We start from the raw sequence: 206473 nt of genomic DNA on the forward strand, positions 1-206473 counted from the left end.
GCGAGTGGAAGTCTCCTCTGTTTCTTGTAAATAACAAACTTTTTGTAGAGGTCAGGAACTTGTTTGCAGCTACACCCTGGCTGCTCTGGGACCCTCCCATGCCGAGTATGGGAATACCAGGCTCAGCCAAAGGGAAACAGCTGGCTGCAATTACTGGCTAGCAGGTGCAGAGGAGCACTCCAAACAGGCCGAAAGCTAAGGTTTCAGGTGATTTTCAAGGTGAGGGACTAAAGTACTTGGTGGTTTTAGCCTCCTTAAAGATTTTGAGTCACTAGTTTAATTACTGGAGGGGTTTTTGATATTTCATGTGCTTTTTGAAGGAGCTGGCCGTAGTTTGGTGGAGGCTAAGTTTGGCACATTTTGTGGAAATAAACAGATATGCTCTCATCATCGTGAGGACACCAGATGTGTTGTTACAAGCTTCATCTCATTTTACCTCTACATGCTGCAAGCACTCTGTGGAATGGTCTGTCTTACTACGAGTTTTATGATGACTCATGCAGCTGGACCCTGCTTGAACCACTTCCCCACTGCTACCATGGTAGAATAATAATGAAGAATGATCACATTCTTTCTAGAGACTTAAAAGTGCTGATTACAGTGAGCTCTGTGGCTGCTAGGCATGTGTGAAGTCCATGTCTTCAATAAGCACAAGCGTGTGTTTAAATTAATCTAAACTCAAATTACTTTGAAGATTTCTCAAATAGAAGTAGAGAGGCTATATTTAGTAGGATTTCAGATCTAGTCTGTATCAACAGGAGAATGCTTGTTTTGATGCATTATGAATATGAATAACACTATATTTCCTAAGAATGAGTACTCTGAGGTTACAATGCCACAAGCAGTGACCTCCACATAAACCAACAGACCTGCAAGAGGATGTTCTTCCAGGTGTTTCTCATGGGAGACCTTGTAATCAGAGTATGTGCATGAGTGCTCAGTGGTATTGAACCTACATGAACACGCTGAAACAAGGGATGGAGGTAAATGTCAAATAATGAAGGATGGGCACTACAGGGAGTCCAAATGCTTTGTAGGAGGAAAAAAACTTGAGTCTGTCAACAATCACCTTCTTGTTTTCCATGTGCCTTAGCATAGTATCCAGAAGGACCTGCTCTATGATCTTGCTGGGCACAGAAGTGAGATTGACTGGCCTCTAGTTCACCAGGTCTTCTTTTTTTCCCTTTTAAAAAACGCCTTTTAAAAAATAGGCATTATATTTCCTCTTTTCCAGTCAGCAGGAACTTCACTGGACTGTCACAACTGCTCAAATACAATGGATAGTGACTAAAAGATCATGGAGTGTTTCAGGGTTACTCTAATGAAATTTTGGATACAGGACCCCATTTCAAACAAATGCATTCTCTGTACTTTTCCCAAGTTTCAGTGCATGCACATTACAACAAAAAAAAAAATACAGAATGTGTGTTTTTCCTTAAACAAATCCTTTTCTTCATTTTAGATGTGTTTTTCTTAGTACCGTAGTTATTAAAAATATCAAGAAGAATGGTGTTAGAATGGTTAAAGCTCTCATGAACTACACTTGTGGCTTTGCATGTCCCCAGAGCAAATACAACCGGCGATACAGGAGCTCAATTCCAGCACCCAGAGCACCGCATATGGGTTACAGCATCGTGTTTCTGAGGGGATGCTGTACCAGCTTCCTAAAGAGGAAGCCTTGAGGAAAGCCTAGCCTAATTCTCTGCTTTAGAGCGAGCACTAATCCTCCAACTTGTGGCAACAGCAACACCTAGCGCTCCCAGTCCGCCCTGCATGTGGAGCTGGTTTGGGGAGGGAGCAGCCAGCAGCCTACATCCCCCAGCGAGCCGCGCAGCGCTGAGGGGCGGTGCGGCCGCCATGCCTGCGCGGGGCCGGGCGGCGCCGTGACCTCCAGCGGACAGAAACAAAATGGCGGCGGCGGGGCTGGCGCTGAAGGTGATGGCGCGGGGAGGGCGGGCAGGGAGGGAAGGGGGGAGGCGGTGAGGGGCTGTGAGGGGCTGTGAAGCCACCGCTGTGCTGTCCCGTCCCGCAGGTGCGGCAGCTGAGCACGTCGGCGGTCAGGCCGGTGTCCAAGCTGGTTAAGGTGAGTGGGGAGGGGGTGGGAGCCGGCGGGTCCCCCCGTCCTGGGGCTCCCCGTGCTGGGGCTGCCCCTGAGCCGCGCTGTCGCCCTTAGCCCCCCGTGCAGGTGTACGGGCTGGAGGGCCGCTATGCCACCGCGCTGTACTCGGCCGCCACCAAGCAGAAGAAGCTGGAGCAGGTGGAGAAGGAGCTGCTCCGCGTGTGGGTGAGCAGCCCGGCAGCAGCCGTCTACCTGGGGCGTGGGGTGCCCCTGCCTGGGGGGGGAGGTGGGACTGCGGGTCCAAGCTGTGCGAGGGGAGCACCACCCCTAAAACACCCCTAAAACAAAGATACCTCCTGTAAGTGAGCTGTACCTGGGGCAGCCATCATCCTGCTAGCTTCTCATCTCTTCAGGCTTGCTCAAGGAGCGACCTTGTTGCCCACTTGGATGGTTTGTTCAGGCCTGGAGGACTTGTGGTGTGTTTGTTTTATTGTTATAATGTTGTGTGTGTGTCCTCTTAGACTCTTTTGAAGGACCCCAAACTGTCCAGTGTTGTTATGAACCCTCATACCAAGAGCACAGTTAAACAAAAAGCTGTGAATGACGCTCTAGCAAAAGAGAAGATGTCCCCTATTACTGTCAACCTGATGAGTGAGTAATCATTTTGATTCCGAGAAACATCCAAGGCTGGTGGTTGTTACTGGTAGCAAACCAAATCTGCTTCCAGTGGGTGCTTTCAACCCTTTTGACACATCTACTTCTTCCATCCAGACTTGCTTGCTGAGAACGGTCGCTTGCGCTACACTCCAGGCATTGTGTCTGCCTTTGGGAAGATCATGAGCGCGTACCGAGGAGAGGTGCTGTGCACGGTCACCACCGCACAGGTAGGTTGGGAACTTCTAGGTTCACCTGAACAGATACAGGCATAAAAGGCAAAATTACTTAGCTTTATTTTGGTTTCTATAATACAAGCATCTTGCTGTGTGAGTAGTGAGGAAAAATCTCACCTCTCCTAGGGTGAAAGTGTCTCTCCGAATAGTGTTTTGATATCCAAAAATTGTTGGTAAACAATTAAATGTGTTCCTCCTGTTTCAACTTAACAGGTGACATCTTTCTTTCCTATGTGTGAACCCAGTGGCTGATAAGTCAGCCTTGTCTGCCTCCGCTCTTATTTCTGTCACTGAAATGGTACTGATCAGGTGTTAGAGCAAAGCAGAAGGCTGAGGACTAAGAATGCCTATGGCATTCTTAGAATGCAAGAAGCTGCAAGAAGCAGCTACATAATTCACTGTGTGCAGTAATTGGGGAAGTGGCTAATTCTGGAACTGCAGGAGGAATTTTTCAAAGGCAGATGATTCTTGCTGATTCTTACAAAGGTGAGAAGGAAGATGTATCTGTAAGCTGTGAGGATGGAGATGTGGGGATTCTGGCACTTGATTAATTTCTTTGGTGATAGATCCATGCCCAGGTCTGTTAGAGCAGGAGCTTGCCTGCAATGTACATCAAGTAGTTCTGTAGGCCTTGGTTGGGGCTAAAATGAACTGCCTAGTGGACTAAGTAAAAAGAGTCACCTATCTCAGGGTGACTGGCTCTCTGTAGGCCACAAGCACAGACTGTTAGCCTTCAGGGATGTGTAAACTCACAAGCCTGTGTAAACCTTTTCATGAATTTTCCCAAATAATTCATAAGTAAAGTTACTTTCCTGCTGCCTGTTGTGGGGGTAGCGGTGATGGTTTCTTTTGGCTCTCAACTGTTAGCTATTAAATATAAATTATTGAAATTGCCGGTAATGCAAAAACACTACTTTTCTGTGAAATCTTTAATTTCTGTCACAGTGATATATGAGCAGCTCTTTGGGAATGCAAGGGTAATTTCACAGTGCTTCTCCCACGGGGACGCAAAGTTCCTCCATGGTGATGGGGTGCTCTCTGCCCGTGTCCTGAGTTGCTGTCCTGTGCTTTAAGTCAAATTTTTCTTAGGCAAATAATCTGAACTGTTAGAAACAGCAAAATTTATCTTTTCTTATATAGCCTAAATGATGCTGTGAAGGTCTTCTGTTGAGTGCTTAGTTTGGCAAGTAAATATGCTTGCTTGCTGAAGATGTTACCATGAAGCTTTTGCTAGAAATACATATGCAGAGAACACAACGTTTCATGAAATTAAAGGAGCACAAAGTGACTTCTGTTTCTGTGCTGTCATGTGGTTATTGCTGTCCAAGAAGGTTGCTTACTCTGCCTTGCTGGAAGTGCCTTTAATTTTTCTCTTCAGATTTTTCTAACAAGTGTTCTCATTATATTATTTGAATTTTTAAGTCCTTAATTTTCCTTGTCTTCTGCTCAAATTTTTCAGCCCTTGGATGATGCCAGTCTCACTGACCTAAAAAGTGCTCTGAACGGATTCTTGGCTAAGGGAGAGGTCCTGAAGCTGGAGACCAAGGTACGGATTTCTGATTTGTACATATATTTAATCAAGTTAATTTTCAATTGAGCTTCTCTCTCTCTGATCTTTTTTTCTTTAAAAAGGAACAAACAATAAAAATATGTTGTGTATTCATTGTATTTAACACACTTCTGTGCTTTCTTCTAGACCTGATGATGCTTTAATTACTAAAATCTTAACTTCAGAATGTACTGTTTGCAAAATTCTCTTTTTACAAATGTAAAAATTGTATACTAGGTCAGCAATTTTTTGCTAATGGAATTCCTGTTCAATACTTCTTCTTTAGACGGATCCATCAGTGCTTGGTGGAATGATCGTCAATATTGGGGAGAAGTATGTAGATATGTCGACGAGGACAAAGATCCAGAAACTCACCAAAATCATGAGGGAGACTGTCTAGCAAGCTGTCCTGACCATTCGCAATGAAACTTACAAGGTGGAAACAATAAAGTTATTCTTGAACTGATGGTTTCAAGTATTTTGATTCCAAAACACAGCAGGGGGAGAAAGATGATAAAACTAGTGAGTTTAACAGTCTTCACTGACCCTTTGGTGACACAGCTCACCTGTGTTACAGGTGAATGTTGCTCTGGAGGATACAGAGAATAACTCTGTATTAGCTGATAAATGTGGTCACAGAGTTGCAGTCAGACTCTGGTCACAGAGTTGCAGTCAGTCTCCAGAGAAAACTCCCAAGCAGGAAGCTGTCTGGCAGTTCAATGATCCTGCTGCTGCATGTGCTGCTTCTCTGTATGGGAAGAGAAGACACTGGAACTGCAGCCAGCAGATTCCTTCCTAAAGGTGACAAGGGCTGCTAAGCTGTCTTGTCATCAGTGTGTTCTCAACAGCTACTTCAGGCCTGCTTTACTTCCACACCTATAGAGTTCAGAGTTATGTACGTGCCTTAACCTAAAATTACCCTCTAAAATCTTGCTACTGGGAGTTTAACACAGAACAGCACTTTGACTATGTTACTGTACATTGTGCCAACCCAGCCCTAAAATAGCTGCAAAGAAATACATCCTCAAGGTGCAGGTTTTAGCAAGTGCAGAGCTAGACAAATGGACTCACCTCTTCATAAGATACTGAGGACACTGACCTCAGGGCTGCTGGCCAAATGCACTAATTATTAACAAAAAAATGGGAGAGACCAGAGTGGGACTTCCTATGTTCTCGTACAGCTGAGTCACAGTCACCAGCAAGCTGGATAAACACTGCAGATGACACACCTGGCCCCAGAGCAGGGTCTATATAAAGTAATAATGACACCTGGCATATTAAGCACTCACCTTTTAAGGGTTCTTTTATTTGTTGTTTGCTGTTTTTTCTATCTTGCTATGTATTTGGCCAACTCTCGTTTTTCCAACTGCAAACAATAGTACTGAGATGAAAGGTGGCGGGTGTCACAGGTGTTAAACGCTGCTAACATTCACTGCTGAGTCATCACTTGGCTTATAGCTACGTAGTCCTTTTTTCAAACAGGAATCTAAAGATTTAATGTCTTTGAGCACGCTTCTTCAGTACTTTTCAAGAAAGTAACAATACACAGTGAAGGTTGGAAAAAAAACAGGGTTTATTCTTGCATAATTTCACTTGCACAACTACAGTCTCATCTGTGTCAAACAAATTGCACAGACTAAAATCCGATCTGCAGTTTCAACGTTGGTGAATGCAGTCTGGGATGTGGCAGAATTCCTCAAACAGGTGAATGCAGCTGAAAGACTGGCTTAGTTTTGATACCGCCTGTAAATAGAATCATTTAACCAAGTATGGCAGAGGAAACAACACATTTAGAGCAACCGAAGTACAGTTGAGATTGTCCGATGAGAAACAGTGGTATGTGATTTGTAATTATTCATTATACCTACTACAAATGCTTTAAACAAACAAACAAAAAATTCACAGTATGGATGTATAACTGTAGAATAGTTGCCTATGACGTAAATGAACAAAACAAGTGCATTGTATTTTCTCTGAAAAAAGGAAAAGTAACTTTTTCCTCCTATCTGGCCAGATCTTAAGACATACACGTAACAGTTATTTTATTACGCCTTTGCAATCTTTAGGATCTTATGAATACAACATACAGTAAAACACTTCCTTTTTTAAGAAAAAGAAATTAACTGATACCATTTGTTTGGCAACAAAAAGTGCACTAGAAAGTAACACCACCATCATCAGGGAGGATATTCCCCGATTCTAAGTAATAACATTGAAAAAATACTACGGTTTTCAACAATTTACCAACACTAAGTAAAAAGTACCCATGACAAAGCCTGCAAAGGTTGGTAGAATCTAAACTCTGTTCTGGCAAGTTGAGGACTGAAATAGGGTGTTCTGCAAAAGCTGTTAGCAGTGAATTAGCCTGCTGAAAAGTGCTAACCCTTTACAATTTATAGCCTGGACAGGAGGAAGAGCTTCAACCCAGCGCAGACACTTGGTGAGTGACAAGAGCATCGTGCTCTCCATTTCCATTCCTTCCTCGCAGGCTGAAGCAAAGGCATTGGGTAACGTTCTCGTAAGATATTTTGTGATCAGCCACAGCAGGAGAACATTGGCAAGGCTGCTACTGATCATTCTGCCAAAGCCCATCGGGAAAACCATCCCCATGGGGGAGGCTCTGCATTTTACCCCTGATGAGGCAAGGCAAGAGGAAGAGAGGGCCAAGAGCACGAGTTGCCCAGGCGCCCAGACCAGCACCAGGAGGGCTCTGTGGTCCTGCACCCAACTTTCTCCCTTCCTCCTGGTGAGTGTGGGTTTCACCTCGAGGCCCTGCCCTGTGGAGCAGCTACTACCTGGGAGGGATTTCACTGCCAGGCAAATCTCACTGCCATCACCTGCTAGACAAACCACCCCGTTTTTTTTTGTTTTTTTTTTTTTTGAGGGGAAAAGAGCCTGCTGCTTACCAAGCTCTTATGTTTTCTTTCTGCCTCTATTTCTTCCTTTTTTTCCCCTCTTCTCCTGTCATCTGTGCTCACTGTGGAAGGCAGGAGCTGCTGCCTGAGAGCCTGACAGAAGGGCTCAGAGGAAGCAACAACTCCCTTCACTTGCACAACAGGCTGAGATCCCAGACACAAATCCTAAATCCAGGGTTAGCAACACTTTGCAGTGCTACAAGAAGCACGAGGAATTCACCTGCAGTTGCAGCAGAACCTTTTTCTGACAACTAGATCAAGCAACTAGGCTAGTTTAACATGTTCTTTATTCATTTAAATTAGGTCCTAAATATATCCACATATGTACAGAAAAATAATTTCCCAAGGATGGCCATTATTGTAAAATATTTAAAGGAACAAACAAAACTGTGTGCCTATAAACGTTTTTGTTAGATTTACTCAGTATTTGACAACGACAAAGTAGCTGTGTTTTTATATTATATATACAAATAATCACATATATATATATAAGCATGTATTTAACTCTAGATACATTGATATGCATGTAGGACAGGAGTGTTTGGGCTGAACAAACACCGGGATCCACGTGGAATGTACATACAGAGCAAACCCCTCAAAGCTAAGGTGAGCTCACCTGATTCCCAGCTTTTCTGTTTCAAGGGTTTTGACTGCTCCATTTGAACAAACTGAAGTATCACAGTGGCAAACAGAGCAGCACGAAAGTAGACACCACTGTTGCAGTAAAAGTCTGGATTTGTCACATCTTAGTCTTGAAAATGTATTTAATAATATTACAAAAACTTCATTATCCACAATGTTCCCCCACCCAACCCAACTCACATGTAACAAAAAGTGATTTTCTTTTTCTTTTTTTTTAAGGGTAAAAAAATTCTAAAATGAACGTTTAAAAAGTTCCCTCATACAAACTCATGTTGAGAAAATATATAATAATTAAGTGCATCTAGAAAAGAGTTCTGTAATTTATCAGTCATTTGGCTTAGTGTCAGCTCAGTGACGTGCTATGTCTGCCAAGGTGCCCAAGTCGGACCACCAATTGCATACAACCTCTCAGGGCTTTACAGGCTGCCTTCCTACCAGCATTAATCTTGGAGAGATGCTTGGTATTTCTGAGCCAAGATCAGCTTTATTTTTATTATTATTATTATTTTTACAGTGCTTCCAAATGTGTTGTAATCTGTAGGTATATAAACTCTGATTTGCCCAGTAAATACAAATCTGGAGAGTTTAGTGGCTATATCCCAGTGACCATTCACTTTCAGGAAGATAAGAAAGAAAACAGATCCATCTGCAAAGAATATAAACTACTGCTGATTTTTACCTGAACCTTGATGTTTTGTTTGATGCTCTGGTTATACCTATTGCAACCTTCCAGTCCTTATAGCCTCTGAATCAACTTCATAACATAGACTTTATATTATGGACGCCTTTCAAACTCATCCCTGCACCTCCAGCAAAGCACACAAGCTTCCAGCTAGCTCTCAGCACGCCTTTGTAGTAGCTGGGACACGAATTAGAGGTAAGCATCAGCTGAAGCGCTTCATTGAGCCAGGGCTGCATGAGATGACTGAGCAGCTGCCAGCTGAGCTGTGAGGCAGAAGCCTGGAAAGGAGCCCCCAAAATAGCCCCGTTTCGCACAGCTGAGCTTCGGTGGAGTTTAAGGGGAAGGGAAGGGCAGTGCTTTCCAAAGGATGTCATTAATTACAGGACAGAAGCACTACTGTGCACATGACACACGCAGAAGAAAAACCTAGTGGGACCGCAGAGGAGCAAGGCACGGAGATGACACGAGATGTATTTTCTAGAGTTTGGCTCGGAGGGAGCCAACGGGCTCAGCAGGTGGAAAAAATCATGGCTGGGAGGGGACCTGGGTGATCTCAAATGTGAGCCTCAACCCTGATGGCAAGGGATTGGAGCCTCTGGGATTACAGGGTGGGAAGTTGGTACTCACAGCCTGGCCCTGCTGGGAAAGATAGTGTTGGTGTGTGCTCAGGCAGCAGGTCTGTGAGTGAGGAGAGCTGAACCTGCCCTGGACATAATGACTGCCAGCTGCATCTGACTGAGCACCAAGGAAAATGAGCTCAGGTGGTTGCCCAAGAACTGATTCCTGCCCCCAGGGAGGAAACCTGTCTGCAAGTTCAGGCTGATCCTCATGGCAATCAGAAGGAGCCTTCCCAGTGTCTGCAATGATGGAGAGGTCCTAAATGGGTACAAGGGACACGACAGATGCTGGTGTATGATGACATTGCTGATGAAAACCTCATATAGCTGGGGAAACAGAATCACAGAATCATCTAGGTTGGAAGAGACCTCCAAGATCACCCAGTCCAACCTCTGACCTAACACTAACAGTCCTCCACTAACCCATATCCCTAAGCCCTACATCTAAACGTCTTTTAAAGACCTCCAGGGATGGTGACTCCACCACTTCCCTGGGCAGCAAGTCCTTTGAGACATGGAAAACTGGCACATTGGTGCTGGTGCAGCCGATTCCCTGCATGGAAAGGGCATATATCTCCTGGATGTTCAGGAGAGCTGTCTGGATCACACCATGAAAGCAAGGAGCATGACAGCAATATTTGTAAGCCCATGAAACCCTAGTGAATGCATCTTGAAACAACACAGTGTCCGAGAACCTCAGAGGTACATCTCAGAGGGCAATTCCTGGAAAGGTGAGTAGAGGGGCTGTCAAAAACAATTAAAAGCTCCATTTTTATATATATATATATATATATATATATATATATATATATATATATATATATATATATATATATATTATGTATATATGTATATACAAAAGACAAGCAAATTCCTGCATAAATGCGGATCTGCACTAAATCCAATGTGTCTCTCTCAGAACGAGGATAAATGCACAGCTTGTTATTAATCACTGATACTACTGATACTACTACGTTGTTACTATTTCTCCTACTATTATTATTATGGGTGGTTGGGGCCCTTGATAACTGAAGTTCCACTGTGATGGTGTGGATCTGATTTTAAATTAACAACAACAAATCAGTTTTCTTCAGTACTCCATCCTGCCCGCAGCCACACTAACATCAATATTCTGCCTGTTCCCAGCTACCTCCATCTTTCCAAACTCATCTCAATCAGTTCTAAAAAAGTAGTTGGTCTATTCCAGCTTCTTTTCCATTAAGTCAGTTCGACTGCAAGACATAAAGCCAAGGTAGCACCAGGGAAAAATACCATTCCCCTCGCTAAACTTACTGTAGGTGAAGGAAGAATGCAATTCCCGGAATGACAGCTTGGAAACCAAACTACCAGAGCAACTTCTTCTGTTGCATGTTTTCTCACATTTACAGATTCTGCCATTTCTTCTCTTACTTTTTTTTTTTCCTTTCCCAGTTTATCAAAAGCAAAATATCACTGTTTCAATGAAGGCAGTGAACGCATGAAAAAGTCACAGTATTATTTTTAGAAAGGTTTGAATGCCAGCCAAGGAGTTTGCTGATGAAGTACTACTTCTAAGCAAATGTTCTTCTCCAATAAAGTAGAGCCTGCAAAAAGATGATCGAGATGAGACCCTGTCTTGAGAGCCTGTCTCAGCGGCCCACGTACCAGTTCAATCTCACCAGTGCCTCAGTTCAAGGGCTGGTAATGGGCAGGCTTTGTACACACCCTCTGTGCAAGGATGAATTTTGCCGTAGGAGAATAAAAGCAAATGAAGATAGCCAGTCCAAGGGCTCCACAACAGACAGTACAAGGTTCTGCAAGTTTAGTGGAGATGCTTATCTGAATAAATCTGATGGGTCTTTCACTCCTAAATGTGATCAAGTATTACCTGCGCTTAGATTTTTTCTTGGGTTTGTTTTGCAAAACATTAGGAAAAGTTTGCACACATCTCAAAGAGGCTGCAAAGGGACCCGTACTCTAAGGTGTGCTATCTTACCAATACATTCAGAGAACAATAACCAGAGGTGGTCAACAACGGTAGCAGAGGCCAGCAGTTTGGCCTGACAGCCAGGACATGACACCCTTAAGAGAGGACGGATGGCTTAACATCCACACGTCGTGATGATCCCAGCCACCTTTCTATATACACTAAAAGACATCTAACTTCCTAAGATCGTGTTGTGTGTGGCTGCTCAGGCTGTGCCTGAACAGGAAAAAATAGGCAGGAGTTGATGAATTTCTAAGAACCTTTGGCTAACCCTGAAGCAGATCCACTTGGGAAGCCAACCACGCTGATATGCTATGGAGTATTGAGGGCAAGCAAGGAAGAAAATAGCAACATCCTGATGCACAATAGGCTGGCTCTGAGGGTATATACATTCTGTCCTCGACGCACAGGGATTAGGACAAGCTTCATCTTCAGGATTAGACCGATCACAAGGGATTTGTTAGATATCCGTGAGCTGAAGCCCAGCCTTTCATCATCATCATCATGTTTGCGTAACTTCCATTGGCATTAGCAGGAACTAAACATTCCTGTGCACTGAGGGTAAGATGGAAATCATGAGTGATGGTGGTCAGGAAGGTGCTCGGTTGTGTTACACCTACACAAAAAAAGGTGCAATCCCACACGCTCACGATAAGGGGTCACAATCTGGGAGGTGCCCCTGTAGCTACCTGTCCACCACGTCAAACACCAGCTGAATCTCAGAGGAATATGCAGCTCCTTGAGGCTCCTTTCAAAAACCTGGCCTGGATTTCTGCATTGCATCCATGGTATTTTTTTCCCTAATTGTCTATTTATTTGTTACTGTAATTCATGCTGGTGAAATGGTACCATAAAAATGTGATTCTACTTTCTAAACACTGAAATGAATGTTCACCATATTTACAGCTACTGAGTAAAATTAGGACAGCAATAAAATGTTAGACAATGACATTTAATGTTACTCCATTAATAGATTTTATCACTTTTTTTTTTTAATCCTACCACAACAATGTGTATTTTCATATACATTATATTTAATAAAATGTATAGATATGGAATTAGGAAAACATGGGTTTAGTTCTATTTACATATTTTACTGGAAACAATTTTCTTAACAACATTGAAAAATAGAAACTTAAAGTTCTCTTAATTGTGTTTTCTGCCAGTTAGTGGTAAACAAATGCATGCCTTGGAAGTTAAACTCCCTCTAAAACGTGGTCAGTTGAAAGTTTCTAACTAAAGTGTGTATCTCTGTTTTTGTTTCAAAAAATACATAAGTATGTCTGTCATTTCTGATACAAAATTCTACACTATCTTCAATAAATAAATAATAAAGCGATTCTGAAAAGTATGAAATGTAAACTTTGTTGTCCCTCCAACATACTTTTTTTTTTTTTCCCATTGCTTGAAACATTACAGTGGTATTGTAGGAAATTATAATACACAGACACTTTCCAGCACAGTTTACACTTGTTACCATACTGCATCTACCTATTTGTTATGAAGATATCCTAATTTCCTAATGGAAATCAATAAGACTTGTAGTGCTAGAAAACACCGCCTATACAGGAAAGGTGGAAACCAGTACTGAAAGGACATGCAAGGAACATCAAAACCTAACAACAGGCTCCACAAGAACATTCACATGCTAATGAAACAGGCTGACACCTCCCATTCAGAAATAAAGTCATTACAAAAATACCAGTGTATGCATGATAGGTAATGAACAAAATGAATCCAGGCAGAACAAAGATGAATTTTACTCTTAAAGGGGTCTATCGTATCTCAGGTCCGGGCTTAGTAAAGCACCTATGTGTGTACTTAAGGGAAACACAACATAAGTGCATGCTTAAAGCTGGGTGCTTTGCCAAACAGAGGAATTTTGCTGAATGTTGGCCTATACGTGTGTATTTGTTGAGTAAAACGCATGTAGAAACTTTTGATTCCCCAAGACAACAAGACTTTTACTTTGGGGTTACCCACTCTGTACAATCACGAACTCTCTGCTTCTCTTCACATCTAGTATCGCTGCCACCACACTTGTGACCAACCCGGCTTGCAACAAACCCTGTTGTGAGCTACAGTGTGCTATCACCCTGAATTCAGTAACATGATATCAAATGCAGTTGGGCACCGTACAATTTAATAACGGGTCACCACTGATTGCTTGGCAAACTAGACTCTGCGGGGTAGAAATTAGCTTCCTGAGCCACAGCCATGATTTTTTTTTCTTCCCCACTGCAGGTGACGTATCATCCATCTGCGTTCACAATTAAGCAGCCGTAGTAAAGCAGTATTGAAGTGTTATAGCACAACATTCATCAGGGCTCTATATTCGATCCTTCACTCACTGTTCAAACATTTCTTCCGAAGGTACTGAGTGGGTGTACTCTTCTGGAGTGCAACTCATCTCTGTGCAGAAGGCCTGTATATATATTTATTTTGGGGGCAATGTGAGTCATGAAGTGGTATCTTAATAGAATCTTCTCTGTTTATAGATATAGACTATTTATTTTCTAAGTCTTTTCAGCATCACCGTGAAGATCTTCAAAGATCTTCTTACTGCATAACTGCTTGTTCCATTCACAAAACATTTACACACCACCTTGCTGAGCAATAGGCACAGAATTCCTTAAGGGGGAAAACCCTGCAGAAAGCCTCCAAACATACCAACATTGCCTTCTTCTTGTAAATTATAGAGTAGCTGGAGCAAGCACAGAAACCTATGTGGTTTTCCAGCCTTTCTGACTGGAGCACGACAAACAACTAGGTTATTTCATAAACCCAGGAAACAAACATCAGGTTCCACATAGAGAAATTGAGGGAGATTTCCTCACTAAACTGGGACCCATTTTTCAGTGAGAATTATCAAGGCACAAAGATGCTCCTGTTTGCTTTGATAACCCTCTTGTGTGTGAAGGGCAAGCAGTAGTTTCATACCAAACCAATAAGGATTTAGTGACAGCTTCTGCAGACACCTATTGCAGTGAACTCAGACTGAAAAAAAAAAACAAACAAAACATTGGTCCCTTTCCTTCTAAGGCTCATCAAACAATTGCAGGTCTAGTCGGACGACTATCTCTCCTGTTGGGACTTCATGCAGAAGGAGACACTTTGTAACTGGTCCCTTTGAACCCTGATCCTTCTTAATGTCTGCCACACGGATCTCTGTTCTGCCCAAAAAGTCTGAAATGCAAAAAGACAGCATGCTTAGAAATAGAACAACCATTTTATGTTGCAGTAAAAATGCTAATGTGCAGAAGGAATTAAGCTTCCATCTACACATAACAAAAGAAGAAAACAAGTCTTCAGTCCAATTACATTTTTGCAGTTGAAATAGGCCAAATGCCTCCTATCTGCACAGAAGAGAATTTCATCTGGACTGTGTTAGACAGCAGAAGTATTTAAAAATAAATGGTGCCACAAGCAGAAAAATCCACTGTGTACTTCACAGCTGCCTTGCTTAAGTAGCTTATTTATTTTATGACATGTTAGAGAAAAGGCCGAAGGTCACTGCACAGTTCGAACTGAGCGTGAAGCCTTCAGGAGATGATAGAGCCAAGGAATGCATTGCACTAGTGACAAGGTCACTGGGGCAATCTGCACTGGTCACATGAACGACAGTCCTATCCAAACACTTCCTCAGAGATTATGACTCCAAAATACACTCCTCAATGCTCAATACGCCTACTGCAGATTATGAAATAAGCATGGGGTAGGTTCAATCTTGGGTTCATTTCTGCCACTTTCACTGCTTGTTACAGGAACCTGAAGACATTTCTTTTCTTCCTCCATGAATTTATCCATTAGCAAAGAGCAACCAGAGTTCCACCTAAAGGCTTAGCAGAAATGCAAACCACTCTTCAGTTGCTGCCAAGTTGCACAAGAAGGGAAATCCCCCAGAACAGATCTCCCAGTACTAGCATGACTAGACTGGGGGCTGAGGGTGAGTCAGGCCCCAAACACGCAAAGGGGCTCAATATTTACCTCAGCAAGCATACACCTCTTCAAAATGGGAGACTTGAAAATACCCTTGGAAGGGTGGCTGCCCCCTGCTTACCATCTGGGGAGAACTGGTCCCTCTCAAACACCGTGATGCAGAGTACGTCCTGCTCGAGGTCTTTGATAAAGAACTGGCAGTTGGAGTTCCACTTGGGATTGAGGGTGTCCTGTATCGTCTTGGTAATGTGGCACTGAGAGCCCATCGTCACCTCACAGTATGGGTTACTCTTTCCTGGGAAGAAGGAAACAAACAGAAAAGTGTAAACACAGTTTCAAGAGTGTGCCTGAACATTCTCTTAGTCCGATAGCCAACTGTCTGCGCAAAGATGCTGGCCTCACTGCCATTTCAGTAAACAGGGACACAGTTCTGCAAGGTGTTGAGCACTTTCCACTTTTCATTTCAGGACTTTGTGGCTTATTATGTCTTTGATATGATTTGATTGACATGGTAGAAGCTAAGTTTGCCTGTACCAAATGCTCAAGTGCACGACAACTGCATTGCCACTACTTAACTGCACAGAATCATGTCTATGTATTTCAAGTTCATTAAAACTGCTTTATTAAACAAAACCACATTTTAGACAGAGCCTCCTTCAAAGTTAGTCTGACAAATAGGAATGTCTTCTTCACAGAGCACTTTACGCAGTGCAAGGCACTTACCATGGGACCTGCAAGGTTTTAGTTCAATGCCTTCAACAATATTGACCATCAGTCTCCCAATGCCTGTTGCTCTTTGTGAGCGAACTGTGGTGAAACAGAAGAGGAGAGACAAAACTCATTAATGTATTTTCCTGCCCACAGACTTCCCCACAAAGGATGAGAGCCCCTGCACCGCGTGCTGTACCTAAGTAGGCCTTTTCCCTCTTCTTCTTTTCCGTCTCTATGTAAAGTTCCGAAGCAGCTTTAATTTTCTGAACCCAGGCAGTCCTTCAGAAGGAAAGGAAAAAAAAAAAGTTGCAAAATACCATTTCCATTTTTCCTCCCTGGTGCACTGCAGACAAAAGTAAAGCTGGCCCTCTTTCCCAGCCGCTTGCAGTCTCAGGCCCTGACCCCGCCACAGGCTGAAGCTGTCTCCCTGGCAGAGATCTTATTGCAATTCACAGCACCTGCAGAAATTTAATCATCCCAGCCTAGCAGATCCCGTCACACAATGCAAGCTCCAGAGAACTACGAACAGGAGAGGACATGGTGAGAAACCAAAAGACAGAGGTAGCAGGTTTGCTTTTCCCAAGCCTTTCATTGCTCAGAGGAAACAGCCCCAAGAGGAAGGCATGGTGAGAGACACGTGCCCCGGGAGGCACAGCCTAATGACTCCTGGGCTTTACTAACCTGTGGGGATTATGCTGCCTGAAGAACTGGCTGGGCTCAAAGAGTATTTCGGAAGGGATGTCACTAAGAAGAAGGGCAAGCTTTGTAATTGTAGTTAGGGAAATAATTTCCTACTTAAGAGTCTGTGTGGAAAGCTGGACAGAGAAAAAACATGGAAGAAGGAGTCCTATGAAGTGTTTGAAAGGATATCCTGTGACATACAAGGGAGCCCAAGACCTGAGTCAAGGCAAAATGAAAGAATAGAGCAGGCGTGAATCAATTTCTGATCCCAGAATGAATTGTTGCTGGTCTACAATGCACTGTGCCTACTTACAGTGGCCTGGATTTGGGTTTAAACATGCGCCTGTATTCTCCAGAGGCAACTGTTTAAGAAAACAAAACACTTAAGGACAATTTGTCTTCCAGCTCACCCCTAAATGGTAATTGGCAGCTTCAGAACTGTACCAAGATTTTGATCACATGGGTCTTTTAAGATTAAATGGGCACATAAATCACTCATTGATGTTATCTTTTTTTCTGTTGCTCTTAATTAAAAACAAGTGAATGATAAAAACTTGGAGGTATCTCATCTAAAATGCTGAATTTCTGCTGAACAAGCTGTCTAGGATAAAAGACAGTCAAAGGCTGTACCCCATATAAATAAAAGCATTTTACAGGAGTGCCTAAATTCTGATAGCAATTTCTGTGGTTCTCTCTATAGTGAGTGGAGCGAGCCAGGCACCTCCAGGGGGCGTTCAGCATTTGATTTGTCTGTTTCCACTGATGGGTTAGGGTAGCATCTCCCTTGAGTTCCTCAGGCTAGGTAGGATGAACGTGGATCAGAGTTTAGATGTTTCTGACTACTGCAGTGAGTGCTCTGACCCACAACATACGGTTATTGCTATAGTCCGATTTGCACGACAGATCCTAAGTGGAAAAGGCTGTGTCAATTTTCATCAGCAAGGAGCTAACCCCGATGCTTGTTCATTCTCTGGCATAGAGGGACAGACAGCATCCCAAAGGACAAATGGGATCCATAAAAATACAATTTTTTACAAGAATAAATACGTGTGTGTAACTGATAATGAATAATGCTGGCAGGCAGGCAGGGAACACCAATGTTTTATAATTTTTCATGCATTAGAATTTTTACAGGCAACACATTTGCAAGGTAGCATAATACTGTCAATACTGTGTAAGATTTTTTGCTGGATTTTCAGCCTCCATTTTTTTCTTTCGTTTACCTTATATTGAAAAGGTTTGTCTGCAAAAATGTAAGTCAGCATAAGTCTTTTTAAGCTTGCCAGAGACACAAATCATCAGCAGAGGTTTTGAGGTTGTCATTCTTCTCACTTCTTCATTCTGAACTGAATCAGGTTAAAACTAACTGGGTTTTGTTTCGTGTGTTTTTGCTTCAAGTTTTAATGCAGACTTGTTCCTGAATCTCATTCAACATACAGTCATACAGATGCTTACACTGGCACAAAAACTCCGATGGATAGTAACAGAAGATAGGACTGAATCTCTTAGTTTCCTTATGCTAACATGAGATGTGAAATGTGGCCTATCATATCAGCCCTCCTAGACATTTCATTGTTGGTCTTACTGGAATTCAGGAAGCATCATTATTTCTCAATCCTTTTCATGAGTGTCACCACATTCTCAAGCACAAGGAATTATCCAGTGTTGTGGTATTAGCTGCTTGGAGACTGTTATGCATGTGTACATCAAATACATTTGTATCAGACTTTTCAAATTCAGGACTAACATGGCCTGTGCAGGTACTTACCTTTCATTAATGCTTTCAGCCCGGAGCGTATAGACTCTATCAATGTGGGAGATATGGAAGATGGGCTCATCTCCAGAAGGGTCTGTGGGTAATTTTACTAGTACCTCATTTAGAAAAATGGGCTGTAAAACATTAGGCAAAGCTAGAGTTCTATCGCACAATATCCGAACAGATGCATTCAATAAAGAGCAATTCACAACAGATTTTTTTTGTGCCTACACTATCTTCTCCCCTTCAGCCTGCCTCCCGTCTTTCTTCAGATATGTCATTTTTTGAATTTTCTTTTTATTAAATATATAGGTGCCTCCACAGTCTGGGAACATTTCTCCTGAAGTAATAAAACAGCCTTATGGCGCATAGAAATCTCTCCTTTCCCACAAGAAGCAGCAAACACTACTCTCTTCATCACTCCCTCTTACACAACCTCTGTTGAAGAGGTTGTTTTAGCCAATCTTCAAAAGCATCTTCTCTCATCTAGCTAAGCAAACCACCAGCTTGCTCACCATCAGTCCCTGGAATCCCCAGCATATGCCAAACCTTCAAATCTCTTCTATATAAAGGCTACTGCCCACATGTCCACCTTGCTGGCTGCTGCCTCCTGTACCTCCGTTAGCATAAAACTATCTTAGTCACTGCTTAAGAATGGTACTTACAGTTTTGTACATTTTGTATTGCAGGTTAGACTTGGGGCTGAAGACCTTGTCTGTGCCAGAGGAGCCAAGAGGTTTTATGATCTGAGTCAGGAGGAGGAAATCGTTGAAGAGAAAGCCATACAGTTCCTTGTTACTCTTGGCTTTATAGAGTTTCCCACTGTGCAGAAACTTGCGTGGTCCCAAGCAGTTTGTAACAGAATTAAATACGAGTTGCTGCGAAAAGTAGAAGAAGAAGAACAACGCACTGTATAAAGTAAAACAATCGAGGTTCCCCTGAAAGAGATCAAATATAGTTTTGAGTCCTGATGTTAGTTTTAAGTTGTGTCACAGGGATGATGAGCGATGTCTCTGCCTTGTGCATGATAAGCAGCGCATGTTATAGAAACACTATATGAAAATTAAGGCATCCCATCAGTTGCGCAGGGCATGTCCTGAGCAGTCAGAGAAAAGCCAAAAGCATTTGTGCCTCCTTTTGAGTTTCTCTGCCACACGCATGCATTTCTGTGACTGGAACCGAGCTGATGATGCAGCCATCTCCCTTCAGGCAGTAGTTATAACAAGCTGAACACAACTTTGACCCTGAAATAGTTAGATTTTGTAAGAAGAAAAGTAGTGCTCTCCAGTTCATAAACCAAGCAGCACTTACTATTTTTTCATCTTTTGAACTGAAAGCTCTATGTATATTTTGAAAATCAAGTTGTGATCTGTCTGCCTCTATCTTCACCAATAACAGGGTATAGTAACAGGATCAAAGTATCCTCTGTCCACCACAAATATTTTCATTATAGTTTCAGTAGAGAAGCTTAGCATGTTACCTTAAAAAACTAATGTGCATTAGCAGGCAGTGATTCTCTAGGTAAAGTCTTGAGAGAGACTTGATCAGCATTCTTGAGCTTTCAAAATGTATACAAAGTTTTATCACAGAAAATAGTTTCTGTGATGAGTTTTAAAGAACTCCAGGATGGGCAGGCATAGCTTCAGGATGAGATACAGCAGTACAACTGTCGCTGTATTGTAAAGAGCTATGAAACTGAAAGGTGGTTGAAAATTGCAGCATTTAACCTGGCACTAGTCCAGAGGCAGGAAACAAAAGCAGCATTTATCATATCGAAGGCAATAACAAGAGCAACAAAAAGGATTACATGCACGAGTGAAAGGGAACCAAAGAAGGATGAAAACAAATGAGTAAAGATTATATGATTTGATTACATCGTTTGTCCCTTGATGCAGTGCCATATGTGAGCCATGGGTTCTTCCCAAACAGTGAAGTGTGCCCACATTTGCATTACTCTAGATAGCATGTTGTTTACCTCCGACAGGCCTTCACACTGAACATGAGCCTGGATCCACTCCAGCCTATCTGAATTTTCTTTCTCCCGCACTCCTTCATTTACTTGAGAACACAATTCTTCTGCTTTCTCAAGAGCGTGCTTCAAGTGACTGTGGTCAGGGTGGTTTTCAGGAGTGTTTTCTATTATCTACAGGTAAATAAAATATGTTAGCTTTTTTTATTATCTGCAGTTAAAATGCGTTCATCTTGACAGCCCTGAACTCTTGCTTCTTTTCTTAATTTTCATCAGAGCTAGCCAGCATGTTCCACATTTCTCTTCCTGCTTGACAAACACGAAAAATAAGAGACAAACTCACAGTTGGTATGTGAACAGCTGAAATTAGTGCCTGTCTGCAGAGCCTTTCCATCAGCACGCTGCTCACTCTGCTGACATAAGTATGCAAATTCCAGCCACAGAAACATGGCCATGGCTGATTAAGGAGTCTCTTAAATGCCAACATCCAATTTGTAACTGGATTATTTCCTATGAAGGTCTGGGGTCAGTTTCAATAGTATTATTCAAGATGATAAGTGTTAGGCAACAAATGAAAGTTAGGAAAGGGTTATAAATTATCCAGTAATGTAAGCTGTGCAGTACGGTAACTTGCAACGACTTGGTATTCAGGCTTGCACAATGAATGCCGTTTATGAGACTGTGGGGAGGGAATGACACTGGGAAAAGGCAAGGATGAGCATAAAATAGACCTAGTACTCCCATTTTCTGAATTTTAAACTTTTCATTCAGCTTTTAACGCCTTTTGATTCTTTGTGTGCAAGTTTCACCTCAGTTTCTAGCAGAAATCCAGACTCATTTTTTTTGAAGCCAAATGAGTTTCTGCATTTGCTCTTAGTGTGATCAAATATAGAAGGGCACCCCACTTTCCCTAGTATATCAGATATCTAAGAGGGACAAAGCTCAACACAAAGAGGGAAACTATCCTGTAATTAAGCTGTAAGCAAAGCAGCATCAAAAACATCATCTTTGCAAAAGAACGTACATTTTTAATTATTAGTGGGTATCTTGTTACCCGTTGCATAGGCTTTAGTAGAAAACTTGATAGTGGCATTCCTTTACAGCGAGGATCCATTGCTAACCTCTGAAACATTAGAGAGGTAAAATGGTGTTAGTCAGTTTGCTTAAAACCCAGCAAAAAAAGCTCCTCTGAGAAAGGAAAAGGCAACAAATGAACATAATGCTCCAACTAAATCTGTTAGATCACAAACAATGCAGTAGAATTTATTGTATTTTACGAAATATTCTTCACCTATCTTGCCTGTACAGGAGAAGGGCCTCTTCTTATTATTATTTTTCCAAGTCCCAGCATGTTACTGCAAAACCATTCCTAAACAAACTATTTTATGGCTCTACAGTTTTTTGAAAAAAGGTATTCCTTTAATGAAAAAATGCATGCCTTAAATGAGTGCTTAAGTCTGAAGACTCTTCATTCTAGCCCAAAAGAGGGAGACTATGCATGGGAAATTAGAAAAGCAAAGAGCTAAACTTATGGTGAATAAAATTCATGGTGTTTGCTTCTTCTCTTACTTTAACGAACTCCTTGAACTCAGGAACTTCATCTGTTTTCTGCTGGATGAGGGCTGCCCCATTCAGCTGGCAGCTACAGAACCGAATGTACGGCTGCATGTGTGGCAGCTGGGCTGTCAGTATGTCACCAATCATTTTCACTGGCATCTTCTCCCCAGACATCTTCTTACGCACTCGCAAAGCCCTAAACATGAAAAGGTCATGGGTGTTTTATACACAGGTAGACCACTAAACAAGAATTCCTGATTTATAAAATAAATTATTTGCTTCTTATTCATAACTGAAATGACAAGACCTCTGAATAATAAATAGATCAGCCACAAGACTTACACGTATGGCATATTGTAAGAACATAACAATCAATTTTGCACCCTCAGCCAATATCATTTCCCCCCTGAGGTCACCAAACTATAACTTGGTATTAACTTATCACAAAGCCAGATCAGACACAACATAAAAGGGAACGTAATTTCCCTTTCTATTCATTTAGAGAGGACAGATATGCTCTTGAATGAGGGATAAAAACCGTACCACTTCCTTAAGCCCAAAGCTACCCAGTTTTTAGCCTGGTTTCCTAAGGAAAAGGAGGTTTGTTGTTATCAAGCTGCCTTTGTCCTACCACTGTCATAACTTATCATATTGGTGGCCATTTTCAAACACATTCTACAAAAGAGGAGATATCTCAAAATTTCTAAGTCTCTATAAGTTCAATAAAAAATAGCAGCTCAGTAGGGAAAAAAATGGAAGTTTATTAATCCTCCTGCTTATGAACATGAAGGTTTAACTCAATCCTTACTCATTTTGTCTGGCAATGGCCAGATGAGCAATCAGATGAGCATGCCTCCAAACCAGCCACAGAATTTACTGTGCCTTGCTGAAGCAGTAGGGATGAGTGAGAAAGATGCAGGTAGGAAGACAGGATCCACCAGAGGCCACAGAGAATGAAGGGAGAAATAAGGGTACTTGCACTGTGTGGAGTTTCATGGTAGAGAGTTGGGGCTGCAGTAGTTGGAGACTTTGGAAGGAAGGGTGCAGGGTACACTGGACACAAATCCATAGGAAACCAGGCTTTGTTGGCGACGCTTCTCACAAAACAGCTCATTCAGATGTTATAAGCCTACAATAACTAAAGGAATACATCAGCTAACTCAGAATTAGGGAGGCAGAGACTGTTGTACTTTGCTTTCCAGTCACAGGTAATAGGACTGGAACTGGGTATTGGGCTGTGACAGAGATAATAGGAAGTAAACGTATGGACTGTGGGTAGCCTTGACAAGCACTGCTCTTCAGGAGAAGTTGACCTTGCCTTCTGGAGTATGGGCACACCAAGAGCAAAGTACGTGCAAATACTCTTTTGGTGACTATTTTTGTAAGTGGCAAATATTTTCATGCAGCTAAAAGTAGAACAGGGGGGAGAAGACCATGATTTTTTAGTTGCTAAGTAAGGGGGGGAAAAAAAACTTACTTCAGTAGTTTTATATTGCACATAATCAGCTCCTTCCAATTAACAAAAATCATAGCAACTTCTTTTTCTGTTAGCAGCTCAGATTCCATTAGTGGTTTCTGGAAGATCTATAGATTTAGAAAATTAAGCAATTTAGAAAGCATGTCTTAAGCATAATCAAAGCGACTAAGGCTGATGATGTCTAAGACTTCCTTAGTCTGGAAGCAAGACAACGTTACATCAGAGTAGCACATGATACTCTGTGGAACAGACTTCAAGCACGCACTGTGCCCTAAAGATCCACGGTGCTCCCTGACGATATCTTTGTAAGAAGCATATTTATTTAAAAGAGAATGATCTGAACTGGTGTTGGTGGTGTTCATTATGACCTGGATAACCTGTTTTAAGCTTAGGAATTTTAGTCAGAAGTCTCCTGTAAAATATCCCAGAACTACTTTGATAATACAACTGAAAATACATGTGAATTTGGACTCCTTTATGGAAGTTGTGATTTACCTCATAGCGTCTCAGACTTGCATACCTTGACCTCTTTTTCAAAAAAGAGCCAGGTTTGTATACCTTGATCTCTTTTTCAAAAAAGAGCTTTCACTCTCTATGAAAAGAATTATCCACAGCAAAAGCCTTTTTTTTTCACATGTGAGATGTATTTTGTAACATTTAAAGAGAAGCAGAGTAAATGATAACTGAGTGCCACTGTGAATGTGGAAACTGGTGCATAACGCGCCTCAAGCTTTAGGAGCTTACACGTGAGAAACAAAACTTCAAAATCCAGAGTGAAAAGTGTTTACTGGAAAGAAAATTTAAACATCAGTATTTTGGTGATGGTAACACAAGGGTTTACCACTAGTTACACACACTCCATATATAGTTACACACACTCCCATATAGGCATATATGTATGTATGAAGGTTCAATACAGATCATTCCTAGGAAGTCCAACAGACCAGTGATGTCAAATGACTTTGCACAGTGAAATTATCAATCCATTCAAAAACATGAGTGAATAAAACCTCCTCCTAAAAATGCTGCGCCTTCTTACCTCTGTGACCAACTGCAGATCATTTACATAGTTCTCTTCTGTGACAATGAGCTCATGGATGTACCCCTGCCTTTTCCTTTCAGTAGGTGTCAACATATCCAGAAGATGCAAGTCTGCACACCCTGGAAAACACAAAAGAATCCTAGATTTCACTTATGGTCACTTTCAAATTGATCCAGATTTGTAGTAGGTCAAATAATGCTTAATGAATAGTAACTACTGCCTCTTCATTTAATCATAATTCACATGTAATGGCACAATGCTTACAATACTTGATCCCTTAGTGACTCAAAACATTGTCTCTTACTTTTTTTTTTTTTAATCAAGGCCATTTCTAGGTGATAATTAGTTAATAAGGCAAGTGAATGGAGGTCTGTTAGAATGAAAGCATGCAGTCCAGACACAACTAAAGCAGACTTCCCTGTGGCATTAACAGGATTTCTAAAAATGTCTCTTCTCTGGTGGCAAACCTTAAAGTCCTCCTCACCACTACCTGCCCATTTCCAACCTCTCTCCGAAGTTCACTGTCCCTTTAGGTGTGTCATTCAGCTGGAACCACACTGTAAAATAAATCTCCAAATGGATTACTGTTAATAAAAAGGGGGGCAAAGACTTCACCTGGCTTTACTGCCAAAGAACATACAGCTTTGTTGCTTTGTCCTAAAAAGGAACGGAATTCAGGAAGAGCACTATAGTGACCCTCAGTGCTCTGACGGGAACTTTGGAATTTCAGCCGTCAGCATATTTATACTCTGAATTCAAGTTTAGCCTTAATCAATCTAGTCAAAGTAGGCATCCTCAGCAAGATGGTACTGTAGGGTTTATTTACTTCTTCACATTTCAATTAAAAATTGCTTCAAAATTTTTGAAGAATCTGAGCCAGAACACATGAACGTCAGTGGAGATCACCTCACACATTTCACTAACTTATAGACCAAGCCAAAGGGGTTGATTATTGTTCTCCTCTACCTTTAAAAGCATGAGAAAAACTGGTAATAAAGAATTCATCTTCTACCAGTTTTTTCCTTCTCTTTTTGAAAACCACCACCTGTGTATTTGTCCTCTGTAGATTCTTGAATTTTTATACTACAATAAATTTCAAACTTCACATTCTATTTTCTATTCTGAAATACAACAGAACGTTTAGTTACATTTTTCCCTGTAAGATAGTATTTTTTCAACACAGATCAATTCAATTCTTCTGAAACTGGCAAGCAAAATATTTTCTTCCCATCTTAACACTCTTAACACTATTTTTGTTATGTTTCTGTATTAAAAAATGTATTTCAAAAATAAAAGTTGCTTTGAAGAAGGTTTAAAATGTTTTTCTTTAAGTATTGACTATGACACAATCAAAATTCTTCAGTTTAATTCTTTCCCCAACCCCTCAATAAAGTACTGGCAAATTCAGTATATTCCCCATCAAAACAGTTTTTCCTATTGAAGAAGATCTGACTGAAAACATTCAGTGAGACCTTTGCTTCATGGGGTTTTAAATGGTCAAAGCTTGTTATTTTTCACTGTTCACCAGCATCAATCATGACACCAACACAATGAGATCTAATGGGTGTATTTTTAGATCACACGTTCTCAAATGCTTTCATAAAGCAAACCACTACTGCTCCTAATGGTATCATGCCCTGGACAATTCTTTCAGTTCTTTGCACATAAAGTTAATAAGTAGATGGTATCTCTTGCATTGTTAGCATTTCCTACATTTTTAGCTTCCTGAATGTAATTCAGGAGCTGATTCTGCACAATGCAACCAGCACGGTCCACAAGTATCACCATTAAATTTTTCATGAACTACTTCTGGAACAACTTGCTTTAACTAATCTGGGCTCCAGAAAAGGTTATGAAAAGTTTGATTAAAAAAAAAAAAAAAAAGTAGATACAGACAATCAAGGTAATTTCCTCTATATTAGGATGAGCACAGATGGAAGCGCAGCATACTGATAATGCTCCTTTGGGATTCTGTATATTGCAGTCCTTTAAAAGACACAATTCAAACCTTGCTCAAAATAAAAAGGTTGGTTTTGAGAAATATCAATTATCAACTTAATGTCAAAATAATCAAAATACCAGGCACTTTTCAAAAGCCAAAAGTTTCAATTCTGTTTAATAAATGACTGCTTCAAAGCATTCTCTTAGTTATGTAAATCAGAGGTCTAATGAACAGAATCAGTTCTCCCCAAGCAGTGTCAGCTTCATTAAAAGTGAACAAAGTGCTTAATGATTTTTCTCTAGAGACTGGGGAATTTTAGTGTTCAAAGATGCTGATGACCTTGCATTGAAGTGTTGTTTCCAACCACCAGCCTTTTAGAGGAAGCATTTAACATTTTGAACCACAATATTAAAGTGGCTAGCTTGACAGATAGGCAGCTGGGACTGAAACGGGCTACTTTGAACTCCAACAGATGGCCCGTCTTTGAACACTAAGTATTTGGGAAAATAGCCTACTTCAGTTAGAACAGAATATGCAGGAGGGACTTTTCTCATAAAGGATTTTCTTTATTAGGTACACAAGTACTAAGAATTTTCTCATCTTTGCATCATAAGCACCAAACAAGAGCTGGGTTCCTTTTCAGGTTGAAATGTCAAGGCCATGGGGCTCTAGCTAGTTATTCATGGAAGGCAAAGTACTGTGTAAAGTACTTTTATGAACATCCAAATTCCACATGCAGCTGTAATAATATCATTCATGAATTCATTCCACTAAAAGAAACTCCTTGTAAAGTGTTCTTGATATCAGACATTTCCCCTGACAAATGGGAATGTTCTGCAATGGGTGAAGTCCAGCACCTTACCTTAGCATAGAGCTGGTTGGTATTTAGTTTAAGGCTCACAGTCATTCAGCACAAAGCCATTCAGCTACTTAAAATTAAGCACTGGAATTTGCCTTTTTAGTTATCAGAGTTCCCCATTCTATTGTATTTCCTTTCCAACTCTGCAAAAGTGTTGGATTCCATCTGAAAGGCTGCAGAAGCTGAATTTGATTCTTTAACTACAAAAAAAATCTAGTAAATTCAGAAAATAATGGAGAACTTAGGATAGCTAATTCAGCATGTTCACAGTGCAGTGAATACAAATTTCTGCCCTTCAGTTGAGTAACATCTATGAATCCAAGCAGTGGCACGCATGCATGCTCACCAGACTGATTATTGTGTCTGGACTTACAGAACCAGCCTACGACTGTTGTACCTAGAAACCTGTCCTTTGATTTCTCATCACCATGGGACCTGCAGAACTGAGGGCTTCTAGAAATGTAAACATGATAATTTAAAATATCATTCCAAAAAGTAAGAGTGTTGTTCCCTTTTCCTTGCAAAGACAGCCTCTTCACAACATGGGTCTCAGCTACTTGCTAAGCCACAAAGCAATCCACCATAGATCATGTTTCTTCAGAAACAGGGTCCTGCTGTGGAACTCACTGATCTATATAGATAGGCACAATTTCTGATTTCTTCTAATCTGGGGAAATTTTCTAAACAATATAGCTGGCAGATTTCACCACAAACTTCATACTGGCCCAGTCCGTAACGACAAGATCACAGTAGACAGGAGTCTGTTCTATTATAGGGAACCAGAAGCAGTAACAAATTACATCATGGTTTTCCTCCCAAAGCTTAAGCAAGGAGAAATTGCACACCTGGCACCTCAGTAGCATTCCTTCCCTCAGACAGATTACAGCGTTTGAGCATTCATTCTTCTTATCAACCCACTTCAGATACAACCACCAATTTCCTGCACACATCTCGTGGGATGGGCCTGCTGCTGAGACTATTTCAAGCTTTTGCTGAGGACAGCTGGTGATCCAACAGACATTTCCTTCTCTATCTTTCGTGATGCAAAATTACATTTCACAGCTATTTTCGGTGATTTCAGCATGTTTAGAATATCTTAACAGGACCAGTATGCCCACTTACTGGTACAGCAGAGCATTTCCCCCGAGGACGTACAGAAGTAGGATGAAGAAACAAGCCTGGAAAGTCCCACTTGCAAAATATTAAACACAGCTTTGTTTTCGCTAAGACCAGGCACCAGCAACACATGTACCTCCTCCTCCTGTTCACAGTGATCAGCTATTACCAGGGAGACGGAATGCCACTGCCAACCCACACAGGCCAAAAAATAAACTCAAGGATCTTGTGTAACATTTTTTATTTTTTTTAATTCTAAAACATGCCCTAGTGCTAAATGCTAGTTGTGTAGTATTCAAAAATACACACTTTTGATTCGCTACCAGCATCTTTGTTTTGCAATAGCAAAATCTTTCTGCAGTGTCTTTTTGCATTAGCACCTTATTTTCTATGCAAAAATTTGTTTTAGAATTAAATCAAGGGAAGGTGGGGAAGAAGGGTGAGACAGTTGGGAAGGCAACCTTCTAAATCCTTTCAGAAACTAAGAGAACATGTGTGCCACTCCCCTTCCAGAATCCTCTAAGGGAGAATAAAATCCTGTGTGTCCATCTTAAAATATATAGCAGCAAGGACATGGATACACCTAAAAATATATAGTGGCAGACTTAACCGATTCCTGGACTGGTTTATCACATCAGATAACTCAAAATCTCACCTCTGAATTATGACCCAGGACCTATCTCGAGCCCCTGACCGCTTCCTGTACAGTAACAGCAAATCAGTCAAGAGCATCAGGCACAGGTCCAATCTGAAGGAACTGCATAATCCAGTCTTAAAATGGTGTCCACAAAAATAAAGATGTCATATAGGTACTTCACTTGGGGTCAGAAATGTGGTAAGAAGTAATCTGACGGTTCAAGCGTTTTATTAAAATTTCACTTCCTCATACCAATATCCAGCCATCACCTTTCCTGGCTTCAAGTCTTCTCCTCTAAAAAAAAAGCTTAAATGAAGTAATCAAACCAGATGGATTTTAATGCTCATCTGGATCCAACACATGAAACTATTTAGCAGAGAAAACTGCAGTTGGCAGAGAAGAATGTGATGAAAAAAAAAAAAAAAAAAAAAAAAACACGAAACCAGGTTTCAGCAAGTAGGGCCAGGGCGCAGAAAACCTTTGTCTGTGGCACTGGTGTGAGCCTGGTTCAGAGCAGTGCTTTCCTTGTGCTAGCACCAGTTCACAGCTGTATGCTGGTGGGTGTCAGCAGAGCTGGCAGCATCAGGGGGTACAAACCCAACACACAGGTCAGGAACTGAATGGAGGATAAGCAGACAGCTTTCTTCTTGCTGCTGGTACAGCTAGCTGCTGCTGAGGGGCCTGACTCCATAAAGGTAGGGGAGACATGAAGAAACAAATGAGAAACTTATGCTGGAAAATGGAGCCAAATCCTTTGATCACAGTCTCACAGGGCTACAGGGAATCCAGCATCTTCTAAAAACTCTAAACTCACTTGCTGTAGAAGAGCTATCTTAGGTATAAACATCCTTCCACTTAAACACATGATCAGATACCTTTTCCATGAAATGTTTAATTCAAATAATTCCACAAGATTAAACTTGTTCTAAAATCTGACTTCTAATCTGTGTTCTTCCACAGGCTTAATAGAAGTTACAGAAGAAGAGTTATAGGTGTGATTCAAATTAGTTTCTGGCTCCACACAGACATTGCAATCTGAATTTCTGTGCTGAGGTGAAGCAGTTCTGCTACTTCTGGGTTTTGTTCTCTTTTTTAACAACGTGGAGGGGAATGAAACAGCCATGAAACTTGCTGTAACAAATGGTGGAAATTTGTTGCCTCTATCAGAATTATGTCTACACATACTACTAACATTACTAGGTTAAGCCAGGTAAAGTTAAGGTGACTCTCACAATTTCTCCTCACGTAGACAGTAACTCAAAATGAGTCCTTATTCCAGGCAAAATGTTCCTTTGCAAACTAACAACTAGTATAAAAACCAGTGAGATCTACATCCAGGAAATGAAATCTTCATGAAAATACTTTTTAACTTCATCAAAGACAATCTTCGGCAAATGTTCTTTCAGGGTTTAAAATCAAAAGGTCTTAGCTTTCTCTGTTTAGCTTACCATAAACTGATCAAATAATATTTGAGATATGTTGTAAGGAGTTAAAGAGCCAGAGACAACAATCATGAAGAACTGAACAACTGCTTTAAAAACAGAGAACAAAACCTGAGCATGCAGCTACTTTGCTGCCTTGCAGGAAGGTTAAGGTAATAGACTGTTTTAAAATGTGTTCAGTGAACTCACAGGGACTGAAGGAAATACCACTGAAACTCCAAAGAACTGAGATTTAAATAGAACTGGTTCTGAATGCAAAGCAGACCATTCTTGATAAACCGGCATCACGGCCCCTGAGTTGCCTTGGATAGGTTTGAAGTATTGGAACTGATACTAACAAATCCCTTGAAATGCTTCCTGAGCATCTCAACGCAGAGGAAATTCTTCTCTAGACAAATAGAGAAACTGTGAAGGAAAAAAAAACACCACCAGTTGCAGTAATTCCTAAATCTAGTCTCATCTACATCCCTCAGTTGATAGCTCTTCTTCCTGATTTGATGTAATGGTACCAGGGACTTCACAAATCAAAATTAATATAAAGAATGCATTCAATTGATTAGGCAATAGTGACACTGCTCTTGCTCTTTTTCTTAATGTTGACTTAAGATGACTTAAATCTTCATTAAGATTTCATCAAAATGAAAATCATCTGAATAGTTTCTTATCTTTGACAATGTAGATCTTGTTTCAGCCCTGACTGGGATTAGTGTTTGTTGGCTTTGCAGCCAAAAATTCAAGAACTGAAGAGACAAGACTGTGGGCACATCTCCATCCCAGGAGGCAAGTGTTTTTTCCAACCAGGTTTGCTTGCTGCAGTCCGGATCTGTGGCTTTTGCGAGGGGATTGTGTGGTTTATGAGGTTAAAGGTCTTCTCAGATGAACTAGTGAAGAGCAGAAAGTCAAAACTGGATCGAGACACAACCCTGAAAAACTATTCTTTTTGATGGAAATAATCCATTTTCTTTATTAAAGAATTACTTTCATACTCCCTTTCTCATATATATTAACAAAAATCCAGACAGGTAAAAAAGAGTAAGTGCAATATAATGTCCTCTGCTATTCATGGGAGATAACTGATTGTGAGGAAGATTAAACACTACCATGCTGATCTACCATAGGACGCTTAAGAATTTTAATAATTGAGTAAATAAACATCATAGATATTTCAACAACAAATTTCAATATAAGCCACAATGGTTTGAATATCTTTGTCCGGGACATTCTAAATGTGTTTTGAGGTTTTTGTGAGTTCACTATGCTCAAGAATAGACTGATTTATAAAGCTGTTGCTCTGTTGAGGATTACACAGTACTCTTCTGTATGAGGAATCCTGGCACAACGTATACCAGTGTGTGTGGCTACAGAGGGACAACTTCAGGCTGTCCTATTCAGTTCAGTGGAAAATTGACCCCAGGAAATTTTAGGGCACTGTGATTTTGAAAATCTTTTACGAGACATCACTCTCAGCATTTTTAAGAAGCACGTTAGGAAACGTGTAACCTGCAGATATTGTAATAGTTTTATTTTTTTCTTACTTGACGTAATGATTAAAAAAAAAACAAAAAACAAAAAACAGAAACAAACAAACAAAAAAAAAACAGCATCCGAATCTCCTATATCCAAAGTATTGCCAATATTTCAATATTTAGAGAAAATGTGTTTCTAGCCTGAAGTCATAAAAACCACAATGTCCCTTTGGACAAATGCTTTTAGTCATGTTATAAATCTTTCAACACAATAGCTCGTTACGGGAACATAGAGATACCCTTTCATTAAAATAACATTTTAATGCATGAAATATTGAAATAATGGAGAAGAATCTGGCTACACAGTTCTCAGTAAGCAAAACAACGGGCACTGAAAATTACAGGTATTAAGTTACGTTCAATTTCTGTCAGATACTAGGCAGCATATTTTTCAGCAAGTGGCTATGATGAAGAAATTTTATTTTATTTTTTTTATGGCAGGGTGATAAATGAAAAATTTGTGCATGTTAAATACTATTCTAAAAATACAGAAAATCTGTGCAATTGTGCATGTTTTAAGACTAGAGCTTCTGGCATATAACACAGAGCCTAAGTCAATGTAAACCCATGGTAAAACAATAAAGTATACTTAATATATCTACTAATATAGTGTCAAAAATATCTACTGATTTGTAACATGTAGAAAGCATTGAGAAAAGAAAGAAAGGTGCAAAAGTTTGCAGTTAATTGCGATCAATCTGAGTAATTATATGCAAATAATATTCAAAGAAACAACACAAGTGTCATTCTGAAATTAAACAGGTGGGCTTCAGGCTATGCTGGTGGCAAATTCATTACATGCACTAATGCCACTTGGTGAATTCTGTGTGTACACAGCAACAAGACAACAAACACATTTTAGTCTAGCTTTTATATGAAGAATTTAATTATCTATACATGTAACTAATTTTAAAGGCTGTATTACAGTTGTTAAAGCTGCAGGTTTTTATATATTTATATATTTTACATTCATATTGATGAAATACTGAAGTGCAATTGAATACGGAGCTTCACTTGTTCTTTGCACTGCACGGTGGGTCAGAAGGAGGGAGATGGGGTAGGATTAGAAATTCTACAACACTGCCAGCATGAAATTCAGAAATAAATGAAATACATAAAACAGAACATAACGAAATGGTAAAGTAATTAGTGTAATTGCTAAATTGTGCTTGAGGCATTGGGTAGAGAGGGTTTCTGCACTGACAGCACCAGGCATTTCATCAAGAGCTTGTAACTAATGCTGGAAAGACAAACATGGCTTAGCTACAGCACACCTACTACATAAACTTGACTGTAAGCTCCATTTAATATTAATTTGTATAAATTCCACAGTCTAGTTTAAAAAAAATGTAAACATTGGAAATTAATTGCAGGGAGTATTTCTATACATTCTTTCTTGTCAGGAAAATTACTTGTTCAAAAAGTGTTGTTCCATAGTCATGAGAAAGTAAAAATGAGAAATTAAACTTCATGTAACCAAGATGGAAAAAAAAAAAAAAAAGAAGTTAATTCTCAAATCTCACATGAATGTAGCATTCTATTGATTTCTGATACGAAAATGCCAAAACTGAAACATCTGAGACAAACACAAACTGGGATGTTTTCTAACTGTATGCAGCTACAAGTAATGTGCAAAATAAAATTAACATAACTGGGATAACAACATTATGCAAGGTTAATATCTCTTGCATTGGAAGGAAGTTAATTTCCTCTCTCCACAATGTATTATACACTCAACAAGGAACACCTGATACATACAGTACAAGAACTACAACAAAATACCTTATCTGTAATTGGGCACATTTAAAGTTCCTTAAACTGATTTAACTCCTTCTGTTCTTTTGTAATAATAATTAAAAAAAAAAAAAAGACATATTGACAACACTGGACAAGTGAACAATAAAAAAGAAAGATACATAAAGTCTCAAATTTATGGACATTTGGAACAATTTTAACAGCACATGCAGCATTCCTTGATAGTGGGTCTTTTTGCACAAACAAAATTGCAATGAAGAAATTTAATTTATACTTTTCCTTTAGAAGGCTAAAATATATATTTAAAAATAATCTTAAAACTACAAAAGCACCTGTGCAAAGGTGGAAAAATTAGTTTGGTAACTATGAAAGCCACAAAAGGACCCACTATCCTCTGATTTTTTTTGTGTTTTTTTTTTTCTTTTGTTTGTTTCATTTAATTTTGCGTCTATATCTGTAGGTAATTAACTCAAACATTGCGATTACATGCAACTAATGTAAAATGAGGTAAACTGCTCTGCAGTGTGTTCTTCTACTCAGAAGGCAGTAGATGATCATGCTGGAAGCCACATGATCAAGGCTGCATCTCCCATCATCCCTCTGGGCAGTGATATGGGATAGTGGGTCTCTTTGAGGACTTTCAAGCCTGAGTGGGGGATGGACAACATATGATTCCTAGAAAAAGGAGGAAAACAACACATAAGCAAAACAAAACAATGAGCAAATTCAAGCTAGGAAAATGAGTCAGGCATGTAAACAGCATGGTGCAAAAATGATAAAAGGTAACATGCTACAAAGGGGATGGGAACTAAAAATAAAACAAACATAAAATAAGGTTTGCATTACGGAAGGTCTTCAAAGAGACTTTGACAAGTGCAGCAGTGGTGAAGCTTTGAGTTCTGCAAACCGCAGCAGAATCACAGCAATGCTGCATGTTTCATCTTAAATACTACATAAATAATCACAGCATGACAGCAGAGAGGGTCACTTACATTGCTGGCTTGGGTCCATATCTGTTGTCAGCTTCACATAGTTGGATGGGAAGAGACCCACTTGTCCATTCACCTCCCCTTTCCACCAGTCTGGGTCTTCCTTGTTAAGGACGTTTATAATCTGGCCTTTATTGAATGCTAGCTCATCATCGTTCTGTGCAGTGTAGTCATACATGCCAATTACTTGGCACACTGGAAGATAAAGGAAGAGTTCTATAGTACTGGCAATATTTTGGCAAAACATAAGCTACGTGTAAACCTACTGCAAACACTACAGATGTCACAGGATAGTTCCTGGACACTACGCTGCTCTTCACCGGTACCACTGTGGTCCTGCCCCTCTCTCCTCTGCCCCTATACCGGTGCTTATCTGAGCCCTCACTACATTGGCTCAAGGTTATTTAAAAAATAACAAAGACATTCAGAGCAGCTTTATTCTCTCAGTCAGCTTACTGAGGGGTCAGGATCACAACAGGAAGGGCAGAGCACAGCAGTGGGAACTGAGAACAGTGTCACCTACTGGAACTGCACCCAGGATAATTTTTCATAGGAAGAGCTCGACAGTGGGAGAAGATTGGAAAAAAAAATTAATTTGAACAAAAAGTCAAACAATTCAAAGATGCTAGCTTTCTACTGACACTTCTCTTCAGCTTTATATAAACATTTTTGTCCATAAAAGCACCAAATTTGTAGTACATTTATAAAATCTGCATTTTGCATCCTCACCAACCAGTTCTAAATAAGTATCCCTTCTAGTAGAACTGTTCAATGGACAAAAAAGTCTGGGAAATAGACTGGGAACTTCCACTGTCTGAAGCCTGAGAAAGGTACTCTTTTCTAATTAGCACTGAACATGATTAACAGCTCTATAGAAAGATAACGGTGATACCCTTGTACTGCCCTATAGATATTAGGAACACTAAAACTTTGGAAAGGTGAGAAAAATAAAAAGCTTATGAGATCATTTAAGTCCACTGATGGAGCCAATAGGACTGTTGCCAGCAGCGTACTTCCTGTTTTCTTACTATGAAACTCATCAAACCTGACTGGTTCTCAGGATACAGTTGTTTCTGTTCAATTATAATAGAGTAATTTTCTTAATTATCTAGAGCAGCAGGAGTGTTTATTTAAATATCTAATTTTCTCTATTTCTCTGATGGTTTCTCCATGCCAAGTCACAGGGCTTCTGGTATTTTGCCTTAAGACACAAAACTACTATCTAATTAGCCTTGCTGTCAGGTTGCCTCTGTTATACTCAGTCTAAAATTTTCTTGTATTTTTGTTCTTACACACAGCGAGCAGCTTACTTAAATTTGGCAAATAGTTCCTCCCTCTTTTTAGAATTTATATTCCAGAAATTATTCAACTCCTTTTAGTTAACACTTTGTGCCCGTTCACAATCATAATCAAATACACTTTGCATTTAATGGGATCTCTGGATATATTTCAAAATTTAGCTTTGTTACTTGTAAAAGGGAAAAAATAATACCACTAATAATAAAAAGTAAAAGGATAAAGGGGCATTCATCGTACCTAATATATCAACTAACACATCAACTAACCAGAGCATACATTTCCCTGACATACTGTATATTAATCACCGTTTCTAAAGAAAAATATATTATTATGTACTCCTGCTTTAGGTAGTTTTGTGCTAATATAAGCTTATATGTGTGAACAGCATTGATGATCATATTTCACTTAAAAAACCTGTGAATCTGTTTTACAATATTCTTGTTATATGTTTACAGGTTATTATTAATAATTATGAACAATAAAAAGTTTAAGCTAGACCATATAGTATGTGCATTAAGAATTTTTTAACCCATTCTAGAGTTAACTTTTTCCTAGATTTTTTCATTCAGATTTTTCTCCTCTGCTTCAAAGAATTTTATGAAATTTGGTGTTGTCCAGTAGTATCAACAGTACATTTCTGTGGGATTCAAAAGGGATCCAATGGGAACCCAAGAATAACCTAAAAACCTGAGGAGCTAATTTAATAGAGCTCTTGAAGAACTGGGATTCCTCAGTTGAACTTGAAGAATTCACCTCATCTTAATCTTGTTTACACTTGGTCACAAAGCTTAAAACACACCTCCATCCTATATTGAAAGCTCTTCGAGTAGTCCCAGCAAGAAAGTTCTTCACTTAGTTTAAACACCTAACAGCAACAGCTCCAAAAGTCATTGCCTACTACAGAAGCAGGCTAAAGCCTATCTTCTCTGAGCTCCAGTGCTTTTTAGCCATTTATTTCTGTTTTAGAAATATTGTCTATTGATTAATACTAGTCAACAGCAGAGGGAATCCAGGTTCTCAAGGTACACTGATGGTAAGTACAAGCTATAACGTTGCTTTTCTTTAAACAAGCAGAATGGGTGAAACCCATTTCCCTGCTATTCCTGTACTGTGAACTTTCTTGTGTGTGGTTATCTCCAAGTAGCAGTAACAGCTTTTTTCATTTCTCAGAACCAGGAAGGACATGTTCATGATGCAACTTTAGAAATGAACAGGTACAAAGCAGTTGGAAATTAAGAAAACATCCAAACTATTAAACAAAAGAGTCCATGCAACAGAATTCAAAAAAAAAGGGGAGGGGGAGGTGTTTAAAACCATGCGGTTTGCATCACAGTATGATACATGGAGAGCATATACACCAAAATAAACAAAATGACAAAGGGGAGGCTTTAATATTGGTAGTTTCTGATGGAACCTCTACCTTCAAAATCTAGACAGTCATGGCACACTTAGACACTACACAGGACACCACATTGAGCATTAGTCTACCCTTGTGAATGGCTTTCTTCAGGTTTTCCATGTCCTGTACTACAAGATTCCTCACTAACATACTTCTTCCATGAAGATGCTTCTCAAATGTTAACCTCTTAACTACTTACATTAACCACACAGAAAGTTAGACTACCTATCATAATAGGAAAGCAAGATTGTTCTATTTCTTCCTCTCACTTTCCGAAATAACTGGTTTCCAACAAAGTTGAATTTGATAAGAATGAATGCCGTTAAGATTTTGATATTCTGTAGGCGATGAGAAAAGTGCTAGAAAGTTTATTCAACAAAAGTTTTATTAGCATGTGTAAAAAAGTCCCAGACGGTCAAAATTCAAATAACAAAAACTACCAAAAAAAATCTCTTCACATTGGGGTATTGTGTCTGAGTGCTGAGTTACCGCTCTAACTACAGGACACAAACTCGTAGACAACCACCACAAGTCTTTTGGGTGGCTTGTGGAAAAAAATGCATCTGTTCTACACATTTTTGATTCAACAAGAATCTTCTCCACCTGGTAACACACCAACTAACAAACCTAAAATTGTTAAAGACTGAAACAATCACAAGGAATGAACTTTTTTTCTCAGTCATCTGCCTGGCTTTATACCTTGCAGTAGAATTCACCAGACTGATTACTGCCCATGGTGAAAATGTAATAAATAGATTTTGAAAGTACAAAGGTCTATCAATTTGGTACCCGCTCATAAGCCTTAAAATAAGTTGCTGTCTAGGACAAAAAACTACATCTCCTTGCATTTTTCTCACACGTCAGCTTAGGAAAAATAGAAGGTTCTGAATGAGAAATACATCAGCTGCTAAGCCCATGGACCATCCTGAACCCTTAAAAGCTCCCTCACTACAATTAGAGCAAATAAATAGGACTAATAATTTGAATATTTTACTCTTTAAGGTGTGATGTCATGCAAAAGATTACACCTGAGGTGTAATCTATGCTTTTCTTATTTAAAAGAAAAATAAATAATGAAGGATTTTCCAAAGTGGCTACTATGGCATATATTTAATATCTGTAATTATTTTTAGAAGTCTTACTGTAAATGACATGCATTACAAAAGAAACTTCATTAATGCAAACACATTGCTTACCTGAAGGTAATGCTGTTGATTTAGGTAGCTCAGTTGGTGTAGTTTTACTGGTACCAGGGCTCAAAAGTTTTACATAATTAGCAGGGAACCATCCTATCTGCCGCTTTTTCCCTCGTGCCTAGTGAAAAAAAAATAAAAATCTTTTAAGAGTAATAAGCACATCAATAGATCATTAGACAAGGCAGTTCAGTCAGTATCTTAACTACTTGCAGCCACACTAACAATTTAGAGAAAGAAAAATTAATTTTATAAGGAAACAGTCAGCTATTTTCATGGTGATATTTTTATGTTATGATACTTCCCATTACATGAAGTAAGCTTTTATAACATCTAAACAATTTTTACTACTAATTTGAGTAATTTTTCACTGAACAGTTTTCCTAATTTGTGTGCTTTATACTTAATACTACAGTCCTACTCCTTCTAAAAGATTTCTCAATATTTTTTTTTAAGCCATAACTCTAGAATGTTAGGCTAGCAATGGCAATAATGTGTAGCAACATTAAAATGCTTTTTATGATGGAAAGGACTGCATTTAAATTGATACCTCAATTGTAATAGCTTAAGTAGAGATTAAGATTCTCAATTACTTCTTTTCTTTTAAGGAACAGTTTCTACTTTGTAGTAGTCTCTCCTGCCCAGGCAACAGAAGGAGGAGTACAAACATTTGTCACATTAACCAAGAGTTAGAACTACAGTAAAACATTATGGTCTGAAAAAATGGGTCAAGTTCAGATTCAAATACAAAATCCCCTAGCCGGGATCCAATCAAACAAAAAGTAAGCTCTGGCAAATACAGTTATATACGGGTAGATACTATCCAAATGATCCTAATTAACAGATGCTAGGGTTCTGGAAAGTATACCAGATGTTCTCATGCTCTCTAATCAGATAACATCACTACAAAAATGTGGTGCACACACGTATTAGTGTGCGTGTGGTCTGTGTGTATGCCGAGAGAGAAACAGACTACCACACACCTGACCTAAAAGAGGGCTCTAAGGTTTGTAACGCAGCTGCAATTAGTCACTGTCAGAAAGAGGATACTGGGACAGACAAACGCAGGCCTGATCCGGTGTGACAAAACTTGCGTTACCAAAGCATAATAGAAATTTGACAGAAACTATATCCTGTTATTTCATCAACTGCATTGTTCATTGCAAATAAAATCGGAAAAAAAAAACTTTATTTTTCTCAGGTAAGAGACATTATTCTAAAACTTTGAATCAAATCTCTGCTTCTAAATCTATTAAAACTATGTTAATAATTACTTTAGCTACTTATCCTTTTTTGTAGTTAGAATAAACTTAGAATTTTAAGCATGTAGAGTATTTCCTTAAAAACAAAATAGATATTAATTATAGTGAAAAAAATCATCTAACACATATAAGTATTACATAGCTACTTCCTTCCCTCTTTTCTTCTTTACTGAAAATGACAGCATTTGATCTACAGTGTTTCTAGAACATTCATTTTAAGATATTCTGGAAGACTGCACCCAGCAATGTAATGTAATGTAACACATTTGCCTTACTTTATTTCACCTTTACTATGACCCCTCAGACAAGTACGATCAATATTTACTTTAGGCTGAAACTTAACAGTATATATATTTTAAAAAAAAAACTGCTACTTTGAAATTAAATACATAAAGAAATTAATATCAATGTCCTTCTCCAAATCTAGTCATCTTATTAAAACTGCTTTGTTGTTGTTGCTTCTATCTTTAATCAGTTCCTCAATCTGTTTCACCAATATGGCTCCATTAGCCCTTGTGCTCACATAACAAAGGAGCAAAGACTAGTACTACAATCTTGGAAGAGGAGAGTGAAAAGAATAGGAAGGGGCTTTCTAATGAAAAAAATAGTTGGAAAACTAAACATAAGATAGTAAGGTATCCAAAGTTACAGATAAGTACACAATTAAAAATTAAACTTAAAAAAAACTTCACTCTGTTCATTAGCTGTTAACTGGTAATGGTGTCAGCTCTTGCCAAGTGAAGCTTATTTTGTGACTTTTTTGCACAATTTTAATTTGAGACTCAAAGTTAAAAGTTAACAACAGCATAAAGGTTAGCGAGAATGAAAACCAAATCTCAGAAGACGATTTATCCACAAAAGAAGTAGAAAAAATATCACCAGGAAAAGCAAAAAAGGTGCGTGGTAACATGGAAAAAATATCCAAATTTGAATTAGTTCAAACATGTGCATTACAAACAAATCTATTACATTTTTTCAGATACTGTTCCCTATTAAAAAAAAAAAAAAAAAACAAAAAAAAAAACATTAGGTGGTATAGAGGACAGTTGAAAAAAAGAAAGCTTTTTCACTGAAAGCCTCAGATTTGTTTTCAGTATTTTATTATCTGTTATCTTCTTACACAAAATTAACACTCTCCTCTCCGATGCTTGCAACAGACACCATTATTTTTACTCTTCTACATTAAAATTAAGTCATTGCTGAATTGCTGAGGTGAACCTATTATAATGGTAATCTATACTGTCACATTCATAAGCAATTTGAAAAAGTGGTGGCCATCTCACAACAAGCACTGCTGTAAAATACTTTTCAATTGGTCTTACATTGGTCTTGCCTTACAATGAGACAAGTTTTCCTCCTGCTGTTCTCAAAATTATTTCAATTTCAAGGAACTGGAATGTAAAGGCATTTTACTTGTAATAGCTTAGTTGATGCTGATGCAATCATCATTTTGAACTTATTAGATTACTTTACATGGAATTTCATTTAAAAATAAATAAATAAAAATCAAACAACAACAGTAACTAACTTGGAGCTCTCCTTCCCACCAGCCACCTGGATTCTTCTTTCTGATAAGAATCAACTGACCAGGAGCAAGAGTAAGCTGTTCTGGACCCGTTGCTGTGTAAGAGGCAATAACTTGGGCAATTTCTGTTAAAGCAGAAAAAAAAAAAAAAAGAAAAAAAAAAAAAGAGAAAGAAAAGAAAAAGTTATGAAGTTACGTCAAAGCACAGAAAAAAACAATTAATCTGAGGAAAAAAATAGAACATATTCTATACAATATTAACTCCACTATTATCACTGGCACAGTATTTCTATTTTGCAATTCTTTCTATAAAATTGTAAGGTATTTATGTAGTTTCTTAAAAACAATTGTAATCACAAAACAGATCAGATGTTCCTCCTTAAGTTCACAATACTACAGGAATAAAACAGAGGTGCAGCAACTCTATGGGTACAATACAAATAATACGTGAAATAGAGAATAATAATAATGGCCACCATTAAAGTAATTTGGCTAGCACACAAAATCAATTGTCGTAACACTGTTTTTCAATAAACACCAATTTCCAATAATTTTTTGTATCATCCATTTGGACTATGCTTGCCAAAAAGTGGAAGGAGATGGATGTTGGTGATAATTATAATGAAGAAGTTGTAACAACAAAGGTGCAAACTAATGAAACCTGCAAAAAATTTCTCACTACCAGACTAGACAAAAAAAAAAAAAAAAGAAAAAAGAAAGCTTTTGAAATGCGACAAACAGGATTTATTTTGAAATCTCTGTTTCATGGACACTAATACAAAACTGGTGCCTTACTCAGTCACCTAGCAGCACAAATTTGGCACGGAGTAATGGTAAGCTCACAATTCTCTCTCTGTTAAATTAGCCAAAGTAGCTAAGGCAGTTTACTCCTTGTTACAGTAGTTGTGGAATGATAGGTGATCATTTAATCACCACAAAGCCTGGCAGGGTAACACATTTTTGAACAGATTTGAACTGACAGGAGCTTATAAACAGCTGTGGGCTTTTTTAATGTCCTACTGATAGCTTTTAAAGCCAAGTTTATCATGTCATCAAAACACGGTTAGGGTGATGGAGAATATGTTTAATACCCTGATTATCGGGAACCTTCGCTAAACAAAATATGGTGAATTTGTGTTGTTTTGTGGTTTTGTTTTTTTCCTTTTGGTAAACTAAACCCAATAGTCTATCACATTTAAGTGAGTATACAGAAGTGGTTCCCAGCTTTCACAAGGTTACCCATACTATGAAAGTAGAATAGTGCTGGGCACCATCCTACAGGGCCCTCTCTGTCAACAAGCACCAAACCTCCTCTGGCCATGGGAAACAGTAAAGGCGCTCAGTAACAGCGTATCTGAAAGGAGGGGGCATCTGTTGGTAATGGAGAGAAAGGGAGCAATTATTGAAAATTAAGTTTTTTAAGGAGAGGTAACCTGAAGGTATCTCCTTTGAAATAGAGAGAGGTTTTCTTGCCGGAGAGTAACAACAAAGTGTGTTGAGGACACAAGAAAACAATCAGATACTTTACTTGAAATCTAGAAGAAAAGGATGAGTAAGAAAATGAAAAATGAAGAGAAGAACTGAAGATGCAAATGAACAACATATGGAGGATGAAGAATTAGAGTGGTGACAAGCAGTCTGTGGTTGCTGGAAACAAAGACACACAGAACTATCTATAGCAAAACCTCCCTCATAGAATCACAGAATGGGTTGGGTTGGAAGGGACCTTAAAGACCATCTGGTTCCAACCCCCTGCCATGGCAGGGACACCTCCCACCAGACCAGGCTGCCCAAAGCCCCATCCAGCCTGGCCTTGAAGAGAGGCACGCCAATGTGAGCATGCAAGGAAGGATAGAAAAAAGCAGGTGATGAAAATGCTAGTAGCTGAAAGTTAGAATGATTTTACATGTGGATCTGGAAGTTAAAAAGTAGCATTTCAAGTGTGAAAGCACAAGATGGAAGAAAGAACTGCTAAGTAAAATACAGTAGGTGATAGTAGGAGAACAGAAAGGTTTACACATAGAAAAGCCAGCAGCAGCACAAGCTGTTCAGGATGAAGGCAAAGAAAGCAAACTCTTTGGCAGGAAACACGGCTACTCTGCTAAAAAGTCTACAAGCTTCCTGCAATTACAAATTTTTCACAGAATCACATCAACTCCTCCACCTTAGAGCCATTCAGAACACAAAATGAACACAAGCAAAGACACCAAATGTGGGAGTTCGCAAAAATCATTTTTTTAATTATGAAAAGCCTCTCTCACTACCATGACAATTATAATATTCAGTACATCACACTATGCAATTCTATTGAGAGAGCAAAAATCTTACAGCTTGCATCTCTGAACAAAAACTTTCTCCTTTTTATCTACAAAATTGTGATCTACAAGGCTCCAGGTAGCAGACATCCCCTTTCACCAATAGGCAACATAAAGATTTTTTACTGTGGATTGCATGTTAAACAAGCTGCAGTCTGAATTACAAGTTTAGCATCCAGCTCTTGCATGTCACAGAGAAGCAGAAAGTTGGAGAAAACACTGAACAAAAACTTCTGTTTGTTTTTTATTTGTTTGTTTTGTTTGTTTGTTATGTTTGTTTATTTGTTTTTTTTAAATGAAGGAAATAGCTTTCATTCCAGGAAGGACTTCTTAATTTTGATATATTTAAATACTGAATTAAGTAGAAGAGATCAAATTCAGTCACAGTTTGGGTCAGGAGAACGTGCCTCTCTCTCCCAAAACACATTCATTTAGAAAAAAAGAAATAAATGTCTTCTCACAGATATAATAGTCCTCATATAGTTGCTTAAATTCCAAAAGATACAATTTTATTTTCCCCTGCTCTTCAGCATACACTATTACCAATATCCACATGCTCATTCTGCTGCTTCTAGAATAAACTGGAATATTTCACCTTGTTCATAAGTGCTTCACTTCTGTTGGCTGAGCTGTTGAAGCTCATTTATAGCAAAAACATCCACGAATCTCCTTGCTGAAAAATAGGCAGGATTGTTCTCAAACTGTTCTTAAACTCTTAAACAAGGTTATGTGCTCTCGAAAACGGGAGGCGGGCACAACAGCTCAGAGCCAATGTATGCCATATTGTGCATTGTTCTGGGCAAAATGCTGGAAAACCACAGTGTGGAATGTGTACTTCCAATTAGAGACAGCGGTAAACTTGAGCTTTTTGTAGGCTTCCACTGTTCCGTTTGATGATCTGTCATGAAGCTTACATTCATTTTTGAGCAAACGGATTTTTATTCTCTAGCTATATGCTATTTTGATATAGCGATTGACAGATTACACATTATTTTAATATAGACAACAGTTTTCATCAGTGCAAATTACTAAAGCAGAACAATGTATTTCATAATCTACAAATGAACAAGAGCAACCAATTCATCATTTCTATGGAATTTACATTGTTTCCATTGAAATTTCTCACCGATTAGAAATAAATACTATTCAATAACAGATATAAGGTGCTGTCACTATATATAACTCACCAGGTTTCTTCCCTAAGCTTCCCGTTTTTCCAGCTGCTCCAGAAGCCTTGAAATAGAAAGTAAGATGTAAGTTTAGCACTCATAATTATTTTGTCAGTATATGAAAATTATTTAATACATTTTTCTATAACACACCAATAAAGGATGAGAATAAACATCTCTCAAAGGAAGTCTCTGTTCTTGCAGAAACTCTTAGTATTTGAGATGGCAATTAATATATAGAAATAAATTACAAATGGTGCATGGAAGTGTATAACTATATAAAGACATCTTTCCTGAACTCTTGCCTTTCGTAGACTGCAAATACCAGTGTTATTCCAAATTACAGAGCATTTTCACTGTAAATCTGGATATCTACAAAATGTGAATTCTGCCAAATTGAGTTAAAACACCAATAGTAGTTTTCAACTCTACAAATAAAGATTACAAATATGCTTAAAAGACTAACCCATATAATTATTTCAATAATATCCATAATTTCTAAAATTTCTTACACAGCAGATTAGCATAGTCAGCGCAAAAATCCTTCACTGCATTTCTAAGGTGAGTTATCTGAACTTTGTAGGGGATATGTGTTACACTAGTAAAAACTCCACCACCTTTTTCATGCACAACTGAGAACACAGGACACTGAATAGCTATAGCTGAATAGTACTGAAGTGCTATTTGTTTTGACAAAGGTAGTTATTTCTCTAAATCTAGATGGGGTGAGATGAAGAATGAACATCACCACCATCCAGGCCAAGAGGAATGTGAGAAAAGCCCCTGTGAACACCCATGAGAAATCCAGCAAGCAGTGGAACTAGTTCAGTTATGTGTAGGGAACCAGCTATACTGAAATATAAAACTTAGCATGAAAAGCTTTCATAATTTACAAACTCAAAGTTCTTTTGCTGAAAAAGAAATCTTCCCTTAAGGCCACCAGTTATTTGGAAGGAGGTGTTTGGTTGGTTGGTTGGTTGGTTTTTGTTTTTGTTTTGTTTTGTTTTTTAAATGCACTTGCAGATCTAGTGCTGTTCATGCAATTTGAGTATTCAAAACCATGTGTAATCTGGACTCTACCCCTTGCACACACCCTTCCACAGTTATCTTGCCAACCTTTTTGGTCAACACCCTGTATAGGACAGATTCCCTGATCCCTTAAATAATTACCTCATTTTTTTCCCAGAACATTGCCAGACTTTTCTTCTACAATAAAAAGGTCAGACATGGATAATGGCAACATACCAAACGTAAACTGCACTTTGGTCAGAAATATTGAATATCTGTAAAATCCTTAAAGGAAAACTTCAAGGGAGGCTCACAACACTTCAGTCTCCCCTCAACTTCTTCAGGATCCTCCCCACACATTTGCAGCCTACATGAATGAATGACCCAAGGGGTTTCAGAATCCCAGATTTTCAGAATCCCAGAATTTCAGAATTTCTCTGTGGAAAAGATCGGTTTCATCCTCAATATTCTCCTTAAGCTGACATTTTAAAAAGTTGTGGATTCTGACACAGAAACCAATAAAAGCAATAACTGGAAAACTAGTTAAATAACTGACAGTACAGTGCCATTTTAAAAATGTGCATTGGTTTTGAATGCCTCTATAAAATAGATTATTAGGAAAATACCTGTCTTGAAGATTATGTAGCTGCTCTGTGACAACGTTTTGGACATTTTCCAGAAAAGCTACTGCAGAAGCCTGACCATTCCGGCTAAAGTATAACACTTCACAATGCTGTATTAGTCAGCAGAATTGGCATGGCTTGCCCTATAACCTGTAACTGCTACTGGAAGATGAGAGTGGGGAAATGGGATGGGGAAGGTTTTATTTTGTTTCTTATTTAACATCTGGCACAAAATCATCTTCCATACACACTTCTTCTTTTCAAAACTTTGACGTTTTTCAAGTTAAATTTTGGGAAGGATTGTGGGAAGTGGATACTTTACATTAAACAACACTTGGATACTGCAGTCTCAGTGCAACTTTCTTGTAATTGTAACTGATTATAATTACTTTCTAGAAGGCCAGCAAGTCTTCCTTTCTTCCCTAGGTTCCCTTCTTTCTCTTTTGCCCTCTACCTTTCTCTATGACCACTGTGACCTATATCAACTAACAAAATGAAATAGGAAAGCATCATATAGAGATCGGATACAAAGACTAAGGGCCACAGTCCCGAGTAGGGAAGATTAAAAGTTCTGGAAACAGGGGCGACAACTGACACTGACATGACAACATCGGGAACTGATACAATTTGGTATGCATTTTTGGCAAAGAACCACCACCCATTAAGAAAGAACAAGTACTTGGACCTCCAAAAGAACAAACTCCTTCCAAATATCACTTAACCAACATCCTCTTTGCCAGGTGAGGCAGGTGTGGGCAGATAAAACAGGCTGTGACACTGTCTCTTTGCACTTTACTGGTAAACATATCAAGGGTATTTTGAGAGAGGAATTTCAAAATCACATTGAGCAGACTCAGTCTGATTTCTCTTCAAAGACTCTTTGCACTTTTGGTAAAAAGCAGAAGAAATACATAGAAAACTCCTTCAGTGCTTCAAAAGTATCTAAATTAACAAATAAGGCACTTAAAGATGGACCCGACTGCTGGCTACCTGAAGAGCTGGAGAAATATTTTGTATCCTTTTGCTAAGAGAAACATCATAGAGAGGAAATACCTTATTCTATTTCCCTTTTGTACACTTAAGATGATGACTGCCTATGAGGATATTTTGTGACAAAGGATAAAGTCTCTTGAAACAGCAGAAAATAACTTATTTGCTAATTTAGTAAGACACAGCAGTAGAATTGCCAGTTGTGTTGTACAATGAGTCCCTTACAATGTAGAATAAATACATTCAGACTGCTAAGAGTTTTCAGAACATTTATGCAAAGTCTCATACATCGAGAGGTCTAAATTTTTGTTTTTCCAACTCTACCCTATAATCCCTGTACCCTAACACAGAGGTAATTATTACCAGTCTCAAGGAAAGGCAGGGTAAAATAAAAACCTGTTACAGATCTGTATACATCTACCTCAACTTACTGAAAACTCCGATAACAGACCATCAACCAGGATAGTTGTTTACTTGAAGAATATAAGGGTTTTCACTTTGTTAATGTGTTGAAACTGTAAGGGACAGGAAATTCTTTAATTTAGTAGCTTGAGGCAAAAGGGTAGCACTATTGAAAGATCAGCACTGCCTTTAATTTTTCTTCAGGCCTGAGTCAACAGTGCAGAACACATTAAATTAATTTACTTTTTTAGTAAGATTTTTCACGATCAGCCAGCAGCTGTCCAAGCACAGCAGCACATCTGAAAGTTAAGACAGCCGCTATTGTGAAATCCTTTTTAAAAACTGGCTCTCTGAACAAGCTGAATAGCAAAACCCTGTATGTGTAATGGCAATTATCCACTTGGAACAACAACTATCTCCCGTGGGGCATGTGAATCACTTCATGAAAATAAGCGTCCTGAATACAAAGATCTCCATGAGCTCTGTGCTCCTTCCTCCTTTTCTCATCAAGATTTTATCTGAAGATGTGGTTTTCATCAGCAAAAAGGGCAGTCGGAGCACTTTTTGATAAACTGCACTTAGTTGTTTGAGCCCCAGACAAGCTGAGACCAGCGAAACATCAAACTGAGTTCTCTAATAAAGATAGTTTTCAGAATTAAATGTCTATTTCTGAGTTCTCTACAAAGACTTGCCAATATGTCTGCCTGTCCCTCAGCAGACAGGACAAGCATCTGGTATGTCCAATCCTTCAGGGCACACAAAAGGCAACTCACCATATCTGAATATAAATTCGCAGGTCTTGTGACTGAACTGTGTTAAGGATATCTCAAGGGAAAACAAAAACAGGTCCTTCAAATTAAACTTAACTTCAGTTACTTTTCCGTTAGTTAGTGCTAAATAACTAATTAGTAACTATTACTATAAACCTATGAAATAGGCCTCACAGGGCTTTAGGAAGCTGACCCTGCAGGTTCCCACTCATCAACTACAATATAAACTTCCAAGTAACATAAAGAGACTTAGGGCTCAGTTTCATGATCACATGAACTTCCACAGCTAGGGAGTTCATTATCTGTACACCTGCTTCTACCACCATGGGGCAAGCCAACATCTTTTTGATGTATGTCAAGAACTACTGGCAGGGCTGAACTATAATCCACATCCTGCACTCCAAAAGCACACCTGGCCTATCTCTACCCTGCCCTACTGAAGCAACATCACAACTTGCTACTGTAAAAAATTTACTCCTGGTGACAAAAAGGCAAGTTAGTCTGCTATGATGGGCGCCATAGTGCTACAATACTTGACTAACACAACTATTAAGTACTGCTATTCTAGTCTGGGACCTGATCCAACTTCGTCTGCTGCTCCATAGCCTACAGATTCAAGGAAATAGTTACATGATGCAAAATATAGATAAGAAATTTTTCTAAAATGCTTCTGAAAGCAGTATCACACTACTATTTCTCCCAAGGACTGTAAGACTAAACATAATTAATGATAATTTTTTGATCCTATCCCAGAGGATGTTATTGATGCTTCTCTATTATCTAGAAATTTACTACATAAAGTCTTTCTACAGCTACTTGTTTCACTGCAGGTTTCATTCTTCCGCTTTTTTGTAAACAGAAGCAAGTTTAAGGAATGACTTTGCTCAATCTCCACAACTGCAGATTACAGCCCTTCATTGCTACATAAACACAGAAGCCAACACTTATGGAAAAAGCCTTACTACCTAGATTTCTGAAAATCCAGTAGAGAACTTAGGTGTCTTGTTTGCATTTAATATCTTTAAAAACCCTGTTATTCTTAGAGACACAAACAAGAACTCCTTCTGTCAAGAGATTAGTACTCTATGCAGCTGACACTAAGCTGATTCCTACTGGTAAGTGAGAATTATTGTTTCAAATAAATATGGAATATAATGAGAAAGCATCTTTCTTAAGAATACCTACAAAGAAGGAAAAAATTTAATACAGACATGCTCTATCAGATTATTCCGGAATAAAATCAGATGAGACAGAACCTCTATACAATCAATAACTTTCAAATAGATTTAGCAGTTAGCTAAGTTCTTTTGCTAAATTTGTTCCCCTGGACTGCAAGAACACTGTAATAAATAAAGAAAAGCAAAAAAAGAGATAATAAACTGAAATATTTCCCTTACTATCTTTTTAAAGAAAATAACAGTAAGATACAACTCAGTCATTAAAAACTTACCTGGAAAACCACATAATCGCAGCTATTTTGACTTGTCTCTACAAAACTCCCAAGTTAACTGCTAACATATGCAAAAGTTATTTTCATAAATGGTTTGCAATGTTACTTAAGAATTTATGTTGTGAAATGTAATTATTTTTGTTTTTTCCCAACTTCACATTCAGTAAATATTTTTCATTCCCTTATGAACCACTGACTTGCAACTGTCACTACAACACCGAACAAAACGTACCTCCCCCAACTCAATGTTATAACAATTCAATGTCTCTACCTCAGAATCTTTGAGTCTCACGTAATTAGATGGGAATACTCCTGATTTATCACCCAGTGTTCCTGTCCACCAGTCACCATCTTTTTTTGTCACAAGAATCATATCACCTTGCTGAAAGGTTAGGTCTCCTTGTTCAGAGCTCTCATAAGTATACATAGCAATATACTCTGCAAGAGGGAAATAAATACAGAACAAGGGAAAACATTTGATAAACTGCTCAATTATCATTTGATAAACCTAATATAATATTGTCTATCCACAGGCTAGATAGAAGATGAATTTATTAAATACTTTATTGATAATTCGTCAATATTTAATACATAAAATAAAATCTTCTAGAGCAAAACTAAATAAAAGCTATCACGAGGCGGCTTGAAGGAAGGAATCTTTTTGATAAAGTAATTTGCAAGTACAATTAAAATTTACGTACTTTATTACTTTATATCAGAAACTACTTTGAACACATTTCTCAATGGTCTCTGTTTTGTGACGATTACTAGCATTTTCAATCTTGGGGACAGAAAAATCTCAGTAACCAAACATCTGTAGATACAGTCTTCATCTTACATATGCTGTTTGGTTCTCATGTACAATGAATTCTTTCATTACTTGAGGCTTTGCATGAAGGGCACACATCTCTTTGCATCTTATGCAACAGATGGCTGGGAAATGTCAGGACAAAGCCCGAATGTGTTCTGTTTTGTTAAAACACAGTCAACTACTTAGTATTCAAGTGCAAAAACACTAATGTAGACTGACATTGAGAAATGCAATGCATAATTGAATCACAGAACTACATGAAAAAACTCTACACAAAGAATTACAAAGAATTTCAGACAATCCAGTAACATTTTTTATACAATTCCTCTTTAACTGAGCAATATCACACTTGCTGTGGGGCATAAAATAGATCACTGACTATTATATCATCTGCTTCTAGGACCAGCTCTGGAAGTAAGAGCAGTTCACAATACTTCAGGCAGACTTTCATGAATACTTGACAAAAACATGCAAGTATTCCATTACAGCTGGAAACTGTTCTCTTTGCTTGAACACTAAATCTGACCAAAAACCTCAGATTTATTACTGAAGTTCAGCAAGAATTCAAACCACAATTACCATCCTTAATGAAAGATATGGTTTGTCTAATGACTGTAGTTGAAGAACACATACATCTGTTTGTACACATATAGACTCACACATTAAAATTCATGATGTATGCTAAATACGTATTTCTTAAATCCTCTACACCTAATGAAATATGGTTTTAGCATCTTCTATTCTATTGCTCTAGGTGACCCTGCTTGGTAGGGGGACTGGACTAGATGATCTCCAGAAGTCCCTTCCAACGTCAACTATTCTGAGATTCTTTGTGATTATTTCTTAAAAATACAGCTTTTTGGACATGTTTTTATTAAAGTTGTGTTCCCTTTTAATACTAACATATAACCTGAGATATTCCATGTTAAAAAAAAATACTTAGCATTTCTAAATTCCATTTCCTGAAATATATAGCAAGCCAGTCTAGTTATATTTTGAAATAACTTATTATCTCACTTTCCATTTTGGATAGATCTTTAACATTCTCTTTTTTTTTCTAATGCTCAATGCCTGTGGCAAATTAAGTACGTCAGTAACCAAAGAGATTCTTTCACTTGAAATCCTATGTAGAATTGTAGTTGAAAAGCTTCAGGTGTTCTGTAGAGATTATATGAAAATGTTCATTTGTAAACTATATTTAGATTAATTGATTTACTCTGTAATTTAAATTAACCTAGCTGGCACTGCCCTGAAGTGGATTAAGAGTGCCCACAGTCTGTTAACACAGCTCATATGGAGGCAATAACCTCCAGATGAAGAGTGGTAACAACCAGGGATGCAAGTTCTTAAAAACCCTCTAGAAAACTGACAGTTGTCTGTGCCTCCTGCTCCATCCTTAAAAAATGGGGGGTAGCCTTGGCTACAAAGATCACAACTTTCAGCTAAAGAAATTAGCTATAAATAGTTTTAATGAAACACTGGAAATGAGTTTTGAGGGCAATTGAGGCATCTATTAATAATTCCTAACATCATGAAGCATATATAGCTACGTGTTTATTTGGCCCTCTGCAAAAAAACATCCTAAATGCTTCCATTGGTTACCAAAATATTTATATACAGAACAGTAGAAGAAATTTTAATAGCATGTGAAATTATTTTTTCTACAGACACAACATCTACAAATTTTTACTACAATCACCTTAAATCACTCTAGAAGCAAACTGATTTGCGCTTCAATTCTAACAGGCCTAATCTTAAAACAGGCTTGTTTGGATGATTCTAGGCTTGTTTTCTGGTAATATGTAGACTGCTTTTATTTCATTACATAGTAGAATACTGTTAGTGCTATTCAGTTTGGAATGCTTACCTTCACCTGACATAGTTGCTTTTGCTGCTGGTGATGCTACTCTTTTGAGACTAGCAGGACTTTCTGAAGAACCAGAATCCATGCTTTAGAAGAGAATAACGGTTATTTAAGAAATTAAACCTTTTCAGAAGATGCTTACTGTATTTTAAAACCAAAATATGCATATACATCCATAAGCAATTCCCTTAAATAGAGATAGTGAATTTACAAATTAAAGCTTTTATGTACAATGGCTAGTCATGGTTAAAATTAGGTAATTACATTAAATACACAAATTGCTACATCTCCTCTTTTCCCTCAAAAGAGGAAAAAATCTAAAATCATTCTAATTTATTTAACTAATGTTAATGTCGCCGTCATGTTACACAGAACCAGATTCTGATTGTTTCATCCTCCAAGAGTAATGGTAAGTGATTAAGCTTTGAGATATATCTTTTTATTTTGGGGAAAGATAATCTAAGACTTACATAGATGTAATTCATAATATCCAAAATACAATTTTTTTTAGTTTCAAGTCACATAAAATTAAGAATTTATTAAACTTTAGATCTTTGTTGGTGATGCATTATGGAAGGAGAACTGAGGTCAGCTTACATATTCCTAAACTGAACTTTTAGAGTTGGAGGCCAAAACACCCTAGAGAAGAGTTGCATAAAATGATTTTTACAGAGTAGATTCCAAACTTTAACACTCAAGTGTGCAACTCTTCATATTTATTTAACTATTACATTATAGACATAAAGTATGGTAAAAGCAAATACAATACCTTGTTGACTTCCTAATGGGGCCTGAAATAAGCTTCACATATGACTTAGGAAACCACCCCTTTTGTCCTTGAACTTCTCCAAACCACCACATATCTTGCTGCTCTAAAACTGTGATGACATCATTTTTGTTGAAATTAAGGTGGTTGTCTTTTTTTGCTCTCCAAGGATACAAAGCCTGTGCTTGAAGCCCCTCCACTTTTTCGCCCTAATGCACATTTGAAAAAAGAGAGTAGTCAGTCATGCACCACCTTTCATAAAGAAAGCTTCTTAAGGAATCTTATTCTTATGCTACTTATTTAGCAACAAAATACACAGACTTCTCCTCAACTGCATAAAGCAAAATATATCAATTAAAATTACAAAATAATACAAGAAATGTTCAAAATCCTCCTCCATTTGTGTTAATATGTAAGCGCTACAATGCAAAATTATTGGGGGTTTGCTTTTTTACAAGTTTTGCAATTAAGATATACATGTCTTAAACCTTGATGAAGCTATTTTGGCAGGGTTTAAAGTAAACTTTATGGAAAATGATGCTTTGCTGCAAGTTATGTATTGTATATTGCAACTTTTTAGTTCTGCTCTAAGACACTAAGGTATTTAGCATTTTTCAGAACAGCACATTAGCTTACAAAAACAGTATGTCCAGTTGAGGAAAATGTAGTGCCTTAACAGATGGACTGAACTCATCTGGTGTGAAGCTTTGCCATTGCTATACCACTTAACTATATAATCCACTTTGGAACAAAGGTTGTTGTCATGTGATTCAATAAAAGCCAAAGGAAGTGACCCAAAAATAGCACCCTGCCAAAACATTAAGACTGGACCACCACAGTTGTAAAAAGCCAGCGCAGAATAGCAGCTTCTTCATGTTAAATTGTGCCACTGCCACTAACTCTTTATCACTTTGAACTGATATAGTTCACCACCAGAGGACTGCTTTAACTGCCAGTGTTCTTTGCTGTCCAGAAGTTCATGCTGGGTCAGAACAGTTTTAATGAACATAGCTGCTCACCTGACCCAAGACAGGAGAGGGAGATGATCCTGTAACAGTTGCAGGAGTGAAAGCTGATCGCTGCCGCAACTGCCCTGCACTGGGAACAGTCAAAGATGGCTGAGCTGCCCAGGCATCCCAGTTATCTGTCTCTGGTTTCTCATTAGTGTTTGTAGGCCATCTGAAAATAAGCAAATGACATTATTCCTATTATTTTCAGCTGAATAACAATGTTCATGTGGGAAGACTGTACAGAAATAAAGACTACATTCTAGGTTTCTTTCTTGTAGTTGAATATTCCATGAGTTATTAGCAGCTTAACTCTCAGGTGGAAGTAGTGCAATCAAACATAGGATTATAATAAATATATCTCTAAAAGGTGATCTCTAAGAACAGTTGCTTGCCCTTACTCATTTACAGCCAGCTGTTTCTTAATTTAATTTAATTTTTAGATGTGTTCCAATACAGTGAAAATAGTAAGTTGTACAGCCTTTATTATGCACAGTGTAAAGAGTTAACCTAATAGAAAATAGTCATAATTCAGTACAAAACTGATTTGAAGTCTTCATACCTGCATGTCACTTATGCATCATATTGCTGCTGCTTATTTTCACTATTAAAATCCTTACCTTTTTTTTTTTTTTTTGCATAAAATTATCTCCTATGGACTTTTTTCAGCTTTTTAGTTTTATGCTCTCTCTTGTCCTTCAAAATGTCAACCAAATCTCAAGATCCACCTCAAAATATCCTCTTAAATGAACAAAATTCTCTGACCTCTAGCAGCATGAACAAAACACCCAGCTTAAATCTAAGTCTTTAACTGTTTCTTGTGCTATTAGTCGGAATAATCAAGTGTTGCTCACCCAAAGGCCACAAACATCACTAACCTGTATCATGTCAATTACTATATGTCATATTAGTATAAATATGTCATGTCATATCAGTATAAATGTTCTGGGTATTGAAACTGAAGCACTGTTTATTTAAAAGCAATAAAGCACATACATGCCAAACATCTTCAGAAAGCTCAATATTTAGTCTTATCCCTCCCTCACCTCTGAGATAAAGTACATTTTTTAGTAGAACAGAAGTTTAAATATCCAGTAGTACTACTGCAACCTACTTGATGAAAATTTTGAATGGTTGATCAATATTGTATGAAGTTAATAAGACATCTTTGGAACACATGTTCTACTTCTATCAGCCTTATTAATGTTGTGATAAGGAACTAATAAATCATCTTTTTATTTTAACTCTGTCATTAACTTATTTTGCATAATCCAAGTTGGACACCTTCAATGAGGGTTGATGTCAATCAGTAAAAGATAAGAAAGGTGAACTTCTTGGGATATCTACAATGGTGTCACCATCCTCACTTAGAGATTTCTCCCATTTGTGATGTGTCCTTCTCTACTGCTCTACATGTTGGGAGCAATTTTTTTTGTGTTGTTTTGCAATCTGTGTACTCTGTGCTAACAGCCCACCACAATGCAATTGATTTAAAAAGACTCAAGCACATTTGCGGTGATAATCACTACCCAAACATACGTTGAACTGAAGTCTGCCCAGTTATTGGCAGTTGTAGTGCACTCTGTAGACGCAGGAGTTCCTAGTGATGTAGTTGTTTCATGCACAGAAACTTTAGGTGCAGCAGCAGCTTCAACTACTGGTTTTACAGATGCTGGAACTTCATTTTCAGGTATTTTCTCTGCGTAGTTTGCAGGGAACCATCCAGTTTTTCCCTTCAATTCTCCACCAAGCCACCCGGGTTCTCCAGTCTGGCTTTCATCCACCTGTAGATGCATTAAGTTAGAAGGTTAAGAAACATAACATATAAATGGAATTTTTACTTGACATAAAATCCATTTCATCCACAGTAATTAACTTTCTTTACTTACAGCAAAATTATACCTTCATTATAAAAACAAGTTCCACCTAGGTAGAGTTTTGTTGTTATTATTAAACGTACTGTTGGAGGATTATGTTGTCAGCTATTCCTTCTATGGCATATCAACAGCTAAGGAAATATTTTGCAATGCAACACTGCTTTGCAATCCATTTTTTTCAAAAATCAAAAAGGTTTTTTTTCTTGGTGATGAAGTACAAAAAGGTTCATTTCAGCCCTAATGCATAAGCCAAGCGTGGGTTTTTTAAATAGTTGCTTGAAAGTCTGTCAGAGTAAACCAGACTTAGAGACACTAGTTCTGGAGACTCCATTAAATAGTGCTATATCTGGTTTAACTAATGCAACATGAAGATTTTAACAAGTTCCCTGTATTTCCTTTTTCAGAAAATAGAACAGAAACACAGCATATTAAAATTAACCCTTGTCACACAAATTCAAAACCAAACCAAACAAAACAAATCTAATATATTTATTCAAATTAATTCCACAGTAAAAAAACAATTGCAGAAGAAAAATAATTCACCATTGCCACCCCTCATGACTCATGAATCGATAGGGTGGTTAAACACTGACAAGGCATCTGGAGGTTGCAGAAACTTTTTTTAAAGAAAAAAGGCAGTAATTTTATTAGGGGTAATTATAATAATTATGGTAAATTTGGTGATCTAGCCATCTAACCTCTTTGATACTCTAAAGAAATTTCAGTTTTAAGGGTTTAAGCAAACCCTTATATACAAATATGCCTTGCACCTTTTACATGTAAATAATGTCTACTATCTACAACTATCTGCTGTGCATAGCTGCAGATTTCCCTAGTAATTAAAACCAGGCTAGTAATGAAAAGTCAAATGACTAGCCCTACACAAGGGCTGTTTTTGGCAAGAATTTCTCTCAACTGTTTAGTCCAGTAACAATCAGTATTTTAAAATGCTTAAAAGTTTCAAATGAGAGCATAAATCAATTAACTGGTGCAGTTAACAGTACAGCAGTCAGTGAGAGACGCTTAAATCTGTAATATGAAATCACTTGACCCTACCTCCCAAGCATCCGTTATCATCTTGAAGGATTTGTTGTTAACAGTATGCTTCGTGAGCTAAGGAATTAGTAATAGTATCCTTTTCAGACATTGGGATTTTCAGAATATAATGACATTATACAGCAACAGCATACGGTAGTATCTCAAGCTAGCTGCTCTGACAGTTGGAAACACACCTATCTATTTATTCTATTAATTTTAACAATATAAACTGATCAGCTGTTTCAAAAAAAAAAAGGGGTGGGGGGAACAGTGGCAAAAAAGAAGTATTTGTGGCAATGGTGTAAACGAGTTGCTTTAGATAAGGGTGGGAACGTTGTTTTGTAGAGAAGTGACTCAAACTGAAGCAGCAAAGCCTCTGCCTCTGATTGTCCCTAGGTTACTCATTTGAGCTGCTGATAGATTGCTTTGCTTTACTCCATGTCTTGACTCTTTGACTGCCTACTATTGTAATTTCTATCCCACACTCCTCTTTTGGTGCAAAACAATCCATTATTTCTGCTTTTTGTTGCACCCATCTTCTGTCTCAGCCCCTATTAACTCAAAGCGAAATGAATGGAGTACATGCTTGACCGGTTCAATGTGGTTTTACTGCAGTGCAGAGCAAAATTTCCACTGCAGTACTGAATAGGATTGTTAGAGCAGCAGTATGAGTGATGGGAGGTCACAGCAGAGGGTGAATCTTGGGAGAGCAAGCGAGAAATGGTTTGCATCAGCACCTGATGCAAAGTTTAAAATCTAAACAGTAATAATATACACGCAGTTTGGACTCTCACTCAGTTTTCAGGTAGTAACTAGAATCATTAATATACAAAGGAATAAGCACTGAAAGACGAAAATCTGTTACCATGACCTTCTAAAATGGCCATCCTTGAAACAAATCACAGCAATACAAAAACCACTGTGAGTTTTCAGAAAAAAATGTTTTGTACAAGCAGACAAAAAAAATACCAAAGGGATTTTTAAAGCAACTGATTTAATGTCTCCTTAGAAGAGTTTTAAGTTAAAATAATTCTTAAAACACCTTATTAAGATACTCAAATGTATGCTTATTCAGTCAAATTAGGTTTTCATCATATACTCATGAAAAGACACTTTGAAAGATCATTTTCACTTTATAATTCATTAAAAATGTTCTCTCAGTCATTCATATAAAATATAATCTGCATCTCTTTTTGTAGTACAGTACTAGAACTTTAAATACATTCCTTCGAACCTTTTAAAAATTAATTTGTTCCAATTTCCTTATATTTTTACACCCACCATCCCAAGTCTCTACAACAGACTTTTATTGCAGATCATTTTTTTCCAAAATACAACTAGACTTTGAACGTATACCCAAACACTGAATTACAGCGTGTGTATTTTTCATTTATTTAACTGTCCTTTAGAGCCACAGCTTACAAATTCTCGTTCCCTGTGGTTCAACACAACAAACACCAGAGGTAACAGCAATACCATTCCTAGCTACAGAAGCATTAGGCACAGTCAATATCTCTGTCAGCTCTGCAGAGGCCTACCCCGCTTTGAGCTGGCTTGTGTATCACTAGCAGTGCATGTACACAAAAACAGAAGTCCTGCTTTACAGTAGCAATTAATTCCACATATGAAGTGAAAACCTAATACTCTCCAAAAAGTATTTAATGAAAGCTAACCAGAGTATCATAGTCTGTTTTGTTTAGCTACCCATCAAATCATCGTTTTAATTCTACTTCATGTGTAGGCCTTTGGTCTCGCTACTGGGAGAGTACTGGGTTTCCTAGTACAATGCTGAATATAAGCTCTGCACGCCAGAGGCCATATGTTGATTACGCCTACACAGGGTCTAAGACAACAAAGCTGCCTATGTACCCAATACAAAGAACAGTCCTTCTGACTTTCACAATCAACAGCCAACAAAACCGACAACAAACTACCATTATCATATTGACTTAGACTTCTCGTTTAAGCTTCTTTTATGAACTTTCTATTTAAATTATGTTCTACTATCAGAGCCACTGCAGTTCAGAAACTCCGTAATTCAACTGTATTTCACTGAATTGTACTTGTTTATTTAAATAAGCTGCATTATATCAAAGAGTGCCAGTAACAACAGAATCCATTCACTTACTCCAAGATGGAGCCTAACAGCAGCAAATGCCAGCAGGACCCATTTTGTCAGAGAGCTATCCAAAGGAAAAGAATTGCACACATCGCATACACATACCCATACACATAATAGAAACTTAAGTTCTTGAATAGACAGAGCCCTGAACCAGGCATGGCTTTCTTGGCTCAGAATATATTTTGTTCCCAGACAAAAGCTTGGTTAACTTATAGTTAGGGTTATAAATCAATCTACATAGTGAAAGGCCTCAGTCTTACAGTAGAAGTTATTTCAAGTATGTAAAAAGGTAAGAAGCAGAGAAAGCAGAAATCCAAGGTAAGATGCAAAAATCCTTTAATTAAAAAGTAGATGTGTTTTCTTAAAAATACAGCCCACGCCCCACACATTCTCTAAACTACTTCACATATATTAGTCCTATAGATAGCTAGCACATGTACTGGAAAGTAAAGCAGAAGAAAGCTCTCCCCATCTACACTTTTGCAAATACTTCTTTCAGAATGAAGCCTTCTTCTCCTTCATTCCTACCAAGACAGACCTCAACATTCATGCACAGTGTAAAAGTGTATTACACTGTTGTCAAATGCTATTTACAAGCTATACACCTATTAAAGCCTCAAGTCATTCTGACATAATGAATTCTGCAGTCCTGTTTAAACCCAGGATTTAGGCCTGTTTTCCATGTGCTCTGTCAATGGATGTGTGCTTCAGCTGGATTCTTTGCTCATAGCAGTGACAGTTTGGGTAACATCTCCTGTATATCTATATGATACAGGACATGATTTCACAGGCCTGCACAGGCAAAGCCTTTTATAGTGTTAAGATGGGTAAATACTGAAGTTACCTATGTTAGAACACAATTACTTTAAGCAAAGTTTTTCTTGTTGCACACAGTAAACTCCTAACTGTAGAGGTCAGCTGAACCATTTATGTCATAAATGAAACATCAGACACACTTTAACATGTAAGCTTGTAAATCATTATTTTCCAAAAGACGTAACTGACTCAAACCTTGTAGACCCACATGACACGACAAACACTTAAGGACAGATAAGAGTCTAGGAATCCAAATGCCCATTATCAAAAGTAAATTCTGCTCCATTGTACTTAAATTACTTTTGACAATGTGAGTTGATTTGTTACTTCACCCTACATAAACTCAAAAACAAGTAAACTACATGGTAACAAAATCTGTATTTATGAAAATGAATAAATTGCATAGACTTCCTAACAGTCATATGGCACACTTACCCATTCCCTTTTAACCTCCATCAGGAAAGCAATGATTTAAAGCAAGGCAGAATTATAACACATTTCGCAAAAGTGTTTTACTTATATTAATTTTCTAAGAGTAGCCCATTTAAGCAATTACTACAGAGCAGGGGATAAATCCCACAAGGATTAGTCATCAGGTTTAATTATTGTTAGAAGTGTTTTAAATAAAGAAAACTGAGCTAGAGAATATTCTTTTCTAGAGTAAGCTATAATAAAGTCCAAAATAAAATATAGAAAAACTTATGTTGTACCAAAGACTTTATTTAAAACGTGTGAAGTGCTCCTTAAAAACACATATTTTTGGCAAAGTGGTATTTCCCTGTGAGTCTACCTAATAGTGAGCACTTTTTGAAAAAAATAATTAAAAAAAAATTTACTTATATGTCGAGGCTACAATCTATTTCCCAAGAAAGAGAGATATAGCATTTTCTGAGAGCCCAAGGAGACCCATGTACCTATATCCTCTCTAATTTAACAGCTGACTGATCAATACTATTTCTTGATGAAGAATAATAGCACATTGCAATTTTATTCAGAATGGGATCAGACCTCTTCCCAAGTCATTCAGTACTGCTGCTAACACAGGATTCACTTAATTTCCAGAAGCAGATTTTAATGTCACAAATACCTCATTGTGACACAGCTGAATCAACAACAACAACAAAAAAGGATGAGAGATGAGGGCTCATCTCCCTAGAATAGATGCATTTCTTTTATAGATATCATTGCAATTTATGACAGTCTACAAAGGGTAATTTTTTTTCTAAAATCCATTATTACTGAACTGTGTCAAAATGCAATGACTCTTAAAATATTTTTGGAACACTAGAATGAATATACTTTCCTACAGTGAACAAAATAGCATTTAATTTCCACACCGGGCATTTTCATTATGAATAGACGTGAGCATGCTAAGATCATACTAGCCAGTTATTAATACTGCAGTCATTAACAACAGAATTGTAACTTAAAAATATAGTTGTGCCAAAAGCAGAAGACAGCTTTAGAGAATATGAAGTTTAACACAACAGTTATAGGCAGCCCATATTCCATTATCTCATCATCTATTTTAAAAATGAATGGAAATGCTTCTGTATCAACACACCTGCAATCAAATGTTTAGGTTTTGAAGTTTCCCTTTTTTCTGAAATGACATTTCATCTACTTTATATCTTCTTGAAAATAAATGTAAAAGCGTCTCACAAAAGAGTTAAGTAGATAAAAAGCAAAAAATAAGAACAGAGTAATTACAGAAATGATTTCAAGCTACAATTAAATTAGGTCATTATCTCAAAAACTGTCACCAAAAGAGTTGTAGAAAAAAATCTAAAAACACTACCCTACAAAGCCTTGGCTAATGTTTATGGGATCCTGACAGAAGTATGGCCATCTTGTAGCATAGTATGATTGTTTCACTTGGTATTACAATGGACATCACATTTTCTTAACAAAGGCAATTTTTAAAATTATTTTTTTAACACTGCTCTAGTACTACTCCTATATAAAAAAAAAAAAGTAAATTTCTTAAAAACATACTTTTATCAAAGCCACTTTTTGATTTAACCCATAGCAGCCACTCTCTCAATACAAAATAAAAGTAACTTTAACCCCTAGGTACCTTGAAGGACAAAAAACCTCTCACAGTGACAACTTTTGTAAAGGAACGTTTTCAAACATTTTGCACCTCAAACACACACAGCTCAGCATATTACAGCTGATATGATCCACTCATAGATTATGTTTAAACTTTACATTACAGTGAATTCTAAGAAGCTATATGTTATTGTAATAGGTAATCTGCAATATCACATCCTGTATATTTTGATATTCACTGAAATATTTTTCACAAATTTGTAAAAAAAAAAAAAAAATAAAATACTGCCACATATAATTCTTCTCACACAAATGCAAAATATATATATATTTATTATTTTTTTAAATATCATAATCCATTCTTACCATGACTATGTCGCCAGGCTGAATAGTGATTTCATCGTGGCTTCTTGATTCAAAAGGATACAGTGCTCTATAATACACTATTTTTACATCCTCCTGAGCAGAAATTGTTAGAGGAGCTTTTTCTGAGCAAAGAAAAAAACACAGATACAAAAAAAAAAGGCATTATTTTTATAGACTTGAAAAATGAGGCAAAAGTGGATACCATAAAGTAACAAACCTTACATTGTCTGTAGAAAGTATGTTATCCTTTTACACAAGGGGAAATAGGAAAAAGCGTGTTTTTAAATGATTGCTTACTATTTTCTCATCTTAATATGTATAATATTACTACATTTTAACATGATGTACACGACTATTTGTAGAAAGAATCATGCACTTACGATGCAACATACATGACTTCTCAAATGCATCACTGATTTTGTAGATTATATCTGAGCAGTAAGCCATAGATTCAATTCAAACTGTGATGTTCTTGCATGTATCAGTGGTATGCCAAATAGTTTTAGAGCCTGCTTATGCAGCAGCCTCAATTGCAGCCTGACCATACTTTGAAAAAAGATGTTTCAGAATGTCCTAACACACACGGATTAGCTGAAAAGAGGTCACTTACAGATGGTGTTTTAAAAATCACATGCTCGTATTAAAGATGCATTACTAGTGAAAAGAAGAATAGAGAAAAAAAAAAGATAAGCTACACTTCTTTCATATAATGCAGTTCCTATTTGTGTATTCTGTCACAGAACTGCCCTCAGCTATTCTGCCCAAATAATACCTAACAAGAATATATAATTGATTAACTCTAGATTAGTCCTAAAAGATAGAAGGTAATTTCCCTTTTATGCAGTCCTTTGATCAAGTATTTAGACAAATACTACATTACCGATCAATTTTCATGTATATTTATCAAAACCACTTAAGAGAGTACCATGATTCCAAATATGGGCAAAAATCAGGTTATAATGCAGAGAAAAAGCTCCCAACTGAAAGTGATTACGTGCATAACAGAAGAAAGAAGATTATATCGTAGACTTCAGGTCATTTGTTCAGTGAGCAACATGCATGTCAAAGGGGAAGAGGAAGAAGGATAGCTAAGTGACACATTGATACGATAAAAAATCCAGATTTCTTAAAGTTTGTAATGAGATGTGCAGCAGTAATTTTTGACACCTTACGTCAACATCTTAGACCATTTTTTATCTAAGATTCTTCCTTCAGTTTGCACACTTCGAGTCTCATTGACTTGTGTTTTATTCTGTCTGCTGAACACCATACTTTTAGGAAGAATACTGAAGCCTAGAAGAGAACAACCTTTTGGAGTTTAGAGCTCAAACCACTCATGATTTATTTCAATAAAATGAACAATTCAATTGTGAAACATATGGTTCTTCAAAAGGCGTGTGCAACGGCATTTCTTGATTTCTTCCTCTACCTGCATTTGACCAAGGAGCCTGGACGGCTGGCTTGACTGGTTCTTGATGTGGTTGGGAAAGCTTACTCAGTTTCTCTTGGATTTCCTGTTTCCCCTTATCCTCGCTTTCTTTCTTCTTGGTTATTTCTTCCCTTTTTTGCTTCTCATCTTCCTGATTTTTTTTTTGCCACTGGAGTTCTTCTTCTTGTTGCACTCGATCAAGCCGTTGTTTATCCCGCTCCTGGATTCGTCTGTTGGACAAGTAAAAGTGTTTTGTTTTGTTTTTTTTTTAAGTCAGTCAAACAAAAGACCATACAAGTTACTTGTCCTTGTGCGTAATCTACAAAATAGATCTACAATCTACAATACCAGATCTGGTAATTTTATTTTTTGAGTTATCAACCACTCCACAACATTTTCTTACACAGTGGCTCCTAGATGGCAAAGACTGTATGTATTCATAAAGAAAGAGCTGTGACTCAGACAGCGAGAGGACAATAATTTGTGTAACCTGCTACTAACTGTACGACTCTATTGCTTTAAACTGTTTTGTCTTTGCATCTAAAAATGAACTTTAATATCACTTTTTATTTTAACTCACATGTGAAGTCTATGCCTTTACAACACAATTCCACAGAACACTTGAAAAGGCCTCAGCATACAGTGAGAAATTAAATACTTGTGGTTTGGAGCTGAATGTAAGAAGGGAAAAAACATTTAACACAATTTCTTCTCATCAAGAGTTCTTCAGAGATTTTTAAATGCTTAAGTGTTCTTACTGACTGAATTGTAACAGTTTAACTGCTTCTTTATCAAGACTGTGATTTCTTCTCATCTTTAATGACATGAAAATAAATCTGTTTAACTATGTTTTTCTAATTACCGTATGAAACTTTACATACGTGTTTTGTAACAGTCTCTTACTGAGCTTACAGTGCTCTGAAAATTATAAGCTTTATACAATCCAGTATCTTTACACTTTCAGTCCCAGATCTTCAATTTAGCAATATCAGTCTCAACTTGGGGATTCAACAATATTTGTGTATTCTCTTTTTATACTTTTCCATGGGATTTACAAATCTAATGCAACTGTTTTACGTAATGAACCATACATAGAAAAAAAAAAATTGAACCCATAAATAAGCCCTTCACGACCCTGTAAGGCTGCTTTTCATAATCTCTTCCCGAGCAATCTGAGCATCCCATTATATCACCACTACGAGTTACTATTTTCATTTGCCTCACAATTCCTTTTAGTTAATCTAGAACTGTAGATATCAGCTACAACTATCACCAGATGTTTTCACTAATTTATTCTTCTATAGTTTTCTCTGAAACACAACAGGCAGCAAATTATACTCTTCCATTTCTGTTGTTCAACACCCATTTTAGCTTTAAAATGCAGGAAAAAGTCAGGAATAGTGTTCAAACAAATTGGTTCTACTTATTTTCTCAAAGCTACATGCATCTCTAGGTAAGACACAAAATATCCAAATCAGAAAAAAGTGGCAATCAGAAAATATGGCAGACCTGATCTTTCTGTTTTGGGGCAAGGATTAAAAAAGTATCCACCAGCTTCATGCAGTACTCTTACAGAACTACTCAGAAAATTTGACGTTCCTACCTGTGAAAGCCAACAAGTCCTTTCCACCCACTGACAGAGGACATGAAAAAAATGGGTAAGTATTGTCTCATAGAAACAATTTGTACTGGTAAAGATAACTCTAAAGGGTTGTAACAGACACACAGGGTGATTTGATGTGTACTGTGGCCTGTTCCACTACAGACTTGGCCTACCTTATAGCACATATTTCGTCCAAGAGTGCCAAGAATTCCTGGCCAAAACACTTAAGGGTAGAAATTCACTTTCCAAAAGATAGGTTGGCACCAGAGGGCAAATATCATCTTCTGTCGTTTTAAGTTTTGAGTTGACAAAAACATTTTTAGAGAGATCCCAAGGTACTCAGTACCTGTGTAATATGACAACTACTAACTTAGAAGCTAAAAAAACCATCCTTGGTTCAAAACAAAACTGCTGACACAATCTCAGTATTTCACATCAGTATACCATGAGTACAGGTTAAGACACCAGTGATGATATTACTTACTCCTCTACAAACTACTGCTATACATTTCTGCCTTCAGTGTAAAGTCATCTAAAAACTTAATAAATTCACTGTTCTGTCAACCTCCTCTTTCAATCACTGAACTTGTCCTTGGCATGTTCATTTGTAAAGTATTCAGAGCCAATTACTCAGCAGTTTTGTTGCAACACTGAGGCTGCATCTGCATCATATACAGACACAAAGCACTCTTTTTTTTTTTTTTTTTTTTTTAACTTCAGTGGTGTCTTACATGGTGAGTTTAGTCAGATGGGCTTTAGAAAATTAATTTTTGATTTTGTTTCTAGTAGAGTAATTAATTCTTCCCACAGATATAAACCAAGTTTGTTCTAGCTGCTGGATTGAGAAGAGCAGATGAAAACATACCTCAGGGGTAGGGGACTGATTTCTTGTTTTCTTAGAAAGTTTGCTTTTTCTGAAGTCAATACCTCAGATTCTTAAAGGCACCGGCTCTATGCAAGTAATTAAAGAACTACCCTAACTTAGCTACTTTCTATGTGTAAGATTTCTGTTTGAAGACGAGGTTTTCACTGAGACCTTGTTTTGGTTTGCCTGAAATATAAAATTAACTTGACTCACAAAGAAATAACACGGACAACGAAGTTGCTTTAGATCACAATCTATGTACTATGAAAACCAATAATTTAAGATCCCTTGTTCCCAGGCCTTTGTGTTCATTCTTGACCAGTGTTTATCCAGATTGACAGCATAAAAACCCCTAAACTGCTAAAAATTTAATCAAGAAGCTACAAATAAATTATGTTAGAATAGAACTGCTTGCTAGATTTTATGCCATTTATTTTCCATAAATATATTATAAATACATTTAAAAAGTTATTTCCAAGGTGTATGGTAAAAACCATTAGCTCTATCTCTAAATGTAGAAGTACACTACACCTTTTAAGTAATGCTGCTGAAATCTGTATGTGTCATTGACAGTTAAGAGTCACAGACAGATGTAGAAGCTCATCTCCACAACACACTTTTCATTCAAGGATAAAAAAAAAACCTTCATTTCTAAAGAAGTTATTTGCACTGAACCAAAACTTGTTCTAGGTCTTAGATATTCTTGACACTTAGTAACATATTATTTAGGATCAGATTATGTTCCTGGAAATACAAAGCTTATTTGACTTTTTTTGCAAAATGCTTTGCACTCCAGTATCTCCACAGGAAGGGCATAAACTAGAGCATTTTGTTACCTTTGAGCCTCTTTTTGCTTTTCTAGTTCTGTCTTCCTTTCTTGTTCCTTCTGTTTCAACCTCTCAGCTTCCAAGTTCTTTTGCTTCTGTAGTTGCTGTTTGTTATGTATTTCTCTCAGCTCCTAGACAAAAAAGTAAAATATGTGTAACCATACAGTATGTGAATCAGAATTAATGGCCCCGTAACATTTTCATTGTGAAGCAACAAAAATTGCAAATGGTTGGATATCTCTTCAAACTTTCAGTATAGCCAAATGCATTGGCAGGCATTTAAGGTAGATTTCAAAGGATTGTAAGGAAAACATTCACGTTTTCCTAAATTTTAACCTTATTAGCTTAGATGTTAAAGAGTTAAGAAACAAGTAAGCCTTTTTTAAAGTGGAACTCTAAAAAGCTGACAAAACTTTGACAAAGTTGCACCTGAACAGTCAATTATGTTTTATTTCATTTGCTGATTTGTTGATTTTATTAAATTTCATACAAAAATCTGGCCTATGAACTGCTCATAATAGCTACTGCTTCAATTATTTGGTTTTATATTGAAATTAAGGGTGATTTACTAAAGAAGCTTCGGGATTGTTTTATGTCCAGGAGATAGAATTCCTTAAGCAACAGCTTTGGGATGAAACTGTGGTACAGAGAGTATTCATCCATATACAAGTCAGTTTTCCTTTGGTTAATTATAAAGACAGTGCTTGAAACGTTTATAATACAAATAATAACAAAAACATCATATTTTCTCAAGACTTATTTTCTGCATGAACATCTACTACTAACAGAAATACCAGTTAGATCTTGCATCTCTTTGTGTAATCTAGAGTCTAGATTTTTTTCTATTTTGAGTCTAAACTCCTCAGTATTATAAGGAATAAAAGAAACATTTTCATTGAAAATAGTCCACATTGAAAAAGAATAGTACACACAAAATATGCAGAAAAAGTTTATAACAGGAAATTGTTTCTAAATCTGTATCTTAGTAATGTCTGCTTTTATTGAAATATGACTCACATTGAACAGGTTTGTTTAGTTCTTGTGTCCTTAAAAGCTTTATCTTAATTTACTCAGGCACCGAAATAAGTAATCTTGAAAGTACTGTGATAGTTTTTCAGAAATTCATAATCTACAGATTAGCCAAATGAAGACCTCATGCAACTATCCTCAGACATTGACCAAAACATATAAAATTGCATAAGAGAATAAATAAATATCATGTGATTCAAAGGGCCCAAATCAGAAAAGTGAGTTAATTTCAAAATAATTGCACAAAATTATTAGTAACTTCTTAGCTTTCATGCAAGTTGAAAGTTAATATTTGTTTATTTACAGATTAAATTTATAATGTATCTAAAAATTTCTGTCAGTGAAATTAATACATGAATTAGTGCTTAAAGACTGCACTGTGCAACATCAAATATTAAGATGAAGTTAAAACTACATTGTTAAGAGGAGTAGCACTTGACCTTTGCAAGGTATTAAAACATTTCTGATATATGAATGAAAGTTTTAAAAAGTTAAGTTGCATTTAGTGTCCTAGTCCTGAGTCACATTTTCTTAATGATCCTCAATTTTAAATTCAGTGAAAACTGAGTTCAGCATCATTAAAGAGATAATCAGTTCCTATACAAGTTTAATATAAACTCTGCTAAGGCCATGAAACTCAATGAAATATGGAGATAATTTGGGCAATACTATATTTCATGATCGTCATTATTTTCCATAGTCATATGAAAGCTTAGCAGATAGTTAAGATCTAGAATAGATATTACAGAATATAAAATAAACTACTCCTGTGAAATCACCAGAATTATTCAGGCAGGATAGTGCCTTTGGGAAAATTTTTAAACCCTGAATGCCCATGGTTATAAATATTCATGCATAGCCTTATTTTGGACTAAGGAAAAGGGATACTAAAATGGAAAAGCATTAGCAATATTCAACATAATGGTTTCTTAGTAGCTGGCCCATGAAGAACAATGAGCAAATAAAGGGATTAGGATATTTCAGTGAACACACAGTTGGACAACTGCTGCTGGAGCTACATGTGGCCTGCACCAGACTTTTCTGTAATGTTAACTATAGTAAGAAGTCTTTTCCAATAACTGTATGTTATTAACTCAGCTTCTTTAATATTGTTACACTTGTAATATATTGAGGTACAAAGGATTTGACCCTTGGTTCCAATTAATTTCTCTGAAGGAATCATAGTCACCATCGTCTTTGTATGATCATTCAAACCCTCATTTATATAAAAAATATGTACAAGTGCAAAGGACAACTATACAACCATAAATACACTAGCAGTTCAGTGATTTGCAAGCATTTATCTGAAAGGATATAGGTTAGAAAATGGCCCAGTTTGCCATGTGGAAAACAACTTTCAAGGGTATTATGAATTTCTGTAGATTACAGAAGTCTCCACACGTGCAAAACAAAGTCTCTACAAAGCTCTTGGAGCTCAAAATACTATCGCTGTGAAGTATCAAGTATCCTGAGTGGTATTCATGATTTTAACTAGCTTTTTCTCTTTCTGGATAAGAAGACTGCTACCCAAAGCACAGGTTGCTGACTCCTACATTTAGTTCAACTTTAGCACAGCCTTCAGTCTAGAAATCCTGTGGTGTTCTCCTTGCTCTTGTTTTCCTTCACTTCCATTCCCCTGCTGTCCCTTAAGCGTATGCCAAGAAGCTCAAGCTTATTTTCCAGAGAAGGGTGCCCAACCTGATGAGGGGCCTGGAGAACAAGTCCTACGAGGAGCGGCTGAGGGAGCTGGGCTTGTTCAGCCTGGAGAAAAGGAGGCTCAGGGGCGACCTTATCACTCTCTACAGATACCTTAAAGGAGGCTGTAGTGAGGTGGGGGTTGGCCTGTTCTCCCACGTGCCTGGTGACAGGACGAGGGGGAATGGGCTTAAGTTGCGCCAGGGGAGTTTTAGGTTGGATGTTAGGAAGAACTTCTTTACCGAAAGGGTTGTTAGGTATCGGAAGGGGCTGCCCAGGGAAGTGGTTGGGTCATCATCCCTGGAGGTCTTTAAAAGACATTTAGATGTAGAGCTTAGGGATATGGTTTAGTGGGGACTGTTAGTGTTAGGTCAGAGGTTGGACTCAATGATCTTGAGGTCTCTTCCAACCCAGAAATTCTGTGATTCTGTGATTCTGAGTCTTGGCTGATGAGACAAAGGAAAAGTCTGCTTGAGGAGATCAGAGAGACCTGAGGTAGTCATGTATTTCTAATAAAGCAACACTGAAGACAACCTACTATTACTTGCAAAAGTTATTTAGACAAGAGTACTTTCTAGGTTTGCTTTTTCTTCCCCTTTGCATCTTTTTCTCAAACTCTGCTGCATGAGCAATTAAAGAGGAGTTATCACAAAGATAACAGCAAAGAACGAGGAACTAACATTCTTCAAGGGTATGAAGGCTATCTTAGCTAAACGAAAACAAAACACAAAATCTGTGATAACCCAGGTGAAAAAACATCAGCTTGGTTTACTTTTTAACAAGAAATTTGTACGCTAAAAAGAATGATTTGGTTCACCTATGATCGCAGAAGCAGGAGGAATTCAAATCCTCTAATTCAAAAACAACTGGTATTTTCCCCCATTCAGAAAAGCATCCTCAAATCTCAAATACATAAAAACACGCAAGAATTTGCAAGACCAAAGCAGTGCCTAGTACACACCAAACACTATTTACTTCCACTAGGTGTCTAACTGCAAGGCTAGCCTGAACTTTATATTTTAATTATAGCTTAGACAAGTTTATCTCACTACTGAACATACAATATATACTACTTCTAGTGCCAAATAGGAAACTGAGAAGGTTCTAGCTATAAGCCATGTCTCCATGGCTGTCTGAAGCAAATAATTTCTCATATTGAGTACATCCAGCAAGATCATTAACTTCAGTCCAAATAATTAATTTTATTTTTCCTTTTTTTGTCATTTTATATGTATGCTCAGCTAAGTTAGGATCTCAGGTGACAGTTTTATAAAGTTTCCTGTAGACATTTTAACACATTATTCCCTTTCAGCTCAGCCAATATATTAGTTCAGTATTTTATACAGTTTTCCACAGACTTTTTTACACATTATTCCTTCCCAGTTAAGCCAGTATGCTAGTTCAGTATTTTGTGCAGAGATTTTCTGCATGACATACCAGTAACAGTTAGGAAAATCCAACCTAGCTTACACACCTAGCACTAGATGGAGTATTTTGGAGGTAAAAATGCAAAAAATATCCTTCTTTGCATGAAGTAGGAAGAAAAACAGATTTGATTGGTATCTCATGCAGCTTATAGATGCTCTGTTGCTTTGCCAAGTACCAGTGGGAGGATGGGGGAAGAAAGAATCACTATCTCCCACCGTGCTGCAGGACACCAACTGAACAGAATTATAGTAACACTTCAACAGTCAACAGAACAAAACATTTGCCAGCTGAATATTCAGCACAGTCCTACGCTCATCCTTTACACACACAAGCAACTTAGAAGTTGTACAAATCGTGTATAGTAACTCTGAAGACATAAGAACGCTTTGCTTGTTTCTGGTGTGCAGGACAAAGAATGTCTTAGCCTAAAAACAGGGAGAAATTGTTACCTTTCCTCTTAATTCACAAACAGACTAACAAGTATAAAAATAATTTTGAGATGTTACAATAACCACATTTAGGTACCCACATAATATTGAATACGAGTTAAAATATGAATTTCATACAGCAGAGTAATATTCACTATATACAGACAAGTCATATTGATATGAAAACCTTAACTTCAAAAATTTAATAGTTTAAGCCCAAATTTTGCCCTCTGACAGAAAGACAGGACAGCTTAGAACACTCTTCAAGGATTACAGCACAAGGTTTCCATCAAATCTTCTCTTGAGACAAACCAGAGCATTTGATCCCAGAGGAAAGAACCCTACAGTTCTGTGCTCACTGAGGCTTTCCCACAGCAATACTTTTCTACCCAATTCCCCAGATCCCAAAGCACCTCTTCTGTCCTGGACAGAGAGAGTTCCTCCTTTAGCCCCATATCATAGTTATGGGGGATTTCATAAAGGGAATGTATTGCCATCTCCCTCGTACCTGGAATCACAAATTACAGCGTTGTGTAGGAATGCTTAAGATTAATGTTTTTGTCATTTACATTTTAAAATTCTGATGATGACCAAAATAGGCAATTAATTTAAAATCTTGAAGTGTCAAGATATGCAAAAGACAAAAATAACTAACTAGTACCTTGCCCAGGTTCTAAATCAAGGCACACTCCTCATTTAAACACCAAGGATTAGATAAATAAGATTACAAAAACTCTTCTCTTTGGTTATGCTTTAGTGCTAGCACCTTTTATTAAATACTAACTTAGTTAAACACTGCACACTCATCTGTAAACAAATCTGGTAAAGTGAAGCACATAACTGGAGGAGGTTCATCACTCAGATTGAGATAGTTGTGTACTGCCTGAGTATGGCATGGAGACCTTTAGAAAGGAGTCTAAGTAGTTGACGCAGCCCAGGAGAACTGCCAGGCACTGCAGCATTGCATCTTCCATTGCCACTGACTGGAAGAAAGAAATGCTCAAATGTAAACAGGCATTCATATGCAAGACTTGTCCAGTGCACACTGACTAGACAGGGACTGACAACAACTGGAACATGACACAAAATGTAAGACATTTTTAAGACCTTGATTCTAGCCGTTCACCACTTTTTCCAGGCACTGAGAACAGCTTCTCAGCAAGGTTAACATATTTCAGAGACATTCATTTAGTTGTTTTCTCCTGTGCAGTAACTCAGATAAGCTCCAAATACATGATTCTTCAATGCTGTATGAAATAACTGCTTGGTTATTTCATAAAACTATATTAAGAACCATTTTAATAGTTTTATTTGACTGTGTAATGACTGACCATTGCAAAATTTAAATGTGAATTCACACTGAATGTAGAATTTTTAAAGGTAAATTATAGGAGAGCTATATATACACAAACAGGAAACCTAATGTAAAGCCTTCTATTCTACAAAATTATTTTATATAGAAAAAAACAAGTGTCTAGTTACATTTTACTAGTACCTGTATCAGTTTTAGTTATTAGCTTTCTAGGCTAGGATTTTAAAGAGTACTAAAAGTTAGACTCCTTGAACTTAATTAAGGACCTGATTTTCAACCTTCTTACAAACTCAGTCACTTATTCTGTAGTCAAATACATCGCAACCCACAAGACTATTATATTATTTGATAAAATACCTCAAATAGGATTTTAAAAGATATCTGACAAGCTCCAGGCTAAGGTACCTATTTCTTTGCCAAACAAGTACACTTGGTCAATTTTGTGGCTTTAGACTTTAGACTTTTAGACTTTGTGGCCACAGTGGCACCCTAGAAGCCAGGTAATTCTAAGGACTACCAGTTAGCTCAAACCATGTGGCTCTAGCTACAGATATTCAATAGAGATACCTGGATCTACTTCCTTTGAAACATTAATAATAATTCAAGCTCCAGAAAGTTTTTGAAAAGTAAGCAATTCTATGAACGTTTCAAACTCTTGAGATGTTAACTTGAAAAAGAAGTAACTGAAGTACTTGAGTTCTAAAGGATTAATGGGAAGAAATTTAAATCAGTTGCTTTGGAGGGATGAAAGAAGATTCACTGAGAAAAAAAAAAAAGGCAAAAAAAACAAACTTTCAGTTATCTCCCTAGTCACTCGTATATGCTATTAAGACAAGAAGCAAATAGGAGGTAATTTAACATCAGTTTTGTGTATTCACTTACTGCAGAACATAGAATTGTAACATGGAGGCAAATGCAGTGCAACCCACTGTATCTGATATGTTAAAAAGTTGACCTGTAACCTAAAATACCTTAGAACATCAAGTAAGCCTTACAGTCACATCAACAAAAAGGCAGGCTAGACACTAGTTAAACTGTTCACTTTAACTTGCACTATCTCAACGTAATTCTCTGTCAGATACCAGTGGATCAAGTGTTATCTGTTTCAAAAGAATTAATCGTAGTGTTGCAAAATTTAAGTGGTGTATTCACATGGAAGATAATAGAACAGATATTCATAGCCAAAACATGAGGAATAGATCTCAGTAATGATAACAAAAGGTCATGGTTCCATGTTGCTGTCAATTTTACTGTCTCTTCAAGCATTTCATCAAAACTAGTAAGTTAGCTTGGCATATGTTCTCAGAGAGCAGTAGGAACTCTGGGAATTCACAAAAAATACCACATCATTCTGCTACTAGGCCAGAAGTCAGCTGTATTATAGAAAACTAGGTGAGCACCAGCGATTCTCTATTACTCGATGGAGAACAACAGCTGCCCAAGGCAGCGTCAATTCAGGTGTTGCTGTTCTAACAGCTACCCCATCCAGTGTGCCTCTCAGTTATATATTAAAGCACAATGGAAGAGCAGATCACCATAAAAAAGGCCTATGAATTAAAAACTACCAGATAATTTTGGAACAGCCTTAATTAAAAATGGAGTTTAAATTTTATTCATTTAATAGAAAGACATTTTTAAGATAAATATTTAAGTGTGTCCCATCTGTACATATTTCCCTTTAGTTTTGAAGTTAAAGAAGCCCTTATTTTATTTAGACCTCAGATATGGTTGAATTTTTGATATATTATTTGAAAAGGATTTACATTTCAAAGTTAGCACTGTACAGTTGACAGATAACTATACAAATTGCAAGATATTTTAGCATCAAATCAACCTGTTATGCGCTCAGTTACTACTAAACAAGACATTCTTCTGTTAGTTGGGGAAATTATTACCAAATAGAAAAAAAAAAAAAAAAAAGCCATCTTTCCAATGGCAGCTTCTTAAAATTGTCACAGGTTTTTGACTATTTAGTTTAAAAGAATTATTCCAGTTCCTAGACTCCTTTGTGTTGAGCACCATTATTACCTAAGACATAGCTGTGTTCTGGCTTCATTTCAGGACAGAACTTCCACTTCACAGAAACCCTAACAAAACTAAGAGTTTCAGGAAATCTTTCACTAACTTTGTGCACAAAGTCTCACATGCAAGGTGTTCTGAGAGCTTCCTCCACAAGGATAATGGCCTTTCAAATACTGCTGTACACACAGGATCTTCCAAGCAGCTTCTCTTCCAATGGGATTGCCACAATCACCCTATGCTAAGCCCAGGAAAAGGCATATCTTTGCAGATATTTAAACCTAGCAAAAAAGACATCCAGGCCTTCAAAAATGCATCTTGCACATCTAGTGAAATGACAAAACGGAGAAGATACAACTCTCTCTGTTCCCACCTTCCGGTTTCATTAGTACAACTGCCCCACTGCCTCATTTTTGCTTCTTAAACTCTTCTCTTCAAGCAAACACAGAAAACTGCAGCAAGGCAAGAATACTAACATTCGGCATCACAAAATGGTCTTTCTGTCAAGCACTGTGTCTACATATTATGAAATCGAGAACAGGATATCCTCAGTTTAAGAAAGGCTGCTGAAGTTATCCTAAAAACTGTCCTTGTGACTAATTCTCAGCATATAAAGTGGTAACTAAGATTTGAACACAGAAATTAATTTTCCCCTTAAGCTGCAAAATAGCTTACCATTAGATGATGTATTCTAAGACAGATGGCAGACATTCTGATAAATCAATGTCTTTGTTTAATGTGAATTTTCAGTTTTTAATCATTAGCTTGTTATTTGTTGAGCCCTTCAGTATTTTAAAAAATAAATTTAAGAGCCTTTTTTTTTTTTAATGTCATGGGACTAAGCTTATTCACCCCCCTCTCTGCCCATTTATAAACTGTTTGGGTCACCTATGAACAAACCAAGTACTGACACTAATTTTAGAACAAATATTCTTTGATCTTCAAATTGGTTCAAAAGGACTCCGTTAAAAAGAAAAACACACACAAAAAGCACAGCATGTTATAATGTACCCAGAGAGACAGAGGAAATGCAAATAAGGTAAACTGTTCTGTTTCCTTTTAAAGTTAATTGAATATTTAGTTTGGGTTTATGTTTGGTATGACTCTCCGGAGATTATCCCCTTTCTGCTTCCTTCCCTGCTATTGGTATGGTCTACAGCTTTTTATTTTTCTTATAGTTATTAGTAATTTTAGTATTGAAAGCAGGTATTTGTTGCTTAACTTCCAATACACCTTCCTTTCTAAAGCACATGATGTAGTCATAGCTGATCTAATTTCAAAAGGACTACAGATCATTGTGCTTTTCCTTCTAAATACCTGTAGCACAACTTTTTATATCTTGCAGGAAATTGAGTATTTTACTAGTCAGTTTTCACAAGAAACCATCAGTTAAATTAGCAGATAAAGTACTTAGACGTTAGAATATTTTATTACAAAAAATAAAAAAAAAGAACACTATTAAAAGGTCGTAACTGCAGACTGACTTATAACTTCTCTAAATAACACTTCCTCTACTGACTTTTGCAATTTCTGTAATTTCCTTGTGCAGAAATAAACAAAAGCACACAGTTTCAACAAAAGACTGATCAATAAAGCATGAAACCACAAACAACAGACAGCTACATTCAGGAACAGCCATGAGCTTATGAACAGCAGATAAAAAACTCTGTGTGTCAGTAGGAAGTCTTAAGTCACTGTAAGATTTGAAGTACTGATTCCAGCAGATTTGATGACCTACTATATATAGTCTTGCACTTCTTTGATGCAAAAGGGCATAAACTGGCAATTTAATACTTGTAATAATAGATCTGGAATCAGACCTCAAATATATTCTTAAGTAAATTCTGAAGATTAAGTTGATTCAAACTCTTTGAATGCTCAGTAGTATTTTCTTTAGAAATACAAATGATAGATTTCAGAATGTTGTCAACACTGACATTCTAAATCAATCATTTCAGTTCAATATATTTCTCCATAATCAAGTCAGAAAATGATTAATTGAACATTCAGAAGTAAGCATCAAAAAAGTTTAGGGTTACCTTGAGTTGATTATTGAATATATCAATTTCCTGAAGTTTAGATCTGGTTTCTTTTTCTACTTCATCTAGCTGGTCTCGAAGCTGTTGACGGGCTAGCTCCTTGGCTTCTAAGGCTCTTTTGATAGTAAGAAGAGAATCTCCTGTTTTTAAACATATTGTGAAATAAATATTTTCTTACACGGAGAATTTTATGTCACAGAAAGCAACAGTTTTCAAAACACATCTTGAAACATACCAAAATATTACAAAGTACGCTGTGCATTGCAACATCGTGGCTTTTACTAACTAATGTATACATACACAAAAAAATACACCTACTATGCAAACTGTTCTGTTGAACTTGCTTCAGTTGATCATTAAGCAATTGCTTTTCTGGAATCAATCTTCCAAGCATCTGCTGAGATTCCTGAGTAGAGGACAAGGAGAGAGAAAACAAGACAAGAAAAAGACAGAAAAGGTGAGCGACGACCTTAGCCATAAGACCTCTCATTTTCATTTCTTCTGAAATAACTCTTTACTTTTCCACAGAGTAAACCATTTATTATTGCTATTATAGAAGCACTGTCTGTGTGGTACGACCACTCAGAAACAGTTCTCTGCCAGTTTGTCCTGCCTTGTTTTGTGTTTGTTGTGTTGTGTTTTTTTCCGAGTACAAAAAAGTAGGCGTATCAAATTTAAGCTGCATAGTTGAGAACCGATTCCCATTAAATATGCAAATTGGCTTGGAATTAATTGAAATTCAGGACATAAAAAGACAAACATAGATTTCAGGATATGCTAAAACAAGCACTTATTAACAGTTTATTTCTCACTTTAATAAATAAACATCAACTTTGATACGAATAAAACACAAATATTTTCAGTTTATTTAAAGAAAAGAAAAGAAAAAGTTCTCACTTTAAAGGAATACATTATGGCCAAAAACAACGTGACACAAACTCTGATAGATGAGAACATGTGATTCCTAGATCTCTATATTTAGTACTCCTGAAAGAGGATTATGTCTTCTCTCAATTTCAACAAACATTCATACGATTTTGCACTGATAAATTACAGGAGACACTGCAGATGAGAAATTCCTCCTTTGGTGGATCATTTATATTCCCTGCTCTTTCTGGAGGATGAAGTGCTACTTCATATACCTTTCAGAAGCCTTGGCCTCCAACTCCAAGTTGTCAAAACGAATTCTAGAAGCATCATGTGAAACAGCTCATTTTATAAAGCTGTCTGAGTGCCAACAACTCATTTTTCAGACAAACTAAGTAATTTATTTCAGCTGCTACCCTGAATCGCAGGCTTCTGAGGAACCTCTGATAATTTCAATTTGTCACAAAGGACTGTAAATGAAATAATACAATCCTAAAAGCAAACCACTAACCACTCAATACCAGACTGAGTCCCATGAAAAGTTTTTAATTTTTCTTACAAGAACTGTAGTGACAAGACTGTAGTGACATGACTTCACAGTTGTCCTACTTTGCTCATGGCAGTCTTTGACTGAGCCTCCTGTTTGTGACTCATACCATATGCTTATGACCACAGACAACTCTAATCTTTTAGGTTTCTGAAGACATATTTAGGTAGCATAGCAGGGTCAAGGACTTTATAAATTCATTTAGTATAAAAATTAAGATAAGCTATGCATTTTGCTATCAGAGGTTACACTGTTCAGCTGTACTGCCTATAGCATGAGTAGATCATTTTCAGCTCCTCAACGATATCATGAAGGACAGATACTCCTGTAATGGGTCTATTACTCCCTATGTAGAAACCAAAGAGAAACAGCAATATATAATGTAGAATTTTCAAATTATCAGCCTGAGGAGGCCTGCCTCATTCCCAACAAACCACCAATACAAACAAACAGAAAAAAGTTCCCATTCATCCAATGAGGGAAAGTTCTTCTAACTCTGAGCAAAAGGTCATATGAGAAAGTGAGATACCACTAATTCATTGTAAGTCTCAACCACATACCCTGCTCCCAGTGATTCTGAGGAAAGCCAAGTTACTTGGGAGCCAAATTGTTCATCAAGGAGGCAATAAACTCTCCAGGTAACTAGCAGAAGCCCTGCTGACAGTATGAACGTGGTTCGGACACATACACTTAAGGTGTCTGGAAGGCAGGATCCTTCCAAACACACCGAAACACCACTCTACCAGATAGCACAGATTCACATAACTAGCACAAATTTTCATCACCCAGTATAAATTGTTATATGATTTCTTCCAAAATTTTAATCAAACTCCATCTTGAAACTAATTAAAAGGTTAAAGAATAATTACTTATTTTAATTAACTCACTTTCCACATCAAGTGTCAGATGTATTAAACTAAAGTATTTCCAGGTAAAGATATAATATCTTACAAAGAGAATTGATGATGTTGACTCTTCATCTACTGGAGAGTTTAAAGGATCAAAATCATCTTTTAAAAAAGTCACATACCATTTCACTCTTTCCTCTACAAATCAGACAGTAAAATTTAGAGGATATTTGAGATACTCATCTTTGTTTCAGGAAAAAGCTATCCCCTCTTTCAGGTTCTCCTCAGATAAAAATTCGTACTTTACTTTTAGTTAGTTTTCTACTAACTAGATGTACTTCTTTCTAGGATCATAATTTTGGTAAACCACTCAAACAAAACTAGCTGAAATATTAGGGTAGAGATCAATGATCAACTGAGTGAAGATAGTATCACAAAAACATAGCTATTGCTGTCAAACTAAAATAAATAAATACATTAAAAACAAAACAAAACAAAACACACCTCAAACCCAAAATCCAACAAAACAACCACCAAGAACAGCAAGTGTAATTTTCATTACAGGACTGCTGTCACACTCATTGTGAATGAAGCAATTTTGAAAGCAAATAGTCAGAAGTGCATTAACTAAGCATAGACAGCTTTTTGTCTCTCTGAGCCACTACTGGTGAATGTGACTTAACTGTCTACACTTCATTGAATGCTGTTTGACTTCGTTTTCTCTTACCAATCAGGAGCATTTCATTAAAGAGAGAAGAGTGATTTTAAGCTAACTATTGTGGTTCTTAATGTCACAAGCTTCTCATAGTAGCATTCCTTGTTTGTATTAAGTGGACAAAAACACTGTGCAAGAATATGACCCCTAAATTCCACTCTTCATATCAAGCTGCTGCCAAAAAAGACATCTTTCTCTTGGCGGGTGTAACAGTGCACACAAAACTTCAATAGAAATGAAAGATGTTTTATGAAATAAGAAAAATAGTCCAAAAATATGCATGCTTAAAACAAACAAACAGAAATGAATTTTTCAAGTGCTGTTTTTGTTCAAATGGATGTACCTTATTGATTACATTTAGAAAGTTGAAATGGAACAGTAGGATTGGGTTTTCAGACAGTTTTTACTTTTAAGACCTTATAATATAAGTGCAAGATCCTCTTTGAAATGGTACAGAAGCACAGAGAGCCCCTATTACTGGTCAAGAATTAACTTCAAGCAATATAAAATATCTAATAAACAGAAAAATCCCTTATCCATCTAGATGCCTTTATCAGCTTATCTAGAAACCCTTACAAAGTGCACAGAACACTTTTCACTCAAAGCAGACATCAAATCAGTCCCATCTTCAATTTGGCAGAGAATTTTAGATAGAGAAGCAGGAAAGAAGAATGCTAGGATTAGGCTAAGAACTAACTGGTTTGACTGGTAACTTCAGTTTTGAAAGTTCATTATCTTATAATAAAAAAATAAAAGGATCATCAAGTCACTTTACAGAGGTAATTTCTTTCAGCACAGAAACAGAAGTTAATGCAATAAAAATGTCACAAAATTTGATTCTCCTTGTCCCCAAAGCCATCTTCAGCTAAACAATTTATTTACTATTCTGCACAAGAGGATTCCATGAGGAGGAAGTGGTAATCACAGCTATACCCTCAAGTGCAGGAAGCACTTCTTACATCACTGAAGAACAGAAACTTTAAGGGACAAAGTATCTACAGCAATTGCTCACATACAAGAAACAACATGTATTTCGTGTCAAGTTTGCTTAGGATATTGATGCAGTTAAAGACGTCAAAGCACAAAGCTAAGAACAAAAACACAGAACATTTCCTCACCTGTAGCTGCTGTTGCAGATGGGTAATTTCTGCAATTCTCAGTTCTCTAGATTTATTTGTACTCTCAATTTCTTGTCTTTGGGTAGACAGCCGACATCTGATATCCTGAAGCTTTCCCTCCAACTGATTTTTTTTATCATTCTTTAGACAAAAAGACAAAGATTTCTTTGTTTCACCAGAATGGTTTGTCACACAAATCAAGATCTAAAAAGTACTTTTACTCCACAATTAAAAGTTGAAATTATAGAAAACAAATAGGACCTTATCACAGGCATTACCATACTTGTGTGTTTTATCTGCAATACAATCACTTACTAGGGCTTCCAGCTCAAATTCTAAGGTCTTCTTCTTTGCTTTTAGAACAACTATGTCCTCTTGTTCTTTGTTTCTTTGATTTAGTAGTTCTTGCCGACGATTACGTTCCCACTCAAGTTGCCTTTGCCTCTCAAGTTCCCGTTTTGCAGCCTTTAGCATTTAACCAAAAAAGAAAACAACAACAACAAAGATATGAAAGATCTGTTCTGAGAAACTATTCTAACCACTGATAGTCATATTCTAAGTTATAATTAAAACATTAATATAAACATGCTGCTAAACAGTGGAATAAGTATGCACCTCTCAATTTAAGCACAGAAATTGCTCAATTGTTTAAATGCTCACTTGAAAGTACTATTGCTTCACTGTATAGTGGATATGCAACTAAACAGAATACCATTCCATTTCAGTAAGTTTCCCAAGATCCAATTTTCTGATTTAATATGTTGTTTCACATTAAGACTTCAAGAATCCTCCAAACTAGCATCAAATCTCTCTCCAACATCTGGCATTCTCCAGTTTTTCACTTGAAAAATTAAGAAAGAGATTGACAACTATTTCCTCACCTTCAAAAAAACAAAAATTTAAGTGCATTGCTTTAACATATACTTACTAAATATAAAGATGACAAAATATTTAGTATACACATTCCATTCTGTTCTAAACAAACACAGATTTCAATGACTTAGCCACCTTCCTTTTATCCAATTGGTTACCTCTCTTCTTTCTATTTCTTTCCTCCTTTCCTCTTCTCTCTGCCGTTCCAATTCCCGCTGTTTTTCCAACTGTTTCTCTAGCTCCAGTTGTCTTTTCCGTTCTTGCTCCTGCCGCTCACGTTCTTTCCTTTCCTGCTCTGCCCGTTCCAGCTGTGCTAGACGCTCTTGTTCTTTGCGTTGCTGTTCCAGGAGAGCCTGCCTCCGTTTTTCAAGTTCTAGATTGCCACGTTCAAAGTTCTCGCGTTTTTTATCTTCAAACGTAACTTTAGTGTGTAGAAACATGGGGCAAAGGAGAATTAAACTTAGCTAGTAATTTAAAAAAACCTTCCATTTACGTTGAATCAAAGTGATACACTCTTCCAACAGAACTAGAAAGAGCTCTCTGATACACTGATAGTAAAGCTCTACAGGTAATTCGGGTTTTATCATTAGCATTTATATTGTAGTTTTCCTTAAGCCCACATCCTAAGGAAACTAAGGTGTGAATTTCAGTTCACATTCCCGAGTGTGCTGGAGTTCCTCCACACATTTCATAATAGTAACAGCACAAGAACCATCACTTTGATTACAGCAAGTAAGGAAAAGAGTTCAGCTGAAGATATTATCAAAAAGTCATTATGCAAATGACCAGAACTTATTTAAACTTGATATTCTCATAAGATCACTCATTACTGTCAGGAAAAGAAACAGCTTACTTAAGTTCTTGACGAGAACTCAGAAAGACTAGATTCCTGCAGATTCACACCCTAATCTTTTGTTGTCCTAAAACAACACCCTCAGTTCCAGCACAGGTTCCCTGACATTCTTCTGCAATATCAGGCATTATCCCTATTCAACGCTCCAAACCTCTCTCATACAGTTCCTCCAAATTATTCCCTCCAAATCACCTTCAGTTTCTTTTCTTACCCTCTATGTCCCATTCCCATACCTCATATTCTGTATTTCTCTTCGATCATGCCCAACATGGACCTTTTTGGCATGCAAGTCAAATCAAGAGACAGTACATGTTCACTTCAAAGTGTGCGTGCACCAAGTGTTTGACATGTTGGGCTGACATCTGCCCAACCAGCTGAATTTTTATCTTTTCTTAAGTCAGTAAGTCTTTCTTACTGCCAATCACAAATTTTCACAGAAGAAGAAATTTAATCACTTTGATGTTTAAAATTAGCCACTAGATTCAAACAGTATTAAAACAAATACTGATAAGATAGAGAATAGCCCCCATCAACTTAGGACACCAAGCAAAAAGGAAAAAACATATATTTATATTTATGTCAAGGAAGTCGATAAAAAGAAAAGGACAAAAAGCTTGCCAGCAGCATCAGCATTGCTTAAGCATTGTCTTAAAGGCTCAAAGAAAGCATATACCACCAAGATGAAAAACCAAGCTCAACAGAAAGTATGATTATTCAACAAAATCAAGGTAGCTACTAGAGGTAACAAAGTAAGAAAACAGATGAGACCAACTTCTAGCAAATTAAATAAAATGAGTAGCTATTGGCTTGTGTTACTATGTTTACAGGATAGCTTCTGAAGGTTCATAAAAAACAGCAATAAAAACTCTTTCAATTGCCTCCCTCAAGAGAAAAAAAAAAAAAAAGTCAGATTTAGCAAAACCAATGAAGGATCCAGAAGTCATTCACTATATGAGTGGTCTTTATAGTGAAAAATCTACACATCAAATACAATAAAAGGTTTATACAGTCCAGTTATTCTGAAACTGGACACAAATAGCTTTAGAACAAAAATAAAGCCAAGAAAATAAAGAGTAACAGGTTGCCAAACCCAGACAATACTAATCCATAGTTCATATACAAAATTCATGAACTACAAGAGGTGGCCCCATCTGAGCAGGGGGTTGGACCAGATGACCTACAGAGGTCACTTCCCACCTCAACTATTTTGTGATCCTGTGATACTAGCTCGGCTGTGCAATCCATCCTTTAATCAGCCTCAGTGCATCTAGAAGAGGACAAATGCAACACCAGTCACTAAGAAAAGACAGTGTGATGATCTTGAAAGCTATAATCCAGTCAGTCTAATCCCATGCTGGTCAAAGTAGCAGAGGCTCCAATACACAAAGAGTTAGTATGCATGACTACATGTGACACCATGTGGAAGAGCCAATGCAGGAAAGAGCTACCTCTCAAATATAGTAGAGGGCTGAGATCTGTCCCCACCCAATTTTATCAATAAGAAAGTTATCAATAAGAAAGAAAAAGCAGATGAGGTCAATAAAAGGATGCCTGTGTGTTTTTGAAGCCTAATAAAGAAAATAAGCCAAGCGCAGTGGTTGACCTTCCTGGCATTACAAACTGTACCCCAAAATCCTGTAATTCCAAGGGCACAAGACTTACACCTCAAAATGTGTAAGAGAGTCATATCTCACCTGTGACCAAACACATCACTGTGAGACCTCACTAAGGTCTGCTTCAGCAGTCCCTGCTATCTCACTTCATGCTTCTACAGCCAGGAATTACTCAGCAGACTGCTAGCAGCAGTTAGTTATAAAATACAAACCAAAGACAAGGGCTGGAAAGAGACAGAAGGTCCTTGGGAATTAACAAGCAGTTAAAAGATTGGAATTAAGGGGTGAAATAAATTACCAACTTTCACAATGACAGAAAGATTCTTGGTAGCCTCCTTCAAAGATCTCTACTAGCAATTGTGCTGTTCAGTGTGCAACAATGGTCTGGAAGAGATTGAAAAGTAACAAGACAGCTTCTGGAGATGAGGCCAGATATTCAAGGTATTAAAATAAAAACCTGACTGTGAAGAGCTTTAGAAGAATCTCACAAAACTGAGTGATCTGGCAATGAGGAAGCAGAGGAAATTCAAATATTAATGAATACAGAGCAGCACATTTGGGGAATGAAAATAATCCTAACTAAACACACATGGTCATGGACTCTAAAAGCAGTTAATATTGTGTAAGGATGTTGGCATTACAGTGGACAGTCTTCTGAAAACATCAGCTAAGATCTAAGCTGTGATCAAAGAGGCAAAACAGCGTCAGGAATCAATAAAATTAACCAGAAAAAAAAGAGTTTAGAACAAAACAGAAAAGCATTATTATCACACTGTATAAATTTATCATATTGCTACATCTTCCACTGTATATAGAATAGAATAGAACAGAACAGAACAGAATAAAAGAAAGAAGTGTGAGGGGGTGGTCAGAAGTGTAAAGAAGTTTCTTGCCATTTAGCATCCAGGACACTATACTTCTCTCTTTTATTTTAATTTTTTAAACAGAGCTGCTAAAGCTTGTATAAAACTGGCATATTGCTATGCAGACTGCAGTGAAACAGGCCTCTGTAAGACAAACTATACCACACCAAAGTCAGAAGATGGAGGTACTAAAAGTTTTCACCATAGTCCTGTAATAGGGCTGCAAAGTGCTGCCTCTATGGAGGGTGCATAACATAAGCAGCCTGAAAGTTGTTCATATGTCCATTGTCAGTGACAAAGGACCATACAACAGTCAGGAATTAGCTGGACCAAGCATTGTCTTGGTTATACCTCTGTCATGTCAAAACCTGATTTGGAAAGAAAATATTTTTTAACATGTCATTAGAACTTCCCAGAATATAACCTGATGATCTCTCCGATAACAGCACACAGTACATCACTATTTATGCTTGCTCACCTGGTAATTTCTTTTCCAGTTGCTGCTGTTCTTCTTCTAATGCTGGTTCTTCTGGTAACCTTTGGTCTACAGATACTGAACTTACAGCAGATATGCCACTACCAGAACGTACTCTTCTGTCAATAAAAGGACAATTCCAAGTTGCTTAAAAGAACCTACGCCTGCCAAATTTATGATTTAATGATGAAATCATAAATTAAATGCAATGATGTAATGTTTAGTGATATTTAATGCTCCCTCAGCGTTGTCCAGAGCATTTTAATCTGCAGTTGCCGTTAAAATAACAGCACCCCCCAAAGTCCCAACAGCACACACTGGTGACCTAAGCACCCTAGTTCAAAGTTCACAGCATCATGCAGCTTACAGATGTGTTCAACTCTGTCACCAAGATCTCTTACTTGTGACTAGTCTGAAGCTGGGGAAACGGGGAATTAAACTACAACAAAAGTTGCAAAGACAGAGAAAGAGCTCACTATAGTCAAGCTGAAAACAAGACACCACACAGAAGAAACAAAAAATTGTAATCTTCAAGAGTATAAAGAACATGAAGCTATGACTATATGCAAACATTTTTCTCATCGCTGTAACTGTCTTCCTACCCATTTCTCCAAGAAAAAGTGAAATAGAGAAATGGAAGTACTGACTCAGCACTACTATTCACAGATACAACTGTTTAAAAAAACATCAGAATTTGCCACAGTGTAAATGCAGGGCATGTTTTGAATTCTAATACATCTTATTTGCTGTACAGAAATATAAGCCTGAACTACAACTCTTTAAATTCAAGTAGCCAGACTGAGTAAGTTTTGGAAGGTCTGTTAGCATAAAACATTGACAAAAACTGTATTCTTACAAGGACTTTTTGTGACAGAGCTATTTTCAGCATCCAACTCTTCTAATAAAACCAAAAAATGCCCTTTACGCAGCACGAAATCAAGGAGGGTTACTTTTCAGTCTCTTGCCCTTTATACTCACAGGACAGCTTTCCCAAATGAAACAAAAATTTAGGAGTGAGATTCCAGAATTATAACCAGTTACCTAAATGAAGGTGGAATATACTCTGGAGGCAGTACAGGTGGCAGTGGCTGGCCAGACATAGCTACATCAATTAAGTGCATAGCCAGAATAAACTCTTCAGCTGTAAGTTTTCCATCTTGATCAATATCTGAAAGATTCCTTTTTAAAGGAAAGATACAAAAAATAAGTACATTCTTAAAGATTAAAAATCACCATTAAAAAGCACAATTTTGGTATATTCAATTCCAAATTGATTCATTTTTCGATTAGTTTTTCACACTTCTTTACTTCTTTAAAACAAATAAAAGGCAAAAACCAAATGCATCACTATTTCCCATATTTCTCTTGCATGTCTTCCTTGAAACTATTGTTACAGCCATGGTTTCTACTTCTCTTGCTTTTGAGTGCTGCCTGTACTATAAGCTATGTAAATAATGTTAATCAATGGAGTTTTCTTGAACACCTTGTGAACATCCACTACACAATATTGTTCAAGAAAGTGTAGAAGTTTTTGATTTGGTCTACTTCTTGCATTCCTGGGCACACATTTGCATTAAAAACAAAATCATTAATGTTTTAGCCCAGATGAGCACAAAAACACTTTATTGGCATGCATACAGGAAAAAAAAATGATGCAGTCAGGCCTCAGGATGGCCTAAAACCAGTGCTCCAACAGGTTCATGAAATGTCCAAAAACACCTTCATATTAAGATGCTTTTTGTACAAAATTTAACAGCCTAAATATCAGCTTTTTTTCTCCAGCATGCTTCTGACTCTAATCCTAAAGGAAAATGTCTCATGATACTGTGAAAATCTAAGGTGAGCAATTGATCTATGCTTTTGATTTCTCAAGGTACAGGACTTTGTTTATGGGATTTAAATTTAGAAGACTACGACAGCCCCATTTGGTCCACGCCTGTGTTACTGAGCTGCTCAGGCTGGGGCACAGAAAAAAGCTGAGGCACAGGAACAAGCTGGTAGAATGAAAATGGAGCATGCAAGGATATAATTCAGCTACTCTAACAGTATGGGTCCGCGTCTTTGTCCCCGAAACAGCTGTTACAAAATAGCTGACATGCTGAACATCGGTACTTTATCTTGTGTGCCTACGAATGAGTGAATCCACCTTTAAAACAAGGTGAGTCTACAGCCAATACAGACTGAAAAGCCTTGCCCCAGTGGTACCACTGCCAGAGAATAAAAATCAGGAAAGGGAACAATACCTAGGCCAACAAAGGCATAAAGTCTATTCCTTATCTCAATAGACCCGGCAGTTCTGAATGTCAAAAATTACAACAGCTTTGTTTAGATCCTGGAGCACGCTGACGTCATTCCCCTGCCCACACAACCTACTTAAGCACTGGCAACAAGCAGAGAATTTTCTGACTAATCATCTGCTGGATGATCGGGTTGCTATTTATTCCTTATAGTAGCTTTGTTAGGAAACAGAGGAGAGAGTGTTTGTTTTCTCATATAACAAAACCATCAGTGCTTAGCAAAGAAAGTAAGTGCAACGTAACCATCACACTACAGTGACAACATCGTTGACATCCTCACACAACAGAAGTCAGACAGGTTATTTTGTTGACAGTGGTGTTTGAGGGAAGACTTTTAAATTATAGAGGTTAATTAGAAATAATTTGCAGAGAGAAACTGGAAATTAAAAATGTACAGAAGCAGTGTGAAAGCCATTGAGAAGTCACCAAAGATAACCATAAATCAATGGTAACTAAGTACTACCAAGTAATGAAATAGAAACATTACACAGTACATAGGAAAATATGACCTTCAAAAGTATAAGAGAAAAGAGAGACTAATCCGTGTGATCATAAGAGCACAATAAACGTTGGCAAACAAGAACTTGAAAGAAAAAGAAAAGCCAAGACACATTCTGCTAAAATTCATGAATTGCAGTGCATAACTCCAGATCCTTGAAAATAAGCCTTAGAAATTCATGTAAAAGGCAGACGGGCCCCAAAGAAAGTACGGTTCTGGATTAAGTTTCCTTTTGTACTACCTGTGCAAATGTGTAACTTTCACTAGTGCTGTATCACATATGATTGAGGATGTAGAAGGCAGAATGCTGAACATTTGATCTGCCTGAAACCCCCAAAATTGAAACCCAACATATAAAACACCTATGGATATAACGTAAAATACATTCTTTTTTGGTTTTGTGGAGTAATATTAATAAAGGCATGGCAGTGCAGAGTGCAGGCTTTGGTTTATAAAGTTAAACATTCAAAAGAGCAAAATATAATGATTTATCACTGGAGAGAGATTGAAAAGAGGAGAAAAAAACAAGATACACTATAGAGGTTTAAGTATAGTTTCCAGTTGGGTAGAAATCATTAGATTTATCTTTACCATATTGTAGCCAGCTGAGCCTGGGGTAAACTTGACTGCATAAGAATAGTTCTTGCTTGTGGACCTAACAAATTAAAACAAGGGTTAATAAGCATATAAGCATGTTTCTCCTTTCCTTGTATTGCCATGTAGTTATTGCACAAGCAGAAATTGTTTTTAAACAGGTACCACCAAAGAGATGTTATCATTGTGAATGGGCTATACACACTGCTATCCCAAGGCCCCTCAAGAAGAAAACACTAAAAAATAGATAACCCTTTTGTCCTCCACAACCCTCAAAAAGAAAAAAAAAAAAAAGCTATGAAAAGCAAAGATGCTCTCAGAACTAAGCCAGAGTACTGTTCTATTCTATTTCTGAAACTGGATAGGAATACCCATCAGTGGATGAGTCGAACATAACAAATGGCTACAGAAGATTTCACAAAAGACATTGTACCCTTTCCAAGAATCATTTCCCAATACAGGACGGGAAAGTAAGAAAAGGATACTAAATATCAGAGATCATTAAGGAATTGGGAAATTTGAACAGAAAAATATTGTCAATGACAACCTGGAGAGATAAGAGTTTCTTACCATCTAAACAGCATTTAGAATGTTATTGTAATTGACCTTTTGCAGTCAAAAAAGGAAACAACAATAACTGTTTCAATACCTGTTAAGTGTCCACTCATTGTTTTATCATGGCTATTGAACAGCTGTCTGTATTTCAGTCTTGATGACTGAGGTACAGCCCACTCTGCCACAGGAGGCACACTAGAATTAAAAAAGGGATAGAGATGAGGGGTATTACATTCAATAGCATGAAGTGGTATGTACAACAGGATGAAGTGCTGCACAGAGATTAAGTTTTATCCAGAAATGTTTCTTTTCCAAATATCCCCTTCTATTCCCGGAACCACAACAATTTTGACTTCATATTTCAAAACATTTGTTATGTCTTAGAAGCTGTTTTTTTGGAAAAGATGAATGATGGGCCTAAGATTGTTGCTGTTTTTTCCTTTACTAGCAGAGAAATTAAGTAACCTAAATGGTTTAGAGGAGCTATAAGCTTTTACCTAAACATATGATAGGAAATGCATAGTCAGTGGAAGTAATATCTTATTTTACCCTGTCTTTAACTGCTAGTCTGATGAGTCTTCATACTGAAAACCATTAAGTGTAGTTTTTCTGTCTTTAGGCAGATGCAAACTTTGTATTTTTTTTTCAGGGAAAAAAAAATATATACAAGCATTTCTGAAAGCATACCAAACAAACAACAGTGAAAAAAATTGAACTGAACCCACCAAATCCATTTTCCCTGGTCCACTGAGCAGACAGTGGAAAATTTAATATATTAAATATATTTATTTTAAAAATTTAAAAATAACCCTACAGTTGCTAATTTTACTTATGTTTCCACACTAACAGGAGAGTGCCTGTGCATTAGTATACAATGAAATTATGTTTATGGAATCATATGCTTTTCTAAAAATTTAGTTTTCAAGAGCCTGCAAACTACATCAACACATACTGTAAGAGCTTATTACATTTCAATTGTTCATTACTCATCGCCATTCCTTGTAAAACCACAGTATCCTATGAAATCCTGAAGTAGTATCTCAGCAGGAATTGATTTCTGCAAGTAAATACTATTTCAGAGAATAATTTTGTTTGAGAAGTTGTTTTGCTAACAAGGAGGAACCAGATACAAACATATATTCATTGTACAGCAACTTACCTGGCCACATCAAATGATTGTGCCTTTTGCAGTTTTGTGTTTAGCTGCGATCCAGGACCAGATCTACTAAAGGAAGAACTCTTTGGCAACGTGGCTGTAAATAAGAAAATGCATGTATTTTTTAGTACTAGAATTTTAAATTGTATAATTTCAATTACATTCATTTAGCTCTTAATGTCAAAAAAAATATATTATGGTTCTTTTGATAGTATCCCTTTAAGAAGTATTAAGTATTTTAAAGTAATACCAACAAATAGCAGTAACTCAATAGTTATAAATAGGTAGCAACAGACCAATTTCTAGTCTACAGTTTACAGGCAAGCTTGATTTATCACACTGTTGCTCAACATGACTGACTGTTACAGCATAGCATGTCCATTCTTTTAACAAGTTTGCTAACCAATTACATTGGGCTAAACCAAAGTACAGTCCTAATCTAAAACCATTCTTTAAAATAAGATAGAGCAGCTGATTCCACATCTATTTTTCTCCGGATCCAAAGAAAATGCAAATTAACTTGTTAATAGCAAGAGAGTAAAGAGTTTCAGTAGGTAGCATACCAGGATGAGCAAAAGCAGGCAGAGGCTGTATAACAGCAGGAGCTCCATTAGCCAGGGGAGGCACTGCTGCTGCGGGAACAGAAGATACTAACGGCGGAGACATTCCTACTACTGGAATTGATGCCATTGGCACTGGGGCAACAGTTGTAAGAGATGGCATGCTGGCAATGCCCCCAATACCTACGGGGGAGAAAAGGAGACATTTTTTCTGACTTAGAGACTCCTAACGTGATGTAACGCTTTACCGGCAGCCCGCAAGCCAGCAGTAAATGTAGAATTAAAGAACAAATCGAAATGGAAACTTCTACACACCCCTCTAAAGAGCTCTTACAGTCCGCTGCACCATTACCATGGCAGGGCAGCATAAAACAATGTCGAGGGAACAAAATACCATTTTATAATGTATGCATACAAGATCACACTGGATGCAACACTGACAAAAAAAAAAAAAGTCAATTAGCATTTGCTGAAGAAAAGAATTGTTTCCCTTGAACTAAATGAAGAGCAGTACTGTCAACTTCCAGTGAGTAATGAACCCGAAGTCTACATGTAGCCACAGCTGAAAGGAACGAGCTTCAGGATAACTGCTTGCAGACTATTGTCAAGATGAAACAGTGCAAAGCTAATAGGATAAAGCACAGTAATGAGGTATTTTAGGTGTAAGCACAGTTGCATGGATAACAGGGAGCATAAGGAGGTCCAGTTATGCCAATGGGAAGTATGAGGCTGTGTGCAAGCAGCTGAGGTCAAGTTTACAGTGAATAACAAAAAAGAAAATCATGGAAAATTGCTGTTTTTTGGGGAGTGACTTTATAATGCCTTTTCTCACTTGGAGCAGTATTTGTTTTGTTCAACTTCACTGATTTCTTACAATGAGAAATAAAAATTTGTAAAATTTGCGTAAGCAACAAGTAATCAAACAACAGGACCGTATGCTGTTTATCAAGTGCATTGTTCCCTTTTCATAATGACGGCAGTAATTCTCAGGCACCAACCAACCCCAGTTACAGCAATGACTAAACCAGAAAGGTAAAGGACCTCTCACTACAGCAGAATATCAAGGTGTCAAACATGAGGTTCAGCTTCAGTTAGATATTTTCAACATAGAATCATAGAATCACCTAGGTTGGAAAAGAGCTTCAAGATCATCAAGTACAATCATGAACCTGAGCTAGTGAGTCCCATCACTAAACCATGTCCCTTAGTGCCATGTCGTCCACACATCTCTTAAACCTTCAGGGGTGAAGACTCCACCACTTCCCCGGGCAGCCTGAATGTTTGAATACCCTCTCTGAGGGTATTCAATCTTTATGAATGCCCTTCATAAACCCCTGTTGGCTTCTCCCTCTATCCTATTTTACTTTCCTTGAAATGATGGTGAACTCAGCAGTACTAACCGCAAGAAGTGAATCAGCGGTTGTTCTAGGCCATATCGGTGAGGTGTTCTGCTTTTAGTTATCAAACTGAAAGCAGAGGGGTGCATTACCACCCTGATCTGTACAAAATCAAGAAAAACGTATTGCCAAAGCTGGAGATCCCTTAATTAAAAACACAGATTAATAAAAATAGTTTAAATAAAAACTACATTACTTTGTAATGTACTAGCCCTGCTAGGTGGTCTATCTTTTTTTTTTTTTTTCTCACAAACACTTCTATTCGGAGCATATGGGGAGCAGTATAAGGCTTGAAGCAAACACGACCCCAGGTGACTTTATGGAGTATGGTTGGGTGCTAAAAGCAAAACTCATTGACATTTTTCTTTTAGCATATTCATGGAAGTGAAAGCATTTGGTTTTGGGTCCAAGTACCATTGTTTCAGAAACCATAAAATGAAAATCAAATTACACTTGGGTTCTATAACACAAGCTAACCAGGAGGACAATGAAGAGCTTACCAAACCCTGGTGCACTAGGCAGAGCAATAGGTGGCTGTTTCATGACAGGAGGCAGTGCAGATGGGAGTTGATAACCTTGTAGTTTTAATTTGATAAGTTTCATAGCTATTGAGAACTCCAGCTGATCCATCCTCCCATCATTGTTCATGTCAGCTAGAGCCCTACAAAAATACACAATTTTCACAGTTAGATTCTTTAATTATGAACTTCAGGAACTGACCTAGAAGTGTGCACGCACACACAGGCGTGTAATATTCAAGACTAATTAATTTCCACTCCAAAATAATTATACCGTGCTAAAAGCAGTCATTAAACAAGACACCGTTTAAACCAAAAGTTTCTCGATTTCTTTCTTGGAGTGACTAATAAATATTTTTAAAGTCACTTTTCAACTCTTAGAGGAATTACAGCGAAGCAACCTGAGAGAAAGGATTAATGTAGTTGTACTAAAACTTTGCAAAAATCACACAAATAAATCTATGTGGCACTACAAATAGCACCACGGGGAATCATATGACTTAGTCTGCAAATTAGGACTTTATCTTCACTTAAAACAAAATGTTCTTTAAATTTGTGCAATTTACTAAGCACCATTATATCTGCAAGTGTGCAATTGGGTTTTCAGTTAAACAATAATACTCAGGATAAAACATTGAGCCTAGATCTTGAATAGGCTTTCATTTCAAGTAGTCTGACTTAAATTGTCTTTTTTTTTTGTTTCTTCATTCGATGGTTAAGAAAACCATGCTCTGCAGGGAATGGGAGTGGGTTGGGGGTGGAGGGCTAGAAAGGGGGAGGAGCAGGAAGAAGAATGTTGGTTCCTGCAGTTGCAAGCCAAAATATACAGTAAATGCACATTAATAATGTAATCAGTTATAATTTGAGTTTTTCACATTATGCTTATTTCTTTGCATTTATTTGAAGAATTAAGTACACATTTCAGTATTTTAATACGATCCATTTTTAAGTACGTGTATGCATTACATGTCATGGACAGGACAACACAAAGGACCTAGGCAGTCTAATTTTAAAAAAGAGCTTTATTTCTGGATCAAATGTCCATCAACAAAAGCTTTCATCAACGTATGCCAAAAGTTATCAAGAAAGTAGTACAATAAATGGACAGTTACTTATAATTAATACTTAAAGAAGTAGATAGTTTGGTAAATACAGTGGTAAAGCATTCAAAACCTCAAAACCCTCCCAGCCTAGCCAGCTCCCCCCCCCCCAAAAAAAAAAAAAAAAAAAAGGGAAAACTCAACAAAGAAGTTGAGCAGATTAACTACAGATGAACCATGTATCTTAAGAGTTTCCCCTGGTTTAAGCTGCCAGTAGCATTTCCCCAAAACTGGAGGCACTCCAACCCTTCCTAATACTTTTAAGCCATTTTCAGTAGTGTAGCCAACCTTGTGACATTGGTGGAGTAAGACAAAATAACTGAGAATCTGGCAGCAGTATTTAAAGAAGGAAGTCTTATGAGCGAACTATAGACTCTGGGGCTTACAGTTAGAAAGAAAAGTTTGCACCACTCCCTCAAAGATTTTGAATTACTACATATATTCCATTGGAGAACAAGTTTTGGCTGTGCAAATGTGTAGCTGCTGTTTCCCGAAGCTCTGTATCACAGAGAAGTTTGATTTACACATAAAAGCTGTCTGTTTTTCAGTAACTTTAGACTTGGCTTTAATCTGATTTAGTCTTTGAAAACCTGAATTTGTAGTCAAAACTGATTCTGGGACCCAGACAGCATAATGCGATTTGGATTCAAGTTTCAGTCGTATCACTTAGTCTGTTGTTCGCTTTACAAATAATGGGTTAAGAAGATGCTACTGCAGCAGCCAGACTGCGATTATGGTAGTCCAACCAGCAAAAGGAAGAGAGAAGACCAGCACAGCAAACCTGGACCAAGAGAAGTACAACTTTGGAATGAGTATTTCTTCCTTGCAAAGCACCGCCCCTCCAGAGTCTCAGCCTCTGATCACTCTGCCATGAAGAGCAAGCAAAATACTGGTACCTCCTGATACAATGGCAGGCTAAGTTAAAATGGAAATGTAATATTTTAGTTGTCCTGCAGCTTGCAGAGACAAGTGGGAGAACCCTAGTGAAGCTTCTCTACTCTGAGCGGTAAGGTTAGATGACCGTAATTGTTAATAAAAAATGTGTATTTTGAAATGCAAGGTATAGTTACTTCTGGAGAATAGGCAAAATGCAAAGTAGGCTTCTCACGTTTTGTTACTGAGGTTATCCACATTCTGATAATTCTTAAGTGCAACAGCTTTCTCTGAACATAAAAGTACTATGACTTTATTGGTTTCCAGCATATATGTCACAAGACACTATACAAAAGCTTCTATACAGACTGCATGTATATAGTTCCTCCTATAAAATGAAAAGGGGATTAACCCAAAAAAGACATTTGCATCTCTCTGACATTTTCTCTATATCAGAAATGTTTACTTCAACTTAAAGTTCCTGTGATGAGCCCTAACTCACTTTGAAGGAATTCATAGTTTAACTATGACACAAAAAGAGACAGAATTGCCATTCTTACAACAGCCAGCAAAAAAATGTCTCACAATATGTTGCAGAATTTTTGCTGTTCAGAATTTTCTCAGGCTTACAAGGAATGGTATTACTCAGGATATTTTAATTTGGTTTTTCACTCACCTTTTACTTTTTAGAACCAAAACAGTTCATATAACACACATTAGTCACCACCTATAAACAGTGATGTTAGGCTTCTAAAAGTCCCACTTGGGAGAAATAAGGCTGCAAGTCTTACAAACCTGAAACATGCTAGGTAAGATGAGGCAAAAGTTATGTGGAGTGTTAGAATGTCAGAAAATGGGTAACTATTTTTGAAGTGCTCCCCTGTGTGGGTTTTGCATTAGAAAGTAAACCAACATACAGTGAACAAATACTGAGGGTAAGAGAGCTTTGCTAGAAAAATAAGAGTGCTAAGAACAATGGAAACCAGAAGGTAATTAGCTACAAGCACACTCTACACCTTTCCAAAGGCAACTAAAGAAAATGCAGAATTATTAAATAGGGAAAATGTGTGTTTTTTGTTTGTTTGTTTGTTTCTTTTTTTTAATGAAAGTTTTATTCAATGCTTGCTTAGCCATTCTTCTGTCAGATGCCCAGTGGAAATAGGAGAGTAAAATCCAGGCTTATACCGCTAGTAGACCTGTGGGTGTGCATAAAAAATCAGAGAAAATAATCTGGAGAAACAAATTTTTGACTTCAATCATCAGTGGTCCTCCCAAAGAAGACACCTTCCTCAACAGGGAAGTCAGTCAGCTCCGCTGTGACCAACTGGCACCAGCAATTCAAATAAATAGCTGCAATGCTCCTTACACCTCTTCATTTAAGGAAAGCAATTACACAAAATGTATTTATAAGCCATTTGTTCAATATAAGTGGCTTCTACACATGCAGCTGCTTTGATTTATAAAACCGAAGGCTTTCCATCACAGGCAGAATCTCTGAGACTGTCAAATACATGGCCATGAAAATGCAGTAAGAGTAAATCCTTGTTGTTCTGTAGGCAGCCTCGATTCTCCAGACACTAGCAGCATACTGCAAGAACACAGTAAGTCTTTGCATTCACCATAAGAAAATATTAACTGACCAGTAATAAGAAACTTTGATATGCACCAGCCTTACTGCTTTCACTGAACTCTTTTCACTTAATCATCGGTAAGCTTTAATTTACTGTCTGACCTTCTGTTCAACTCATTTACTCTACACCAGTGGCTTTGTTACTTAATTCAATAGCATGAATTTCAGTAAAAAAAAAATTTACATACATGCTACAGAATTTATACGTTTTCACAGCTTCTTAACAAGTATCAGCTTTGGCCTGACAAAACCTTCAGTGAATAAATAGGACAAATTTCCATTTCTAATTATCGAACCTAGTTGTCATGCTGTTAGATTACAGTGCGACTTCGAATAAACATCACCTTAAATCCAGCGAGCGCCTGACAGAAAACACTAATTACACTGTTCTGCTTCTAATGAAATTTGGAAACATGTGATGTCCTTAAATTTGCTTCATTTAAGGCCTGGCCGGAAACTAGTGGAGAGCAGTAAATGAATTAAACACTGACTAAATATTGATTATGTTTCATAGAACACGCCTGTGTTTACAACAGGGGTTTTCTAATGAGAAAAACTACAGCAGACTTCATCACAATGCTAGATTACAGGTGGTGACAAAATCCTTCCCCTACAGATCTTTTCCTGCTTCCTTCTTCTCCTTTTTTTTTCTGCAGAATGCAGACAACTTGATTGTTTCTGCAGCTATGAAAGAAAGAAACTACGCATGCAAGCATTTTTGTCCTTTAAATGTGCTTACAATTAGGCTACGAAACACCCATCTCCGTGAAAATAACAGTGTTAAAGCAAGGAAACAGCCTGCAGTTGAAAAACCTGGAATTATTTAGCTTTACATTCCCATATTAGATTATACAATCCCATACTGTGCCTTAAAATTCAGGCATAAAATGAGAAATTACTTTTTTTTTCCATCATTCACTTAATGCATGTATAAGATTGACAACTCAGAATTGCCACCCCTTTATCTTTCAGATCCACACTTTGATAGAAATTTAAGAAATTTGTGTGCTTATGAGGGAAGTGCATGTCAGGAAAAGGTAGTGTCACCTGACAGCTTTAATCTGTCCTAAAAAATCAAAACCATATAACTCTAAACACACAAAACCAGCTGGCATTGATTATTTTAGTTCCCATTTAATTCAAGAGAGGCTACACAGAAGATGCTTTTTGAGGCCAACACTCAGGAGAGCTTTAGAAGACAGCCAGGTTGTTACCTACTTAAAAGCAGTTATTTTTCAGGCCATTGCTGTCTCAATTCAATGTCTACTTAGAGGCTTTTGAAAAGAAAAGAAAAAAAAAAACAAAAACAGCTTGGGATGCTACAAAGCCTGAAAAGGGTAGATCAGTAGTATCCATGACATATCACAATAATTTCAGTAGTTTGCTCCACCGAGGACACGGAGACCTCTTTTTTCTTACATGAATGCAGCATAGAAGGGACACAGGAATTCTCAGTGCTAAAAAGCATGGAGCTGCTGTATTAAAGAAAATGAGTACTAAGGAAGCTTTGACTAATAGCAGAAACTTAAATAAGATACACTCTTCAGAGTCTCATCTTAGAAAACAATTACACCAACTGCAGAATACCATCAAAGCAGCCCTTGAAGCAGAAAACATTTAACTGATACTCAGCTACCTAGTATTTCTTGAAGTTCTAGTAAAAACTACTTTTTCATGATTAAAAAAAAAAAAAAAGCAACTCAAGTTTACTTAAAATGTAAGATAGCTACAATTCTTATACAGCTCACTTAAACAAAATTCTCTCAGTCATGAGATAATATGTTTGGAAAGTCAAAGAGTGCTTGGTTTTTCTGCAGAAAGCTCAGAAAGCTGGACTGTCACTCATTAGGCCAAACCCCTGCAATTCCTTTCCCAGTTGTTATTTTTCTACACAAGAACTTCCATGGCCAACAAACCAGATGGAACTTTGTACTAGCGTACGTTTGTCTACACACAGCTGTAGGTGGCCTTTTATGAAACAAATGCTAGGTTCTTACCTTACAGACATTCATATAATAAACTGGATTCAAGCAAGTCAGCTCATTGAGGATATTGCAGCATACAATATGCCCATGCTTCCGTATGTTTAGGATCAGAAAATTAATCTGAAGACTTGTACAAGTTGCTGTAACTCAGAAAAATAACTTTCCTTTCTGAAAGCATTTTACCTTCCCTTCTCTTCCTCTATCTATCTTCCTCAATCACATGCTATATAAAGTAAGCATTTCCATCTGTTTAAGAAATACTGATAAAAAGTATTTTATGTAGGTCTTATCTCTTACAGAGATTCTGGGCTTTTTATGGCAGATTTTCTCCCTCTGTTAAAATATTCACAGTCCTACATCAATGTTAATAGAAATTTGGATAGGCAACATTCAGAATATTGCTGTTAACTTCTAAATCCACAAAGCAAGTGCTGCTTACAGATCTTACCCCTGGGAGCTAAGGCAAACAATGATTCACATTTTTCACTGCAGTCTGGAGCATATTGTGACGTCCTTTGGAGGCTGCAAAGGACTTCTTGCTGCTAAACAGCCTAACTTCTATTGTTTCTGTGGGACAGCAGTAATATGTGGTAGGTTACAAACAAACATTCACTGATTCATCAAAAGAGCTAAATCATTCAAGTGGTGGGAAAAAGGGTTGATTTTTTTCCTTTTTCTTCTTTTTTTTTTTTTTTTTTTAAAGAGGTCTCTTATTTTTACAACCACTATGCAAATATTGTCTTACTTGGTTATTCTAGTTCCAACTAAGAATTCAGAAAACTGATCTAGACTTTAACTTACATAATTACTTCTCTTAATTCAGAGATGATTGAAAAAAGAAGACAGACAATGAGAGCGATACCTACATTTTTAGTATGATTTAGAAAGGCAGCACGAAGAAGTTTTAGTTCAGCTTTATTTAAAAAAATGTGCAAGTTCAGGTCTTGTCTCTATGACAACTACAGAACTAGTGGAATGATTCTCTCCCTCTCAAGAGGCTGAAAAACTGAATAATTCAGAGAGGAAGAGATTTTTACTCAGACTATTTACAACTGTTTAGTTTTGTTAACACCTATTTAAAGCTAATGCCTATGGAACATTTTTGGAGAAAGAATGTCTTGTTTAAGACAAAAGCTCTTTCACTCTTTAATTAAGAAGCAAGATAAGTTCCACAGGGACATTTGAACTTTCACTGAGCCTTCTAGCAAATAAGGTAACAAGACCAGATTGGACATTTGTAAGACAAAAGTCATTTGAAAAGAAAATAAGCTATTTATTTAAAAGCCATGTAAATCCAGTCCCTCTTTAAAGCACGCATATTTCCAAAGTGATTGTTTTTCTTGCAAGGAAATAACTTTCTTCCTCCAGTCAGAGCAAGACTCTGCCTTTTGAAGCCCTTACTACAACAAAAAGTTGTTATAAGTGCAATAAATGACCCTCTCTTTCAAACAGCTAACATCAGAGAAAAAGTTAGCACATTTGTTGAAAGTTATCCACTGCTCTGCTAATTTTTCCGCTCTAGAAGGTTTTAGTAGTAATATAACTACTGCAAATTATAAATAGTCTACAGTTAGCACTTCCAAATCCAGAAGGGTCATGTAATTTACAGCGAAAGTTCTCCTGCATGAAGAAAACTGCGAGACTGCAGAAGTATCTGTGATGTGTAATGTACAGCAATGAAGACTGTGAGATGTCTAAACTCACCAAGAAATACTAAAAATTTCAAGGTTTCAAACTGTATCTTCAACTACAATGAAAACAGTCTATTGTCAGTCTTAATGTGGTAATAAGTTTTACAAGTCTTGCACAGGCTGTCTAATTAGAAAGAATTTGACTACTACTTAATATGCTTAATGATTGCATTAGTATCGTTTTAACAAAACTGAAAGCATTTGGTAGTTTGCAAGGAGAGTTCCAAATCACCAACTTCAAAAATGCCATTTCTAGAAGGATGGCTACTTCCAGTAACTGAATAAGTAACTTAAAAACTCAGCTAAACAATACTTCAAAGCATATTTGCCTTGTAGACTTCTGAAAGCACACTGAACAAAACGGGTGATTTTAAACCCCAGAATATCAGATACAATTACTGCCCAAGTCTGTACAAATGAGCTTCATGCTCCAACATAACTGCAATCTCCCCCTTCCTCCATATACTCACCATATCTGTGCTAACACCGGTTGAGGTAACCCAGACTGAAAAAAAAAGTTTCTAGCTTGATCACCTATAAAATAAATAGGACATCATTTCAGAAAATGCTAACAATACCCGTAAGAGTAAAGAGGAAATCATCAGTCAAAATATCTAAATCAGAAGCAACAGCAAAGCCATAAATACTTAATGCTATACATATATAACAGAGCGTGATATTTAATGGTTTGTCACTCAAGAACCTACAAGGTATTTCCAACAAGGACATACTATTTCAGTCTGCAACAGTCAGCACCACATGAAGTCAATTGGACATTTAGTACAACAGAAAACTCACAGTTTACAGTCCCTAATTTGTGTCAATGGCTCTCTTTACAGGAATCATGTGCTTGGTGAGAACATGATTTTTCCCTTCAAAGAAATTATATATCAATACCAACTCTATCCTAGATTTTTGGTAGTACAGGGCCAGTCAGCTGCCACAAACAAAATAAAGTGGTCTTTACCCTGATGTGTAACCCAAGATAAAGCAAGAAAATAATGGTACATTTCAATCATTTTCCAAATATCAATTAGAAATAAGGATAGAAAAACAATACAAGAGGATTAGGCACTTGGAAATAATGTGGCCTGCAAAGGAAATTTGTAAACAAACTAGAAATATCACTAAATATCACAGAAAGTCGATAAAAACTGTACTAGCTTACATACGGAACTACAACAGATTTTGTGTCAAGTCTGTCATGTAACAGGAGCAGGAACAATCAAACTGTATACTTGGAGCTATGTATGGGTGTGATGAGACTCTGCTAAGAATCCAATTTTGATTTCGTACGCTGGAAATCTTCTTGATGGGCAGATAGCAGAAAGAAAGTAGAACATAGCTTTACCTTGCATTTATTTCCATTGAGCAAAAGATTTTAGATAGCACTTAAGGGAATTTAATGCAACAAAACAAAACAAAAGTAGACACCATACTGACTTTAAAACTGAAGGAAATTGGTGGTTTTAAATGAAAACTTAGCAGGACCAATGCAGCCTTTATTCACAGCCTTGCTTCCCACAAATTACATCATTTTTTGCCATTTAGTTTCTTTAAAAGGTCACCCACAATGATTGGACTAATTTAAACAATCAGTTTCTGAAACAGACTTCAGTTAAATTAATAGATCTTTATTTAAACAGACTTCTTAGTCTATTAGTATGTTAGTGTAGCCGGTTGATCCCAGCAGAAATCAGGACCCAACCAGCTACTCACTAATTTCTCTCTCCCCAGCAGGAGGGGGGAGAAAATAAGCAGAGCTGAAGTGTGAAAAGTCAGGAAGCTTGTTGACTGAGATAAAGATGTTTTAATAATTGAAAGAGGGAGGGGAAAAAAAAAATAAAACAACCAAGTGATGCAAAGGTGATCACTCACCACCTCCTTCAAGCAACCAATGCCCAGCCAGTCTCTGAGCAATGGCTACCTTGAAAAAAATTGCATCCACCTCCCCTAGTTGTTGTAGTTGCTGTTGAGCATGCCTGTACAGAATATCCCTTTGGTCAGTTTGGGTCAGCTGTGTCCCCTCCCAACTTGTTAACCATCCCCAGCCTACTCACTGCAGGGAGCAGTGTGAGAAAGAGATAATCCTGGAAGCTGTGCACGCACTGTTCAGCAATAGCCAAAATGGTGTTATCAACACTGCAAAACACAGCAGCACACAGGCTGCCACGAAGAAAGTTAATGCTATCTCAGCCAGGCTCAGGACAGGGAGTTAATTCACCGAGGGCATTAAAGCACTATAAATATTACTAAGCATCAGGGTGATTCTACATTCTGAATTGTAACTCTGCAGTTCATAATTATCAGCTGCCTCTACACAATACAGCTGCTGTATAGAGCCAGCTATAAATCGTTTTAATTCTATTTAAAAAAGCAAGTGGCATAAACCAGGTATAGTGTTTACAGTAAAATATCAGAAAAAGTGGAGTTGATGTAGTAAGGCAAATGAAAAATAGGATGGGAAGTGAGTAAGACTTGTTCCGTTTTTTAAATTCTTATGCCCTATCGTCTCCCAGGCAGCTCTGTACATATTTAGACTCATTAGTTAAGATTTACTTAAATGAAATTAGAAGTGAAAACTATTTCATTACCAGTGATAAATCCAGATGTTGGTTTCAGACTGTGGAACTGCTGATCATGTTTAGCTCTCTCCTCCACAGTAATAGCCCAGATATCCAGGTTGCCTAGTTGAAGAGAGACAGAAAAACAAAATTAAGAAACATCTAAAAAAAAAAGATCCCTATTTCTGAGTATAATTAAATCACACCATACCAGACCTATGAAAACAACATACAAAAACATAGAAGCTATTCCTCCAAAGTCTGTAGTTGCAAGTTCCATGAATCCCAAAATAGCCAGTCAGTACTTATAGAATATTATCATAGAATCATTAAGGTTGGAAAAGCCCTCCAAGATCATCTGGTCCAATCATCCCCCCACCACCAGTATCACCCACTAAACCATGTCCCTAAGCACCTGAGGAGAACTCCCCTTACTCGTCTATGAAAAGTGTGATGAAACCAGATGATTAACAATTTTCATTGGAAACAACAGCACAGTTCAGTAAAGTACATTCATCATTCTTTTAAGATTGAGAAGTCTGAGTAAGAGTACGTTATAAGGACCAGATTCTTCACACCACACTCCTAATCCAGAGGTAAATATTTAGTTTACGCTGAGATTTACTACCCCTTCTACAATGCCATGATCCTACAATGTGTTCTTTAGTTCTACTTTCTTGTTTGCAACAGATCACTCTCTCTCCTCTTCCAGACATTTCACTTTCATCCTTCAGATTATTTGTACTCAGAGCAAACACAACATCTCATCTTCTACCTGAGACCTCCAACGAACTATCTAAAATTATATTGCAGGCATGTCTCAACAATTTGTAGACCAGTAACACATCATGATTTCAACATCTGGAGAAGTACATTGTGCTGGTGCGACTTCCTGTAACTCCTACTGTACAGGCATGTCATGATCTGAAGGCATCCAAGTTAATGGAATCAGTGTTCTGTGAAAATAACAAGGAAATCTAGCATTTGCTCTGTCTCAGCACTAAATTCTCAGAGATTCAATTTCAGGTAATAGGGACCACAAGTATCCACAGCAAGTACTTCAAACTGCTTGCAGGCTGAGTCAGAATCAAACTCAGCAGTTAAGAAGAACATGAGAATTTCCTGCCTCCTAAATTTCTTCCATTCAAAAACTACTTTCATGTGGCAAAACATACTTTGGAGAGAAAATGAAATGGGCAAGGGGAAGAGAAACATCCTTTTAAATGTTTGGTTTTGTTAATGAAAGGAAAGCTACATTCTTGGTAAAAAAATTATCATCTCTGTTTCAGATAATCTGTGTATTTCTAGAAGGCAGGTTGATAATATCTCACTCAAACAAAGGACATTTTAAGATTAGTCCAAAGAAACAAGAGGCACTGTAAACAGGTTTCATAGCTGTGCTCCCAGTGAGGATGAAATGGGATTCTCCTTTGAATATGAATGTGCCAAAACACAATAGTTTACATAAGGAACTACCACCTCCATCTTCTTGCAAACTCCTGGCAGGAGTGTTGATTAAGTTGATAGTGTTGATTAAGACTTTTTGACCAACATACAGGCTACGCCAACTAGTATAGACCAAGTAATGGCAGATGACCATCCCCCTGTAAAGGAAACATGACTACTCTGGCATGAGATCATAAGGCTGGATGTGGTAATTTACACTTGGAGGGAAAAATTCTTGAACACAATGTGGGGAGAAAGAAAAATACTGTGACTTTTGTAATGATTCTCTGGCGCTCTCTCTCTCAATTTGAGGTATAGATGACTCCAGTACTCCCCCTAAAAAAAACACCACAAACAACAAAGAACATCTCTTCCTATCCTTCTCCAAAGAAGGAAATACAACTCATAACTAAAAACTCCTATGGCGTGAGGTAACCAAAAATGTATTCTATTAACTATTTTAAAACAAAATTTATTTATTTCTTCTCTGGTTTCCCTGAAACTAGAACAAATGATGTTCAGTATTTACTCTTCCAGATGGAGACTTGGTTGGTATTGAAACAGTAGATCTCCTTTGGAGGATATGAACATCAAAAGAGATGAAGTTAAGCCAAGCAAATGTAGCAGCCTCTTCACAAGAGCTCTGAATGGCATCTCTGATACTGCCTCATTTCCATCTTTTGTTATTGGAGGAAACAATGAGATCTATGGGAGGGCATGAAGTAGGATCCTTCCCAGCATCAAGACATCATTCGTGGCTTCAGATCCTGGATGCCAACACAGAAGATGTGAGGCATTTCGATGTATTTGGATGCGAAGGAAGCAGTCATCAAACCACAAAATTGACTCATAGGAAAGCTATTCGTGAACACAGTAGCAAGCCCTCTAACCATCTTTTCTTACAGAAGGCTCAGCAATCATCTCATCTGCCAAAGTGAAGCAGTGCACTCTCGTACATAAAATGGGCATTTTTTTTCCTGGACAAATCAACAGAAGGTCGAGCACACCACACATTCTTCCCGACAATTAAAAAAATCCTATTACGCTCATTCAATTTTGTTAATGTCATCCTTAAAATGAACAGTGTTCTAGAACATCAGTGAGTCAGCGCAGTTCACGTGGTGGGTGCTGTGCTGTTTCCATTCCCATTCCCCAAGATGATTTTGGAAGATTTTTAAAAAAGAAATTATTTAAATAAAAACAAAATGAAAATTATTTATATTTACATAGAGAGGAATACCAGAGATCACTCATTTGGAGCAAGGGCTCTCCCAAGATGGAGACTGCATAAATTTCATCTGCATCTTGATCAGTGACTGCAGAAAATGTTGCATTCTTGAAAGGGGAATACGTTTCCCCATAAGAACTGGAATTTTCTTTAAAACCACATTTATTTCCTCTCATAACAATCTCAGACTTCTGCTGTCCTTCATCTAAGAGGAGATTTGCTGCTACCTGGTAGATTTGTTTTAAGTACAAATATCAAAACAGACTTCCCTCACACCACATTTGAAATTAAAGATACTCCAGGAACTACATTAGCCACATATTTATTTCAACCCACTCTTTGTAGAGCAGCCAGATCGGAAAAGCTGTTTGAGAAGAAATAGTAAATTCATTCCTTCCTAAAGCCACATCGTACAGCTAACAGGATCCTGGACAACATATGCAAGATCAAATGGCAATACATAAAGTTGAAAAAAGAAAGATGCTATCCATCTGCAAAGCAATAAGAACTTTCTAAACATGGCAAAGGAGAATGCTTTGAAGAGGAGAGTTCCCTTAAGAATGCACGCATGTGTTTAAATACAGTGCATGCAAAGCGCAGCCTGAACTCCAGTCCAAACCAGCAGATTCCATTCACATCACGACTTTCTTAGACTGTGAAAATCAGATGAAATGAAGCTATTCCCAACATTTCACGCAACTTAGAAGGGTATCTTATGGGACACTGTTCAGTGAGTTTATTTGATGAAAACTTTTGGTAGCTAGTTTTGCTCCAAGATGCAGTTCCAGAGGGCTGGACTTCAAGATAACCGAGGCAGTGAATGACAGTTTCCAATTATATGTTTGTTCTAGCTACCACTTGCAAAGATGTGTTCCTTCTGTTGTACTTCATGGATTTTTTCAGACTGGCAGAGATTGCATCCAATCAATCGTGTTTAACAAGAACCATGTCTAACAACACACTCTGAATAACATGCTTTTTTGCTAAAGTCTCTTACTGAAACACTAACACTAGTTAGAAATTGAGTTCCTAGCTATATCACATCCCAAAAACTACACTTCCATATATATTCAAATATTTGTATACACGTATACCTACACACACATTTTTTGCATCCGAATTCATACACAAATACTTATAGACACAATTAGAATCATATCTATATTTTCAGAGAAAAGCATGTCACGGATGCATCATTCAGTTCAAGGGGAACCAAACTAGTTCCACTACTTACTAGTTTTCAGCACTGAAATCTATCTTCGTCATCTTCCTTCAGATAAGTTGCAAAAAAACTGGATCACAGATTGCTCAAAAATGTATTTCATATGGGTAGCAAAAAGCAATGTCTGTACTGCACTAACAGGGCCCTTTCTAGATTTTTCACCAAAAAAATGAAGTTCAAGATGTATTACCTTCCCCTGTTATAAATGGAGTGCTAAAAATCACAGCACTTTTCTTATCTAAACACAGATTATGGTACAATACAGCAAAGAAATTAGAAGTGATGGCATACAAAAGCATCTGCCATACTTTTCAGCAATGAAAAAGTCCAGGAGTCCTAAAAGAAAAAGCACTTCCACTTCTCAACCACAAATAGTGCTTAGGCAGCAAGAATTTATAATATTTAAATGGCACTTTAGAATTTCCTCTGAAATAAAATATGAGAAATGCAGACAGAACTGAGTCAGGAAACTTAAAAGAAGCAGATGAAGCTAGGTAACTGCAGACGGAGGCTTTGCCCTACTGTCAGTGACTGAGTGGCCTGGATCTGCCCCACAGTTACGAACAAACAGAAGGACTGCAATGGATCAATGCACAAGAAGGGAAACATGCAGCTTTTCTGCTTGGCTCTTTTGAGATGTCTCCACAAAATTTCATGCGTGTTCTCTCATGGGTCTGCAAAAACATCACAAGACTGATAAACTACCACCTCAGGCAGATGCATTTCCATAAACACTTCCATACAGAACATACTTGAAAAACAACACATTTATGCAGAATTTTTGCATATAAGAACAGTTTGGGATACACTACAAATGACTTACCCCCAAAAGGTGTTGGAAACTGAGCCATGGTTCTGTCACTTTTAGCTTGTTAATAGATGCCTGAAAAAAATAAAAGCAATAATAATCACCAATGGTTATGGTATCTTCCACTTTCAATACATTTTCTGTACCACCATAGATTAGTGCAGGAAAAATCAGGGCAATGAAGAAAGAGTAACACGCAAACACTACTTGAAAAAATAGTTACTTACAAGAGATCTAAATGTCTCATTTTTTGTGCTATTCTGTCCATCTGTAAATGTCTTTTCTAACTAGCAAACATAGCTACGTTTCAGTGCTGTTTCAAGAGTGCCCTCAGAAATGATCTTCATTTATAAATAATCAGGGATGTAGTAAAGAACAGAACTAAGTCAGCCCGAACTGACAAGATCTCAGTGACACTGCTCAACGCTGCATTACTTTCCCGGGTGTAACAGCTCTGCTCCTACTTAAGAGCAAAATTGGCTCTGTTTCCAACTGTTGAAAACACACAACATTGTCAGCGATCTGTTTTTCGCTCCTGACAAAAAAATAAAAAAATAAAAATCATAAAATGCACTGTCTTGCTTAGCTCCTTTGTTTAAACAAAGTACATTAAAAAATGAAACTGGATTGCAAGGCTCCTTTACCCTGAAATTGGCCCGCAAATTTAATAAGTGTGTTCAAATGAATAGAGTGCTGAAGCTGGCATCGCAAGGAAAAATGCTTTAGTTGGTGGGAGATAATCTGAATTTAACACTGCTTACTTTTCAAATAACAGCAATCTAGAGTCCAGAAATTTAATCTTTAAAGGAAAAAAAAAAAAAGAAAAAAAAAAGGAAAAACATTTTTCTTTCACCGCACAAAGACTGACATGTATTGCCTGAGCCAAGAGGACAATAGCTAGCAAGAGAGCAGCAAAACAATGAAAAAGCAGCCTCTTGCCCTACTGGATTCCACTCATGTCTTCCAGGCAACAGAAGAAAAGCAAAAGGAAACAGAACCAGAAGGAGAATAATTCAGACTGCTTGAACAGCAGCAGAAATTTATCAATATCACCAAGAGAAGGCATTAAGTTGCACCACCAATTTCCTTTTGTCTGAATTTCTTGTTTGTTCCCCTCCCCATCCCCCCCCTTTCACACTTCCCACATACTCTTCTGGCTTCCAACTTGGGAACCTCCTATATATACACACCACAGATGTCACTGAAAAAAAAAAGCAAAACCAAAAAAAAAAAAAAAACAGTATTTTTGCAACCCGGTCTCCCCATCAATTGCAATTTAAAGCCCTATGAAGAAAATACTGATTTTTCTCCTCGTAATTTGGCAGGGCAACCAAGCATGGTGCATGACTCAGAAACCTCCTTCCAAATGCCAGATAACGCAGACGATACCAATTTCACGCAGAGAAGGCATCGACTCAAAAGTTTGGAATCCCACACATACTGATAGAGTATTTTCACAAAATAATGCAAGCCCAGCTACTTTGGCAGCACGGCTATTCCAAAGCATTTCTAAAGGGCTGAAAAATGACCACTTTAATCTATGAAGTGCAGTCAGTATCTTTATTATGATGCTTCTATTCTTTAAAGCTACGAGGAAACCCTAGAAGAAAGAGTTGTCAGAGCTTCCATAGATGTACGGTTGAATCTTACGGCGCTCGAGTTTCACAGAGATAACAGGAGGGACACCAGAAGAGCATGGATTCTCTTCCTGCTGCCATTTCCCACACGATGCAGAAGGACAGGAAAAGCATTCAAGGCAGCCACGGGAGGACAAGAGCAGAAAGCCAACAAAATAAAAAATAAAAGACAGGAAACTTGAACTTGAGAAGGAAGCGAACTAGGATTTAAAAAAAGAAATAAAAGATAGCCACTTATTCAATTGTGCAAGCTGAGAAAAGTGAAATATTTTAAGAACTGGGACAGAAGAGTGCATAAAAGGACTGAAAGTGTTTAGCCCCTTAAGGGAAGTGGATTTAAGGTCACTTTATGGACTCTCCTCCCTAGATGACCAGAACTCCAAAAGAATTGGTCGTTTATTGCTCCTCTACCTCGAACACGTCAGACAGAAGAGAGGGGGAAGTCTCAAGTCTTCCATAACCAGAGCTTTCATTTCACATGCCCAAGGTAATGCCAGGGGCCCGACCTCTGCAGGAATTAAACTTTGCAGCTGCAGACAGCTGAGTTCTGCAGCTCAGGGGTTGCTACATATGAAAATGAAGACCAAGGGAGAGCAGGAACTTCACAGCCTTCTCATGCTGGGTGACTTGGTGTTTTTTTGAGTTTTTGGGCAGCTGAAGATCTCTGGGATGGAGAGCAGGTATTATGTATCTGGAAAACACCTGGCCTAGTCATTATTTTATAAATTTATCGTATATTTGTAAGGATTGCAATAGAAATACAAGCACTGGTATTTCAATTCACAACATTATTTTGAAATAGCAATGAGCTGTCTTGGATCTGCATTCTTCAAACCCTAATCTCTGCTGGTTCCACAACAGCACGAACACTTCCCTGAGCCTTCTTCAATCCTCCCAGCAATCCCCAGTAAGAAAAAACATGTAATGTGGCAAAACAAAAGTTAGGAAGCAAGCAGAAAGCTGACGGCAAAGCAGTATGGGTGAACAGCCCTGGCAGGTCCCTGTGGGAAAGCAGTAGTTTCCCTCTAACCAACTACTGGCATTCAGATTTGTATGAACTTGGTTATATTGGCTTTTTTTTTTTTTTTTTTTAATTCTCTAACAAATGTGATTGCAGTTGACCAAGAGTTTAGAAGTTACTCAAGCAGGAGGAAGAAAGCCAATAATGGGAATCACAAGTGCACCATCAGTCAACTGTAAGCATTGTCCTTAGACAAGGCAACCTAAACCCCTCACCGTAAGCAAAATTATGCAAGCAATGAATTGTTAAACACCAGCCCATCCAACAGTTCGCTTTGCTCAATAATCAGAAGATGCAACAGATCCTTCATGCTGCCTTCAGAAAGAGCAACAAAGGGCACTGAGCCGCTCACCTCCCCGTGCCCACAAAAAGGCTCAGTGCATCACTGCACTGAGAAATTAGAGGGATCCCATAGTCAAGCACTTTCTTCTACCACGCATCATTTCACCTATAAACCTCTCACCTCTCTGGTTCTCACAAAGACCAGCAGCGACCATTTCCAGCAAGGAAAGCTGGGACAGAAGGTTGTATGGTTCCTTAGAAATAACAGGGTCAATAAGACCAGATGGGCACACATTTTTCAGCCTCTTTTCAGTGCTCACCTGAGCACTATTTCTCAGCGCCAAGGAGATGGACAATGCTTGGAGATGGATTCTCAGCCCGTTTTCTTCCTCTGGGACAAACCTACCAAAATAAATGCAGCCCTTCCCTCCATGATTTCCTACGGGCTTCAGAGCTAAATGAGGCTTTCCGCATACATGAGCACGGTGGTGATGTAAATTTAAATACTGATGTCTTCTTTAAAATTTCACCTTGAAAAGTGATCAGGTTGAAAACAACTACATTAACAAGACGTAAAAGTCAGGTGTATGAAAATTCCCTCCACTACATATTATATAGAGGCTTTAACAACACGTCTCAAAACTTTGCTCGTGTCTATTTAAAGTTGCCTATGTTCTTAGAAAGACATAAAAAAACCCATAGGAGGTATAAATTAAGCTCAATTTTGCTATTTCTGTGCTAGGCGTCTTTACAGAGACAAGTCTCATGGGGAAGAAAAAAAAAAAAGTAGTTTTATTCTCCTTAAAATGCAGCACACCATTTCTATTCCTCAACAGCCTTCATGTATCTTGGGTACACACTACATGAAGTAATCCTCGAGGCAACTTATCAGTCACCTTCCTCCTCCTGCAGGAAAACAAACAAAGAAAGAAAACCAGATAAAGCACGTCCTTCTCACGAATTCCACGTTATGGCAAAACACCCCGGGCAGGACGTCATCTCCGAGCATCACAGACGAACAGCAGGTTTCGTTGCTTTCCCGTGTTACATGGAGAAGTCCTGACACTACTATTAATAAAAGGACTCCGGCAGCTTCAGCAAAGCCTGGTTATTTAAGATAGATGTTGGAAAACAAAAATAATTTGAGATGTTCACAGGGAGTCTGACTCCTGCTCTTTGGAGATCAGATGGTTAATACAGTTACCAGCTCGAGCCAAACTTTTCAGAGTTTCAGCTCTTCACAGGAATCATTTCTGGTTGTAAACACCCTCACAAACACCAGGATGTTCCCCTGGTCCTTGTGTTTTTTTCCCAAGGTGTTGAAAAAGGCACAAATGAAGAGAAATCACTACAAACCCACCCGGCAGGCAACAGGTGTGGTACCGAAGTGTTTGTCTCTTTCTTCCACTCTAGGTCAGAAAACAGCTCCAGAGTCCAAGGGCAAGCTCCTTACTTCCAAAAAGCAGGAGAAATTGAGACATTCATCAACAGGCTGTTGACAGCTGTGGTGGAAGCCCCAGACTGACAACAAAAATGATGTTTCTGCAGACAATAAACCTGCAAGCAATTATGGCCATTGTTTATTTTTTCTTTTGCCATGGCGCTGCCACTTCATCTGGTTCTGTCACTCCCGCTTCAAGTGGTTTTGTAAGAAAGCCCTCCACAACTGGTTCCAGGAACCACCAGATTTTTGTCTCTCCTTGCTCAAATACTACATAAAGGACACATTGTCCAAAACCCATTTTATTACTTCATGGCCTTAGGGTCAAAGCTCAAGAGAAACGCTATGAAGAACACACTTGGTCAATGATCAGGCAAGTGTAAGGTCCAGACAAGGCTTCATTTGCCACCCAGATTAACAGCTGTCGTGCTCTTTCTGCCAGTTTCTTCCAGCATACACCAGTTTTCCAGGCTATATTAGCTCATACTTCTGGGTATTTCTCCTTTCTTTAACCTGTAAATATTTATATTAATAATTTTACATTTACATAAGCAGTAAGCCAGGTGCTCAGGGTTTATTTAGAAACACAGAAGACTATTTCTTCACAGATTCACTCCCTGAAAACACGGTCCTTTTTCCTTCCAACAGACGAGAAGCGATGAGGCAACTGCTTACTAGCTTTGACACCCTTCTTTTGAAACAAAGAGGAATGACAATCCCCACTTCAGTCAATATTTCAGACCTGGGGAAGCTATGCATGAAAGCATTTGATGGAGAAGATATCTATGGGCCCATAACCTGGTGAGTCTGAGAGGGCTTCGCACCAGGATCAGTGGGGGAGGAGGACACCATTATGAATGCTGGGGTTCAGCCAAGGGATGGTGCGGCCCTGCGGGAGTGTCTCTGCTGCCCCAAGGAGCACATTTGAAATGCTTGCCTACCAAGGTGTACAGTACGGGGAACACACGGGATGAAGTGGAAGCTTTAGTCCTTTCCCAGAGCTATGGTATCAGTCAGGCTTGGTGGGCCGAGTCCCCCACCTGGAGTGCTGGGCTGACGGGCAGGGCAGGTGAGGGGGAGATTAAACTGTGAGGCCCTTGCCGTGAGGGAGGAGGTAGTGGAGAATCTGCTCTAGGTTCTATTCTAGTATCTATTCAAGGTTCTTCCTTCCTTCTAGGAAAGAAAAGGAGAATCTGAGGACACTGGGGTTGTCCAGCCTGGAGGAGAGGAGGCTGAGATGCGACCTCACTGCTTTGTACCTCCCTGAGGAGGGGAAGCGGGGAGGGAGGTGCCGGCCTCTGCTCCCTGCTCACTGATGACAGGACACACGGGAACAGCACAAAGCTGCTCCAGAGAGGCTCAGGCTGGACACGAGGAAACATTTCTTTACCGTGAGGGTGGTCAAACACTAGAACAGGCTGCCTAGAGGGGTGCCTGATGCCCCCACGCCTGTCAGTGTTCAAGAGGCATTTGGGCAATGCCCTCAGTAATGTGATTTATCTTGTGGTTAGCCCTGAGGCAGGCAGGGAGTTGGAGTAGGTGGTTGTTGTAGGTCCCCTCCAACCCAACTATTATTCTATAATAATTCAAGATAAAAGCGAACAGCTTAACTTGGAACAGAAACCTAATTCAGCCTTATCATGAACTAGAAGAACATATTTTGCAGAAGGGTAGTACAAGCAGCAGATAAACTAAATGATAAAAATGGAAATGTGAAGTTAAAGAAAACAGACCTCTTCCAGCAACTCCATCCACATAAAAAGCATTGCTGGTGACTACGTATTACCAGCAGTACCGAAACAGCTCACAAGCACCACATTTAAAATAGTCTAGGATAGTAAGGACTAGGTAACCAAGCAAAAGTATTTCCCTGAAGCAGTTCCCAGTTCAATCAAATGCAATTAACAGCAGGAGGAAAGCAAAAGCTGCCGTGATGAGATCATTTCGTTGTACAGTCTAGCCAGCACCATTTGAATGGCTGCTGCTAATCTCACCCACATACGCACTGGTTTTAATCTTGACAGCACTTCATCCACTAATTCCAGTCATGAGTGAACTGTGACTGAATTGCAGTATCTTTTTAAAGAGATGACAGGCTTTCGTTTTAAAAGATTTAACGTGATAGAAAATTCAATGGGATAGAAAATTCACTGCATCATCGACTGGTTCTAAAAATCTTTATTAAAAATCTTGTTTTATTTTCATTTCCATATCTGATGACTTCACTCCAAAACAGCAGATCTTTTAAGGTGTGATTTTTCTTATTATATATACATATATACACATACAAATTAAAATGAACTTCTAGGGGTTTGAGCATTTAGAGCTTTTTTTTTTTTCCCTAATTGTTGTCTTTACTTACAGAGGCATAATAAGCTGTTTTCTATGTTAAAAAGCTTCATTAACACAATTGCGGTTGAGAATTTCTTACTCCTCCCTCTTCAAAAGAAGTTTTTATACTACAAATCTGAGAAGCAAGAATTATGGAGTTAGAAATACATGCCACAGCCACAAGATAACCTCGGTAGTAGCCTGGCATTTACTTCAAGAGTGATTTAGTAAGGGGACAAGAAAATGCATGACATCACTGCTAGCTATGGAAGTATTGTGCTCACTTAGACCCTCAAAGTCTGTTTTGTTTCACAAACATGAACTTGAGCAGTGATCTCAACTGCCAGTAAATACTGGTTTATAGTTATCCTGAATGCTAAAAGAATCAGAAAAAGGAGATTGGGTCTGCTATTTACAGTACATAAAATGAAACAAGGATGCTTTATTTCAGAACTTGTAAACTGGCTGCCTCCAAGGCTCAAGGATCACAAAGCAATGGCAGTGTCTTAAAAGATGTCCTCTTAAAAAGGCGTCTTAAAAGAGGAAAGTGGACAAAGCCTGGAATCCAGCTTTAGCCAAAGGAAAGCAACACCTGACAAAGTCTGGGTAACAGCCAGGTGTGAGTGCCATGTTATGCATATATTCGCGTATCAGTCTAAGAACACACCAACAGCCAAATCATACTTGCAACTTAGCCACCTTTAATTTTTTAGCTCCACTTTTTCAGGGAGTTAAGCATAGTTGTTTCCAAAGCAGCACTGAATCACTTCTATTTCACTGAGCAGATTTCCCTTACCAGATTTCTAATCCCTCCAATCCATATAACCTGCAAGGCTGTGCAAATCCCCATTCTTGTCTGAGTTTAACCAACAATGACATTGAAAGAAGGGAAAAAGATTCAGATGTTCCAAGTTCTTTCACTTCATATTTCCCAATTCCGCCCCAAAGTTAACTTTTATGCTAGCAGAAGGGCAAGAAGGAACAAAAATCCTGGAGTCAGCATATAAATGTTGAGAGAATGCAGGAGCTGTGTGTCCATTCCCTTCCCCCCCCCCCCCAAAAAAAAAAAAAAAGATAATAGCTCTAGATGGGCAGAAGTGGGATAAAGTTGGTGATATATGGGAAGGTGCAGATGCCTCTGTCCTTTGAACTACTCCAGAGGAGGTCAACTTGTTTTCCATAAGCACCCGCTCTTCTGAACTCTAAGAGGAATGGTGATCCTAAAAATTGGTACAGCAAAAGCTATTTGGCATAGTCAGATTTTCAGAGTGTTTTATTAGGAGTTATTCAGCACCTATCATGCCATAATAAATGGCATGATAGAAACTCAGACAACATCAATATTGAGTGAAGTTCAATACTGAGTGAAGTAGCCAGCCCATTGGCTTTCAACCCATGGGCTTTCTGCTCCAAATGTCTTCCTGCTTCTGCTTTCCTAACTCTTCAGCATGATGTTAGGAGCACTTTTAGATCCACAAGTAGACAAGTAGTATGTCCTTCAGACAAATATTGCTGTTACTCACCTTTCTTTTGGTCACATGTGATCCTGTTGTTCAGTCACAGGTTGAAAGTAATAGTTCTTGACTAGTCTGCCTGACTACAGCAAACAGCGTTTGCCATACCACAGTAATGCAGCTGAAGAGGGAAAAGCACGAGAAACTGCCCTGTGAGCACCTCTGTCAGACAGGGTGGTGCTCTGGGTGCTGGAGCAGAGATCCCCCTGCAGCCCATGGAGGCCACGATGAAGCAGATATCCACGCTGCAGCCCATGTAGGACCCTGCTCCAGAGCAGGTGGATGTGCCACGTAGGGCTGCAGCTCACAGGAAGGCCACTCTGGAGCAGGGAAAATGAGTCAGGGAGGCAGCAGCAGAGAGGAGCTGCAATGGCCTGACCTCAGCTGCTGTTCCAGGGGAAGCAGGGGTCAGGAATGGAGGAGTGAAGCTAAGCCTAGGAGAAAGGGGAAAGTGTTGTTTTAATTTCCCAATATGCATTTTAATTGGTTATTGATTTAATTTTGCCCAAGTCAAACCGGTTACTGCCATGGGCAAAACTGACAAGTGAGCTCCCTGTCCTTACCTCAACCCACAAGTTTTCTATCCCATTTTCTCCCCTCTGTTTTGGTGAGGAAGGGGAGCAAGAGCACAGATGAACAAATGCAACCCACCACAACATAGTAACTTAATGCAAAGAAACCCCTATGCCAGCTGTAGATGACCCTGACTCTTTAGGAGACATCCAAGGCTGCACAGGAAATGACAATTAAAAAAGCGTGAACAGAGAAAACTGGTTTGGCTTATGAATTATTTTTTTATGTAAGTATATATAAATATTGAATGGAAGTACGTGTTGACTGACTTCTTCTACAGGTTTGGCACACAAAAGGCTTCAAGAGGACTGTGCCAAAGTGCTCTGTACATAGTAGCAAGATGACAAAGTTACTAATGCTACATTTTAGTCAAGGAAACTGTGACAATTTGTGTTTAGAGATTAAAGAAGAGGACATGGTCTCTTTTCTACTTCAAATAAGAAACCTGTACAATAAGCAGCACCTGCCACACAGGACACAATTCAATAACCCTCCTTGGTCTCCCAGAAATTGAACAAGACCTAGAGGCAGGCACCTTTAGCTGAGTATTCAGAGAACAGTAGCCATAAAACAATACAAATAATAGCTCCCAAGTGAGTACAGAAAACATACCCGAGTCTAAAGCAGCTGAGATATTACAAGGAAGTACCTAAAGCTTTTTTTTTTTTTTTTAAAAAAAAAAAAAAAAAGCAGACCACTTTATTATTTACAGATTTACTTGTGCTAAGATTTGGAACTCCTTTTCCAGCAGTAGGATCATCAGTTCTCAGCTGTACAGAAAGTGAAACACTTCTTTTATAACTAAGCCAGCTGAAGCAATGGTTATATGTACTTTGATACAGGAAAAGACACCTTTGAGGAAAAAATATTCTTGAAAATACTTATCTGATGTTACCTACAGATATTAGTACACCATCTAATTGTGTTTCCAGCAGACAAAATGACAAATCAGCACTTTAAATAACAACTTTATTGTGAAAAAATGCAAGTGTTGGATGAACAAATACTGAAATTTCCTCTTATTTTTCACAAACAGGTACTTGAAGCAGGACAGACCCTAGGGCAATTGTAAAATTAATGTATTTCATTTTACTGGAAAGGCTGCTCATCAGACAATACATATTGCAGAATAAAGGATTCTCCTACACTGCCAAGTATGCAAAATCTGCGTAAAGCTTAAACAAGGAATCAAATGTGCTAAAGCTGAGTTACCAGGGGTAATGTCTCTTATTTAAAAGATGTTTACAAACTCACTGATGAGCTGAAAGCAAGATTCAATTACACAAGGCAGAGTATATCCCAAAGTAAGTTCTTTCTATTTCCTTTTTCCATTGGGGAGTATCTATTCCTCTCTAAAATGCCTAGAAGGGATTTTCATAAGAGAGCAGAACCACTTCAGCTGTGTCCACAAGACTAAGCAATTGATACATGCAAAAGGATAAGGGAAAGAAAGCCATTTGCAAAATGAAATGCTAAATAAATAATCAAAAAAGCTTATTCCTATTTATAAACCCTATTTCAATATTAAACTGGCTTATCAAAGTACTACCACTGTAAGTGCAGCTGAACAGCACAAGAATTGCTTAAGGGCACACGACAAGTTTCATTTCCAGAAGACAAATATTCATTCCATCACTTCCGCATAAAGCAGCCTCCTGCCTCTCAAAAACAACAGAAGAGGTTTTGAACCCTCGTTGGGGTAAGAGATTCTTCAAGACTAAGTGCAGGAATCGTCTTGATGGATATAATAATGGTAATAGGGGTAATAATCAGTTTAAAGGCAGCAAAGAAATTCTAGAAACCATGTGAAAAAATGAAAGCTTCCCATATACTTCACTAAGGGAGGGCAGCAACAGACTCCTGCATAGCATGTATGCAGTGAAGGTTTCTCCCACTAAAAAAAAAAAACAAAATCATAAGGAAGTAAGAGCTTACTGCAAGAAATGAGAGATTTCAGTTTTAGTCAAAACAAGCTGGATGTTGCAATCCCTGTTCCACAGCAGCACTGTCTGAGGGAGCAATGGGATCACTCCAGCATGGTGCTGCACAGTTCCAGGCTAGCAGCGCTCCACGTTTCTGCCAAGGGCTGGGAATTACTTAAAGCCTATGCAAGAAAGACCCAGGACGTGCACACAAACTAGCTACAGGAAAAGCAGCAGACAAAGAAGACTGACCACTTGAAAAAACATGTGTATTAAACAGTTTGAAAAGAGGTGCCCATTCTCAAGTATATAAATATTTATAGCCAACAAATTAATTACTTTTCTTAAGAACGCAGGTGTTAGAGGGAGAGGGAACCATATGCACAGGCATTTTTCATGCTTGATCTGCAAAGCAAACTATTTTGTTATGGCCCTTCCATAAGTGACCAAGGAAATCTGTATGGTTAAAAATTCTGAAAAGATTTCCATGTACTGAAGTGTTTTAATACCTCTTTCCAGGATAAAAATTCTTCTCATTAAGGAGGATAAGAAAATTAACATTACTGCTAGTGCTAATGGCTTACTTCTTGTAGGTTATAAATCTGCAGGATGGTGAGGCTTACTTACTGTAGCTTACAAATTTCTCCCCTGTGGGTACCTCAGAAGTCATCTGTTTGTCAGTACCTAGTAATCAGGGAAATTTGTTACAAGTCACATCATGGTTGCAGGGCTGTCTTCAACTAGGAAAAAATTAAGTTGAAAAATCATAATAAGATGTCCTGATTTCACAACACAATAGACCTACAAAAAAACCTTTCAAGTATAATTCAAGCATAAAGTGAAGACAGCCATGGAAAACAAGCCTGCTGACCTCCTTGAAAACCACCATGTTTGCAAGTTTTAAGAATGCTAACTATTCGTCACTACCCAACTTACCAGGCTTACATGGCAAGGTTTTAGTAGCAGGGGACTGCAGGGGTGGTGTCTGTGAGCAGAGCCCAGCAGCTGCCCCTTGTCAGATCAGAGCCAGCTCCAGACAGCTCCAAAAGGGACCTGCAGCTGGCCAGAGCTGAGCCCATCAGCTCCCTAATGCTGGGTGCACCTCTGTGACAGCAGGTTGGATTCTGCTCCAGGCAGGCAGCAGCAGTTCCCCTGCGGGCTGTGCAGGGAGAGGCCCCTGGTGGAGCAGGCTGTCCCCCTGCAGCCCATGGGTCCCACATGGAGCAGATCTCCACGCTGCAGCCCCCCCATGGGTGGAGGAGCCCCCGGTGGAGCAGGTGGATGTGGCCTGGAGGAGGCTGCGGCACATGGAGAGCCCCCGCAGGAGCATTATTTTAATCTCCCTGTGCTGAGTCTGTTTTACCCTGACAATAAGTGGTGAGCAATCTCCCTGTCCTTATCTCAATCCGTGAGCCCTTTTTTTCCTTTTCATCATATTTTCTCTTCCATCTCCTTAGAGGAGGAGGTAGAGAGCAGCTGTGGTGGAGCTTGGCTGCTCAGCAGGGTAAAGCCAGCACACCAACTACACATGTAAGGGCAGATCTGCAGGCATGTAATAGCATGAGCCTTATTCACTGAAGTCATCTGGTGGCAGCAGGTTGTTTACTGTACAGAGACAGCCTGAACTCCGTGCCCTCGGGAGACTTGTTTCCTCAGCAGAGGCAGGGACAGAAAAACGTAAGTGAAGAGATAAGACATTTATATGGGAGCAGAAGAGAAAGGTCGTGAAGAGGAGGGCCGACAAACAGAGAAGCAAGACAAGCCTGACAAAGCAGGAAGGGCACCATGCTCACAGCAGACTTCATGGCTCATCCGCCTCAAAGTTCAAATGCAGCTCGTGCCAGTCCTCCATCGAACTCCTGCAGCTCTCACAGCACTCCTGTACAGCCTTATGAAGATTAACCTTTCCAAGTTTTCCACTTCTGGGAAGAGATCATTCAGATATCCTCCTAATACAATACTATCCCCATTGCCTGGTGATGACAGTGTAATGACAGAACTTGGTTTTAGGATCTGGCTTGCCTGGAGAAAGTTAGCTTTGCTGTTCTTTTTAGAGTACAGACTGTAAGACCCTCTCTATTTCACCTTCCCTCACAATACAAACCCTGAAGAAGATTCTTGCAGGACAGAGATGTTGAAGTGAAAAATAACAAGTTTCCTTGTTTAACTTCAACTCCAGTCATCTCGTTAGACCCTGAGCTGTAACTCCCTACAGAAGCTGTCAGCGCTGCACCTCACCCAGTCACTTTTCTGTGGGTACATTCATTGCCACGAGCTTACCTTGGTTCACTGAAAGTTAATGTTGGCTGGGATGAAGCCAAGACTCACAGTGAATGAAACAGAACTGCCACCTCTAATATCAATTTTAAACAGTTACGAAGTGAAATCCCGGGACCAAATCCAGGTATTTGCATTACCTTTGCTAAAATGGGAGTTCCATGTCTAGAAATCCAACTCTAAGGAAAGAGGCAATAATCACACTAAAAAAAATGATTTTGTGGTGTTTAGATCATTATCACTCATTGAAAAGGCTATGAAAAGACTGGTTCAAGTTCAGGATAAAGTATGCAGCCAAAGCACAGAAAGCTTCTGAAGCACACAACATATATGCAGTAGGACTGAAAACATCCAACTAGGTGTATCACAAGGACTGCTGCATGTATGGGACCATAACGGAGATTTCAATGAATAAAGTTATCCTGATGCAAAGGACATTTCTCACTTGTAGCAGTTTTGATCTTCCTTGAATTTAAAAAAGTGAATTTAAGTTCTTCTGCCTTTTTGTAATGTATCCAGTTGACCAGTCATGGTCCCATCTTAAAATGGACTTTGCCCAGAGAATTCTCCTGTTTTTCCTAGCTGTTTAGGTGACTGCAATACATAAACCTAATCTGAATTAGCAGTTCATATAAGTCACGCTGTTCCTAGCCCAGAGAGCACAGTATCTGTGGCAGACCTATGTCATACCTAAGGCAGTTATCTCTTCTCATAAACTGAAGCAAAACCCTAATAAGATTTCCTCAAAAAACATATTGAGTAAGGAACATTACTTTTCAAGATTCTCCACTTTTAATACTAAGTGCCAGCTTAAATAACTGATATAATAAAATAATATTCCTGGGCACCAAAAATGCTTGGAGAAAAGGGAACCTCATTTTATTGGAATATGAACCCACCTCACTTGTCTAACAGGATCACATTTATAGGGGAGATAGAGCAGAAAGCTGTGGGTTAACGTTGCAAACTACTTGCCTGTAATGGTAAATAAATGGAACTTATCTTCATGTGAGAATGATAGATGTGAAAAGTTTCTAGAGTTGTATAGCACAGGAGGAATCCAAGTTTGCACAACTTAAAGCTCACACTCAGAGCAGTGATTAAAACCAGACAGCCAAAATGAGCGCTGTCTCCATTCAACCTCTTCCTCCAGGAGCTACTGCAACTTTCAAGGTGATCTTGCCCACAAAGCAAGAACAGGACTGCTTCATTTCTCAGCTTGGTGTGTCAAAAATAGGGGCAAGCTTACAGGGGAAAGCTGAGTCTTGTGACTCCAACAGAAGACACCTTGAAGGCCAGGCTCTGCAACAGGGACATCATACAAAGAGGCTTGGGGACAGCTGTGAAGGAAGCGTGAAACAGCAGAGACTGGCATAACTGGCAGCACGCTCAACAGTGATTTCTCAACACACGCTGGCTGGCTTCAGCACAGCATACTTTAAGTGCTGGCAACTGCCAAGATGTTAAAAATAAACTTTGGACTCCAAAAATACACTTCTGATTATTTACATTCTGAGCTGAGACCTCAAAATGAAATCTGAGCTTATATTGAAGCTTCCATGCCTTCCCCGATCATTACAGCTAATAAATTACCCTCTAAAACGGCAAGAAAGATTTTCTTGTAATCATTTATCTGGAGAAGCATAGGCTAAAGACAGCTAACATTAAAAATGAAGTTGTCAATACTTAGCTATTCAAAAACCCCGTGTACTGAAGCACTTGCAATCAAAGCTCCATCAGACGAAAAGCCTTTGATCTCAAGTACTAGGTCTAGTTTTCAACTCACCTGAAAAATACACGCAGCATTTACTGAGGCTTGAAATGAATGGCAAAAGACAATGTGAACTTCTTGGAAAGAAGAATCTGCTACCTGCCAAGGACAAAACCTGAACTTCTGCCTTAAAACTAACTTTCTTCCATTTGGGGAAAGAAGAAGATACTACTACTTCACAAGCATTTGACACCAGAACGAGGAACACATGTCAAACCAAGAACTTGAGTGCTATTTAACCAGCAGAGGCACTAACTGTGCCAAGTCAGATATCCCTCATTTTCTGTTAGATATGCTCAGTTCCGGAGCTGGGAACAGATGTAACAAGTCCCATCAAGCAGTAAGCTGTAAGAAGTGTGGGACACAGCAAGAACAAGATTGTTAAATTAGTTTTATCAAAAAACCTAGTGATAACTACGAACTTTCCTAAAGCTCCAGTGCTATTTTCTCTACTTTTAAGGCATTGAGACACACAGCTTTCCATCCAGAGCAGTGCTAGCATGAATCTCCTATCAAAACGACTTTATTGCTCATTTATGTGAGGAAGTAAAGCACCCAGAGAGAGAAAATTAGATGAACATGCCTCAGCTCTCATCTGCTTGCATACAGCTGCTGACAGTTTCAGAGCCCAAGGACTCGAAGTGCTCCTTGAAACGTACAGCTGTTTTAGTGCAACTTTGAAGCAGGAAACCCCAAATTATGCAAGAAAAAATTCCAGGGAAAAAAAATGCCAGTTCATGTACTCCAGGGAGAAAAAAGCAGCAGCAAGTAATTCTCAACAAAGCCTCTCAGCAAGCAGTGCCAAGAGATGCACTGACATTCTAAACTGAAAAGGCCATTTACACTTTTTTCCCCCCTTTTTCTTTTTAATTCTCCAGTGAACAACGTCCATGACAACTGTCTTGAGCTGCAGGAGTTCCTGTATATGGCAACGGTTCACATTCTTACTTTAAAACCTGCTGAAAAATCTCACTAATTATTTGCCTACCAGTTCTTAAATGCTAAAAACCCGATGACAAGTGAGAGAATAACACAAATATCTGGCATGTACATTACTGTGTCGCTCATTTAATCATTGCTTGCACAGCTGAGAGCTGGAATGCTTGAGGAGAAGGGAAAAAGGAAAAAAACCTGGCACCTTCGAGATACTAAGACAAGAGAAAGAATTTTGAATTAGGCCCTGCAGAAGAATCAGCGTCTCCCAATCCTGCAGTCATTACTTTAGCCTTTTGAAAAGTTCCTGTTGGTTTACCAGCCCAAAGTGAGGACTTAAAGGAGGCCTCAAGAAATCTGATTGCCAGCAGTCAGTACGCTGTCAAAGCACACAGTTAAAATCCTCAGAGAGCTGAAAATACAAGTGGAAGAATCACATTGAGATGGAGGCGATGAACCTGGGTAACAGCACAAATATTGGGTACTAGCAAGAAAATGTAATACCTCAAGACAATGCATGTTATTTACTCATTGGAAAATATTAGGAAGAAAGCTACTACCTAATGGTAGCAATGGAAGGAGACAAACGTTCCCAAAAGGTAGACTGGTCCATCAGAGCTAGAAACAACAGCTGGTGGACAGCATCAGGCCACACAGGGAAATGAGCACGTTTCTGTTTTACTCACCCATTACCTTATATTAGCTTACTTCAAAGTTCACGTGGTTTTCGTGGGTCTTTCTAGGGAACTCACTTCATTACTGGCAATTAGGAAAGCTATCAAACTGCTTCTAAACTGAAACATTTAGAATAGTAAGACAAAACAAAAGATACCTGCCTGAGCACACAGAGAGGCATTATAATGATACACAGTTTATACCAGACACAAGGTAACAAGCATGGACAATTCTAACAACTTCAGACTTTTTTCCTCCAAAATAATAAGAAAAGCTTTGAATACACAGACAAATCTTTAAATTTGATCTTCCAGAAGACTGCACACTGCAATTTAATTGAATCATGGAAGAGATTCTCTCTGTGACAGAAGAGCTGGTCTGCTTTGGAAAACAGCAATTTCAGGTTACGAAGCCCCAGCAACAAACCCAAATCATTAAAAAGTATCAACATAGGGGGGACCGCGGTTGTTCCAAGTGATCCGTAACAGTTGCAAGATGGATTGAATTCGATTACTGTTTTTAGTGCAAAGTTTATTGCAGCCCCGCAATAAAAACTCGCCTCAGCTTCATTTTTGAGATGCTTATCTCTAGGCTGGCACACCAACTGAACCGATACACAGAGATGTAAGGAAAAAAAAAAGTGAGCCATAACATTAAAATGCTCCAGCTTGGCCAAAAATATGAGTAACCAGATACACGCCGCCAAAGGTCACAGCATCCCCCCAGCCCTGCTCATGCAAGCCATTGAAAACCAGCAATAAAGGCGGCCTACAAAGAGGCACCAAGCCAGCAGCACCCCAAGGGAGAAAGAACTTAACACATTTTTTCAGTTACCTTGCCAATAACCTCCCCACTGCATCCAACCCACTAAACATTAAAATCTGGAAGAGAAATAACGATTCTATAGCAACCAGCTGCTGAGATATTTTTTTTTTCAAGCAGAATGAGGCGAATCCAACTGCCAAATACTTTCCCAACAAATTTAGTCCGTTCCTAGTGGGAGGAGGAAAGTATGTTCGCTGCTCTGAGTCAAGATGCAGTGTAAATCTGAGGTCATACGAAACTGGGGCACTATAAAACAAATCAGGTGGCCAGGAACAGGTAAATATACTGATACAGATTGTAGGTATGCAAATCTGTGTTACTCTAGAAGAGCAGACATCACGTGGGGCCTCTCCTCTGGAGCAGCACTTCTGCAAGATTTTTTTTTTTTTTTTGACTCTGGTTACTCCTGTCACCTACCATGTCTCCCCTGCAGGAGATCTGAAAATAAACACAGCCACGTGAAGACATCAGGTCCCCAGCGGCAGCTGCACGTGTATGTGAGCCAGGATCTGTAAGCCCCCTGAAGAAAGCAGCAATTTGGTCATCTCTGTGTCCAGATGCAACCACTCCTGCTGTGTCTCCTCATGCGCGCATCTGTAACGGGGTCCAACCTCCAAACACATCAACTAAAACATTTTTCACAGCAAAATGAGATTCAGAGACCATTGGAATCCAAGGGAGCGGTTTCCCTTAGCTCACATGCAAAGGAAACCTCTAGTTAATTTGAAAAATGACTGAAGAAAAATTCATCTTAATATTAGGTTTATACACATTGTCCCAAGACATCTCCATAAGTCCTTTCCAGAAGCCTACAAATCAAGTAGAGCCAAGCTAACTTCATAACCTCTCTCTCTTTCGTCACAATAAGGCTTATTTCTATTTAAATCTTCACAGAATAAAGTCCTTAATCTTTAATGAGAGACAAAGCAAGCTAAGACAAGATGGACTTATGGTAGGACTGTGTTCTTCTTCTCTCATTAGGTAGCAGAGGGATAACAACTGAACGCAACAGGCAGATGTGAACGCAACAGGCAGATGTTTGAAACACCTTCTTTAAGGCAGGGTCCTGTTTTTCCTCTGCAGCTGGGTTTCCTCCAGTGGCTTTTTTGTTAACTGAGTGTTTCTCCATCCCTTTTCCCCAGCTGTAGAGCACAGCTCATCACAAATACCGTGGGTACCTCTGCTTCAGAGCTAGCCCTGCGGATCTCCAGGAAAGTTGAGTGCACCTCTTGTACGTGGTCTGCTGCTGAACCAGAAACTGCTGTGACTGCCAACTTAAAAATGGGCATTTTGAAGATAGATTCAGCACGGAGACATTCCCTACATACTGTCAGGAAAGCTACTTTAATGCCAGAGTTCCCCAGCCCCAGCTCGCCTGTACTTTGCTTTCCCTCACTAACCCCTAGTGATTTAATTCAGGATCAGATCAGGGTAATCCAGGAAAAGCAGGAACTTGGTACTGCCTTAGCAAATTCCTGAAGCTCTAGGAATTAAGCAACTTCAGCAGGGAATCCCATTTTCCTGGGTGCTACAGTATAGCTTTTCCCTGCTCAAAGCACGTAAAGCAAGAAAAAAATGAAAAAAATGCAAAACGATTTCTGAAGGTCCACAAGACTTCAGGAATTTTATCACGTATCAGAAGCACTGCCAATTAGGGAAGGGGAAGAATCCCCCCTCTTCCACAGAAGTACTTCAAACTCTCTGCAAATCAGTAAGGCACACTAGGCAGAAGGTTTATTATGCAGCTATCAATGAAGCCTCCCAAGCACCCAGAACCAAGTACCAGCTGAAAAGCCCACAGCCTTTCAGCCTGCTGAAATTCCAGCTAACATGTCATCCCTGGACCACGTTCAACTCCTCAAGCCAGCAACTCGTGAGAGCCAAAACCGCCGAAAGGTCAAAGCTCCAGTGCTCTTACCCGTGCCTCCTAGCAAGCGAGGAGGCCGGGGAGAAGAAGGGAGGCACGATTCTGCCTGCTCCTGCTCCTTTTAGCCCTACGGTTCTCCTTCCTCGCTAGGAATTTGTACCCGACAAGCAGCAGCGGAGGGGAACTGGCCCAGATCCTACCACTGGCACCTGCCCACAAAATTCAGAGTTAACCTAATAGTGACACCAAAGCTTTCTGCTGAAGGTTGACAGGGAAACGAGCAAAGGAGAAACAACTGGAGATTTGTTTCTAAACAACATAAACACTCAGAAATATCATGTCAAATTAAGTCTCTGCCATACAAAGACTATATTCAAATTCAGGGTAGAATCAGATGGTGTTCACGTGGAAAAAGCCTTGCCTTTGGCTGTTTTTGTAGGGGATTTTGGTGTGGGTTTATTTTATTTTTTAAAGAAAACTCAAATGTTTTCAACCTTTTCTATCCCACACCATCTTTAACTCCCCTCTGGGGGCATTAAGATGAGCTGGTACTGATAGAGCCAGTCTCACATACAGAAATACCATGTTGCTTTTATTAACCCAATATTCCTTTATTTCCTCCTTATTCACACAGCACATCGACCACCACCACCTGGTGCAGGACTACAGGTTTCCAGTGCAAACTCCGCTTTTAAAATCCCATTTAATAAAAAAAAAAAAATCACTAACTAGTCCACAGTCTTCACCAGGATCTTCCCGATAGCATCACCTGAACTCTTAGACAGCACAAAGAGAACAAGAAAGTGCCAGATTTCCTAAGACAGAGCAAGAATTGGAAGGGGCACCAAAGCACCAAGGTCTTACATAAAGTTTGTAGAGCACATCAGGTAAGTTCAGGCAGAGCTGGTGGTTGCTTTTGGCTTGGTTTGGGGGGTGGGGTTTTAATTTGGGAGACAGCTTTCCTTAGGGACTCCGCTGGGTTGTTACTTAGTCATATTCTTATTTGTAAACTCTAAAATAGAAGCAGATTTAAAACTCTTTGGGTTAAATTCACCCAACTAATTAATTCAAATCATTTGTTTCTTTAAGAAGTCATGCAACAGCATTTGTCTGCAGTTCAGAACAACAGGAGTACTTGACTCAAAAGGATATTTCCTTCTCCCTCCTGCCTCCAAAGATCTCAAAGCAAAACTGTTTTGCTTGCATCAGACAGCACAGGTTTTACGCAATCCTGTCAGGTTTAAATGTCAAGTTTAAATAGTATCACCAAACATATTTTTGGGACACACTTAAGAATTCAATCAGTTTCCCCATCTGATCCACTAAATTCAGCCTGGGGCATTGCAGACCTTTGTTTCACAAGAGTGGATTCCAGCACGTGGTTAGGGTTCATCCATAGCTCCTGATTGTGCAAAGAGGATGACTGATCAACCAAAAACCCATGGAACTGATGAAGATAAAATGCTGCACAAGCCTCGACTCCATTCTGATGATTCTGGTAAGAGCTGTGCTAATGAAACGTTGCCTGTGCATGGATAATGGGTTCAGCTATTTCTTACTGGCAAGCTTGATATTTTAGTCCCACACTGCCTGCAGATCTCTCGAAGTCCAAGACCACCCTCTTTGTACCGCCAATGCCCCACGAAGGGCTCACAACCAGCACTAAGTTAAGGGATGCACCTCTCAGAAATTTGGTGTCTCCCCCTGCCTGCGCCATCAAAGAGGCTGCCAGCGCTCCTTGAAGCAGCAGACGCTATTGACAAGATGCTTAATTTCCATCCTCTCTCTTAAAATTAGCATGCGTTTGATAGCAGGCTGCCATTTGTTCTTTTATGAGCACATCAGGTTGTTGGCTGTGCTTTTAGGCACAGCCAGGCAGGAGCAACAGAACATGCAGAAACATCGAAGGTAGATAATGGATGATTTCAAACTGCCATCAAACAGCCCCAATATCCGTGATCTCTGGCCACGAGTTCAAGCACGGATGATCTCACAGCGTTCAGACATCCTTTCACACCTTCAGGCTTTGAACTTGAAGTTTTACAAGCCAGGATTCAAAATAAAAGACAACCAAAAGGAATGACTTGGAGAGGAGATTCATTACATGCCTGTTTTCTAAAGGCAGCAATTTCCTGAATACCTGCAGCAACTCAATTCCACACTGCTTTGTGCTTACAAGGAGTTTTCCTTCTCTGTTGTGCATTACGCCCCCTGTTCTGAAACATGAGCACACGCTGCAGAGCAGAGGTATTACAATGCAAGGCTTCTCTCTGAAAAACTTTTAAAGTATTTCAGGTAGCTCTACGAATTATTCCCAGTAGTTTACTTCACAACAACCTCTCCTTCTTGGGTTTGGCCCTTACAAAAATAAGCAAATTTGGGAGAAACATCAGCGTATGCCACGTAAGCTGTGTTTAACTTCAATAGCATGGCGTACAGAAATATTCCAAAATACAAAGTTTCAATAGGAAAACACCTGCCAGACTTTATATGATTCTGAAATATATATTTGGCAATTAAAGTAACAAAATACAGATACAACGGGAAAAAAAAGAACAGGTAAGAGGACTGCTGGCTAGCAGAGGCAAGGAGCGAGGAAAGCAAGCACTGCAGGAGCACAGGCAGCAGATGCAGAGTTCCCTGACCTGGTCTATCTCCAAAAAGTCAATTATGTTGGATGTCCATGACAAAACCAATAAAAACAACACACACCCCAACACCTGAACATCACAAGAGTCTTTCTGTCTACCTCAGAAAAACAGAGCCAGGTTTATCCAGCTGGGATTCACATGTGATTCGAACAAAAAGTCAGTATTTTTGTTCCAGAAGTTAAACTATTACACCACCGCCCTTGGTATGTGATCAGATCACTGGCATTTTATTTATAAAAAAAATAAAAGCAGGCAGAACTCCACAGTTGTCAGTTTTCGTTCACGATTCTCTACAAGGAAAGAACTTTGTTTCCACAAAATACCCTGAAGATTTATGGAAGTTACTGGAACTCCTTAGCAAAAACGACACTGGATTTCAAGTGATCTATTTCCACCTAAACGATACTGTTGTGCTCCGTTAGCTGACAAGGAACTTGTTACAGTCCTACAACACACAGTCACCTCTTTTCTCTAGATGCAAAGATTAGGGAAAATTGTGGTACAAGCAGTTTTAAGAGCCTCTTTCCCGCAAAGAGCATCACCATCATCAGAACCCTGAAGGAGGGGGCCAGCTGCTCCACTGGACCCTATTTGAGCCTTTTCCACAAAACACAGCCAGGTAACTCAGCTTCTGCCTGAACCTCCTCACCACGAGCACAGGAATGTCCACAGCACCTCCAGAGGCAGCTCCAGGGAGCTCTTTGCAGGTGCATCATCTGCATAGCGTGACTGCTTCTTGCTCACGGCTCTGTATGGGCACAAGCACACGTTCACACCTAACAGCTCACAGGAATGGGATTACCACTGCAAAACTCAGGTCTAAACACGGCAGAAAATAACTGGAACCAGGCAACTGAGCAGATCTGCTCAGCCTTTTACCTTCCCACACTGCAGGACTGACACAAAAGCTAACACTGGAATTTTGGCAGATCCTGCCGTGACCCTCTTGAAAATTTATTTTGCAATATATTAAATATTGCTCCTTACAACAACATTCTTGTGCTTTTGGACTTGAAATTGCAATGTAAAAGAAGTCCATGAAAAATCATTTTTACAGTTACTTAACGGGCTTTTTAAAAAAAAATAAAGAAATTATAACCCAAAAATCACAAACTTAGCCAGATTGTACCTTCAGAGTCCTCAGATCACTCATATGAACACTTAATGTACAAGCAGGATAAATCCAAAACACGAGCATAGGTAAGGCCAGGCTGGATGGGGCTCTGTGCGACGTGGTCTGGTGGGAGGCATCCCTACACTTGGCAGGGGGTTGGATGGTCTTTAAGGCCCCTTCCAACCCAAACCATTCTGTGATTCTATTAAAATGTAACATAGAGGATAGCCAAGGGCTAATGGGCATGCAACACTCCTCCATTCTGCAGAGACAGCTGCATGAATTAGCTTCCTAGAAGTCAATCTTGGATTTTTCCTTTAAGTTCAGCTGGTAGGGCAATGGACAGAAAGTTAGTGTACACGTATATTTTGCATGATGAGCACTACTTAGAAAACACATCCTGTTGATAGGTAACTTTATTTTCCTCTCCAGGATAAGTGGTTGCTCAGTAAAAGCATACACAAATTTTAACACCAAACAGGGCACAGAAACTGACTGCTGCTTTCTTTAAAAAGTGTGGGACCAGAACAACAAAAAAGAGCTGCTGTTAACTGTCAAGGATGCTGGGAAACCCAGACACCGCCTGCTCACAGCATGCATGATGTGAGCTGGAAGTTTCTCCTACAAAGCACAAGATCTGTTAGAGACTTCACTTTCCATCATGTTATTCTTAGTCGTAGAGTCCAGGAATCACTTTTGGAAGGCATCTTTAAAAAGCGTGGCTAAAACACAAGCAGAGCAGCTGACTAGTGAACTGATCCAAAGATACTACTTCAGATTGCTAACGTGCGGTTTAAGTTAGAAATTTTCTAAGTGGTATAAAAAAAGTCCTCACATATAGCTCATGAGAGACTTCAGAGGGATATTTAATTGTTGTAAATATTAGTTACATATGAAAGTAGGAAAGCAATGTGCTACCAAAAGCATTTTGTTATGAGCCCTCTGGTAAAGTCCCAGTCATTTCCAGTGGCTCTCCGTGAGCACGCTTTCAAAAATCATAGATTTAAACTCAGATGCCCTGTGCATTTTTAAAGCACGTTAATAACTCTTCTACAGATTAAGTAATTACATGAAGCAAGCAAACTTGTACCTTAAAAGAACACAGACTAACTACTGCCCAGTCCTTCACCCACAGGTCAAGATCCTCTTCACGTGGATTCTTTGCCCAAACATTACAAGTCACACCCACAAAGCAAAACCTGGACTCTTGGAGAAAAAATATCTTTGAAATTTTAGAAGTATTACTAGGGCTTGCTTAATCTGTCACATTATACCGAGAAACACAAGGGAACATACCAGCAAGCCCACGATTTTCAAGGCAAGCCATGAGGCAAAACCTGACTGCTCCAAATCTACAGTGTTTAGATTTCGACCGCCAGAACTGCGGTCACCACGAATATCCTCTGGGCACACACAACCACAAGGGATGGGTGAAGAGCCTCAGAAATGCTGCAAAAGAGAGACCTACAGTGGGGATTTGGGTTTCAGGCAATTAATAATACGATTATTTAAGATTCCAAGCACATTTCACACACCCAACTCTTCTGAGAGGACAACTTGACAGAGAAAAGGAAAGATGACCTCTGAAATGACACTAGCACTAATTAATTCATTTATCTTATGAGCAGCACACGAAGAAGGAAAAATTAATGTCCAACATACATGAGCTTAATGTATTTTGTAAGAGAAAACCAAACTGAGTGTATACCACCTCGTTCAATTTGTTTGCATTCTGATTGATCTGAATCACAACATATCTTTTCCACCAGAAATAAAAAGGAAAAACAACTTTTCTTTCTGGGGAAGAGATAGGATACTTCTCCCACCCACACAAGTTTTACTTCCCATTATTTCCCACGCTGGCCAAGAAGTTAATCCTCTGACACTCCAAAGTAGGCAGACAAACTCCAGTTTGAATCGTAGGAAAGCCCTTAAGAGATCAGTAATTAGAAACTAAGCTCTCCTACACAAACAGTGCACACTCTGTCAAGAAGCTGACCACCTCTGCCTCCTGCACAAACACACGCAGCCACCTACACGGACTCACTGTAGACAGGTGGATTAGCTAGGCATCCACATGCACACCCCAGAATTACATCATTTTTGGTTTGGTGTACAAAGGCTTGGCAAATGCAGTTATTTTAATCCCCGACTGCAGCACTGGTATCAGGACATACCTAAGGGTAACAGTATCACCCCAAATAGCAGCAGAATCTGTGACACTGTGTTTTAATAGGAGTACTCTTGAAACACTGTAGCCACTTTTGGCAAACATCATCCTGAAACCTTGGCACCTCAGAATACACTTTTATGCATACAAATAACGCATTATTAGATCTCTGACTAGAGCAAATTTGTAATTGTCAACCATACTACCCAGCTTCATGCTATGTAAGTGAAAACAAAACCAATTTACTGCAGAGGGGCCATTTCGAGTTCAGCAACTGTATTAAACACAAAGGCAACAAGCAGTCAATGTTTCCAGCAGACAGCAGGCACAGAAGCAGTATTTATTTTAATGTTTAAAAAAAAAAAATCTTATCTCTTTGGTTCCCTGAAGGGAAATTACTGGGACACCCCTACCTGAAATGCACGCTGCAAACAAATCACACTGCTTATAATTTATCCTACTCTACCTATGCCTAAAGACAGCATAAGTAAGGGGTCATGGTTGATAACTCTCCTTGATGATCTTTTCCTTAAGTCTTTGCCAACACTTTGAAAACAACTTCTGTTGTTTTCTCTTTGTTCTACAAACAGAGCTCTCTAAGTTCTTGTTTTCCCTGGTGTTACCCTACTGAAAACTAAAATTGCAACCTGTGGCTACAGCATAAGGATAGACCACAAAAAGGCTATTCAGCATCACGACTCACAGTGATCTATTCGCTAGATTCACATTCTTTGCTGGATCCAAACCTAACCTACTTGCACAATCGGAGGTATTAATGAAAAAGCATGCAGACTTTCTGCCAGCTAACTAACAGCAGCAAGAGGCAGCACAGGCACTGACTGCAGGTCTCTGGTTTGTTTTAGGGAAACCAACTCATACTTTACACAGTATCTTCATAGTTATTCCACTCAACTGGGATACAAAGGTAAATTATAAAGAAAAAAAAGAGCTACACTGAAAACAAACTTATCTGGAATAAAGACAGTGAGATATCACAGATGGAACACGAGAACTGAAAGAATTAAGTGTGGCTTGAGAAGCAGCAAGCACAAAGAGCAACCCGCTCGGCTCAAATGAAGTTTGAGCCTCACACACTGGGGAAACCGTTCAGAAACAGTTTATCTGTATGAAACATGACCCCTGTAAAGCTGCCAAAATCAGTGAGAGCGGACAGGCGCTAATCACGCGAGCTGAAATGGTCCGAGCCGCTTGGACTTACGTGCTTGCCTAAGTGCAGATGACTGCTTAGCTTAAATGTTAAGGTAAAGAAGAGGCCGGGAGCGTGCTCCTTACCTGTGCCTCTCCAGGCCACCTCGCCTGCCGAGCACGGACACCCCCGGCCCTGCAGCTGGGAGCCTGGAGGCAGCTGAGCCGCCAGGCTCCTCCTTCCACACCTCACCCCTCCAGCACAGCTCCGGGGATGTGGTGCGAGCGTTTTATAATGGGAAGGGGAATTTAGCAACGGGTACTACGTCAAAAAAAATAAAAAACCGAAATATATAGGATGTCACCTTGCTCCTTGGAGGAAGTTGCTGGCGGCTAGAAAGGAAAAGGCAGAGGACAGCGAGGCGAGGGCTGAGCCCTGTAGCACCGCAGAGCCTGAGGCTCCCCACTCGCTGGCATCTACACACACAGAGCGCGCTGGGTTGGTTTTCGGCTGCTATTTAGGAGGAAACGCACGCACTTGGGGCTTTTATCGATTTTTTTTTTCCCCTGTTAAAACACAACCGTTAGGTAACAGCTACGTGTGGCCCAACAAAAAACGGTAACCGAGAGCTGGGGCGGGATGGGGGGCGCGGGGGCAGCCCCAGCACCTCTGCGGGGGGCACAAACCAGCACAAAGCCCCCCGCGGGGCACAAAATCGCGATTAATCGCGAAACACCCACCGGGAGGGGGGGGGCGCCCCTCCCGGCTCCCCCCCCCCCCCCCTCACCCCCCCCTCTCACCCCCACACCCCCCCCCGGGCCCTACCTCATCGCTGCCCGGGCCGCGGGCCCTGCTCACAGCCCTGGAGGCGGCGGCGGGGTCCGGGGGCCCGGGGCCGGGTGCGGAGCAGCAGCGGCGGCCGGCGCGGCCGCACCATCCCCCTGCGCCGCCTCCTCCGCCGCCGTCTGGCGGCCGCTGAGGGGAGGAGCGCGGCGCCCCCCGCTCGCCCTCACGGCGCGGGGAGACGGGCAGCGCGCTGCGCCAATCAGAGGGCGGGGCCCCGCGCCTGCTGGCCAATCGGAGGGAAGAAGGGGCGGGGCTTCTGTTTTGCGGCGCTCTCCGTTACCCCGCCTGCTGGGTGATGTAGTCCGCGCTGGCAGCTCCTCCCCCCTCGGCACTGAGCGACAGCCCGCTTAGCCAATCGCAGCCCCGCCTTTACGCCGAGCGGCAGCCGCTTCCACCAATCGCCGTGCGGCGGGGCGGGGCCCGAGGAGGGAGCGAGGCGGAAGTGCTCGCGTTGCCATGGCAACCGCCGCTCGCGGCCTAGCGGCGCCCGGGAGCCTGCCGCCGCCCGGGGCCGCCTCGCCCGGAGCCCCTGGCTGCCGCTGGCTGAGGTGGGCGCGCTGGGCGACCCCCCCCCGCCTACACCTGCCCTGAGCTCACAGCTCTTACGGTGCTTGCAAGAAATTCGCGTTCTGCTTAAAAGCACAAAGCTCCGGGTGACTTGTTTCCTTCGTAGGTGCCGCGCCGGGCACGGTGTGGCTGCCGTGCCCCCTCCCGGGCCGCGATGAAGGCCTTGTACTGCCAGCAGAACGCGCCCGGGGAGGACGTGACCTTTGTCTTCCAGGAAAGAGTGAGTGCCACGGCGCGTCCTGCACGGGCGGGGGACCCTGGCTGGGTGCCACCAGGGTGTAAGATCACCCAGCGCGTCGTTAGGCTGGAATTCGTGTTATCATCGCACAGGCAGGCCGGTGAGGGAAGGTAGGGCAGGAACATCGTACCGTCGTGGCGCAGCACTCGGCCAGACCAATGGTAGACTATTTTATAGACCAGTTTCGGTGGCTGTGCTTTAAAAATGGCTTTTTTGAGCATAAAATAAATAACCGCTGGCTTCATACTCATGCATATCTCTTGACTGGATTTTCTGGTCGCTGAAAAAGCAGAAATAGAGCTTGAGAAATTTACTGTGTTTGAAAAGATTCTACCATTAACTTTCTCCCCTCTTGCAAGTTCTTTGCTCTTGTCCTTTGTGCTTTGATTGAAAGCACAGTGCATCTTCCTGCAGCTTGAAGGAACAAGGAGACAACTAGTTTTCCATCAAACGCAGTTGAAACTATTGTACTGAAGAGCCTTTCTCTGTTTGATGTAAACATTAACTGGCTAAGTGTACACGAATTGGTGGCGTAAGGCTAAAACAGGATGTCAACAAGTGTGTGTTGATGCAGTATGGGAGTCTGAACAGTTGAAGAACGCTTACATGGTTCCGAGGATGTGAACCTGTGTTTTTAAGTGAATCTCTTACATGTATAAAAGAAACTAATGTATACCCGTATAACATAGATAGCTCAGTATACCTATAAGCTATTTATCACAATGAAATGATGTAGTATTGGTGTGACTCTTGCTTGAATCGCTCTAAAGTCACAGAAGTGAGGCACATTTAATGAACTGCCTGAAGGGAAGGATGCAATAAGATGGCCGATTGTGATACTGCCAAGATGCATATTCAGAGAGCTATCTTAAATCCACTTAAGCTGATTATGAAATTGTGCTTTTGCCGAAAAGGCTTGATCACCCCTCAGCGGCACGGCTTTGTTCTCTTCCTTTCAATGGTTCTAAGAGTCATGCAGCAATAAGGTGAGGTAGATCAGCCCACGTGTCTGACTGAGAGCTAGTAATTTTTTAGAGATTAGTTCACATCTGTGCGATGGCTTCACAACTGCTGGCTCCAGCGTGGAGGAGGGGCTGGGAATATGTAGATGCTGGCAGCAGGCAGGCCAGGCAGCTCTGGTACACTCTTAGGTATGCTAAATTAGATCTTGAACTGCTCTCCTGGGTATATTCTTTGTCTGAGCACTTGCCTATTGAAAGCTCTTCAGATAGGAACTAATCCTGCAGGTGTCTGTATAACACCCAATACTACGGGATCCTGATCTGAAATTAAAATAAATATTGAAAAAATGAGGGAAAGGAGAGCCAGTTGACCAAAGAGTTAGAACAGCAGTTGGTTAATAGAAAATGAGGGGCTTGGATGAAGAATAGCAAACCTTCCTTATGTGGTGATTGGTCAAATTGTAATATTGACATTTTAAGTTACGAATTCAGGAGCCAGTTAACAGCACAAACATTTTGTTGTCTCTTTTTGTTCCTAAGGCTTATATTCTTGTATTATTTTACAAAAAAAAAAAAAAAAGGCAGTTTTGTTATGCGCATTGTAGCAGTACTTAGGCTCACTGAGCTATGTATACTAAAAAGATATTTCCAAAGAATATATAAGCTGGAATTTGCATAAATCCCTTAGATTATAAGTGTAGGGGGTTTATTTTAACCAGAGATGCAGTATTCATGTAGTTCAACAGGCTACAGGCTAGGCTGTTTTGTGGAACCAAGAGTGAGAATCCACTTTGGTTTGTTTGAGGAGCAGGAGGTCAGTCTGACTGGCAAAATGCCTTCCAATTTTAAAGGAACACCATGTGTTTAGCTCAGCTGGGGTGAGAAAAAGTTCATCTCAGCATTCCTCACACAGAGGTTCCCCTTCACGTTGCTAAGCCTAGGAGAAAAGCAACAGCAGTTTGTTGGGAACAGTTTTAAAGAACAGATGAAGGAAAGCTTAAACACTTAGAGAAGATGTCTTGACTTTAGAAGTAGAAACTAAGCTCTCACGACTTTTTGTAATTGTTTCATTTTGACTCCAACAGACATTACAGGCCACAGTATAACCTGGAAATAGTTGATTTTGCCTCTAGTACCTAAGGTATCTCTTCAAAAACTGGGGAGTCACCAGTCCAGAACTCAATTTGGCTAATGAAATACTTTAAAGTAGCAGTACTCAGCCGCTTCAAATCATTCCAGGTATCAATCCCAGAAACAGAAGTTGGGATAGTAAGGGAAGGCTTCATTAGTAGAATATTCTTGTATGTGAGATGCCCATCATTTGTGGGGTTCAACAGCAGTCCTTAGTGGTGCAGTTTCTTTGACATCACTGGGACTACTTGAATATTTACCTCAGTATGACGGCGCAGTATCTCAGACACTCGTGTCAAAATTCTCTTAAAATATAATATATTTTTAACTTATTAACTTATTTTAATATTAAAATATAGTTGGAATTACATAGTGAAATTCTTTCAGGTAAGGCTGTGATATTTAACGTGCAGGAGCATAAAAGACAAGTAACTTTAATTGAGTTTCAGCAGGGTGGTCAGTTTGTAGCAGCAATGTATATATTGTATCTGGCATTGGTGGTTCAGTGGTAGAATTCTCGCCTGCCACGCGGGAGGCCCGGGTTCGATTCCCGGCCAATGCAGAAACGCCCAAATTTTTGTGCCAAGAAGGCCAACAGCATCTGGCTTGCATCAGGAATAGTGTGTATAGCCAGCAGGAGCAGGGAGGTGATCATCCCTGTACTCTGCTCTGGTGAGGCCGCACCTCGAGTACTGTGTTCAGTTTTGGGCCCCTCGCTACAAGGAGGACATCGAGGCTCTGGAGCATGTCCAGAGAAGGGCTACGAAGCTGGTGAGGGGCCTGGAGCATGAGTCCTGTGAGGAGCGGCTGAGGGAACCAGGGTTGTTTAGTCTGGAGAAAAGGAGGCTCAGGGGAGGCCTTATTGCTCTCTGCAGCTACCTGAAAGGAAGCTGTGGGGAGCTGGGGGTCAGCCTCTTCTCACAGGTAACTAGTGACAGGACTAGAGGGAATGGCCTCAAGTCGTGCCGGGGGAGTTTCAGGTTAGAAATTAAGGGGCATTTCTTCTCATAAAAAGTAGTCAGGCATTGGAAGGGGTTGCACAGGGAGGTGGTGGAGTCACCGTCCTTGGGGATGTTTAAGGAGAGGCTGGATGTGGTGCTTAGGGACATGGTTTAGTGGGTGACACTGGTGGTAGGGGAATGGTTGGACCAGATGATCTTGGAGGTCTTTTCCAACCTTCATGATTCTATGTGCTCAAACTGGTGTTTTAAATCTACTGCAATATCAGTTTCTTTTTTCATCGAAAACAAATTCTTGTTCTGACTACAGGACAATCTAAAAGACTGTGGGAAAGTGCTTTCAAGAGCTTGAGAGGATTCTACTGGCACATTCATATTACTTTGTATAACGTCTGTAAATTTGTCCTAGGAAAACCTTCATCCTACAAGAGACAATGATGTGAAAGTACAAGTTAGAGCCTGTGCACTGAGCTGGATAGATACAAAGGTATTTGCTTATTTTTTTGTGAAAGCCAGGGGTGTTTACAGTTTCCGTTGAAGTTCTAAGCCAGTGCCTTATCTGGTACCTGGCACTAATCCATTTATGACATCTGAGGATATGGCGTTACCACTGAGAAACAGGGCACAGGATTGATGTGGTATTCTTATATCTCTTTAAATAAAAGGCACCTGTGATTTGGTTCCTAATTTATGGAGAAAGATCAGTTGTCACTTGCGAGCTCTTCAAGCAAAACCCTTTTATCATCCTCTGCACACTAAGTCCTAGTTTGGCTTGTCAGCTAATGACTGTTTTTATTTTTCTTTATATGCTTCTAAATTTAAATACATAAAGAAAAGTTTTAATATCAAATGAGGAATGGGTACCTGCTCCTCCCCCCCATTTGGTAGTGGCCCAGTTTTCCTGTTGTGAATATCAAATGCTGTAAGATCATAATAAACTTGTATAGTTTGAGCCTTGGTGATAGCAGGAAGTTATAACCATTATTTTCATGTAGCTACTGTCAGAAATGAAAATGGAGAAGGATCTTTTACCTGTTGGTCGAGAAATTTCTGGAATTGTATTAGAAGGTAAGTTAGTACAATTGTCTTGTGAGTGCATGGAGCAAGAATCGAGGTCTGGTAATCCAGAACAAATAGTGTTTGCATGCTACACATTTAATAGTAGGAACTAGAATTTGTTTTCGTAACGAGGCTTTCCCTAAATTAGTAATGATACTGAAATGAAAGTAAAGGAACTGAGCTGTAGTGCTTGCTTATCTGTTCAGAGTGCTTGAAAAAAAATGCACAGTAGCTTTCTAAATGAAATATACAAAGATCTTAAGATCTTATCTCCACATGCTGTAATAACCTTTAATTTATTTGTAAAAAGTTCTTGTTGGAATAGTGAAGGCATTCAGGAATTCCTGCAGTGTTTCATTTGCTTATCCATCTTTGATGCGTAGTTTAAAGCCTCGATCTTTGAAATGCATGTACGTGTGTGTGCTTGCATGTAACTGTTTGTAGATGGGGTGCCAAAGTTTAGTGGAGTAAAAGATTCTCTTTTGGTATGTGCATGCTTAACAGGCAACATACATTTTTCACTAGTAGGGTTTATTTAATTTTATGAGCTAGTGATAAACAGCGCTCTCAATGCATGCTTAATTTCATCTGTAAACATTTATGTCCATACCTTTTTTCCTCATATTCCTCTATTCTTCACCAGTTGGAAGAAAGGTGTCCTTTTTTCAGCCGGATGATGAAGTAGTAGGTAAGCTAACTCTTGTTTCCTTTCTCAGCTAACACAATCATTAATCTTTTTATAATGAATGGCTAAGCTTATAGTCATTGCTAAGGCTACAATTGAAGGTGTATTTTGAAATTTTTAACTGGCGTCACATGAATAAGCACCTATAAATGAAAATCTTCACTAAAAGTGTTCTCCTAGGGAAGGTTTTTGGTTATAAGAAGTTTGGGTTCCCAGTTAATGTCATCTATCATAGTCCTACAGCGTTCACCGGATCTACAAGAATATACACTAGGCATGTATATTCATGTATAACGAATATACTTGTCCTATTAGCCATGCAAACCGGGTAATCTAGAGGCAACCATCTGAATAAATCAACAGCAATCTGTAGTTGTAACACCTCCTTGATGTAATTAATGCGTATCTTTTGATTTTTCTGTGTGATACAAAGTCTAGGCTTGTATTTCCTGCCTTCTGGAGGATGATATTAAAAATACCCCTTTAACTGCTAGTGATGAATCTCTTCTGCAAGCATACAAGACTGTTCAGTTTCTTCTAAATCACATCAGTTCTTGATTGAGTGAAGAAATTGAGTGGTCGTAACTTGAATATGCAAGTAGATCCACCAGTTTTAGTGGATTTTCTGAGCTGATTAAAGTAATGAAACGTGCTCAGGTGGCTTGCTACATTTGCTACAAGGCCGCATTTAAAAGGCAACACTGGTTCAAGTTGCTTATTTCCTAGAATCTTCATTTGTACTGCAGATGAGAATACTTTTTTTATTCTGCTCATGAGAGTAGATTTTTTTTCCCCACAAACTTTACTGTAGGGAGCCTCTGTTTTCTGATCCCGCTGTAAGATTGTTGGCAGAGAAGCCCATCAGATGGGCAAGTGGTAATCACTGTGCTTCTGTTGTTTGTTTGGGTTTTCTTGTTGAAAACAGACTTCTAGATCAATCACATGGAAAGTGTTAGGGGCTTTTCCTGCTGGAACTTTGGCAGACCTTTCGTATCATTAGCTTCAAATTTAGCAGAATGAGATGAGCAATCATTATTATTTACTCACCACAGAAAGTGTAATCCTTGCAGGTTGGAATTACTATTCCATTTTATGGGGTGCAGATATGGCTTTACTTTGTTTAATGAAGTAGGACAGTTATGGCCAAGCATTTTCAAGTCTTGCACATGAATAAGTTTAAATTATGAATAGTATCGTTATTGTGAAAAGTATTGCTCATTTGGACGGATACCTGACATGCTCCATCTGTTGAATATTTTAAAATAACACTTGTTTCAATCAACTTCTGTTGTAGCTGAGGGAATACAGTTTCAGTAAGTAATTAAGTGGAAAAATACACCTCTGAAAACCTGTCAGTGGACCTGGGAGTGCTAAGTAGCATTCTGAGTGGGAGTAGTTGTAAGTCTGACATTAAGGGAATGGAATCAGTCATGGAATCCATACTTGGGTTGCGAGAAAAGGAGAGATTCATTTTGCCTGGGTTTTGGGTTTGTCCAAGTTCTCTGTTGTTTTTTTTTTACTCTTGAATACTGAATGTTTGCAAATTCAGGTACAGAATAATTGGAATTACAGTTGTGGAAAGAGAAAGATAAAGAAAACAGCATTAAAAACTTTAACCCTGAAAGAAAGAAAACCCACGTTTCTTTTTCTGAAATACTGGTATCTCTTTGCATTTCCTTTCAAACTCCTGTTTATTCTTCTGTATCCAATATTCTTGCTATAAAGACAAAACACAGGAGTGAAATGTTTCTTTTCTATAGTAAATTTTTCCTGACAGGCACGCTTCCCAGTTATTGCTGGTGAGAGTTTCTTTGTAATTAATGAATGAGCACTTTTAAAAGAGAATGAGCAACTGCCAACTGATTTGGTTACCTGTGTGCTTAATAACATCAAACTGTCCCAAAATAATTGTCAGAAACACATCCACTTAAATTTTACCAAGAAGCTTGTCCTTCTGTCAAAGAATACGGCCCCGGTATATACATCTTACTGAGTGTAACAGTAATAATGTGGTAACACAGTTCCCATTGAGAAATCTTCTCTTTCATGTGAAAATAATACTGTGTTCACTGGAACTAGCTGGTGTGTTAATTCTTTAATCTATAGCTAAAATCATACCAAGAATTGTTTCTCCCCGTTAAAGGTGTTCTTGTTTTTTTTTGTTTGTTTGTTTGTTTTTTCCCTGATCCTTCTTTTACCTTCCAGAGGAGATTTCTTTGTCTATGTAGCGTATTCTCTTAAATACAGTTTTCTGTTTGGTTAAGATATATGCAGGAGTATAACCTCAGACCTGCCATTTTGAGATACTACTTGACAAGGAATCAAAAATGTCAGCTTTGTTTGTTGCTCTCAGCATCTTTCAGCAATCAGTTATACCATGTTGCTCATTAAAATGAGTGCAGGGGAAATTATCTGGAGAGCTAAATCAGCTGTAAATACTTGGAGACATGTACCTAAATATAATATGTATCTGCTTAGAAATTATGATGGTTAGACAGTTTGAGTGTCAGTTCTTCTCCGTGCCTCATTACTAAATAAATAAATGCATAAAAGCCCTATGCTGCGTGGGGTATTTCTGACAAATAAGGTGAAAAATCTGATTTTGTACTCGTGTCAAACGCTTGATGTGTATAGCATATAGAAAATAAAGGTCTATGCTTAATGTTGGAGCTTCTGGAAGCATTATGAGGTGTACTGGCTTCAGAAGGTCAAGGGCACAGTTCTTTAAGATGCCGTATCTCCTGTGCTCAGTATAAGGGTCATTCTTCTGAGTGGTTTTAGAGACCCTGAAATCAATGCAAGCTGACAGCGATGTATAATGACTCCTCGGAGGCTGTAACATACTAGAGTCTCTAGTGTTAGAACATAATGCAGCTTGTACCTCACTTTTTTCATCTGTTTAGAAAAGAAATGTCTTCATGTAATATTCATTCTTCTCTTTTTTTTTTTTTTTTCCTCTAAGATGTTAGAATGCAAACTGTTTTAGGTGCCAAGGCTATTATAGTTTACTATAAAGATATCTTCTGTAGTTTATAGTCTATATAATAAACTATGTTACAGTTTACTATAAAAGTATCTTCATTTGGAGTATGGTACTGTATTAATCATCAGTGATGCTTTAGGATAGAAGATAAGGGGCATTCTTTAGGGGCATTCTTTATATTTCTTAGTATTTTGTACATTAAATTAGAGGATGACTAAGTGTGAAAGTAAAATCGAATTGTCCGTGATGTTGTAAGAAAGTGTGTTCTGAGATTCTTGCCCTTCTTGCGTTATTTCCTAATTGCATAACAGCAGCTGTAGATAGCTACTTTGAGCTTTTTATTGTTGCTGTTCCAGAGAAAAAACCTTGAAAGAGCTGCAGATGTATATTGCAGCACATGGTTTTGAATGGGAGTTGTGAAAGAGTGGTGGAAATAGCAGCCAGATTTGCTAAGGATTATCAACGTGCTTACCTCTAGTCTTCTGTTCTAGTGCCTGTAGCTGTAACGTAGCTTGGTCTGTGCCCGTTTGCAACATTAGAGCTCAGTTTTCTTTCTTGTTAGCCGTGGTCCAGAGCAGAAAGTGGAGCACTAATCAGAGTGAGAGAAGTGTGAAATGAGTTCAGACATAACCTGACAAAAATCAAGGGTGCCAGTAGTGAAAGTCTTTCAGTAGTGTCCCCATTTTTTATCCACCCAACCTCGAAGTGTTGTTTGGAGCACCTCTGGAACCATCTTGTGACAAGGAGTTACCTTGTCAAGTTCTCTTAACCTGTCATAAACCTGACAAGAGGGCAACTGATCCACAGGCCTAGTGGGACTAAAAATTTCATTAGGAGCTTGTTTTGGTTATATTGTAGGCTTGCTTGAAATTAAAGGTCTGTGTTAATTTTTTTCAGGAATTTTGCCCCTGGATTCTGAAGAGTCTGGCCTTTGTGAAGTTGTTCTAGTTCATGAGCATTATTTGGGTATGTAGTTCACGTATTTTGCTAATATTTACACTTACTGTACCTTTAGAATTTGGTTTCGCTTTAGTACTAGGGAGTTGAGTCACTTGGACTTTGGGGCAAACTTGTGTGGCAGTGTTCAGACATCCTGTCTACTCCACCTATTCATAAAAGCTTTGAATGCCATGTACCTCAAAGGCTTTTTATTTGCTGTTATCTTTTAAGGGGTTAAGGTTTTGTCTAAACCATGCAAGCTGACTCATCTTTTTTTATTTCCTTCTAACTTCCCTTCTTGTTGCTTCACTTTTTTTTCTCCATTGTTCTCACCTCCTCTGACAAAAAAAATAATAATAAATTTTCCTCACTTTGACCCAATTCAGGAACATCACTTATGACTGAACTAACAGATGGGGTAAAATCAGCAGATCAGAAGCTGGAGAAAGGAATTTTCAGGGATTGAGGATCAGGGAAAACCCCATATTGAAACTTTCTTCTCAGCTATTGTAACTTTCCAGTTTCCCTTTCCTGGGCTTAGAGTGCCTTAATGTATAGAATACTGAATTTGGGAGTCTGTGCTTCTCCTGACTGCTTGTTGTATTCCTTTGAGTAAGCTACTCTTGCTCAAATTAGTTTGTGTTTCTGTGACTGTCCGTGGATTCAACTTCTACAGTTAAGAGAGGACTCCTTTAAATTTGTTTATGCCAATACTAAATCCCTTCTTTTGCTGTTTAAAATAAGTCAAAAGATCCTTTCCATGCTGTTGTTTTTAATATATTCAAGGCATAACTCAACATAAACAATACTTGTTTGAAAATGAAGTCTTCCTGACTAGCTTTGGCAGATTTTGAAAGGGAAGCTGTGGACTCATGGGGATGAAAAACATTTGTTCTTTCTAACATTTCAAAGTACAAATCCCAAGATGTGTGCTTATAACTATATTTATTATTAACTATAGGCAGAAAATGTTTCTGACTTTTTTAAAACCTTCAGTACTTTACTTTGTGCTTAGCAGTATCAGCTGGTACAAGTATTGATGCTGATGATAATCCCTATAATTTTTTTCCCAGCACATAGATAAATGATTCTAGGTGATTGCATTGCTTATGGTCCTATGTAGCTCCCCTGATTCAGGCTAAACTGCCAATTTTTAGGCTTAAAGGCAGACCAGACTCTTCCATTATTCCTTTCTAGTGCCATAAGAAGCTGGTGCTTGCTTATTCAGTTCTGTGACAGACTTTTTTTTTTTTTTTTAGCTTAGTATCAAGCTGTCTGCTAAATCATGTAAACTGCGTACATTAAAAATGATACTTGAACTCAGGATTTCTAGCTGACAAAGCTGTTTGCTAATTTTACCTCCCCAGCCGTTTAAGCATGTGGATAGAATGGGAAAACACTTTCTCCTGTAGATAAAGACAACAGAAAATAGATGACAAATAATGTTATCTTGACCTTCATTTCTCTCAGAATGTGCTATAACCTCCAGAAGCTGTTTATACTCATGGATTATGAAGTAGAGAGAAGATTATAACCTGTAGAGAAAGAATTATGAACTCATGGGGTGGAACTTGCATTGTATGTTCTCAGTATCAGAATCCTCCTTGTGAAGAGACCTCCTCAGATTCTTTCTGTCAGGTGGTTATGGTAGGAGTGGGTCTTTTTTCTTTTTTCCTGTTTAAATGCTGAACTTGTACGTGAATGTGCTCACAAGGGTACTGCAGAAGCAAGTTGATTATTCTCAGAATAACAATCACCTTTTCCACTTTGAGTTCATGCAGTCCTTCTAACTCTGCAATGAGCCACAACATTGGAATATTGCCTTTGTGCAATAGATTATAATTACATTTATAGATGATGTGACTTGTATAATTTTCTTTCATGTTCTAGAAACTGATGAAGCCTAAAAATCATTCAGATTGAAATGTTGGGGACTGGCTGTTTTTTCCCATCTGTTTTTGTGTTGTTGTTTTTTTTTTTTTCCCCAAAACAGTTCGTAAACCAGAAAAAGTTTGCTGGGTTGAAGCAGCAGGGACTGTTCGTGATGGCGTCCGAGCGTACACAGCTTTACATTACCTTTCCCAAGTGTCTCCTGGAAAAAGTGTCCTTGTAATGGATGGAGCAAGTGTAGGTAACAACTGTGCAGTAACAATTTTGATACAGATTGCCTCTGCTGTAAATAACTGTCATATCACCAGAAACACTGGATTTCTTACAACGTGCTAAACTTATCGAACTCTCTATTCTATTCCCAGCAGCACCCTTAGCTTAATGGATTAGTAGGAAGGGCCCTCCCACATAGGATACTGAGCCAAGAATACAATCTTCTACGTGTTGTGTGGGTCGTGAAGAGGTAGTTCTTTTCTGCTCTTTTACTTTGAGGGGTTTTACCCTAAGCCTTCAGGTGTAACTGGGGGAAAGTGGCTTAATTTTTTATTCCTTTCCCACCACTGCTTTTCGGCTTCTCTCAGATATAAATAATTTCATTTGCATTGCTGCAGTCTTTAATTCCTAATGAAGATGTGGAGCTTGCCACAGCCAAGATTTGTTAATGTAAATGCAGCTGCAGCTGTTTTCTTGGTACCACTTCATCCTTCAACAATGGAGCAAGCCCAAAGCTAGAAGTTACAATTGCAGTTACAGTACTTATGTTTCTAAGATAGGATCTGAGCTATTTTGGTGAAGAGGAGAACTAGTTAACTCGTAAAAAAATTGTTCATAGCTTCTAGTACAGGGAAAGACTTTTTTGGCTTCATTTGAAACAGAAGCAGATCTGTGAATATTCAAATTCTTGGTTCAAATTTTATTAAAGGAGTAAGTTCACTTCTGGTTACTCTTCAGACTTCTCCTGAATGGCCTTTGCAATATAACATTTCTTAGAGTGCATCAAATTGTCACTGTAAATAAGCCCATCTACCTTCTTTTCTTTTGCAGCCATTTGGTACAATAACTATTCAGTTAGCACAACACAGAGGAGCTAAAGTGATATCTACTGCCTACAGTCTTGAAGATAAGCAGTTCCTGGAGAGGCTTAGACCTGCTGTGGGTAGGTTGCATTCTTCAGTGCTAAAGTTTATGCTTAAGGAGAACTTCTTGAAATGTATTTTCAAACTAGAAGCTTATTTCAGTAGCTGAAAACTAAAATACAAATTTATAAATAGTCTAATTAATTAGTCTTAAAATGTATTTTGTACTTTATACTTATTTAACTTCTGTTTTGGGTGTATTTAATGGAATTTTTCTTCTTGGTTTACATTTTATTCTTTGTTATTCATTATTCTGGTGATGTCTGTCTCTAAGTACTTTCCATCTCACATACTAGGGCTCTAGTTCTGACTTTTGGCCTAGCCACTCAGAAATGTTTTCACTTTCTGAAAGTGTTTCCTGTGAACAAGAAGAAAGCATTACTAAATCACCAGTCTCACAGTTTGTAATCTGTGTACCTGAGTCAGAGTTCAGATGCAATCATATACTTGAGATAAATTATTAATCAGACTCTAATTCCTTCTAATAGTGTTTTATCAAGCTGTGGCAGCTGTTTCAAGTACTGTTGTAACTGTAAAATGATGCATGTTTTACAGCCGTCAGATGCTCAAAGGCTTTGTTGGATTTTCCTATTTGCTAAATGAGCTTTGCACTAAGTATAATACTTACATTCATCTATGACTTCTATTTCTACCCTGTTAATTACATTTTTGTCTTGTCCCCCCTCTGTCATAAATAACAGTGCCATTTAAAACATGGGAGAAGGCTCTGTAAAATATATTGGCATCTTTTTTTGACCAATTTTTTTTTTAATCCCATTCTGTAGAGTTGAGGAAAGTAGAATATTTCTTTATCCAGACTGTTCTAAAACAATAGATGGCATTGCAAATTCAAATTCATTGCAGTCCACAAACTCTGCTGCACAGCGATCAAAAGGTTAAAACTAGTGTCTGATTCTTCTTCCTCCTCAAAATGCAAAGACTGCGCAGTATAATAAACAATTAACATTTTTAAGGGTATGTTTTTTTTGTCATTTAAAGAAATACATGTAAAAGTAGAGGCTGTTGTTGTAAGAATGGCTAGTATGAGGGGGAGCTTTGTGTATGCAGTTACATCTACGTATGTTACAGTTGCATCAAAATATGTATGAGTTGAGATGAGATCTGATTTCAAAAGATAATGTCAAGGTTAACTGTCCCTGACTCTGACTCCTTTCCTCTTTGTTGTTTTGCGCAGTAAAATTATTTACAATGTTGGCTTTCCAAATGGAGAATTACCAGCAGTTTTGAAATCCTGTCTCTTGGTCTGAGTGACTAAAAACAGGCACTGCTGATACGCAGGTGCACATACTATTGTCCTTGTGTTCTCCCTGCTGGCTCCAGAATTGTAAGCTAGCAGAGGGATGGAATAAGCCAGAGAGCTGCTCTTTAGACACTGAGAGAACAGAGTTCTTGTCAATTTTGATTCCTTTCTGGCTCCTGAGAACAGAACTGGCAGTGGAAGCACAGAGACAACACAGTGTGCATGTGCATTCCGGGGCTGCACATTCACACACATCTGCAGGGCTTGGGGAGTGATTCACTTCCAGCCTACCAAGTGAGTGTTTTCTCTTCCAGTAGTAGCTCTGGAGCGCTGATAATGCGGCAGGAAGTGGAGTGCTGTGCAGAGGTTATTACACAATAAGAGGGAGAAAAACATTTTTTGCTGTCGAACATAATGATCTTCAACAGGGTAGTACAAAGTTTTGTGCTGGGAATGTAACCATTTCTTTAAAGACGCTACAGACTTGTATCTAGATTTTTATATCATCTCATTTTTTTCTCACCTTCACAAAAAGAGTTATTTTTCCTTTCATTTCAGAAGTTTTGTTTTTTTTTTTTTTTTTTTTTTTACTGTAATAGAAGACACTACAGACACCAGAACGTAAAGCATTTTGTGAATGCTGTCAATATCTAGAGGTTTGTTATGCCAGCTGCAACAGGGTAAAAGAGTAAATACCAAAGACCTTCTAACATTTCACTTTGTAATATGGGATTCATTTTGCTGAGATGAGAACTTTAATAGGGAAGAAAGGACTCAGCAATTTTATTATCCTAACCCTGTCAGCGTAGGCTAATATGAGTTTGGTTTGCATGGCATACATTTTACTAGCATTTCTAAATTATATGAGTGCTAATATAGATGCAATAAGTAGTCCAAGTCTTGCTAGAGATAGCTAAGCCGACTTGCTTCTAATGTCTGTGGGTGCAAGTTTTTTCAGTTTGCTTGCTGGCTTTTTGTTTTTTAATACCAGTCTATCAGCTGACAATGAGCCACAGTTGGTGTTATCTGTAAGTATGTCATAACTGCCTCGTGAAATGGTTGAAACAACCACCTCTTGTAGTAAGAAGGCTGTTGCATATACAGCCCATGTGTGTGCTTGTGTGACAACCATAGGGGTTTAGTTTAGCAGTTTTGCAAGTGTTTGGGGGACATAGACATTAAGGGAAGAAATTCTGAATTGCAACTCAATTTCAAGTACAGATATAACCTGAGTACAGCATGAAAAGGAGGAATCATCTGAGTGTGACTGAAGTAGAAGTTCAAGTTCACGTTTAAGGATTTGTATTTAAGCCAACAGGAGGGGGCCTTCACATGCCTTCAGTAATCTCTGAAGTAAATACAGTAGTAGCATGAGAAGGAGGGAAGTATAATGAATTTTGAAATGCTGATGCCCATGTTTCAGACTAGAGTCCAAATATTAAATAATGTGATAAGTTGCTGGTGGAGAACAGAAGGCATATACATATACACCTACCTGTATGCATAAACACATATACATGTATTTATTCTGCTCCCTAGACTACCCCCTTTTTTTTGTTTTGTTTTGTTTTGTTTTTTTGTCTTGTCTTGTTTTTTGTTTTAAACCCAATATTGAACTTCCAGTGAATGTTTCTGGTAAGAACTCATCTGAGATTTCATGGCTGTCTTGACTGCACTCAGTAAACCAAGTAGCAGATCTTCTGTATGGCAGTTCTCAAACGGTGTAGCAGATGTTGCTGGGTGAGAGTAAACTCTGGAAGCAAGCAGTGGAAATCTTAGTGTTTCTACTTCTCATCAGCAGTGAAAGAAGAGAGAAACGAAAGCCTTTTTGCCAGTCAGAATAGTGTTAGTTTAGAAGTTGCGCAAGTCACTGAAGTAGAAACTGAACCAATTTACAAATGTTTTGTGAGAAATTTCTTCTAAATTACAAAGGACTGTAGAAAATGATATAACTTCATGCTCAGCCTTTTCCATACCGAAGAAAGAAAGTACTGGAGAGAAATTGTTGCAGCATTTTGTTTGAATGCTGAAAATTGAACAGTATTTTGATGGGTTCCGTTTGAACCACTGGATTGACTTAAGTCACAGAAATGAAGTTTTGCTAAACAGAAATCAGAAAATAGTCAAACTGATAAAGCTATTTTATTTTAATAGTGAGATTTTAGTCTATTAAATCAAAATTGTAAAAAGTAAAACTACATTGATATAATTTTTTACACCATGTCAAATCTCCTTGTTGAGAAAATATCTTTAAGCTCCTGACTGAGGAAACTAATAACAAAAACACCTGGGTTTTTATTTGCATACAGGAAACATGACTATCACATCACTACTAAATCATGACAATGTATGGGTTTTGTCCGAATAATTTGCTTTGGGTGAATAATATTAAATGATTGACCTAAGATTTGAATGCATCTTAAGATTTCATTGGAGAAAAAAATAAATGAGTAAATATCCTTTTAATGATCAGTTTCTTCATAAGAACAGTCAAGTCAGTGGTTCATTAGCAACTGAATTTTTGGGGCTTTTACGTGTTTTCTTCTGACATGAGAGACAGGACTCCATGCCAGGGAGAAGAGGTTTTTGTTTCCCACTGATGTGGAAGCAGGGTTAGGGCTCTATAAGGGATTAGCAAGAAGAGGTGTTTATGTAAAGTAAGGAGAGGAAGATGTGCTTGTAAAAGTCTCCCAATGCATTATTGCTGCAGTTATCAGTCTGATAGATGATTTGAAAGTTGGAGACATGAAATAAGGTACCTCCTTATCTCCAGAACTTGTTATTTTTGAAAAAAGTCAGCGTAGTAAAGAATGACCTTACAGTAGGATTCTAATTCTCGTAGCCACATACTTTATCCTGCCAAAAATCAGAAACAGACTGGAGTTTTACTTCTGGATTAATCTAATACTTATTTTTGGTGTTGATTTTGCACTGTATTGGGAAATGAAAACCAATACATTGACTTAGCTTGTTGGCTTAGCTGTAAACTTGCCCATAATATGTACAGAAAGTAGGAACTCTTCTGCTGTAAATCTAAACTATATTTTTACTGCAACTGACCGAATGTGTTGCTTTGTCTAGCCCGAGTGATAGATGTGTCAAACGGGAAGATAGATGTGGCAGAAAGCTGCTTGGAAGAAACAGGTGGCCTGGGAGTGGATATTGTAGTAGATGCTGGAGGTAAGTAACCCACGAGAACCTGGTCTTCAGAGCAGCGTTAATTTTTTTTTTGTTGTTTATTGTTTCCAAGTAGTTAAGGTGGAAGCTGCATCACCCCAGAAGTTATACACTTAACTGCTTGATCCCATATAATTTTATGCACGTAACTTGACTCAATAGATCTCCTTAAGCTCTCCTCATATCACCCTCTAGTGGAAGTATCTAATAATGTTGGTCAGCTGCTAAATTTGTCGGAAATATTTCTCTATTTAAAGCTGAAAAGAAACGTTTTTAAAAGTAGGGCTATGACATCATTGTTTATGCTACCTTAGTTTAATAATCTAAAATAATCATCATAGTTGAAAAGTCTGAAGGTACTATTTTTAAATGAAATAATTAAAAAACTTCTTAGAGTTCCACTGTCTTAAAAGCAGTACATATTTAATTTCATGAATCTTCTGCTTTCTCAGGTATTTTCATGAGGCTAACAGCATAACAGAAGTACAGTGCTGTTCCAGAGAGCCCTCATTGATTGTGTGTATTCATATGCATAGATTCCAACTTGTTTTCTAAGACCTAAGACTGTAAAAGAATCCCAAGATAGATGGTTTTCAGTACAGGAAGAGATGCACTTCATTTTCAACAGTGACTGCTTTCTTCGGAACTCAAATGTATTTGTTCTCTTATTTTTCCAGTAAAATTATATAGTGCTGAAGATGAATCGACTTCAAAATTGCAGTTGCTGCCTCATAAGCATGATATCATCACTCTTCTCGGTGTTGGGGGACACTGGATAACAACAGAAAGAAATCTGCAGGTAAAGATACTTTCAGCAAAGTAGTTTGTACTGCATTATCTATATGAATGTGTCTGAGCCTCTGCCGTGGCTGAATGGCTCCCCACTGTTAAATGACATCAATTTTTACTTAAGAAAACTTTCATATCCAGAAAATGGAAAGCATTCAGCTTTCATATTTTTCATTTTATTTTCCTTTGTGACAATTTTGGGGCTGTCTGCTCTAACATAGTAAGTTAATAGCTTGGTTATACCAAGGAAATACTAAAGGATCTATTTTGTTTGGCTCAAAATAGTAAACTGGCCAAGCAGAAAAGTATCCCTGAAAACTAAATATTACAAGTTTGTTTTACTTGTTTGAAGAATAGTCAAAGGGTGTATTGTGGTTTTTTTTGTTTGCTTGTAGTTTTTTAACTGTAAATATAAAATAACCATTTAACCTTTATTTTTGAAAAGGGAAAGATAATGAAATGTTTCTCTTCATTTTGGTTAAGCTGGATCCCCCAGACAGCCATTCCTTGTTTCTTAAAGGAGCCACCGTCTCCTTTCTGAATGATGAGATATGGAATTTGTCCAACATACAGCAAGGGAAGTATCTCTATATCCTTTTGATGGTAACTGAATACTGACTGCTAAGGGATGGCTGAAAATGTAACAGGGAAATTAACTAACACGTTCTCTTCTACTCACACCTGTAACCTAAAGATCAGCACAGCTAAGCATTACAGTGTAACTGAAGTATAACAGGTTTGTGTTTTAAGCAAGTCCTGATTTCCTCCTAAGTACACGCTTCATTAAAAGTAACGGTGAAACATAACATAGTCTGGAGAAAGTAGTGTTTTGGTTTGAGACTGAGCCAATTAATTGAAGCTTTAATTCTACAGGTGTTTACATTATACATAAAGATTTTGGAATACAGTCAGTTTAACTGTAAAAGTTAAAATATTTTGGCTTCATAACCTTTCTCTTACTTGCTATGATATATATGTAGCATGTCACTGAGCAAAGGTGTGGGTGTGGAGACAGGAGTGACTCCTTCATTTGCATTACCTGTGTTTGGTCTAAAGGAGCTGGACTCTGAGCTTGTTGCTAGCAGGACAGTTTTCAGTGGATTGCTTCAAGTAATAGAAGGTTTCTTTATGGCTTTAAGGACCCTCCCTGTTCTGCACTGCAGCTTATGAGATTGCTGAATCACTTTTGCAGTTTAGCAGAACAGCAGAGGCCAGGTGAGGATTAAGTCATTATATTTGAGAAAGGACTAACTATACTGCAGGGAAGCCCTTCCCTCCTCCACTGAACTCTAAAGTAGATTAGGCAAGGTCAGACACACTGAGGAACTATTTATGGGATATAGGTTATCATAAATGGTTTAATCTGTTGGTATTTCTGTTGAATGCTTACCAAGTAGTTATCCACATATTTAAAAAAAAAAAAAAAGCTGACTAAAACCATGTTGATTTTTTTTGTCGTCTCCCATGGTATCTGTAGTAATAACAGCATGCTTTACCACCACAGGCATTAAAAGCTGATAGGAAAAATCTGCTTTTAGTTATCTACATCTTGTGCAATTCCTGAGTCTATGGCATGAATAGTTTCTGAAGAAATCACAAGATGATAACTTTTTAAAACAGCTTGAGATTCAAATGTTAACCATATTGCTCTTAAAATGAAGTTGTTTTTTCTTTAGTTTCATATACACTCTAAATAGAGGATCATCTGTTGCATTGACACTAGCTAAGAAATCCTTAAAAGTGCACAATGTTGCTCCGAGAATTTACAAGCTCTGCCACACTCCACATTTTATTATGATTTTTACCTTTAATTTCTCTATGAATAGAAGGGATAGTTTAGCTGTTACCAAAATCAGTCATTTTTATTGTGCACAAAAAGTGTGGTTACCATTCTGATTAATTAGTGTTGTACTTACTGCAGACTGCATTTGTCTGTCTTAACCCTTTGCTTTATTTTAAGTTATATTTTCTATATTTAATTTCTACATGCTGTTGTAGGAACGGTTATTTCTGATACGTTAATAAATCAGAAATAATGACTGAAGTTAAGGTTAATTTTCATTTTGTCTTGATCCTGCTGGTTTTTATATAAATACAGAGCTGTTACCAACCTGATGGTTGAAAGAATTATCTGTAGATACGCTGCTACCTTGACAGACCTCTTAGATACGCATTTTAGAAGACATAATGGAGAAATTATCAAGTAGTGTTTTCAGGTGAGATGATTATTTTTCTTTATTCAGCCTTTGGAGTAATCTCTTGCCAGTGCTGTACTGTAAATGTATATTGGGATGCTGAGGAAAAGATGTCTCAAATAGCTTACATGGTTCTGTTTATGGTCTGTCTGCAATATAGCAGGCTAAGCATAAGGAAATTGGGTAAAACCCCAGATTTTGCTGATGCCAATTTAACAGAGGCAGCACATTCTTTTCTTGGTGGAGGAAGAGCATATATCTGTCTGCTCAGCAGTGTGTCTGAGAAATGGTGCTGTGTGTAAGACAATAGATTTGTCTAATATTCTTTTGTAAGAGTGACAGCTTCACTAGATAGGAAGATAACCATAATGAGGTGGGAATGGAAGATCCTTTTATTAATGCTCAACAGTATTACTCTTGAGCAAAAGCCTCTCCACCACCACCTTTTCCCTGTAAGAAGGATATCTTTTAATTAAACTTCTCTTTCCTGTTTGCTCTAAGGCTCTTTCTTTCTTCTGCAAACTCAAGCAAAGCTATAAAACTTTATTGTGTTTTAGGAGTAAAGTTTGCATAGTGAAAGTAAAGTCTATAGCAGTAGTCCTAGAATGTTTCTGTTGACCTGAGCATGCCCATCAGATATATCTGACACACTGTTCCATTTTAGGCCTCAGCTGGATGAACCGATCCCATTGTATGAAGCCAAAGTTTCTATGGAAATAGTTCAGAAGAATCAAGCAAGAAAAAGACAAGTCATTCAGTTCTGACATGTAATTTCCCAATTTCTAAGCCTGTGGAAGATAAAGAAACATGATATATTTAAGAAGTAAATGAGTGTACACTTTCAAATAATTCTGTAACCAGAATTTAAAGATCTTTTGTACCTCGGCACAAATGGTCTGTGAAGTTCCTGAGACTTCAGAGGGTTTTTTTGGGATCCAGTTAAGCAAAATGTTTCCATCAGCAACTTCTAGAGACAGTCTTGACATACAAATCTTGACTGCCCTGCTTGCTTTACAAATGTCAGTAACATCTATGTGCAACCTCATTTGTTGTTTTTCAGCCATAAGAAATTAAAGTGGAAAAAAATGCTGGTTTGGTTGTTTTAGTTCTCCCTTCTCCAGCCCCTACCAATAATTCCCTTCATGTTTACGTTTTCTTTTTGACTACTTTGAGACTGAGCTCTTTCTGTAGTACACTTAAGTCTTCAATCCACATTTAAAATTGTTCTATAATTGAAAGACAGGGTGGCCAAGCCATCAGGATTGGCAAAGATCCTAGAGGGGAGAGATGGTACTGACAGTGGGAGTTCCCCCCCTGCTGATTCTCTTCATTTTAGCAACCAGAGACTGTAAACCTGGCTTATTAGCTTATGGACTGTAGGTACTATGATTGTGTGATTCAGTTGTTTGAGGCACTTTATGTGTCTTGCTATAGTGTTCTTTGATATCTTTCCAGTAAGATTTTTGTGTTCTGTGCACTTTCACTTCTCCTTTTTAACCTCAGTCCTATGCATAGCATAGCTCAAATTTGTTTATCCAGCATCCTCTATTACCATGCATTTTCTGCAGATCAGTAGTAGAGAGGGAACTGCTGTTTTTCTTCAAGGCATGTGGTTTCCTACTTGCTCTTATTTGATAGCAAATTTTTTCAAGTGGACACCAGCACTTTGAACCAGTGTAAGAAGTTAGAATATTTGAGTGAAAATGGATCGTCTAGAACCATGATTCTAGAACCATCTTCTGTCAGTCACTGGATTCATAGGTTATTAATAAAATGATGCAAGGGAAGTCTATAAAAGCATGAATAAATCTTATTTTAACTACTGATGTGATGTAACGCAGCCTTGAAAATAAGTAGTGCTTTTACATGTGTGCACACATCTAAGTATGCAAGTCCTCTGCTAGTTTGAAATTTCTGAAGCTTCCTACCCAAGTGATAATTTTTTCCTAATGTTCCTTTTAGCTTAAATGCTTTTAAGATGAAGTAAATCAGAGGATACCAAATAAGAGAAAAGAAATAAGGCTTAATAAAACAGGAATCAGTGACAAAACTCCAGAAGAAAGTTTGTTTTCTTAATAGCTTAGCTCTTGTTTTACTAGATCTTCTGTTAATAGGTATGTTGTTCCTGTCTGTAAATAAAAATGCTTTTTGGGCTCTGTATGCAATAGATCAAGGCTAGCTCTTGCTGTGGTTATCTTAGTCTTTCAGCTAGATCAGGTTATGAAGTAAATGTCTCTGTGCTTTGGCAGATTTTGTGGTGGTGGGTGCCTTGTAGCCCCTCTCTGAAGCAGAAAACTCCAGGGGTGAACCCTAGTTAGTGCTGATGGGTAAACCCAGCTCGCCGCCCCAAACAGACACAGCGTCTGCACCTACTTTCCCATATTACCCCATGGTGATCATATTTGCACGGGTGAGGTGTTTTTTTGCATGTTTTGTTGTTGTTTCTAGTTTGTTTTTCCCAGGTGTGCAACATCTCTCTTGACTGCTGTCACGTAGCAATTTCCGCGATGCCTGACAAGAGACAACCCTACAGGATGTGTAACTCCTTGGCTTCTTTGAATATTTATTTATTTGCTTGTTTGTTTGTTTATTTATTTTAAACCATTCTTTTTCCCAGCTGGTGGGCAGCGACCCTCCAAGCCCCCACCTCTCAGCGCCCCCCGCAAGGGGCCGGACAAAATGGCGGCCGCCGCCTTTCCCCCTCAGCGCCGCCCCGGGGCGGAGCTCGCCCTTCTGCGCGCCAAGCCGCGACAGCGGCTCCCGCCGGGCCATGGCCGCCCCCGCTCCCGCCGTGCCCGGCTACTCGCCGGGCTTCAAGAAGCCGCCGGCCACGCTGCGGCTGAAGCGCAAGCGGCCGCGGAGGAGCGAGCCCCAAGCCGAGCCGCAGCCCTGCGCCGAGGCTCCGCGGGTCCCCACGGCGCCCGCCCGCCGCAACCCCTTCTCCAGCCTCGACAACGCGCCGCGGGGCCGGCAGCCGCCGCGGGAGCCGGGGCCGGAGGGGGGGCCCCCCTCGGCGGCGCCTTTCTGGCAGGTAGGGAGCGGGGGGGTCCCTCCGACCCCTCCGCCATCACCCGGCCCTCACGGAGCTTGAGGGGAGACGGGGCTGAGCCCCGCGGGGGGGGCAGAGCCTGCGGGTGGGGCGGCCTCGGGGATGGGTCCCCCTCAGACTGCTTTATAAACGTCTCTGTGGCGTGTGTGTGCTTAGCATCTGTTGGTGTTTGTCTGCAAGGCTCGTTTTTTAAAAATATTACCTCGGTTCATGCGTCTTACACTCTTCTTTCCTTCAGTTCTTGGAGTCTGCTTACGAAGATAAGCCCAGCAGGAACGCGGAGCGCCCTGAAGGAGCCAACGTCCTCACCTTAGCCGATGTACGAAGCTTCACGTAATGGCTCTGAAACAACTCCAGCTGTTCATAATTCACGGGGAAGCCTAAGCTATTTAACTTAGAACTGGTTCATCCTCACCTAAGATGCACTAACATGTCAGTGTTCAAGCTGATTCCTTAAATTGCCTTGAAGTTTACCTCAAGGTGACATTGTTTTAAAAGCCAGCTTTCTTCCTGACACTGTCACTGTTGTAGCTGACAGAGGTTGCTCTCTTCTTCCAGTTTGATTAGTCTAGTTACCGTAATCCCCCTCTTTCCTAGATTTTAGTTTTGTTGAGGTAAGGACGTTCTAAAGCAGCTGCAGAAGGGGAACACGCACTGCTTCGCCAGGCTCATAGGAAAGAGAATACCTGAAAAACAGTCCTTGAAAGAGTTTCGAGCAGATGAACTTAAGTTTCTGAATCTATAAAATCATTAGCCATCAAGCTAACATAGCAGGATAGAAAAATGACCTCTCAAAGAGAACAAGCTGCCCTGGAATTCCCCAGTACTTTTTTTTTTTTTTCCTTTGTCCTTTAGGAAGCAACTGACACTACAATTACCAAGAGAGGACTAAATGAAAGGCTGTTGTTAGACTAAGCTTTTTTTTTTTTTTATGACATTTGGAAAGACTGCTGTGAACAAAAAGCATCTTTTTTTGTAAACAATACAATGCAGTATTGCTGTTAGAATTTGGTTACTGACGTAAAAATGATCAGTTGAATATAAACTGTGACTTCGGTTACCTTATGAAAAGTCAAGCTATGTAGCTTGGAATCTAGAAAATCTGTCTCAAAAACTACTTTTAATAAGTATGGGCCCTTAATCTAGTGCAAATACTCCCTTGGGATCAACATGAGCTAGGTCCTTTTGCTGTTACACTGCACTGGACAGAAACTTTTAGGAAATGACAGGTTTGCCATGTGTTTTTAAAGGCTACTGAACTTCAGATGTTACATGTAATAGCTGCAGTCTTGTCTAGTCCATGATCTGGTCTGCCTGTCAGGAAAGGTGTATTAAATCAACATGGGAAGAAACCTAACTATATGAAAATACAAATAGCTAGTTACATTTATTTTTTTATTTTTTATTTATTTATTTATTTATATTTTATTTATTTTTTATTTTTATGTTCCTTGGGTTAACTGATGCTATTTTTGTTTTGTAAGGACCTTCATTTACCTGCTCTTACACCCGATGTTCCCACCTCACCAAGGCATGAATTTCCTGCAGACTGGAGTATTAAAACACGACTTCTCTTTATGTCTTCTCAACCTTTTACCTGGGCAGAGCATTTAAAAGCACAAGAGGAAGCTCAAGGATTTGCTCAGCATTGTAGAGCAGCAGAAACAAACTTGCCACAGAGCGTACAGGTAATAATACTTCAGAGGGAGCTTGAAGCTCCAGCTTTATAAAGGAGAATGTACCTTTGCATGTTTCATTCATGTGCTGGCAGCGAAGGTTGGTTGCGTTTTGTATTTATCTTATTTGCATTAAGAGTAAGGTTCATTTAGACTATTCATCTAATTCTGTTTGTACCCCAAAATATAACTGTTGTCTTAAGTAAAGTTCTGCTGTCCTCATGAACTTCTTTTTGTAATCTAGGAACCAAAACTGTCAACAGAACTGCGTTGTGCCTTTCAGCAAAGTCTCGTGTACTGGCTTCACCCATCGCTGCCCTGGCTGCAGCTGTTTCCTCGTATTGGAGCAGACAGGAAAATAGCTGGAAAGGCCTGCCCGTGGTCACAGGACGAAGCCTTGCAGCAAGCGCTAATGAGCGAATGGTACGTGGAACCACAGAATTCCTGTGTTTAGTAAGATTAAGACATTGAGATTTGAAGTTCTCTTCATGCTTTTGTTTGGTGGTTTGTTTTTTTGTTTTTGCTTCAGCTAAAATGCTCATTATTTTGAGGACCAGGTTAAGGAAATACATTTAAGACCAAAGCGACCTTCTGGTGTTAAATGCCCCTCTCCCCCCACAGTTGCTGATTTGGATAGAATTCTCTAAATCCTGTTAGCAGGTTGTTTTCAATGCTTCATTTGTTGTTTGGTTCTAATTTGCAGGTCTGTCAGCTTTACCTCTCTGTACAACCTGCTCAAAGCCAAGCTGTGTCCCTACTTCTACGTATGCACCTACCAGTTCACCGTCCTGTTCCGTGCAGCTGGTCTTGCAGGGAGCGATGTTATCACAGCTGTGATTTCTCCCACAACCAGAGGCTTAAGGGAGGCCATGAGAAATGAAGGTAAGGTGAAACCACTCCTTACCGATAAATCGCAGTGGTTGTGTGTTACAAAACCAGTCATTGCTCCCTTTCCTCCTCTGTTCAAGGCATAGAGTTTTCCTTACCTTTGGTAGAAGAAAGTAGAACCAGAAAACAGAAAAACTCTGAAGTGAATTTGGAAGCAGAAGCTGATAAAAGCCCTGAAGTGAGCAAAAGCCCTGAGGACGGAGAGTAAGTCTTATCAAATGCTAGAATTCAAAGGCGCTTCTAGACTCCTGCACATTCCATTTGGAAAAGGTTCACAGAAAGTATTGCTCCTAAAACTGATTCTGTGTTTCTCAGGGAACCTGCTACAAGTGATGATGATGAAAGTTTCTCTTGGCTTGAGGAGATGGGAGTCCGAGATAAGGTTAAAAAACAAGATGCTATCTCTATTAAACTGTATCCTTTCTTTGCATATCGCAGTGTATTGCTAAGGAAAACCCAGCAGGAATTCTTGTGGTATAGATTTGAGTTTTATAAAAGAGAAATCTTGTCTCAACTTCCTGAGGCTGCCCCACAGCAATGCACCGTAAGTGGGGACAATCAGGGGACTCCCTTCAAAAGCAGAATCCTGATTTAAAGTAAAATGCTTATTTTTTTGTTTGCTTTGAAATTAGCAACTCCCTAGTTTTACTATGAATTTCTCCTCAGAGATACTTACTAAATATGTTTGGTCAGCTGTTAAGACATCAGACCTGAAAATGCTTCTTATTTCACAGCTTTAATAATGAAATCAGAAGTCAGATTTGAGATCCTGCTTAATATTTCAATAAGAAATCTAAGTGTAAGGGTTGGCTTTTGTTGTCTTTGTTTCTTTTAATGATTTGATTGGTTGAAGGAGTAGGGAGAGCAGAAGCATTTCTTGACCTGCCCTGCTCTGATTCCCTGGTCCGTTGATGCTTTTCACCTGCTGATGTTTTTCCTTGGACTCCAGTCAATTCAGTCAGAAGGAGAAGCATGAAGTGCAGGTGGATCACAAGCCCGAATCCCTCGCATTGGTGAAAGGCACAAACACCTTCACTTTACTGAACTTCCTGATAAACTGCAAGAGCCTCGTGGCTGTGGCAGGCCCGCAGGCAGGGCTTCCACCAACTTTGTTGTCCCCCGTTGCTTTCCGAGGCGGAACAATGCAAACGCTCAAAGTAAGTAATACCGCAGCCCCTATGTCCCAGTAATGAAGTAGAAGAGAAGTACTTCACTCAGAAGTAGATCACTGTTTTTGTATAGTCACTGTATTTCCTTCAGGTACAACAGAGTACATTTTGTTGCTGTAGCCTGAGTCAGCATTTTGACTGCCGTGATACTTGTATGTATGTATTGAGCTCTAAGTTGACAACAATTAAAAACATTCTGAGCTTGTAACAGGGCTGTGGCACTGCAGTATTAAGGTAAATGAAAATTCGGACTTGATTTGGTGTGTCAAAAACTAATCCTCTGTGCTTTTGTCTTCAGGCTCGAAGCATAAATGCGAAAGCCAGGGTTCGCCTGGCATATGAAGATGTCTTCAGCTTGGAGGTCATCGGCCCCGTCATGCCGCACTCCCTCCATTCGCTGACCATGCTGCTGAAGGCTGCGCAGAGGGGAGCATTCTCTGCAGTGCTCTACACCCATGAGCCAACAGCTGTGTTTAACACTAGCCTTGATAACGCAAGCACTGCCCCGAATAAGGTAAGCAAACTAGAAGAGGCCATCTTTCCTGTCCGGAATAGTATCTTTATTACAAACCAGAGGGTGCTGAGTGACACAAGACTCTTCCTAAATACATGGGGCTATGCCCCACCGCTTGTGATCACCCCAGGCAGTCCCTGCGGCTTGTTCTTCCCTCAGAAATGGCATCGTCAGAAAACTAGCTTTTAGGGCGAGTTCCCCAGAGGTACATAAATAAGCACTTCAACCTACAGGCATTTCAAACAGCTATGTTTACACATTTCTCTTCTTGTGAACTTCTTCAGGAAACCGTATGCAAAGACCTTCCTAAGTGTGGACTGCATTCTAAAACTTTGGATCAGCTGAGCCAGCTGCCAACGCTGGGAAAATCTTCCATCCGATTTCTGGAAATGAAGGACTACGTATATACCTGGAAGTCCTAGGTGCACGTCACTTCAGGTTCGGAATCAAGATCAGGAATCTCTCTGGGGTGCAGTTGCTGTATTGCATTCAGGTCCACACACGCAGCACCTACGTGGTACTAGGAGGGACGTAACCTAGGCGAACGTCACAGCCAATGTTGCACATCACCCACCACAAAATGCTTGGAAGGGCTTTCAGAGGAAATTAAGGAAAAGGCTTTGGACATCTCCTTTTGTATTTTAGAAAGCTTTTTTAAAATAAAATTTTATAAAACCAGTTCTTGTGTGGTATGAATTGAGGCTGGAAGGCCGCCTCTTTTCATGTGCATTCCCTTATAAAAGAGGGAGCTGCTGCTCTGTGCAGTAACCCATAACCCACTCCTGCAGGGTGGAATTCTCAGCATACACCTTCCTTCTGAGACTCCCCCAAGTTATTTTGTAGCTACACCACTTGAGTACAGCATGTATACAGTTATACTTGAATAGTTTATGTTTACGTTGTTGCTTTACAGTAACTACCGTGATGCTGCTAGTCTAATGGCCAGGACATCTGGAAAGCTAGATAAAGCTGGATAAAGGTCTCTATATTATGATGGAAAAAATGCAGCTTAGAATATTAAACAATAACTCTCCAAAAAATACAGTTTTGGTGGTGTTCATGTAGCACAATCTGACTCAAGGAAAAACATAAAGACCAGACAAAGCACATTACTGCTTCATATCAAACACCGGTAGTGAAAAATCGAGTGTTGGTGGCATCACAGGGAATACCAGAAGACCTCGTTTCTGCAGTTGCTGCTGTGTTAGCGCTGTCCCCTGCAGTCACGTTAAGAAAACAGTTACTCCAACGCTTTTTTAGTCTTCTTCCTCTGCCCCCATCAGCACTAGCTCTGCTGTAGGGTTTTGCAGTTTGCTGTAAACCAACTTTTTTCGTCCAACTCCAGTCATCTACAGCAGCTTGTGTGTAAAGTTGGTGAACATAATACAGTAAAACCCTGCTGTAGCTGCCTTTATGGGAAAACACTTGTAATTACTCAAGCTGGTAACGATTTCAATATTGCAGACTTCAGATTATCTGCTTCTAGGAAACACTACAGTTACTGGTAATTACAGTTGGTATTTTCACATCCAACATGTCAGACTTCCAGAGATAAACTAACAGCAATTAATAGCTGGCAGTTATTAAATTATACTCATTCCAGTATGAATTTGGGCTCTCAGAGAGATAAACGTCAAAACATTTGCTAGTGGACTCTTTTACCACTTGCTGTGCACCATTACCTGAAGCTGTGGCTCCTCCTTGTAATACAAACTCCATTGGTTCTAAGTCAGCTTTGCCTCTAATTTCAGAAGCATGGTGCTGTTGCTTGTAACTCTGTGGTTAAGTGTGCTGCCCTTGAGGTGTGCTTGGCTCCCTCTAATTTTTCCTGTAAGAGCTACAGCATTACACTGCCCAGGCTGCTGTTCTTCCACTCCAAGTATGTGTTTTCAGTACGTATCAGCATTATTCCAACACTGTTTTTTTAATTACTATTTAACCTGTCCAAATGGGTGAATTTTCATTACAAGTGTGACTTGTTTGAGAGATCGAGGCTGAAGCAGTTGACGAAGATTTTAGACAGTTTTTGCTCTTCAAGAGACCCTTTCAAATTTCCCAGGGCACAGAACCTTCACCTTGCTACCTCTCCAGCCCAACCTACTTAAAATTAGTAGACTGCCAAGAATTTGTTCTGGTGGAAGCTCGCTACAAGTTCTCGGGCACCTGTTTCAAAATGCTCCTCACCCCAGGAAGGTCAGAAGCACTTTCAGTGAGATCACTCCTCAGGAAAGTTCCGCACCAAGAGGAAATCCAACAGGCAAACACTTCATGTCATCCCCTAGCAGGAGTCACAGGCTAGTCACCCCTGAGACAGCCAAAGCACTGCATAAATAAACAGGTCCCGAGAGAGTGTTTCCTAGTTGGTCTTTTTAATATATGACTACTTGTCTATTCCTGCATGCGAAGGATACTCAAAGCAAATTTACAAACTTAACAGAAGCACATCTCTGCACTAGCTTTAAATTAATATATCATTCTAAACAGTAACGGAACTAAAATAGAAACCTCAAAGTCAAGAAGTGTCGTAATTAAGGTATTACACACCTTAATTTCTTTTAAAGTCTTCCTGAAAAATCAAAGGTTAAATCTACATACAGTACCATGTCTTTAAGGCATGAAATCCAGAATTTGCCTAAACAGTTACTTTTTAAATGGTGTCTTCTATGGGACTGAATTCATCCGCTCCCCGTTGCTGTAAGATAACACGTATGTCTACATTGTACATGGAGAACACAGACCAAAAAAGAACAGAATTAACAAGTACAAGAGGTTATGTTCCAGGCTTGATACTGAACAGCTGTGAAACCAGTGCTTACATGGACACCGTAAACCGAAGAGAACGACCAACGTCACTGATGTTCCAGCTGTATCAAAGCAGACATTTAACCAAAAGCCTTTTTAGGAGCTGCCTCCCACATCCTGAGTTAATTGCTTGGAGTCAGACATCAAAGAGCCAGACTTAGCTAAGATGGCTACAACACCCAGTTCTCCCACAGCAGGCCTTCCCGTTGCTGTACCATCCCTTTAAGCTTTTTAATACACACCTTACAACTAGTTCAAGCAAATGAGGCAAGGAGATCTTCAAACAATTTTACACAGAGACTGAAGGTGAGAAGCCAAAGGGAAAAAAACTTTAATTAGAGACAACTACGTCCACAAAAAACTTAGGCATTTCTAGAGTGCTTTGATAGACTAATAAGGAGTTTTATTTCTTGGGTATGTGGTAGAGAACCCAGTACCTTTTCTCTGCTGTATGCAAAAGGAGACATTGGTACTTGTTCATTTAGGGCAAAGAAAGAGACCTCATTCAGTAACAGTTGAGAGAATACACACAAATAACTTACTTTGTGGAAGAAGAGCTACTAGTAATTCTTCACCTCCAAGATCCTACTGCCATCGCAAAGGTCATTCATTCACTTTAGGCCTGAGCACAGTCTTACTGCGTACAAGTATATTTTGTTCCTGTCCCCGATGAAGCTCTGGTCAGTAGATGTAATACACAAAGACCTCAAAGACTTTTCGGAAGTAAGCACCTGCACCACTACAATCCGTACAGAAGTCCTGGCAGTCTGCTCGTAACACAGACACATCTGGCAAATTGTGTACAATGCCCTTGCCAATTCAAAGTGCACATAGCTAAAGAACTAATACTTCTTAAATTAAGAGGGGAAAAAAAATAAAAGGAGAAGCCTTCTACCTCCTTTCCCTTATCAAACTGCCAAAACTCTGGATCAGGTTGTCTCCTTGAGGGCAGAGTACCGTTACGGAAAATGTCAGCCCAAGGACGTAATTTGGTAAGAGTCTAAAGCAACTGAACATGACTAAAGAGATTCCGCAGCCCTAACAGCTGCCGCTACTCCTCGTAAAGGGCAATTTTATACTGTGCGTTTCTTCACAAAGCTCTTTTGGCATCGATATTAATTACTGTTTACTGACCAGTGATTAAGATTATGAACTTGTGCTGCTTTATTGACCAAGTTGGGTACAACAATTTAAGCATCATTCTATCCCCTCCCTCCCCCCAATCCAGTTGTAGATTTGTTAGACTTTAAAATTCACATTAACCACAAATCCATACAATCAACATCAGGCAGTGTGTTAATTTTGTTTGGAATAGACAACTCCGTTATCTCCCTTCTCAGAACATGCAGGGAGAGTCGCTTTGAAATCGCCAAGTCTCATCGGTTTCCATTGCTGGACTTTCTGCCATCCCTTTTTTCAGCAAGTCTTTTGCCTAATCACGTGTGTCGTAGAGTATGGGCTGCATGGCCAGTTGCAGTGCACCACTGAGTTGAACCCCCAACCAAAACTCCAAGAGAAGCCGCAGCGTTAATTAACACTGTACAACAGGGCTACCACTGCTTGCGTTCTCACAGGGGTAACAGTACTGGCCCAGTATCTGTCCAGCAGTACACGCCAGCCTTGACTAGACTAAGGTAAGCTGCGTGGCCTTTTACCAGCTGTAGGCAAAAGTGCAAGAGTAGCTTTACCGAGACCAGGGAAAACTGCAGCATCGTACAAAACAGTATGAAAGTGTTAACATTCCATATTGAAGAGAAATTGCATGAGTTTTAAAACAAGGGTTTAGATTACTGATGCCTCCAGAGTCTGTCGTCTGATTTAGTCATTTAAGAAATAATTACATCACTAATGTAAACAATATAAACATACCAAAAACTAAGTATGATTTAAATACATTTTGATGGTACAAAAGAAAAACCTGAAGGTGTCTGTACAAGTTTTTACAACGTGGGAATTGCCAATGTATTTACAACATGACAGGGCAAATACCATTTTTGTGCAGAGTAAAATTATCTGAAATAATGTCAATATAAAAAACAATATCTAGCGGTGTGAGGCACTCCTAAACATGGTGGTATTAACCATGCTTTCCTTTGGTACAAGTCCCATCGCTTGGAGAGCCGCAGTTGCTGCTGTGGCTTTAGCATGCTTCTTATTAAGGCTGGCAAAAGTAGGCCTATATTCATTTCCATTGACTCTCACCTGTTTGAGAGAGAGGGAAAAGAGATGTGTTAGCACGAGCCTCTTTGTTCCCCTTTCAGGGGCAGACAGAATTCCTTTCTAGTCTGTGAGCGTAATCATTTCCAAATGGTAATTATTAATAAAAGATAATCACATGAGAAAACAAAGACTACATTCTAAGATAAGACAGAAATAACTAAGCCTTGCTCACTATCTAAAACATCAAGACTTAAAAAAACATCTGCAAACAAGATGCGAGAATGTGACTCCACACAAGTGAATCATTTTACTAACAAGTGGAACGAGATCAGAGTTTCTTGATGGATTTACAATTTTACGTGCTTAAGAGATCTGACTTGGCCTTTACAGAAACTGGACTGAAAGTTTAGCACTGAGACATTGCCCAGCACGCACCAGCCTGCAATACACAAATACAAAGAAATTTAATACCACCTTTTAATAGAGAAACGAATAGCAAACAAGGATATTCAAACATACCTTGAAGATGAAGTGTTTGCGATGATCAGGCCCACTATCATCCACCAACACAAACTCAGGTGGTGACCATCTTCTTTTGTTACAGATCTCCATCAATGCAGAAACTGGATGTTTACCTTAAGGATAAAATACATGTGAAATTGCAGTGCTGCTACCAGAGCAATCATTTTGAATGAGTTTTTCAAGATAAAATTCTCACCTGAAAGATCCTTCATCACAATGTAATGTCCAGATCTCTTTTGTGCCTTCTCTCCCACAGCAACAAGCCCTAGAAAAAACATCATCAAGTTTATATTTATGATTCTCACCTTACAGTTTCTGTATTCTCCTAAGGAAAGCATTAACACACAGCAGTGGAGACAAAAACATGGTGACATCGTATGACTGTCTTCCCAGAAGTCTTTCAAACTTCCCTTTCATCCAGCACTTTCTTTTTATCTCCATACTACAGACAACGTTCTTCTCAAGTGCTCCCGTAAGATTCTAGGCAAGCCAACTAGCAGAAACTTTTGAGCAGTCTTAAGCAAGTCAGGAAACATCTGGTTTTCTGCACCCTCTTTGGAGAAACACTGAATGAGAGAAACTTCAAACCATTTTCTCATTCAGTATTTTTACCACTGTTGTGCAACCCAAAACCCATCCACTACCTTAACAGTTTGCCCTTAACATGCCAAGCATGTGAAGTACATCAACTGGCCAGTATCAACTGTACCTAGTATGTCCTTTTACTGTATCAAATAATAGTGTCCTTATAACATGTGCTCTCTTTATTTAAGAGTATTCAAATTTATTTATTTATTTTTGAATGGACAAGTTCAGAGCCCAGTTAAGTGATTTCAATTGCATCTGAACATAAAATAGCAGAAAAGCATGCAACTGGGCCCAAAGGTAATAAACAGAGCACAAGTTTCAGTGGAAGCCACTGTGAAACATAACAGCAGAACACTTTCCTTTTTAAAATCTTCAAGAGTAAAGGATAAAATATAACAATCGTCAAAAATGTACCAAATATCAATAACCACACCATACTTATGAAAAGACTCACGTTTCCTTCAATTCAGTTTGCCCTTACCTTAAATAGCTGCAAATGAACAAAGTATCTGCCTGGTGGTTCAAAATTTCTCTGACTTCAATCCTTCAACGGTACCTTGTTTCTTACCTCAATTTTTGTTTCTGTTCCTTGCTTTGGTGAATAAAGACAGGGAGATACTGCATTTGTTTCCAGTTTCCTCCTGTTCCTTCAGCTTATTTTTGTTGGCCTTTTTTTTGCTTTAAAAGAAAATTCTCCCCTCCTTACTAGATTTTCATCCTAATATTCATGCAGCTCTTAAATATGGACTTTTCAAGTAGCATTAAGTCCCCATAGATATCAAAATGAAAATTGTATTTTTTTGTTGTTTTTCATTAAAGAAGTTTATAACCAAAATAACCAAAGAGTTCCTCTGAACAAACAATTCTTACATCACTCGTGCGTGCATTAATACTGTGTCTCCCTCACTCCGAGTCCCTGGCACTCATCTTCCACATCTTGTCCCTGGCTGCTCAAGAGGGATTCTGAGAAAAGCTGCGACAGACTCTGATTAGCTCTGCTTTTCACTCAGAACTGGTGGACCAAGCGTCTTTGTACAGAGACCAACAGCAATGTTCAAGAAGGTTTTTAATTTCAATTCTGCCAGAGGAACACAGATCTGAACCACTGTCCAAGAAAGCAGGGTCTAATGGAAACCTATGACACAGGCAGACAACTTTTTGGTTCATATCTTAGTGAAGCTTACTGAACATCTCTTCTGTAAACTGCTTGCTCCTGTATTTAGAAGAAGTATTTTATTTTGTGAATAAGTTCTAAAAATGTGGAGGTTTCTGTGGTTTTGTTTTTTTTTTCTTTTGGTTGTGTTTTTTTTTTTTCTTAATGACTGACAGACCCCATTTTAAAACCTCAGCCTGATTTTCAGTGATATACACGTGCTGAGCGTTTTTTCTCTAAGCCTTCACTTCAACAGTCTGTAAACCTCCACAAAGAACTTAAGAAAATTTGACTTTTTATACATTTAAGCATTCAAGAACACTTGCGTATGAAGAAGCTTTTCAGCTATGTTTCTTGAATGTATCACCACTGCTCAATTCCTTCCTTGTAATGCATGAAGCATTGCTTCTTCATAATGCAAGTTGTCACCTTATAACTATATTTCTTAATTTTGAGCCAGGCGTACTCTTTATCAACACAGAATAGATTTTTGTGAGAATAACAGAAGATTCAATATGATAATAACCAAATATAAAAAATAGGTAAAAATAAAGCAAAACCCATCCATCACTAAGCTTGTAAGTATTTAAAGATGAATCCATCAAGTGCCAGGAGTTGATGTCTTTTATCTCCACCTAATTTCTTCCTCACATAATTGAGAAATAAGCTGTATGAAGGAGAGACAGCAAACTATCTGTGACAGAATGGCCAGCTCAAAGAGGACCTTATCCTGGCTGTGAACTTTGGGCTTGATCCTTGAAATTTTAATTTTAAATTCTGCAAGTGTTAAGGAAATTTGTATCTGAAATCACGTTCAGATCCTGGGATACACTTTTAGAACCAGAAATTTGAGCTGTAATGAAAGTGTGCATCCCAAGAATTATTTTACCGGTAGAAGGGTTCACAGGATGCGCAGCAATAGCTTCCTCTTTCCTACAATGTGATAAGAAGCAAGCAATATAACGTACAGAGCCAACTCTTCCCTCCTCACCACAAAAAGCCACCACTATGTTACGCAGGCTACTTAAGAACAATCCTCAAATTTCTGGTTTCAATTTCTTCCCTCTGACTGATAAATAATCAAGCTAAATTGAAGGAACTCTTACCAGCAGTGAGAACTCTACAACACAGCATCTACAAAGACCACAGTAAATGAGTAACAGGAACAAAGAGAACATTTTTCGAAGAATTTCCTGACAGTAACTGTCACCAGAGTATCTTTTTTTTCCCCCCCTTTAAATGGAAAAGTTGCACAGAAGAAAAACAACTGAAAAGCAAGTTTTGTCATTGTTCATGTTAAACGAAGATGTCTGTATTACTGTGTCCCGTATTTTGAGACTGTTGCACTTCTCTGGTTGTAAAACCGTACTATGCTACTAGGTCTTTAGAATTCAGAAAGCAATGGATATTTTCCTAGCTTGGGCAAGATTTCTCATGTTCTCCCTTAATATTCAAATTGTATAAATTAACACTTTAACTGACTTTGATCAACTGAGCAGTACTGAGAACTAATAGCATCTCTGCAAACAAGCTTTACATTTCCACTTACATGCTTTGTTTTCTTCTTTAATTATGAGCATTGACAGAAGTTAGAATTCAAAATATTTTATGCTTTAATTTTAGATGTTATCTATATAACATAATAAAACTTCCCAGTCTGGGGTGCATCAGTTTGATAACATGCATATTAGAATAATTAAGTGATAAATCTTAACTGCTACAATTCTGTATCCTTTTACGTAAAATGTTTAAAATTTGAATAGGTATTTCAGATAGAAAGTTTTCATAAACATCTCCTCTGAATACTGAAGTCTTGCTGAATATGCTGGCAAGATGGCCAACCATATAAATCGTGCTGCCACTTTAGGCAGCCTGTAAGTAAAAAGTTTGTTCTCTTGAATCAAATGAGACCAGTGCAACGGTTTTCTACCTGCGGCCATGGACTTTATGAAGAGGAAAGGATGCTAAGGCAACATTTGAAAGCAAGCAGGGAACCATCACTGCAGTTGAGCAGAGGTGGCTGTCACAGGATCAGGCTAGGAAATGGAGAAGCAGGTGTATCAGATGGCTAAGAAAGCAAACCATCCGTTTGGAAGACCTGAAAATCAGCGTGACACTCCATTCATGTCAGGACTTCAGCTGAAAGGCAGCCGTAACTCAGCTCTGCAGCTCCCAGCTCTGTCCTTCACCACAATTTGAAGTTAAGCAGTCCTTACATCCTGTCCCATTCCTGTTTCAGCCACGTTCTCCAGACCAACCGCAGTGGTTTTTCCACAACTCATTTCCCTGTCTTGCCTTTTCCAAACATTCAACTGAGGCATATCACTTGTTTAAGAGCTAAGAACCCCTTTTTAAAGTAGAAGGCGATAGTCAGGGGAAGCTGGAAGAACACTTCTGGAAGTGTTCCCAGGCTTAAGGACAGGACCTATAAAATTAATCCAGGCCTTGAAACACTAGTATCAAAATCACCTGCATCACCCTTTTCATTTTCTCCGTGGAAGTGAATCTAGAAAAAGCTTACTACTTCAAAAATTACTTTGCCTATCTTCAAAATAGGTGTAAGAAGTTTATACTGCCATACAACATTTAAGAAGTGCTTACCTTTTCGATCGGTCTTAAAATCAACCATAATAGGTTCAACACTGCCTTCTTTGTTTTTTCCAAGCCCCTCTCCTTCTCTCCAGCCCATTTTTCTCATCAGTTGAGCTCCCATTCCTCCAGTTACAGGGGCTGCTCTTAAGAACTGATCCTATCCAGAAAAAGAAAAGTAAAACAAATCCTAAAGTTAGGACTGGGATTTTAAAACTTAAGTGGGAGCTTCCAAAAATGTTCCTAACAACCTTTCACAGACTCAATTCAGAAAAATACACCTTAGCTTTATTACAGCCGTATAAACCAGAATTCACGCAGACACACAATACACAAATCAATATTGCCAAAAAAGAACAACTTAAGAAAATCCTAGCACAATCCAAAAGTGGCAAGTGACCCATTTCCGACGTACGAACTTAACAAAATGATAACCGTTCAGTTTTAAACACACTACTCTGGTTCCAATGCGTCTCTTCGCATCTCGTGAATGGAGGCAGTGTTAACTGTTTAACTGGCAACAGTTGTGCCAAGTGTACCTATTTATTGAACAAAATACAAGCACATTTAGTAATGACATTCAAATCGTGTTTACGCGTACTTTAAACATAAAAAGTTTCCCCATTTTATTACACGGCAGTTGCACATTCAAGTTCTACACTGAAAATCCACATGAAACAGATACAGGCTTTTCTTTTCTCTCTTTTTTTAAAGGAAAAAAAGGCGCTTAGCCACACAGTTTAGCAGCAGTAGTCGTCACATTCTTTCAAATCATCATTAACACAATAGCTGTTAACTGTCGAAAGCTTATAAACAGAAATTTTAAAAATCTGTTTTGATGTAAAGAACTTTAAAAACTCCTTAAATGTTTACGTACCTAGGCCTCGATGGCCGCAGTGTTGTGAATAGTAGGGCTGGCATTGACCGTGGCAAGAAGGCAGCTACAAGGATTTGACCCTGAAACAAGTTTCCATATAGAGGGGTGAAAGTTCACAGGTTATTCTGTGAACTATCATCTCTCTTCTGCCCCACCCACTGACCCAAGTAAGTAAGTCAATCATTTCCATCACGGCAAAAAATTGCTTGTCTTAAAATATACAAGTTTACACACTGGCACTGATAAGTCCATCAGTTATTTCTCATAGTAGGTTAGAGGATACAATGCCTAGTAGTTTTGTAGAAATTTTACTTACTATCAAAGCAAATTAGTAGAACCTTTTTTTGCTGTTGTTTTTCTCCTGAATTTTGAGTTGTGCTTGCAAAAGTAAGCATTTCCGAGATTTGGACAAAGACTGAAAAGAGTTCCTTGGTTCCAATTTGGAAGTAAATAAAACCAGAAGTCTTACTTTTGCAGAGACCAAGGATCACGGATTTTTAAGGGGATTAGCTTTTCAACATTTGCAACTGATGCACGCCAATAACGCATGTGTGTAATCCCCGCTATTCATGGTGTTAAGAAGATTTAAAAAAAAAAAAATCCGGAAGGTTGTGGTAAGACTTCTCCAAATATTTACCAACTAACCAGTGAAGGAAATACCTATCAGTCATGCAACTGGATGCTGCATTTACTCACAGGGCGCTCTGATGGAAGAGCAGAGAGGTTAAACCCACCTCTCCAGTTTCACTTTTGTTTGGACTGGTGCAGATCATGCAGTGTGTGTGTGCAGAGACAATCACTTCCTCGATACCGACTGCCTCGATCTAGACACCTAGAATGGCTTTTACTTACTTCCATTTTTCATTCTCCCCTCTCTTTTCCAGGAACCTCTCATAAGAAAAGGGCAACCATGCCGAGAATGATACAAACCCCAGTCAATGTCACCCTGGGTTCCGATTCCTCTTTTGTACCTGCTTTGCAATGATAGAATTTTCAACGTAAGCATCTGTTTCATTATCACCAGCGTGTATTCAGTTCACAAGTGAAAGAGTGACATTTCTTGACGAGGTCATTTTACTGTGACACAGCTTTCTAAGCACACCTGCAAACGTACCAATTTGAGGGTCGGGGTAACGTATAAAGAAAAAGGGAAACAATCGAGGTAGTGATATTCCAAGTTGAAAATTAACGCCCTGAGCTCCTATACAATAATTATTAGAGCCTGAATAAATTCCAGATATTGGAAATAAGGAGGTTTACATTCCGAAACGCAGTTTATTAAAGAAAAAAATAAAAAGGCAAAACCACATCTGTTCTAGTATATGAATTCACAATCCTATGTGATAACTTGGGTAGTTTGTGCTTTTTCTTTTTAAATATTGTGCTGATTTTTAACATGCACAGCATAAGCAAGACAACAAGGGCTTAGAAATGATTAAGTTTTGTTTCATTACAGAACAGTTGTACTTGGGCATCACATTAAAATGCTAAACCAAGTAAGCCTAGCACCAATACGAAGAGAGCTGGAAGACGCCTACTTTGATTCAGATTATTAATGAAGCAAAGAAGGATGGCAGTAGGGAAAAATATTCTTCAAAAAAAAATTTAAATAAGAAAAACAAATACAAAACACTAATGTTGCCTGTAAAATTACGTTCTATGTGCCTCTTTTCTTTCTTGTAATTCAATACAACCAAACGTACTCCATGCTTTAATGGAGTATAAGTAAAAATTAGTGCTATGCTTCTAATGATATTTAAAAATTTAAAATATTAGAAATGATAACAAGACTAAGGAAGCAAGATATAAGCATCTTTTCAGTTTTAAAACGGTAAAAGGCTTCTTCTGTCCCACAAAGTACTTAACAGCCAGGTATCCCTGCAGATCTGGTCCGTATCAAATTGAATAGCATTGAATACAACTAACCTCAGGTTTCTAAGTACTTGGTTTCTGTTGTCAGGATGAATTATTTAGAAAATAACTATAATATTTCGTTCTTTACTCCCAATTTGAGTAAGGCAGCACAAAAATTTGATGCCATCTTTCCTCTTGATCTCTGAATTCCATGAAGTCAGCCAATTAAAGCACATTTCCATTCTGCCAGCAGATGGAGACAACTAACATGCCAAATTCTCGTGTCACTAACTTTTCTTTAAAAAGCAGGCTACACAGTAAAACCTGTTCAGTTAGCTGGTTTTTTTTCCAGTAATTTTAACTAAAAATTATTCCCCTTTTTTAAGGCACTTTAGGGCAACAAATCAGGAGGGAAGGGGAGAAATCAGCATCACTAATCAAAAATAAACTACAAATGCCAAAATTAGCATGTATGGGGCTTTAACAAAAAAAAAAAAAAAACACACTTGAAAGATCATTTTGCTGCTTTTTGCTTAAAGACAATGTGAACTACACAGTCACCATTCTTTTACTGCAAAAGCTATCTTTAGGGAAAAAAAACAACATATGGGATTAAATAAAACCATAGAATAGCAGCTGCAGTTTCCAAAATATTATTTGAGAGGTCTTGAAGCACATTATCAATGGATGTTCTTTGAAAACACCTGTTCCTTCTCACAAAGCTGATGGGCATTAAAGCCCAGGTTCTGTCAGAAGGCAGGTTTCTCTCTTTTGAGCAATGCTTTATTAAGGAAAGCACAACAAAGCCTTAAAGGCCAGCAGTTAGTTCCAGCTGTAGCTCAACGGGCTGTCTCCAGATTACTTTAAGAATGATTTCCAAGAACTTATGAGTGAAGTATTTTTGGTGAAACTTGCAAAGCAACCGAGTTTTCCATTATACAACCTGTGGCACTTTTAGCTGAAGCCACATTCTTTCCCCAGTACAAGAAGGGGAACATCTTTCCATAGAATCCCATCAAATGCCTTACAAAAACTACGCTCACAATCAGCTTCAGGATTTCTGTTCACAGCTTTTGCAGACAATCAATCGAAACCAAGCTGAGGATAGCTGCAAAAAACATCTTGAGGACTGAGCAGAAGCCAGCCCGGTATAACCAATCAATATAACATGGCTGATTTGCCTTGACACCTGGCTTTCATTTCCAAATAAAGCTCCTTGTGTGACACATACGGCAGTAAGAATACTGGTATTTTCATAGGTTGCCTTGCTAAAAGGTCAGCTTGGCAAAAGACACACCAGTCCTTGTGCAAGTAATAATCACAAGACTTACTTTTACCTCTATCATTAGCATTTTGTTCATCTACTATGGCTAGATTGTGAAGAATGGAAGAAAAGATCCAATTTTTCAGAACTTACTACACAAAAACCAACATTTTAGAGGCCACTGTAAAATTGCTTGTCATGCTTTAGCACAACGAAATGAAACAAACCCCAAGCATTACTCTGTGCATGTAAAAAGTTGCAAAAACCTTGTTTTGGAGAGCAAGTTCAGGCCATTGAATTAAGATGGTAAATCCAGAATCAAGTGGTGACTGTGCTAAAAGTCTGATTAAGCAGACCTCAAGAGAATTTGCTTGGAAAAAAATCTGACTGCTTCCACTGATTTGACATTTATTCAATCAGCACCGTGTATTTGTGAGAAGAAAAAAAAAAAGAAGCAACCTCCAGAACGAGTCCTATTTGTGAACTGATTACACCAGTGATGATAAACTGAAACAGAAACCATTTTTCAGAAGAAAAAGATATTATTGTTCGTAATTGTTGTAATGATAAAGAAGCCTAACAACATTATCATTCCTCTACGAATACTGCTCAGAACCCTATGCATAAACATCATGAATTAGTGTATTACTTTAAAAAAAAAAAAACACACCTTACTCCTAATTGGTATGTCACTCATTCAAATGTGTCACGTAACTGTTTCAGTAGCTAAGTCCCTCAAAACTTGGTTGAGATAAAACTGAAATTCCAAACATATTTTGATGTGAGTACGTATTACCTCTCCAGAGTCATTTTTAACGTTTAAAAAAAAAAGGCAAGCTGAAATCCAGGAAATGCAAAGTGACAAAAGCACTTATCACACAAGTTCTCTAAGTACCTTAGATTTTCTCCCCTCCTGGCACTGCTGTTCTGTTTCATTACAGCTATCTGGTTTGGTCATTACCTCTGTCGAGCACAATGTGTGTACTTGTCAGATGTTCTGTTTACCGATGTTCTCTTCACCTGATCACCAAATGCCTAGCTGACACTGCCTCTGTTTCTGCTAACCAGTACACATCCACAAGTCCTCTTATGGCATGTGCTCTCTTATGGCAATCTCCTATGAAATCCTAATCGCCTGGAGTAAACTCCATCTTTAGTCAGAAAATTGCATTAATTTACACATGCCACGTATCCCAAAAGTCCCGTAGCCCTACTAGTAGATGAAAATTACAAATATATTTTTTAATGTCAAAAAATACGTCCTTTTGTTTTGTCCTAAGAAAAGAAAAGTAAGTACAATTCTGATTTCAAGCACTACATCGCGTAATTAACGGGAACTATGTTACAACTTCATGTGCCTAAATAAAACGTAACCTGTACTTTGCATTTCATGGTCGGTTCGTATTCGTGTCACTGAGAAAGATAACATGCATTCATAACTCATTATCCCTAATTCATTTTTTTTTTCCTCCTGTGAAGTCGTATGGATACGACTCCACATTAAGTTCATCAAACCTGAGTTTTGGGAAGGCTTTCATGGGCCCCACCGTTCCTAAAACCAGGAAGACACTCAGTCAGCCCTAACGCATTTTGTAGAGGGCGCATGACTGTAACTACTTGTCATCCTATGAGTCTGATGGCAATGTGTGTGCGAACATGAACCTGGAAAGAGCAAAAGAAGTCAAGCTGAGGAATGCCGAGCAGGAAAGAGGACTGTGTCCTTCTTACTATCTTCATAGAATGGCTTGGGTTGGAAGGGACCTCAAAGACCATCCGGTTCCAACCCCCTGCCATGGGCAGGGACACCTCCCAGCAGACCAGGTTGCCCAAAGCCTCATCCAGCCTGGCCTTGAACACCTCCAGGGATGGGGCACCCACAGCTTCTCTGGGCAACTTGGTCAAGTGCCTCACCACCCTCTGAGTGAAGTGATCTTCACCCATCAACTCTTCTTCTTTACAGTAGCAGCCTCCATTCTGACAAACTACATGACGCTTGCCAAGGAGGATGCCTACTGTAAACCACTACATTTTTACAGCTATGGGAAAGACATAAGAGCTTCTGCCAACTCACTCTTATTTCTAGGTTCAACAAAACATTCCAATAAGCTTCTGCTCCTCACAGCAGTTATGCCCACAAGCCAGACACCAGACTCTTCTCTCATTTTCTCCTTATAAAGCTTTCTTTCAGTCGGACGACAGAGTACAGTTAAAAGACCAAGAAAAAACACATGACTTCTCCACTTAATTTTCCTTAGCGGACATTCCTGTTACTGCAAGGCACAGAAGACCACCAGCACAGAACCTCAGGGAAGGAAAAGGGGATGAGAAGGAGGCTTGGGAAAGAGATGATCTGAGATGCTTGCTTTCCTTTGCCTTGGGATTCCACTCCAGGTATGCAGAAAGGCAGAACCCTCAGGAAGCTTGCTGATCTCTTTCGCAAGCCTCTTGGAGAAAAAGCTCTCCTCTCCTCACCAACACACCTCCCTGCTGAGTGTGCTTTACATGTCTAAGTTCCTCTGCCAGGGACAATTATTGTAATCACAGCTGTTCTGTCACAATCTCACAAGTTGATAATTTTTAAAATAAGACTATTATCTACACTCGGTATTCATAACAAGAGCCCAAGATTCCCATCTAGCAAGTTGGACCTCTGTGTTGCCTGGCTCTCTGTATTGCTTGGCTATACAAAGTGGAAAAACAAGTTAGTGAATCTTGACGAAAATATTTCTATTTTTAGGCTGCCATAATTCTAGACTTCTGTGTTCACAGTTTACACCAAGTTTTGTGGAAAATTCTAGCTAAGCCTCAAGTCTAACCTACCAGTTTTGAGGTTTGCCTTAACACCGAATTCTGGAAGGATAAACAGATCCAGCATATACTCAACTACATTGCTTGTGAAAATAACCACCGTAACTCATTATTCTTTTTCATCTGAAATACAGATATTGCTTGAATTCCTCAGTTCTACTTCTTGACAGAGAACCAGTTCAGCATTCGTTTTCAAAAGATGAAGCATGACTTATTAAACTTATAAAACGCATGTATGTATGACGCATCACACCCCCAAAATAAGCCAGCAGTACTCTGTAGGAAGAGGTAACTATTGCACTGGAGGATAACGTTGAACTTATGAACCCAACTGCAACTCCTGTTTTAATACTCCCAATTTTTGACTCCCAGAAAACACTGGTGATACAAATAGAGACAAAGCAGTCATCAGACAGAACCAAGCCAAACAGAATGGCTGTTTGGGACTTGGCTTGCTGAAGGTGATGCCAAAGTATCATTGACTTCAATGACATCAGGATCAAACCTTGCCTGATCTGCTTCAATCCCGTAAAAGTAGTGATGGACCTACCACTGCAGCCATACCAGTATCGTGAATGTCATTTCAGTGTAAGTATGTATGAACTGACTCAAGTATCAGACGCACATCTTATTGCGGTACTCTAGACGTTCGACTGAAATGTCATGATCAACGTCTTAACGCACAACAAAATGAACACAGCAGCAGCAAGTAGCTAAATTGATCGAAGACAAAGATTTAACTCAGTCTCTTGTAGTTGACACATGCATTACCATAGGTTTTTAAAGCACATTTCTGGCATGTTCCGATACTTTCGCTGATATTTAATATGTGATATTTAGACAAGTATGTCTGCATAACTTCTACCTTTCTAATCCATGCTTGGGGACCACTGTTGGTTAGCTCATCCGAAGACAATATCTGTGCTCCTGTACTTCCCGTGAACTGGCCAGGTATGGAGTTTGATTGAGCCCAGGCATCAATCTACAAAACAAAAATCAATGTAAGACCAAAACAAAGACTTTGCAGATTTTGTCACAACCATTTCCTATTGCTTCTCAACAGCTTTCATATGATTCTTCACTTGTGTTTAGTAGTATGTTCATTACCACTCACTTCTATGCAGACTTCAAAAAACTGAGTATCTTTTTATATTAACTCTAAAACCTGAACTCTGAGTCTAGCAAGTTTGTGGTTCAATATTAGCACTATAAAAGGCAAATTAAATACTTTTTTTTTTTTTTTTAAGTATGTGCCCATTAGTTGAGCTTCCAAAAAATGTACCAAAGCTGTATAGACACGTATGTACAAATAGGAAATGCAAGTGCTACAAAGAATAAACATTTACACTTTTTAACTCGATCAAAACACTGATGAAAAAGTGCAACATACCTGTTCCTGTGCACGATTTAGCATGCACATGGCCTCTAAATCGAACGTGTTTTCATTAAGCCTTTTCTGAGCCAGTGCTCGATCATTCATGGCTGTAGTTATGTCCACACCCTAGGAAGAAAAAGATGTTTTTTAAAAATACGTCAAAAAAAAAAATAATATCCCATCTGATCTGGAAAAAGCTGTTGCAGAACAAATATCACAAGTACAACAGAGTTGTTTTACACATCAAAGTTTTGGTTTGGCATATAAATAGGCAATTTAAAAAAAAAAAAATCCTGGGACTACTTCTTATGTACATACACTGAGTTTTCCTAAACAAATAGAAAATCTGAAGTTAAACTGTAACACCCTGATAATTTAGTATGATCTGCCCATAAAAAATATCTGAAGATTTATTTAAGAATCTCTAAAGATTTATTTGCAGAGTTCTGTTTTGGTCCCTGAAAGTTCTATTTTTTAATACTTGGATGTTAGAGTTCAATGGAATCTTATTAACCAACAGAATTAAACATAATTTTAACAAAAACAAAAAATAGGCAAAGGCCTTCATATAGAGCTGTTTACATGAGTACCCTATTAAGTCACACTAAAACTTCAAGCTATACTACAGCAAGAATCACATGCATTCCATGAACTTGGCTTTACTGCTTAATAATCAGCATAAAAAAAAAATGCATAGAAGTGAAACCAGACTCGTAGTTCACAATACTGACTGTTTTGGAAAGGATTATTTATATTTGTGCTGCTAAACCAGAATAAAATTTAATGAAAAAAAATCAAACAATCTCCCACATAACCAAAATCATCTGGGTAAAAATATGGAACAAAGAAGCTCAATGAAAACCTCTGCTCTGTGTGCACAGCAGCCAAGAAAAAAAAAACAAAACAACATTTTGGTATGTTAGAACATAGATTATGGCTAGTATACAGCTCTTATGTAAGTACCTGTGCTTCAAATGCTATCTCCTTTATGGATTGAAGGCATAAAAACAACAATACTCAGAGACACGTGAAACTTAGTTGAATTATACTAGAATAAAGGGCTAGTGGAAAAAAACAAAACCAATTTAAAACTGACTCTGCTGAAAGAAGAATATAGCTAACCCAGAAAATCTCTGCCACAAGAGACACATCAAGAATTTAGTAAATCCTGAAATAACAGGAACAGGCAGACAAATAAAGTCTACAATCACATGCAACATAGCAATTATTTTTGTATTCTGGCTATTAAATCTTAGTTTAAGGTGGGGGAAGGTGATTTTTTGTTGTTGTTGTTTTTTTACAGCTCAGGTCAAAAAGTATTTCCTCCAGGAGTATCATTCCCTATCATGTTGCTAAAGCATCTGGCATTGACCAAGACAGACTCAAAATCCCATAAAGTCCAAAGAGTCTATGAAACTGACTTCAATGTTTATGTATTGTCCCAGATGACAAAAACACAGACTATAAACAAGGCATAAGAAGAATTAAAAGATTTTCTATCAATCACTCAACACAATACTTATGTCTGCAAAAGAACATTTGTTTGCAATATACACTGTCTTGCATTAACAAGTTCCCCCTTATACAGTTCAAGTAATTCTTTAAAGTTTTGTTTGTGAAACTGGTTCAGGAGATAAATGAAAGTTATTCTACTCACCAAAAGCTTCAATCCAGCAATACACATAGGCATGCAAGTAGTCCACTGAAATCACATTGGGACCACTCACATACTTAAACATACATGTGTACTTTAGTGCTTTACCGGACTGGGGCCTATTAGTAGATACCCTGGTTAGTTAGAATTCCCATACACTTTCCCCACATGGTCAGTCACCATTTTGGAGACCAGCATGGCTTTGTATTATGTCAAGACACGCGATGGCAGCTTTGGATCTTGGAAAAAAAAAAATCTCTGCTTGAAGTATGAAAAGTTGTTATTATTTAGTCAAGTAAAACAGTTTCAAGTTCAGCATGCTATTCTCTGTCAGAGTTCTGCCTTTCCAATCCTGAGTTTTCATAACATTTTCCCCACACACACAAATACTGAATCAAGCAGGAAGAAGCTGACAACAAAGACGAGCATTTTGTGACACACTTTGTTAGTCCACTGATACACTAAATGCATTTCCTGCATTTTAGATCAAGAGGGCTTCTCTGCGTAATAGTCACCACTGTATATTCCAAACTTAAATCCAACATTTTATCTCGGTACTTTCAAGCTTTCAAACATAACTTGTTCCTTCTACGTTTCCCTGGCATCTACACGCATGCCGATACTTCAGATTAATAGGCATGACTTTTTTCCTCCATCTTGTACCACCACAAACAACTGTTTTAATAAAATGTTAGGGTGTTAATATAATTTGTAATATTTTAGCAGGGCCGTTTTAGGCTGCGTACAACTAACTAATCCTGTGACTTGAACAAAAAGATAATAAAACCAATTATATGTTTGTTTTTAGTATCAACACAGACTTGAATCAGAATTGTGACAAGCACATACCAAAATTAGCAAGCAAGCAATATGAATGGAGGTAAATTGTATATCAAACCTCCTGAAGATCGAAGCATGCTCCCTCACTACCCTTACTCTAGCAGCAAGGGAGCTTATCTGCTTCTGTTGAGCATAATAAGCATATCTCATCCATAAACAGTCCCATAACATTTAAAAAAAAATAAGTCATAACATTAAGCAGAGAAGCACTCTGTTACCTTTCAAACTCCCTGGAGAAACATACAGGGATCCTGCTCTTACAAGAATTTTCCTATAGTTCAAGGTTAAGGACTGCCAAACAGAATGGAATGGGTATGTTCTGCTGTCAGCTACTGACCCTCGAAATCACCCTTAACACAAACCACGTTAAGGTAAATGCAAATGAAAATATTTATTTACAAAATATATAAACAGACAAAATGGTTACAAGCATTTATAAGGATACACGTGACAGAAAGGAAAGCTATGTTGAATATATTTACTCCAATGCCATTTTTAAAGGCTTCTTATACATCATCAATACACAAACCATCAGTGCTTGTCTAGCCCCATTTGTCAAATGCCTCCTGTCTTTGGCAACCTGAATGTGGACATCTACACAGCTTGCCTGAACCAAGCTTATCATTAATTACTTGAAGACTTTTTACCGCCTGGTAAAAACATGGCCAAGTATTAGCTTAAAACATTCCTACCCTGTGGGCTTTTTTTTAAAAAAATACATACACTTATAACTGGGAACAATATTCTGTACAAACAGTTCAGAGCATTTGGCTCAGTAGTGGTTCTTGACACAGACCAGACAGCAGTTAATATCTACACTGAGACAACAGCGAATTTCAGTGCCTGACCCTCAAACTCCGCCTTTAGGGTGTACAATAAAAGTGTCTGTTGAATGTGTTAAATTCACGGATTTTGGTGCTGTGAAAAACACAGAAGAAAATACCAACTGTGCTTTGGGAAGTGAATTGTACAATCTTAGAAAATCATTGAAAAACAAAATGCACCAAGGTGAAAAATGATTTAATCAGAAATCGAAAGCAAGGCTTTCTTATTTATTTGCTTTGAAAGGCATGAGAGAACAAGTCTTTAGATGCAATAAAGTGACATCAACTTGGAAAAAAAAGAAATATCTTAAATAATTTACTTAATTACAAAAACCCCAACAAAATATCCTTTTGAAGACATCTCAAGGGGAAAAACATATATTTTTTTCAGTTTATTATACATACAATTGAAATTTCCTTTAGAAGGCCATATGGAAGACAACTGTATAAGAAAACGTGACTATAAAGTTGAAAAAACGAGTAGATACATCCAATGAAACAGCAGTTTTAAAAACTACTTTCAGATCTATTTTTAATGGATTACATTCCGATTCAATGTTATTGCTCTAACATTGGTAGGACGATTTTACTTCTTACTCCTTTTATTAAAATCTCAACTTTGGGTAACAACCCTTCCGAGAAACTGGGTAAGAAACTTGCTTTTCAATCTTCAAGCAAAAGTTTCAATTCTATTGAGACAACAAAGTTGCTACTTGACAAAAGCACACAGTATGGGTACAGGATGCTTTCATCATTGCTCAAACGAACACGGTGAGCAAACCCGGAGACTGCAGCAGTTCAGCTAATTAGCTTATTAGAGTGCAAGATACTACCTATGCGCACGTTTTTTTTTCGCAGGCTGCAGTTTGGCACCAGACTGACCAGGTAACGGTTTCTTTTTTCTTAAAGTATACGCTTTCCTTCCCTTCCTTACCTCAATGGATGGTTTGGGGAAAACATCATCCTTGCTATCTTCTTTGCCTTTTTCAACTGGAACCCATTCTCCATAGACACTATCTGCTTCTTTTTTCCTATGCTGAGACCCAGATGAAACAGGAAATTCCTTCGACAGGCTGACCTGATTTTTTGGTTGTGGTGGTGGTGCTGGTTTTATGCTGGGAGTCTAAAAAAAAAAAAAAAAAAAAAAAAGTTAGAACCTGAACAAACATAACACTTCACTTGCAACATGCCTTTGAGAAATAGCATACTGCATACACGCTTGGTATTAGTACTTAGTTTTCACAAAACAGTCATCCTGCTTACTGATATCAAACTCAAAGCAAATTCTGGGAAGAAAAAAAAAGCATCTGCAATACCCATATGATGATAAAAAGCTCTACATTATTATCTATACAGAAAGTAGTTTTCAACCTTTTCAGTTTCTAGTGTTTTTTAATAGCAACACGGGTATCTAAGCAAAATAAGCCTGTGAGACTGTTTTCCTTAGAAGGTTTCGCTAATATCTTAATAGGCCACACAAATCTCTGATAGGTTCCTCTGGCAAGAGGCAAACAGAGCCCACGCAAGCTGATAACGCTGGGTAAACTCCCACTATCAAAGCAACATGGATATGAACAGTAATTAAGCCGAGAACAAAGAAACAATGGGAAAGGATGATGCTAAATGGGTCAAAGCTATGGAGAATAGATACAGCAGCCCATGACCACTAAACAATCCTCTTCAGAGCCTAAATGGAACCCCAAGATTTCCTGAGTTTCATCGTACCACTACTAATGGTATGATATAAAGCATAAATTTATTTCTACCATACATTTTATGTAAATGTGTATCACTACATGATCACTGTATTGCACACATCATAAACTGTAGTATGTTTATACATATAAACATACATTGGCATTATTATTTTTATATTTTCACTTAGCATATTAATACTTTCACAGTACTTTATACTTTGAAAAATCAGGGTGAACTTTCATGGCCACAAAAAATCCTAAACATGCAGCTGAAAAATATACCTAGACATATTCTAACCCATGCTTCAAAGCATATGTATGCCAGATGCATATGCAGAAAAAGTCCCTCATTCTTTCCAACATGCTCATGTCCTGAAAATGTCACCACATACTCTGACAAAGTCGAAAGCAGCCCTCAAAGAGCATCAGTCAAAAGGAAGGGTTTTAACAGGACATTTACACCCCCTCAACAACAAACAACATCATTGCAAATCACAGAAGTACTCACACTTAAATTGAAAAAAATAGGTTTGGGTTCATTGAGCTTAAATGGGTGATTATAGAAAGGACGTTCTTCCTCCTCTTCATCAGAAACATGAGGCTTATTCACTATCACATCATCTGTGCTTTGAGCAATCTTCTTGCATTTCTGGGAAAAAGAAAAAAAAAGTCAGGGGAAATAACATTTGTGAATAAGCCTGGACCTTTCAACCAAAATGGACAACACTTTTACAAAGAACATTTGGCTTCTCTAAAGTAGGAGGTATAATCTGAGAAAATCCTTTAGAAACGTTACCAGTATATTTACTTTGACTTCTTACACATATTAACAAGTATCACTCATGCAGCAAACAGAATAGACAAACTGTTAAATCCAATCCGAAGAGAACTGTAAAACTAGCTAGTTTCAGAATGTGTGCCAAGGGCTACAAGGTTGTCTGGCATCCCACAATCCGAAAGGTCTTCACTGTATAAAAAAATTGCCTATAAATTCATGAAACTACTACACAGGAAAACCTAGGAATTAAGTTACTAATACTGCCTCAATTCCACTAGTAGTGCAGAAACCTAGCCAGAAGCAACAGCTCTAAAAGATCGCAGATTTCTTCTGAAATATTTTGAGGTTGGCCAGGTGCACAACACATCCCCATGTTATATTCAATGGCAGTCTGACCTAGTAATACATAACCACTATAGGCATACTGCAGCCCAGAGCAGTTTACCAAGCAGTCAAAAAAAATAGCTTGCTTATTTTCAAGTTCAGCATTGTTGTTCTCACTTACCTCAGTGAGTTCCTTCAGTGTATCTCTTGACGACTTCTGACTGGCTTTGTCGTCCTTCTTTTGAGATAACATAGGCATCAGGCTTGGTGGTAAAGGAACACCAGACTTTGCACACATGGCAGCTGCATTAGCTTTGGCTATTTCCAGTAGCTGGGCCTTGTCTAAAAAAAAAAAATAATTATTAAAAAAAAAAAAAAAAGATTTTTTAAAAATCCTGATATTTTAGTAATAAATAAGCATTTCTAGCAAACTAAATAAAGTCCAAACAAAGAAAGTTAACCCCTCTGTGCATCAGAGAAACAGGGAATGAAAATAAAGTATATCTTGTTTGATCTGCCAGCTTGCAAGTAAGTAAGTTGCCACTACCTCTGCAAACAAAGTTGAACAAAAATCCTGAAAGGGTAACATTCTTTTACTACTTCAGCAATAGAAATATATATGGGCTTGCTGCATAATCAGAGCATCAAGGTAGACTCTAAGGACGCTTTATACAAAATGATGTTCTGTTCTAATACTTCTCTAAGGCATTCATGTTAACTTTTTTGAGACAGAAATAAAAAAATCTTAAGTTCCACAAATGGAGCTTACTACACAAGAGCTCATCTCAAAATGAGATTTTCTTTATGAAACTTATGATTTAAAGGAACTACAAGGCCTCTCTTCCTCCAGTCACAGAGAAGTGATGTGGGTTCATTAGGATTTTTTCTTACTTTCAAATCAGCTGGGTTTGGCAGTATTTTCAGAAGCAAGCTTAAGTTTCACTTCTCATTACATTTTGAACATTAACCTACCAAAACTCCAGCAGGAATAACTAACATGCATGCAACCACAGCAAGGAACATAGTCCATAGCCACATCAAAAAGCAAAGCATGGTTTCTCACACCACGTGAGAAACAAAGTTTAGGGCCATAAACCTGGTGCTTAGAGTGTTACTCGCTTCTAAGTAGTGCAAGAAAAAGAACTGAAAAAAATCTTACAGTATGGAAATCAATGTTGGACCAAGATCTGCACCAATTGGTATCATACCCTAGCAGTCTGAGGGCTTGCTTGCAAATAAACCTCAGCCTACAAAACCCCAGGGAATAGCCACTACCAACACAGCGAACCTGAAGTAAGCAAGCTAGAAACTAGCCAATTACATCAATTTTATTATTAATTTAATATTGTTAAGAACACAAAATACATTAACTTATACTAGGAAGCTAGGGTATAATTCAGTATGTTAATTTCAGCTGGGAGTATCTGAAAATCCAATCGTAGTAGAAATAATCACGGGACAACTAATCTCACCTCAAGATTCAAGCATAAAATCAAGAAAAAAATTGCATTTTCAAGCCCATAAAAACGTGCAGCATAGCCCATCAATCCTCCATATCACGCATTTGGTTGATAGTTCAACAACCTCCCTCTTACTATAGCAAAGCTTTTGAATATCAGATACAAAAGTGGAAAAGAGACAAGAAAGAGTAAAAGAAACACAGAAACAAGTTACAGCCAACAACAGAGCTAACTCCCCAGCTGGCATTTACTTTTGCATGTTCTTTCATTCCCAGTTTGCTCTCAAGAAAACTAGAAATTCTTAACTTTCTTAGAGACTACTTGGCCTTTACCAATAGTTGCAATGAACAGTGTTCCTCAAGACTGCGGCAGACTACCTTTGCATAAAAGCCTTGAAGTATATTTATATATAGAAACTTTATACATGTATCGTTGCTTTAAATGCACTTGCACCCAAATGGGAAGTGCAGATTCAGATTCAACATGAATGTTTTCTCAAAGTTACTGCTTAAATATAATGCACAAAATGACCTCAATAAATTCCTTATGAATGCTACAGAGATGTGTTAAAACATGACTGTGTAAACAAGCAAAGTACTGTGTAATTATGAAACCACTAAAAATAAAAGTTATCACTTACCTAAGTCCGTAAGACGTTTAGGTGACCTGCTTGAAAATCTTTCTGATGATCTGGACCTACGGCGATCAGGTGATCTGCTGTAACCCCTTCTTCTCCCTGAAGACCTTGATCGGCGCAGTCGAATTGGTGACCTACTGGAACTCCGTCTCCTTCCTCTTGACCTTGATCGCCTTTGACGGATAGGTGTTCGACTCCTGCTCCGTAATCTGAGGGATATCCTACGATCCCTTGAGTCTGATCTTCTCCTTCTTCTATCAGCAGATCTTGATCTATTTCTCTGAGATCTTTTGCGTCTGTCTCTAGATAAAGAACGCCGCCTTCTTGATGCTGACCTTGACCTACTCCTCCTTCTGTGCCTTGAACGTGACAACGAGCTAGATCTAGAGCGACGATTAGATTTTGATCTTGATGTTCTTCGCCGCGTTACAGACCTGGAGCGATTCCGTCTAGAGCGAGAGTCCGTATCGTATCTCTGGGATCTGCGCTGGGAAGACCTGGAGCGTCTGCTTCTGGATCTCCGTGAGGACTCTTTGTCTGCTGCTTTTTCAACAGATTTGGACAGACTCCTCTGCCGACCAGTGGACCTGGAGCGTCTACGCCTGGACCTTCGTGAAGACTCTTTGTCTGCTGGTTTTTCAACAGATGTTGACCGACTCAGTTGGCGAGCAGTGGACCTGGAGCGTCTACGCCTGGATCGCCGTGATGATTCTTTGTCTGCTGCTTTTTCAACAGAAGTGGATCTACTTTTCTGGCGAGCAGCAGACCTGGAGCGTCTATGTCTAGACCTCCGTGAAGACTCTTTGTCTGCCACTTTTTCAACAGATACAGATCGGCTCATTTGGCGAGTAGGAGAGCGCCTGCTCCTAGATCTTCGTGAAGACTCTTTGTCAGATATTTTTTCAACAGATTCAGACCTAGATTTCTCACGTTCAGAAGACTCGGAACGCCTGCCTTCAGACATAAAGGAGGAGTCCTGTCCCTCTGACTTCTCAAGAGGCATAGACTCCTGGTGTTTGTCTTCAGCTGCCAAAGAGGACTCCATATCCTCACCTTCTTCACCAGCAGTAGACTCCTGGTCATCTGATGATGTGGAGTCTCTTCGTTCGGCTGCCAAGGAAGGCTCTGCATCATCTGCTTCTTCAGCAGTGGTAGACCTTGATTCACGTCCATCAGGGGATGTGGAACGTCTGTGTTCAGCTGTCAAGGAAGGCTCTGCATCATCTGCTTCTTCACCAGTGGTAGACCTTGAATCATGCTCATCTGAGGATGTGGAGTCTCTTCGTTCAGCTGCCAAGGAGGGTTCCGCATCCTCTACATCTTCACCAGTGGTAGATCTTGATTCATGTTCATCTGAGGATGTGGAGTGTCTACGCTCAGCTGTCAAGGAGGGCTCACGGTCCTCTGCTTCTTCACCAGTGGTTGATCTTGACTCACGTCCATCAGGAGACACAGAACGTCTATGGTCACCTCCCGAAGAGGGCTCCAAATCCTCTGCTTCTTCACCAGCAGTAGACCGTGACTCATGCTCATCCGAGGACACGGAGTCTCTACGTTCAGCTGTCAAGGAGGTCTCCCGATCTTCTCCTTCTTCAGCTGTGGTGGACCTCGACTCACGCTCATCAGAAGACGTGGAATCTCTTCGTTCACCTGTCAAGGAGGGTTCCACGTCCTCTGCTTCTTCCCCAGCTGTAGACCTTGACTCATGCTCATCAGAAGACACAGAGGATCTGCGTTCTGTTGTCAATGGTTGTTCCGAATACTCCGCTTCTTCACCACCGCTAGACCTTGACTCATGCTCATCGGGGGATGTGGAGCGCCTACGTTCAGGTGTCAAAGAGGCCTCTCGATCTTCCATTTCCTCATCTATGAGGGATTTCTGGTCGTGGCCCTCGGGGGACACAGATCTCCTATGTTCAAAAGTCAAAGAGGACTCTAGAGCCTCTTCCTCCATGGGAGACTTCGGCTCATGGCTGTCATGATATGGAGATGCGGAACGTCTACATTCAGATGTTGAGGAGGGCTCAAGATCCCCTGTTTCTTCACCAGGCACAGATTTCACACTGCAGCCATCAGGGGACATGGAGCGTCCTCTTTCAGGCAGTATAGGCATTTCATCATCCATCTTTTCAACGGGAACGGATTTCAAGTCACTAACATCTGGGGACATGGAAGCTCTGTCATTTAACATTGAAGGTTCAAGTCCGTCCGCTTTCTCAGCGGTGAGGGATCTCAGCCTCTGGCCATCAGGGGATGCTGCGTGTTCTCTTTCAGGTGTTAGAGAAAAGTCCTGCACCTCTTCTTTTTGAACAGAGGTGAATCTTACCTCCTGGCTCTCAAAAGACAACGTATGGTCATTTTCAGATGTCAAAGAAGAATCCCTATCCTCTGTTTTCTCAGCCTGAGTCAATCTTTGTTCATATCTTTCAGGGAACAGAGCATGATCATTTTCATACGTCAGAGAAAGTTCTTTATCCTCTGCTTTTTCAGGACTGGAATGCGGCTCCTGAGCTTCAGGAGACATGGTACATTCACCTTCAGACAGAGACAACTCCTGCACCTCTGTTTTTCCAACAACAGTAGATTGCAACTCCTGGCTATCAGAGGACATTGAACTTTCACTTTCAGATGTTTCAGAGTGTTCCCCCATTTCTTCTTTTTCAACATGGCTGGATCTTGAATCACGGCCTTCAGGAGATACGTCGTATTCATTTTCAGACAGCACAGAACAATCCTGCATTTCTGTTTTTTCAACAGCAGATGACAACTCCTGCCTTTCGGGGGATGCAACATATTCACTACCTGGTATTAGGGAAGCCTCCTGCACCACTGCTTTTTCAGCAAGGGTAGACTGTACCCCCTGGCCTTCAGGGAACGTGGGATATTCACTGTCAGATGTCAGAGAAGGTTCTTGCAGCTCTTTTTCAGCAGGGCTGGCAGCCATCTCATGGCGCTCAGGGGACAGAGCATATTCATTATCAGACAGCAGAGAATGCTTCTGCACCACTGCTTTTTCAGCAAGGGAAGACTGCAATTGCTGATCTTCAGAGTACAAAGCATATTGATTGTCAGGTACTGCAGAAGGCTCCTGGACCTCCACCGTCTCAGGAGAGCTAGACCTCAGTTCCTGGTGGTCCCAGGATACAGCACATTCATTTTCACGTGTCAGAGCAGGCTCTTGCACTTCAGTCTTTTCAAAAGCGTGCGACAGCAATTCCTGGCTCTCCACAGACACTGAACATCTTTCTTTAGTCAGATACAGTTCCCGCACCTCTGTTTTTTCAGTAGGGGTTGATGTCAACTCTGGGCCATGCAGGCCCACTCTGTATTCAATTCCAGGTATCTGTGAAGCATCCTCTACCTCAGCTTTCTTGAAAGGGGTGTGTGTCAACTCATGAACACCAGAGGAAACAGAGTATCTACTTTCCAGTATCAGAGATGGCTCCTGCACCTGGGTTTCTTTATCAGAGGCAGACCTCAATGTGTGTCCATCAGAGGATGCAATGTACCTCAATTCAGAGGACAAAGATGACTTCCGTGCTTCTGCTTCTTCGGTTTGGGCAGCTCTCAAGTCATGACTATCGGGCAATGTGAAAAGCCCACCTTCGGATGTATGAGAAGGCACTGTGGCCTCCAGTTTTTCAGTAGGTGTGCTTACTGATCCCAAAGCATCAGTGGACTTTACGAATCCACTTTCCAGTGGAAAAGAAGGCTTCTGCGTCTCCAGTCTTTCAGCTGCAGTGGATGTCAGTTCACAGCCTTCAGGGGAAATAAAACACCCACGTTCAGGAGCCGCTGATAGTTCTGAACCTTCTGTTTTCTCAAAGTAACTGTATTTTGACTCATGGCCATCATGGCACACAGCAATTTCACTTTTAGACATCACCAATGATTCTGTAACCTCAGATTTTCCAGCAGACAGGTATCGTGATTCACTTACTTCAGAAGACCCAAAACAGCCAACTCCAAGTACTTGTGAAGATGCTGGACCATCTAAAATTTTTTCAGCAAATGAACTGGACTCACAAGCTTCAGAAGATTGGCAGCTTTGTCCTACAGTTGTCAAGACAACTTCCCGCATTTTTGCAGAAGATGAAGTTGAAATGCAGTCAGCTGTGATCTCAGCAGGACCACACTCGGATGTCAGGGAAGCATCTGAAGCCTTTACTCTTCCATCAGGTGCCTCAAAGGACCCACCTTCAGACGTCAATGGAAGTTCCTCAGGTTGTGCAGCAAAGCTGGATGCTGATTCACATCTGTGAGGAGTCTCCAAAGACCCATTATCAGAAGCCAGAGAAGGCTCCCGCATCTGGTCCTTTGCGATTGGCAAGGAGGTTGACTCACGGGCATCAGGGAACTCAGAGCACTGAACAGTTTCAGGTGCTAAAAAAGGTCTCTGAACTTCTGTTTCAAAAGACAGTGACCTTGACTCAGTGCTGTCAGCCAACTCGGAAGATCCACTTTGAGGTACTTGCAAAAACTTCTGAAGCTCTGCTTTTTCAGCAGGGATGTGTCTCAATTCATGATCGCCAGGCGCGTCAGAAAGTACACTTCCAGACATCACAGATGACCCCTGAACCTCGATTTTTTCAGAGGACTCGCAATCATCAGAAGGTAAAGAGCATCCACTTTCAAGTGTCGGAAGAGGCTCTGGACCCTCTATTTCTTTGAGGGATGTAGATCTTGACTCATCTTCATGGGACGTGGAAAGCTGAAATTCTGTTAAAGTTGTCTCTGTATTTTCAACAGATGAGGATGTTGATTTGGATGCTGAGGAAGCAAGTTCAGGTGGTGATGAAGATTCCAGAGCTGCTGCTTTTTCAGTTAGCACGGATCCTAAGTCAGAGCCATAAGGTGCGGCTGATCCATTTTCAAGTCTTACAGAAAGCTCCGAAGACTCTGTGTTCTCAACAGATGCGGATCTCATCTCCTGGTCATCTGGGGCTTTGGAGCTACCATGTTCAGACACCGCAGAAGACTGCAAATCTGCTGTTTTTTCATCAGAAGTTTTGGAGTATCTACTTTCTAATGATGGTGGCAGCTCTGGGCCATTTACGCCTTCAAGAGACAAAGCTGACACGGGACCATTAGAAGATTTGGAGTTGCCTTCACTTGTGAAAGGTTCAGGACCATGTACATTGTCAAGACACATGTTTGACTCTGGATGTTCAGAAGACTCTGCATGCTTGCTACTGCTCTTTGCTGACGATAACTTACTCTCTCTTTTTTCTACAGATTTGGATGTTGACTTAACGCTGTCAGAAGATTTGGAACGCTTTCGTTTGGATTTCTTTGAAGATTCTTTGCGCTTTTTTTCTACAGACCTAGACCTAGACTTGTAACGTTCAGAAGATTTTGAGCGACGACGCTTGGATTTTCGGGAGGACTCTTTCTTTTTTTCCACTGATTTGGATCTAGACTTGTAACGGTCAGAGGACTTGGAGCGCTGACGTTTAGATTTCCGTGACGACTGCTTTCGATCTCTTTTTTCTGCTGACCTGGATCTAGACTTGTAGCGGTCAGAAGACTTGGAGCGCTGACGTTTAGATCTTCTTACAGACGTCTTCCGACCCCTCTTCTCAACAGATCGAGACCTTGATTTTGAACGATCAGAGGAACCAGACCCTCTATGCCTGAACCTCCATGAGTACTCTTTGCCCCCTCTTTTTTCTGAAGACCTGGATCTAGATTTAGAGCGGTCTGAGGACCTGGAACGTCTGCGCCGGGATCGCCAGGATGACAACCTGCTCCCTCTCTTTTCTACTGATGGTGATTTAGACCTGTAGCGGTCAGAAGACCGGGACCGTCTACGGCCGGACCTTCGGGTCTTTTCCAGCGACCTGGACTTAGACCTGTAGCGGTCAGAAGACCTGGACCGTCTGCGGCCAGACCTTCGGGTCTTCTCCAGCGACCTGGACTTAGACCTGTAGCGGTCAGATGACCTGGAACGCCTGCGGCCGGACCTTCGGGTCTTTTCCACTGACCTGGACTTAGACCTATAGTGGTCAGAAGACCTGGAACGTCTGCGCCTGGACCTTCGGGAGGACAGCCTGCTCCCTCTCTTTTCCACTGACCTGGACTTAGACCTGTAGCGGTCTGAAGACCTGGAACGTCTGCGTCTGGATCTTCTGGAAGACAATCTGCTCCCTCTCTTTTCCACGGATCTGGATTTAGACCTGTAGTTGTCAGATGACCTGGAACGTCTGTGCCCAGATCTTCGGGTCTTTTCCAGGGACCTGGACTTAGACCTGTAGCGGTCAGACGACCTGGAACGTCTGCGCCTGGACCTCCGGGAAGACAATCTTCTCTCTCTCTTCTCCACAGACCGGGATCTAGATTTGGAATGCTTTTTTCTGGAATCTGAATAGTTTCTGCTCCTAGAACGTGCTCTTTTAGAGGTCAAACGCCTGGAAGTAGAACGTGACCTTGATTTTTTCTTCCGCTTCCTAGACCTGGACTGGGACTTGGAGCGACTCCTTTTTTGCTTCTTTGCATCATGTTTACTTTTTTCACTGCTTCTATGGCTGCTTTTCTCAACTTTCTGAAGCCTCATCAGGGTCTCCCTCATTCGTGCTGCCACATCAGGCTGCACATCAGATGTTTCTGAATCTCTCGCTTCCGATGCCTCTTCTGCTGCCGCTTCTTTGTCAGTTTCAGCTGGCAGAATTACTTCCGACTGACCTGCCTCTGCCCCAGGCACTGGAACTTCTTCTGGAACAGTCTCAGGTACTGGAGCTGCTTCCAAATCCTTTGCGTCTGCCTCTGACCTCGGAGCTGCTTCTGCGTCTTTCAGCTCTACAACAGTCTCAGGAACAGGAGTTGCTTGCAAATCTTTTGTTTCTGCTACACAAGCCGGAGCTGCTTCCAACTGTCTTGTGTCCATGGATTCGGGAGTCCCTGCTGAATGTGAAGAACTAAAAGCTGTTTCTGAAGCTGACACAGATTCTGGAGTAATCTCTTGACCACTTACTGCTACAAAAGGTTCAGATGCTAGATTTTGCTCTGCATCTTTCTTCTCAACAAGCCTGTCATATTCCTGAGCCTGATGAGGAACTCTCACATCCTCCGTTTGTTGACACTGCCCCACCTCTGAATGTTGTGCTTCTGCAGCCACTCCACATTCCAGCGTTGTTTCCAGATCTTTTGCGTCTCTGGTTATTGGAACTGCTTCAGAAGATTTCATTTCAGTAGCACTCAACGTTTCTGGAGCCTCTTCTGCAGTAGGTCTGGCTTCAAAAACTGCTTGCAGATGTTCGTGCTTTTCAGTGTGCACGAATTCTGGAATAGCTTCTGAATGCTGTTTTGTTACAGTCAATGTTTCTGAAGCATCCTGTAAGATATTCATCAATGCAGCTTTTTGTGAAGTTTCCAGATCTTGGACATCCATGTGTACCTCAGACCCTCTGACTGTTTCAGAACCTTCCACTTCTGCTGTTGCAGATTCTTTCATCCTTTCCAACAACCTCACTTCTCCAGCTTCTGCTGCTGGCTCCAAATATTTTGCTGTCATTCCTTTCTCAGTTTCTGAAGCTTCTTCCACATCAGTCATAGGTGATGCCTCAAGTTTTTTTGTGCCTGTCCTCCTTGTTGCAATTACATATTCTACAGTAGGTCCCTGAGTTCTCCCATCTGTTGAAATCATAGATTCTGAAGTCTCTTTCAAGTTTCTCAATTCTGTCACTGCTTCTGATGCCATACTTATTTCTGCTCTTGGCAAAGGCTCTAATACTGCTTCTGAATCACCTCTCTGCTCCTGCAAAGGTCCTGGAGCAGTTTTGGAATACTCTGCTGCTTTGATAGCCTTGTATTCTACTGGTGTTTCAATTTCGCTTGGCTTATGTCCAGTCCCATATTCTACAGTTGCTCCCAATTCTTGCATGTGTACAGGTTTCAAATTTGTTTCTGAAGTACTCATCGCTACTCTTTGCACAGGTTCTAGTACTACTTCTTTGCTCATTTTTGCTTTGTTCATATCTTCCACCTCAGGTATCAAATTTGTTCCCCGGTCTTGCATTAATGTCCTTGTTTCAGATCCCACAGCCATTTCCAGATTTTTCATCTGTATTAAGCCTGAAGTTTTGGAACTTGCTTCTGCACCTTTTACCTCTGCAACTGCCTCAACTTGTGTCAAGCTGTCTAAACCTCTCACTTGTGTAATGGCAGAACTTGTAGCTACTTCCAAATTCTTCATCTCCCCTACAGCCACATGCATCATTTCTGTAACTGGTTCCTTTCTTACATGTGCAATCACTGATTCGGAAGTCCTCTCTGACCTTCCTTCTACAGCCAGATGTCCTGAATTTGCTTCTAAGACTGTGCTGCCAGTTTTGGCTTCAGAATACACACTTCCTCCTAAGCCCATTGCCCCTACAAGGGCCCCAGGCTGCAAGACTGCTTCCAAAGTTTTCATCTTAGCTCTGCCCGCAGACTCTGGATCTCCTAAATCTTCTGAAGCTTTTGTAACTCCTATTTGTAAAGACGGTGAAGTTGCTCCTAAAGTTTTTGATTCTACCACAGTCATTGGTCTTAAGACTCCTGCTGGACCTTTCATTTCTTCTTTCTGCAAAGACAGGGGTGTTGCTTCCAAACCTCTCATGTTTGATTCACTCTCAGAAGTTTTTGAAGCATACATATTTTCCAGTTGCAGAGTAGCTTGACCTGTTTCTATATCTTTTGTTCTTGTCCCTGTCACAACTTCCATGGTTGCTCGTGGACCTTGAAAACCCTCCACCATCTGGATTTCTGGAACTGTTCGGGGAATTAGAGTCTGCACAGCAGCTACGGGTTCTGAAGTTGCTTGCAAGCCTTTTGTCTCTGCAACCACATGCGCATCTGTCAAGCCTCTCGTTTCTGTGAAGACTTTAGCTTGTAGGAACGCTGTTGCGGAATCAGGAGTTCCTTCACCTGCTGCTAGGAGTATTTTGGCACTTTTCATTTCCATCTGGGTCTTAAGAGAATGTTGCAAAGCTGCATCTGGGTCTGTTTTACTTTTCATATCTGCCATCATACCTACAGGTTCCACGGCTGCTGCCAAGATACTTGAACTTTCCATGGAGCTGCACTGTGCCACTCTCAAGTTATCAGATAAAACTGGGGGATTCAGGGCTGGTTCCAGAGTTCTACTTACACCCCCTAATGCAGTTGCTCCTGTTACTTTCACTTCTTCCATGGCCACAGACATGTGAGCTGCCTTCACAGTATCGAGATCCGCAGATTTAGGAATTGTTGTCACATCACTTGCCAAAGACACAGATCCTGAAGTCGTTTCCAGCTCTTTCACTCCTCCCTGTGCCATAGATTTTAGAGATGCTTCCGAATATTCCAGCACCTCCATGGCCTCAGATTCCAAAGCTTTCACTTCCCCAGGGCCTTGAGGTCTCAAAGCACTCTCTGTACCTTTTAGTGCTTCTGTCATCTCTGAAGGTAGAACTGCTTTCTGAAGTTCATATTTGTTGGCAACTCCAGATGGGATGCTAGACGAAGCATTGCTTCCAGTAACGAAAAAGTCACCCTTTTCATTCACATTAACAGCTACAGGATAAACATTTCCATAAGACTGTTTAATTTGTTCTTCTCTAGTGCAAATTTGAGCTTGAGTCATACTAGCATTTTGTTGGCTGCCTTCTAAATTAAACTGAGGATCTGTTGCACACAAAGTCCCCTTCTCACTTCCAAGATTTTCTGTAGATGGCTGAGAATCAGTTCTCAAATGGGAAACAAGTCCTAAAGCTTGTCTATCAAGCCCCTCACTTGCTTTTAAGCACAGTTCTTCTGGCTGCATCTGGACAGCCAGAGTTGCATCTCCAAGTCCTCCGTGCTGTACAGCCAATGTGGAGCTTGATTTCTCTGGCATTGAGTGAGCAGCAGGCTGTACGTCTGCATGCTCTCCATGACGTGCACTCAACTTTGACTCCTTTGGCTGCTTTTTATGCTTTTTCTCTTTCTTCCTTTTCTTCTTCTTTTTCTTCTTCTTCTTGCTTTTGTGTTTTTTGTTCTTTTTTGATTTTTTCCTAGGAATTTCATCTTCACCTTCAGCAGTAGAGCTTCTTTTTGTAGACTGAGTACTACTGTTCACAGTATTTTTGTCTACATCTAGAAAAGAAAATATTTTCCTTGTAAATATTATTACAACTACATTTAAAAAATCTTTTCAGGCTAGTAACCAAGTATACGGAAAAAAGGTACAAAAAAAAATTAAACTTAACACCCATGCCTTCTTCACTAAACTACCATGCACAACTGGCATACACTCCCTCTTCTGCACTCTTACCTTTCATCTCAGTAATCACTGTAAGTGAAAATAAGTAATTCTGCTTTCAAACAGCTTAATTGTTTCTGGTCAGCAACACACTCCTGCTGGGAACAGGACGCTTTCCAAGAAGTAGTTGGATAAATTTCCACCTACATACAACTCGGCGGTGCATTCTCCCAAGAGGCCGAAGACTTGTTTTGTGTTTTTAAAACTACATCAAGGTACAGATGGAAGTGAAAAGCTCATTTTCCAGACAAATGATCTAAGTGGTGGCACGTTTAGCATACAAAATATGGCCAGCCCATTACGTTCTAGTATGCTTTAAAAAGTTTTACCACCGCAGCTCTTGAGTGAGCCCAATACTATGAGCGTGTTAGAATTGATCTAAGCATATTCACTAATTAAGTTCCTCGCTGACTGATCAAGTTCTTCAAGTGTCTCTGGGGAAGCAGCATCTACTTTCCTGATTCCAAAGGGGCTTTAAGACTTTGCAGGTGACTAGATGCTCAGACTGGACTGCAGTTACTGTGAGATGCTGCCAATATGCAAGCACCTAATGAAGTTTTTGCTTCAAACAGGAAACTAATAAATTTGGATGACTGCAGAGGCAGCCAACCGCTGACATGGAAATAAAGAGGAAAACTGGATTTCAATCACGTTTTAATTCTACACCTCATTTCCTTATGAATTTAAGCTGTGTTAGGTTCTTACCCTTCTTTGCATCTAGTCCCATGTTTTCATGAGAAAAAAACTTTTCTTCTAGAGGTAAATTGCTGCAGCCTTTGTTAAATGAGATATATATTAAAATCTGCATGTTATCTTAAATGATTACACTTATACAGGCCAGCGCAGCAATATGGGTTCTCCAATTATAATCTGGCTGTGACCACAAAGCATACTCTTTGAAGTAAACAAGGCAAAATCATTCAAAAACTGTGGGCAATTGCAGTATCATTCACAGAGCAATAACATCCTATAAACACATCTCGGGCAGCTTTAAGAGCTCACATATTTCTACATAATATTTTTAACAAAAAATAGCACTTCCACCAACATTGCGGAAAGAGTTGCAAACAGAGTCAAATGAACTTTTCTGCATAGCAGTTTCAAATAATCCCTGTTGACTAACAGTAACGTTAACTCCTTTTACACATCAACAATGCGAATATTTGCTATAGGTTAAGTTTATCAACTTCTAGATTAATGTTTCTCACATATTTACTACCATGTTAACTTGTCTCATTCTTCTACAGCGGAACAACAAAAATAGAAACAAACCAGATGCCAGCCTGAAGCGCTACTTGTACGGCATACCTGTAAAAGACTGTTGGAAATGCTCAAGGAAAACAAGCCACTATACACAAATAAAAAGCAGCAATGCCAAAACGTTGCAAATAACATCTTTGAAATATAAAATTTCTGTCAAAGTTTTCAATACTGCCTCTTAAAAAAAAAAAAAATCCATCTGGAACTATACTTACCAAGAACATAGCAGCCACCTATAATCTAAATTTGAAAAATTAGAAGCCGAGTAATGACACCCTTCCGTCTCAGTGACTGTCCCCATTTGGAAATTTTAGCGAAAAGACTAGTCCCATGAGAAGAGATACTCAAAATCAACTTTTGGGAAGAATAAATCCAGTAATTTATTGATGCTGTGAGATGGCTATGTAAAAATGTATTTACCTCTGGAAGACTGCAATCTAAGTAACTATGTTTTTAAGGTAAGTACATTATTAATTCCAAAACGACAGAGCATCTCACTCCGACAGAACAGTTAGTTATACAGTTCTGAATTTTAATAGATGATTTTGAGAAATAATCTTATAAACCACACCAAAATAACACAACAGTCCTTCTATCCATATCAGTACCAGCTTTCTTAATAAGTACTGAATACCAAGACCCTGAAGCAGGTATATAAAGAATAAAGCACAGAACACTTCAGATGTATCAACAAATATTTTTTTCTATGCAGATAGATATTATCTATACATTATATCATTATTGTAATGGACAGAGAAGATTTTTTTCCATATTAAATAATGATTTCATGTATTAACCAACGTCATTTTTTCAATTATGTCTTTCTCTGTCCATTTGCAGTTGAAAGTCACAGAAGACAAAAAAATACTTAATGAACGTTACAATAAGCACAACTCGTCAGATGAAGCTCAGTGGATTAATATGGAAAAGTATGTTTTTGTCTCTGTAAAAATGACTTGATGTTAAGAACTACGACAACCTTCTTAAACAAGAACGTATTTGCCAAATGCGTTTTCATTTACCTGATTTGCACTGCAGTTCTGTATCAAGGGCTCCAGAGAGCACTTCCTCTATTTTCTGCACTATCTGATCATTCTGACGACTCCCAGCACCAGCAACAGTGTCATCTGAAGGGTTGGCTTGCTCAGCTGGGACTGTGTCACCATTGGGCTGGCCTTCTACCTTTCCACTAACCAAAAAAAATATCAACATAATACAAGCAATTTTGAGCCTTTTTGGACTTTTAATTCATGCGCGCTTATTACACTCAGCCCTTCAATGTAACATTTTAGCCTCCTGAAGAAGCCACGCTGTCAGCGACATGCTGACTTTTCGGTTAACTTTCGCTTCATTGCGACAGAATGCCTCGTGCCAACTGAATACCAGGCAGCAAAAAAAAATACGACCAATGTATTGGTTGTATATCAAACGACCCAGCCCCCGGGGGGTTTAGGTATGAAGTGGAAAAGGGCTCCTCAACTCCCCACACAATCTCCTCTAGCAGATTTTCGCTTGATGGTGAGATAAGGCTGAATAAAAAAATAAATGAAATAAAAAATATAAAAAAAAAAAATAGGTGAAGTTAAACGCAAGGAGAGGAGCGTTACGGGTCGGACGGGCGCTCGCCCTTTCCCCTCCTGCCCCCTGAAGGCGAGGCCAACGCTGGGAAGCCGTGAAGCCAAACCGGGTGCGCGTTCACCAGGGCACAACGCGCGCTCCCGCCTCCCCCTCCCCCCCCCCGCCATGTTGAGGCAAAAACGGGCCCCGGGCCTCCCCCCCCCCCTCAGGCCTGAGGCGGCGCTAGGCCCGAGCCGCCCGGTGAGGGTCTGGTTACCCGCCGTGCTGCTGCTGCTGCTCCTCCTGCATCTCGCGGAACTTATTAACCACGAAGGAGCGAAAGATCTCCTCGATGTTGGTCGCCATGACAGCCCCCCCCTCACCCCTCCCCTCCTCCTCCTCCTCCTTCCTGCCCAGCCGCGAGGGCTCCTCCGCGCTCCCAGCCTGCCCCGCGGCAGCAGGCCCGCGAGCCGCACGCCGCCTCCCCATTGGCTACTCGCACCCCCCCCCAACCCCCCCCAACGCCGTGACGCAGCGCGCGCCGCTCTAGCGCTGCGCAACCATCGAGCCGCGGCGGCCCCGGCCGCCTTCCGGGAAGGGAGGGGGGGGAGGTGCGGGGGGGGCCGTCTCGTGTCTCGGCGGCGCCCGCCGCCCCCTCCCCCCCGCCGCCATGTTGTGTGCTCACCCCCCCCCCCTCACGCCGCCCTCCCGCGCCACCGGGCCCCCCCCCTCACGCCACCGGGAGCACGCGCCGAGCCCCCCCCATCCCCTCCCGCAACCGCCGTAACGGCCCCAACCGCCAAACGCCAACCGCCCTGAGGCAGCGGGGAGCGCCTTCCCCCCCCCCCCCCCCCGCTCCCTCACTCCCCCCCCTCACGTCGCGATGGCGGCCGAGCCGGGGGGCTGGGGCTGGGGCTGGGGGTGAGGGGGGGGCGGCACTCACCTCGCCGGCGGCCCGAGCGGCTGCGGCTGCGGCGGGGCCATGGTGGGCTGAGGCGTGCGGCCGTGCGCGCCGCCGGGCTGCGGGCCCGCGGGGGTGGGCGGGAGCGATGCCATTGGTCTCCATGGAGCGGGGCCAAGCCCCTGCGCCGCCGCCGCCGCCGCCGCCCCGTGGGTAGAGCGCAAGGCGGCAGCGCCGAGCTGAGGGCGGGGATGAGGGGGGCGTGGGGCGGGAGGGAGGGAGGGAGGGGAGGGGGTGGGGGGGGGGGGAGCTGGCCTCGCTTCGCCTCACGCCGGCTCCGCGGAGGGGGAGTTGGAACAAAGGAGGAGCGGAGAAGGGAGAGGGGGTGCCTGAGGTGCTGCCGGCACCGCCTTGCCGCCAGGGGGTTCGCTGCAGCGCTTCCCAGGCCGGCCGCCCTGCCTGCTGCCCCCCGAAATGGTCTCCGCTAGGTACGCAGCCAAATCGCCCCGTGTAACGCTAAGCCCGAAACGCTCCCGAGTCCACAAGCACACAGGGCTCCCAACTCCAAAAGGCCGCTTCTACCCACATGGGCTTTCTTCTGCTGTCGTGAAGTAGTAACTTAGGGGCTTAATAACAGGGTCTTTGCTTACCTGGAATGAAATAAAATAAAATAAAATAAAATAAAATAAAATAAAATAAAATAAAATAAAATAAAATAAAATAAAATAAAATAAAATAAAATAAATACAAAACATAAATACAACATTAATACAAAATTAATACAAAAGAAAATAAATACAAAAGAAATACAAAACAAAAATAAAATACCTCAAAACCCATGTGCGACTGTCAAATTATCCCTCCGATCTTTACCTGTGACATCAACTTCAGTGTGGTTGAATAACCACTTACAAGCTCCTCTAATAGCTGCGCTGTTCCTTACAGCGTGTTGCTCAGAGGTGGTCGGCCCTAATCTCAACTTTGTTCAGGTAGCGTTTTTGATCTTTGCATCGGTTTGCTTACTTTTATAACACTTGACTTATTAATATTAAAACACGAAGCAGTTGTATTGAAGAGGCGCTTTTCCAAGTAACAGCACCTTTCGCGCTGTGCCAACGTTTATATATTTTAGATACTACTTTAAAATATGGTATTTTAAATTTCTGGTATTAATATATCTGGTATTTAATGAGGTAAACAGTGAAAATATTTCTCTTTACTTTTAGATTCCCGTCATGTAAATGGTCTTGTCCGGACCAGGCATTATTTTAGCCCAACTCAAGCAGAGATGTTCTACATAGGAATAGTGCTGTTAGCGTTGTTATCTTGCCATAACAACACAGTTTTAAATATTTTCAGCACAATGTAACTCTAACTCGCTCCTTCCAAGCAATGCTGCCTGGTGTAACTTAGCCTATATTAGCGGCTTCTGACAGAAAAGCAGGGGTCACAGGCAGGGATCACACCTCCCATGTGGGCTCAGAGGAATCCGCACCATGAAGCTGCTCTCAGGAAAGGGACCCTTCTAAACTCAGTTAATTCATTCAAAGAAGCTTAACTACACTGAAAACCCTACCAGTGTAGGCCTCCATCCCTACAGGAAAACCATGAAGAAAGGTACAAAAAAGCCAGGGAACATTTTTATTGCATGTATCTTTATTGCATGTACCTTTCGCTCTGGCTCCCTAAAAATTAACACAAAGTACTAACTGCAAAAGCCATTATTGGCAGAAATGAGGATCCACAGCTCCATGGGAGTTACTATTCCTGCTCTCCCTTCCAAGATGTTTGTTCATAAATAAATAAATAAATAATCAATCTTAGTTATACACCTTTATTCAATTAGGTGCCAAGTCATCTTCAGATGAATTAAGTGAACTATTTTCCTTTGATCTTGTCAAGACCAGAGTGATGGCTTGTGACACATTTGTTGTTCAATCTGAAAACACGTTATTATGGGCACTGCTCATTTTAGAGTACTTATTCATGCAACCATTCCTTAAAAAAAAAAAAAATAAGGGCAAAGGTGCACTTAAATATGCAAACAATATTTATTAAACCAATATTTCACAAGCTGATTTAAAGGAACAATGAGGATTTCACACAAATTCTTGGGGAAAGGGGAGGAACAAACATAAGGCTCAAATTTGGTTTTGTTACAGGCAATATTGTTGCACAATTTTTAATGCTAAATTGAACTAAATGTTGCCCAATGATCTTTGGTTTCATGAAGCAGCAAGTTTAACAAAATAGACTGAAGGGTTGCTCGTATCCAGTACTTGAAGTTATAAGAGCACGTTCCAGCTCAGAGGATGTAAAAGCAATATCGATCTTCGCTAAGTATCATTCAGCTAACTTACTTAAAGTGCCGGGTCCTGGGGCTCCAAGCCACAGTTTTTACCTTTCTCTCATCAACCCCCGCGCCCCGGGTCACCCCACCCCCCCGCCATTTCGTGTTTGAGGCGGGGCGGCGCGGCGGAGAATGCCTGTTTCCTAAAATATTCCCGAGGACATGCCAGATGTAAGTTTTCTCTTTTCCTACGCAGAAGGCCGTCCCCTAGGAGCCACGCGTGTCGCTTGCTCCCAGTGCCGCCGCTGGCGGGGTTGGCCCTCCCGCAGCCCGGCTGAGGGGGGATGGCGGAGAGCACCGCGCTGCCCACGCGGTGAAATGGCGGAGCCCGGCTCCATCAACCACCAGCGGCCACGCTGTAGCCCGGGCTTCTTAAATTATTTATTTATTTAAGCTGCGTAAATTCACTTCCTAAATTGGAAATTCACCTGCCTAAATTCACTTCTAGGGTGCTCGAGCTGTAACGTTTCTAAACGTGCTGCGATTTCAAGTGTTTTAAGGGCGCACGTGGCCTGGCTCTGCTTGGCTTTGCTAAAGTGGCGAAATATTTGCTTTGAAGTAAATAATAAACTTCAAGCTTCTCTTGATTTGGACTTTGGATGGCTTTGATTCTTTCTCTGCTGTTTGCAGAGCTGGGAGCTCACCAACTTTAATATTGGCTTTTAATTTTTTTTGTAATATCTTTAGAGGAAACTTGGCATTAACACTCACGTTGGTCTGTTCTCCCACGTGCCTGGTGACGTTGTGCCAGGGGAGGTTTAGGTTGGATATTAGGAAGAATTTCTTTACCAAAAGGGTTGTGAGGCATTGGAATGGGCTGCCCAGGGAAGTGGTTGAGTCACCATCCCTGGAGGTCTTTAAAAGATGTTTAGATGTTGAACTTAGGGATATGGTTTAGTGGAGGACTTGTTAGTGTTAGGTCAGAGGTTGGACTGGGTGATCTTGGAGGTCTCTTCCAACCTAGATGATTCTGACTTATTCTACTGTTTGTAAGTGAAATAGTAACACACAATGCATACTCTTTACCTCCAGGGTTCCTTCTGGCTATTAGCCAATGGATGCTGAAAGACATCTAGCACTCACAGCTCTTTGAATAGTCTGAATTGCCAGAAGTTAGTACTTGGGCTGTTGAATAACACTGTAAGCTTTTTCTTTTTAACACTGAGATTTATGGTGATCTTTTGCCTAAAAAACACAGAATCCAGCTGTGCAGAGGATAACACCTATCTCTCACAGTCCCAGTGTGGGCCATGGAAGATCTGAGGC

The 206473-nt window shown here is 39.3% G+C and overlaps 5 protein-coding genes and 1 non-coding gene across 18 annotated transcripts; 4 read left to right on the top strand and 2 right to left on the bottom strand.

The window, feature by feature from the left end:
- Positions 1–1821: 1821 nt before the first annotated feature.
- On the top strand, positions 1822–4964 carry ATP5PO (ATP synthase peripheral stalk subunit OSCP). The gene is made up of 7 exons (XM_068688737.1): positions 1822–1935; positions 2033–2083; positions 2174–2284; positions 2581–2710; positions 2831–2943; positions 4409–4495; positions 4785–4964. The coding sequence occupies exons 1-7, from the start codon at positions 1909–1911 to the stop codon at positions 4896–4898; spliced, it is 633 nt and encodes a 210-aa protein (XP_068544838.1). The 5' UTR covers positions 1822–1908; the 3' UTR covers positions 4899–4964.
- Positions 4965–12253: 7289 nt separating this feature from the next.
- ITSN1 (intersectin 1) lies at positions 12254–135577 on the bottom strand. 9 transcript variants are annotated; one of them, XM_068688798.1, is made up of 41 exons: positions 135388–135577; positions 134927–135128; positions 108427–108486; positions 103738–103830; positions 101614–101677; positions 93847–94007; positions 91953–92132; positions 91393–91486; positions 90328–90428; positions 89676–89739; positions 87330–87467; positions 86292–86407; positions 82643–82905; positions 81927–82076; positions 81612–81752; positions 77835–77922; positions 77517–77656; positions 67576–67697; positions 64272–64501; positions 62843–62964; positions 56111–56355; positions 54584–54743; positions 53568–53773; positions 52802–52884; positions 50395–50561; positions 44899–44944; positions 41400–41521; positions 38613–38730; positions 34722–34913; positions 24450–24571; positions 23411–23517; positions 21946–22129; positions 21401–21499; positions 20383–20550; positions 19073–19285; positions 18420–18541; positions 16652–16714; positions 16167–16249; positions 15983–16066; positions 15381–15554; positions 12254–14506 (listed from the first exon to the last, which is right to left on the bottom strand). In XM_068688798.1, the coding sequence occupies exons 3-41, from the start codon at positions 108452–108454 to the stop codon at positions 14358–14360; spliced, it is 5202 nt and encodes a 1733-aa protein (XP_068544899.1). In that variant the 5' UTR covers positions 108455–108486; positions 134927–135128; positions 135388–135577; the 3' UTR covers positions 12254–14357. The 9 variants fall into 9 exon arrangements, with proteins under 9 accessions (XP_068544899.1, XP_068544916.1, XP_068544890.1 ...); XM_068688815.1 differs by lacking the exon at positions 134927–135128 and having other exon boundaries at positions 64338–64501; XM_068688789.1 differs by lacking the exon at positions 134927–135128.
- Positions 135578–135823: 246 nt separating this feature from the next.
- CRYZL1 (crystallin zeta like 1) lies at positions 135824–156467 on the top strand. The gene is made up of 13 exons (XM_068688880.1): positions 135824–135956; positions 136082–136195; positions 139675–139752; positions 140261–140333; positions 140968–141012; positions 144890–144958; positions 146925–147058; positions 147866–147977; positions 152300–152398; positions 153073–153194; positions 153668–153773; positions 155355–155400; positions 156044–156467. Exons 2-13 carry the CDS (start codon positions 136130–136132, stop codon positions 156141–156143), a joined length of 1050 nt encoding a protein of 349 aa, XP_068544981.1. The 5' UTR covers positions 135824–135956; positions 136082–136129; the 3' UTR covers positions 156144–156467.
- On the top strand, positions 138798–138868 carry TRNAG-GCC (transfer RNA glycine (anticodon GCC)). The gene has a single exon. It is a non-coding gene; the product is annotated as a tRNA-Gly (tRNA).
- Positions 156468–156616: 149 nt separating the features above from the next.
- On the top strand, positions 156617–163353 carry DONSON (DNA replication fork stabilization factor DONSON). Its single transcript, XM_068688866.1, has 10 exons — positions 156617–158410; positions 158667–158747; positions 159913–160116; positions 160349–160527; positions 160808–160986; positions 161073–161196; positions 161308–161406; positions 161951–162149; positions 162460–162675; positions 162960–163353. The coding sequence occupies exons 1-10, from the start codon at positions 158150–158152 to the stop codon at positions 163095–163097; spliced, it is 1680 nt and encodes a 559-aa protein (XP_068544967.1). The 5' UTR covers positions 156617–158149; the 3' UTR covers positions 163098–163353.
- A 2431-nt stretch (positions 163354–165784) lies between these two features.
- SON (SON DNA and RNA binding protein) lies at positions 165785–203340 on the bottom strand. Of its 5 annotated transcripts, none has more exons than XM_068688762.1 (12): positions 202900–203102; positions 201422–201588; positions 188885–198973; positions 186966–187126; positions 186191–186331; positions 184920–185108; positions 180683–180793; positions 180158–180274; positions 172502–172649; positions 168356–168424; positions 168157–168272; positions 165785–167679 (listed from the first exon to the last, which is right to left on the bottom strand). In XM_068688762.1, exons 1-12 carry the CDS (start codon positions 203010–203012, stop codon positions 167521–167523), a joined length of 11580 nt encoding a protein of 3859 aa, XP_068544863.1. In that variant the 5' UTR covers positions 203013–203102; the 3' UTR covers positions 165785–167520. The 5 variants fall into 5 exon arrangements, with proteins under 5 accessions (XP_068544863.1, XP_068544852.1, XP_068544878.1 ...); XM_068688751.1 differs by lacking the exon at positions 202900–203102 and adding an exon at positions 202234–202379; XM_068688777.1 differs by lacking the exon at positions 201422–201588 and having other exon boundaries at positions 202900–203340.
- Positions 203341–206473: the final 3133 nt, after the last annotated feature.

The sequence above is a fragment of the Anas acuta genome, chromosome 1 (genome assembly GCF_963932015.1).
Source record: "Anas acuta chromosome 1, bAnaAcu1.1, whole genome shotgun sequence".
NCBI classification, from domain to species: Eukaryota; Metazoa; Chordata; class Aves; order Anseriformes; family Anatidae; genus Anas; species Anas acuta.

Bases quoted from the DNA above. Each gene is read 5' to 3' on its own strand.
- ATP5PO (XM_068688737.1), top strand. From the start codon at position 1,909: ATGGCGGCGGCGGGGCTGGCGCTGAAG. The intron at 1,936-2,032 runs GTGATGGCGCGG...CCCGTCCCGCAG, and splicing joins CGGCGGGGCTGGCGCTGAAG to GTGCGGCAGCTGAGCACGTC. The intron at 2,944-4,408 runs GTAGGTTGGGAA...CAAATTTTTCAG, and splicing joins GCACGGTCACCACCGCACAG to CCCTTGGATGATGCCAGTCT.
- ITSN1 (XM_068688789.1), bottom strand. From the start codon at position 108,454: ATGGCTCAGTTTCCAACACCTTTTGGGG. The intron at 53,774-54,583 runs GTGAGCAGCTAT...AATGTGCATTAG, and splicing joins CCTCTCCTGTCTTGGGTCAG to GGCGAAAAAGTGGAGGGGCT. The intron at 19,286-20,382 runs GTAAACAACATG...TACTTTTCGCAG, and splicing joins AGTGTGAAGGCCTGTCGGAG to CAACTCGTATTTAATTCTGT.
- CRYZL1 (XM_068688880.1), top strand. From the start codon at position 136,130: ATGAAGGCCTTGTACTGCCAGCAGAACGCGCCCGGGGAGGACGTGACC. The intron at 147,059-147,865 runs GTAGGTAACAAC...TTTCTTTTGCAG, and splicing joins TTGTAATGGATGGAGCAAGT to CCATTTGGTACAATAACTAT. The intron at 152,399-153,072 runs GTAAGTAACCCA...TTATTTTTCCAG, and splicing joins TATTGTAGTAGATGCTGGAG to TAAAATTATATAGTGCTGAA.
- DONSON (XM_068688866.1), top strand. From the start codon at position 158,150: ATGGCCGCCCCCGCTCCCGCCGTGCCCGGCTACTCGCCGGGCTTCAAG. The intron at 158,411-158,666 runs GTAGGGAGCGGG...TCTTTCCTTCAG, and splicing joins CGGCGGCGCCTTTCTGGCAG to TTCTTGGAGTCTGCTTACGA. The intron at 161,197-161,307 runs GTAAGTCTTATC...TGTGTTTCTCAG, and splicing joins AAAAGCCCTGAGGACGGAGA to GGAACCTGCTACAAGTGATG.
- SON (XM_068688762.1), bottom strand. From the start codon at position 203,012: ATGGCATCGCTCCCGCCCACCCCCGCGGGCCCGCAGCCCGGCGGCGCG. The intron at 168,425-172,501 runs GTAAGCACTTCT...TGTTTTTTCTAG, and splicing joins TTTTAAGACCGATCGAAAAG to GGCTTGTTGCTGTGGGAGAG. The intron at 168,273-168,355 runs GTGAGAATTTTA...TTTATCCTTAAG, and splicing joins TGTGATGAAGGATCTTTCAG to GTAAACATCCAGTTTCTGCA.